Source organism: Armigeres subalbatus, unplaced genomic scaffold, assembly GCF_024139115.2.
Source record: "Armigeres subalbatus isolate Guangzhou_Male unplaced genomic scaffold, GZ_Asu_2 Contig423, whole genome shotgun sequence".
Taxonomy (NCBI): Eukaryota; Metazoa; Arthropoda; class Insecta; order Diptera; family Culicidae; genus Armigeres; species Armigeres subalbatus.
The window spans coordinates 12213-300570 of NW_026943176.1; the positions used below are offsets into that span (position 1 = coordinate 12213).

The window sequence follows — 288358 nt, forward strand, 5'->3', positions numbered from 1 at the left end:
TAGGCTTGCCATATACCACGTAAGAAAGGAGACGGCAGGATATCGCAGCAGGGGCAGACGTAGGATCTTCTAGCGACGAAACCCTAACACAGAAATAAATGAAGTCGATAGCAATCAGCGTCCAATTCAAGAATGGAAATCTTCTATGTTGGCCCTATGTCCTCTAAAAAGTGCTCAGAACACAAGAGTGAGTGTGTGACGATTGGATTTCTTTTTATAAATAGCATATGTACATGGGGCTGAGAAGGAAACCAATGTGCCATATAACCTATGTATTGTGTAACTTTGATTAGCAATTTTTACATAGCAATAGAGATTTATTTCTGCAACCATACGCCTGAGAAAACATCTCAGATCGTGTAGGGGTCGGGAAACGCGCAGGCAGCAATCGCCGTCTATGAGGCCGAAATGACCTCCTTACGACTATACAGGAACCCCCGCAGCTCATCCGCGCTTGTTTCTTGTATGGATGTGTTTTGCGTCCATTGCATCCTCTTTACGGGTTTGTCCGAGGTCGTATCTATGCCGCTAACAAGTAGCATGGCATTTCAAAAATTTTGGGATCGTGGGCAGGCTTATATGGCGTACTTCGCCGATTCTACTTCAGACGTCACCTAAGTATTCCATATAGTCCGGAAAGTTTGCAATTCCGAGCCTATGCAAGAACGTCATGAAACAGCCATGTTCAAACAACGCATCTGTGATTTCGGAAGTACATCTGACCATTGTCCTTATTGATTCAACCAGTTTGAGAAATTAGAAAAAAAAGACGTCTTATTTCTCACTACTGGATTGCGAAGTGAGAAGTAAGAGATGAGACGTTTTTTGTTATTTCTCACTCCTCACATCTGAAAGAAAAGTGCGAAAAAACAAATGAGAAATTAAAAGTAAGGGTGATGCTGTATTTCTTTGTTTTGCGATGAGATGTATATATGTTCAGTGAGTTGGAAAATGGAACAGTTCCCCTATAATGATAAATGAAACTATAGGAGATGAAACGTTGATTTATGAACATCCAATAAAAGGTTGGTCAGATTTTTTGTTTATCCAATAATGATGATGAAGGGTCTGGAAATCTGAAACTAATTATGTCTATCGATGAATGTTTTATCCTTACACCAACGCTGAATAGATATGAAAATTACTATTGAAGATGATACATGTATTCAATAAAGCATCCGATACTCGATTACTCGCTATTTGATAAATCGGCCTGCAATATAAATAAATTTAAAACACTGCCCGATCAAAGTTTGCGGTCAAATTGATAACTTGTTTTGATGTTGAGGAATCGCTAATTTTGATTACTTTGATAAATATCCTTTTGTAAACAATCAATATAACGGTTAATATAATAAAATCAACAACAGAAAAATTAGTGTGACATCAAATTGAAAACTATTTCTGCTATCAATGAGAGCAAATTGAAAACTAATTTCAATATTAGTCAATGATAAGAAACAAGAAATCAGAAATCATATAAATAAAAATCAACAGCAAACTGAAATCAAATTAAGCAATTAGTAATGGAGATCAAAATTTTAAAACAAATTATGGTTTCAATTTGATGTTGACATCCTGATTGTTTTGCCTTTCTATTTGCCCTCATTATGAAAAATTGAAAAACGAGATGTGAGAGATGGCACAAAATTTTATTCGCAAAAGCATAAAACTCACTTCTCATTTTTTGCTCTTCTCAGAAAAGTGTAAATGGGACGTCTCACTTCTCACTTCTTCTATTTATTTCTCATTCTCATTTTTTCTTCCTATCTTTATATCTTTAATCACTGTATACTACTCACAATCTGCGGCTAACGGAGCCTGTGGGGTACACAGTATAACGTTCCTTTACCACGTTATTGCGGAGCTCTGGTGTGGCGGACCTATTTTCTCGCGCGACTCGTGGGACCAAAATGTCGACCAAATAAAAAAAAACAAATTTGAGTGGAGAGGGAGAAGCATCTGACGAAAGGGTGGATCCCTTCACCAGACGAAGTGGCCTTAACAGGTCGCCCCACCGATCGCCAGGGACAGGCGATACTGAAAAGCGTGGCAGGTCGGAGGAGCCGCCCATCGAGATCAAGATAGACGGAGCTACCCTGATCAGGGTCATCACGGATGCCGGAGGCCTGAAAATGGAGGTGATTACAGACAAAACGGACGTAATCATGTCCTTTCTGGCCAACGGCGGGAAGTACAGCAAGGACCTTAAGAAGTCCGTGCTGACCCTCTGCAACATGGTTGTAGAGGCAAAGCAGGAGTGGAAGTCCTTGCTGCAGGCAAGTAAGGAGGCGGAACGAAAGATCCGCCAACTTACCGAGGAGAAAGAGTTGGCAGTGAGCCAAGCGGTGGAGGTCAAGAAGGAAGCCGATTCGAAGATTCGAGTCCTTATTGAAGAAAAGCATCTAGCAGTAAGCCAGACTGCAGAACTCCGCGGACGCATGGCTGTCACTGGAGCAACTCGAAAGCTAAGCATAGTCAGTATGGCAACCGATCTGAAGAGAGCTAGCGCCAAGCCGGTATAACACAAGAGGAAGGCTACTAACATCCGTCGGGTTGCCGGTAATCCAGGCAGGTAATCCAATGCCGAGGTCTGGACGAAATTACCGAATCCGGTGAACTGGTAGCTGGCGATGATATTCAGGATACCGCGATTCGGTTGCGGAAAAGTTATGCTGGAACGCAGGTTGCCTCATTCCAGGTATCTCCGGCTGACGCCATGAAGTTCTTCATTGGACTAATATTTAATTCCTCTGGAAAATCATTCAGAATGAATACCTGGGGGAATATAGAATGAATTCTTGGAGCAATTCAAAATGAGTACCTGGAGGAATTCAAAATAAATTCCAGGAGGAATTCAAAATGAATTCCAAGAGGAATTCAAAATGAATTCTAGAAGGAGTTCAAAATGAATTCTTGGGGGAATTTAAAATATTTTTTTTTAAATTAGTAGTAGTAATTCCACATATTTCCCCTTTGATTTTTCAGGAGCACTTTCAGGATTTCCTTCTCAAATTATTTCAGGATTTTTTGTTGTAATTCCTTCAGGAATTCTTCCTTAAGCTCCTCCAGAAACTTATCTTAGAGTTACTTCAGGAATTCATCCAGGAATTCTTGGAATAACTCATGCCGCTGATCACGTTGGTTAAAACAAATGTGAGAAAAAAATCATTCAAAGGCGATTTTTTAAATTTGGAATTTCCCTTTAAAAAAAATTAGAAAAACTTCCAGTCGATACTACATAAAACATCTAGTGAGAAGCTGAAAAAATCAAAGGGAATTCCGAAAACATTGCCGTGAAAATGTCAGAGAATCTCGATTGTATACTCCATAAAAGAAATTCCCAAAAAAATAACAAACAAAAGAAAATTATATCAAACTTATAGCAACATCAGATATAAATAACAACTGTTAATTAAATTTAGTAACTGCCATTTGTTGCGAGTGAATTATGGTCAAATTTATAACAGATATATTTCATTATTTTGGTTTGTTATAATTATAATTATTACCAATGGAAAAAACTAGATCGTCTTTCTACAACGAATTATGACTGAAAATCTTTCTTCCACTCGAAACCTACGATCTGTTCGTAAAAAACCGTTCTCAAATTGACATTTCATTTTTTATGACTCAAACTCATCTGGGGGGTTACTAGATAGCAAATATAGTTACTACATGGGAAATAATAAGTAGAGCTCATAAATAATAATAAACATAAAAACATATAATTTGTTAGTGCCACTGCCTTATAAATGGTTAAACCGCTCTTTGCGGAATCCCGATCAAAATGGCTCGCGCGCAAGAAAGCAGCTATCCTGTATTCAATAAGTTTAACCCGTTAATTTTAATGGATGGAATCACTAACCAAGCTTCCACGCCAAACGCTGATGCCACCGAAACAGTCCATTTTTGCAATTAGACCTTTCTTTTCAGAAAATGTTGGACCGGAGAAAAACCAATTTTCTTTCCTCATTGCGGCTTTCCAACAACTAACTGAAACCACAATTTGTAATAAATTTTTAGCATCGCCACTAGCGGCGCGGGATCCACCCTTTTTTCATATAAAATGCTGGTTCGTTGAGGTTGAATGATCTGCAGCAGCACACCAAGGACCACCAATAATGCGATGGATTTCTGTTGAATATGTTACCAGCGCCTCCGCGATGCTGTGTCCGCTTCGCTGTGATCGATTTTATGCGTCCGCTCTGCGTGAAATCTTGTTCAAACTGAGGATTAGATCCAAACCCACAAGTTTGCTTGATTTTGATGTCTGTGCTTGTGATGCATGTACGTGTTTGGTTTACCTATTTCTAAACTTTTTTCGATTTTCGATAATGAATACCGTCTAAGACGAATTAAGTAATCTCCATTTAATTCCACCAGTTAACTGGTGGGATTAAATGGAAAGTACTTAATTCGTCTTAGACGGTTGAATACATTCCACTAAAAGAGCTTTATATACTTTTCTGATAATAAATAGTTAAAAATCAGTATTAAAGCGTTTACTCATCCTTGATCGAAAGATCCAACAAAATTGAAAATCCATCGAGAAATGGCAGAGATATTAAAGCTTAGAGTATATCATATTTTCCCTACTTTCGCAATCGTAAAGTGTACCTGAATATAGAAAATACAGACGTAGTCCTACGACAAAAAAAGGCAAATTGCACATACAACCTCACTTGATCAGTACAATTGCTGATGAAGAATGTGTATAGCCGTCAGACATTCTAAATACTCACGCTCCTCTAATGTGGACGTGTACTATACACATGTGGAAGTATTGGCTTGAGAAATGGATTGCGAATGATTTGACTATGCGTCCAATTTGGGAATCTCGAGCTCATATAGTAGCCGCTAGGTTGCGAAGGCCAACGGAGGTCCTTCGTAGCTTAGTTGGTTAAAGCACCAGTCTAGCGTACTGAGGGTCGTGGGTTCGAGTCCCATCGAAGGGAAAGTGGTCACCTCCAATACCTTTTTTAAATCAACATCTTCCACAAAATGTACATGTTCCCATATGAGTTTTCAGAACATTGTAAATTAATGGCCAAGTCGAGTGGTTTAATACCCGGAATATAGGCAATTAACTTTGATTGAACTGAGCATGATATTAATAATGGAACAGATGTCCTATATACCTATCATAGATATAATTAATATACATATATAGATATAATTGTACCTATTCTCCAAACCGTACGTAAATATTCTCCGATTCGCTTATCTATTTAGGGTATACAATTTTATGTGATATATGGAAAAGCTGAATAAACGTGTGATTTTTGGCTGTTGTAGACTTGTAAAGCAGCACTAACAATTTCACTTCTGCATTCGACGACGGTCTCGGTAATTTATTTCAGTTTGTTAATAAAGCAAGCTGTAGATAGTTAATTTTTTCGGCCCGTAGCGGGAAGGTGTGAAACAGGCTTTAACGAACGTTTCCGATTCGGACATTCACGAGGCATTATGCATCTTTGGGATTTGTCCCGTACATATCCTGGCTGACAGGCGCATCCCGCTGCACACTTATGAAGACAAGGTATGGCTTTACCCCGATTTTCGCAAGTTTCTGGACATGACGATCCGCATGTGTCATAAGTTTCATTTTGTCCGCATTTTTCACCTAAATAAATGATCCGTTTTTTCGGTATAATATACACAACATGCTGAATCAAATAAACTTACCCTTAGTTGGTAGAATACTGAAGGCTGTATTAACAAATAAAAGGATTGCGACAACTGTTAGTTTCATTTTTGAATCACGAATGACCACACTTTGTACAGAAAGTGAGGAAAAACTTGCATTTTTATATGCATTTAGCCTAACAAATTGAGTGTGAAACTCAATCCAATTCAAATTAGTTCGACACATGTTGATAAGCAAGAATAGTAAGTATAGTAACGCAATTTGTGGGAAAAATCGGATAAGCCACATTTGGTTTATTGGTCCATGGAAGTTTGCGCAATCCAGAAAACATAGTGGAGTAATCTACACGAAACCAATCTTTGCCATACGAAACGATTGCAATTACCAGTTCGCCAGAGCTTTGCCGAATTGGAAGCTAATTTTTGCGATGTTTTCAGCATGGAGATGTGTTAACGAGCGGAAACATTATAGTGGTGCCAAAGAAATCGACATCTTATAAAATAATCAAAAGAAGAACCATGTTCCAGAGAAGCACAGAACAGTTGATCGGATTGATCCCGAACAAAGGATATTTCTATATTTCTACTATGTAACAACTTAAAATCGAAATTCTTTTTGTCTAATAAATATATGAAATCTGTAATAAATACACCTATCTGAAGACGCCATCAAACGTTGTTAGCAAACCACTCGCATCGAGCATTTTGCTCGCAGAAAGTGACATATGTCAAATATTTTCAAAGTCCAATTTTTATAAGTCTGTATTAATCGCAACAAAATATCTGTATTTGTCTGTGTGGAGATAAGATGGTTCAGGAACCATAAAATTAGTCAAAAACCATGCACTGGCGACAACAAAAAATATCGAGGTTTCAATAATAAAAAAGTCCCTACACACAGTCGATTCAAGTACTAGATACTAAAGACAAGTAAGGTTGCTGTTGAGATACGCCCGCATAATGAAAAACAGCATGTTATATGGTCAGAATCATTATTGCGTTGTAAGATATTGAGTCACATTTTACTTTACGGTTATCAACTTATTTTTGTTGAGAAAATTATTTTGAGCTTTTTAGTGGAATGTCTTCACTTGTCATAAGACGAGTTTGTACAATCCCATTGAATTCCACCACTTAATTGTATCTTGACAGATACGTATTTCGACCTCAACAGTAAGGCCGTCTTCAGTGTCTCGTACTTGACTCGACTTCGACTTCGACTCGACTCGAAGTCGAGTCAAGTACGAGACACTGAAGACGGCCTTACTGTTGAGGTCGAAATACGTATCTGTCAAGATACAATTAAGTGGTGGAATTCAATGGGATTGTACAAACTCATCTTATGACAAGTGAACTTATTTTTGATCGACTCAACATCACGAAGTAGCAACTACGGAATGCACGGTCATCATACTCATGCTCAAACGAAATTATAATAGGATTCTGTTCTGAATAAAATTATTCAAGAATTTCTAACGAAATACTGTTGGTCTTCCGAACAAAATCCTTTTGGAATTTTGAAAAAATGCTTTGAACTTTCGATAGGAGCGTTCTACTTCTGGACAAGGGATTCCGATTAGAATACTAATGGTATTTCCTACCGAAGCCCTAGAAGGATTTTATTCGGAAGCGCCGAAAGCCAAAAAGAGCTCCGTTTAGAAAACCAAAAATTCTCGGTTCGTAAACAGAAGTCCTTTCTCTAGATTTCCGAACGAAATTATTTTGGATTCTGGAAGGCATTTCATTATATTTCTGAACGAAATTCTTTTGGGCTTCCAAAACAGAACTCTTCTGGGTAAGCAACCTGGGGTACATGCACCGCGGGGGGTGCTTTCGCCGGGCCCAGGGGTACCTCGGACGAAATGCTTAATGACGGATGAATTACAATTTTAATACAAACTTATTAATAAAGCTTTGTATTTTTTTTATTTCTAAACTTTGTCTTGTACATAATAGGGTAAAGGATGTATTTTGGACCTCCCTTCCGGGGCTCTTATTTTGGACCACCAAAAAGAATTTGCTCTCAGTGGTCCAAAATATGAGGTGTCGAACTGGTGGTCCAAAATACCTCCCTTACCCTATGCATGACGATCAGTAAATCATGGCCTTTTGAATCCTGCCCTTCACAACCAGTACAATGGATGAAGAGATGTGCGACAAAAGATCAAAAGGGCAAAACCTCTAATGAACAAATTTTAAAAATCTTCTATGCAATCTTCCGGGTCAAAACATAATGTTGAATAATATGTTAAGAATATGATTTATGCTTGAGCTTGAGCTTGAGCTTGATTGACTGCTCGTAGTTGCTACTCCATTATGACCAGATCAGCTGTTCTTGCACAGGGAACCAACAGATGTTTGCTTGGGACTAGCACACATCTTCAATGTACAAGTACTGGTGATCTCATTTGTTAGGTCATACTGGCGCCTGCCACGTCAGAATGCAAGTCAATGTAGGGAAGGGGGAGGAAATGATGATGCAATCACTCGCCCACTGCAAGCCGAATATACCTCTGCACTTGCCACGAGTTCATGCGGAATTTGTTGGAATTTCTGGGTTAGGTTGGAGAGGCAGAGGTCCGTCTTGGTTAACGAGCTGCCAATGTGATAGATAGGAGAAGGTAACTGATGGAATTTCTAATTGGATGTAGGAAACGAGCTCTATAAGTTCATTTCCAATTCTAGCAGATTACTGTTAGAATACTCAAATTGAAGGTATAGGAATAGTAATGGAAACGGTATGGAAGTCCATTTCCAGTTCTAGCGATTGCTAGAACATGAGAAATAAAGAGAAAGATACAAAGTAGGAGAATGGAACGGACCTAGGATTGAACCCACGACCTCCTGCGTATGAGGCAGATGCAGTAGCCATATGACTACCAAGCCCGCCTCGAAACAAGAGAGATCACGCACTGAACTGATTAATTTTATTTCCGGCCGCGCAATGCAGAACATAATAATTCGGCGGATCGCGCGATCGTTCTGCTGTCCGAAACAAGAGAGATCACAGTGCGCTGAACTGATTAATTTTATTACCGGCCGCGCAATGCAGAACACAATAATTCGGACGACCGCGCGATCGTTCTGCTGTCCGAAACAAGAGAGATCACGCACTGAACTGATTAATTTTATTACCGGCCGCGATCGTTCTGCTGTCGGAAACAGGAGAGACCACGCATTAAACTGATTAATTTTATTACCGGCCGCGCAATGCAGAACACAATAATTCGGCCGACCGCGCGATCGTTCTGCTGTCCGAAACATGAGAGATCACGCACTGAACTGATTAATTTTATTACCGGCCGCGCAATGCAGAACACAATAATTCGGACGACCACGCGATCGTTCTGCTGTCCGAAACAAGAGAGATCACGCACTGAACTGAATAATTTTATTACCGGCCGCGCAATGCAGAACACAATAATTCGGCCGATCGCGCGATCGTTCTGCTGTCCGAAACATGAGAGATCACACACTGAACTCTGAATAATATGTTAAGAATATGATTTATAACTAAAATCTAGAGTCTACAGATTCGAAAGCCTCCATTTGAAAGACATGAAGACTTTTTTCCGAAAAGCTCAGTTGCTTTGTTGCAAGAGAATTGAAAGCATCCTTCTACGCTTCTCGGAAGCCTCCTTCCAAGCAGCTCGGAAGCCTCCTTTCAAGTGACCCGGAAGCATAATTTCAAGAGGTTCGAACACTTTTTTTTAAGAGGCCCGGAAGCCAAGCTTTTTTTTCTAGAAATTTCCTTTTATTTCTGCTTCTTTTAAAAGCCTCGGATCTTTTCAAGGGGCTCGGAAGGGATTTTTGAACAGGCTGAACAGTCTCATTTTAAAAGGCTCGGAAGCCTACTATAAAGATGGTTGGCATCCTCCTTTCTAGAGGCCCTGAAATCTTCTTTTAAGCTTTTTTTTTTCTCTTTTCTCCTTCTTTTAAAAGGCTCGGAAAGCTCTTTTCAAAAGGGTCGGAAGGCCCCTTTCAAGAGCCTCGAAGCCCTTTCGAAAGCCTCAGAATCCTCCTCTCGGAGGAAGCATCCCCTCGGCTCGGAAGCCTCCTTTCAAGAGGCTTAATTGACTGTAAGGACGTGACCAGCATCGTTATTGGTCATGAATTGGAAACTCCGAAGCAAGTACACAATAAGAATAACAAGAATATTATTTAATTTGTCAGCTGTTCATATTTGTTGTTTCTCGGTCAATCATGATTAGCAATTACGATGTGTACAGTTAACCCTCAAACTGCCGGGACGAATCTTGACAAATTAAAACAGCTCGTTCTCGGTCAATTTTCTACTAAAATGCAAGCGGTTTCAACTGTGATCAAGGGGAATAGTAGTTCCAGCATGTAGATGGGTAAAATGCCCAGGATGACCCTCCCTCTTTTAGAGGGGGGAGTTTTGAAGTGTGGCATAAGCCATTTTTTGAGCAAATGTTTAGTATTTTGAAATTTTTAACGTCGTAACAGGTGCTTTAGCATAAGTAATTAATGGTCAATGTGAATGGTTGACAACAATGGCCAAATAGACATAAATTGACCTCCGGATGTCCTCCGAATATGTTCCGGAAACCCGGAATATCCTGTATAAAAGGCCAACATAGAATCACCGAATATATCGGTCTTCCGACACCTCAAACATCTCAGAATCTCATTAACTTAGAAAACGCCATAGTTTCTTGGTAGGGTAAAACTGGCCATTTGATGTTGTTTTCTGTTGGCCATTTTTTACCGGAAATTTCGGGTTTCAGGAATCTATTCCGTGGCCACTTTTTGGAAATAATGTCTTCTACGTTTATTTTATAATCTCACTGCTGCAATTTTACACTCCAAAAAACAAAAAATGCCATCTTCATCAACTTTCATCCGTCGATCAAATTGGACTTATTCAGTGCCCCTCATGCCCGGGAGGGCATTCAGTTGTAGTCGGCTCCGGAGGGCAAGGGCATTCATCCTCACGAATACACGGCCCTTTGCCATTTTCGAACTGGCGCACGTAGCCTTCACGGCAAAAACAGCCCTCGACACATACGGCCGGACACTTGTACAGCATCTTTAGGCCCAGAATATTGCAATGGACTTGACAGGCCGTGCCGCAGACTTTGTATTCCTCGTGCGGATCATCTACGAATGGAAAATTGATTAAAATGTTAGCTACAATGATCAAGACGATGTAATCTACCGCAGTGCGGATGAGCATTGGAATAACCAATGCTAGCGATGAGAGCTACTAGTACAATCAGTTTCATGATCATGATTCCAGGTTTAACAATTGGTACTCCATCACTGATGTATCATCTTTTATAGTGGTATCGCTGGAAAAAAAATCATTCATAGAGTTACGAGACGCGCAATAATGCGACATTCGTAAGCATATTCTTGAATGAATTATAGCCCTTTGACATTGAATTAATTGATGCGAGTCTTCTACTGCTCTGTAACTGTTGAAATTGAATTGTGAAGTGTATTTGAAATATTCATAAGATAAGAAATTTGAAAAAGTTCTACTCATTTGATCGACTCGTTATTGAGTTGTATCTATGTGCAAGTCCTATGTCAACCAAATAAGGTTTGACGAATTATTTAATGATGGATACATTGTTAATAATTTGTCGAGACCTTTTTTCCAATTATTATTGACATATTGAAAGTCTCTTTTATGAGCCAACGTAAACTACACAAGTTTATGAGTCAAAGTCTCGTGATGACTAACATGAGCCACAATCAAAATAATGCAGTGTGAAATAATAACCAAAAGCACGTAACGAGAAAACATAACATAATCGTACAGGAACAGCAACGCATGCACTTCTACGAATGGGTTGGAATTTGTACGTTTGAAGCATTCGTGTACTTAGCGTAGAAACGATGCGGAATACCAATCCACTTTTATAATCTCAATAAAAAAAAAGCTGATTGTGCACGTGCAATATGCATGGTCTAATTTAATTTGGGTATGGTTCTTTGGAAGTGGTGGATACAGTAACTCATTCAGCAGCTAGTCAAGTGTGATTTACCAGTTTGCTCGTTCACGTCATTGCATCTTCTTCCACCCAATTGATCGATTTCCACAGCACCACAGGGTCATTTCCCAAAATTCTGTATTCGTGTTCCGTATACTGTGTTTGTCATTTTTTGTGTGGTACGCTGGGTGATTCTCCTAAGAGCTGATAGAATTGATGGTTCATTCGCTATCTATCTTCCATCTACAACCCATCGTAGATCAAGTGCGCGTTGGTTCTCTCCATGCATTTTCCAGAACGATCATCTCCGTAAGGAAATATTATTCTAACAAACGTTTTGGGAATTCCAAGAAAATCGTACGTTAACACGTTAATTTCTCCGAGTGTAGCCTCACGGATTCTCTTTTACGCTTATTCAGACTACAAACTGTATCACTTGGCAGAAATTGATTTTTATATGAAACGTCTTATATGTATTTAAAGCTCAGTCAAAATAAATTCTGCAAACTTCGTCATCAAGGCTGTCAGGCCATTTGACCGAAAGTCATTAGGTCGGAAAGTCACTAGGCCGAATGGCCATTAGACTGAATGGTCATTAGGGCATAAATGAGCAGTCAGAAGTAAAAAATCAGTGTTTTCTTTTTACATCTTCCATCTTTTTTCTTCCTTTTTCCTTGTTCCTTTTTCCTGCTCTTTCTTTCTTGTTCGTTCTTTTTTCTTCCATCTTCCGTTTCCTTCTTTTTTGTTCCTTTTTCCTACTTTAGTTTTCTCTTTATCCTTCTTCCTTCTTCTTCCTGATTTCTTCCTTTTACCTATTATTTCTTCTGTTTGCTTCTCTCTTTCCTTCCAATTTTGTACTATTTTTCCTTTTGATTTTCCTTCTTCTCTCTTCCTTCTTCTGCCATCTTTTTTATTCTTCCTATTTCTTCCTTTTTCCTTCTTATTTCTTTCATCTTCATTCATCCTGCATTCTTACTCCTTTGTCATTCTTCCCTCTTTCTGCTTTCTTCATCCTTCTTCATTCTTGCTTCTTTTTACCTTTTTACTTTTTCCTTACTTTTTCCTTTTTCCTTCTTCCTTTTTTCATTTTCATTTTTCCTTTTTCCTTTTTCCTTTTTTCTTCTTCTTTCTTCCTTTTTGCCTTTCCTGTACAACAAAGTTGTACCGAAAGGCTATCATTTCACTCCGAACACGAACTTTTTATAGAAGCATCGGAGACCCATAGTGTCATATACCAATCGACTCAGCTCGACGAACTGAATACATGTCTGTCTGTCCGTGTGTATGTATGTGTGTATGTGTGTGTATGTGTGTGTATGTATGTGTGTGTATGTGTATGCACAAAACCTAAGAAAAACATTAGACAACTTTTCATATAGTAATCTTTAACCGATTTTCTCGCAACTAGTTATATTCGATGGGGGACAAAGACTTGTTGATCACTATTGAATTTCATAAAAATAAGTTTATTTACAGATTCTCATGAGGATTTCAGGGATTAAAAAACAATGTGTAAGCTTGATATATGCATAACTATTTCAGTTTAATTCGTTAACACATTTAAATGCTGCAATTTATTCCTTAACGAAGTCCTAAATCAACATTTTTCTGCCTTAAGTCTTTCTTAACAAACAAATTAACTCATTTTATTGTCACAATCGATTATTTGCCTTAATTAGTTTCAACTTTGCCAAAGAACCCTTACTTTTTTTACGCCTCTAACTCTTACAAAAATCAAAAACAAAAAGTGCTGCAGTTTTAATCGGCCTGTATTATGAGATTGAGGCTCTCCCAAAGTTTGGCGAAATATCAGTTCAAAATAGTAATTCAACACTTTTTAGATTTTTCTGATTTTAGTTTTCTTTTCCTATAGAAGCAACGAAATAGATAAGGTTTTCATAAAGCTAACTTGAAATTAGTCAAAGCATTGGAAATGTTACCGTTCGAGACAAATACAGCATTTTATGTTCCATAATGCAAAATTATGGATGCCTTCAAAGCTCTTATTTTTATTCTAGCCCAGTATATTTGGATCCGTTGATTTTGAGGCCATTGGCACAAAGATGTAGATTGTTGAGATATTTGCACAAGATTATATCGAGCACGTCCCGTTCCTTCTACTGTAGTTTCGTAACTGCTGGAAATTTCGCAATGAAACTCACACAGTGTAAATAACACATGCTGACGCCGTTTTACACAAAATTTCATTAGGAGGGGAAATGTTATGGACTTTTGAAAGTGATGCAATATTTAATTTCGCATACCTTTTACTCACTTCTCACATCTCACCTTTCGATTATCATTTTTTCTTCGGCCTAATGACCTAACATAAAAGATATTTTAGTTACTAGATAAAGATTGTCGCTTCGGTTCCCTTTGTTCTGCTGTCCGGAACATGTTGGGTACCAAGCTGTCAAATCGTATGGATTTTCCTTCTTTGACATTTAGCTCCCCTATCCTCGCCAGCAAAAGATGTTCCGGACAGCGACGACAGCGACAATCTTTATCTAGTAGCTAAAATATCTTTTCCTAACATCAATTCAAACTGAATTATTAGCTGAAGAAGACTCTTTTTGGCTGAGTAAGCTTTTTTCTATTTTTTCAATGTTCATTAGGGACCCACCATCGTTATAATAAAAAACTGCAAAACATAAAAATGCGCTCAAAATAAGGGTACGTAAACGGAATTATAGAGTAAAAAGAGGGGTCCATGTTCATATACTGCTAGCATAGAAGGTATTTTGGGTTTGTCAGCTTGACAGAAGGCACATCCGATGTATTCATAAGTGCTGAAGATCCATGTTGATATTTTAACGCATGAAAAGCAGTTTTTCCCCATATCCAAGTATTTAATGTAATACGACAACCTTCTGAAGTTTGGATCTGCCTTTTGTGATACAAAGGACAGAATGCGCCCATGACATATGTTCAATGTTCATAGTCCTACAAGAAACTCATGGAAAAAGGGTATGAGCTCCACACGCGTAACCAGGGATCTATCGGCCTGTTTCAAAAGTGGTACAAGCCCTACTACTTCATATTAGTGATCTGGATGGAGATTGTATATTACTTAGAACCAAAGACAACATGCAATGCAAACACATACCAAGGTGGGGTTACACAACTTGATTGTTCTTCAATAACTGCAGGTCTTTACTCTTTGGAGTTTGTAGACTACCTATAACCGATGACAACAACAAGAACTACTTGGAATGCAAACATTTTCTGGGATGGGCTTGCACAATTAGTCAATTCAATAACTGTCTTCGTTACAGAGGTTGATCTGCAGATATTGACTCAATGGTGTTCATAGGCTGCCTAAAACTCATGACAACATCAAGAGCTTCTTGGAATGCAAACATATACCAAATTACTCTATGGAGTTCGTAGACTACATGCAAATTATGCCGTGATATTCCGCGGTATAATAAAAAAAAATATTTATTTCACTTTAATTATTAACTATTACACTTTTACTTAAACTTCGGTGGATTACAATTAATTACATATGATATATCTCTGCAACTAGCACTGAATCGAGACTGAGCTTGCATTCCTATCGCTAACCCTTTTATAAACTATTACCTGCTAAGTAGACAAAAATCAATACCGTCGATGATGATCGGCCACGTTGTCCTCTTCAGGTGTTGAACCCTCGAGCTCCTGCTGTCTCAGCGTATCCGTGGTGTTCCAATTGACGTGTCGAATGTCCGTTACCATGTGGGTTGTGGGTTCGGTACTGTTGCTACAGGTGTAGCGGGTTCGATATTCCATAACTCCTCCCCTCTGAGACTGTTGACCGTCCTCGGTTGACCTTTTGGAGAGCTGAATGTTAACAGTTTACTGAAGCTTATTCCCTTGAGTTCTTCTTCGGTTGATCCATTATCTGAATCCTTAGAATCTTCTCGTGGACTTTCGCCTTTTACCTGTACCTGTAAAATTCTCCTCTTCCTGATCAGAAAAATATATTAAGCTCTTTTAGTGGAATGATGTTTAGTGTCCTGATGTTGGTTGCAAGGAAAAGAATGCTTGTAATGATTAATGCCGTGATGAAGATTGCCCCTCCGACTATCGTGATTTTCTGGTGTCGATTGATTATCAGTTGTGTTTCCTTCAAATACTCCAGATTATTAATCTTTATGTCTTCGGTCTCCTCGTAGGCGTTTTGAGCTAATTCAGGTTGTTTATTGTAAGTTGGTACAAGGTACTCTTCCTGTGGCGCGAATTGATTCTCTCCATGAAAAGTGTAGTTTAGGATATTCACTGTGCAGTTTTCTGTCTCGATTACCGTGGGGTTGGACAGAATTCTTGAATCGCCGCAAGAGCTAAAAACCTCTATGTTGGCTGTTGTGTCGATGAGTATAATACCTCTTCTGATTTCCTTTATGCTGGGCATTTCGTCTGTTTCCTGTATTTGGCATCTCGGTTTCTGGTGCGTTAGGATTCTGTAGATACACTCGTCTTCCAATGGTGTAGATTTCTCGCAGATTTGACATATATGTCGTTGTGGAATTATACGTTGATGTCTTCTCGCTACTAATTGTACGTCTGTGCTGATTTTCGTTTTGTTTATGTTGATCGTCTCGATTTGTAGCAGCTCGTATGGGTTGTCTTCCAGTATCGGTATCTTCACTAGGATGACGATATTGCCTTTTCTGATTGTTAAGCTTCCTGAACTAAACTGAAAGATCTCATCTATGAAATTTAATTTCAGATTTTGATGGACTAGTCTCTGATAAATGTATTTTTTATCTTCTAATGAAAGTATGTTTTTGTTTATAAGGTCTTGTTTTGAAAATTCTACTTGTTCTTCTATGTCCTCCAAAGCATGGATAAGGTTATCTATACTGAATATTAGGTTTAGCTGTTCTAGTGTAGCATCTTCCCTCAGCGTGTTGCTTAATGCTGATATTTGTGAACTAATTTTCCTGATCGTGTTTGTAACATTATTTATCCTGTCTTGAAAGCTATTATTAATTTTGATTTGTCTCATCTGGTTATTAACGAATTTATTTTCCTGATTTTGCAATGTTCCTAGGCTATGTTGAATGATTTCTAAGTCCTCTTGGTCTGGGTTCCCTGCTATGTATTTAACTACCGTTCCTATTGCGTTAATCAAACCTCTCTTCTGTCTGTGTGGTTGCAGGCTCGTTAGCTTTTCCCTGGCTGTTGTAATTTTTCTCGAAAGAGTTTCGTGTAAATGATCTTTGATAGTAAAAGATTTGGCTATTTTTCTATATGGTTAATGTTCAATTCTATGGAGCTTATACTGATCTTCTTTATAATTCGTTCATACCCTAATTTGATCCTAACTGTATCAAGTTTAAATACCGTTAGTCCATTGTCGTTCGTCACGTCTCTATAGATTGTTGTAGATGCATAATGAATTAAGAGAAGTCTGAAATTGGAAAGGATGTACTTGGTTATGGTCATTTCTTTAGTCTGTTTTTGTGAATTTTGACGTTGTGCGCATCTCTGAACGTGAGAAAGCCGTCATTTTTATTGAAACTATTTTAAACGGGTCTTTGTCTTTTGTCTGTCGCTGTGAGATTTTAACGTATTTGTTGTCGTTTGGGTTTAATTCAGGTGGGTCTTGTCTGTCTCCGAACTTCTCTTCGTGTCTTTGTTTGTTTTTCTGAAGTTGCAGTTTAACTGCTGTCTGTAGATTGTCAGCTGCCTCTTGTAATTGTTGTACGTTTGCAGAATTTGAAATATTGAATATGATTTCTCTTGGTTTTCGTTTAGTAGTTGAATGTATCGTGTTGATGTATATGTCGGTCAAAAGGTTCATGGTCTCTATTATGGGCTTGTTCGGAAATTTTGATTTGAGTGATCTATACAATTCGATCATTGTTGAATGAAATCTCTCCACTATACCATTAGCTTGGGAGTTACTGGCATGGTGGATAGAAATACCGAGGTCATCCAAAATCCTATGAAATCAATGGATGTAAAAGATGGCTCTTGATCGCTGACAATAGTTTGTGGTCTTCCGAATACTCTAATATGTTCGCTAATTGCCTTTTTCATGTCGACAATTGTTCTTGTTTCTAAAGGTATTATATTAGCGTATTTTGAAAACGAATCAACTATCGTCAACCATTTTAGTCCTTTCAAAAAAAATACATCTATGTGAACTCGTTCGAAAGGCTTCTCGCCGAAAATACTTTTCTGGATTAATTGAGGAGGTTTTCTGTCGTATTTACTTTTTTCACATGTGGTACAACTTTCAATAAAAGTACGCACCTTTCGATCGAGTTGGAAATAATACCTCTGTAATATTTGCGCTTTATTTTCCTTTATACCTCTATGCGCATATTCATGTGTCTCTTTGACTAACTTGTCCTGTTCAGAATCCAATCTAACGTCCTCCAGGAGTACTTCTGAAATGATAACCTTGTAAATTTGATTAGCTTCGAAATGCTTTTTATATGTTTCCTGAATAAGTTGCCTTAGTCCAATGGGAACTCTAAGACAGTTTACCCCCCTAGGGTTGAGGTACTTTTTAAGTAATTGAACTACATCTATTTCGTTGTAGCTCGGTTTAAGAATCGTCGTTCGATGACGGTTGATGAAAATTTCTTCATAAATTTCGGAATCTATATTTGAAATTTTAAAAATGAGTTGTGTTTTGAAAGAATTAATAGGCTTTTCTGTACACCAAATATAATAATTATCGCTGGAATCGGCAGAGTGTACGGTATCTAGTTCACTATCCCTGTCATCGTTCCCTGATTCGTCCTGCGAATTTATATTTATCTCGTCTGATTTGATTCTGGATAGCGCGTCTGCCACCACGTTATGCCTGCCGGGTTTATAAATCAATTCGTAATCATACCCTTCGAGTTCTAGTTTTCCCTAAATATCCGTTTGTTTGTGTTTGACAAAGAGTAGGTTAGAGGTTGGTGATCCGTAACTAACTTAAATTTTCTGCCCCATAGGTAGTGCTCAAAATGTTTGACAGCCCAATACATAGCTAAAAATTCTTTTTCCGTTGTTGAATAATTCTCTTCAGTCTTGTTCAACGTTCTAGAAGCGTAGGCGACTGGACGATCTTTTCCGATGGGTCCTTGAGAAAGAACGGCCCCTATTGCATAGTCGCTTGCATCAGTAGTAAGGATGAATTCCTTGGAGTAGTCAGGATAAATTAATATCGGATCTCTCATGAGAATTTGTTTGCACTTGTTGAAACAAGCTTCTATTTCAGTCGTTATTATAAATTCGTTATCTTTTCGAAGTAGGTTAGTTAAGGGTTTTACTAACTTTGCAAAATCTTTAATGAATCTTCGGTAATATCCCAGAATTCCCAGAAATTGCCTAACTTCCTTTTCTGTTCTTGGCAACGGCCATTTTTTTATCGTTTCTATCTTGTCTTGATTTGGTCTCACTCCGTCCTCAGAAACAGTGTGTCCCAAAAATTGAACTTCTTTCCTGAAAAACTCGCATTTGTCAAGTTGTATTTTCAGGTTAGCGTCCTTCAACTTATTTAGAACTCTTTTAAGATCGATTTTGTGTTGTTCTAAGGAAGGTGAAAATATGATGATGTCGTCCATGTATACCAGACAACATATTCCTACTTCTTCTCTTAGGATGCAATCCATAACGCGTTGAAAAGTCGCTGGAGCATTTTTCAACCCGAATGGCATTCGTGTAAACTCATATTTGCCTGAGTTTACAGAAAATGCTGTTTTCTCAACGTCTTCGTCATCAATCTGAATTTGATGGATGCCTGAGGCGAGATCTATGGTATAAAAGTAATTTGTTCTACCTAATTTGTCTAGGATGTCCGTGATTTCCGGTATAGGATATCTGTCGCTGATAGTTTTTTCATTCAGCTTGCGATAATCTTTAACCAGTCTGAATTTCTTCTGGCCCGAAGCGTCTGACTTCTTAGGCACTATCCATACGGGAGATGTGTATGGAGAAATGGATTCTCTAACGATCCCGTCCTTAAGGAGTTTATCCACTTGATTTTTCACAATTTCCTCGTAAACTTTAGGATATTTATAGGATTTTGTGTGTATAGGGATATTATCCGTTGTTCTAATTTTATGCTTTATTTTGTGAGTGAAGGTTAATCTGTCATCGTCACAATATAGCACTTCTTTATTCTCTCTCAAAGCTTCATACAATGCAAGCTTTTCCTTATCGTTGAGATGGTCATCTCTAACGTTATATTTCAAAACGTTGTTCTTCAAAGGAATCTTCTCGATTTCAAAGTAATCATCTCCTATTTCTAGTTCGTTTACGTTAATTTCAAGAGATTCTTTCTTCATATTTTTCCGGATTGCCACAAAGGCCTTCCCATCTTTCCCTTCATAAAGTCCTGGTAGAATCGAAAAATGATTCAAATCAATTTCATGGTTCAACATAAATGATCCTTCTTTGCTTGCGGGTAGGTAAATAAACTGAAATTCATGTTCATTTATATTTATTTTAAATTTTTCCGTGAGCACTTGTTTCATTTTTATTTTTTTCTTCCAATTTTCAAAACGTTATCTGAAGTATTAATTATTGCTCTAAGGTCACGAAGCGATTCGTAACCAATAAGGCCATCGAAAAATTTATGGAACTTAAAAACAAAAAATTTGAGTTTCTTTTTGATTTGAAAAATATCGATTGCAGCTGATTTGTTTACTACATGTTTTCCGTTTGTATTCGATATGGTTGAATTGGGCTCTTCCTTACAATTTTCAATATTCACGTGGTTCGGTGAAATATAGTTTTTATTTGCTCCAGTGTCAACTAAAACTTCAGTTCGCCTTTTGTGGTCAATATTGAAATGTATGGTAGGAAGTTGTTATTCTTCATTATTTTCTTTGACTTTCTTTTCGAGCAAGATGAAAATTTATCTCATCTCCCACGAAAAAATCATCGTCTTCTGAATCCATCCGAGAATTTTCTACTACTTCATTCTGAATTTCTTCCTCCTCGTCAGATTCTTCCTTAAACTCGTTCGCTCTGTGTGAATGGTTATTCACCTGCATTTTCGAAATATGAGACGCATTGAGGCGTCCTCATCCATAACGGGTCGGTGTTTAAATTTACCGGACTGATTCTTTGCGTTGTTTCGTGGATCGTGGTTGAATGTGCCTTGTTTGGCAGGAGGTGTCACGTTATTGGGGTTCCATTTACTCGAGCTAGGCATTTGACCACTCGGTTGCTTATCGAGTTTTTGTCGATATGCCGCGTTGGAGTACTGGAGAGTTATGTTATAGGCTTCTTCTAAAGAATCTGGCCTATGGCTCCTCACAAACATAGATAACTGTTCTCCCAATCCATCAACAAATCTGGTTAGAGTCATAAGGCTAATGAGTTTGTTGACTTCTGTTAAAGCCAATTTGTAGTCTTCAAGGGATCCGACAGTTGTTTTTATCGACGTGTCGATAGATTTTATTTTATTGTAGTACTCGGTTAGAGAAAGTTTCCCTTGCCTAGCATAAAATAATGATAGGATATGGGACGGTAAGTCTCTCATATCGCCGTAAGAATTTAAAAAAGTGTTTTAAATAGAATCCCAATCAGAAGGATTACCCGCGGCTATTCAAATTTCCTTTGCTTCTCCTATAATTTTTCCTTTAATTGCCCTCACGATTTGAATGTACATTGGTGTGTTCCGATAAGGTTCGAATAACTGCAAGGTGGTTTCCGCGTCTTCCACCCAGGCGTATGTTTCTTTTTTATTTTCACTGAAGGGTGGTAGATTCTTAATGGGGTCGGGTGTTCTAAATTGTAAGAAAGGATCCTCGGCCTTTCGTTGGAGTCCGTTTATTACATCAATCATTTTGCTTTGAGTTTCCGTAAGGGATTTTAGTTGAGCGATTAACTGCTCTTTCGTAAGTTCAGCAGGAGATGACGCTGGCGAGTTAGCCATAGCGTTCTGCTGGGAGGCTTGATCGTTCATTTTCGTTTCGCTCTCTATATGCGCTATCGAGCTTAGAAAAATTTGATCTGCTTAGTTCGTTCACTCGGTATGTGAGCGTGAAAATTTGATCTGCGTAAGTCTATTATTACGCTTCGTGATCACTTTTATGTTTATAATAACCCGTTAAAGCTCTTGACCCTGTTACTATGATTCACTTTTTCTAATTGAGCCGCTTTAGTAGTGGTTGGATTAAATAATTTGGGTACTTACAAGATGGTTCCTTTCATCAGGGAGTCCGATGTGCGTTGCGTCGATGTAGTAGGTTCCGAGGGCGGGATTAGTCCTCCAGATGATCACAAATTCCTGATATTCGCTCAGAAACAGCTAAAGCTGGGTCATCGGTGTCTTCCGTCGACTTAGGGAAGATCCATTAATTACGTAACGCAAAAATTGGTCATTTTCAACTCCCCTTACCTCCTATGTCACACTTTTTGTATGAAGTATCCAAAATTTTTGTATGGGTTGTCACACTTCGGGCAACCCCCCTCCCCCCTCTAAGCGTTACGTAATTTGTGGATGCTCCCTTAGGGCTGTTCCTCTTGCTATAGATGCGTTATAGTTGTCCTAGATGTTCGCTCCAAAAACACTTTTAACACTTCTAGCCACTCAAACTCCGTTAGACTGCGCCAATTATGCCGTGATATTCCGCGGTATAATAAAAAAATATTTATTTCACTTTAATTATTAACTATTACACTTTTACTTAAACTTCGGTGGATTACAATTAATTACATATGATATATCTCTGCAACTAGCACTGAATCGAGACTGAGCTTGCATTCCTATCGCTAACCCTTTTATAAACTATTACCTGCTAAGTAGACAAAAATCAATACCGTCGATGATGATCGGCCACGTTGTCCTCTTCAGGTGTTGAACCCTCGAGCTCCTGCTGTCTCAGCGTATCCGTGGTGTTCCAATTGACGTGTCGAATGTCCGTTACCATGTGGGTTGTGGGTTCGGTACTGTTGCTACGGGTGTAGCGGGTTCGATATTCCATAACTTGCATACCATGACTACAATGAGATTTACTTGGAATGCCAGCATATACCAAGATGGGGTTGCACATCTTTGCAATTCTTCAGTAAATGCCTCCATTACGGAGCTTGTTCAGCATGCCTTGACTCCATGGAGTTTGTAGACATTCAGGAATACATTTCAATAGGAAATACCTTTTCGCATGCAAGCTTAAATTCTGATTCTAGAACATCTTAAGTACTTCAATCTGTCTCATTTCCCGAATTTAACTCAAGTTAACGACAATCCTCTCGGAATCCAAAACTAAATGTACTCGCGTTTTCAAGGGCACAACACTCAATACGGAAGCAACGCACAACTGGATTGAACTCCGTTTCAGAACTTGGATTCAACACTTAGGTACAATCCGTACCTAAACTTGAGTGACAATTCAATGTTTACCGAATAACCATGCCCGCATAGCAAAGTCAGTTACCGTGCATATGAATGAATTGTTAGGGGGATCTAATAAAAACCTAACCGCAAACGTAGCCTGTGAAGCACCAGGGCACCCTTCACAGTATAGAGCCCTTGCTGTGCTAACCAGAGCTATGGCGTAGTGGACTTTTTAGTTCTTCAATATAATCGGCTATCCTTATTTAATCTCAGCATGAGGTTAAATAAGGATGAGATTATTAGTATGTTTTCATTTAGATTTTCAACAAAATGTCACCTATATGGATTCGTATTATGCGTTTTTCACAGTGTACTCTGTGTTTCGTCTTTGACGTTCTTCATACGATAAGGATTTGGTTTCATCGTTGTTCATAATAACGCTGAAATTGTGAAGTGTAGTATCTTAATTTGCTGTCTTTATAGTCTTATGCAAAATGGCACAGTTCAAATGGCTTTCGCGCAGGAAACATAAATTCGCAAAGGTGACTTCTACCTAGGTGAACCTAGAGATGTATGCGCCATCACAATTGATGTAAATGGTGGAACCCCATCAAGAAATAAGGCTATTGTTTGGTTTATTTATCATATGATGAAACATCCCTAACGGATGCTTTCTAACAAGTTGTCTAATACAGCACTTTAAAAAACTTTCATCTGCTTCCATTTAAAGGGTGGATTGGATTAACTTACACAATCTACAATTTTAGCTTCGCTTTCAACGTTCTTCGATTGATACCACTTTGGAACCTTTAGTCTTGAATCAAGAATAAATAATAAAACTACATACGCCTATGCTTCAAAACTTAAAATTATATAGTAAACTCGTTGTTTCGTCTCTCGTGTTTTCCGCATTCGCATTGTGCAATTTAACCAATGTATTTTATGCTTCGTTTCAAACGCTTCTCAATTAATATTGTTTTGGATTTCTAGCCTTAGATAGAGGTAATACAGTTACTAAATACTTAAATAAATGTAAGCCTATATGGCTCACATTATTTTGTTTAGATTTATTGTTTTGCCTTTGGCATTTTTCAAATAATATTATGTTTCAATAGCCTTTTTATTCTCAAACAGAGGCTGAATAAAACTCGATCGATGTACAATAGTACGATTTGCTCATCGCATATTGCGTTATACAAAATGTATCAGTTGTATTGCCTTCTACTGCTCTTTTATTTGGAAACGCTTCAAATTTCCAAGTTTCACACAGAACCTGATACCTGATGGTAGTGTAGATGGAACATTACATGCATCGACCCAGCGATAGAGTCGCGGCGACTACTTGTCGCCGTTGCAACGATGAAATCGCTTAGGTTTTGGGATGCCTTTACAGTATTTATTGAGAGATAAATGTAATAGTCTGAAAATGCTACCAAAGAGTACCTTTCAGGTGATAATTAGCATTTGATCGCGCTGTTACTCTAATCATTCTGCTCACCGTAGATGATTCTAACGCTCCCTAAAATGCTAATGAACTTACAGTTCAGCGTCCCAAGTTTCCAATCGCGACACTTTTTTCGTTATGAATCTTTCTTCGTACTGTATTTGATGCAAACTTTATTCAGACTGGAGCCAAATTAAGATGAAGGTTGGGTGAAGTTTGAAGTTATGGATTATCGATAACACTCGATTTAACAATTTTACTCAATCAACCCCTCATGCTTTGGGGATACTACATGGAATTTATTCAATCATGAGCTGCAATAACATTCATCTACAATTTCTATCAAATGTATGTAGATAATTTCATATTTAACTGTGATACCTTAAAAATGATTGATCTACATACGTGACTGTATGATCATATAAGGAATAATATATCTTGTTGAATGCATGCCGCGTGATTAATGCATTTTTTGCTCTATAGGATACATTGTAATCATGATAGAGACAACTTAGAACGAAGCAGATAAAAAATTAAAAAAAAATCGCGTGGCACTGACCACAATGTCTCGTGCATCTATATAAACACTGTGATCGATATAGTATTCATTAGTTTCAAGATGAAGTTTATCACAGTTGTTGCTTTCGCGATCGTTATCTGCGCCACCGTTGTTAGTTGCACTGATGGCGACTCCGAAGGCAGGTTTTCCTTAATTCCGACAAGTAACCCTTACTCACTAACAATTCTCATTGCAGCCCGTCCTGTACGCGTATGCCACGGTCCGCACGAGGTGTACTCCGATTGTGCTCCAGTCTGTCCGGTAACTTGCGCCACGATTGGCCAACCACACTGCAAAGCCTGCAAGCAAGGGTGTGCTTGCTTGGAAGGATTCGTACGTGATGATAATGGAGTTTGTGTTTTGCCGTGTGAATGTCCACAAGCATCATGATATACAATATGCAAATATCTTTCATTTTTATAAAGAGCAACTATAAATATAACCTAAAATTGATGTTTTAATTATTATTATTGTTATGTTGTGATAAACCATAGAATACGATTGTTGCGAAAAAGTCGGTAAAATAGAAACAGCAAACTGCAAAACGACTGTGCACAAATGCACTATGGTCCAGGATACAGATTTACGCGGAAAGATGAGTTTTACGCCAAAACCATATTTTTTAGAAAAAACTTTTGTTCTACAAAATTGTTCGAAATAGTAAGGCCATCATTATGGTTCTATCAAAAAATAGGGTGACCCATCATATAAAAAAATTAGAAAATATTTTTTTATTTATCAGAATATTGACATGTTATGTTCTACAAAGTTGTAGCGCAGCTCATTCCAATCAATTTTGCTAAAAAACTTTTTCTGTAGCTCTTAAGTTGGCTGATTTAGAGCAATTTTACCTAATTGGATTAGGGTGTACCTAAAAAAAACAGTATTTTTGATCTACTTTTTTTGTTTTAGATTTCTCGAAAAAGTCGTGTTCAGGTGACTTTTAGAGCTCAAAAAAATGCAACTTTTGATTGCTGTTATTTTTTTATCTAAAGTTTTATCAATTTTACTAAAATCATGTTTTTTTTCAAATAAATTGATATAACTCGACAACGGAAGAAGATACAGCCGATATTCTTATAGAAAAACACGCGTTTTAAAAAGCCCCAAAAGTCTTCAGAAGGTGACATCCGTGAAAAATAAAAAATGAAATGAGCAGATCATAAATATTCTTTTTTGAGGGACACCCTAATCCTGGTAAGTAAAATTACTCTAAACAAGTGAGTTTAAGAGCTACATAAAAAGTTTATATAGCAAAGTTGATTGGAAAAAGCTGCGCTACAACTTTGTAGAACATTTTGTGTCAATATTCCGCAAAATAAAGAAATATTAAATTTCACATTTTTATAAAATGGCCCACCCTATTTTTCGGTAACTCTATAATAAGGGCCTAAGTATCCAGAACAACTTTGTAGAACAAATTTTGTTTCTTAAAAGTATGCTTCAGACCGAAAATGCATCTTTTCTTGTAAATCTTGCAATACAATGATAATGATAAAATTTATAAAAAGTGTTTAAGCTGTAGATTTTTTATTTTACGTTTCTCACGAATGTAATCTTCTGAAGACTTTTGGTGCTTTTCAAAACGCATGTTTTGCTATAAGAATATCGGCTGTATCTTCTTCCGTCGTCGAGTTATATTAATTTATTTGAAAAAACATGATTTTAGTAAAATTGATTAAACTTGAGATAAAAAAATAACATATCCCCAATTTTTTACATAATAAAGAATATTAATTTCTCTTTCAAATGCCGTGTAAATATATTTTTTTGGTCTGCCCTAACCGGAGATATCAACTTATGAAAATAATGTAATTTTGACAGAAAAACGATTATAACTTTTGATCGGAAAAAGATATTGAGCATATTTACCCATCAAAAGTTGCATTTTTTTAGCTCTAAAAGTCACCTGAAGACGACTTTTTCGAGAAATCTGAAACAAAAAAAGTAGATCAAAAATACTGTTTTATTGAGGTACACCCTAATCCAATTAGGTAAAATTGCTCTAAATCAGCCAACTTAAGAGCTACAGAAAAAGTTTTTTAGCAAAATTGATTGGAATAAGCTGCGCTACAACTTTGTAGAACATAACATGTCAATATTCCGAGAAATAAAAAAAATATTTTCTATTTTTTTTTATATGATGGGCCACCCTATTTTTTGGTAGAACCATAATGATGGCCTTACTATTTCGAACAATTTTGTAGAACAACAGTTTTTTCTAAAAAATATAGTTTTGGAGTAAAATGCATCTTTCCGCGTAAATCTGTATCCTGGACCATAGTGAAATGGCTTTGACGTGGTACTACGTCTGTCTTTTCTATATTGAAGTAGGGGAAGGTGGTCAGTTGTGCCATTTGAGATGATTTTGCAGTCCACAACCGGAATAAGCCTTAGGGTATTTCGAGTGGGGGAAGATGATGGTCTGGGTCTTCACCGCGTTGATGCAGATCTTCCAGCTGGTGTAGTAATCTGTCAGGGCATCCAGGTCTCGTTGGAGTTTTGCCACGAGCGCTCGAATGAATCGTCCCCTGTAGACGATAGAGGTATCATCTCCGAACAGTGACAAAGTGCTGCCTTCTTAAGGTTCTGGCATGTGAACAGATGAACAGGTTAAACAGCAGGGGCCCGAGGATACAACCTTGTGGGACGCCTACGATAATGTCGTGCGCATTGGAACTCGCTCCGCTGTTTGAGACCCGGAATGTCCTATCCGACTCCGACAGATAGTTGCGGATGATTTTCACCAGGTAGCTGGGAAGTTTGTAGCGTTGTAGTGTGTACACCAGACCATCATGTCATACATTGTCGAAAGCCTTCTCGACATCGAGTAAGGCCATGGCGGATGTGTGAGAGACATGCTCGTTCCGTCTGAAGATGTTGGTTACTCGGGTCAATTGTCTAGTGGAATCGAAGATGGAATGGGCCGAGGCTTTAATTTTAAAATTTTGGTTAGCTTCCAGAACGGATTAACATAGTCTGGAAGAGCAAGGATCTTATTGGAAAAATCACTATTTCTGAGGTCCACCATTCTGGCAGGCGATGTTGCTTCGCAAGGCGATTGCCACTCCTCCCTCTCTGGAGCATGTTCGATCGAACCTCACCAGCCTAAAACCCGGAATTGTTGCACTTACCTCGGGCTTCAGGTGGGTTTCGGTGATAAAAGCCGCGTCAATCTCCTTCTTCTGAAGGAAGTCGCTGAGCTCGACGGTTTTATTCTTGAACGAGTAAGCGTGCCAGTTTACCAGACCCAAACTAGAAGAAATTTTCAATGACGAAAAGGCCCCGAGTGTAGATCTGGTCGAACCGGGATTTGCAGCTTTAAAGTCGAGCAGCAAATTGGGTTAACAGCCGCTGGGAGACAGCTGCTGCCAGCGGAATCCTGGGGGAGGAAGCGGCGGCCATTCGCTGGTGGACGGACTGGATGTTGCTTTGCTTGGCTTGACTTTCCGGTGGGCCGAGGCAGCAGCAGCTGCGAGTCTCCTTTCCGGTTGCAGTGGCGGAAGGGCCGGGATTGTCGGAAAACTTTGTTCGTTGAGCAATGGGAGCGAGCTTTGGGCTGGACGATTTCTTGAGGAAGTTTTCTTGCGGATTTCGCCGAGCTCCGCGCGTTTCGGACAGGCTTTCGTGGTGACCCTGGGCTTTTCCCCACAGTTGACACACTTGGAGTCAGACTCTTCCTTTTGCTCGCACTCGTCGATGCCGTGGTCTCCGTCGCACCTGGTGCATCGTGTGTTCATGAAGCAGTTCCACGTGCCATGGCCGAAGCGAAGACAGTTCATGCACTGCGTCACGTCACGATGCACGGGCTTATACTTTGTCCACTCGACGACTTTGCTATTGATGGCCTTGATATGCTTGAAGTCTTTCAGCGTAGCACAACGAACCCTAAACCTTTCCTTGCACTCACCAAAGCGCTCCTGTAATGTTTTGATCCCGGCCAGACGGTAGAACTCAGAAGTTCGGGTCCTGGGAGGAGTGTTGAGAATCATCCTCAGGAGCTTGTTTTGCACTCGTTGGAGTTTCAGATGATGAGTTTTAGCGCAGCTCTCCCAGACCGGCATGCCATATTCGATCACAGGGAGGATGATTTGCTTATAGACAGCAAGCTTATGCTTCAGGGACAATGACGACCGACGGTTGATCAAAAGGTACAATAGCTTCAACAAAACGTCACCGTCTCGTCAACCTGTTGCCTGAAAATAAGCTTGAGCTGTCGACGGTCAAGTCAAGGTAGTCGGCTTCATTGGCCCATTCCACAGTCATGCCATTGAGGATGATTTTACAGTCCCCAGGCGGAACAAGTAGGAACAAGGGAAAATGATGACCTGGGTCTTGGCCGCGTTGATACAGATCTTTCAGCTGGTGAGGTACTCTGTCAGTGCATCCAGGCCTCGTTGGAGTTTTGTCACTAGCGCTCTGGTCACTCTACCGTTGTAGACGATGGAAGTGTCATCTGCGAACAGTCACAAAATGTCGTCTTCTGGAGGTTCTGGCATGTCGAAGGTGAACAGATTGAAAAGCAGGGGCCCGAGGATACTGCCCTGGGGGACGCCTGCGACGATGTTGTGTGCATTGGAACTCGCTCCGCTGATTGAGACCCGGAATGTCGACAGGTAATTTTTGATGATTATCACCAGGTAGCTGGGAAGATTGTAGCGTTGTAGTGTGTACACCAAGCAATCATACATTGTTGAATGGCTTCTCGACATCGAGTAAGGTCATGGCGGAAATTTCAGAGGTAGACTTGTTCCGTCTGAGGACGTTCGTAGCTCGTGTCAGTTGGTGTACGGTTGATCGACCGCGTCGGAAACCAAACTGTTCTTTGAGCAAGATGTTGAGTTTTTCAGCAGACTCAAGTAACCTGTGATGAATAGCTTTTTCGAATAGCTTGGATAACCCTGAAAGAAGGCTGATGGGACGATAACTTTTGAGTGAGGAAGGATCCTTCCCAGGCTTACGAATGGGGATGATTTTTGCTGACTTCCAGGACGATGGGAAGTAGCGGAGCCGGACACAGATTAAAAATCAGCGAAAGGTGCTCAAAGAACGGAGCACTCATGTGTTTAAGCTCGAGATTTTGAATGTTATCGAAACCCAGGACCTAGAACCAGTCGTGTGGACTGATGATGTTCTGTTCAAGATTGTGCGAGCTGACAAAATAACGACCTATTTCGGCGACCTTCTCAGCAGAAGTTATCAAGCGATCCTTAGAGCCATTGCTGTCTAATGGGATCAAAGGTGGAAAGGGTCGAGGCTTGGATTTTAGAATTTTGGTTAACTTCCAGAACGGCTTAGCACAGTCTGGGAGAGCGTGGATCTTATTGAAAAAATCACTATTTCTGAGGTCCACCATTCTGGACTGGATTACTTTTTTTCAAACGATTGTAACGAGGCAGCCCAGTACGTTGGTACTGTCTGCGAACCAGGTTGCGAAGTCGAATTATATCTTTGGTGAGGGTGTCAATGGTGCTGCTTACCTGACGAGCCGTTGGAACATGCTGCTCTCTGGCCACCGAGATTGCCTCTTCAATGGTGCACAGCGATACTTTCTGGCGTCTCTGGACACACCTTGTTGTCGATGGTGGTGTCAACGTAGTACTGGAACCGCTGCCAGTTCACTCGATGGTAGTTTCTTCTGGAGAGCTGGTGATGATTGATTGACGAATCGATTTCGTTCATGTTGGTTACGTATAGGTCTAACAGGTAACACCTCTTCCCCTGAAGTTGGACCGATCGAGTCTTACCACATGGAAGTCCGGAATATGTACATTCACCTCGGTTTTCAGGTGCGTTTCCTTGATGAAGGCCACGTCGATCTCTTTCTCGTCGAGAAAACCAGCCAGCTCAATGACTTTGCTCTTAGGTGGGGGCCATTCGCTGGTGGATGGAGCATGTGGTATTGAATCTTGAACCGATGCTGTAGCGATCGCCAGTCGCTTGTGAGGCTGCAAAGTTGGAAAAATTGGTATCGCTCGTCGGGAAGCCGGGATGGCAGAAAAGTTCGCCTCGTTGAGAGCAGGAACACGGTTCTTCTTCGGCAGGGTCCTGGTGGAGGCCTTCTTTCGGATTTTCAGAAACGCCGCCCGCTTTTGTTGTAGCCCGATGTTTGTCGCCGCAGTTGGGGCATTTGGGATCAGCAACCCCCATCTAGTCGCACTCTTCGGTCTGATGGGGTTCGCCACACTTGTTGCAGCGCGACTTCATGCGGCAGTTCCTGGTATCGTGCCCGAAGTTGAAGCAGTTTGTGCTTTGCGTGACGTCACGGTGCACTGGCCGATATCGCTCCCTGTCAATGACAGTGTAATTTATAACGCCGACCAGCTTCAGATCAGCGCGAGCAAAAGCATGTCCGTACGCGCTGCTGTCACGAACTGGAATGACGCCCCTTTGTTAATCGTAATGGGTTCAAATTGTAAGTGCACTATAAAGAAGGGGCGGAGCTCCGATTCAGCTTACTTTATTAGATACCGTGGACCCCCGATAATTTGAACGGTACCTCATTCAAATTAACGGGGTTTGTTGCGGGAGGACAGAGTGCTTTTGGCCGATTTCGTTTAGCAGATCGCAAACTCCAGTTTTGGGTGCGAATACAGCTTTAAGCTGGAATATTTTATTTATTTTACATTTTAGTTACGTTTAAATATATGATTACTCACAATTTTCGGTGTTGTGCATGTTTAACTATGTTTGCCTTTTGTACCTCCCATAACGTCCTATGTGTCTGTATTATAATCTGTGTTGTAGTTGCTCCTCCAATAGGGTGTACTTTTCTTGTAAAAGTTTCTTCTCCAGCTCGATGGCTCTTTTCTCGGCCTCAGCTGCGCGTTGCTGAATTGCACGTTCTTCCTCCAACTTTTGTAGCCTTAGCGCAATCCTGGCAGACTTATTGGTGGATCTTGTGTTGATACTCGTTGGAAGACAATTACGACACGTCCAGGGCCTCGAGGTGCAATCAAAACCTTGGCATTCTTGGACGATGGTTCAGATCTATCGCTGATAGAGAGTAGTCTGATGGAGCAGCTAGGAATTGATGGATGGACAAAACCGTTGTGCCTCAAATGGACGGGGAACGTGACAAGAGTCGAGTCGGAGTCAAAACAAATTCAAGTTTTGATCAGAGGGTCGAACAGTACGAAACAATTTTCTCTCAATGACGTTCGCACCGTGAAAGAACTTACGCTGCCAGAGCAAAGTCTTGAGTACGAAGATCTAGCACAACGTTACCGGTATATTCGAGGTCTACCGATCGCCAGCTATGAGAAAGCCGCTCCACGACTGTTGATCGGAATCAATAATGTAAACCTCACGGTGCCGCTACAAGTAAAAGAAGGAAGGAAAGGTGAGCCCATCGCCGTAAAAACCAGGCTCGGATGGAGCATCTTCGGCGGTAATGGTAAGCAAACCGCCCACAACCTAAACTTCCATGCATGCGACTGCGACCAAGAACTATACAACGTCGTGCGAGACTACTTCACCATGGAGGATGCAGGTGTGAAGCCAGCGCCAGTGCCAGAGCCCGAGGAGGTTAAACGCGCCAAGAGTATTATGGAACAGACGACTATACGCGTCGGAGGAAGGTTCGAGACAGGCCTGTTGTGGAAGCAAGAAGACATAGAATTTCCGAATAGCTACAACATGGCAACCAAACGTTTCGAGTGTCTGGAGCGCAAGATGAGTCGAGACCATTTGTTAGCAGCAAACCTGAAGAATCAGATTGCGGAGTACTTGCATAAAGGCTATGCGCATCGGGCAACGAAAGACGAGCTAGACCAGGTGGACCCCAAACGCGTCTGGTATTTGCCGCTGAGTGTAGTCGTAAATCCACGAAAGCCTGGTAAAGTTCGTCTAGTATGGGATGCAGCTGCCAAAGTTGATGGCATTTCACTAAATTCTATGCTGCTAAAAGGACCAGACCAGCTCACGTCGCTTCCGACAGTGTTATTTCGTCTTCGGCAATAGAGGTGGGAGTCTCTGCAGGCATAAAAGAGATGTTTCATCAGTTGCTGGTACGAGATCGAGATCGCAATGCTCAGCCCTTCGTATTCCGTAATGGTCCGGCGAAGCAGATGGAAATTTACGTCATGGATGTAGCAACCTTCGGAGCCACATGTTCGCCAGCGTCAGCGCAATATGTAAAGAACATCAACGCTGCTGATTTTGCCTATGAGTTTCCACGAGCGGTAGAAGGTATTCTCGAAAATCATTATGTAGATGACTTCCTCGACAGTTTTAAAAGCGAAGAAGAGGCGGTACTTGTGTCTCAACAAGTGAGAACTATTCACCAACATGGAGGTTTCAATCTAAGAAACTGGCTTGCTGCTGTGGTTAATGGTTGAAGACGAACTTTGTTTTTCTATAAATATGAAAGCCGAAGTGCAGGAGGTTATTAACAGCGGTGATCGGCCAACTAAGCTGAAATGCCTGATGGACATATTCGATCCGTTGGGACTCCTCAGTGTGTTTCTTGTGCACGACAAAATACTTCTTCAGGATACGTGGCGAGCAGGACTGCAGTGGGACGAAAAGGTGCCGGAATGTATATTCAACCGATGGATCATATGGACTGGGCTATTCAACAAGATTAGTGACATACGAATCCCTCGTTGTTACTTCCCACGAGCAATCAAGGACACATATCAACAACTACAACTTTACATCTTCGTAGACGCGAGTGAAGCTGCATTTTCTGCTGTGGCTTACTTTAGGATAGTCAACACTGAAGGTAGAGCTGAATGTACTATAGTCGCTGCTAAAACGAAGGTTGCGTCACTCAAGCCACTCTCAATCCCTCGCTTAGAGCTACAAGTGGCAGTTCTGGGAAGTCGCCTATTATCCTTTGTACAGGAGGGTCACAATATCGAAGTGAGAAGAAGATTTCTGTGGAGTGATTCAGCAACCGTGTTGGCCTGTGTGTATCGCCGGTACAAACAATATGTTGCGTGTCGCGTAGGAGAACTACTGTCAACAACGGACGTAGCAGAATGGCAATGGGTGCCCAATAAGCTCAACCCAGCGGATGCAGCGACAAAATGGAGAAAGAATCACTGTCCCGAAGCAACCGACGAGTGGTTCAGAGGCCCGGACTTCCTCCGTCTACCAGAAGAAGAATGGCCGAAACAAACCAATGAACGTATTCAGCCCGAAGAGGAATTAAGAACTTGTTTCGTAATCCAAAGAACAACAGCCCCAGCTACACTAGTGGATTTCTCTCGTTTTTCGAAGTGGCGCCGGTTGTTGGGAGCAGTTGCCTATGCTCACCGATTCGTAGACAATTGCAGGCGTAAATGTCAAGGGGAAGATTTGAAGTTATCGTGTTTGAGTCAAGAGGAATTGAAGAAAGGTAAGAACACATCGAGAAAACATCCAATAACCTGTTTGATCGTGGAAGATTTTCACCGCACCTTTCGCCATGGAAATTAGGAAACGGTTGTAAATGAAATTCGTCAATTCTACTACATCGCTCGGTTGAGGACGGTGGTGAAGCAAATAGCAGCAGGGTGCCAATGGTGCAAGGTGGCGAAGTCAACACCAAAGGTGCCAAGGATGTCGGCGCTTCCTGTAGTTCGACTTTCGTCATTTACTCGGCCGTTTACGTACATCGCGATGGACCTGCTTGGACCGTTGTCCGTGAAAGTAGGAAGAAGCACTGCAAAACGTTGGATATGCTTGTTCACATGCCTGACTACTCACGCTGTCCATGTAGAGTTTATCAACGACACCCTGTGTGAAGTGCATTCGTCGTTTCGTCAGTCGTCGTGGCTCTCCGGCGGAGATTTATACCGATAATGGCACCAATTAGATTACAGATTACAGAAATACACGAAGAAATAGCGGCAACGTTTACAAACACAGATACTAAGTGGATCTTCATACCGCCAGGAGCACCTTACATGGGCGGTGCGTGGGAAAGAATGGTGCGGTCGATCAAGACAGCCATGCAAGCCGCGTACAATAATGATCGGAAACTGGACGACCAAGGTCTGGAGACTTTGGTCATTGAAGCAGAAGGCATCGTGAACAGTCGACCGCTTACGTACCTGCCGCTGGACGCTGAGGAAGCAGAAGATCTTACCCCGAACCACTTTCTGATGGGAAGCTCAAAAGGTTCGAGAGGTGTACGACAACCTACAGTGGCCTTCAGTGATCCAGCTTCTGCGGTAAGAAATTCCTGGAACCAAATCCAACACCAATTGGATGTGTTCTGGAAACGCTGGGTACGGGAATACCTCCCCATGCTGACGAAGCGGATGAAATGGTTTCGTGAAACGAAACTCATTGCTGAAGGAGATCTTGTCTTAATCATCGATGACACCCGCCGGAATGGCTGGATACGAGGATGGGTTAAGCAGGTAATGACCGCGAAGGATGGGAGAGTTCGTCAAGCCGTGGTGCAAACTGCGAGGGGGGCTTTAAGGTCACTCCTGACGGAAATCAAGTTTAAAAGTACTCGCGTTTTCGGGGGCACACCACTCGATACGGAAACAACGCACAACTGTCATTTTTATTATTTCACGCATGCTGCGACGCAGCAAAGCTAAATCATTTTACAGTTGTGCGCCGCCTCTGAATCGAGTGGTGTGCCCCCTAAAACGCGAGCACTTTGGAACTTGGATTCCGTCAGGAGTGATCTTAAGAAGGCCAGTATCCAAATTGGCTGTATTAGAGGTTGAGACGGGGTGTAAAACATGGACCGATGGCCAGTGTTACGGGGGGGGAGGATGTTGCCGCTGGGCGCACTGACTCAGGCGCGTCATCCGAGGTGTTTCCCGAGCAACTCCAGAGACAGCTGTCAACGGATGACTGACATCGGAGAATGACAGCGAATAATAAAGCCGAGTCATCGAGCATTGTAGAGTGTATACCGATTTCTAAACCTACCTAAACTAAATTCGTTCTAAAATCTTTTGAAGTTTGTTGCTACTTATTCTAGTGAATTCTACCATATGTAAGTAATTTCCATGCTACTAAAAGGTGAACTAAATTGAATTCTTATTAAATTTATAGTTCCTAGAAATAATACGAGAGTGCAACTGAAACCTTGAGTGGAGGTATTCCATGCACGCTTGTACACCGATAGTGTGAGTAACTTTGTTCTTAACCTAAAATAGTTGCTAATAAATAATCTTGCAGTTTAAAGCTGCACTATACCCAAAATCAGTGCTGCTAAGAACCCGGTGGAAGAAGTGCCCTCCCTCTCGTTCGTCGTCACAGGGTTTATTTTTAATTTGTACTTCTGGTTACTCTATTTGCATGAGAAAAACTGGTTTCTGGCCGCTCTCTTTGCTAGTTTGTTTTGATTCTGCGTTCCGTTTTACGATGTTCAATTTTTCTTTTCTCGATTCCACGTGCTAAATGACGTTTAAACCATTTTAAATTTGAACGATGCTTAAACCAACGGGGTTCAAATTCAAAAGTGTTCAGATTAAAAACGGTCATCTTACCGCGGTACTGGGCGAACCTGCCCGATCTCGCTCGGGTGTTATTTTGGATCTGTCAATCATTTAGTTGATTGCAGCGTCGCACTCTAGAACGATTTCAGTTCAAGCTTGATGGCATGATTTAAAAATTTAAAAACGGTGCGTTTGAACAATTTTCCAAATTTCCCTGTCAAATTGATTAAGTTTTAGTAGGTATAGGGAACGGTTTCCCACTTCATCCCATAGCTCCTATTTCCATCCCATAAAAAAACAAAGCAATGGGAAGGAATTTGGTTTGTTTATTATTTTTGTGATTTTTTTCAGCAGTGAGCACGCATGTTGACAAAAAGAAGCGACGCTTTTTTTCCGTATTTCTTTGTTTAGCGATGGGATGGATATATGTACAGTGAGATGGAGATCGGAACAGTTCCTCTATATAAAAACAGCTGGTCCAAAGATCAGGACCAATCGATCAGAGAGGAAATATTGAAAATCGATCATCCCGTTCGTGACTTATATTGCCTCAAAGGAAATGCAAACTCATCTATATATGGTCGGGGTTCAGCCAAACCGCACCAAGCGGCTTTTCGACAGACTTGTGATATTTTGTTCGTACAAGGACAACAGAAATAGTTTCATATCAATTTAGCATTAGCATTAGCATTTAGCATTGAGCAATTCGCACAATTTCGTAGGTGGTACAAGCCAAGACTATTGTATGAGAGTAGCATCACTTTCATCCGTTACCACAAATATTGATTTGGGACGAATCACTATCTCTTAGATGGAAGCAATGCACTCTCCAATAGTCGAGATCTGTCCTGGCCACGTCCTTGCGAATGCTGCGGAAGGGGAAAGATGGTTAGTTGGACATCTACTTAAGAAAGATGCAGAGAACTCTACAACCTCTCATAGGTGCCACGGGAAGTTTTGGAATTGTTAGTATGGAAGGTTATAACAGTAGGAATCGTTTTGGTAGAACGTGAAACACAGAAAGAACTAAGATAGAATTACAAAGTAGGAAAGGGACGAGCCTGGAATTGAACCCACGACCTCCTGCTTATCAGGCAGAAGCGGTAGCCACTAGACCACCGAGCTCGTCTTAGAAATAGTTTCATATCAATTTAAGCATAAATTTGCAGTAGGATATTCTCAGTTATGGGGTTGAGGGATATCCGATACGATTTACGATCAATTAAATCTGCTAAGCGAAAGTTTCAGCAGAAAAATCGGTAATTTTTCGTTGTCGCTTGGTGTGATTTGGCTGAAATCCGACCATATAGAAAAGAAAGTAAGTTTACCGCGCGCGCGGTCAAACGCATCGCAACCAGCAACCAGCGCGCACGAGCCAGTTAGTTCGAGATTCTTCGGAGAGCGGTCCCAGCATCGACATCAGTGGTGTTCTTTCGAGTAATTGGCAGTTGCTGCAGATCCGGTTTGCTGCAAATAATCGAGCGGCCGTCTTCAGCAACATCATAAAGATTTCGAAATTCATCCACCAATAATGATGGTCGTCGACGGTGGTTGCTATAAAAATCTCGTCGACGGTGGGAGCAGTACTAAAGCGCAATTTTCTCGCATACTGATAGTGATCGCAGAGGCGCCATTAATCAGTCCTTTTTCAGGATCATCATTTTATGAAGATGATTTGTTTGCCGTATTGGAAATTGTAGCGCAAGTGAAATTTTCTGGCATAATTCTTACTTTCGTTTTGCTGGACTTGAAAGGGGCATTGAGAAGAATTTCTGGCAGTGGCTGCCGTCGACGGGTAGTTGCTGCAGAAAATTATTCTCAAAAATGACGTATCCAGCAAATTAAGCGGTAAATCATTTATTAGCTGTCGTCTGTGACAGCAGAAGTATGTAAGTGCAATTTTCTCTCTAATTTTTTACTAGCTGCTGACAAACCTGCTTTACTAAGATTTTTTTAACAAACCCCATGAGCACTGCCGTAGCTGATGACGACCGCACGATAATTTCTAGCAAAACCGCAAACGCGCGCTGGAAAGCAGGGGTGGCATTGCGCATCTCGATTCGAACATAATTCTATCGAGTCGAACATGTTTGGCATTACGGCTTTCGATTCGATCTCGAAAACGATTCATCGTTCGAGTATGCTCGAGGAGGTACAAGAATAACGAGACGTTTTGGCATTATGGATACTCGATAGCACACTGGAAAACGACTCAAGTCGAATGAAAAACACTCGTCTCCTTTATAGCTTTCGAATATTGTTCGAGAGCCATTTCTTGCTGAAAGTTTTTAATTATATTTATTATTATTTCTCTACGGGAAGAGAATAAATGGTTCATTATTGTATCTTGAAGGAAAGAATGTTATTAGTATACCTACTTTTATAGTTTCCAGACAATATGCAATCTCTAATTATCCCGAAATCCGCGTAAAAACGACTTCAACTAAAATCATTTTTGTTTTCTGCAGTTTTCACGTATTTCTTGACGATTTCGATAAACCGCGTAAGAAATCGATGGGGAAAATCTGCGTAAAAACATGTATATTCATAATCTACGTGAAAATAGTTGAGTTAAATAAAAATAAGAAGGGTAAAACGCGCAAGAGATAACCCAAGTGCATTTAACTAAAACACATAGATACATCAAAGTAATTTATTATCGAATCCTTCTTTAGCTTTTAATTATTTAGCTCGAAATTGGATCTGTGGCATAAATTCAAATAAACACAAAACTTATAATTTGTATCTCAATTTACAAAACATATCTTATCGGCATAATGTTCTAATCGGTTACAACTGCTCAATAAATCATATTCCTTTTTATAGCACAGGGGAACAAAATTTAACCTTTTGCGGGTCCTCAGAACCAATTGATGTGTCTTCAGTAGATTTTGGCTCGCTGAATCCGAATCTGCCCTCAGATATGCTCTAACACGTCCAAATTTTGAGATATAGCTAAATTAATACCGCTAATTTGAAGAAATTGGCATTTTTCGAAGGACTTTCATGAAGTATATTAACATAATTTTAGGTCAATCAATACCCGAAACGATAAAAGCATATCTGATCTAATGAATTTCCATCAGATTTGCACGTTACAATTGTTTTCTATTCGGTTTTACTTGAATTTAAGTTCAGTGAATTTAATTTAAAAATATTCCATGCAAGTTTGTTTCAAAAACTTGCATGCAAACGCCATCACCACCAGTTCGAAGCCACCAAAAATTCCACAACATGAGGCCAGAGGAACTGGGATAAGAAAATGTTAAATGAAGTATAGAGATACTAGTCAGTTTGTAAATATATGTTTCATTAGACTTTTAATAAAATATCCACATTTTTTTTTCATTTTATGCTCAACAATTCTCCTCCTCCTAAAATGTTATTCTGCTCGATTTCTGGTTGTTTTTTTTTCGATCGATCAACTTCCAATAACCACACGTAATCTGTTAACATGTTGCAATTGTGTTGTGCTCAAGGAATGTAAAATAACAACATTGCCAATGACAACAACATTGTCCTCTCTTGTAAATGTTGAGACAAACTCAACTCGCAATAAGCGTTTGTCCCAAACTGCAACAGAATAGGACAATGATCGCCTGCCGTGCATTTTGAGAAGCGGTCGGTTTCCGATGATGTTTTTGATTAAATAAGTATCAGTTATCATAGTTTAGACATTAATTTAACCATATGTTGACATGATTTGTGTTTTACTTCTGAAATATACAAGTTATCGCAGTTTGAAAAGTTCACAACAATTACCTCTCCATGTTTGTTACAAATAAAACGGAACGCAACAATGTCTTTATCCTCTGCAGATGAGGACAAAGAATTATCGCTATTCTCTTTTGTCGCTTGTTTTTTTTTGCATTTTTCAGCGACAATTACATTCCTTGGTTGTGCTAGAATATAGTGAGAACATGATGATCCATGAAGTTCCTTTATTTTAATCAACAAGGAAGAAGATCGGAGTGTAATTTTAACGTATTCAAATCCTCTACTAGATCCCCTACCAGAGCATTCAAGCCACATTGACTAATAAAATACATTTCAGCACTCGGAAAATAAGTTGAAACTTAACCATTTTGTAACTTCATCGTAAATTCTCTCATTCATGCCGTTGTTTTGTTAAATTAGAGAAATATCAGAGTGCTGAATTGGCGGATCATCCAACCATATGCTAACATGTTGAACAGCACACAAGTGGAGCGGAGCCCAAGTTTTGTTTTCTGGCGCATAACTTTGCGTCTTAGCACATAACAAAGCTTGATAAAACTTGTGAACTTTTTCTTTTTTCATTGTTATAAGCTGATCATAGTTTAAAGAAATTGCATTGGGATTATTGCAACATCCACGCAGCATTTTCAACGCGAATCAAATACAAAGTCCCCCACGCACGAGTAGGTTGTTGACGTTTTCCGGTTTCTGTTGCGTAGCCGTCAACATCGCTTCAGCTTGTATGCAATCATACACAAGAACGATCGAAAACCAACTTATCGATTCGTTGATTGATTTAGCTAATTCCGCCCAAATTTCTATCATAGGAATATTGGAATGATCATAAATAGCAGGAATAATCAAAATATATAGAACTGCGTACAGTTCTCGTACTTGCTTTATTCGAATGAACATAATAAAGGAGCATAAATTAACATAAATTGAATAATTAAATACACCATATCACTTGTGCAATAATTGAAAATTTATTGCGCCAGAGAAAATATAATATCAACATAATTCAATAGAAGTTACTTCAATGAAAACATATTATTTTTTTCCTTGGACAAACTATTATATTAAATTCTTGTTACTTTCCTCTTGAAACCGTTCACAGAAAATAACCAGGCTTGTATACAAGGTGGCTTGTATAAAACATATTTTTAGATAACTTTTACTAACTAAAATTGCAGATAAATCACACTTATTATGTTTAACTTGTTCAAAATGCATCACATTTCGAAAGATTATATGTTTGTGATCCATTTTGGACCTTGATTGACTAGTAATTCTTTCTATAGGGTTAACGATGGCTGTTCCAAAATGCCCAAAATCATTGATTTTACGACATTTGTTGAGGTATATCTTAAAATCTCGACGTGTTAGAACAAATCTGAAGTCAGATTCGGATTCAGCGAGCAAAAATCTACTAGGGACACATTATTTGGTGTTAGGGACAAAATCTTGTTGAGCTGTGTTATGAAATGAAATTCCATTATTTATTGGATTCAATTGTTATGTAATGTGGACACATAAAATAGCGGATTGTGAGATTTTATCTACATAAACCATTTCTTCCTTTTCATGTGTTGTTCTTTGATGAAGAAGATTGAATGCAGTGTTGGCAGAGTCATATTTTCTATCCGCGTTTCTCTTATTCAGGCCTCTAGGTAAAATTACAATTCCTTCGATGTTAGCAGGGGGTTTGGGTTCAGTGTGTATATGGTCGGGGTTCAACCAAACCGCACCAAGCGGCTTTTCGACAGACTTGTGATATTTTGTTCGTACAAGGACAACAGAAATAGTTTCATATCAATTTAAGCATAAATGATATGAAACTACTTATAATAACCCCATAACTGAGAATATCCTACTGCAAATATTCTCAGTTATGGGGTTGAGGGATATCCGATACGATTTACGATCAATTAAATCTGCTAAGCGAAAGTTTCAGCAGAAAAATCGGTAATTTTTCGTTGTCGCTTGGTGTGATTTGGCTAGGGTGACCATATGGTATCCTAAAGGAGTCCCATTTTGTCCTCCTTTTTCATTAAAAACCAGATGTCCTCCTTTTGCGTTGAAATGTCCTCCTTTTTGGAAATTTTGGAGAAACGGTTGCATGAATAACTATTGCGGAAGAAATTCTAGTTCAACAAACAATAACACAACAGATGACCTTTCTTTAACAAAACATTGGACACGTTTGCGTTTCTGATTTTGATTCTGAAATTTTTCCTTTGAGTTTTGGAATAAAATGAATGTAAATATAAAAAGCAAAATGCGTGAGTTACAGTAATACAGGTGTCAAAAATATCAGAAGCATCGGAATTGTGAGAAATGGATTAGGAAAAAAGAATGCAAATGCTTCTTATATTTTTTTCCGAGTAAACACTCATCACCATGCCTAGAATGGAATAGAAATACCTAAAACTAATTTTCAGTTTCTTTAGTCTCAAACTAAGGGGCTGTCCATAAACCACGTAGACTTTTGAGGGGGGAGGGGTTTTGAAAAAGTCTACGATAGTCTACGAAGGGGGTCCGGGGGGTCTTGCCACAAGTCTACGTAGACTTTTTCATATATTTTTTTATTTTTTTGAAAACGATTTATACAGCAGCTTTGTGCGAAGCTCATTAGTTTGATTTTTTTTTTCAGGATTTTCCGGTTTTTTGCATGACTTTACCGAATTAATCTGTTGAGTTTCTCCATAAAAATGTTATGAATTCCGCATGAACTCGTGGCAAGTGCAGAGGTATATTCGGCTTGCAGTGGGCGAGTGATTGCATCATCATTTCCTCCCGCTCTGTTGGTTCCCTGTGCAACAGCTGATCTGGTCATAATGGAGTAGCAACTACGAGCAGTCAATCAAGCTCAAGCTCAAAACTGTTATGAATTTCACTGAAGTAAAAGTCTGAGCTACGGCTTAAAACTATCATTAATTTCAGAAATAAATTCTTCTGTGTTGAGCAGGAAAAGTCTCCAAAGTATTCTATAAAAACATTCGAAAATTTTTCAAAATCTTCACTTGGCTTTTATAGCACATTCTACTAGAATTTCTTTTGATCTTCGGCACGAACTTCTTTGCAAACTATGGAAATTATGTCGTTCTTCAACGGACTTTTAATATCCAAGACAAAGTCTTTGGAATGTTCAAAAGATATTCTTTGGAACTTGTAATTGGAATTCTCCGAAATTTCCACGAGAAACCCTTTAGAATATTCACTGGAGATTTTCTGGGAAGTCCACAAATTTTTTTTTTCTTAATTTCGAAAATTCTTCGGAATTTTCGCGAGGAATTCTTTGGGCATATAAGCAAAATTATTCGAAATTCCCATGAGAAATTCTTCGTAAATTTCTTCGGCAGTTCTAATGCAAATTCATTGGAATTATCGATGGAAAATTTTCGGAATTTGTAAATAAATTGTTGAAAACTTCCACGAGAAATTACTTGAATTTCCCACCAAAAACAGTTTGAGTATTCCACAAAAAAAAATGCAATTTTTATAAAAAAGCCTTTCTTAGTTTCATTAAAATTTATTCGAATTTTTTACGCAAGTTGGATCAAACCCATAATCTATCAATATAAGTTCACAAAAATTTCAATAGAAATTTCTCCCTAATTTCCATCGAAAATTTTTCAGAAAATTCTTTGGAATGCCCATAAGATTTATTAAAATTCCCTCAAGAAACTGCTCCAAATTTGCAAGAGAAATAAAAAAAACGCAGGAAACCTTACTAAATTCCCACGGGAAATATTTCGGAATTTCCGTTTAAATTTAAAAATACCTCGGGAAATAATTCTAAATTTTCACGGAAAATTACTCGGGTTTTTTTAACGGGGAAACTTTTGAAATTAAGAAGAAAAATCTTTGGATTTCAAAAGATGATTATTCAGCGGGATATTGCATGGAAGAAAAGCATCGGAGTTATCACGGAGAGTTCTTTGGAATATTACCTGAAAGCTTTCAAGGCCATCATTTGGGAAATATTACGAAATTTCCACGCAAAACTTATTGGAATGTAAACTTGACATTCTCAGAATTTCAACTCGAAATTATTCGAGTTTTCAGAATTTTCAACCGGCGTTAAGAATTATTGGTCAGATGCGAGAAAGATTTTATCAGTGGCGTGCCGCTGCAAAAGTGTCGGCGATGGTGGCGCAATAGGAGGAATTGAATTTAACAGTAATTAAATTAATTGCCTTTGAGTTAATTATGAGGAGTTATGGACAGAGGATTAAATTTGATTTCGTTTCAATTTGATTTTTGTTTTGTTGGATTTTGTTCAGTTTGATTTTGTCATGTTTGAAATTCGAATTTTGTTGTAATGTTTATATGGAAATGGAATTGAATAGCTGAATTGCTTAAAACGTTGTTGATTTCCATATTTTTTCAATCGCATATGATGTTTTGTAAAATTTGGAAAAGTCTACGTCTACGTCTACGTTGCAATAAAGTATTCACAATTGTAAACAATGATTCATGTTGCAATTCTGTGGAATATCGCTGTAAATGCCAACATTTGTTCACTACCGTTTTTAGAATTAGTAGAAGTTAAAATCTTTCCATTAAAAAGATGTTGCTGGTAGTTTATAATTAGAAAGTGCTTTATGTAGACTATAATGAGAGTCTGAAACGTTCCATCTGGAGTTAATAAAGTAATCTGTTATGTTAATAAAATAGAAGAAGATGTTGTATTTGCCTCGACTTACAAAAACTTCTTCCAATAGAGTTTAGTGTGCAAAAAACTAACAAATATAACATTCTTAATCATATTAAAAAATAAAAATCTATCGATGTTTTTAATGTCCTCCTTTTTCAACCAAATGTCCTCCTTTTTCGCTCAATTCGGGTGAATTGTCCTCCTTTGGAAAAATTTCACCCTAGATTTGGCTGAAGTCCGACCATATAGAAAAAAAAGCAAGTTTACCGCGCGCGCGGTCAAACGCATCGCAACCAGCAACCAGCGCGCACGAGCCAGTTAGTTCGAGATTCTTCGGAGAGCGGTCCCAGCATCGACATCAGTGGTGTTCTTTCGAGTAATTAGCAGGTTGCTGCAGATCCAGTTTGCTGCAAATAATCGAGCGGCCGTCTTCAGCAACATCATAAAGATTTCGAAATTCATCCACCAATAATGATGGTCGTCGACGGTGGTTGCTATAAAAATCTCGTCGACGGTGGGAGCAGTACTAAAGCGCAATTTTCTCGCATACTGATAGTGATCGCAGAGGCGCCCTTAATCAGTCCTTTTTCAGGATCATCATTTTATGAAGATGAAGTTTTTGTTTGCCGTGTTGAAAATTGTAGCACAAGTGAAATTTTCTGGCAAAATTCTTACTTTCGTTTTGCTGGATTGGAAAGGGGCTTTGAGAGGAATTTCTGGCAGTGGCTGCCATCGACGGGTAGTTGCTGCAGTAAATTATTCTCAAAAATGACGTATGCAGCAAATTAAGCGGTAAATCATTGATTTGCTGTCGTCTGTGACAGCAGAAGTATGCAGGTGCAATTTTCTCTCTAATTTTTCACTAGCTGCTGACAAACCTGCTTTACTAAGATTTTTTAACAAACCCCATGAGCGCTGCCGTAGCTGATGACGACCGCACGATAATTTCTAGCAAAACCGCAAACGCGCGCTGGAAAGCAGCTTTCTGAATTGAATTGAGACGATGTCTTCGCCGGTAGTGGTCCAAGTAACATTATAATTTTTATGCTGAGAAAAGATTATGATCTGTTTGTAAAGTAAATATTTTTCACTTCACATAATTTTTGGTTGAAATTTCCGATTGTGTCAGATTGTGTAAGAGGTTTTACGTTGTTTATGTCAAGCGGTCGTGCCTTGACCACAGTCCTTCTAATTTTGTTCACGGGAAAGTATATTATTTGAATGCTATCATTATTTGCTTGCCTGCAATATTAACACAAAAGATTAATATGTCAACGGCGATGTAATCGACAGTAAGATAGGTGCATTTTTTTCTTTCCATCCACGTGGATTATATCAAAATCAAGCGAAAGCCTGCAACTGATTTCGCGCCACTTGAACACTCGCCGGTAACGGCGCGTCCTCTCTGAGAGCGTTCTCGATCGATACATGGCTCGCACTAACACAGTATTGCATCTAGCCAGGACATCATCGCCTCGCAACTTTCCACCCTCTGTGAGTGCCGTTCATCACCCACAATGAGCCACCACCCACCGCTCATTGCCGTTCGGTGCGAGCTTTCCCGAGTTTTTCCGGTCGACCTACCCAAAGTCAGAGCTCAGAGGGAGTTGGTCTGTTCCGCGCCACATTCGTTCATTCAGTTCGTGTTGGTCTTTCGTCCTGTCCGGTTCAAGTTAGGAAAAATGTCCTGGCGAGTGGCGCGTTTCCGTTAGTAGTACGAAGCTCCTGTTGGTATCAACAGCAATACCATCAAGCCGCGGCGCAACATCCCGCTTTCCGCCTTTCACCGACTTTGTGTGTTATCAGTTCGGCTCACCCAGTCAGTGGTGAATAGAAAGAGATCCTTTTCGGGGAGTGGGTGAAGCAGTTGTTGTATGTGCACCGTCAATACATAGTTGCTCCTACATGTGCTCCAAGGGATCATCAGGCTTGCAAAGTACATAACAGTGACTACAACGAGGACAACGCAGCAAGAGCACCGTACAATGATGCCTGGGAGGCAAAAAATGGATACTTGATATGGTCCAGGCTCCCGCTGTGGATATTCGGTGCTGGTGCAATTGAAAGCGAGCCCCAAGCGGCCAAACGAGTGCGAGTGCAAAAAAACGAAAGATGGAAAATTGATTTTCTTATCAGTCAGTCAGTAACGCGGCTCCCGGCAGAGTGGGCACGGTAGCGGGCGGTGTGGGTGCGCGGGTGTGTGAAAGACCAGGACCGAGTGGAGCCATGTACGACGACTACGCGGGCCCAGAATCGATCGATCCTCGGTTCAGCCTGGCTTGACGTTTGGTGCGTGTCGACAGCGGCTGACTCCATAGGAACGAACGAACGGAAGAGACGAGAAAAACGCAACATAAGCAAATTTGAGCCACGGCCTGGTTGATGGGTGACCCGCGCGAATCCTCCTGCAACAAGTACCTCCGGGCTTCAACGCGAATATGATGGAGGAATGAAGAAAATCGATTTCGATTAGTGTGGTGTTACCGCCTTTTAGCTCTCAGCCTAGGAAGTGCAATTTCGCGATTTGTTTGTGGCCCAGCAAAGTTTTGACCGTGAAGTGGGAATCGGTGGAGTTACACCCGTTTTTTGACGTCAGGAAAGTTTCGTGGGAATATTGGTGTCGTATGCAATAGCTGCTCCGGTCCGTATCAATCAATAATGTTGAATGTATAGTGAGCCTAATATTTGAAAATAACCGAGCAGCCTGGAGCATTTACATCGCTGTCGCCACCTAAAAAAGGGCGACTAGAGTGACACAATCCCATTAGTTGAACTTCACGGTGTGCTCGCCCTGCTATAGATGCTATGTGAAGGTATGTATTCCAGAGGGTGTGCATCGGGCAAAGCCAATCCATGCGATTCACAAAGTTTCCTTTCGGGGCGATTCAAACTATGTTGTCCTTCTGTTTTGACGAAGAACTACGTCAAAATGTGCACTTTGCGATTGCCAAAAAGTGATAAACTTTGAACGTTAATAGCTCAGCCTTTTTCGATGTTTAATTGTTTTGGACCAACGCTTCTGTATAGCCCCTACAAATATTTATTTCCAATTATTTTTCATCGAAGATTGTTAAAATTTCAAGCACAGATATCGAAATTGAGCATCTTACGCTTAATTTTTCTCCAATCCCCAGTTCGAATAAGATAGTATAGAAAATATAGAAAAAAAAAGATTCACTGTACTGAATTTTGGTATTGACAACCAGTTAATTTTAAATATGAACACGCTCTTTTGGTGTGTATTTCATTCGAATGGGTAGCAATCTACCATAGATGAAACATTTCAAATGATCGTGTCAAAGCAAAGTGCGAATCAGTTTACTGAGTATTGTTGCGATGAATGGACGAGCCCAGTAACTTCGTCTGGGTTACGAGTGTTACGACACTGTTGAGGTCGAAATACGTATCTATAAGGTACAATCAAGAGGCGGAATTAAATGGAATTGTGCAAACTCTTATGACAAGTGAAAATATTCCACTACAAACTCAAAATAATTTTCTAACGATGCATAACTGGTGGTCACTAAACAACGGGAATTTTAATACTTCAATATTTTTCTATGACTATGAGAACAATACTTTCAGAGTAATATTTCCATATGTGAATGAATCCTTAGAATATTCAGAAAATGACGACCATACACTTTTACTCCAACATGTTCAGTTGTTTACAACATTCCGTCGAAACAGGAAGTACAGGTAATCTTCGATATAACGTACCCCCGATATAACGTACACTGGGGGCAGCAGGGACTAGAGTTTCCATTTCCCGGCCATTTTCGTTGTCCCGGGATTAGGGATGAACTTGTTCGTATATCCCGGGATCCCGGGATTTTTCGATGTTTCCTTAGAAAACTTATTTTATGATTGAAAAATTATTTTATTTAATGTTCAGGGGTAAAGTTCATATTTTAGAAAGGCCAGATAATACAGATTTCAAATTGGAAAGCAATTCAATTCTAATTTGAATCGATTCTTTCGAGAAAAAAAAAGACTCCAAGAAGCAAATAATATTCACGTTTTTCTCGGAAGGTAGAGTACCCTTTTGGAATAAACGATCGCCGAGTCCGAGAAGAAGGGTTCACTGACGGTTGAAGTCGGCTTGACTGTTTGTATTGTTTTAAATATCCATTGGGTTTAGGCAGTTGCTGGGATTGCATTCCCTAGTGACGAAAGATGGAAGATGTGCAGTAGAATCGTACTGGGCCTATAACCTATTGGAGATATGGGAACCCCCTCACAAAGAAAACACAATACTAGAGTATCCTCCAACCCATGGCAGGCTACTAATTGATAGTTTTTCCAAGTGCTGCAGCTTTTCCTAATCTTGAACAGATCGCTTCCTAATCTTGATGTTAATCGTTAATTTATCGCTATCGCCGATAAAGTTAATTGTGTACAACTTAATCGCTTGCTGCGATAAAGATGAATCAACTCAATTATTATCGGAGTTCGATAATTTAACGTGAGTTATCTCGATAATTTAACGATAATGGGGTTAATAGATTACGCGATTAGAGTTGGTATATAATTTTGACAAAAGCCGAGAGTTGGACAAATTGTTTGCAGCCTGTTGACCAGAGTTGATTTTGATCGAAGCGATACACCAAAAAAATTAGGCAGAGCATCGGGGCCACTTGTATTTGCACATGTGCTGGACAGTTTGTTGTACGAACGTCGATTGGAAGGACATGAATTGGATCAAGAATTCTCGGGAACTTTTTCAAATCGGCGTATGTAACATTTTGATCAAGCTGAGAAAATGAGCTTGAAAGTTTTCAGATTTCATTTTTATTTCTATTTAGAAACTAATAATTTTTATTGCAATTGAATACACCTCAACGATACATTATGAAAAGGTTCATCGTCACTGACCCTGAAATCTGCACTGCGTGTGAACATTTCAGTTATTTTGATAAAAATATATGTTACAACGTTCTGCAACAGATAAATCACATACGTCGTTTTGATACGTCAGCATGACCGAGGTCATGCTACTTTCGTCGAAATGTTACGCTGCTCCGTACGCTGCATTGTTGATACGTCGAAATGTTGCGTCAAGTTGAAACGTTTCACGCACATGCGACAAAAAAAATGCAACACTTATGGAACGTACACACGGTCAAGCAGTTCGACCAACATTGACTCCACCTCCCGTTTATTCAAACATTCATCAATTTATATCAACACCGACACGAACAATCAATTTATTCGACCAACAATATCACACACGAACGACCGAAGCACCAACTCGAGCACCAACCATCAAAAAATATAGGGGGTTTGTGCAACTTCACTACAAATGCTCAAACATGTTCGGCGAACCTTGACTCCACCCCCGACAACTCAAACCAAAATCAAACCGTTTTAATTTTTCCCAACCGAGCCGCCAACTGTCAAATGGTTGTTCGAACAACTTCACACACGTTCCAACAAAGCAGCAACCGAAGCGTTTTCTTGGGGGTGGAGTCAATGTTCGTCGAACTGCTTGACTGGTGTGTACGTAGCATTACAACACGACGTAACAACATTTCTCGGGTACTTATTCAAAAGGACGTATGTGATTTTGTAAACAAAGATTCAAACGTCGATTTGTCCAATCTGATAGCACTCCCACGCAAACCAACACCACCAACAGCTAGCCGAAAGCTTCCCCTACCTGTCTGTGGTGATGGTTTGCGTGGGAGTGCTATCAGATTGGACAAATCGACGTTTGAATCTTTGTTTACAAAATCACATACGTCCTTTTGAATAAGTACCCGAGATTTGCTGCAGAAAAACAACGTAAAATGTTTTTCTTAACGAAAATCAGAATATACAAGCAACAAGCTTAATTTTGAAATCAGATGAAAAAGTACAAGCAGACACACGTTTTAAACTATTTAGTTGTTCGAAAAAACTTGTTTAAGTACATTTTCTGCTAAGCGGTGTATGTGCAATATTTTCAACAATGATGTTACACCGTTTTGCAAAAAATTGATTTACATTTTTAAAAACACATTTTCATGTAGCTTTGAAGATATACACATTTTTAGATGAATTTGATGCCATATGCTGTTGAAAACGGGTTTGTTTACAATTTGCGACTTACGCCGTTTTGAAAAAGTACCCGAGAATTGTTTGTACTGGCAACAGGTTAAAGCGATAGCCGGGCAACGTTCAGGATGGATCCATAAGTAAAAGTAAAGTAAGATCTTGTACTGTAGATACTTGTCGTTTAATCAATAGAGAGCTGTAGCTGCTGAAAAAGTATCATTCAGTACCCCTCCATTGAGTGGTATAGGGGAATCTAATATTTTTTAAAGGTGTCCTATTAACTATCTCCGATATTTTCATGTCTGTTCCTCTCTTACTAATTAAATAATAAGATGATATCGATTGTGCATCACAAAGATCGTTGGCTCCTTAAACAAGCATGAGTCTACCAAATAAACGAACTTGAAAAAAAATCATGTTTGATGGGAGGTATAAAAAATGATACGAGTTTATCACTTAAGTTGGGTTTCGCGTTCAAAACAAATAACTTTTGTAAGAAGAAAAATTACACTGTTTGCGAACCGGAAATGAAACAGTATTTTTTGTCCCGGGTATCCCGGGATTTTCGAGATTTCAAAAATAATATCCCGGGAATCGGGAAATCCCGAATTTTCCTAAATCCCGGGATTTTTGTCCCGGGATGGAAACTCTAGCAGGGACTATGTCCAACGGCTTGACGATCCCTCCCCAGGCCATCTGCGAGTTGTGGCGCCTGCCTAGGATGTGGTGGGGTTTGACAGTGGGTCCTGTTAAACCTCTATAAAAAGCTGCATGTATCCGCAAGTAGGCTCCGCCAAAGCGACCGTGTGCCGCTCAAAGCGCACAAGCCCAAGTCCTGGTGTTAGGTGGAACGTTAAACAGCCCTGACACGACGGCCCTCCGACGAGACAGGAGGTTTGCGCAGGCCCAATAAGCCGCCTTTAAAAACAACCATTACGAACGACATAGAAAATAATACGACTCGATACAATCGGCAACGACCTAGGCGACGAATACAGGATCACGATTGGAAGCTTGGAACATGGAACTGCAATTCGCTAGGCTTCGCAGGTTGCGACAGGATAATCTACGATGAATTACATTCCCGCAACTTCGATGTCGTAGCGCTGCAGGAAATCTGCTGAACAGGACAGAAAGTGTGGAAAAGCGGGCATCGAGCGGCTACCTTCTACCAAAGCTGTGGCACCACCAACGAGCTGGGAACCGGCTTCATAGTGTTGGGAAAGATGCGCCAACGCGTGATTGGGTGGCAGCCAATCAACGCAAGGATGTGCAAGCTGAGGATAAAAGGCCGTTTCTTCAACTATAGCATCATCAACGTGCACTGCCCACACGAAGGGAGATCCGACGACGAGAAAGAAGCGTTCTATGCGCAGCTAGAGCAGACATACGATGGATGCCCACTGCGGGACGTCAAAATCGTCATCGGTGACATGAACGCTCAGGAAGGAAGGGAGGAAATGTATAGACCGGTCATCGGACCGGATAGTCTGCATACCGTAACGAACGACAACGGCCAACGATGCATAAACTTCGCAGCCTCCCGCGGAATGGTAGTCCGAAGCACTTTCTTCCCCCGCAAGAATATCCACAAGGCCACATGGAAATCACCTAATCAAGTAACGGAAAACCAAATCGACCACGTTTTAATCGACGGCAAATTCTTCTCCGACATCACGAACGTCCGCACTTACCGCAGTGCGAATATTGAATCCGACCACTACCTCGTTGCAGTATGTCTGCGCTCAAAACTCTCGACGGTGATCAACACGCGTCGGAGTCGTCCGCCGCGGCTAAACATTGGGCGGCTACAAGACGGTAGACTAACACAAGACTACGCGCAGCAGCTGGAAGTGGCACTCCCAACGGAAGAGCAGCTAGGCGCAGCATCTCTTGAAGATGGCTGGAGAGATATTTGATCCGCCATTGGAAGCACCGCAACCGCTGCACTAGGCACGGTGGCTCCGGATCAGAGAAACGACTGGTATGACGGCGAATGTGAGCAGTTAGTAGAAGAGAAGAATGCAGCATGGGCGAGATTGCTGCAACACCGCACGAGGGCGAACGAGGCACGACACAAACGGGCGCGGAACAGACAAAACTCGATTTTCCGGAGGAAAAAGCGTCAGCAGGAAGATCGAGACCGTGAAGAGACGGATGAACTGTACCGCGCTAATAACGCACGAAAGTTCTATGAGAAGTTGAACCGTTCTCGTAAGGGCCACGTGCCACAGCCCGATATGTGCAAGGACATAAACGGGAACCTTCTTACAAACGAGCGTGAGGTGATCCAAAGGTGACGGCAGCACTACGAAGAGCACCTGAATGGCGATATGGCAGACAACGGTGGCGGTATGGTAATGAACCTAGGAGCACGCGCGCAGGACACAGGACGACTTCCGGCTCCAAATCTCCAGGAAATCCAGGAGGATATTGGCCGGCTGAAGAACAACAAAGCCCCTGGGGTTGACCAACTACCAGGAGAGCTATTTAAACACGGTGGTGAGGCACTGGCTAGAGCGCTGCACTGGGTCATTACCAAGATTTGGGAGGAGGAAGTTTTGCCTCAGGAGTGGATGGAAGGTGTCGTGTGTCCCATCTACAAAAAGGACGATAAGCTAGATTGTAGCAACTACCGTGCAATCACATTGCTGAACGCCGCCTACAAGGTACTCTCCCAAATTTTATGCCGTCGACTAGCACCAACTGCAAGGGAGTTCGTGGGGCAGTACCAGGCGGGATTTATAGGCGAACGCTCCACCACGGACCAGGTGTTCGCCATTCGCTAAGTACTGCAGAAATGCCGCGAATACAACGTGCCCACATATCATCTATTCATCGACTCCAAAGCCGCATATGATACAATCGATCGGGACCAGCTATGGCAGCTAATGCACGAACACGGTTTTCCGGATAAACTGACACGGTTGATCAAAGTGACGATGGATCGGGTGATGTGCGTAGTTCAAGTTTCAGGGGCATTCTCGAGTCCCTTCGAAACCCGCAGAGGGTTACGGCAAGGTGATGGTCTTTCGTGTCTGCTATTCAACATCGCTTTGGAAGGGGTAATACGAAGAGCAGGGATTAACACGAGTGGTACAATTTTCAATAAGCCGTCCAGCTGTTTGGCTTCGCCGACGACATAGATATTATGGCACATAACTTTGAGAAGATGGAGGAAGCCTACAATAGACTGAAGAGAGAAGCGGATCGGACTAGTCATCAACACGTCGAAGACGAAGTACATGATAGGAAGAGGTTCAAAAAAAGACAATGTGAGCCACCCACCGCGAGTTTGCATCGGTGGTGACGAAATCGAGGTGGTAGAAGAATTTGTGTACTTGGGCTCACTGGTGACTGCCGAAAATGACACCAGCAGAGAAATTCGGAGACGCATAGTGGCTGGAAATCGTACGTACTTTGGACTCCGCAAGACGCTCCGATCGAATTGATTTCGCCGCCGTACCAAACTGACAATCTACAAAACGCTCATTAGACCGGTAGTTCTCTACGGACACAAGACCTGGACGATGCTCGTGAAGGACCAACACGCACTTGGAGTTTTCGAAAGGAAAGTGCTGCGTACCATCTATGGTGGGTTGCAAATGGCGGACGGTACGTGGAGGAGGCGAATGAACCACGAGTTGCATCAGCTGTTGGGAGAACCATCCATCGTTCACACCGCGAAAATCGGACGACTGCGGTGGGCCGGACACGTAGCCAGAATGTCGGACAGTAACCCGGTGAAAATGGTTCTCGACAACGATCCGACGGGCACAAGAAGGCGAGGTGCGCAGCGGGCAAGGTGGATCGATCAGGTGGAAGATGACTTGCGGACCCTCCGTAGACTGCATGGGTGGCGACGTGTAGCCATTGACCGAGCCGAATGGAGAAGACTCTTATATACCGCACAGGCCACTTCGGCCTTAGTCTGAATAAATAAATAATAATGATGTCCTGATGTTCTGGACCAAATTTCAGCCAAATCGGTCAACGTTTGGGCGGTGCTAAACTCGTTGGAAGTTTATATGGTTGTGTCGTCCAACTGCAATTCACTGTTTTTGGATGTTTCTGCATACATTTTTGCATATAAACTTCCAACGAGTTTAGCACCGCCCAAACGTTGACCGATTTGGCAGAAATTTTGTGCAGAGCATCAGGGTATTAAATAAAACCGAATAAGAGGGCGGCCCATCCAAAATTGAAAAAAGTTTTTCCCATACTAATTTGAGCCACCCTACTGATCAGCTATATTTTGTATAGAATACTAGTAGATCGATCCATATAATGCTCGAGTATGTTGTTAATTTATAATTAATGTCAATCTGTGAGTTTTTTTTTCCACGCCGTACTTTAGATCATTTTTTTTGCGATCGCATTAGGTTTCCTCCCAACTCGCGCTACCGTGGGGCATCGAAATCGGTTCACTTAAGCACCTTAGTATATGAAAAAGTCATTAGAAAATAGGAATCGAATGTAAATAAAACGTTTGTCACTGATACAGGAGCATGAAGGCTTCTAGTTTTGAAGTGTTTCACATTTACTCATTAAAAACTACGAAAAACATTATAAAATCATGGATAAAATCTACTACTCATGACTCGAAATCCGTCCACTGTGGACGGATTTCGAATCAAAGGATCAAAATCCGTACAGCTATTATTCAACTAAATATTTAAATTGAAGCGTTCTGATTGACTAAACTACCACTGTAAATAGTTCGATACTATTAGCAATTAAAACACAGTTACTTTTGGTGCAATTATGCTCTACCCGAAAACAAAATGACGGCAAAAACTCCGCATTTAGTGGGTGGCGATTTGTTTTTGATTTTTGCTGTTTTAATTTCAAAGCCTTCTTTCCATTTCTTACTGCCAAGTATCTGATTAGGATAAGATAAATTATTCCTACTACCTTTAACACCCTTTAATTCATTGATATTGCCTCAAAGGAAATGCGAATTCATTTTTATAAATAGAGAAAGAAGATAGAAGAAGAAGATGAGAAGGAATAGTATTGGAAAGAATGGATTTATTTTCATTAATGTGAATCTCCCATTACTAAAGCCCCCTACGAAAAGCGCCTTCTTCCGACGCCCGCTTGTTTGCCGCCTCCAGCTTTAATGCCATGCCACCGGTTTGTCTCGCTTCGTTTCGTTTAGGTCCGGTGCGGTCTGTTCGGTTTGACGCGCGTGTAGTGAATGACTCGCGCACGGCAGGCATTGCTTCTTTTATACAGAAAGAAAATCTTGTGGTAGGTCGAAATGCCCGCGTAACTTACATCACTCTGATGTCCGTGTTGGGAATGCACGAACGGGATTGGATAGAATTGAATTTTTTACTGGATTTGAGAAGAATTAAAAATTTCAATGGTTTATCGTAAATAATCTTGCGTTTCAATAAAATTAACAAATTGCTGGAGAGTTTCCAAGTTGAATGATATATAAATCTTCAAAATCGTTTGGAAGATAAAGGTGCTAATAAAGATCAAAATTTTACACGATCCCTAATTTTAGATTCTGATTTGACACCCAGTACTTCGGGTAAGACGTTGTCCAACGTAAAAAAAGTGGGGATCGGATCTGAGAAATAGACCTTTATCGTCAAAAATTGTTTATCGTTTTATTGTTTCAGTCGATTCTTTGGCTTATTAAAGGTCAACTTTCCTAATGAACCCATATTTATTGAAGCTTCTAACTATTTTAAAAATTGAAAACAAAAACCGAAAAAGTGCTGCGTGTGTATCGGTTTGAAAAAATCATCCGATGTTCGTTTAAAGTCGGGCAAATGTTAGGACAATCTTGAAAAACAGTACTTTTTCGATTTTTTGTTTTAAACTTTAAAAATACTTAGAGGCGTCATACTTTATAGTCATAGTATACTTTATCACTACATTAGTTGCTTCGGATTACTTTTGCCTAATTTACCCTATTCAACATGGAATTACCATACTCTCGCATGAACCGCTGGAGCATGCCAACGCTGCGCGCCAAGTTGCAGCGAGACATTCACCCACCCACTTCGATCCACGAGACGACACACCGCCCAGCCGTGAAACCCTTTCGGTGGTATCCTGGTGGTTATTGTGTTGGGGTCACCAACACAACTACGAGCACCCGGATGCCACCCACCCAGATTGTTATTGAGTGGTGGTATTGAGTTCACATGCCAGAAGAAAGGGTGGGCCTACCATCATTCTTGATGAAGAATTTGAAGTGGTCCCAGGGCAAGCTGGGAACACACATTACGCGGTTGAGGAGGTAGCGAACACTTGTGCTGACTGCACTTGACAACTTTTGGTCATGAATATGGATAGGTTACTTACGGTGGTGAGTGGGTATTTGAATTCTTGGATTGAGCAGGGACTGATTAGAGCTGGAAATGGGAAACTAGGTCCGAAAACATTATATTTGAGTTTATATACTGTATAGTTGGTAGTATGGTGCTGTCATGTAACATTAATTACTTTAAAAATTATACGTTTTTGCTTTTGGGATAAATTTAGAAATCTGTACCTCACATTAAAAAAAAATCATCAAACGTGAACCTCTGGTGTTTTCACATAGCCGTAATAAAAACCCAGCTTCCAACGCTCACTCGCAGAATCATGAACTTCTCGAGAGCTACACGTGGCGGCGCATAGAAAACCGTCTGACGACGGTTACTTTATCACCGTGTACGGATGTTACAATTAGTGTACGTGCATGTCTACGCTACGTGTGTGAATACAAATGAAAGCTCGAAGCTACCGTCAGCTGGAGTACATAAGAGCTACTAAAAGCTAGTATTGATTGAAAATCATACCGTTGTTGTTGTTGCACTGGAAGCTGTAAAATGCGACGGGCGATAAATGGAAAAATAGGTGGGAAATGTCTCGCAAGCCCGCTCTATTGTAAAAGAAACACCCTCTCAGAATCTGTATATCAAATACATATATGCTTCCAATGTGTCACAAAAACTGCTTAAAACGTAATTAATAATGAAAGTTTCGTTAACTCTTTCAATGAGGATTCACGGACAAGGCGAAATCCCCGGAGTAAAATGCTGCTCTACGTGTGCTTTATACTAATGAAGCAGAAAGAGTGTAATAAAAACAAGTCATCCCTTTTCACTGTTGCTGTCAACGGAAGGGTTAGGTTAAGTGTGAAGCATCATCACATTATGAGTATCTGAAATACTCATAATTTATCATCAAACATTGGGTTACCTTTCCACGATGATTAGGCTCTGGTGAAAAAGGCACATAAACTTACTAGTATTAAATCATTTTCTGGGCTTCTTTGTAGCCGCTAAATACATTACGACTAGCAAGTAGCTCAGTTTTCTAGCGATTTCTCCAGTAGCTTCTTCAACAATTTCAGAAGACCTAATTTTAATAACTTTTGATAATTTCTCAAGAAGTTTCACGCAATTTAATCGTAAGTTCGTCTTCTTCTTCTTCTTCAATGGCACTACTTTCCGACTGTAACTTGGCCTGATTTTCAACTAAGTATTGATTGAAAGCTTTTCTTTACCCGCCATTGCATGAGTATGTATCTTTGTGTGGCAAGTACAATGGATACACTATGCCCAGGGAGTCGAGAATATTTCCAACCCGAAAACATCCTAGACTGGACCGAGAATCGAACTCGCCATTAGTAACATGGATTTCATAAACTGACACAGTTGATGATGGTGACGATGGATCGGGACAGGGGCAGTTTGAGGGGCATTCTCGAGTCCCTTCGAAACGTAAAGATCCGAGATCCGTTCAACTATTTGGTTTTGCCGACGACATTGATATTATGGCACGTAAATTTAAGGAGATGGAAGAAAATTACATCAGGCTGAAGAGGGCAGCAAAGCGGATCGGACTAGTCATCAACACTTCGAAAACGTGATACATGATAGAAAAAGGCTCAAGAGAGGACAATGTATGCCATCCACCACGAGTTTGCATCAGTGGTGTACTTGGGTTCTCTGCCCTTATATCATTGATAGATTTATTCTGGTTTAATAGCCTACTCGAAGAGTAAATCGCTATCTCCAAGAACGTTATGAAGCCATAATTGCTACTTGGATGGTGACCTCCAATAATGATACCAGCAGAAAAACTCGGAAACGCATCATGGCAGAAAATCGTACGTAACTCCACAATAACTCGCAATACCTCACTGACTATCTACAAAACGTTCATTAAAAAGGTAGTTCTCTACGGACACGAGACCTGGACGATGCTTGTAAAGGATCAACGCTCACTTGGAGTTTTCGAAATAAAAGTGCTATCGCTACGTATCATCTATGGTGGGGTGCAAATGGCGGACGATACGTCGAGGAAGCAAATGAGCCACGAGTTGCATCAGCTGTTGCGAGAACCATTCATCAGACGACTGCACTGAGCTTGGCACGTAGCCAGAATGTCGGACAGTAATCTGGTAAAATTGGTTCTTTACAATGATTCGACGGGAATAAAAAGGCGAGATACCAAGCGAGCAAGGTGGGTCGATCAGATGGAGGACGATTTACGGACCATCGGCCCTTGCGGATAATAATGATAACTTATTCAGATGATCACACGAGAAAAAATCTGTTCCCCGAAATGGGTTCATGACTTCAGGAATCCAGTAGTTTTTCAAGGAATGAAATCACACCATGAACTTATTTCGTTATTTTATGAACTAAATCATGATTTCATATATTATTTTTATATAACGCATCCAATGCGTCAATGCGAAAATATGCATTTTTTGGCAAAACTTTAGAAAAAAAAGGTTTTTCCACAAAATTGTTTGGAATAGGCCATCATTATGGTGCTTTCAAAAAATAAGGTGATTAAACATCAAAAAAAAAAATCGGAATACTTACATGTAATGTTCTACAATGTTGTAGCGCAGCCTATTCCAATCAATTTTGCCATAAAAACGTTTTCTGTAGCTCTTATGTTGGCTGATTTAGAGTAATTTCATCTACTTGGATTAGGGTGTCTCTCAAAAAATTGTAATTTTGATCTACTTTTTTTTTGTTTTCGACTTTTTTTGGAAAGTCGTTTTCGGAAGACTTTTAGGGCTCAAAAATGCAACTTTTGATTGCCGTCAAAAGTTATAATCGTTTTTCTATCAAAATCACTTTTTTTTTCCAAAAGTTGACATATCCTATTGGGGCAGACTAAGAAAATAAGTTTACACGTCATTCGAAAGAGCAACTCATATTTTTTATTATATACGAAAAAAGGGAGATATGTTATTTTTTTAACTCAATTTTTATCAACTTCACTAAAGTAATTTTTTTTTCAAAAAAAAATGATATAGCTCGACAACGTAAAAAGATACAGACGATGTTCTTATAGCAAAACTCGCGTTTTGAAAAGCGCCTTAAGGCTTCAGATGGTGACATTCGTAAAAAATAAAAAAATAAGCAGATCAAAAAAATTTTTTTTAGGGACACCCTAATCCTAGTAAGTGAAATTGCTCTCAATAATTGAGCTTCAGAAAAAGTTGATATAGCAAAGTTGATTGGAAAAAGCTGCGCTAAAATTTGGTAGAACATTTTATATCAATATTCCGGAAAATAAAAAAAAACGCAATTTAATAAAATGGGCCACCCTATTTTTTGATAACTCTCAAACAAGGGCCCAAGTATCTAGAACATTCCGTAGATTTTTTTTTTAACCTTCCGCAACTCGGTTCAACTTTCATGGCACGAGAACTCGCGTGTTGTAAAAAGTACAAAAGTCTTTTCCTAAAAATAGGATAAATCTGAATTCCTTCATAAGTCATCAATCAAGAAAAAGAGAAACGATGATACTTTGCAGTATCACACGCCGCAGCTGGTCGGACGCTCGGTGGCAAGCGAGCCTCTATTGTCGTTGCAGAAGCAAACCCGTTTCAATACGACAAATAGAAGCACATGTTTATGACACCTTAAAGTGGAAAACTTTACTATGTGTATCAACATTAAACATATTTTCCAAAAAAAGTGGGAACTACAACAGTCCGAAAATTTGTTATAATGAAGTCAATTCAAATGATATCCACGTGATTTTTTCGGAAAAAATAAAGAGGATATATACTCTCATTGAGGACATTTTTTAAGTCCAATGGAGCTTCTGCTGGCTCTCCGGAAGATCCGTAACCAACGGAACACCGGTGATAATAGTCAATTTTCTCAATAAATGACGCGATGTTTCTTATAACAATTCTACAAACCCTGGAGTAGTGAAAAAAAATCTAAATCCTTCTTTAATCCCATGCAACCCTAAGAGTCAAGAAAAAAATTGATTTGGTATTCGCCCACTGAGCGGCGCTAGTGAGCATGAGCATGAGCATGACTGACCGCCCACGGTTGCTACTCCGTTATTGCCAGGTCAGCTGATATTACACAGAGAACCAACAGATGATGTTTGGGACTAACATCTTCCTCAATGTGTAAAATCTGGTGACCCAAAATCAAGCAATACCAGCGCCGGCCGTGTCCGAATGCAGGTCAATTGGGGAATAGGTAGGTAGGGAATAGGTAATGACGTGATACTCGCTTTGATGGAAGCCGACGAGTCATCTGCACTTCCACGAGAAATCTGTTTTGGAAAACAGTTTGCCGTGTGTAACGTGTAGTTTGATGAAGTTTAAACAAAATTACAATCGAACGCGCACTAGTTAATTGACTTATCGACCGCACTTAGCAGAACAAAATATTTCGATGATCGCGCGAACACTCTGCGTACTAACAGAAACACGATAAAACACGCACTATTTTTTTATTTGTTAATTAATGTAATTATCCGCACGACGCAGAGCCAAATATATCAATTATTGCGCGATCGTTCTGCTTATTAGAGGAAACCTGATCGGACGCGGAATTGATTGAATTGATTTCGCCGCCTCCAAGAATATGGCCATTCGCAGCACCTACTTCCAGCACAGCGTCCCGTATCGGTACACCTGGAGATCACCACTGCAGACAGAATCACAAATCGACCACGTTCTGATTGATGGACGGCACTTCTCCGACATTATCGACGTCAGGACATATCGTGGCGCTAACATCGACTCTGACCACTATCTGGTGATGGTTAAACTGCACCCAAAACTATCCGTCATCAACAATGTTCGGTACCGACGACCGCCGCGGTACGACCTAGAACGACTGAAGCAACCTGATGTCGCCACTGCATACGCGCAGTATCTCGAGGCAGCGTTGCCGAAGGAGGGTGAGCTCGATGGGGCCCCTCTTGAGGACTGCTGGAATACAGTCAAAGCAGCCATTAACGACGCAGCGGAGAACAACGTCGGGTATATGGGTCGAAGTCGACGGAACGATTGGTTCGACGAAGAGTGCAGACAGATGCTGGAGGAGAAGGACGCAGCGCGGGCGGTCGCGCTGCAGCAAGGTACCCGGCAGAACGTGGAACGTTATAGACGGAAGCGGAGACAGCAGACCCGCCTTTTTCAGGAGAAGAAACGCCGCCTGGAAGAAGCGGAGTGTGAGGAAATGGAACAGCTGTGCCGTTCTCAAGATACACGCAAGTTCTATCAGAAGCTCAACGCATCCCGCAAAGGCTTCTTGCCGCAAGCCGAAATGAGCCGGGATGAGCAAGATGCGGACGGACGAACGTGTGGTGATCGAAAGGTGGAAGCAGCACTACGAGGAACATTTGAATGGCGCTGAGAGTACAGCCATTGAAATTCAAGGCAGTGGAGTAGATGACTACGTCAATTCAGCAGACGATGGAAGCCAACCAGCCCCCTTGAGGGAAGTTAAGGATGCCATCCTACAGCTAAAGACCAATAAAGCAGCTGGTAAGGATGGTATCGGAGCTGAGCTCATCAAGATGGCCCCGGAAAAGCTGGCCACTTGTCTGCACAAACTGATAGTCAGAATCTGGGAAACCGAACAGCTATCGGAGGAGTGGAAGGAAGGGGTTATATGCCCCATCTACAAGAAAGGCGACAAACTGGAGTGTGAGAACTTTCGAGCGATCACCATCCTTAATGCCGCCTTCAAAGTGATATCATCTTCCGTCGTCTGTCACCATTAGTGAACGAGTTCGTGGGAAGTTATCAAGCCGGCTTCGTTGACGGCCGCTCGACAACGGACCAGATCTTTACTGTACGGCAAATCCTTCAAAAATGCCGTGAATACTAGGTCCCAACGCACCATCTGTTCGTTGATTTCAAGGCGGCATACGACAGTATAGACCGCGTAGAGCTATGGAAAATTATGGACGAGAACAGCTGGGAAGCTTACCAGACTGATCCAAGCAACGGTGGATGGTGACCAAAACTGTGTTCGTTCGAATCACGCCGGGGACTAAGACAAGGTGATGGACTTTCGTGCCTGTTGTTCAACATTGCGCTAGAAGGTGTCATGCGGAGAGCCGGGTGTAACAGCCGGGGTACGATTTTCAACAGATCCAGTCAATTTATTTGCTTCGCGGATGACATGGACATTGTCGGCCGAACATTTGCAAAGGTGGCAGAACTGTACACCCGCCTGAAACGTGAAGCAACAAAAGTTGGACTGGTGGTGAATGCATCGAAGACAAAGTACATGCTAGTGGGCGGAACCGAGCGCGACAGGGCCCACCTGGGAAGCAGTTTTACGATAGACGGGATACCTTCGAGGTGGACGAGGAATTCGTCTACCTCGGATCCTTGCTAACGGCTGACAACAACGTTAGTCGTGAAATACGAAGGCGCATCATCTGTGGAAGTCGGGCCTACTACGGGCTCCAGAAGAAACTGGACTTGCAAGCACTCGGAGTATTCGAGAGACGGGTGCTTAGGACTAGAGGTGTGCGCCGCCGCGCCACGCCGCCGCCGCCGAAAGTTTTTGGCACGCCGCCGCCGCCGGCAGTTTTGCATCGGCGCGCCGCTGTTTCAAATTTGTCACGCCGGTGGTTTATAATTTTCCACGAATGCCTAGGGGGAGGAGGCTATAGCCCCTTCATCTATTTATCTAGTTTGAGCTTCTTTTCAAAAATTTTCGAACATTGTAGCACCTCATTAAGCTATCTTAGCGGTAATGTGATAAAGTCGATCCAATCACCTAAGGCAATTGCGGATCAATCACACTCATCCATATTCTTTTTTTCTCAAGCACGTGCTTTCTGCTGTAGTCCATAGTATCGAAGTATGTTTGTTTACTAGCCGATGAATGCTACAACGACTCAAATTGATGGCGTATGGCTAAGGCCGTTAAACGTCTAAGGGCCGTTTTCTTCACCTCCGCTTAACTCTTAAGCGGAGCTTACCCATACGTTTAAACCTGGTTTAAGCACTAAGCGAAGGTGAAGAAATTGGCCCTAAGTGTAGTAACGCTCGACTTTGTCCCGTGCACTGAAAGGATAATATGTAACGGTCAGGTAACCACCGGTAGGCAAAATGTTTACAGATTTCATAAATATTTCTATTTCAAATGAAAAGAAAAATGCAACATTCCTCCAGGGATTCCGTCGGAAATGCTCCAAGGATTTCGATGAGAATCGTTTAGTGATTCCGACGGGAATGTTCCAAGCATATCGAAAAAAACCTCCAGAGATTCTGAAGGCAATCCACCAGGGATTCCAATGAGAATCTTATGAATATCCTTCAACCTTTAGGAATTTCGACTTCCTGGAATATTCCAGGAATTTGAACGGGAATGTTCCAGCGAATCTGACGGAAATGTTTCAGAGATTACAATGAGAATCTCTTAGAGATTCCGAATGGAATCCTCCTGGAATTCCGACGAGAATATTCTAGGAATTCTGACGAGAATGTTCCTGGAGTTCCAACGGGAATATTCCAGAGATTCCGTAAGAAATCCTTCAGGAATTCCAACGTGAATTTTCAGGGATTTCGTAGGCAATGTTCCAGGGGTTTAAAAGCAAATCGTCGAAGGACAAACGCACTCTGTCGAGTGATCCTGAAGCAAATCGTCGAGGGACTTCGTATCAATCCTTCAGAGATTCTGTAATGAATTCTCCAGCGATACCAAAGGGCCGAATGACTCTTTCTGCCAAACAGGATTTTCGGCCAAGTGATCTACACAGTTAGAAAAAAATACCTAATACTTAATGTTAAATAGAAACTAACCTACAGTCAGGTAAATTTTACTCAACTTTTGTAAACATGAGATTACTTAACGTTGGGCTCCCACACTTTATTGCCCTTGTTGAGCGATTTTGCTCTTTATTTAATGACAACAAAGGGAAGAGGGAGGGAGATGCAAGAGAAAAAAAAGTACCTCAAATTAGGTACTTTTTTCTAACCGTGTAGTCGATCAAATGACTTTTTTGGACAAACGACCATTTCGGCCAAATGACTTTTTCAGCCAAATAAGCTGTTATGGCAAACAACTTTTTCGGTTAAATTACCAATTCGGTCTAATGAGCCTTTCGGCTGATAGTTACTTTCCGCCAAATGTTATTTTCGGTCAAACCATTTACACCTAATACCGTTTCGGACAAACGTTTAATTCGGTCTAATGGAATTTGGCTAGATGACCTTATTTGGCCTTATGTCGCATAGGCAAAATACGATTTTTGGCCAAACTGTTTTCCGTTGTATACCGTTTTCCCCAAACTTTCATGTCGGTAAAATACAATTCGGCTTGATAATTTTCAACTTAACGTATTATTCGGCCAAACGGCTTTTGGTAAATGATTTTCAGACAAACGACCCTTCCGCTTTTTTAATAGTTTTCCATTGAATTTCCGAAGAATTTTTGATGGACAATTTAAAAAATTCCCTGTAAAAATACAAACACATTCATTCAAAAGATCTGATATTTTGAAAGATCTGATCTGAAAACCGAACGGTTTTCCGTAATTTTTTTTTAATTTCGCAAAAATTCACCGTGGAAATTCCGAAGAATTTTCTATGGAAAATTAAAAAACTCCATGCAAATTCCAATGAATTTCCTTTTAAAATTCCGAAGAATTTGCCGTTGAAATTCAATTTTTATTCCTCATTTTGAGCATACTCCTGCGGAAAATTTTAGGAATTTTCTGTGTAAATTTTAAAGAATACTCAACAGAAACTTTCAGTGGATTTTCCGAACATTTTCCTATAGAAACTTGAAACAATTTTCCTTAGAAATTCTAAAGTACTTCTTTGAAATTTCCAAAGAATTCTCATAACTTCATAGTAGTTGCCATGGAAAATCCGATAATAATTTTCAAATGAATATTTTGGAGAAGCTCAGAGAATTTTCGGGAGAAGTTCATCAGATTTTTCTGTCGAAATTAAAAAGAATCTTCCGTTGAAGTCTTGAAAACATCCTGAAAAAATGCAAAAAAAAATCTTCGAGAAATTATTGTAAAAAATCTCCACGCCGATTCACGCCGTCGCCGCCGCCGGCTAAAATGGCTTTCGGCGTGACGCCGAAAACGCCGCCGCCGCCGACAAAAATTCTAACAAACGCCGCCGCCGCAGATTTTCAGACCGGCGCACACCTCTACTTAGGACCATCTTTGGCGGCGAAGAATGAACCATGAGCTCGCCCAGCTCTACGGCGAACCCAGTATCCAGAAGGTAGCTAACGCCGGACGGGTACGATGGGCAGGGCATGTTGCAAGAATGCCGGACAGCAACCCTGCAAAGATGGTGTTCGCTTCCGATCCGGCAGGTACGAGACGACGTGGAGCGCAGCGAGCGAGATGAGCAGACCAGGTGCAGAACGACTTAGCGAGCGTGGGGCGTATCCGAGGATGGAGAGATGCGGCCTTGAACCGTGTATTGTGGCGTCAAATTATTGATTCAGTGTTATCTGTTTAGATGCAGACTAAATAAATGAATGAATGAACCTCATTGAGGTATTTTTAGGAATTTGGATGGCCTTTATAAGTATAGCATACTTGTCTACTTAACTTAGACGAGGTATTGATTTGGTTTTCAATATCTCTCGAATACCTGAAGTAGTTAATGACTAGTAGTAATCAATGACTACTATTTTAGTATTATTGTAACAGAACTTAGCATTCAAATGTTTGCGAACAGATGAACTGTATAGAACTACCATTTTCACGGATGTTCTAGATTTGCGGAAAGTCCGTCTGGTAGCCACCTGCAACCATTGCAGAGCAAAATCTGTGAATTAACACTAAGACTACCGTCATAAATGGATCAGAAAAAATTTGCTCTACTCTTGGACGAACTATCGTTCCGATTTTTTCGGAAGGCCGTCTGGTGGCCACCTGCAGTTATAGCTGAGTAAGAACTCTGAAATATCTACAAAAAATTGCGCTGCTCTTGGGGCAACTTCACAAAATGACCATTTTTACAGATGTCTGGTGGCTACCTGCTGCGGTCAAAGCAGAGTAAGAACTGTGTATTAACTCTAAGATCACTGTCAGAAATTGCTTAGAAAAAATACGCTGCTGTAGGACGATATTTCCAAAATGATCATTTTTACGAACGTTCCGGGTATTCCGGAAGGCAGCCTGGTTGCAACCTGAGCCTTTTAATTAACTATATTTACCCGATCCTTTTATCGAATCACTTATCTTTTCAATTGACGAAGAACTAATTTTTTGAGGAATACATGGTGGCAAATTGGTCAACTGACTAAAAAGATATTTCATTTTTACTCAATGTGTTGTACTTTTTACAACAATGCGAGTCCTGGAAGGATAAAAAGATATCACGGATAAAAATAATTAAATTAACGACCATTGGCTGTCATTGCTAAAAATGGTGTGCATAACTTGTTATAGAACCCTCCACTCGTATCAAAAACATCTTTTTCCAGCTTCCAACATAAACAGGTATCTATTAGTACAATTGTTCTAATGATCTCTAACTTATTATACAATCCGTTACCCAGATCAAGTATTAAGGTTCCGCATTCCTCATCGGTTCACAAACACCTATAATGTAACAATCCTATATAGTTCTACGCCTGAACAATGCCCACAAAGACAACGCCCGGCAACTTGCCCACAAATTAAAACCATCGGAATTTCCCAATTCCTGAAATATTTTCCCAGCCTTCCACACCTGCATCCACCCAACGTGTCGTCGTAGTAATACCTCATTCATTCACAACAAACTTTGTATGCATTCTCTCTGTCTTTACTTCCAGGGATAGACTCGACCCGACAAACAAATCAGTGACGGTGGTGAAGAATCCGTGTGGGTCCGTTATGGGTGGAAAGTGATTAGCATATCTCAAGTGTTGTTTCGTTGATACGCCGCGCCGCCACACGTCGTCGTCGTCGTCAGGAAAATGACCGTCAACCAAGGAATGTGTGTTCGTGCTCTGCCGTTGACGGGAATACAGCAAACATATCTCCAGTAGCTGGTGGAAGAGTATAAAGTGCAACCGAAGAAAGAACCTAAATCGATAAAGGATATATAAATAGCTTTGTGTCGGTGGTGGTGAAAATGGCCGAGGGCGGAAATCACAAGGAAAGATAGGTCCTCGAAAAGCAACATATTCAACGGTTTTCATGCCACCAAATGCAGTGCGACGAAATGGTGCTCGCATTGACTGCGACCAGTGCGGCGATAAAAATAGTTACAAATAGCTGAATTGGCTTTTGTGGTTTAAAATAGAGTCAATCATGGATTGCTGTAGCAGTAATTACATGGATTTCAGACATTCTATGAATAATAACTTTTGCTATCCGTACTCGCCCAGCATGATAAGAAGTGCGTCACCATATCCACTCCCCCCAGGGAGTGGTAGCCGCTACGGATCCGATTACCGCGGTGGCTATTACGAGGCCAGCAGCTTCGATAAATATTATGGCGGTTATCTTCCTCCATCCGGGTCTGGCCCTGCGTACGCTGGAAACTATTACGGAAGCTCGTATTCGTCCTACCGAGAGCTGGCCTACAACGAATACTACCATCCATCGTCACCGTCTTCGCATCCTTTTCCTGGGCCTGTGCCCGGAAGCTTCCATGGACCGCACATGTTCAATCGACATCAATCGCTTCCGCTTCCGTTTCAGCGAGAATCCTATTATCATCAGAGAGATCACCATCCATATGCTGCAGAGAACTTCAGTAATTTCTCCAGTAATCCTTACAAAAGAGCAGATTCTAACCATGCCAGCAGCGGCAGTACAACAAACTCAAGTACGGGCAATAGCACGACGGTAAACGGCAGTTGCAGCAGTCCCAGCAGCAGCAGCACTGCTGGAGAAACCCCCTTGTACGGCTACACGCATAGCCCAGATTATTCGGCACAATCCTATAATTCCGGCAGTAGCCCAAATCATCCCCATCACCATCGGCATCATCCGCTCCCACACCCGAGTCCCGGCGAAGGAGGTGGAAGCAGCTATACCCCATCCACAATGCCAAATGCAACAGGTACGTAGATTTTCCAGAATGACCACCCCAAACAATTCGGTAGGGAGAGAGCACGTGGGCGAGTGAAAAACTGCGATACATAGTCTGAACACATAGCCTCACGTGTTTGTGTTGGTACGAAAATTTCGAAGGAAAAATGTTCACTACCAATACACGTTTACTCGAAAACAAAAACATTGAGGTTCCCATTCTAAGTATTTGAGGATTTCCTTTCGCAGAAAACCATCATTGCTTTCACATTCAAAAAGGGGGAGAGATTGGTCTTCCCACCATAAACACATTCATAGGCCGAACGATGCGTTATCTGTTGTTTGTTGGTGTCGGTGTTGGCTGTTCATCATTTCCAACAACCAGGAAAGCTCCGTTATATACTATCAAACAAGCCGTAAGATAGGGAAAATGGTTGTAAATGCATCACTGGGGTTATATTTTGGGTTGCGATAAAAAATATTTCTCGATATATTTTTTTAAATTATTGTTCCATATCTTTCCATACAACGAAATGGCGAACCTTTTGCCGGTGATAACAACATCATCTAGCGAGCAAAGAGGAATCTAAACGTGTTTTCTTCTTGTTTATTCTAGCTAATCTTCCTGCCAATTTACAGTGACAGTCATACTGTTGAAAAGTTTTCATACGACACTGCAGGGATGTCCATACTTTTCTGAATAAATCGATCATCAACAGATCGATTTTTTTTTCTTTTACACTTTCGATAATACAGAAAAATAAATTGTGATCCGACTGCTCCAATAGAAGCTGTTCCGCATACAAGAAAATGCTTGCGGCGCGTTAGAAAATATTGATTCAATTTCTTTTGAGTCGAAAATAATTGCAAGCATTAGCTAGTTTTTCGCAAGATTTTTTATCCATAGTTGCCAGCATCCAAGTGCTAACATATATGCGTGGAAAGCAATGTTTAGTTTTTAATAAACCACCAGAAATTTGCATCACATGCAGGTGTTCTCAACAGTTTTTACTTTTCTCGAAAAATGTATTTGATGTTAGTTAAGCAGGAAGGTTTTCGCAACTTCACCTGCCAAAAATGCCAAAAAAAATCCGAGGGGGGAAGACAAAATAGTCCTTAAATATTTGTATCGGCCTTAAAAGAAATCATATGGACTCGGTGGCCAAACTTAGTTTTATTTACATATTGCATTATTTACAGCAATTCAAGCAATTTGGAGGGCTTTGCTTCTTAACTGTTCAAACTGATCGATTTTTTTTTTTTGGAAAACTGCTTTTTCAGGATTGGTCATGTTAGGCAGGTGGTGGCCAAAACCGGTACAATTACCCTCTATCAAAATCAATTTGATTCATTAACGAATTCCCCCCAGAAGTACTTGAATTATTTTCTACGTTCGTATATGTTTAAACCGTGTGATCAATTTGGTTGACTGCAAACTGAATAGCTAGTTTGCAGTCAGCCAAATTCCGAATTTTCATATTGCGTTTTAGTTAGTTTCACGAACCCGTCTTTACTCAAAATTTTCATTTAGGTTTTACTGTCCTACTGTCAAATTTCAGCTGGATTACTGCCACATTCTAAATTAATTTGAGTGCGATTTTGTTGGTTTTTCACGGCTGTTGTATTTTGTGTTCAAATCCTACCATGATTCAATCAGAAAAACAATCTTAGAAATGTGAGTTAAAAAGTGACAAGGGATATTTCAAATAATTTTGTGAATAAACAGATGAATAAATAGATTCAAAATGTTTCATATTTGTAAATTTATTGAGTATTTTCAGAGCGTGATATCATTTTTTTTCTCAGTAAAAGTTAGGGTATCCAATCATGGTTTAAACCAAATGGCGGGTTTCAGATGAGCCGTCAAAACAAAGTTGATTTATTTCATTAAAGGGACATGTTACAACTGCGATTTCTATTTTATATGGAAGCTTAGTTCATTATCTTTCTAAAACATCCTGGGTGCACATATTTATGCTTAGTTTCATTGAAAGAAATTAATAATTACATAACTTTGATTCGTACCATGGTTTGAACTACACTGTTCATGGTTTGAACTAAATTCGTACCATGTTTTGAACTATTGCAGCAGCCAGCAGCTCCTAAATATAATACTAATCACATGCATGATACGCTGAGGAAATCTATAGAAAAGCAAATTTGTTATACTGTTCACCTTCGCGCATTAGATTAGTAACTCGAAACGTGTGAAAATCGTCTAAATTATCAATATGAAAATTGCGATTTTTTCATATTGGAAATGTAAACAAAATGCTCCAGCTAGGCGCATGCAGCGCTCCTAGCGGACAGCAGCTTCAAGTTCAAACCATGGTACGAATTTAGTTCAAACCATGATCAGTTTTTACCTTGTATAAATGTTACTATTTTAACCATTTAAAATTGTTTCTCAATTGTATGATGATGTCAATCGATTACAGATAAAAAAGCCCGTTCTTTTGATATATTGATCTCACTCCTGTGTCATAAAATGCGTCCTTTACGAGCTTTTTGAAATTATGATAACACTACTTTTGTCAGTAGTTCGAAAATTATGTTTTCGACACGTGAAATGTCAGCAAGAAAATACAAAGGCATGTCACAAGCTCGTAATCTGAACTAAATGCTCGTAAAATCCATATATGTAAATAGTAAAAATGCATGAGCTGTACGATATAATATAAAAATGTCTTTTTCAAATTATACTTCCCAAGCGGACAGAAAAAGTCATTTTAACTACACTCAAATAGTTGACATCCAACACACAATCTAGTCGCCAGTATTTCACAAATTTGAATGTGCGAATGAATAGGACGGTATGTACACGAACAGCAGGAAGCGTCGAATCTCGGTGTCAGCGTTGTTTTGTGCGGTGTCAAAATCAATCTTCAGTTTAGTACATTGATATTCAATTTGAAATCTCAAAATACGAATATCATTTCATACTGCAGTGCATGGATTTAACATTTTCAAGTCAGATTCTTAGAATATAAATCTGTTTAGTAGGGGTAATGACGGCTTTTGCAGGTTTTGTTCTATTATTGGCAGGGGGGTTTTTTATGGCTGATTATGCTCAAATTTGGCCCAAACATTCTTTGCATATCAAAGAATATTGTGGCCAAATTTCATAAAATTCGGTCGACAAAAACCCCCCTGCCAATAATAGAACAAAACCTGCCAAAGCCGTCTGTTCCCCTATATAAAGTAAAATAATAATCATTCATCGGTGCAAATCAACCGCAATTCCAAATATTCATTTCAACCCCGGTAGATATTCATTTTCTACGTTCGATTATCAATCGGCTGTTAAGGATCGGGTGGATAATTTGGTATGTAAGTTTGATAGCATGCTGCGAGATATTCGTGCCTGGATTGTCGAGCGTCTGATCAAAACGTCTATGCAACTGATAGTAAAACGAAAATCTTCGTCCTTGAGTATAATCTTGTTTTTTTCTCTCAGTCGATTCTTTGACTTTTTATTGTCAAATTTCCCAAAGAACCGTATCATTTGATGCCTTTAAATATTTTTAAAATTAAAACAACAAAAAATTAAATATATATGGCAGCCAAACGAGCTGCAGAATTGGGCCAATGTAAGATGAAAACCGGCAAAAAAGTGTGAGAACAGAGAGCGAGTATAAAACGAGATGTGAATGCAGAATATTAAGTATTAAATTCAACAGCAACCTCTTAGCTTTCCACATGTTTCACCGTGTATCGATGTGGTGCACCGGCGGTTCAACGCGCTACATCTAATTTGTTATACATATTAGTAAAAAAATGTCTACCAAATTTTGATTTTGACATTTGATTTTCCGTTGGTATTCGATTAACTTTAATCGATTATGTGCACAAAAAACATAAGACATCCCTATTTTTTGTTGTGATGACATTTTGAAGTGTGTGTGTTTACCGATCCTCATATTTTGGGTAGTTTCGTTTCAGCGTGTATCGATCCTTTTGGGCACGAATGGCGCCACATGCGGTGTCGCCAAAATTTCGTGAGAGTGAATCATATTGTTAATATAGTATATTTGCTGAGGGGTAGGGTACACAGCGTCGTGAAACTACAATGATTTCATTTATAAACGATATAGTTTCGCAGCGTATTGATTAAATAAACATTTTATCGAAATTAGATTTCTACATACCATCTCGACAACTGCGTTATCGACATACATTTTTAATTAATCACTGCCGTACAAATTATGCAAAATTCGGACCTCTCAATCAGATGATGGCCATCTATAATCAACACTGCGAAACTATTGACTTTACAATGTCTCGGCAGAACCTAAAAAAATATGTTGTTACAATTCGAAACCTACACATCTAAATTTACATTAAATCGCAAATTTAAACACTACTTAACCAAACTATTTTTATTTTTATACACTATAATACCGTATTTATAGCATTAAGAAAATAAAGAAAAACATGTATATTGTATATGTACTAGTCTACGTCGGTTGACGAAATAAATAAATAAAATAAACAATCAAAATCGGAATGGACGCTATGAGGGTGCCTGTGAAGTTACATTTTTTATATATCTTTATTAGGGAGACTTTCAGCCCAAGGCTGGCTCGTCTCGAACAGTGAAATTACATTTCCTCGCTGTTGGCCATCGCCGGTGGTTACAGCAGAAAGGTTTTTCACCGCAATAGCGTCTGTAGTCATGTAGCGATTAAGACATTTTTTTTTCTCGCAAGATTCGTTGTGTTGGCATTAGTGGTTGTAAAAGCGCATCAAAACCGAAAATCGGTGCTTTACAAGACAACCAAATCAAACGGAAGAGAGTTGATTAGAGACTTTTTTAATGGACCTAGTGGAGAAAGTGCTAAAATCAAAATTTGATAAGTAAGAGACACTTTAAAATTTTGCTAATCTGAATTAGCTTTTAATTCAGTGAGTTCACTTAAAATCAAAATACTTTTCAAGTGATCCGGGGTTTGTTAAAATCAATTATTTTCAATCTCTAACGACAATGAAACCAAAGTGGGAGTCTTGGGGGAATATTTCACCCGAGTTCTGCTGACACTCGATGATTTACCGCTCAATTGCTACAGGGTTTGCTCAGCAACTACGTATGAAATCCATTACATGAGGCTGCGTAGTCCTACGTCACCTTTGCGTACAACCCGATTGGGCTGATCTTTTGAGTTTTTATTTTATTAACTTTACTTTGGCGTTGAGAATCTAATTAACGTAGCGTTATTTGTGAATATGAATAGTCCCTTATTAGAACTTCAAATCCATCTAAGAACTTTTATCATCAATTTGTCCCTACCCAAACCTAAGCTTGGTGCTTTTAATCAAAACACCCTCGAAAGGGTCAGCCTATATTCGCATCTAACCGAGGAACGTCTCCGGAAAAACTCAACTGCATTAGGGCTACCAGGTCCCTCAATAAGTACTGCATCCCGCCTAGGGATCCTATAATGAGAGATATGCAAATACTTTTCCAGACGATTTAGCAACGCTGTTACTTTTGTTAGCAAACGCTTCCAGCACTTGCCGCAGCGCAATATGTTGAAGCTTGTATATGACTTTGCATTTGAAAACAATTTGGAATATGTTTGTCTGTCCACTAACAGTGTTTAAATAAGCATTATCACTAAAATAAAAGTGCAATACAAATAGGCGAAACACGATACATAAACTAGGTAGATTACTTCTACTCGCAAAAGTAAAACAAATTGTTTACTCGATGAAACTTTTCTCCAAATTTATCTCAATACCTTTCAACCTCGTCTCAATCTGCAACGTTCATTTGGCTCACGTTTTGACAGTTCTCAATGCTCGATTGGCTTACAATGGCCGCTTTCGCATATCTCTCATTATAGGATCCCTAATCCCGCTATGTTCGCAAGATTCCAAACCTATGGCATTCAACTACTTGGATCGGAGGCGGTCTCTTGGCAACGAGATTTGTCAGCTTTTTTCTCAATCAAACTGGTACGTAAGAACCGTCGCTTGGTTTAAATTTTACGTTCGTCCAATACATTGTCTTGTGGTTTAAAAACGTTAATTTTTTTTCTTCGAAAAAAAATAAAATTCTTGACAGTTGTTAAAAATTGCTTCCTGCCATGCTGGCATAGGCATACTTCGATCGCTTCTCTGGGAAGTCCGCCAAGAGTTCCTCCTATAAGTCCACCAGGAGCTCTTCAGTGGATTCCTCCAGGAGTTGTTTCTAGAAGTCCTCCAAGATTTTGTACAGGAAGCTCTATAGATGTTCCGTCATGAAGTACTCCAGGAGTTTGTTCCTGAAAGCTATCCATAAAATCCCCTAGAAATTCTTCCAGGAATTCAAGTTGGAAGTCCTCCAAGGCTTCCAGGAGTTCCTTCGGGAAGTTCCCCAGGAGTTTCTTCGCGAAGTCATCCAGGAGTTCCGAGTGACAGTCGACCAGGAGTTCCGCCTAGCAGTCCTGCAAGATTTTCTCCTGGAAGTCCTTCCTAAGTTATTCTTGGAAGTCCTTCAGAAGTATATTCTGGAAGTCCTCCAGAAGTTCCTACCGAAAGTCCTCCAGGAGTTCCTCCTGGCAGTCCACCAAGTGTTTCTCCCCGTAGTCCTCAAGGAATTCCCCGAAAAATCTCGCAGGAGATTCTCCGGGAATTCTTCCAGGAGTTCCTTTTATGAGTACTCCAGGAGTTCTTTCGAGAATTCCTCTAGAAGTCCCACAGTCCTACAGAATTTTGTCTTGGATGTCCTCTAGATGTTCCTCCATGAAGATCTCTAGGAGTTCTTCCTGCAAATTCTCCAGGAGAACTCTTAATGAAAGCTATCCGGAAGTTCCTCTTGGAATTTCTCCTGGAATTCTTCTAGGAAGTCCTTCAGTTCCTGCTAGCAGTCCGCAAGGAATACTTTCCGGAAGTCCACACACTCAGTTTTTATTTCTGCAGTCAACAAAATCCGCACAGCCGTGGCCCAGCATAATAAAAATTTGATATCCCGTCAAAAATGAGGTTTGTTAGCTGGGTTTCGGCAAATTATTTGCTGGTTTTCAGCAACTTTGACAGATATCTCGGAGAAAAACATGTTTTCTGGGGCTCGGCTGTGCGAATCTCGGTAAAAGTTGAACAAATTGCTGAGATCCCGGTAAAACAATTAAGTGTGCACCAGCAGTTCTTCCAGAGAGTCAGCCACAAGTTTCTCCTGGAAGTCCTTCATAAGATCCGCCTGGAATTCCTCCAGGAATTACTCTTGAAAGTCCTCCAGAAAAATCTTCCCAGATGTTTGCCAGGGGTTGTTCTCGGAAGACCGCCAGGAGTGCCTCTCGGAAGTCCTCCAGAAGTTCTTTCTGGAAGTCCTCTAGTAGTCCTTGCTGGAAATCCTCAAGTAGTCCCTGCTGGAACTCCCCCAGGAGCTCCGCTAGGAGTTCTTCAGGATTTCCTCTTAGATTTTGGTCCTGAACGATGAATACGTGCAACGCTAAACATCTCATCAGGCCCATTGAACCGATACACAGTAAAAAATAAAAAGTAATATCACATCAGATTTGATGCACATCATCGCCGTCGTAAATGTAATGTTTTATTACATCTGAATGACGTAACAAAAAGTTGATATTTCGACTTCAAATTAAAGCAATGTAATTAATTTTCGACGTAATATACCCGATGTAACTGAAAAAAAACGACGTAAAAGAACGGTCAGGAAAAAACCCGCTTTCAGCGGTGGAGTTAGGAGGATTCGGGTGTTTTCTTTCATGATCGAAAATACATTTTTGGATGAAACTATTTTACATTTTATTTATTTTGGAAGCTTTTGAAGTTTTATATTCTATTTTTGAATTTTAAATTTTTAATTTTTAAGAATTTCTACTTCAATTTCCCCGAACATTTTTTCAGAATTTTCCAAATATTTCTTCGAAAACTATCCCGAAATGTATTCTTATGTTTAGAGCTGTGCGCCGATTTATCCGCGACAGCGCAATAGATCGTTTTCAATAAGCGGTGACGGTGCGGCGGTGTCTCGCCATTGGTGGCGGCGACGGCGCCGGCGAAGTTTCTCCAGGAATTCCTTCGAAAGTTCCTACAGGAATTCCTTCGGAAGATCCTAAAGCAATTCCTTAGGAAGTTCCTCCAGCAATTCCTTCGGAAGTTGCTCCAGGAAATTTTTCGAAAGTTCCTCCAGAAACTCTTTCAGAAGCTTCTCCAGGAAATCCTTTGGAAGCTTCTCCATGAGTGCCTTCGGGAGTTCTTCCAGGAACCTTTTCAGAAGTTCCTCCAGGAATTCTTTTGGAAGTTTCTGTAGGATATTTTTTCGAAGGTACCTCCAGCAATTCCTCCGGAAGTTCTTCCAAGTATTCTTTGGAAGTTTTTCCAGGAATTCCCTCGAAAGTACCTCCAGCAATTCCTTCGAAGTTACTCCAATGGGCCATTACGTAACCAATTTTCTTGACCTTTTTTTTCAAAAAGTTCCTCCAGGAATCTTTTCGGAAGTTCCTCCAAGATTTCTTTTGGATGTTTCTGAAGGATTTTCTTCAAAGGTACCTGCAGCGATTCCCCCAAAAGATTTACAAACTACTACAAGCCTTTTTGGTTCTTCAAAACGTCCTGGAGTTCAAAACATGTGATCTACCCGATCAACCAAGTCCTGAACGATGTATCCGTTTAGTGCTAAACATTACAGCAGGTTCATTGAGCCAATACGATTTAATTCATTATTTTTACAAGCTACAACAGGGTCTCCATGATTTCATGTTCTACGACTCGATATCGACTCGAGGAAGTAAATGATGCCATACTAAAATCATTTTCTCGGATACTCTGATGTTTCTTTCGAACAATTTTCCCAGGAACTTCTATTCCATATCTCGATGTTTGCTTGAGTCAATGGTCTTTTCACTAGCGACTCATAGAGGATCGACTGTATAGACCCTTTTTGTAGCCGGATCGTGTGAATGTAGCCGGATCATGAACCAACTTATTAATGGTGTATGATATGATATCCCAGTAAGTCCAATGAGTTGATTTGACTTCGATCATTATTCATTCAAGCTACTACAAACCTTTTAGGTTCATCAAAACGTCATGGAAACGGTAACGATGGAACTACTTGATCATCCAAGTTCATGAACGCAGAACAAATCACAGGTTAACCTTGTGCATCGATTTGGAGCGCCTTGGACATTGGATCTCATGTTCATTGAAATTATGATAATATGCCTTGAAGATCCCGTATATATCTATTGAACAGGATTGGTGGAGTACCTGTACTGACGATGAGGACATTGCTAAATCCCTGATTGATCTGATAAACACCGTGGGCTGAACTCCAGAGCGTTATGGAGTACCATGAGCATCTCGTATTCAAGAAAATAGGTTTTGCATGATGCGTATATGCTTATTGAACCAGATTGGGTGTATACCGACGATGAGGACATTGCCAAAGCCTTGATTGATCTGGTAGATACCGTGGGCTGAACTCCAGAATGTTTTGGAGTACCTTGAGCATCTCGTATTCCTGAAAATTAATCACAGGCATAACGTTCAGGATGGCTCAACTTGTCTGAGTATTCAGAACTGTCAAACAATGTGATTTAGGATTCAAACATGTCAGATTCATTTGCAAGCTCTCAGAAGCGAAATCTTCCAAAGGTTTCGGATATCTGGGTCCTCAGAGTATAGTCAAACTAGACCTCCGATAGTTTTTTCTGCGAAGTCAACATCCTGATGAACAGTTTTGCTGATGAAAATGGGGACTTATCTCTCCTCTGTGATTTTACACAGCCAATCTAAAACGCTGGGCATATATGGCCCATCTGTCCTAAAAGGGTGTAATATAAGTTTATCACGGAAGTAGGAATAAAATTGAAGGAAAAAGAAAAAAAAAGGATGGAGAATGAAGGAGGAAAAAGGAAAAATAAATGGAGGAAAGGAAGAAGCAAAAGTGAAGGAATAAAAATGAAGAAGCAAGAAGAAAAGGGAAAGAAGAAGAAGCAAGAAAGAAGAAAGAGGAAAGAAAAGGGAAAAAGTAAGAAGCAAAATCATACCATCGACCAGAGCTGCGGCAACACACATGAGCTGGGAACAGTTTTCATAGTTATGGGCGATATGCAAAGGCGCGTGATCGGGTGGTGGCCGATCAACGAGAGAATGTGCAGGTTGAGAATCAAAGGCCGGTTCTTCAACTTCAGCATAATCAACGTCCATAGCCCACACTCCGGTAGCACTGATGATGATAAGGACGCATTATATGCGCAGCTAGAACGTGAGTACGACAGCTGCCCAAGCCACGACGTCAAAATCATCATAGGAGATTTGAACGCTCAGGTTGGCCAAGAGGAGGAGTTTAGACCGACTATTGGAAAGTTCAGCGCTCACCGGCTGACGAACGAAAACGGTCTACGATTAATTGATTTCGCCGCCTCCAAGAATATGGTCATTCGCAGCACCTACTTTCAACACAGCCTCCCGTATCGGTACACCTGGAGATCACCACTGCAGACAGAATCACAAATCGACCACGTTCTGATTGATGGACGGCACTTCTCCGACATTATCGACGTCAGGACATATCGTGGCGCTAACATCGACTCTGACCACTATCTGGTGATGGCTAGACTGCGCCCAAAACTATCCGTCATCAACAATGTTCGGTACCGACGACCGCCGCGGTACGACCTAGAGCGACTGAAGCAACCTGATGTCACCACTGCATACGCGCAGCATCTCGAGGCAGCGTTGCCGGAAGAGAGTGAGCTCGATGGGGCCCCTCTTGAGGACTGCTGGAATACAGTTAACGCAGCCATTAACGACACAGGAGATAACAACGTCGGGTATGTGGGACGAAGTCGACGGAACGATTGGTTCGACGAAGAGTGCAGACAGCTTCTGGAGGAGAAGGACGCAGCGCGGGCGGTCGCGCTGCAGCAAGGTACCCGGCAGAACGTGGAACGTTATAGACGGAAGCGGAGACAGCAGACTCGCCTTTTTCAGGAGAAGGAACGCTGCCTGGAAGAAGCGGAGTGCGAGGAGATGGAACAGCTGTGCCGTTCTCAAGAAACACGCAAGTTCTACCAGAAGCTCAACGCATCCCGCAAAGGCTTCGTGCCGCGAGCCGAAATGTGCCGGGATAAGGATAGGAGCATCTTGACGGATGAACGTGTGGTGATCGAAAGGTGGAAGCAGCACTACGAGGAACATTTGAATGGCGCTGAGAGTACAGGCAGAAAAAGTCAAGGCAGCGGAGGAGATGACTACGTCAGTTCAGCGGACGATGGAAGCCAACCAGCCCCCACCTTGAGGGAAGTTAAGGATGCCATCCAACAGCTAAAGACTGAGCTCATCGAGATGAGTCCGGAAAAGCTAGCCACTTGCCTGCACAAACTGATAGTCAGAATCTGGGAAACTGAACAGTTACCGAAGGAGTGGAAGGAAGGAGTTATAAGCCCCATCTACAAGAAAGTTGTCGCCTGGAGTGTGAGAACTTTCGAGCGATCACTATCATTAATGCCGCCTTTAAACTGATATCCCAGATCATCTTCCGTCGTCTGCCACCATTAGTGAATGAGTTCGTGGGAAGTTATCAAGCCGGCTTCGTTGACGGCCGCTCAACAACGGACCAGATTTTTACTGTACGGCAAATCCTTCAAAAATGCCGTGAATACCAGGTCCCAACGCACCATCTGTTCGTTGATTTCAAGGCGGCATACGACAGTATACCCCGCGTAGAGCTATGGAAAATTATGGACGAGAACAGCTTTCCTGGAAAGCTTACCAGACTGATCAAAGCAACGGTGGATGGTGTGCAAAACTGTGTGATGATTTCGGACGAACACTCCAGTTCGTTCGAATCGCGCCGGGGACTAAGACGAGGTGATGGACTTTCGTGCCTGTTGTTCAACATTGCGCTAGAAGGTGTCATACGGAGAGCCGGGTGTAACAGCCGGGGTACGATTTTCAACAGATCCAGTCTATTTATTTGTTTCGCGGATGACATGGACATTGTCGGCCGAACATTTGCAAAGGTGGCAGAACTGTACACCCGCCTGAAACGTGAAGCAGCAAAAGTTGGACTGGTGGTGAATGCGTCAAAGAGAAAGTACATGCTTGTGGGCGGAATCGAGCGCGACAGGGCCCGCCTGGGAAACCGGTTTACGATAGGCGGGGATACCTTCGAGGTGGTCGAGGAATTCGTCTACCTCGGATCCTTGCTAACGGCTGATCACAATGTCAGTCGTGAAATACGAAGGCGCATCATCTGTGGAAGTCGGGCCTACTACGGGCTCCAGCTGCGGTCAAAAAAGATTCGCCACCGCACCAAATGTGTCATGTACAAGACGTTAATAAGACGGTTGTCCTCTACGGACATGAAACATGGACAATGCTCGAGGAGGACTTGCAAGCACTCGGAGTATTCGAGAGACGGGTGCTTAGGACCATCTTTGGCGGTGTGCAAGAAGACGGTGTGTGGCGGCGAAGAATGAACCATGAGCTCGCCCAGCTCTACGGCGAACCCAGTATCCAGAAGGTAGCTAAAGCCGAAAGGGTACGATGGACAGGGCATGTTGCAAGAATAGGCATTCTTGCGAGATAGGCAGACCAGGTGCAAAACGACTTGGCGAGCGTGGGGCGTATTCGAGGATGGAGAGATGCGGCCTCGAACCGTGTATTGTGGCGTCAAATTGTTGATTCAGTACTATCTGTTTAGATGTAGACTAAATAAATAAGAAGCAAAAAGGAAGAAGGAAAAGAGGAAAAAGAAAAATGAAGGAGGAAGAGAAGTAGGAATTAAGAGAGGAAGATAGAAGAAAAAAGAATAAGGAAGAAAAGAAGAGAGGAGAAAGAAGAACGAAGAAAACGAATGAAGAAAAAGAAAGAAGAAAGAAGGTAAACAGATGAAGGAAGATAGAAGAAGGAATGAGAAAGGAGGATTAAGGTAGAAGGGAGAAGCAAGAAGAAAGAAGAAAGAATGAAAAAGTATTTATAGTGAAAGAAAAACGAGAAGGAAGAAATGTTTAAAAAGAAAGAAGAATGAATGAAGAATAGAAGAAGAAGGAAGAAAGAAGGGAGGAAGAAGGAAGAAAAAAAGGAAGTAGAATGTAGGCTGAAAGAAAATGAAAGAAGGATGAAAAAATAAGAGAAAGAGAAGAAGGAAGAAAGAGGAAGGGAAAGGGAAGAAGGAATATGTAAGAAAAAAGACGTAGGAAGGAAGAAGGAAGAAACAAGAATGAAGAAAAAAGAAAGAAAATAGAAAAAGAAGGGAAAACAGAGAGAGGAAAAAGGAATAAATAAGAAGAAGAAAAAGAAAAAGAAGAAACTGATTTCACACTTCTCGTTTCTCACTTATCACTTTTTACTTGTTGTTGTGGTGTTTACCTTTCGGAGGACTTTGAAGCGAAATTCACTTTTGCCAGTGATAATTCGCTCAAAGCTGTAAGAGTTTATTCGCGAGGAATTGCATGAAAACAAAATAGAATTACTTACAATTGGTCTCCTAATAGATTATATTAAATAGATTGGCAGGTACACCGTTATAAATTCAAGTTTGCGTCTGTAATCAATTATTTTATAATTAGTATTAACATTAATTTCACTTTACAATCCAATATTTTCAATCAATCGTTTAATCAAAACAAATGCTATAGGTTTATCAATTAGCTCTATCTCTTACATTGAATGTTCGTTAGTGTATTCTACTCACACCGTCATATCCGAATCGTCTAAGCTTTCGGAGGGTGCGTCGATTGACGCATTTGTCACAACAGTTGTAATATGGCTTAATAACTTAAAAAGAAGAAGAAGAAGACCTTTCGACCTAATGACCATTAGGTCTTATGACCTTCCACATAACGTCCGCCAGCCTAATGGTCTGATACCGATTAGGCTTCACTCTTTGCGCAATTCTATTAACACTCGATTCTTTTTTTATGCGGATTTTTATTACTCGGATTTTTTACACGATTTTTTACGCGGTTTTTTACACATATTCTCGAAATAGCACGGATTTATTTTTACACGGAACACATCTCCCATATTAACAAAGACGCGGTCACTTTTTTATACGCGTCCTCCATGTAAAAGAATCGGGTTTAATAACTGGTAATATGAATCCACCAACTTCACCTACTCAAAGTAATTCGATTGGTTATTTGTTTTCTAAGTTAGCATTTTAACTAACATGATTGATATAGTCCACACTGGAACATCTTCCTCATGTCATCCATCTGTTTAGAATTGAATAATCAATTTACAGCTGAATGTTATTTAATAACGCTCGATATAAGAACTGATCATTGGCATCCAGACTTAAGTTCAAATATGTATCTAAGCTTCTATCAGAAATGAATCTATCTCATTCATCAACGCAAATCAATTCAATTCATATCGCCAGAAAACGTAAAATCAATACACAAAACAATCCATCCCAAAAAAGCGGCCCTTCCAACCGTTCGCATTTGTCCCAAACGCCTCTCTAGTGTGGTATTGCTGTATATATTTCGCCGCCACTTCAGAGTTCGAATACACACTTCGCTAGTAGCTTCCAACCACTCCATCATGTGTGTAACCTCCTACCATCTGGTAGAGTACCTACTACATACATGTAAACAGAAGGATACCAATCCCCACGGTACGGAAAAGCACGAAACCGAAGTGACAAAAAGCGTCACGTCTCGTGCGCTCACACCCAACCTGTCTCGAAGCGCAATGACTACAGTTCAGAGGAATCCCCCAACACGGTGCTCTCTTACACACCCCTTATTGGCACATCGACGACGACCGATTGTCAACGGAACGCGGTGTGCAATGGGCTTTTCCCCTTTTCCAAACCAATATGCACTGTGGAGGGCTTTAATGGATTGAGGTGGTCAGAAATACCATGTTAATGTAGGATTGTTAATGATACCTGGATGATTAATACCGTTTACATCATAAAGTGAAACTATCCCAATAACTTTGTATCTTTGACCCATTTGAAAGATATAGAAAATATCGAAATAGTATAGATTGGAATAAAAGAGTATAATAATATTTTCAGAGAGCGAACTTAAACTTTGACTTTTCGTTTCAATGAGATTGAATCAGGCGGTTTTCAGGCCAATCGATCGCTCGATATGGTCCTCAAAAATTCCACTCTCACGTTTTCACTATAGACGCTATAGGTTCCATAAACGAGCACAGGAACATTTCGATTAAGTGTGTTTTTCAACTTTTTCACAGTGTACCAAGTGAATTTGACGTTACACGCTCCGTTGCTTGGATTGCAATCGATTCGTTTGGCTACACTCGCCTTCGCCTCAGCTCGTCTATGGAACCTATAATGTCTATGGTTTAACGGGTCTGCCGATGTCAAATGACCGCTAGTTAAGGTTGCGGTTAATGGTGGGATTCATATAGAAGATGCATGGAAGAGGCGAATGAACCACTACTGGCGGAGTCAGAGGTGGGACACTACTCGTCGCAAGGAGGCTATAGTTCTCAAAGGCAACGTTATTGTACACCAAGTGTTGTCAAACCGAATAGCAATGGCTGGCACCTCCAGCGGAATAAACCAAGAATTGTAGCAGCTGTTGACTGAATCCATCCATCGTTCACATTGCGAAAATCGGACGACCGCGGTGGGCTGAGCACGTAACCAGAAAGTCTGACAATAACCCGGTGAAAATAATCCTTGTTAGCGATCTGACGGATACAATAAGGCGAGGAGCGCAAAATGCAACGTTAGGACGAATACGATTTGTGGACTCTTCGCAGACTGCGTGGCTGGCGTCTTCACTGCGGCCTTATTTGAATACTTACATAAGCCAATGCGAACAATTGTGAACTTATGTGATTGTCTCATTATATTTTAAAACACATGAAAAAGGCACCATCATTGCAGGTATATTGTTAGGAGTTATTCAATTTATGATTTAATTTTTATTTAATATTAATACTAAGGTGTCACTTTAGTTAACTACAATGCGTATTTACCAGAGTTGACATTATTTAGAATTTTTCTGTTAAATAATAAACAGACACTGATTTTTGACTGCTCAAATTCGCACCGTTCGTTGTTTGATAGGGTAGACACAAATTTTCTCTAGCGATAAACGAATCGAACAAGCAGAACGGCACCCAAGCGAACGGATGGAAAGCCAATCAATTGGCAGCCGACCGATGACGATACGCCCAGGAGGGGGTGAACTAAACTGACTGGCGCCCTGAAATCGATCCTATTCAGGATATCGATCAGCTTGACTTTTTCCCACTCTCTTGGTCGGTGCTGCCGACATGCTTTGTATGCAAGTGCAGTGGTGCGATGTAACGATGTAGTAACGATGAATGTCTGTAGTAACGGAGAACTCTTCCATTCTGAAATAAAGATTACTGAACTAAAAAAAAAACTTCTAGAGATGGAAAAATAATTATTAAAGAAAAAATAACCCATAATTTATAAACGAAAATTATTGTTTAACAGAAACGAAAACATAACAAAACCAAACCACACCTATTGCGTGACGAACATCTTTATCGGCAGATTAGTTCATTAGCCTGACCAATCTGATGATGAATGGATCATTAAATTCCAACCCATCCCCGAAGCAAACAGGACATCAAATAAACTTTCTTTCATTGCCACACTGAATTGACCTTTCCCAACAAGGGACGGTGCCGCCACTCATCATCATAATTCATCTCATTCCTCACGTAGGTACCAGAGAAAAGACTCCTGCAGCAAGTAGTGGGTACGCACGTCCCAAAGCAGCGGCACGTCAAATGGCACGTAAAGTCCGCACCCTTTTTATAATTGCCCATCATTGCGTGAGGAAATTCTGACACCTTGCTACCTAAAAGCGCAAGATACCGAGCCGAGGCACACTCCTACAAACACTATAATGAAAACTTTTCCCATTTACAACAGTGACGCCGACGGCGGCGCTACAGACACTTCACCATCGATCGAACGACACCCACCGAGAGACTGTCAAACTAACCGACCGACCGACCGGCGGCGTCGTTATAGTTAGTGTGAAAGGTTTGGAGCTTTCGCCCTCCCACGAAAGCTCCTAACTCAACCCCCTGGCTCGATCCATATCGCATCGTATGGAATGTGATGTAAATAAGAGCATTTGCTGGGAGGGGATCCCCGTTACTTACCCCAAGGTATTGGTACATAAAGAAATGAAAAATCGACAAACCAACACCACGACAAGATGAATGGGTGAGTTCCAGGGAATTTCTTACCGTATACGGTTTCCTTTCGTATGTTTATGCAACATCTGACTTTTCCGTGCTGGTAGTGGTAGGAATGGGTGACTGGGGCTTCCCAAAGTTTGCATTGTTTTATATACAAAAGGCAACGCGCCACAAGCGTCAGTGTTGCTGGAGAAAGCATTATTGTTGAAAAGGTTAATTGTCGCACTCTGGCTTCGTACGGAAAGTGTTACATATCAACTGGGCTAGATTTCCACTCTGCGGTAATTGAATCTGCTTTCTCGGAATCGAAAAGGAAAGAGGAAAGAAAAAATGTGATATTTACAATAATGAATTACGAAGTTAATTCTCCATCCTATCAACTAACTTTCATTTTGCGGCTTTTGACATTATACCTAGTACAAACACGGTCAATATGAGTCCCGTAAGCAAACCTCTGAATTAAAGGACGAATTAAATTACTTACTTGATACTTGATGGGCTACAGCTCTTCGATGAACCTACGCCGAATGGAGTATCCTTCTCCACTGTACTCGATCCTGGGCCAATCGCTTCCAGTCGCCCTGAACATTGAGCGCCCTCAGGTCCTCTTCAACTGCAAAAAGCCATCGTGTACGCAGCCTTCCTTCCGGGTTCTCTACTAAATATTATCTTCGCTTGACGTTCTTCCGGCATACGAACAATGTGACCAGCCCACCGTAGTCTGCCGTGTTGAATAAGCTTAATAATATCCAGCCCTTTATACACCTGGTACAATTCCATGTTTCATGGCCGTATAAAGCCACCGGAAGAATCAGAGTAGTATACAGCGCGAGTTTTGTTTTCGTTTGCAGACTACGGGACTTTAGCTGGTTACGAAGTCCGTAATAAGCCCTATTTGCAGCTGCAATACACCTTTACACCTCGCGGGTAACATCATTATCGCACGTCACTAATGTTCCAATATACACAAATTCTCAGTTTCGCCGGAAAATCATGTTCAAGCAAAATTTGCCATAATTCATTCCGTTTCACTGAATCGTACGCTGCCTTGAAATCAATAAACAGATGATGTATCTGCAAGTAGTACTCCAGGAATTTATCAAGGATTTGTCTCAGGGTAAACATTTGATCCGTCGTTGATCGGCCCTCACCCTCACGAAAACCTGCTTGGTATTCGCCGACGAAGGACTTTTCAAGCGGTCTCAATCTGTTGAACAGAATACGGGACATAATTTTGTACGCCGAATTAAGGGGGGTTATTCCTCGGAAATTGGCGCACTCCAGTATGTGCCCTTTCTTAAAGAGAGGGCAAATGAGGCCGTCCAACCAGCTAGCAGGCATTTCCTCGTCTTCCCATATTTTCGACATAACATGGTGCAGAACTTCATAAAGCTGCTCACTGCCATGTTTGAGAAGTTCAGCCGGGAGCTGGTCCTTCCCCGCAGCCTTATTGTTTTTCAGCTCTATAACAGCTTTTTTTAACCTCATCTAGTGTAGGTGACTCCACAGCTTGCCCATCGTCGCTAATATTTATTCTGCTCACCGATGCATCGTCACTTCCACTGTTCAACAAAGTCTCGAAGTATTGCTTCCACCTGGCAGCCACTTCGGTTTTATCTGTCAGCAAATTCCCTTGTTGGTCGTTGCACATGCCGGGAGATGGCGCTGTCTTTCTCCGCACGCCATTGACAGACGCATAGAACCTCCGCATATCGTTCTGCTCCATTTTTTCCTGCGCCTCGCTAATCACTTGTTCTTCATATTCTTTCTTCCTCCTGCGGTGGGTTCGTTTTTCGGCTGCTCTTGCTTCCTTGTACCGATCTCTATTCGATCGGGTACCCGACACCAACATCTGGCTTCTGGCAACGTTCTTCTCGTCTGTCACTCTCTGACACTCCACATCGAACTAACCCGTCATGGGTCGCCTCTGTGCAGTGCCTACCACTTCTCGTGCTGTTGTTGTCACCGCTCCATTGATCGACTCCCATAGATCGTTGATGTTGGCGCTAACGTTGATTGCACTTATCCGTTCGTCGAGCTTCTGGCGGTACTCAGCCGATACTCCTTCCACCGACAATCGCTAGATATTGCAACGCATCGTTCGCTGTGATCTTTCGTTCGATACAGTTGACAACCGTAATCGAATTTTACTGACAACGAGTGATCAGAGTCAATGTTCGGACCTCTGAATGTTCGCACATCGATAACATCCCATTTCTCGGCCCATCCACCAGAACATGGTCTATCTGGTTGCAAGTTTCCCCCTTTGGGTGTCTCCAGGTTTGCTGTCGGATATTCTTTCGGTACTACTGATGACCATCTCTCTTGCAGCAGCGAAATTTACTAGTCGTAGGCCATTGTCATTGGTGGCGGAGTGATAGCTTTCCCTACCAATTATGGGACGGAAAAAACCCTCTCTTCCGACCTGAGCGTTGGCGTCTCCGATAACAATTTTCACGTCATGCTTTGGGCACTCTCTATAGGCTTTATCAAGACATTTGTTGCCGAGAGATTTTGGAGCTTGTAGTTGAGAACTGAACTTCTTTCAGCAGATTAAAAGACGTTGATTTGTCTGATCAGCTAAAGCTAAAAATAATGTATTACCAAACAAATCATAACAATTTTAGTTGTAATTCTTACATTTTTCAGTGCATCCATAAGTACTCTTACTCCAACTCCTACTCGGCAAACTTGGTTGGCATCGGCTAGCGCCGGATCCAGTGTTTAACGAATTCTTACTATTTTACTAGAACAATTTCTACGATACCGATGGCACAGCTAATCTTTTGGTTATCACTACCAGGTTCACTGTGCTCATTATTTCACTACTCATATTCATACTTTCTATACAATGTAACGCACAAATCGTAACCTCTTAGAGCGTTCCTATTATTGAATTGAACCTAGCGAAATTATATCGCAACAACATTCATAAAACGTGTCCTTCATGTGGTCGGATTTATCGTTTGTCGGTGCGTAAACGTTGAACGTTGCTTTTCCGCCGCCGCTGTGATAGATGATATACTTGAATGCAGTGTTGGGCATGGGCTATACGGCTCGGAATTCACGTTTTCCGGATCTAGGCCATCGGACTTCTTAAATAGCGGCCACGTTCACTCCAACCTTCTGCAGTTCACGAGCCAGAAGGCTCACTCGTCCAGGCTCATTTAGGGTGCTGACATTCCAGGTACCGAGTTTCCAATCATAGTCCTTATTTCGTTGTCGGGTCGGTTGTTAAAAATAACGTTCTCTTTTTCTTCTATCTCTATTTTTCGTGGTATTTGAGGGAATCTATACCATTTCGTCGAAAGACATTTCGTCGAATGACATTTAGTCGAATGACATTTGGTCGAAAAGACATTACGTCGAATGGACATTTGGTCGAAAGGACATTTAGTCGAAAATGTTTTTTTAATCCACTAGATAAGCAGGACATTTGGTCGAATGACGTTTGGTCGAAAGGACACTACGTCGAAAGGACATTTGGTCGAAATGACATTTAGTCGAAATCTGATTTAAGTATGAAAAATCTTCGTACATTTGGTCGAATGACGTTTGGTCGAAAGCGAGTTTTCGAATTAAAAATCTTTGTAAATTTAATCTAACAATGTTCCGTCGAATAGCTATTTGAAAGAAAAGAACTTTAGTCAATAACAATAAAAAAATAAATGATTTATTCGGGTTTTCTAAAAGTCACATAATTATTGCTCCAATATTGTCCAAAGAATGATGGGTCCATAAAAACAATAAATAATACGAAAACGGTGAATATCCCGAGAATATTTCCGACTGGATACTGATTTTTGCGAACCCCTCTAACCGACTACGATGAATCTATACCACCTGGTCAAAAGAAATTCAGTCATCATTTCACCAGAAATTCATATGACCATTTGGTGGGAATTAAATTTTCGGCCAATAATAAACGAATTATGGTTGGAGCACAATTTCAGAAGTAACATTGATATCATTGGTTTTTGATCATGTACCGAAAAAAATAGAGAGTATTTCACCATCAGTACCTAATATTTTACTATTTCTGTAGGTTTTAAATTTTCCTATAATACACCAGAGTCTCCAGAAGTTTCTTTAGCTCAGCTGAAAAATCCTCATTGACATCCATATTCGTTTCTTCCGCTCTTCCGCACTTCCGCTGAACTTCCTCACGTCAACTGAATTCCTCTTATCAGTTTATCCATAAATCTTGTGGATTATTTATTCCAATTCAACCAAAAATCGATTGACGAATTATCCATTTAACTAATTACCTATTACCGCCTAAACACTTTCAACATTCGACTAAATTTCCATTCGACTAAATGTCCTTTCGACTAAATGTCCGTTCGACTAAATGTCATTTCGACTAAATGTCCATTCGACTAAATGTCCATTTGATTAAATTTCCATTCGACTAAATGTCCATTCGACGAACTGTCCCAAAGCCATTTGAGAGGCTTCAGTAAGGTAAATTGTCTCGACTTCCTGGGCAAAAAGTATCATAGTGTTAGCCTCATGATATACGAATGCAAAGTGGTAACCTGGTTTAGAAACCTCGCAGTTAATAACTGTGGAAGTGCTCAATGAACACTTAGCTGCGATGCCGCTCTGTCCCAGTGTGGGGATGTAATGCCAATAAGAAGAAGAAGAAGTAAGGTACCTTACCGGGGTTGCATTACCTACATCGCGCTGGTGGAGCTGCCACCTTAGGTATAGCTGACGCGATACAGCATTTCGTTGATCAGCCGCTGGGTACCAGGCAGACGCTGTTTAGGCCGCACCTCCTGGTGAACAGACGCTCGAGGCGTAACTTCTCACTCTAGCTGATGGCAGAAGGACAACAGTGCCCAGGCTGCTCTACCAGCTAAGTACACAACCCCTAGCTGGCGGTCTTTTGTCGATGGACGACCCGTGGAAGCGTGAGAACTTGTGGGGACCAGAGCTCTGTTGGGCGCTCCTTCCTTGATATCTACCCACCATTTTGCAACATAACATTCCATATTAAATTCTACAAGAACCGAAAGAGTATCATAGTTCTTCGTCGTTCATTGTGCCGTCTAACTGCAAATCACTGTTTTATATTTGTACCGTAATCTGGGGTAACATTGATCAGTTTCATCACTTTCAAGAAATGAATGAAATATTGTTTCCTGTTATCACAATTACTTATTGTGAGTAAGGTATCCTAATCTTGACTAAATTTGCTGCTGAATGATATAACTTTCGGATGAATTTGCATTTATTATTCGCCAAAATTTGAACAATAGAATCAACATTAATTTTTGAATGCACTGCAAGCTGCCAAAAAAGCACTCAAAACAAGTATAATAACAAAAAAATAAAGCTCGTACCCATAGTTATGTTATAGACAATCTTATTTTCTCATTCCGTGCCGATAGTTCGAACGAGCCAGACGTGTGTGCTGTGTCTCATCGCGGATTGTGTTCGGTAGTGAAAAGGCTATTGTGTGGTGCGCTCCTACCTACGGATCCAAGGCGATCGCTGTCGGCGAGTGAAGTAGCTGCTTCTGGCGACGCCAGTGAAGCAGGCCATTTGTTACTGCTGCTACCTACAGCAGCAGGGGCAGATAAGTGGCAAAACTTTTTATTGTTCTCCCTTCTGTTTGATACACAGTGGGACTGCTTAGAACTAATCGAATTAGTTTTTTTTTGTGTTTTTTTTTCTAATTTGCTATTAGTTTTAAGTTAGTATAAGCAAAATTATCCTTCCACCTTGCGGGGTGAGAATGGAGGAGGAGACTGGAGAAGGCAATGTGCCTGCTAAAGATGGAGGGCGCACTCGATTGTACCATGCGGCTTCGCCTGGGCCTTGGGTTGTTTACTTTCGGCAGAAAGTAAAAGCCTAGATTTTCTCGGCATTAAACGAGATTTGACGCGTCGTTTTCCGAAGCTTGATTTTAGCCAGATCAACAGGAACAAACTACGCATCACCGCACCTACATACCAGGTGGCGAATGAAATTGCTGGCGACAGGGCGTACAATGTTGAATATATGGTTTATGTCTCTCGCGGGAGGTCGAAATTGAAGGTGTGATCAACGCAGCGAGCCTGACTTGCAAGGATGTACTTGCGGGAAAAGGCCGCCTAAAGAATGTAATGGAGTCTACCGTGGATATTCTGGACTGCAAGGAATTGCATTCAGCAGCCACGGTAGATGGAAAGAAGGTATATTCCAAGTCAGGTTCGCTTCGGGTGACGTTCGCCGGTTCGATGCTCCCAAAATATGTTGATATTGAAAACATGCTATTTCCGGTGCGTCTTTTTGTGCCAAGGGTATTTAATTGTACCAATTGCAAACAACTTGGTCACACTGCCGAGTTTTGTGACAACAAACCACGTTGTGGCAAATGTTCTGAAAGGCATCTGGAGGAGTCCTGCCAGCAAAGGGCAACAAAATGTGCTTATTGTGGTTTGAATCCTCCCCATGGTTTGCAGGAATGCCCGGTGTACAAAAAGCGCACCCAAAAAGTGAAACGCTCGTTGGTACAGCGCTCCAAGCAGTCGTATGCGGAAATTGTTAAGTCGCAAGACACTTCCGCCACAGCCACTGCATCGACTACTATTTCAGCCACCGTTCGTGTAAGTGATTATTATGATTCCATATCCATTGATGAATTGGACTCTGACGCAGCCGATATGGATGATCCTGCGGAGGTACACGTGCCCGAAAAGAGGAAGCAACCGTCTTCCCCGGGATCGCGCCGCAAGAGAACAAAAATCATCCATAAAAGCTTGGCAAAATCTGAAGGTAATGGGGGTTTATTTAAAATCCCGAAGCCACCTGTCCCTACTGCTTCTTTCGATCCTAGTTGCAGTAAGGCATTCCCGCCATTGTTAAAATCCGATGTTTCGAAGAAACATCCGGCTAGGAGAATCAACGAAAGAAAAAAAGCAATTCGCACTTCTAGTAAAAGTATTCCGTCCAAGCGAGGATTGATCTCCTTTAAGGACCTTGTGGACCGTTTTTGAATTTATTCAATATTCCGAATTCATTAAGGCCTATCATTGACCTTTTATACCAACAGTGGAAAGTTATCTGAAGCAATTGACTGTTTCATGGCCCCTTCTTGCAGGAATTGTATCTTTCGATGGATAATACGGCCAATACCCAAGATACAATCACTGTGCTGCAGTGGAACTGTCATAGTCTGAAAAATAAATTAGACGTGTTCAAGTTTTTGATTCGCAATTCTGATTGCGATATATTTGCACTCTGTGAAACATGGCTTTCTTCTGAAGATGAAATCAACTTCCACGATTTTAATATTATTCGCCAAGATCGGGATGATCATTATGGTGGCGTTCTTTTGGGGATCAAAAAATGCTACTCCTTCTACAAAATTCCCATTCCGACTGTTCCCGGCTTAGAAATCGTCGCATGCCAAGTAAATGTGAAGAATAAAGATCTTTGCATAGCTTCAGTGTACATTCCTCCAAATGCCTCTATTAATCGTCGACATTTTTGGAGCGCAGTCTCCCTCCTATCATCTCCAGTATTGATATTGGGTGATATGAACGCACATGGTATTGGATGGGGCGAAACGTATGACGATTATAGAGCGCCTATTTTCTATGATTTGTGTGACGATTTCAATTTGAATATTTTGAACACTGGTGAAGTAACTCGAATAGGACCAAATGTTCAACAAAGCCGTATTGATCTGTCTTTATGTTCAAATTCACTATCATTAGATTGCACGTGGAAGGTAATTCAAGATCCTCATGGTAGTGATCATATGCCGATAGTCACCACAATTAAGAGTGGCTATCAACAATCTGAGCCAGTTAATGTTCCTTTCGATCTCACGAAGAACATTGACTGGCAAAAATTTGCATCGGCGGTAAAAATTGGTATTGACTCAACTGATACTCTTCCACCTTTGGATGAATATCGATTCCTTATTGAGTTGATTCAAAAACACGCACTAGAAGCTCAGAAACGACGCGTTCCAAGTACATCTGTCATCAGAAGACCAGCCACTCCTGGATGGGATGATGAATGTACTAAGTTGAATTCTGAGAAATCTGATGCCTTCAAGGCCTTCCGTAAACATGGAAGGTCAGAGCTTTTTGAAGAGTATTTGAGGCTTGAAAGAAAACTCAAAAATCTTCTCAAGGCAAAAAAACGTAGCTACTGGCGACGTTTTGTCGAGGGACTATCACGAGAAACCTCAATGACAACACTTTGGAAAACGGCTCGCAACATGCGGAACCGCATTTCCACCAATGAGAGTGAAGAATACTCCAATCGATGGATATTCAACTTCGCAAAAAAGGTCTGCCCTGATTCCGTACCAGCAGAACCGCTATTTCGAGAATCAGTCAATGATCCCGGTTCTTTGGGTGGACCATTCTCAATGCTGGAACTTTCTATGTCTCTTCTTTCATCTCTGCTCCGGGATGCGATAACATCAAATTCAATCTTCTTAAAAACCTCCCAGATATCGCAAAAAGACGATTACTTGACCTGTATAACTGTTTCATGGAGTACAACATTGTGCCACCTGAATGGCGACAGGTCAAAGTAATAGCTATTCAAAAGCCTGGGAAACCAGCGTCTAATCTCAATTCATACCGACCGATTGCCATGCTTTCATGCATGAGAAAATTATTGGAGAAAATGATCCTTTCAAGAGTCGACCATTGGGTCGAAGAAAATGCATTGCTTTCAAATACTCAGTTTGGATTTCGAAAAGGGAAAGAAACAAACGATTGTCTAGCGTTGCTTTCTTCAGATATACAACTGGCCTTTGCGCACAAGGAGCAATTGGCTTCAGTATTCTTGGATATTAAGGGCGCTTTTGATTCAGTTTCCATAGAAGTACTGTCAGACAATCTGCACAGTAGTGGATTACCCGTTATTTTGAACAATTTCTTGTACAATTTGTTGTCAGAAAAACAAATGAACTTCACACTCGGCACTCTGACAACTTCCAGAAATAGCTACATGGGCCTTGTTTAAGTCCCTTGCTTTATAATTTCCATTGTAAAGATATTGACAATCGTTTGGAAGGACAATGCACGCTCAGACAACTTGCAGATGATGCCGTGGTCTCTCTAAGAGGTCCATGTGCAGCTGTCTTGCAAGGACCATTGCAAAGTACCCTGGATAATCTGACTGTTTGGGCCAGACATCTAGGGATCGAGTTTTCACCGCAAAAAACTCAGTTGGTTGTGTTTACTAAGAAGCGGTACCCTGCTCAACTGAAACTAAAACTGTTGAATGATGACATCAACCAATCTTTATCTTCTAAATACCTTGGGGTCATGTTTGATTCTAAATGTACTTGGAAACTCCATTTTGAGTATTTGATACAAAAGTGCCGGAAAAGGATCCATTTTCTACGTTCTATCTCCGGAACCTGGTGGGGTGAACACCCGGAAGACCTCATCAAACTCTATAGAACGACTATTCTCTCTGTTTTAGAGTATGACTCTTTCTGCTTCCTCTCAGCAGCTGATTGCCACCTGATCAAATTGGAACGAATTCAGTATCGTTGTTTGCGTATTGCCCTTGGCTGTATGCATTCGACGCATAACATGAGCCTGGAGGTGCTTGCTGGAGTCACTCCTTTAAAGCACCGTTACTGGGAGCTCTCACTTAGAATACTCGTCAAATGTGGAACAAGTAACACACTTGTCTTAGATACCTTCGATAAAATGCTTGAACTGACTTGTCGTTCAAGATTCCTTAGAGTCTATCTCAACTACATTTCTTCAGATCTTTGTCTTCCGTGTTATAATTCACCTCGAGTTCACTTCACCAACGACAGTTCCTCAATTGAATACGATCTGTCCATGAAATACGCTATTCAAGGAATACCAGATCATCTTCGACAAATATCTATTTCCTCCCTTTTTTCAGAAAAATATGAACATGTCAATTGCAACAACAGATATTTCACTGATGGTTCTCGCATTAACGGATCCACTGGCTTCGGTGTTTTCAATGTAACTTCAACCACCTTCCGAAAACTTCAGGAACCGTGTTCGGTTTATGTTGCTGAGCTGGCAGCAATTAACTTCGCTTTGGGGATAATTTCCAATCAGCCCGTAGACCATTATTTCATCTTCTCGGATAGTCTTAGTTCTATCGAGGCACTCCGGTCGATGAAACCTGTTAAGCACGCATCTTACTTTCTTACAAACATAAGAGAGCAGATGCGTGTTTTGGTCGAAAGATCATTCAAGATTACCTTTGTTTGGGTCCCATCTCACTGCTCAATCTACGGCAATGAGAAGGCAGACTCACTGGCAAAGGTGGGCGCACAGGAAGGTGAAGTTTATGATAGACAATACTCGAGCAACGAGTTTTTCCCATTAGTCCGTCAGAGTACTCTTCAAAGTTGGCAAAGAAATTGGACACACAACGAACTTGGACGGTGGCTATTTTCCATAGTTCCAAAAGCTTCTGGGCGAGCGTGGTTCAGAGGTGAGGACTTAAGTCGAGGCTTCATTCGCGTGATGTCGAGACTTATGTCTAATCACTATTCACTAAACGCACATCTGTACAGAATAAACCTTGTCGATAGCAGTTTATGTAGGTGCGGAGCCGGTTATGATGACATCGATCACGTAGTTTGGTCCTGCTCGGAAAATGACGCCTCCAGTGAGCAATTATTGGATACCCTTGTGGCCCGAGGTAAACAACCCTTCAGGGAAGTTCGCGGTGTTTTGGGAGATCGTGATGTTGTCTATAGGCAGGCCATTTATAGTTTTCTTTGAACTTCTGACATCAAAATCTAATATTTAGTTTTTTTTTCTTTCTTTAAAGTTTTTTTTCTGTCTCTGCTTTTTTGTTCCGTAGAGCTCCATAGCTCTTGCCATCCGGAAGATGCTCCCAGTCGAACCATTCCTCGAGCACGACGACACGCCACATCGTCACTGATGCCAAATGCCCGGATGAGAAGCTGAAATTTCCTGATCCCAAATCCTAAGCCCCGTCCATCCTTGAACATTGTAAACTAACCTCGAGTCACCACGAGTACGCTGGCTTCTACCCCCTCTTACTAACCGTATAATAAAATGATATTGATTGTATATATCACAAAGAACGATGGCTCCGGAAAGGGTTGTACACGCCGGAGCCTAACAAATAAGCGAAATTGGAAAAAAATCTTATTTTCTTGGTTATTCCATAGTTTTTGTCCCGAAATTTTATTATATATTGTTGAAAAACCAGATAATTCCACTAGCGGTGATGATGTCTTTCTCGAAACAATCGATGCATATCGCTTCAGCGTAAGAGATTCCAACTATAATTGCTTACCTTAAGGCGTTCGCATACGCTTTCTCTATAGATAAATGTTTGATCAAAGTTACCCCAAATTGAAAAATCAAAAAGCTCGACAAAAAACATTTTTAACATAATTTTAAAATTATCAAATGATCAAGAACAACAACCTTATACATTCTATATGTAGCAGAACTCGTTTTAAAAATATGAAAAAAGCTATCATTTCACTTACGGAGGAGTTATTTACAAAACAATTTAAAAAATGATCAATGTTCCCCCGATAACGGTATACATTTTTCCATATAAACATCTAACGAGTTTAGCACTACCCAACCGTTGATCGATTTGGTTAAAATTTTGTCCAGAGCACCAGGGCATCAAATGGAACAGAATAAGAAGGCGGCTCATAAAAAAATTGAAAGTGTTTTTTGGGGCACCTTAATAAGTGTTACACCCTTATGGGCGTGCATTAAGAACTGATCCAAATGAACATCGTTATTGTTGCAGATTGAGAGGTATTGCGATTGTGATGAAGAGGATTTAATGAAGAGTTTTATCAATTTAACGATTTGCTTCACTTTCGCAAGTAGACGTAGTTTAGTTGATGTGTTATGTTCATTCGTGTTGCTCTTTCAATCTAGTGTAAATGCACTGGTGGAGGATAGACAAAGAAAATGAAAAATTTCGTCAAATGCACAGTAATGTACAATTTTCAACATTTACGGCAAGTGCTGGCTGCGTTTGTTTACGAAAAGAGCAGCTTTGCTATATCGACTGGAACAGTATTCGGCCAGCTCTAAATGAAGGTCCTTAGCTCCGCAGTAACAGTGAATATGAAATGATCTGTATTTCTCCGCTTCCCATCCATGTTCATCTCGGAACTAACACCGTTAGGACTGCCACGTTCTGCCAGCCAGGTACTTAGGTACCAGGTACATAGTTTTGACAGGCTTTATGATCAGCCCTATTTTTTCAGTCTCCCGTTTAAAAGCCACGAAGGCATCTTCCACTGCTCTGCGATCTACACCAATGGTGTCGATGTCATCCGTAAAACCAAAGAGCAGATTGAGCAGCAGATTAGAGAGCGCATCTCCTTGCTTCAATCCATCTAACGTCACGAACGAATCGGTTGTCTCACCAAATATTCTAATGCTGGCCTTTATCTAATGATTCCACGCTGCTGCTTACCAAGCACAACGAAAACAACTCCATGCTTCGCCTTCTCGACAGCACTGAAGTTGATGTGATACTTGAATGAGGTAATTGGGTCCACTGCACGGAATTTCATTTTCATTTTCAATTCAATTTGCTGTTTGACATTCCCAAGTAACCAATAAGGACTATATTTCGCCAAATCGGCTATATAGTGCTATAATAATATATTAATATTATTATTTTTATTAAAATTAATGCTTATAAGTTTTAAAATAGCTGTATAGTGGCCTTATATGGCGGTTTGGCGTAATATAGTGCTAATGGTTACTTGGGATGTGTGGTAGTGTTTTGTATAGAAATAAGTTCAGAAAGTAACGGTAAATGCTTTCAATTGAGATACAGTTATTATCAATTGATAATTTGGATATCTTATCGCGTTTGAATTTTCCCATCCCTGTGACCACCTGAAGCGCTGCAACCTCTACCTTCACCTTTTGCAGCTCTCGCGTAAAGAGGGCAACTCGCGCAGGTTTCAACAGGGTACTAACGTTCTAAGTTCCGTGTCCCCAATCAGTTTCCGTTAAACATTGCCGTGTTCTTTGCCCATTGTTCAATGTTGTATTTTCGATTATAGTTTCGGTGTTGATTGTTAGTTTTTTTGTTATGTCGCCTTACCAGAGCTAAGACACTAGACTGTTGTTGTCGAATTCGAATTTGCATCTTTGTTCAAGTTCAATCCCACAGAACATTATACGATGATTTAATGAACTTCGCGTTCAAAGGAGACCCATAGACTGATTCTGATTGTGTCATGGACAGACAACATGGTCAAATAAATTTTCACCTTGCACAGGTGTTGTCTGAACATGGTTGTTCTAGGAAATTTTCCTTTAGATTCGAGTTTACGCAGTCTCCTGACTGCCCGGAATGCATATCGCTGGTACAATCGCCAGCACATGTAATATTTGTCTGCCCGCGATTCAAAATTGAGTGTTAGTTTGCTCTTGTTAGTCTTCATTCCCATCCAAGATTAACTCGATAACTGAAATAACTGGGTTTATACTTTGGCTCAGAATGAGCCCGTTAATGCTCGCCCATGTGTTTAAGATCTGTTACTATCTCACCTGTACCTAACCCATACATAACTGACGTTTACTTTCGCTATTCTTACTTCCATTACACGTCCTACGCCCATGTGAACCAAAAAAAAAACTGCCATCGCTCCAACACACATTCTTCCCCGACACAATTATGGCAACGCACACCAACCGCCTGGCGGGAATGCACCATCATCGACAGCAGGATATCCTCACAGCATAAAGGACGCAAGAATCCGGAAACTGAAGGAGCGCAAACTGGCGAAGTCGGCGTCCCATGGCAATGGGAGTCCCAATCGTGGCCAAAACACCAATAGCACCAGCAGCAGCCCCAATCCCGGGAGCTGTGGGAGCAACAGCAGCGGCACCGATGCACGACTGAAATCACTGGATGCACTCGCTGTAAGTAGAATTTTGCACATTTCGATGGTCCTGTTCTTGTGCAGGACTCGCACTCATAGTTCACTTCGGTCTATGTAAAACAGTGGAACTTCTGTCTAAAATGGAAGGGAAAAGGTGGTATAGGTCTTCAACTGTGAAATCATAATTTTACACATTTTTTTATCCTGGACAAACATGCGGGATTTCATCTGGGGAATCAAGAATAAGAACTTGTAGCTCGTTTTATGCTTGTTATGAGATATCGATTCGCTCCCAGTTTACTTATTCTGCAATTCCATGTGAAATAGATAATAGTTCCTTTAGGCTTATTTTATATTAGGATTGTTCTTTTACAAACATAGTTTTTTATTATACCCGTATTTATTTTGTCTTATTTCAACATACCCAACTTCGAGATAAAGTGGTCAGAAAAATCTACGTTTACAATTTAACTTTCTTCAAAAAATAAAACCTTCTGAACTGCTGAACCGTTTTCAATCTATTGACACGAAATGTGGGCTTCTTATTCGTGAAATGCTCACTGAAGCATTAAAACGTGTAGTGTCTTTTTGCCTTTCTTGTACAACAAAATTGCACCAAAAGGCTGTCATATCCCGTTCTTTTTTATTTTTGCATGAATTTCTTTTTATTTAATTTATTTTTGGTTTGACAATATTCTTACATTTAAGTGTACAACCTTTGTGGCTCTTCATTTTTATATTTTTTTGCCTTTTTCGTATACCAATTTGTAATTTGATTTGAATGAACATGTTTTAATTGATCTTTTAATTTGCTTTTCGAGTCCAACCAGCTGTGATATTTCAATTTGAAATTAATTTACCATACCTAACAATAAATTCTATAACCTAATGGGTTAAACCCAGCACGACCTGGTGTTCAGGTGTTAGGCAGCGTGCCCTAAACCTCTCCAACCAACCAACTAACCAAAGCGGCTATTCTGCGGTTTAATACAAGCAGACGATTGGCATCAGTATTTTGCATTCCCCTAGGAGAGCCCAGAATCACTCGGAGGAACTTGTTCCGGACTCTCTGGAGTTTGAGGTGACCTGTTTGTAGCGCAACTCTCCATGCTATACTCAAACACTGGAATGATGATTTCTTTATATACAGCATAGGGGAAGGAGGGGAAACTTGATCCCCGAGGAGACTTGATCACCCTCTGTTTTATCGAGAATTAAAGTAGTTTTGTTCCAGCGTATTTTTTAGTATAGATCCTCTAAATAAATAACATTTATGTGGTGAGTTATTTTTTGGATTGACAACCTTATTTATTCTGCAGGGCGGTTTGTATGTTTTGAGATTTTTTTATTGGCCACGCAAAATTTGAACAGTTTTTCATAACAATGACCAAATGCATTCGTTTTTTCACAGCACAAAGCCATAAATATGCTTAATGATCTGTACTGATGAAAATGTCAATATGGGGACAATTGATCCCCCATTAGTCACCCATACTAAAATTTTGCGAAAAAAATCAAAAAAATATAAATCTGTTCTCAGGCTTCTATTTTCTTTGTAGATTTGACAGATTTGATGAAGGGTTGGCAGGAAAACTTATTTGTTGCGTAGATATCATAAAAAGGGGATCAAGTCTCCCCAAATTTTAAAATTGCATGTGCTGTCGAGTTCAATAACAAAAATCGTTCATATGCAAATTCGTGTATACGCACAGCAATTCGAAAATTCCGCGTATTTTGGAGGAAAAATATTTTAAAAATCTGAGGGCACCTTTCTAATTTTATCAAAGCAAGTTCTTGGAGAGGGATCAATTTCCCCCGAATATTTTAAAAGTCGATTTTTGACAGCACTCCAAAAAATCGATTGTATATCAATAACAACAATAATTTAAGGACTGTCATACATTAGTAAAGTTAAATACTATATTTCTTAGAGAGTCTGTGTGGAAATCGCGTATGTTTATTTATTTTTGGCTGTGATACATTGGAAATCAGAAAAGGGGATCAAGTCTCCCTAGTCTCCCCTACATATAAAGATAGATTTATGTATACGCGTAATTAAGTCAGAAATTCTCTCGACTTGACCGGGTCGACTTGCCACTTTAATTAAAGCAAATTTAAAAGGTAATAAGGGAAATAACGAATAATAAGGAAAAGTCAAAATTGTAATAAGGAAAATTTTATCGAAATTCTATTGACTAATTATCCAATTTACGAAATTGCATGTCATTGACCTATTATTCTGTTATTCGCTTTCAACTTTATTTTCATTCAACTAACTATTCATACGACTAAATGTCCATTCGACTTAATGTCCATTCGACTTAATGTCCATTCGACTAAATGTCATTCGACAAGCTATCCCGAAGCCGATAGGACGATAGCTTTTTGGATAGGATTATAGAAAGGATCCTTCTCAGGTCTCTAGAGATGGATGACTATCGCTCACTTCCAGGACGACGGGAAGTAGTAGCGTTGCGGACACTGACTAAATATCAGCAATAATGCTCGAAAAACTGATCAGTGAGCACTCATGTGTTTGAGTTAAAGTCGCATGCACATGGCCAGCTTCTTCCTGTAGACTGACGATGTTCTATTTCGGCAGCCTTCACTTCAGGTGTTATCAAACGATCAATTATCTTTATTCCACTAAAGCTTTGTAGCCATCGTAGAAACGATAATTGATGTCTTTTCTCGCTAAAGTAGATATTCTGCGCCGCTGCCTAATAACATACAGATGGAAGCTTCATTTCCATATGCTTCTGGTTTAAAAAATCAAGCGTTTTATACTTTCACCATGCTTTATGTATAACGGATGAACGCAATTCGAAAACACATCAACCACAGTTCGGTTGCACACGCTCCGCAAAATCTCGCGAATCGTCCACGTAAATAACGAATCTGAACAACCGGATGAAATCCGTGTGTGAAACGGAGAGGACAACCTAGCCCCGGGAGAAATCACCAAAGACTTTGGCCCATTTTTACTGCGCAGGATCGATAATGAATTGTCGATGGGTATCGTCGTCACCATCCTCGCCGTGTCGTGACGAGCTTGAATTCCATTCCCGCTGTAGACACGGTGCAGACGGAGTGCAAAAAAGACAAGTAACCCTTCCCTGGCCCAACAGCCACACACCGGTTGCCAACAGATGTCTCACCTTTTTGGACATACTCCACGGCGAAATACCCCAGAAATAAAAAAAACGACAACTTTGTGTTGGTGAGCTCCACTCCCTCACTCTCCGAGCTTAGTTTGGCGTTGCCGGTTTTTGCTGGACGGGTTAAACAAAGTCTTATGTTCTATGTATTTTACGCCTGTCTTCATATGCCTTTTGAGCGAAACACTGAATTGGGATGGCGCGCACTTTCAACTGTATGTAAAAGTGCATTTATGTTCCACTTGTCACCGCGTGTATACTAGCTTGACATCCAGCTGCTGAAGGAAATGTGTACACATACCGATCGGGGAAATGTGGAATTAACTTGGTAACATACACCAGGGTTACATTTCCTCTGATACATAACCCTTCATCTCCGATAGCTGCTAGCGCCATTTGGCTCCAACCAATCAATACAGCAGCGGGAAATGCTCATACGTAAGTAATTTGAGCCTAGTTCCGTTCGCCCGAGAAGCGCGATTAGAAACGGAAGTCGACCTTCTTTCACTGTGGATGCACTGTGTGTACGTTCGACGGAAGCCGGTGGTCAAATTGTTATACATATAAAAATAAAACAGATTTTCCTTGAATTATGCTTCGTTTTAACAGGTAAATAAATTGGTCAACTCAGACGAACTGAAATGACATGCCCAAAGTTGAATGTGCTCAACCTTTTTTCCGGTCAAATGAGTTAATATGAATTCAACTGAATAGACTTGCTCTAAACTGATGAAATGGTCCTTAGAATGATGCAGAAAAGTTGGTTAGAATCGTATTTATTTTTGAAACAACTCACTGAAAAAAACAACTGAACAAATGATTGGTACGAAATGCTGCAATATAAGTTGCTGTTATTGTTTTCTATACGACTATGTTTAAGTGAAGTTTGGGATCGACACGGGTTTCTACGCGGTTTAACAAAATAGTCCGAGAACATTGAAGTCGTTTCTACACCGGGTATACGTTCCACGTCAATCCTGAAAACCGCGTACAAAACTAATAAGGTTGCAGAAGCAACTACAACTTGGGGGTTTCTTGGGGAGTATAAAAATACGTGTTGTTCGTTCGAGGTGTAAAACGGAAGAGAACTCCTGGCTCTGATTTATTTAATAAAATATTTAAACAACAGTAGTGTTGCGCGCTGCGCTTGCTGAACATCTGCTGATTACACGGAAAGATATTTATTTATCTATTTACAGTATACATCAAAAACGACTTTATCGAAAATCGATTTTTTGCTCTGCGCACGTATTCCTGGACCTACGTAAAAAACCCGATCAATCCACAAGTTGAGAAATGTCAAAACAAGTTGAAAAATGTGTTTAATGCACGGTTTATCGATGGGGAAATATTATTTTTCAAAAATCAGCACCTCTGAAACACCCACCACTTGAAAGTATATAATATATAGAGAGGACTCTTATATCGTGGGTAAACTAAAATGTTCTATCGGGGGATTTAGAACAATTTTTTTTAACTATTTTTGGTGCAAACTCCATAGAATTCTTAACTGATAACCGATTTAACCCCCCAAAAAAATGTACCGGAAAAATGACTCCCGATGGAACATTTTAAAAATGCACCGTGAAAGAGGAAAACCTATACTTTCGTGTAGTGGACGTTTTAGAGATATTGATTTCTTGAAAATAAACCTCTTCGGCAAAGACGATAGGATGTGCTAACCCGAGCAGCACGAGTCAGACAAAAATGGTTGCAGCAACTTGATTGTAACTAAATCTGGTCACATATCAGCTGGGGCAACTTAAACATGTAAAACATGTGTGCACACAATACAGAACTTGAGATCTATAATTACCCTGCTAGATTTTTTCGTCACTGCAAGCTTGGATATGTATTCAACCATCAAGAGATCAAGAGACATTCTAAGATGGTTTTGGGATATCCTGGCCCTGGGTCATCCAAACCGTCCTTTAGTTCAAAGTTTGCGATCTATATTCACGACACTAGCTTTTTTTTAATCATTCCATGCTTGGATATAGGGGAGGAGGTTCGGTTGTGGGCACCCTTTTGTGTTTGGTCCATAACTTTGGCCCTGGTTGATCTTATGTCGACATTTGCATAACAATCGAAAGCTAAACTTATAACCTTACTACTAGCAAAGAAATTAATATGATTTCATCGATTTAAAAAAAAATATTGACAATTTAGAAAATTTGACATTTTTGGACATTTTCATTTCGTGGTTCGGTTGTGGGCACCCTTGAAAACTTAGCTAAAAATAAAGAAGCATGAATAAAAACCACCCAGATTTAAAGACAAGGAATAGTTTATTCATTCTAAAAGCCAGGAGACACTGAAAAACTCAAATCAAGCAGTGATGATGCCTCCCTCGGTGCATTAAGGAGGATGTTGAAAAAAATCACATAAGAAAGGTCTAAAATAGCACTTTAGGTAAATGGGTTTTAATTTTTCATTGATTTACGTTTTATTGGTATGCATCACAGTCAAAAAAATCCTGATTAATCACCCTAGCGGCAATAGTGCCTTTCTCGTTCATTTCAAAAAATAATATTTTGGCCATAAATTTTGATCCCATAGTCCGATCTGACCAATTTTCAATAGGAAACAATGGGAAAGCATTCCCCGTCGAATGCAACTTGTTGCAAGCAAATCGGTCAACGATTTGTTCCAAAAAGTGTGTGTATAATGCCTAGACATGCCCAAAGAACAAAAATATTAAATAAACTCATTATTTCGAACAATTATGTCAAACTAATTATAAAAACTGCCTTAAAATGTTATTAAAAATAAGTTAAGGGACAAGTAAAACGATATGGAATGATTTATCAATAAAATGAGGGTGCCTATAACCGAACCAATAAAGGTGCCCACAACCGAATATCGCAGCCTTTTTGGAACGTGAAAAAAAAAATTTCGCGCTAAAATTTTGATGGCAATCGACATTGGGCCTCAAAATAGATTAAATTTACTGTGTAAATACGCATTAGAACTCACTTTTTGAATTAAATCCTTTAATTTATGACACTTTGAAAAAGGCAAAAAAAAACTTTCGTGTTGTTTTTCTTGTACGAAAAATTTATTTGTTTCTAGTTCAAAGTAGAGATGCCCATCCGGTTTGATATTGAGCACAAAACATCATGCTATTATAGCAAACAAATGACGGTTGTCAGAATGACAGCATCTCTTATCTGTCAAAAGATACATAGGGGTGCCCATAACCGAACGGTGCCCACAACCGAACCTCCTCCCCTACATATATTCATTATTCAACCATATCCATAACATGTTTGTAAATAAAGATCAAGAGACATGGTAGAAGGGTATTGGAATATCCTGGGTCATTCAAACCGTCAGTGAGTCCATAACATGCTATCTACAGCCACGAAAAAAGTTTTTTTTTTACACTCCAAGCTTGGATATGTATTGGGATATCCTGCGTCATCCAAACCGTCCTGGAGTCCAGAACAGCCATATCAGTAGATTTCCTAGGTAATCGTAAGCATTCAAAAAAAGGAGTACGTGCGACTATAACACTGTCACAGTGCACACATGCTTTATACTGGCTCTTCGTCACTCAAACCTCCAACATATATTAACAAATTCACATACATATAGCAACTTTGAGAAAATGTTTCTTACTGTAGATTTGTAGTCCCGAAGAAAAGTATAGTTTTAATGAGCGAGAATATCAAAAACTATCTTACGACGTCTGTTGATTTCCAGGAGACTAATGGATATAGGTAAATATTGTGGATATAGGTGAATATTGCAATTTTTGCGCCGTGTTCGACTTCCGTTCAAAAAATATGTTCCCACCAGTTTCCTCACATATGGATGACGCCTCAACTGCAAGAAAGTGCTTCTTGGGATGGGAAAAAAAGTGCAAGAAAGATGTTTTGGATTGTCTTCTTCTTCTTTTTCCTCTTCTTCTTCTTCTTCCTCCTCTTCTTCTTCTTCTTCTTCTTCTTCTTCTTCTTATTGACATTACGTCTCCCACTGGCACATTGCCGCATCGCAGCTTTTGTGCCTTTTAAGAGGGAGACAGCGAGGATTGGACTCACAATCAATACCAGCAAAACGGAGTACATGGTCGCTGGCAATCAACGTGGGTTCATTAGTGGTAGTGGAAGCGAAATGGTGCTGGATGGTGAAAAATTTGAAGTGGTAGAAGAATTCGTGTATCTTGGAACATAAGTGACGTGCGATAATGCTGTTAAGCGCGAGGTGAAAAGGCGTATTGCAGTTGCAAATAGGGCTTATTACGGACTTCGTAACCAGCTTAAGTCCCGTAGTCTGCAAACGAAAACGAAACTCGCGCTGTATACTACTCTGATTCTTCCGGTGGCATTATACGGCCATGAGACATGGACGTTAAAGAAGGCTGATCGGAGAGCTCTCGGAGTGTTTGAGCGTAAGGTGCTGCGGACAATACTCGGCGGTAAACAGGAGAACGGTATCTGGCGGCGTCGCATGAATCACGAATTGTACCAGGTGTATAACCAGCTGGATATTATTAAGCTTATACAACACGGCAGACTACGGTGGGCTGGTCACGTTGTTCGTATGCCGGAAGAACGTCAAGCGAGGATAATATTTAGTAGAGAACCCGGAACCCGGAAGTTCATATCATGAGGCTAACACGATGATACTTTTATGCCCAGAGAAGTCGCGACAATTTTTAAATTAAAAATTGTCTAGACCGGCAACGGGAAACTCTCGGATGGTCTTGCTTTATAGCCGCGCAACTTACTGCTAGCCTAAGGAGGGCCCTAACTGTTCTGGATTATGCTTTCGCTTTATTTTCTATACAGTTGGACGTGGGAGCATTTGTTTTGATATTTCGACAAATTTGCGCGGTAGTCCATTCTTCAGTGAGAAAAGCAGTACGTATCAAAAGTTTGAGTAGTGAAAAAACACTGCTACAACTGTTGATTGCAAAGGATAGTTTGGATGCCCCAGAACATCTAAACTATACTTCCAGAAGATGTAATTCTAACATCCGCCTTTCTCACTTCTCGCTTCTCACTTGCCCCTCGCTCACTACATACATTTTACTTCTCCTTTTTCACTTCCTCCTCGCTCACTTCTCACATTTCACTTCTAACTTTTCTATTCTCAGTCTTCGCTTCTCACTTTTCATTTCACACTTCTCGTTACGTACTCTTAGTTTTCACTTCTTACTTTTCACTTCCTATTTTTCATTTCTGTTCTCTTCTTTTCTCTATTCTCACTTATCACTTTTCATTTCCTACTCGCTCACTTCTCACATTTCACTTCTAATTTCTTATTTTTCACTTTTAGATTCGCACTTTTCACTTCTCACTTATCACTTCACACTTCTCTCTACTTTCTTTTTAGCTCTCTTCTCATTTCTCATTTCTCACTTCTCACTCTTCTTTAATAATTTCTGACTTCTTATTTCTCATATCTCATTTCTCACCTCCTTATCGCTCACTTCTCACATTTCTCTTCTCATTCTCACTTTTCACTTTTCGGTTCTCACTTTTCGCTTCACACTTCTCACTACTTACTTCTTAGTTGTCGCATTTTACTTCTCACTCCTCTCTCTCATTTGTCACTTCTTATTTCTTACTTCTCACTTCCAGTTCGCTCAATTCTCACATTTCATTTCTCGCTTTTCGATTCTCACTTTTCGCTTATCACTTATCACACTTCTCGCTACTTACTTCTTAGTTCTCACTTCAAGTTCCGCGCGGATATGGATTCAATATCCATTCGAGACCTTCATTCCAAAAACAGCGAAAATTAAAAACGTATGGGGAAACTGAATCAAAATACTCAAAATACATACGGTGTGAAAACCTGGTGCTAATCACACCTGAAAGTCACATTAATGGCAATCAAAGCAATCGCGCAATGTGTCAAGGCTAACATGTAGTGAAATTCTGCTTGCCTGTACCTAGTCGGAATCAACTCCACAAGGTCTGTCTGGAGAAATTTGTACATAGCAACTAATTTTCTTCAATGAATCCTTCGAAAATTTCTGCCGTTATTCGTCAGCAATTTATTTCCCTTGGAATTCCTCCATTTGTGGAAGAAATATTATGATAATTCCCACAAAAACTTCTTCGAAATTCAGAAATTTATTAAGCTCTTTTAGTGGGATATCTTCACCTATCATAAGACGAGTTTAGTACTACAGCCTTACCTCGATAGTACGTGCCCTCGATAGTGTGTACCCTCGATTGTACGTACATTTTATCTCTATAGTAAGCACAACAATAACAACAAACATTCGTTAAAACTCCTCCAGGAATTCCTCCGGAAGTTCCTCCAGAAATTCTTCCGAAAGTTCCGCCAGGAATTCCTCCGGATGTTCCTCCCGGAATTCCTTCGGAAGTTCCTCCAGCAATTCCTCCAGGAATTCCTCCGGAAGTTCCTTCAAGTAAGTACGACTCATAGGAGTGCGCTAGTCAAATTACTACAGATTTTTTCCCGTGAATTCTTTCAAAAAATCCTCCGAACAAACATCTTAAATATACCCAAATTTCCCCGATTTCCTTGGTGATTTCTTCAGCAATTCTCTTAGAAATATCCACGTCTCCTCTCCCAGACCTTCCAACAGAAAACTTACTTACTTACTTATGGATCCTGTACACCTCCGGTGGTGCAAAGGGCCGACTTGAAAGATCTCCATCCTAAGCGTTGTCCAGCTATCGCTTTAACCTGTTGCCAGGTTAGATTTCGAGCGACTTCTTTTATTTCTTTATTGAGGCTTCGCCGCCATGAGCCTCTGGGTTGTCCGGCTACTGTGAAACTGGAAGGGTTTGGTTTTGTTGACGTTGATGACTAAGCATGCCGAAAAGGAGCGCTCGGCAAGGTCGTTGAGCTTACTCTGCATAACAGAGCGCCGTTGAGCGAGGAGTGCAACGTCATCAGCCAATTCGAAGTCGTTTAGGTGCTCCATGGTTAATTCCATTTTTGTCTCGTCGATTACGATGAGGAACAGTAACGGTGATAGAATACATCCTTACATTCCATCAGAAAAGCATCCAGAAATTCCCATGTCAACTTTTCCTGACATTCTCACTGTAGTTATTCCAGAAATTCTACCAAGATTTCTTCATTAATTACTTCGAGGTCTTTCCGGGAATTCCCTTTGAATTTCTTCAGAAACTCATGTAGAAGCCCTCGATAGCCACATCTTACTTACGCCCCGGTTACTTTTCCGAAAATTCCTGCTAATTGTTCAGGGTTTTTTTTTTGTACGGAAGTTCTTCCGGATTTTTTTGAGAGGAATTCGCCTGCAAATTCATCTGCCCATTTCTCCAGATATTCTTCTGAAAATTTTATCATAACTCTTTCGAAATTACCTCCAAAAATTCTCCATGAAATTCTCTCGGAAGATCCTGCCGGATACTTCCCCTAAAATTTCTACAAAAAACACCCAGGATTTCTCGAGAATTGTTTCCAGGAATTTGCAGCAATATCTTCAAACAATAACTCTGGTTTTATTTCTAAAACTTTACCACTTTTCCTTTCAGAAACTCCTACATGAATTTTCCAAAAAATTCCTTCAAGAATTTTCCCGGAAATTATTCCAAGAACTCCAGAAATTCCTCCAAAATTCCTCCAGAAATTAGATAAGTTTCCCCAAAAAATACTTCATGAATTCCCCGGTAATTCGTTCCGGAATTCCCACAGAAATTTCTTAAGATATTCTACAGAAACTTCCTTCAAGAACTACTTCGGCAAGTAATTTCCGAAGGAATTTTTATGGGAGTATCCGAAGGAGTTCTCAAAAGGCTTCCTGGAGAATTTCCTCAAAAAACTCCTGAAGAAAATCGCGATGGAGTTCCTGGTTTGAGTCCCAGGAAGATTTTTCAGATAAATTCTTGGTGGATTTTTCGATAGATTTCCTGGAGAAATTCGAGGAGGAATTCCTAGAAGAGTATATAAAAAAACTCTGGGAGAAAAATACGAAGTTTTTTTCAAATGAAGCTCAAGGCCCTCCGGGGCTCCAATCAAACATTTTTGGAGTCAACATATGGCATTTTCGTTACACCCAGCTGTACGAGAAAGGCAAAAACGATTCTATAGACGAGAAAATTAAAATACCTAACTTGGAAAAATCCCTTTGTTACATCTTCGCAATCAGTTTTCTTATTCTCTTTGTACTCATCTTAGTGTTATGTACTCATATAACTAAGAATCATAATAAAAGTTCCTTCATACCAACGCGATGGGACTGTTGCTTGTCGCTTTGGTAAGGAAGAGCCAATAGAATCAATAGAGTCGTAACGACAGTGACAGTTTAGGGGAACTTTAAAGCTTTTTCTTCTTCTTCTTTTTTGCATTAATTACATCCCCACACTGGGACAGAGCCGCCTCGCAGCTTAGTGTTCATTAAGCACTTTCACAGTTATTAATTGCGAGATTTCTAAGCCAGGTTAACATTTTTGCATTCGTATATCATGAGGCTAGCACGATGATACTTTTATGCCCAGGGAAGTCGAGACAATTTCCAATCCGAAAATTGCCTAGACCGGCACCGGGAATCGAACCCAGCCACCCTCAGCATGGTCTTGCTTTGTAGCCGCGCGTCTTACCGCACGGCTAAGGAGGGTCCCCACGCTTTTTATTCCCATTAAATTGTGGAATCCATACAATTTGTTACGCAAAATGTAGTGATATATCAACCACCCCAATCGTCGCTTTTTGTAGTAACATGCATAATTATGTACGATATTATCTTTAAGACATTACCCCAATAAATGATACTTCTAAAAAAGTCACGTAACTTTATACGCAAATTCCTGCGGGGATTTTTTCCAGAAATTCTGAGGAAATTTCTGTGGGAATTCCTGGGATAGTTCTTCCTGCGGTAACTCCTCCGTGAATCTCTGCATTAATTTCTAGGCAATTCTTACAAACTTTGTTTTGGAAACTTCTGCTAGAGTTCTTCGGGGAATATTTACTTGTGAAAATTCCTCCAAGAATTCAAGCAGAAATCATTGCAAAAATTTCTGCAAAAATGCCTCCGAGAATTGTAGTCGAAATACATCTTGAAATTTCTTATGTATTAGAAAATATCGTGTAAACATTGACCCGGTATATCAAATCAATTGAACCTCTGAAACTATGATAATAACTGGTCGACTTCTGAAAATGTTAAACTATTCGGTTTAAAATTAAATGAGCAAGAGTAAAATCATCATCGAAATAGGCAAGGAGAAGCACTTAGTATATTGTTATGTGCCGAATCAATAAGTCATTTTCGAAGTTTTGGCCACCTTAACTCCCACAGTTCATGGGTCTCTGATGAAGACAACCCCACGAGTATGACGACGACGACGACGACGACGACAGACCGACCCCGTGGAGGACGTGAGGCTTCTGTTTCAATTAGGTAAATTGCAATTTATGGTCCTTTTTATGGTTCACGCCACGCTCTCTGGCAAACCTGGCGAGCCCTCCTTGACGTCCGCCGTTCGTTACATCCTGCCACACTATTATTGGTACTCGGTAGTAGGTGAAAGGCGCGCGATAATGAAATCATCGAACGAAATGCGTGCGTGTGGCACTCAGGAACGAGATCCCGGTGGCCTTCGGTTTCTCATGGTGCTCTGATGGAGGGCGGATGGCGGATTGGCGGTTGGTGGTATTTTATATTGGGTCTCCGAGGAATCGATGCTCGTATTCCGAAATGATGATCTCATTATTCGATGCTCCAAATTGACTCAGTTTTGCTTCACTATGATGGTAATTCAATTGAGCGAAGGTTTATCGAAGTGTCGCTGATGGGACAATAATTGGAAGCAATAATGACGGCCTTTTAACAGTCCTATTGTAATGTGAAGTGAAAAAGCTCTTTGTATCCGCATTATTCAGTGTCCTATATAGAATTGATTTTAGGTCCATCAACAGATTTTTGAAACTGGATGATTGCCGAAAAAGAATCGAAATGGGATAAGTTTACGATTTCCATTTCTAAATTTGTACACAGGAATTTCTTCTACAGGGTTTGTTTATTGCAATGTTTTATTGTTTATTTCGATTTTTGGAAAGAACCACTACCTGTCACAAAGTAGCAATTAATGGAATAGTACATTTATTAGGTCAGGGTAAATAAAAAAATCGACTTTACTATTTGTATTTTTTTTCTAGGAATGATTATTGTTTCTCCTATTGAAGTTCAATCTATCTACACTAGTCAACGAAACAATTTATCAGAACGATTTCAATCGAGAATGAATTGGGCCACTATTTCGGACACTGCGATGGCAGAACGCACTTGCCAGCTGCATTCCGTACGTAACCCTCCTCACAGTACCATCCGGATAAACAAACAGCAAGGCATAAGTTTTGAGTTTGTTGCTTGATCGAGTCACATGTTTTCTCACAACCACCACATTCGTCGTATACCTCATGCTGCCGGTCACTGTTCACTAAAATCGAAAAGATCATCAATTTCCACGTTTTTGATAGCTGGATGCCAACCAAAGCCGGTAAATTGAAGCCTACCTGGTTGAGCTGCTGCAATGGCCAATAACAATGCCAAGCAGAAAAATAAGCTGACGATGACTCGCATTTGTACGAACAAAACAACACCTTTCACGTTGAATGTGATCTCTGAGAGCACTGAATGGGAGGTGATTTGCAACCGACTTTAAATATCGATGCAGTGGCGAATGGGAATGGATTACCCGATAAGAACAAGTTTTTATGTGATTACCCGAATTATACACTAATGGTGATTTAACTGCTGGCGCTTACAGTGGCAGGTATTCGTATACTTTTCAAATTTTTTAACACTTTTTTCCTAAATGAATTGCAGACCTCTCCAGCTGAGTTGAGTCAATGGAATGTTGGATATTTCATGCTTGTTTTGATATGGTACAAATAAGCTACCGAGCGTCTCCATCGGAAAGTTGAAAAAACTCCAACTTCCATCACATTAACCGATGGAAAGCAAGGGCACCGTAGGGGAAGAGGCCCCGAAGAGCCATCGAAGGATACAAATGACTCGAGGAGGGGCATTTTCGAAGCCAGCTGCTTCAGGAGAGGAGTCAGAATAGGAAGAACAGTTTTGACCATGTTCTTCACGGGGTCGGAAGCATTAAAGAAGTTGAGGATAAGCTCCACGATGCCAGAAAGTGTGAACATTGGAGCGCTCGGGAGTTCTTCTGCTGGCTCTGTATGCTCTCTTTCTGGCTGAGAAATCGCAAAAAAGGGGCATCTGGGATTTTAGATGTTCCCGGAAGCGGTGGAAACTCTCGATCATCCCGATGTGAAACCACAAAAGTTGAACGTTTTTGAGTATTTACACCCGCTTTGAACTTGACCATGTTGGATTGGGGCTCACTTTGAGGCTGTTTTCTAGGCTTTTTTGAGGGTCGCTGGCTCTGTTTTATTCTCTTCCTCGTTGAGCCATTGAAAACAAAGGGAACCCCATTTCCAACCTCGGAGTCAGAGCTACCTTGATCGTCCAAAGGAAGAGACGAGTAGATGGTATTAGAAACGAGTGGAGGAGCGGCCTTCCTCAACATTTCGGCGTAACTTCGCCGAGAACGCTGCTGAAGAGACCGCTTCTGGTGTATTCGCTGCTGTATGTACGTTGGGCAAGCTTCAAGAGCATGTGGAGGGCTTTCGTTACATTAAACACATTTCGGTGCCGTCTTGCACGCACCCCCCACATGCCTCTCCCCGCATCATGCACAGCGAGGTTTATCGCAGCAGTACTGAGCGGTGTGGCCCAGCTGCTTGCAATTAACAAAATTCCTCACCTTCGATACATACAGCCGAACAGGTAGACGAAGTTTGCCAATCACTACGTAGTCAGGCAGTGCGGACCCGGAAAAGGTGAAGCACAAATAGTCAGACGGGAATAACTCCGCTTCTCTCCCTCCTGCGACACCGAATACATTTGTTTGCAATCCAGTATCGCAACAGGAGGCAAAGAAACGTTCTTGAAACGACCGAAACCTTGTTTCAAATCGTCGCATGTCATACTTCCCTCCGTCACCACCCCCGCGATCTCACACACTGCTGACGGTAAATACACCCTATATTCGAGAGTGAAAAGCTCACAGGTGACAATCTCGTTGGCCTGTTTGCGATCACTGACTGTGACACGGAGTTTACTGGACCCAACCATGTCAATGGTCGTGACAGACGAAAATCGCTTTTCCAGATCTTTGCTTATCTGGCTGATATTCAAACGTTTGCCTTTGGGTCGAAAGAAAACAACATACGGCCCACTAGAGTCGTGAGGGTAGACCTTGGGCTCGTAGAAGAAATTTTAGCGTTGCTGGTGTTCATTTCGTTTTGGTTTGGAACACCCGAATGCAACGAAACATCTGACATGGAATACGAAGTACCCCCGCCAACTTCGCCTTCGCGCATTGCGGATACGAAATGCGCCGCTGCAGCGAGGCACAACCTCTTTTAAAACTAAACAATTATTACAAGGGCAGAAAAAAACACACACACAAACAAAATAATGATTTGGGACAGAGGGGAAGACGAGTAAAAAAGAAAGAAAAAAAAACGATTCCAATAAGATGGAGAAGAGAGGGGAACAATGAGAGGGAGCTCAATCAAATACTTGCGTTCACACTGCTGTGTTACCGGCTAACAGTTCTGGCAGCACACACTAGCTCGATGGACACTCGCCGGTGCGGTGGTGCGGTCGAAGCGAACCACGCTATTGTTGGTGTTCTCGCCGCACCCAACACTGCGACTGGGTGGATGGATGGTGGCAGGACGGCAGCGTCTGTGTTGGTGGAGACCTAGGATAGGATGTGCCAATTAGTCATTAAAAATCGTACCGGTTTTCTGTCAAAATCGTACCGGTTGCTGATTGGGTGAAAATGACAATCGATTACTTCGATCGGCGGCACGGGGATGACAAGCTACGCCATCTTTGTCACATCTTTTCTGAATCACCAATACGAGTGCACTGCGAATGCAACATAAACAATTACGAGGGTGAAAGCGATATAAAACGAACAAAGCCATAGACAGTACCTTGTGCAACTAGCATTCTAAATAATTGAGCAAATAAGTTGAACATTCTTAAGTTTGAAGCATGGAATCGAGTGTACAATTGTTTTAATTGATAATTCGTTTAATTTTTTTCTATTTTCTCATGATTGTATAATGCTGCATTATTGAGTGGTATGGGCATTTTGCATCATATTCTCCTGTAAAAACGAAAACATTCAAAATTCACGCACATACTATTGCAGAATAAATCAGTATTGGGGTAATTTGACACTGGGGGATAAATTTATCCCCCAAGAAAGAACGAACAGGCAAACCTGTCAAAATCCATAGTAAAAAAATTGGATGTCGCTCCTCTGATCGGCGGTGTCACATTTTCAAAAGGGCAGCTTGTTGTTAGCTTGGCCGTGTTGCTGGGTAATTAAATTCAAATTTATGACAAAATTCAAAAGTTGTTTTTTTTTATTTTTTGGGTGAAATGAATTTATGTTAGACTGCAAATGATGTATGCATGATTCTCAAGGGTTATGCTTGTTTCAAAAAGTCGATTTGGAGCATTATTAACCAACTTTTCACCCATTTCACTGTAAAACTAAACTAATTGTATGTGAAAACTTTTTTCTGATAGTACGTAACAACTTTTATTACGAATAATGGAAGAAATGAACGAGAAAATATATTTTTTTACATATATTATTTGGCGGATTTTGCCAAAAAAATATTCGGAAGCACTGGCCACCACCTCGTCGAAGCAATCGACTGAGGAAACAACAAGGCAGTCGTGATTCAATTGCCTAGTGGCGCTAACCTACAATGTACTTGTGTCTCCACGCACTATCCATACCAGAATGCTGATTCGCCGACGCATGGTATTTTGTTCCCTAGTAGTTGCCAGCTAAAAGGCGTTTTGCCTCATGAGTTTTCCGGCAACAGAATATCACCACTTTTTTGAAATGTGAATATTATCAATATGATTGAGATTTTTGACAATTTTTGAATGGCATCAACTAGCTATCTTGTTTAACTGTTGCATAATGTAAAAATACCCATGAATAGCGTTACAAATAAGACAATAAATCAGTGTTTGCTTAGCTAGGGCATTTTGCCCCCCCTTCCCCTACGCCTGACATTGGAGAACAAAGTTCGTGTACTTTGCATCAAAGCTTAGAATCGGTATTAGAACGCAATCGTTAAAGCTAACATATTTATATTCGGTTAGTTACTGCAAAACAATTCTTTTTCGAGTCGCTATAATCAAGCAGGTATCGCAAGCATACCACATCGTTATATTGTTGCATGATTGAGTGTTCGCTTTTGATAAAATATAGAACACAAAAGTCTGCATAAAAATTGCCTCGTCATAACAAAAAGGTGGTAGAGAATTAACACCGTTGTTTACATTTTAGAACCAAATCCAGATGTCGCACATGTCGGGGTAGGGCTTCACTGTTCCGCCTTCTCCCCCTGACGGAAAGTACAAGATACATCTCGCGCTTAACTTTTCAAAAGGACGCAAGAAAAAAAAGAAATAATTTGAGTACTGCAGTCAAAAGCTTCCATATTGATCTGCTGATAGCAATATTCAAATTAAGTCTTGAAAAAAAAAATACTTACCTTCTCCGACAATGGGTTAAATGGGGGTAAGAATGGGTCACTGTTTCAAGAACTTAGAATGCTTGTAGAATTGATTGAATATATCTGAGGGCAAGAAGACTCAAATATCAGAGAGTTTTTTGAATGGTTTTGCTCTACGACCTCCAGACTGCCGGTGAGAGCGATGACCCTTGTCACCACCGATGGCGGTAGATATTTTTGAATAGTTAAGCGAGTGATTTTTCCAGAAAGAGTATAGCAAAATTTTTACTACGCGTACATAATTGTTCGGCATACGCTACACAATATCCACTTCAACTAGTCATCTAGTCAAGAATTCAATTTGCGGCTACTAAAAGAATTATGGAAATGGTTAGTCAATATGCAAATTTATTTAAAGCTCGGCAATTGCTTCGACATTTACTAGTCAGATTAAGCACTATGAAAATCGTGCAAAGCATGTTTTTTTTTCAAGGATGACACGGAAAGGAGAAACATTTTCCCAGTTTTTGATCAGAATACATACCAAGCGATCAGAAACGTTGAAAATTGGTGATTTTTTTTTTCTTTGAACTACACATGGATCCAACTACATAATACAAATTTCAAGAGTAAAATGAAGAAAAATGGATCCGGACAAAAGTTTATGAACTCCTATGAAAATGCAAGTATCGCTGCACATGATGTTTGTTACATTTGCCAATGCTAAATATGAACCCTGCGAAAGTAATCTTTAAGCTTTTGTTCGAGTTTCCGCCACTGTGCACCATTGTGGGAAACACCTAGGAATACGGCAGGTAAATACATAGCCCAATTCTCAATAGTCTTAGGGGCAAGCCAGAGTAAACGCGACGTGCGATGCGACGCGACAATGCAATTTGACAGCCTGTCGATAATTGTTGTTATTTATTAACGTGAGTCGCATCGCATCGCTCGTCGCGTTTACTCTGGCTTGTCCCTTAGAATCACATACCACTAGAAAATAGCATTTTAAGGTACATTAAAGCAACATTGTTTTAATTCAATCGGTTTTTTGTATTGGAACATGACTTCCGTTACAGGTGCAATCACATCTTCCAGAGATAAGATCTGAAGGCCTCGGTGACTACTACTACTTCAACTAGAAACTTAGTAGGCGACGACATTCAATGATTTTTCGCAGCAGCCTACTTCACCTTTCAAAGTCATTTGGTCCAATCTTACGACTCATGGGTTCGGAATAGTAGGGGAAGAGGTTCGGTTGTGGGCACCCTTTTGTCTTTGATCCATAACTTTGGCCCTAGTTGATCTTATGCCGACATTTGTATACCAATGGAAAGCTAGACTAATAACCTTACTACTAGTGAAAAAAATAGTTTGATTTCATCGGTTTGAAAAAAATATTGACAATTTTGAAAATTTGACATTTTTGGACATTTCAATTTTGTGGTTTGGTTGTGGGCACCCTTGAAAACTCAGCTAAAAATAATAAAGCATGAATAGAAACCACCCAGATTGAAAGAAAAGGGATAACTTATTCATTCTAATAGCCAGGAGGCACTAAAAAAATCAGATCAATCCACCTAGCAGTGATGCTGGCTCCATCGGTGCATTAGGGAGGATATTGAAAAAATCACATGAGAAAAGTCCAAAATAGCACTTTAGGTAAATGGGTTTAAATTTTTCATTGAATTATGTTTTATTGATGTACTGTGAGGTCAAAAAAAGCCTGCTTAATTACCCTAGCGGTAATAGTGCCTTTCTCGTTCATTACAAAAATTAATATTTTGGCCATAAATGTTGATCCCATAGTCCGATCTGACCAATTTTCAATAGGAAACAATGGGCCAGGATTCCCCGTCGAATGCAACTTGTTTCAAGCAAATCAGTCAATGATTTGTCCCAAAAAGTGTGAATATAATACTAGACATACCCAAAGAACAAAGATATGAATTAAATGCATTATGTCAATCAATTATGTCTAAATAATTATAAAAACTGCACAAAAACGGCATTTGAAAGAAGTTAGGTGAAAAATGATATTGAATGATTTGTCAATAAAATAAGGGTGCCCATAACCGAACCAATAAAGGTGTCCACAACCAAATTTTGCAGCCTTTTTGGAAAATGAAGAAAAAAAATCGGGCTAAAATTTTAGTGGCAATCGTTTTTCAGGCTCAAAATAGATTAAAATTATTGTATAAATATACATTGGAACTCACTTTTTGAATTAAATCACTTCAATTTATGACACTTTGAAAAAGGACAAAAAAAAAACTTTCGTGTTGTTTTTTTTGTAAAAAAAATTGATTTGTCCCTACTTTCAAGTAGAGATCCCCATCCGGTATTGAGCACGAAACATCATGTAACAATAGCAAACTAAAGCCTGTCCACGTTAAATTTCGGACACTGAGATAATGTCTAAATGATTTTTAGCCACTTTATCAATTTTTACGAGAATGAAAACACGCTCAATGTACATACAGCAGAGAGATTCAGCTGTGTGTAAATTGATCTTCTCAGTGGTTTGTGGCAATTTGAAAAAATTGCTTTGGAAGATGGGTGTCCGAAATTTAACGTGGACAGGCTTTAATAACGGTTGTCAGAATGACAGCATCTGTTATCTGTCAAAAGATACGTAGGGGTGCCCATAACCGAACGATGCCCACAACCGAACCTTCTCCCCTAACATTCGACTCGTATTGTAGGTGATTGGGTTTTCATTATTTCAAACAGGACGTGTTCCCAAATGTGAATAGAACACCATAGTTCCGAGAAAAAAACACTTCAATGCTTGTCATTAGTATCTGAATGATCTGATAAGCTGTGTTTTATCGAAGATTTACTAATATTTATGTTATGTGACCCGAAGATTGCGTGGGGAAGGGTTGTTTGGCCGAAACCCATTGGCCGAAATCCCATTGGCCCATTGGCCGAAACCCAATTGGCCGGAAACCACTAGGCCGAAACCCATCTGTCCAAAAGTAATTTGGCCGAAAAGATAATTTGGCCGAAATGGTCATTTGGCAGAAAGGGTCATTAGGCCAAAAAGGTCCTTTTGCCGAAAGAGTCGCTTGGCCGAAAGCGTCATTTGGCCGAAAGGGTCCTTGGGACGAAAGGATAAGTATGATACTAAAGTGGAGACGATATAGACACTTCCCCATACAACATCTACACAGCAAATAGTTTTGAAAATTCAACGACGTGTAAAACAGCAGCTGATCTCATCAAAGGAATTAACATTCGATATTCAATTAAATTTGACTAAATTTTACAAACCAGCATAGTTTAAATTTATTTCGATTGAAAAGAACAGTGGGATCAATTGAATATTACGTTTATTTGCATGCTCCAAATATGTGCATGAAAATTTATTTAAAATCACAACGTATTTTTATCTGTGTACGTATATCACCTCCACTTTAACATCTTATGTTACATCATATACGACTTTGTGTTGACTGGGTTGCCAGGATTGAAGCAAAGGTGGATGTGATCCCTTCTTTAAGAATTGGGCATATGCCAGAAATAAAGTAATGGTGGATATGATCCTTTTTTTTTAAAGAAGGCACTTGCCCAAATTAAGGCAATGGTTATCCCTTCTTTAAAAGTAAGTGTTTGATAGTGACCATAGTGAAATTATACAGAATTTATTGAACTGATTACGAAATTTTGTTTGCCGCTTTGTTTGCCTTAACCTGTGACATCAAAGGATCGCAGTGCCTGCAGCTGTTAGTGTAGTAAGCTAGTTTATTCTCAGGCAGTTGAGTTAGATCAATTAGAACTAATCATGACGACAAAGGGCAAAAATGTCACGAATACAGAAGCTATTGATAAGCCGTGTAAAAAATGCAATCGAAAGGGGGGCGATGATAATTGAGTCTGTTGTGATGTCTGTCAATCTTGGGAGCATTTTCGGTGTGCGGGAGTGAATGAATCGATCGCAGATAAGAGCTGGAAGTGCAGTGTTTGCTTGACCGATTGGGATGGTGGTGACAATAATGGATCAAAATCCTATGTGTCTTTTAACGAGTCGTCCGTAAGCAAGAGTAGCAGCCGTGATTCTCAACGATTGCAGCTTAGTTTGCAGCACTTAGAGGAATAACGGAAATTGAATAAACAGCGAGCCGAACTGAAAGAAGGAGCTAAAGTGAAACAACTGGAAAAGGAAGCCAAGCTGAAACAGTTAGATGAAGAGCAGGAATATTTGAAGCAGAAGTTCGACCTTTTAATTCGAATGGATAAGGAAAAGGATTCTTCAAATAAGCGGAGTGGAATAAGCTTACGAAGCAAAGTGAGTGGAGTGAGTGTGAAAAGTAAGCGTGATCAGTTGGAGAAAAAGTTGAAGTGATCTAAGTTGGGCGAAGTTGTACAGTCGAAGCCATCAACGTCAACAGTACCATCCATCGTAGGAGTTAATGAGCTGCAACCACCAGCTACTTCGCTGCAGGTTCCAGTTTACCCACTTTTCAAACATTCTGGGAATGTTGTTGCATTGTCGAAATCCTACGAACAATTGCAATCAGGAATTCCGACGTCGACCCAGATGACAACGAGTTCTCTAGCAAACGTTCCGACATTTTCTGAAGTGGAACATGTTGAATCAGTTATTCCGGTTCGACCAAACGTTCCCACCTCTTCGTCACCGTTCGTACCGGAAATCATGAGCCATCCAGTTAGAACAGCACCTCAGCTGACTAATACAGTTCCGTTACGGAATGTATCTGCTTCTTCAGGAGTAAAATTTAGTGGAATACAGCCGTGTTATTCTAGATCCTCAGCAGCATGCCCGGCAGTGTCGTATGCAGCAATGCAAGAAGGTGTCGCGCATTTGAATCTGCCGTCATCTAGTTTCCGTAGTGCACCAATACCAGGTAATCTATCGAATTCAGCAGTTTTCCATGCTGTTGGATCGTGGGCAAATCCAATGCAACCCGAATCAGTCAATACACTGGGGCCACCTACAGTCGGGAATGGAACGGTGACATACGGACAAGGTGAATCACAAAGCAACCATACAGTAGGACCAACCAGCGCACAGTTAGCAGCCCGACAAGTGATGCCACGGGAGTTGCCAAAGTTTACCGGAGATCCGCAGGAATGGTCTATTTTCTATAGTTCGTTCAAAAACACTACGGAAGTTTGCGGGTACACGGAGGCTGAGAACTTAGCCAGACTGCAAAGATGTTTGGGTGGTTCAGCACTGGAGGCTGTACGAAGGCGGCTTCTTTTACCAGCATCGGTTCCATATGTGATCGGCACGCTCCATAAGCTCTACAGTAGACCGGAGATACTGATCAGTTCGCTGCTGAAGAAAGTTAGGAACGTACCTCCAACCATGGCAGAGAATCTAGCCACAATTGTCACCTACGGTTTGGCGATTCAGAATCTAGTCAACCATATTGTCTTGGCTGATCAGCAAGCGCATTTATCAAACCCAATATTGCTTCGCAAACCCAATGTTGTTACGCCGTTGAAGATGCTGTGGTGACGAAGCCATTACAATCCGAGGAAGATCTGCGAGCTCGCAATATTCTGGAAACAACAACAGTACGTTGAGGAAATCGAATGGAATCTGGTTTGCTATGGCGCAAGGACAACGTTCGTTTTCCGGAAAGCTACAGGATGGCGATGAGTAGGCTTAGGGGATTAGAAAAGCGACTGTCAAAGGATCCAGAACTACGAAGAAGGATCAATGAACAGATAGAAGGTTACGAGCGAAAGCAGTATATCAGGAAGACATCAGAACTGGAGATGGCAAGCGTTAACGCTCAGCAGATTTGGTATCTGCCATTGGGAGTAGTGATCAACCAGAAGAAGCCCAATAAAATTCGGATGGTTTGGGATGCAGCCGCAAAGTCTGGGGGGGTCTGTTTAAACGATATGCTGTTGAAGGGCCCGGATCTTCTAGTGTCGCTAGTAGACGTACTGCTGAGATTCAGACATGGAAATGTTTTACAATGATATGGAAATGCTAATATCATCTTCCAAACTTAGACGTACATGTGCATGATAGAATTAGAGGCGAAAGTATTGAATTGATAGTTCCGTTAGGATACGGCAGGCATGAAGAATCTATATATATAAAAACCAATCTATGTATGTATGTTCGCTAACTACTTCTGAACCACTTGGCCGAATCCACCCAAATTTGGTACACACGTTCTCTATCCTCAGGGAAGTTAACAAAGGGGTGGGAGGGTCATTTAGGAAAGGGGAGGGTTTTGTTTAGAAAACGAACAATTATGTGTAACTTTCATCTCCCAGGACCGATTTCAACCAAATTTTGTACACATATTCACTATAAGGAAACAATCATATGAGAGATTTTGGGAAAGGGGAGGGGTCTGGAGGGAGGGTATTGTTCAGAAAACGGGTAATTTAGAGTAAATTCTGAACCCCTGCACCGATTTCAACCAAATTTGATACACACATTCTCTACCCTAAAGAAAAGATAACAAAGGGGTGGGGCGGTCATTGTAAAAAAAGGGAGGGTATGGGGGAGGGTTGTCTTTATAAAACGAGCAATTCAGTGTTACTCCCAACTTCCAGTACCCATATCAACCAAATATTGTACACATATTCACTAAGAGAAGTCGATCACATGGAAGTGTAATTTGGGAAAAGAGGAGGGTCTGGGGAGGGGTATTGTTCAGAAAACAGGCAATTCAGTGTTTCTTTTGAACCCCTGGACCGCTTTCATCCAAATTTGGTACACACATTCTCTATCCTAAGGAGAAAATAACAAAGGGGTGGGATGATCATTGGGAAAAGGGGAGGTAAGGGGAAGGGTTGTCTTTAGAAAAGAGCAATTCAGTGTAACACCCAACTCCCAGGACCGATTTCAGCCAAATTTGGTGCACACATTTTCTATCCTAAGGAGAAGATAACAAAGAAGGTGGAGGGTCATTTTGGAAAAAGGGAAGTTATGGGGAAGGGGTTGTCTTTAAAAATGAGCAATTCAGTGTAACTCCCAGGATAAATTTCAACCAGATTTGGTACACTTATTCTCTATTTTTGGAAGATGTTTATTGAAAAGGTGGAAGGGCCAAACAAAGATATAAAAATATATTGATACAAAGGTTCAATTCTATGACCGGTAGATCTACCTCTGTGGGTTTCGTGCTACAGCATTGGACATTTTAATTCTATAATTTACTTTTCAGTCCCTAGCAAAGCCGGATACATATAGCTATTAGCTATCTATATATCTCGGATACTTATTCAACGTATGTGACGTATGTGATTTTGTAAACAAAAATTTAAACGTTGATTTCTGCAATCTGATAGCACTCCACGCAAACTATCGCCACATACAGGTAGGGAAGGTTTCGGCTACATGTTCGTTGTGTTGGTTTGCGTGGGAGTGTCATCATATTTGACAAATCGACGTATGCATCTGTTTTGGCAAAATCACATACGTCGTTTTGACTAAGTTGCCGAGATATATAAACTCAATGTTTGTATGTTTGTGTGTATGCCCCCGCCTCACCTCTCAACACACTATTGTACTGTCTAGTTATCGACCAATTCACCCATTTCTCGACAGCATGCTTTGCCCAACCTGAAAAGCAACGATTAATCTGCTTCCTTCTGGATGGTGGGTGTGATCCCTTCTGTTAAAATTGACGTTTGCCCGGAATAAAGGCATCGGTGGATGTTTTTCCTTCTTTAGAAATAGACGTTTGCCCGGAATATGGCGATTATGGGTTTGCTCCCTTCTTCAAAATCAGTCAATGTTTTCAAATTAAATCTGCCTTCTTTTGATCAAATGATGAAGTATCGATAAGAAAACGCAATTACCCTGTTGACCAATTGGTTTTATCATTTTCCGATTGTGAAATAATACTGCGAATCAAACTGGCAATTCCGAGCAAGGCCGGGTACATAAAGCTAGTGTTTTTATAGAAGTCGATTTTAAAGCGAGCGGAGGGCAATATTTGTGATGGCACATATCGCACGACCTTCCTTCTGCCAAGCTCCCGTATGAAGGGGGAGGGAAGAATAACAGTGTGGAAGCTGATATATCTCCACTTTGTTCTCTCCGAGGCAACTAAGTTGGTTGCGTTGCGACGAGACGGACGCAATGAGAAAACAGAACTGTGCAATAAAAATTCTATTCGACTAAATGCTGATGTCATATTAGAAATTTGGAGACAGTACTCGTCGATAGAAAAACCTTCCGCACGCGATGGCATATGAGCAAGGAATGTAATTGTCGCTGAAAATGCGAAAAACAAGCGACAAAAGAGAATAGCGATAACTCTTTGTCCCCATCTGCAGAGGATAAAGACATTGTTGCGTTCCATTTTATTTGCAACAAACATGGAGAGGTAATTGTTGTAAACTTTTCAAACTGCGATAACTTGTTTATTTCAGAAGTAAAACGCAAATCATGTCAACAGATGGTTAAGTTTATGTCTAATCTATGATAACTGATACTAATTTAACCAAAAACATCATCGGAAATGCGTGGCAGGCGATAATTGTCCTATTCTGTTGCAGTTTGGGACAAACGCTTATTGCGAGTTGAGTTTGTCCCAACATTTACAAGAGAGGATAATGTCGTTGTCATTGGCAATGTTGTTATTTTACATTCCTTGCATATGAGCAAATCAAACCACCTTCCTTTTGCCAGTGGAGATATATCAGCTTCCACACTGATATTCTTCCCTCCCCCCTTCATACGGGAGCTTGGCAGAAGGAAGGTCGTGCGATATGTGCCATCACAAATATTGCCCTCCGCTCGCTCAATTCTATACTTTCGCCTCTAATTCTATCATGAACATGTACGTCTAAGTTTGAAAGATGATATTAGCATTTCCATATCATGGCCCTCCTTAGCCGTGCGGTAAGACGCGCGGCTACAAAGCAATACCATGCTGAGGGTGGCTGGGTTCGATTCCCGGTACCAAAATATATAGAAAAATACACCTCCGTCACTCATTCGATCTGGAAATTGGTTCTGATTGCTCGATTGACCTCAGAATTGCAAAAACGGCAGTTGGTATGCTACAGAACAATTTCACAGAACATTGTATGATGATTAAATGAACTTTTATATGGGTTTCGGCTGATACGATTCGATCAATAAATCCAAAAATACACAAATCAGCTCCTAATAAATCAGCCGAAAACTATATAAAAGTTCATTTAATCATCATACAATGCTCTGTGAAATTGTTCTGTAGCATACCAACTTCCGTTTTTGCAATTCTGAGGTCAATCGAGCAATCAGAACCAATTTCCAGATCGAATGAGTGACGGAGGTGTATTTTCCTATACATTTTGGCTGAAATCCCCATACAAACTTCAGTTCAAATGCGCCAGCTTATGAAACAAGCGATTGAGCTGAAATTTTCAGAGATCGATTTTCTCACCCAAAGACACAATTCTGGGGGGTGCCCCGTGGAATTCGACAACATTTTTTTCTCCCCATACTAAGCTCTACTGTTCAGGCTTGATGAAACGGAATCAACTGTTAGTAAATCTCGGCACCTCGACAAAGATGGAACGCATGAACGTGTTCTGGGTGTGGTGTGGATTCCAACGAAAGATAACTTCACATTCGACTGCAATGGACTGGAGGAAGTACTAGGAATCAACAACACAATCCCGACGAAGCGTCAAGTCTTGCGCATCATCATGAGGCTGTACGATCCTCTAGGGTTTGTCGCGCATTTTGTAGTACAGGGGAAAATACTGATCCAGGAGATATGGCGTACCGGCACTAACTGGGATGAACCTATTGTGGAGCAGTTATATGATCTGTGGAAAAGGTGGATTGAGGAGTACAGTAGGATCAGTGAAGTTAAAGTCCCTCGCTGCTTCTTCGGAAGTTTCTTCCCAGAGCAGATTTGTGACATACAAGTCCATATATTTACGGACGCAAGTGCAGCAGCATGTGCGTGTGTGGCCTACTTTAGGATTACAGTTGGCGATTGGAGTCAGTGTTCGCTCTTAGCAGCAAAAAACAAAGGTAGCGCCACTTAGAGCTCTGTCCATCCCACGTTTAGAGTTACAAGCAGCCATGATGGGATCCCGCCTGCTACAAACTATCTGCACAGCACTTACTGTCAACATACATTAGCGTTTCCTGTGGACAGGTTCGGCAACAGTTCTAGCATGGCTTCGTTCTGACAATCGTCGTTACCATCAGTTCGTATCCTTCCGTGTAGGCGAGATTCTGTCGCTCACAAGTGTGGATGAGTGGCGTTATGTTCCCTCTCGAGAAAATGTAGCGGATGACGCTACAAAATGGAGCTCTGGACCTTCGTTCGATCCTGGTTGCCGTTAGTACCAAGGTCCCCCATTTCTGCAGGATCCAGAAAGTCAATGGCCTGCGGAAAGACCGGGAAAAGAAGCCGAAGATTCAGCAACAACCGAGGAAATCAGCGTCATTGCGGTGCATCGGGCTGCCGAGGAAATTATAGATGTTCATCGTTTCTCGAAATGGAACAGACTGCTGCGTGCGACAGCTTATGTTCATCGGGCCATCGCCTCATGGAAACACTTATCGTGCGAGAGGCCGCTAGCAGTTCTTTGTCAAGCCGAGTTAGTTAAAGCAGAGATAACTTTGTGGCGTCAGGCTCAAGCGCAAGTGTATTTCGAGGAAGAGCATTCACTAAACGAAGGAAGCAGTATTTCTAAAGGGAGTTCACTTCGAGCACTTTCATCATTCTTGGACGAAAAAGGTATCCTCCAAGTTGGCGGCAGAATCGATAATGCACGAAATATACCATACGATGCGAAGCACCCAGTCATATTGCCAAGAAATCACCGTATTATATGTAGTGCTTAGCTTCCACCAGAGATTTCTCCATGCTAACAGCGAAACAGTATGCAACGAGCTGATGCAGCAGTTTTACATTCCAAGAATGCGAACCGTAGTACGGAGCGTATGTGCTAGCTGCCAGTACTGCGAGATTAAGAAAGGTTTTCCAGTTCCACCGTTGATGGGACCGCTACCAAAGGTTCGCCTGACACCGTTCATCCGTCCATTCACCTACGTTGGTGTCCTTTCGAAGTAAAAGTTGGTCGCAGTTTGGTGAAGTGGTGGATATGCCTTTTCACTTGCCTAACAGTTCGAGCAGTTCATTTAGAGTTAGTACACAGTCTGTCTACGAAGTCTTGCGTGATGGCCTTCCGGAGATTTGTTAGCCGAAGAGGTGCTCCGCTCGAAGTGTTTTCGGATAACGGTACCAACTTTGTGGGTGCAAGTCGTCAGCTGTCAGAAGAGATACAACAGATCAAAGCAATCAACAAGGATTGTGCAGCCACATTCACCAACGCATGCACGCAGTGGCATTTCAACGTACCCGCTGCTCCGCACATGGGATGACCATGGGAGGGAATGGTCAAGTCAGTTAAAGTGGCAATGAAATCAGTATCGGGCAGTCTACATCATCCCACGGACGAAGTGTTAGAAACAATAATGCTAGAAGCGGAAGGAATCGTAAACAGTCGTCCTCTGACCTATGTGCCGTTGGGAACAGACGATCAAGAAGCGCTAACTCCAAATCACTTCAAACTGTACGAATCAAGCGGAGTGTTACAGCCTACAGTTGATCAGCCTAGTGATCGGAACGTACTACGTGACAGTTGGGTAATCTCTACAAACATCGTAATCGATTTCTGGCGCAGATGGGTACGCGAATATTTGACGATGTTGACAAGACGGACTAAGTGGATCGAGAACGTCAACCATTGGAGCCTGGCGACTTAGTCGTGGTGATTGACGAGAATACACGGAACAGTTGGGAAAGGGGACGTATTCTGGAGGTTTTTCCTGACAAGTTAGGTCAAGTACGACGTGCAAAAGCTAGACAGCTAGAGGAGTATTCGCCAGACCTGCAGTCAAGTTGGCTGTTCTAGACGTTTGTGCAGGACATACGAAGTCGGATGGAGTTGCGACTGAGACGGAAGTGGTTCACGGGTCCGGGGATGTTACCGGCAGCACTGTCGACGGCGAAATGGTTGTGAAACCACTGTCCGTTCCCTCACACCTGGGCGATTCTCGCCCAGCAGACTGTACCACAAACAACAACAGTATCGACTGCACAGAAAAATGTCAAAAGTAGACAAAACTCAGCATCGTGAGCACATTTTATACTGAATCACATTTGGTAGTTATCAAGTTATTACTGTAAAAATCCTCAATTGTAATACAGTCAGTAATAGTGCTAATAGAGTAGTCAAATTAGCTGCTATTGGTGAGTGACAGACCACAGTGAAATTATACAGAATTTGTTGAACTGATTACGAAATTTGTGCACTTCAGGTACCGCATTATAGTGAATTTCGGTCGCTAATTTATTTCCCACGCAGTAAGTGGAGAACTGTAAAATTAGTTGAGGTAGGTCAGATTCGTTACTGTGCATCTGTTTAGATGTAAACTAAATAAACTAAATGAAAATAATGTGTGCAGTAACAAGTGAGAAGTACGCCGAAGTATTTGTAAACGGCGGCGGCGTCACGCCGTAAGCAATGTTCGGCGGCTGCGGCGGCGGCAATCGGCGTGAAGAATTTTGAGCAGAGAAAAAAAATCTCTCAGCAAGGCATATCATGCTTTCTATGAATTTCAGGGGTTTTCATACAATTGCTAGCTAGAGTTAGACTGATGGGTTTAACATTCTAGTTGCTATAGCTTCTATCTCCACAGCAAAAGTTTACATTACATCCTCCACTAGGACATTGCCGCATCACAACACATAAGTTCATTGGAAAGTACTTCGGGCGTATATCCAGAAATTCGTTTGGAAATTCCTAAGGAATTCTAAGAATTAATTAAGAAATTCTCTAATGAATTCCTTCTAAACTTCCTCTAAGAAATACTTTGAAATTTTTTTTTTGGTGTTTCTTTGAGAATTCTTTCCGAATTTTTTCCAAAAGTTCCTTCAGGAATTTCCTTGAAAATTACTTCAAGGATTGCTTCGGAAATCCCTTAATGGAGTCTTTAGGGAATTTCTTCAGAAATTCATTCGAAAACTTTTTTATGAATTCCTTTTAGAATTCCTTAGAAGATACCAATGGAAAATCCTTCAAGAATTTCTATAGGAATATCTACGAACAATGTTTTAGGAATAAATTCACAAATTCCTTCAGGAATTTCTTTTAGGAATTTCTAATAGAAAATCTTCCAATACTTCCTCAAAAAAATTCTTCGGAAACTCTAGGGAGATATTTTTGGTATTATTTAGGAATTTCTCACTGAAATTTGTTTAGAATTTATGCATATTTCTTACTACTTCTTGAGGGCAAAAATTGGACCTTCAAAATCAAATACGTTACGTAACACCCAAAATTAAATATTTGGACCACAAACTCAGCGACACTTTTATGAGGACACCAGAATTATAGAATACACAAACATTATGCATAACATATGCTGTCAAAGCGTCAAAGACTTTATTTTACCTAATGCAACGTACAACAGTAGCTTACAATGGTGGGGTCGCTCATAAACGACTCAAAATTATTAGTAATCCGCATCAACTATTAGGGACATTCGGACGGTAGAACGCACTTATCATCTTTGTTACGCACGTATCCTTCCTCACAGAACCATCCCTTTACGCAAACGTCAAGGCACGCTTTGGGTTCAAGCTCCTTGATCGACTCACATGTGGGCGGGCACGCAGAACCGCACGTCAGAAACACCTCATGAGGGTGAAGAGCTTTGTCTAAAATCAATCACATTTCCGTTAATACTTTGTCCATACATTGATAACACATTTGTTTCAACTGATGTACCTTTATGAGCGCCAACAATGGCCACTGTCAGCACCAAACAGAGCATTAAACTGATGATGGATCGCATTTTCACAGCACAGGCACGAAAACAAAACTGCACTTGGGGATTGAACTACGAAAGCACTGAATGTGAAAAGGTGCCCTGTCGCGGCAGTTATATATCAGCTGCGGTGAGTTCGTGGTGAATCACGCCGCTATTCTGGAATTGTCTCGCTAGTTGTTTTCCAAGGTATGTTTGAAGTTTCATTTACTTTTTTTCTTGCTGTAACGATTTTGTGTAGACATCACGTTCACAGCTGGCAGACTGTCCGTTGGACTCGTGTTTTTGTGTGTAATGTGTTTACAATTTACTTTCTTAAGGAAATCCCACGTTTCGATCGTTAATTATAATTATTGATTGCAAATAGTAAAGAAAAGACACATTCCATCTGGAATGAACATTATATTTGAAGAGCGTTGCCAGATTTTTGACTTGAAATCGTTACAACATTTAGTAAATATATCGCCTTACATTTGGAGATGGATTATGATCTATAAACGGTAAATTCATTTGAGTTTAAACGCGAATTGAATTTATATTTTTCCGGAAAATTGTCATTATTTTAAGAGAAGTGGAATTTTGTGAATATTCTCTCAGAAAATTTCTTTTACCACTAATTCACCAGATTTTTTAATGTATCTTATAGTACCTTCCGATAATCGCATTAGATGTGAATTGTTGTTCAATATTCTGCTCATATCGCTCATATCACAAAGCGGGAATTTCTGAACATTCAGACATAGCGATACAATTATAGTCACCATCCAACACCAATCCAGGGCGGCAGAAGCAACCTTCAACGCACACCGGTGGGCAAGTGATAATTGCACCCAGCGTGCCGCATGACGTTGGGCACGCCGAACCACATTTATTGAAAATCCTGTCCGGGCCACAGGGATCTGTCGGAATGAATCGATCGATTAGCATCGTATTTCGAACGGATTGATTTTGCAAACCTACCGGAGTCAATCGGACTAGCAAGGACGGCCGTAACCAAGGCCCCGAGCAGGAGCAAGGCAGCTGTGTTCTTCATTGTGAAGTCCTCACAACACTATTCCATTGCGTAGATCGATTCCGTTTTAATTTATAAAGTGGGATGGGTCCAGGTGAACGAGTGGTAACGGCTTGCCGAAGATAAGCACACCATAATGTAAGAAAAACATTCTACTGATACGAGCATCCGGTGCTATCTCCGATAAGTAGAGATCATATTGACATCCGGCTTTTGCGCAGAAGATGTTTTCTTTGATTTTAATTATGGTTTCTGTCAAATCCCAAATCCTAACTTTAGCCTCAGCATTTAATACAATGGAACCTAATTGCGATCTTCCCGCTTAATTGCAATTAGTGAAGACTTACTTACTTATGGATCCTGTACACCTCCGGTGGTGCAAAGAACCGACTTGAAAAATCTCCATCCTGAGCGTTGCCCAGCTATTGCTTTAACCTGTTGCCCGGTTAGATTTCGGTCGACTTCTTTTATTTCTTTATTGAGGCTTCGCCGCCATGAGCCTCTGGGTCTGCCTCTGCTGCGATGTCCCGCTGGGTTCCAGTGCCAGTCTAATGCTTGTTTACAGATTTCGTTTCCGCCCCTACGTAGAGTGTGGCCGACTCAGCCCCACTTCCGATCCCGAGTTTCTGTTGCTATCGGCCTCTGGTGACAACGACGATGGATCTCGTTGTTTGAGATCCAGTTGTGAGGCCACCAGGCCCGAATTATATACCGCAGGCATCTGTTAATAAACACCTGCAGCCGTTGAGTGTTCTCCACTGATACACACCGCTAGCGTACAACAGCACAGATTTCACGTTAGAGTTGAAAATTCGTATTTTGGTGCGTTCACTTATCTGCCTGTTTTTCTAGACATTTCTTAAACTCGCAAAGGCAGCCCTTGCTTTCTTGATCCGTGCGCCTATGTCGATCTTGGTACCCCGTCTGACGCCATTTGGCTACCAAGATATTGGAAGTATTCAACATTCTCCACTGGATACCCGGCTACTGTGAAACTGGAGGGGGCACCGTGTTTACATCCAACGATTTGGTTTTGTTGACGTTGTTGACTAAACCTGCAGTAGAGGAGCACTCGGCAAGGTCGTTGAGCTTACTCTGCATGTCACTTTCTACTTTTCACTTCGAATTTCTTATTTTTTACTTATCACTTCTCACTTCTCATTTCTCACTCCCCACTACCGTTTTCTCACTGTTACTTCACACGTCTCACTTCTCATTTTCAGGGTTATTCATTTCTCACACTTCGTCTTGAAAAGTGTAGAGATTTTACAAGTAAAGAGAAGTGTATTGATTCACACTCGAGAGTGTTCCCACATGCCGAGAGAAACATGGTCGATAAAGAGTGAGAATATTTTCGGTCGCGTGTGTTTTGCTGTTAGGTATAAAACAGGTCTATGTTTAGGCGCTCACAGCAACGTTTTATCATGGAAGATTTAGAACATAGCCTAAATGTATGCATTCCGGTAAACAGCAAATTGCCACATTTGTGGGCTTGTGTGATAAAGGGTGGGTATGATGCACGCTCTTTTATGCAAAAATAAAGTGTATTTCTGCACAATACACTTGAATAACAGATCGAGAAAGATAAGTTTTTACACCTTCTCTTGAATACTCCTCAGAGCTAACCAACCCATTGCTCATTTCTTATTTCTCTCTTTTCACTTCTCACTTCGAATTTCTTGCTTCTCGATTCTAACTTTTAACTTCTAACTTATTATTTCTCACTTCTCACTTCTCATTTTTCAATTATCGCTTGTCGCTTCAACTTTTAACTGTATCGTGCATGTAACTGAGTTAGCGAGGTGAAAATGCATTGGAAAATTAATTCGACTTAGAGAATATCGAGTAAGGGAGATACCGTTTATATTTCGGACACACGAACTGTTAATCATGTCCTTCAAAACAGAATTTAATACAAACTCAAAGGGACACAAAATATGGTTTTTGTTTAATATTTATTCCTTTGAGCCCAAAAATTTCACTGTCATTGAAATAGATTGTCTTCTGCTGAAATCTAGCTTCGAACACTTGTAAGCACCTATTCGGACATTTTCGGACACACGAATATTTCGGACACTTTGCACTCGAACTTCGAACAGCTATTTTCAATAAAACTTGTTGCGAAAACTTTCTTGATAATTAGTTACAAAAGATATTTTAGTTACAAGATAAAAATTGTCGCGTCGGTTCCCTTTGTTTTGCTGTCTGAAACATGTGTGGTACTAAACTGTCAAATCGTATAATCGTATCTCCTTCATTGACATTTAGATCCCCTATCCTCGCCAGCAAAAGATGTTTCGATCAGCGACGACAGCGGCAATCTTTATCTTGTAACTAAAACATCTTTTTTTGTTACGTACTTCGGTTGAATAAACAATCAATTGAAAATAACATGGCTTACTATGGTAGAAGTATGTTAAAATTACATTTAAACATACATGCAGATTTCAAGCGAAATATGTATTTCAAAAATCTTTCCGTACAAAATCTGGGGTGGCATTGCGCATCTTTACTCGAAACGAAATGGGGCCCCTGGTGTTCGAAGTTTTGAAGCGTCCAAAATAGGAGTTTGCACGGTATCGACTTACGGAGGAAACGCAGTATGCTGGATTCAAAGGACTATGAAATTCATCGAGTAAGGGAAAATATCGAGTTACAGAACATCGAGCTAGGGAGAGTTCATTGTAGAATCCATAAAAATAATTAGTCCAGTATGTATCACTGGTCTCCAGTAGCCTTGTGTAGCCTTGTGAGCAAAGGCGTAGGATTGCCAATCTGGAGATGGGGAGATCGATGCTTGGTCCAGTATAGGATGTTTTCGGGTGGGAAACTTTCTCGACACCCTAGCCATAGTGTATCCGATGTACTTGCCACACAAAGGTACATATCCATGCAATGGTGGGCATAGAAAAAGCTTTCAATTAATAACTGAGGGAATGCTAATAGAATAGGGACACGGCAGGTATTTTCGTCTGTTCGTCATAGTCTCGAAAACCAATAAAAGTGGCGCTTTTTTGTAAAATTCATGCGTACCAAATCGTAAGCTCAGGAGAAACGTTCTGCTGTTATGGAGTTCTAGCAAATGTACGTTGCTTTCGTTGGTTTTAGCCCCTACGACGATGGACGGAAATACCTGCCGTGTCCCTACTGCTTTTCAGGTCAAGTTCTAGTTGGAATGTAGAGCAATGGATCAATCAATAAGCAAAAACTGCCGCTATGAAACGAACAGATCGAGCCACCGTAGACATGTTCTGTCAAAACAACACGATTAGAAATATGCGTATACAGTGCCGCCGTCGTTTTGATGTGGTGAGTGCAAAATGAGTTACCATCAACTGGGGGGAAGATGATCATTGAGGTGAAGATGATCATTTGATGTGTCAGTCAAAAGTGCCAAATTTTTTTTATGAAACGGTAGTCAACAATATTCTCCTTTTAAGTAATGTTACCGCTAAGTAGAAATCCGAGTTTTTCGATTATAATCATGAAAATGTATTTTGTGGAAGAAAGAGAGAGATAGTCATAAATGACGCTATTTTCGTTTCAAATATTGACTTCGTAGACTTCTTTACGTAGTAAATTCAACATTCATACAAATAACCAAGTGTATTTTGACTACTATGTCATAATGATTTCAGTAGAGCTGTCTTGATCAACTTCACCCCAAACCAGATTACTCAAAAAATGTGTGATAATTTTATTTAATTTAATAAATGCGAACGCATTTCAGAAAACTAAAGCTGTTGATTATTGCAACGTATAGCAGTAGGGTAAAACGACCTATTATGGAGGGGTTAAGCACCGTGTCAAAACAAAATTGACTTCGAAAATTCTTTAAAAATTACCTGTTGGACTTTTTCCATACTGCAGTAGTCGAATAGGTTGCTCGTTAATTATAGATTCGTAAATATTACGTCAATTGTGCTAAACTTATGTTGTTTTGTTTTTATCACAATAAAAACAAACTACCGCAATAATAGGACGCAGTTGCCTATCGTTGCGACATTTTTCCAAGGTCAGTCCTATTGTTGCGGTATTGCATGCAATTCATATGGAAATCGATACCGCAACAATAGGACCTTAGCACTACCGCAATAATAGGCTCAAAGGATTCAAATTTTTAATGAAAAATGTTGATTTTTCATAATTTTGAACGGAATTTTGTCAAACAAAAGCTGTTCTAGTCGGTAATTCGACGAGTTTTAGCGTATCCACAATTGTTTTTAATGCTATTATATCCAGAATGGACTATTTTAACACTACCGCAACATTAGGACATACCACAACGATAGGACGTTTTACCCTACATGTTTTGAAAATATTTGTTTCGATTTAAAATGTAAACACACATTGTTATTGCATGTTTTGTCTTAAAAATGATCATCTTCCCCCCAGTTGACGGTACCTTGATTGATCCATTGAAGAAGAAGATGTATTAACCTTACTAAAAACGTTCCACGCAGTCTTTCCCGAACAGGAAAATTTCCAATATTCTAGAGATTTCTATTGACCGGGGCCTAACCATTCCTACCTAATTTCAAATCTATGAAAATCAACTAATACACACGGATTTACTCATCCAGACTCTCCCACGACCCACAAGATCAACAACGGGGTCCTGGATTTCCACATAGGACAGGCAGTCATCGACAGCAGACTACTGTTGCCTAACTTGATGGGATATCCATATATTTAGTAAACTCGCAAAAGCAGCAATAGCCTTCTTTTTCAGTGCTCATATATCAATCTTACTCCCGCCATCTGAAGCTTACTTGCTGCCAAGATATTGAAAGCTTTCGTTCTTCTCCACTGCTTGCCCGGCTACCGTAAAGTTGAAAGGGCTGCACGTGTCGACATTCAACAAATTGGTCTTGTTGACGTTAATGGAGAGACCCGACAAAGAGGAGTGTTCAGCCAGGTCGTTCAGCTTCCTCTGAAGTCGTTTAGCTGCTCCATAGTAACCAGGCTGCCAAAGCGGACAATTCGTCGAATGACGTTAAGTCGAATGACATTTAGTCGAAAAGACATTTGGTCGAATGAACATTTAATCGAATGGACATTTAGTCGAATGGGAATTTAGTCAAATGGACATTTAGTCGAATGGACATTTGGTCGAATGGACATTTAGTCGAAAGGACATTTAGACATTTTCGGTTATATTTTAATAAATAATCCACAAGAGACATGAATAAACTGGTTAGAGGAATTCTTTGGACATGAGAAATTTTAATCAGCAGCCGAGAAACGAATAAGGAAGCCAATGAGGATGCTTCACCTGAGCTAAGACCCTGGTGGATTATTGATAAATCGAAAACTTACAGAAATAACAAAATATTAGGTACTGATACCCTCTATTCTATTTTTCGGCACATGGTCAAAAACCAATGATATCAATGTTATTTTGCTAATACTTCATCGCAGTCGGCTTTGGAACATTTCGTTGATTGACATTTGGTCGAATGGAAATGGTTTTCTTATTCTTTTCCATGATACTCTTTCTTCCACTCAATATGCATAGTACACAATAATTAGTTCAGTATAAAATGGTCTTTCAACCATCATTCGTTAGTTATTGGCCAAAAACTTAATTTCGACCAAATGATCATATGACCTTATTCTTTGTTTATTCTTTGTTTATTTGTATACATTCATCTGACACTTTGGTGGTCTTAATGAACAATTGGCTTAATATACTAACTAACTAAAACATACAACATATAAAAACGCCTTAAGGTGAAGGTGGGTTGAGTACCAAAACAAAGCTTTGAAAGTATTGGTACAATAAAACTGTCATATACAGTAGTATTGGTGTCGACTTTATAAAAAAGAAAAATATTAGTAGGGTGGTTCAAAAAACGACCCAGCACTACCACGCTCACTTGATTCCGTCCCATGCTCCGAGTGTCCTCCAAAAACCGATTTGAACAAAAACTGGTTGAGCGCAAGCCGGTTCAAGTTTGTATGAAAACTAGTATGGGAAACTAAACCTTTTATTACACTGTCTACAGTGCCTCCCCTCCAAACGCTGGTGAAAAGAGAACCCACATAGCTGAAAGCAACATTCCTGAGACTTCACTGAACGAAAACCGCACCGCAGGAAAGATCCATTGATTACGTAACGCAAAAATAGCATTTTATACTCCACTCACCCCCACGTCACACTTTTTGTATGAAGCATTTGCCCCTTGTGTAGACTAGACTAGAAGTATCTGTCCCTGGTGCGATAGATATTACAAACAAATACTGGGTATTTTTTTTTGAATTACACGTTTCACTGATGGCTTCTGAGAAGCCTAATTATCATGCTAAAGATTCGCAACCTCGATGAAAATCGACTCCCAGCTATTGGAACAACTATTCAATATCCATTGTCTATGGAATTGAAGCTCTTGAATATTTCATCCAGTCATATGGTCTCCCCCCTCGCCATCGCCCAATGACGGAGTGCCAGAATCAGAATAATGTTAAATTCAACCTCGCCATATCAACTGTCATACAAACCTGAAACGACCTGTGCACGGTAAGCCTCTAATCAAACCAGCGGATAACACCCAAATTATAAATCATAATCGACTGAGCGTGGCGGAGCAAAATTATTTTTTGAACCACCCTGTTTATTAGTTTGCTGCTGCCGGTGCCGTTGTTTACATTCGCTCCGCGATCAGTTTTTAATCGTTTTTTTTTTCGGGCAAAAATAGCAGTTTATATTAAGTTTTCGGTTTAAACAAGTGACTGATTTCGAAAATTGATGTTTAATTTGCATTCCATCAACATTTCGGGGTGTTCATGTGCGGAGAAGTGAGTAAAAACTTGATATTTTCAGTGCCCTTTGAGAAGAAGTGAAGCGCAGTGATAACCCCACCAAATCGCGAACGGCTAATAAATTGGCACGAAACTGCTGATTTATGATATTACTTGAGCCAAAATACATAGGACTCTTTGGATAAACATGTTCATTATCACGGGAAGTGAATAAATATGCTGTGAACAGGTTAGTAATTTGAATATTAAACTTTTGTTCGATGCTGTTCGAAGCATTCGAATGCTGGTGGGAGAGGGGTGCGGGAGGTGTGGGGTTGACCCGTGGAAGGTCCGGTGCCATCTTGACTGCCATCGTGGTACTCTTCCAACTATGTCCTTAAGAAATAAAAATTATGCCTAGAAAATAGTTATCATCTTAATGAGAGTCGTTCTTGAAAGGTCCGCGTGGTTAAGTTGAAATCAAACAGTTCAAAAACGTCATTGAAAATATTACACATAAATCTAATAGGATCATGCTGACCATACTCAACGTTTCGCGTTTCAAGGTGGAGGAAATTCCGCTGGCGTAGAATTCTTGTAGGAGCGTAAATACAGATGGGGCGTCAATTTCTCCTTTTAAAATTTTCGCCACAAATACAGCTTGAGCGATGGATCGTCGTCGTTCTAGTGTTTGTAGTCCAAGAAGTTGGCAACGTTCTTCATATGGAGGCAGGTTTGTGGCATCATTCCACGGGAGGAAGCGTAGAGCATATCGAAAGAATTTTTTCTGAACTGATTCGATCCTAGCAATCCAGTTGGCGTGGTATAGACACCAGGAAATCACACTTGACTCCAAAATGGATCGTACCAGCGAGCAATACAGTGTTCGCAGGCAGAATGGATCATGGAATTCTGAAGAAATTTTGAGTATAAATCCAAGCTGTCTATTTGCTTTAGAAATTACATCAGAGTAGTGGACTCGAAATGTGAGGCCACTATCCAGCATAACGCCCAAGTCTCGTACTTGCGTTACTCTTTGCAACGGCTGGTCTGCGATGGTAAAGTCAAAGACAAATGGTTTGATCTTTCGATGGAACGAGATGATACTGCATTTAGCAATGCTAACTGTCATGGAGTTTCTGGAACACCACATTACAAAACAATCTACCATCTTCTGAAGCTCCATGCAATCTTGTAGACTCTTAATTATCATGTAGATCTTGACATTGTCTGCGAAAAACGATCGGCATCCGGGTGGCAACAATATATCGATTTCATTTATGAATAGCACAAAAAGCAATGGGCCCAGATTGCTTCCTTGAGGAACTCCGGAAATGTTACAAAACGTTTCAGACTGTTCAGTTCCTATTTTGACACACAGTGTGCGATTAGACAGGTACGATCTTAACCAGGAGACAAATGCGGGGGAAACGCCAATTTTCTCCAATCTAGCTAGTAATATTCCATGGTCCACACGATCAAGGGCTGCTTTGAGGTCCGTATAGACAGCATCAACCTGAGCACCAGAATCCATGCTACGTAGGCATGTGAAAAGGAATTGAACTAAGTTCGTTGAAACAGATCTCTTTGGAAAGAATCCGTGTTGAAACAGTGATGAACTCTTTAGATATTAAGAAAAATCACTTAAATAAAGATTTAAAAAAAAAAAAATTAAAAAAAATCCCTTTTGATCAGAGGAAATGTAACGCCAGCAACTTATCTGACATCATACGCATATTCGTCCCATGTTTGCTGGAATTTCCGATGTACATGGGACAGTTATGCGTGTAACGGTAGTAATGGCTATTCGCCGTCATGTCTAATGACGAAACAACATTCGACTACATTTCTTTTGACCAGGTAGCAGGGATTGAATCCTAAAGAGAAAGAGCAAGTCTCTCACTTATCATCTCTGTATACATATACGATATGTAGCATACCGTGAGAAACTTTTTTCGCAAGCTGTCATGATAGAGAACTGATTCGGGAGGCTATACCCCATGATATATTTTTCTTTAGAAAGCTCCAAATGCGGGGAGCACCGGCTCTGATGATACAGCTGTGCAGTAACCAACAATAATTATATGACTTTTATAACAATAACTAGCGAAAAAAACCCAGCTTTGCCCGGGTGTTGCAAATGTCACAATGAACTATTTGCAGCACCGCACTCTAGATCAATTTCGATGCGATTGTTATGTTTTCCTCAACAGCTGACCAAAAAGTGTATTCTTATGATTTTTTATCTTTCCTCGTTAAATTCACCACCTTTTCGTATGTACAAACCTTGCAGATCTCAAAACGAATCGATTAGTGAGAAAATCTTGTAAATCGGTCAACCCGTTCGTGAGTTAAATCGTCAGGAAGGACACCCAAACTCATTTTTATTATATAGATATATGACTTTTAGGAACACCGCAATAAATCATTTATTTTTTAATTGTTATTGGCTTAAGTTCTTTTCTTTCAAATGTCCATTCGACGGAACGTCATTAGACTAAATGTACCAAGATTATTAATTCAAAAATCCACTTTCGATCAAACGTCATATGACCAAGTGTACGAAGATTCTTCTTTCTAAAATCTGATTTCGACTAAATGTCCATTCGACGTAGTGTCCTTTCGACCAAATGTCCTACGTCTCTACTGAATTAAAAATTCATTTTCGACTAAATGTCCCTTCGACCAAATGTCCATTCGACATAATGTCCTTTCGACCAAATGTCATTCGACTAAATGTCATTCGACGAAATGTATTTCGATAAAATGGTATAGATTCGCTAAAGCAGCCCACGGTTTAATACACGGTCAATCGCACCAACCATGATCTCGTCGATTACGATGAGGAACAATAGCGGAGATAGAATACATTCTTGCCTTGCTCCAGCTACTACACGCATGGGGTCAGACAAAGCTCCTTTATGCAGGACTCTAAGCTTCATACTGTGCTTCGAAGAGGCCAACGATTTTGTCCGGAGCTCCCTTGCGTCGAAGGCAGTCCCACAGATTTTCGTGGTTCACCCGATGGAAAGCTTCTTCGTAGTCAATGGGGTCAGACAAAGCTCCTTTATGCAGGACTCTAAGCTTCATACTGTGCTTCGAAGAGGCCGACGATTTTGTCCGGAGCTCTCGTCCCACAGATTATCGTGGTTCACCCGATGGAAAGCTTCTTCGTAGTCAATGAATACCAAATCGAGGGACCTTAGAATTCGTTGACTCCAGAATGATACGAAGCATTACAATATGGCTCACAAATGATCTTTCTTGGCGGAATCCTGCCAGCTGCCATCGGAAAGTCGTGTCTGTCGATCACTTCCAGTCAGCCAGAAAAGTCGCGGTGTCCCAGATATTGCGAAATAGTTGATGCAACATTTGCGCAGATAGCATGGGGTCAGCTTTAAGCAACTCTGCTGAAATGCGATCGAACCCGGAAGCCTTATTCATGCTTCGGATAGCAGTTTTAATCTTCTGCATTTATGAAGCTTCTGGTACTGTGTCGCTCCCTAGGTTCCTCAAGCCGAAATGTGGCAGCTTTACTTTGTACCGTTAAATGCACAAAAACGATCCATAAAAAAAATGAAAAACGATCCATAAAAAAAATGAAAAACGATCCATAAAAACATCTGAATGTTCCATAAAACGCTACCTTAAATCCAAAAAATAATTCAGGCGTATCCATAACGATTAATTTTAAGATCCATAACTAAGCTAAAAAATAAACCAAATAATTGGAAAATAAGTATGTACCTTCAAATATGATCAAGAAAAACAATATCATTCCTGCTACATATTTTTCCATCATCCATTTGGAAAATGATCCATAGAAAACTACATTTTAATCAATAAAAATACAATTTTGTGCAATTTTTATCGTGATTATGATCCATAACTTCGGTAATATGATCCATAGTTTTGGATATATGATCCATAATATTGGTCATTTGACAAACTTTCGAGTGTTTCTTGTTTTGAAGTCAGAATCCAGCTTAGGCTTCTGGCACCCAATCAATAAGATAGCCTTTTTAAAATTATTGTTTTGAATAGTATGATTCTTCATATAGATAAGAATTCATTTTTTGCTGATGAGCAGTTCCGTTTTTGTCATTGACATTCAACCTCTTTTCAACTAAGATTTACGAATTTGATCCGACTTAATAAAATCTAAAGAGAATTCTACTACGGTTGCTTTTCTTCATATGGAGAGCATTTCGGAGTGATTAACCGAAGGTTTTATTAAAATTGATTCATATTAATTTGTTTTTGTATATATTATAATGAACTGATCTAAAATTATTTATCAGATCACTCTGTACAGGTAAACTATCCCTGTACAAAATCTGATAGATTACTCGTGACAGAGCTGGTCTAATACTTTATATCATACTGATTGCATACCTGATATTATTCTATCAGGAAATCAAAAATCGTTTATTGCCTTAGAGTAATTTGTTATGGATTATAGCAAGGATGTTTTCGATCATTTAGTAATATAGGTTCGATAATTTAATAGTTTGTCAATTAATCATTCCAGAGGTTAAATGTCGAAAAATATCCGCACCAGAAGTCCACCATAAAACACGTTTTAAAATTTAACTTCTGGTATGAGTAATCGACAAACTAAATGATCGAACTTAGATTACTACATGATCCAAAACATGCTTGGATTGTAGAAAAGTTTGGACACATTTTCCATTGACCTGCCAAAAAAAAAATTTTTCTTCAAATCCTTCCGAAACTCAGCTTCTCCCACATAATCCGAGTGCTATTTGAAATCTTCAAACAGATGTGTTGTCACTATGAATGGGGTTCCAATTAGACTAGCGAAGTCCAAGATTTAGGACTTATGTATAGCATGAATTAATTAACTATCAAAAACCACACCGAAGGTATACAAGCGAAAAGGTACGAATATAGTAAGTAGTTATAGAAAATCAAAACCATTTACTAAAATAAATTGTTTTATTTACAAACTAATTGTTAGACCAGCCATGTTTACATATACTGTGCCAATATGAATTATTTGCTGAAACGCCAGGAAGAATGCATTACAGAGGATTCAAAATAAATGTTGAAATTGATTCTGAAGTTGCTTCCCTGCACACCAAAACATTATATGAATATTAGGCGATTTGAATGAATTGACACAAAAGCACATGACGTAAACTCAATCGTATATGTTTTTCAACGTCAGATGATTTAAATATGCCATGGAACCTAAAAACACAGCTCCAGGTGCGTTGCCGCACGAATGCACAAGCCGATGATAAGTGCAAATTGCATATAAGCTGTTATACTTTGATCACCACTCATCCAAGAAGTAAAGATAGCCAAGGGGTAACATTCCAGGCTCTCACTCAGAGAGTTTGTGTTCGATGCTCATTCGGTTCTCGTTTTTTTTTTTTCAAAAACATAAACATATAAACAATTTTTATTTTCTAAAACTCAATACCAAATTTTTGAAACGACTTCTCTGCGATTGTAAACAAAGTTAAAAACATCGATTCGTCAAATCTGAGAGGTGAGAGCACTCCCACGCAATCCATCAGCACCACTAACAGGTAGCCGAAGTATTTACCTATATGTTAGACTACATATCTTTTAATCGAAATAATTAGACTTTCATGTTGCCAATCTAAAAGAAAATTAAATTTCAAATCCGAAAAATCTAACTATTTTCGGCTAAAATGTGTTTTAACATTTTAACAATCATTTTAAAATTGACGCCCTTCACCCTTGCCGGGGTGACTGAAGCGAATGCAGTGACGTTTTATTTTAGTATTACAAAAAAATCCCGGGATATAGAACAAAAAATGTTTCCAGTTGGCAAACATTCGAGTGCTTCCCAGTTTGAAGTCAGAATCCAGCTTAGGCTTCTGTCACCCAATCAATAAGATCATACAATTGGATCGAGTGTTGGAATGTGCATATTTTCATTTTGTGCGTTTATTATAAAGACTTGCAGCTCTGTTCGAACTTAATCGTTTGTATTATGACACTTTTGGTCTACTAATTCTCTAATTCCTCAGATAAAGGTGTTTTGTAATTTTAAATGAATTTTCATGCACATATTTGGGGCATGCGAATAAGTGCAATATTCAATCAAACTAACTGTTATTTATAATGCGAATAAATTTGTCGCTTGTAGAATTTATCTAATTTAATCGATAATAATGAATATTCACTTGTTGGGAATATTTGTGTTTTCACATGGCCGGGGTAACCCATTTTTCTACTCAAATTTTCGATTAGCAGATTTAATTGATAACAAATCGTATGGATATCCTACAACAAATATACATAAAAATTGATATTTTATGATGTTCGTTTTATTTTTGCGAACGAAGTACCACAAGTCAGTCAAAAAGCCGCTTGGTGCGATTTGGCTAAGCCCCGACCACATGTCGTTGAATTACCAATACTTTTTACTGTATTTCTTTCAAATTGATACATTCAAGGGGTAGACAAAATTCAGAAAAATATTCGCCCTGCCTTACGCCGTATGAATAAAAATTATTCCATTGTGTAATCAATGATATACTTAAAAGCTTTTAATGACAATTTATGGACTGGAAAATTAATTAAAAATGAAGATGGTACAAATATGCAATTATGTACAAATGCAATAAAGCAATTTTCAATATAATATAATATCATAATTATTATGATTTGCTTTTTTGCTAATTCCAAAAGACGAATTCGAGAACGTTTTTGTGGTATGGTAGAAGCTGTGGGAGTTTTTCTCCAAATCTCCCACAGCATCTTCTTCTTCTTATTGACATTACATCCCCACACTGGGACAGAGCCGCCTCGCAGCTTAGTGTTCATTGAGCACTTCCACAGTTATTAACTGCGAGGTTTCTAAGCCAAGTTACCATTTTTGCATTCGTATATCATGAGGCTAACACGATGATACTTTTATGCCCAGGGAAGTCGAGACAATTTCCAATCCGAAAATTGCCTAGACCGGCACCGGGAATCGAACCCAGCCACCCTCAGCATGGTCTTGCTTTGTAGCCGCGCGTCTTACCGCACGGCTAAGGAGGGCCCACAGCATACTCTACCACAAAAACGTTCTCGAATTCGTCTTTTGGAATCTGCAAAAAGCAAATCATAATAATTATGTTATTATATTATATAGTTGTTAAATCGATTGTTTAAATTCGAAATCATTTAAAAAATTTAAAATCAAATTTTATTCCATCATAACATTTTCTATCACTTTGCGAATGTTTCCTGAAATTCCTGAAATTCATTCAATTTACAAGCAGACAACGCAAGAAACATACACCCCCCTATGCTGCTCAAGCACTTCGGCGCCAACAGCACTTTTTTCGTGGTTCTTGTGACGACCGCCAGACGTCAAAATGATCTACTACCTGTAGGAAGTAACTAGAAGAAATATAAAAAAATGATAATATACTTCTATGTTGAACCATACATGAAAAATCCAATAATTTAGTGTCTAAACGATATGCTATGTATAATATTAATGTTAAAGTATTTCAATAGCGTAGCGCACGCCGTGATTCGTATTCGAGAGCATAAGATACATGACTGAGCGGAGAGCGGAGAGGTGCTCCATTTCATCATGCAAGGAATACGAGAGCCTCAGTTTTGTGACGAATAGTGTTGAGAACGGACGGGTGTAAAAAAAGTGAAATAAAAAAAAATACAAATTTGAAAAAAAAAATGGAAGCCTACAATAAAAAAACAAATTTAAAGAAAAGAATGTGATTTTGAGTTTGGTGTTTTAGTGTATATGAAATGAAACCCCGACACTACCTATGTGCTTTCTTGCCTCATATAGGTATTTACTTCTATAAGTGCTAAAAATAGAACAGAAGCACGGCTTGCTGTACGCGCTGTACGGGCTGTGTACAATGCGATGCCTGATGCAAGCTGAAAATAAACAGTCAAAGCTTGTGTTGCTGATGCTACGATGCGATGCCGACCGATGCGCAGTGGCGGAAACCCGTACAAAGAAAGATTCGTTTTTTCGCGAAGCTCACACATATTGTGAATGAGCTAATTCCTTAATTTGCTGATTGTAGCTTGTTAATTTAATTTTTGGTAACTTGGTGTTAAAAAGTTTATGCTGTAAAGCATCTCCTAAACAAATGTGTATGGGCAAATTAAAATCGAAAAATTCTTTTAGTCTGACATTTATGTGGGGGCCCGCCACTGTGCGACGGCACATTGCCATTCCTTTTTTCATCCGCATTCGTACGGGAGAGCGTTGAACAAAGCACGATGCATTTTGAAATTGCTATACATGAGTATGTGATATAGGGTATTTGTGTTTTTCTTAGCGCATGACTTAGCGCATTAGCAATAAGACATGAGAAAAGTTATGTATGACGTTTAACATATGAGAGGGTTTTCATTTACTGAACGGGTATCGGATAACGGATATTTGTAATTTCCATAGGACACCTGTACCTTGAGTGTAGGTAGTGGGTTCTTATTACATATTTCTCATTATTATACACATATGTTTCCTTTCGTTGCGGTATGATGTAATTATGCCATCACACCAATATAATTTAAGCTAAGCTGAAACTGTATAGTTTCAATCAACAAACGATAAAAACAAATATTTTCTTTTCTCAATTCAATAATATTTCCAGTATAGGAAGATTTACCCTAGCAGGATAAACTCTAATGCTATATAGAGGCAATAAACATATCTTTAATTCGATGATTTATGTTTGCATGTATCTTCTCACAACTTAAGGGTATTGATGGTGCTGTGGTATAGTATGCGCTTCCCACCCCAGAGATCACGAGTTCGAATCCGAGGTAGGGCGTTTTGCTTTTTTTTTGCACGTGAAAACAGTTTTTTCGCCGTAACTTCGGAACGCAATGTCCGATGGATCTAATTTTCAATAGCAAACAATGGGATTGAATTCTACGTCGAATGGAACTTGTTGCGAGCAAATTGGATAATGCTAAGTACCAAAAAGTGTGTCTCACATTTTTGTACACACACACACACATACATACACACATACAGACATCACCTCAATTCGTCGAACTGAGTCGATTGGTATATAACACTATGGGTCCCCGGGCCTTCTATCAAAAGTTCGGTTATGGAGTGATCCTATAGCCTTTACGTATACTTTGTATACGAGAAAGGCAAAAAGGGATATTTCTGGAAATTTAACAATTTTTTAAAAAATACAAAAAGACTGCAGATTTGATTTGCCGCCTTAAATGGCATAATTACAGCTTCTGTTTAAGCCCAAAAGAGTTCAAATCGGGTCATAGACGGCTGAGATATTGGTGTGACAATTCTTCATTAGTAGTCTGAAAATATGTCTCATATTCGTATTTCACAGATATCTCTGAAACCGAATTTCCGATTGCAGAAAAAAATTAATGGGTCCAATGACAAAAACATAGCTTTCGTTTAAAGATAAAATCGCACAAATCGGTCCAAGGACGACTGAGATCTTGATGGGACATATTTTACCAATGTGTGGAGTTGATACGTCTAATGCTTTATGTTCGTATTTCAGAGATATCTCCGGAACCCAATGTCTAGTTGCAAAAACAAAATACAATGGGTTCAATGGCAAAGTCATAGCTTTCGTTTAAAGATAAAATCATGCAAATTGGTTTACAGACGGCTGAGATATTAATGTGACATTATTTTGTTAGTTTTCTGAAAATACACTTCATGTTCGTATTTCTCACATATTTCTGGAACCAAATGTCCGATTGCAAACTCGTACAATGACAAAGTCATAGCTTTCGTTTAGTGTTAAAATCGTGCAAATCGGTCCACGGACGGCTGAGATCTTGATGTGACATTTTTGTAACGCACACACACATTTCTAATTCCTTATGGAAATTTTACTTAGCTGCTATTGCCTTTACTGTTGACAATTTAGTTATCATGACAATTGTTGTAGTTATTTTTACTATTTCTTTAAATAATCAATTTGAACACGTTCATGTAGTTATTTTTACTACAAGACTATTATCAAGGCCTCTAGTCTGTAGTCTGTCATATCTCGTGTATTGTACTTATTACTCTACTGGAAATACATCAGAAACAAAACTTTTGATGGAGCCTAGATTTAAGGTAGCCTCACACCTCGGGAATTTGGTCCGCGGATTTTTTCCCCATGCATTTTTGCATATGCGATTTTTTCGGGATTTGGGCACGGAAAATCAAAATCCCGGCCCCATTCAAAATGGGATCAAAATCCGGCGGAAAATTTTCCCGAGGTGTAAAGCAGCCTTTATGTGGACTATCAAAAATTTGTTGTGAATTTTCGACACCATAAACAATTTTTCTTGTTTTGTCGAAATCTTTCAGATGAGGTGTGAATCATCAGTGTACACCGGTGGACTACCGTTAATACATTTTTTCCCTTTTTTTTGTGGAAGACTATCTTTGGAAATTGATAGCGAAACTCCTTGGATGCGCTAACAATACACTGTTATCAAATTTTGAATATGATTTTTTTATCACCCATCAGACATGATACGATAGGCGCCATTCTACACTGATTTCCTACAAAGGGTTTATTCACAATTTACGTTACACGTATCATGAGGGTTTTGTGCAGCATAGTCAGCAACACAAATGACGATTTCCATTATTGTTTCTTATTGTATCATATTTTTTAAATCAAACAAATTATACAAAAATGTTCTAGATAAATTCCAGAGAAATAATAGAATCAATCGATTCTATTAATTTTTTAATATTTGTGTCAATGCTGGTAAGGGATTTGCAATTACCAGGCAATTACTCATATGCAGCAGCTTTATGAGTGAAATTATTGATGTCACTCATAACAGTAGTTTGAGCAACTAGATGCAAAAAAAAAGATTTCTAAAGCACGAGTGGTACGTTTATCCAACGAGGCTAGTCGACATTTTTTTTCCACATGCACCGCGTTTCAACTTGTCCCGCATATCGGGGCGTTCTGTAATAAAATATTACGTTTAATAGCCAGAGTGATGTTATTTCAACTTGCCCCGTTGCATGCATTGCTATTTCCCTCGATGGGTTAAAAATGCGAAACAATTTGAAACGAACAAAATCCAAAAAAAATAAACGGGTCTTCGATTCTTCATAACATTTGATTGAAAACAGTAAAAATTTGATGAAAAAATTCTCCCAAACAATATTTTGTAGGGGAAGCAGAGAAAGCACATGTCTAGCGAACTGGTTTCGTGGGATCAAACCCCACCGATGGAAGCTATCAGTTTGCTATTTGATATAAGTACATACTTCATCAGTCAGCTGTTTTTTTCTCTGGATCTAAAAGTTCGTGTTCAGTTTCTATTGCTTCAGGATCTGGAACGTCCTGGTGAACCACATTGGAGAGTTGTCACAACGAAAGGGAGGGTGATGAAAATTCCTATTTTGCGCTACGTAATTAGTGAGTATACCTTTATCTTGAATGATTCATTTACATACAGCGTATCTCCTATTTGGTTTGGCCACTATAAGAATCATTTGAGATAGCTTTTCAATTGTGTCAAAACAACTGCAGAATGAAGAACTTCGTATCCATACTCCTGCTTGGGGCCATGATTTCAATGGCCTTTACCTGGCCGATCGACCCTAGTAAGTTGATTATAGATTCAGTGAAAAAATCTACTCAAAGGTTATCTTAAAATTTTACAGATTCGTGTGGCCCGGTTAAGATTTACAGTCTGTGTGGAACTGCATGTCCAGCATCGTGTGATTTATTGGATACCATCATACCATGTCCATTGATCTGTGTCGAAGGATGCTTTTGCCCTGAAGGATTAGTGCTGGACTCCGAAGAAAATTGTATTCAGCCGTTTCAATGCCCAGGAAAGATAAATTGGCGTGAAGGAAAGTGAAAGTCAGTACTCACTAAGTTCTATTTATACGGTAGACTTGAAGCACTGTGTCACAACAGGTATTCTGATGGATTCATAAATATAAATAAAATAAAGAGATTTAAAAAAAGCAATACATTCTGGAGTAATTTGGAATCCCAATTATTCGACTAATTAAAGCCATTTGGTCATAAGTGCATAGTCTTACTAGCATTTACAGGATTCGATTCGTCATTAATGATTGTTGAGGGAGTGCCAGTGTTTAGGAACGTAAAACACGGAAGCCACTTGTTACATAGTTTCATCTAATCGATTTCTCGATCCCAAATTCCCACACTTTTTTTTTAATATTTCCTGATTTTGTTATATGTTCTACCGATTTTTGCTTTGCGTTCAACCGATCGAAGATAAAAATCAGCAGAGAAAAAACTAGTGGAGAACAACATTGGTTCATACGATTCGTATGATGATTTGGGGATGACATGGCGAACATCGATACTATGTTTATAGATAAATTAATTGCATTACGAAACCGCACGTATAGAATATAATACCTAATAATTTATTGTGTCAATATTTAAACTATCACATATATATTGCTTTGAATGTTCTACCGAAACTACATACAATATTTAAAGTATAGCAAAAAAAACATGTTAAATTAACTCAAGAAAAAAACTATCACTACCCCGTTCTTCCCCTATGTGAATATTAATAGGCATAAGTAGTAGCATTATTGGGACAATCCACCGGTTCCACACATTTGTTGTCCGGGTCCAGAACGAAACCTTCGCGGCAGAAGCAGCCAGGCACACAAATTTCCGGACACGGTTCAGGTTCCTTGTGCTCGATTGTTTCGCACGTTTCTGGACACGCCGATCCACACTCGGTGAACACTTTGTTCTCATCACAACAATCTGAAAATCAGAAAATAGGACAGTTTCAAAATCAAAACATTTCTTTCATCGGATATGACTACTTACGTGGTTTGCCGAAAGAAGTGACAAATAGTGCCACCGACATCAGCGTAGCGACCAGGATGGAACGCATTCTGTTGAGATTTGGGGTAGCAAATCAAAAGTGGTGGATGGATACGAATAAGTTCGCATTGATAACGATGTTCTAAAGATAACTGAATATCATGAACGAACCGTGGAAGCCCTTTTATAGACGGACTGATTCTGATACGCACTTTAGGGCGCACATTATTATTGTTTTTATGTGATTCATTGCTATCAAAGGGATATCGACAATTAACCGACACTTTGTTTACTGATTTTGTATCGCATCACACGATATAGTATACCTACTATGTATTTATAAACAGAAATGGAAATTTTGGTGGAAAACAACTGGAGCCTTAGATAACAAATGTAACGCTGCTGAACAACAAGAGACAAACATATGTTAGCTAGCAATAATAAATTTCTTATAGGGAACGACGTACCATGCGTTTGTTTTTTCTCGATTTGGTAGAGCGTAGACGCGGGTGGAAGCGCGTGGTACATCATAGTTTATTACCGCTACCCGACAGAACAAACAAACAATCCTTATTTTTTCACGGCTAGTGTAATGACTAACAACACTGATTATGGTTTCAAAAACATGCATCATACAGAAGTTGATGACAATATTGGGCTAACAAAGCTAGCAAACCCAAACAATTCATCAACAATTAGAGATAAGATTTGTATGGTTCTAATTTCATAAACATACAAACTGTAATTGAAAAGAAGATCAATGGTAGGCAGCATTGCTGATAAATGTCGTATCATTCACTTGAATGTCGTATCATTCACAGCTAACAAACAAATCTAGTCAGTCATTTTTTGTCCCTTTTGTCTTCCATGTCGTCTCATTTGAATAGTGCCTCTAGTCAAATGAGTGTTTCTATTCTGGCTCCTTACCACAACTTGTTATGTACAACAGAATACTATGAAGGTTCAGGTTTCTGAAGTCAATTACACTAAATAAGTGTTTACCAAATATTAGGAAGCGCAGTTGCACATAAACTGGGTAGTTACTTATCAGATGATAAGAGATTCCATAATGGGTTTCACAACCATCACAAAGATATGGTTCAACGCGTTAAAGAATTATATGCCTGGTTTGTTGATTTTTCTTGGTGATAAAAGACACACAGAATCAGTTTTATGATAACGTTTCGGCTTAATCCTTTCAGCCTTCATCAGATATTCAAAGACGTACACTTCCCACCAGTGGCGCCGGGAGTGGGTGGGACAAATAGGACATGTTATTATTATTTATGTTTATGAGATTTCATCACCGCGAGAAACTTACCGAGATAGGCCTGCTCCCACGCTATCAGCCAAGCCGTTCCTGGGTGGACGTTAGGCAAAATAACAGTGATTGTTCTTCAATGGCCCTCTACTTACGTTTAAACTTATATACAATTTCACACTTGTCGCTCGCTTGCGATAACTTTCAATTCTGTGCTTCATCGTGCTTTGTAAACATGCTCCCTTCCACTTTGAGCTTAGGTAGTTTGATCTCACCGATAAAAGCCAATGAAAATCAATCAATATTAATATTATTATAAACTAAGACCGAAGTGGCCTGTGCGGTATATAAGAGTCTTCTCCATTCGGCTCGGTCCACGGCTACACGTCGCCAACCACGCAATCCACGGAGGGTCCACAAGTCATCTTCCACCTGATCGATTCACCTTGACATGTGCGCACCTCGCCTTCTTTTGCCCGTCGTTGTCGAGAACCATTTTCCCCGGGTTACTGTCCGACATTCTGGCTACGTGCCCGGCTTACCACAGTCGTCCGATTTTCGTGGTGTGAACGATGGATGGTTCTCCCAGCAGCTCATGCAACTCGTGGTACATTCGCCTCCTCCACGTACCGTCCACCATCTGCACCCCACCATAGATGGTACGCAGCACTTTCCTTTCGAAAACTCCAAGTGCGCGTTGGTCCTCCACGAGCATCGTCCAGGTCTTGTGTTCCTAAAGAGCTACCGGTGTAATGAGCGTTTTGTAGATTATCAGTTTGGTACGGCGGCGAATTCTATTCGATCAAAGCGTCTTGCGGAGTCCAAAGTACGTATGATTTCCAGCCACTGTGTCTCCGAATTTCTCTGCTGGTATCATTTTCGGCAGTCACCAGTGAGCCCAAGTACACCAATTTTTCTACCATCTCGATTTCGTCACCACCGATTCAAACTCGCGATGGGTGGCTCACATTGTCTTCTCTTGAATTTCTTCCTATCATGTACTTCGACTTCGACGTGTTGATGCCTAGTCCGATCCGCTTAGCTTCCCTCTTCAGTCTGATGTAGGATGTAAGATGGAGGCTTCTCAAAGTTACGTGCCATAATATCTATTTCGTCGGCGTAGCCAAATAGTTGGACGGACTTATTGAAAATTGTACCACTCGTGTTAATCCCTGCTCTTCGTATTACCCCTTCCAACGCGATGTTGAATAGCAGACACGGAAGACCATCACCTTGCCTTAAACCTCTGTGCGTTTCAAAGGGACTCGGGAATGCCCCTGAAACTCGAATTACGCACATCACCCGATCCATCGTCGCTTTGATCAACCGTATCAGTTTATCCGGAAATCCGTGTTCGTGCATTGGCTGCCATAGCTAGTCCCTATCGATTGTATCATATGCAGCTTTGAAGTCGATGAATAGATGATGCGTGGGCACATTGTATTCGCGGCATTTCTGCAGTACTTGGCGAATGGCGAACACCTGGTCCGTGGTAGAGCGTTCACCCATTAATCCCGCAAGGTACTACCCCACGAGCTCTCTTGAAATTGGTGTTATTCGGGGGCGAACCTTGTAGGCGGCGTTAGCAATGTGATTGCGCGGTAGTTGCTACAATCCAGCTTCTCACCCTTTTTGTAGGTGGAACACACGACACTTTCCATCCACTCCTGCGACAGAACCTTATTCTCCAAAACTCTGGTAATTCTACCCAGGGCAGCGGTCTAGGTACTACCTCGCCACAGTATTTAAACAGCTCTCTTGGTAGTGGATCATTCTGCTTTTTTCTTTCTTGCTTCCTCCTTCTCCTTTTTGGCTTTCTCGTATACAAAGTACACGTAAAGGCTATATGATCGCTCCAAAAACAAACTTTTTATAGAAGTCCCGGAGACCCATAGTGTTATATACCGATCGACTCAGCTCGACGAATTGAGGTGATGTCTCTGTGTGCGTGTGTTTTTTTTTCTTCCTAAGCAATGGAGGGGGAATCTGCTCAACAGACATCCTGGGTTGTCCAGGAAGTGCGGGGTTAGGGGCCACCTCCAATGAGGGAGGCAGGGCTGCATCCCCGACCAGCTAAACCGTTTCCATTGCCGCCAAGCCCATCGTCCCTTCGGTACAACCAGAAAGTAATGCTTCAAAGGGGGGCCAGTGCATGACGCACCCTCGAGGTTAGCTGCGTGTCCTTGCAGCATCGAACATCGTGACTCGCTTTTTTAGAAGAACACCATGGTATCGTGCCAGCGCATTGCCGGCTTTCCAGGTGGCCTTACCACGCCCTATGTCCTCGGAAGGTGGGCAGGGTCGACTTCGCGCCTGCTTCCCTCTGCACGACTGGTATCACTGGTATCACGACTGGTGTGTGTGTGTGTGTGTGTGTGTGTGTGTGTGTGTGTGTGTGTGTGTGTGTGTGTGTGTGTGTGTGTGTGTGTGTGTGTGTGTGTGTGTGTGTGTGTGTGTGTGTGTGTGTGTGTGTGTGCGTTTGTGCGCACCCACCCAAAAAAAATGTCACTCATTTTTCAGGTACTTATCCTTAACCGATTTTAACAAGTTGCATTCGACGCAGAATACTCTCCCATTGTTTCCTATTGAAAATTGGCCAGATCGGACTATGGGCTCAAGAGTAATGGCCGAAATAATATTTTTATAATACACGAGAAAGGCACCATCACCGCTAGGTGGATTATTCAGGGTTTTTCTTCTTTCTTTCTTTCTTTTTCCGTCTTCCTTCTCCCATCACCAACAAATATTCGAAGCTTATTCAACTTGAATTGTTTTTTTTGGGGTTTCCTTCTACCATCTTCCTTCTACCTTCTCCCTTCCTTCTTCCTTGTTCCTTCTTCCTTCCTCCTTCATTCTTCTTTCTTCTTTCTTCCTTCTTCCTTTTTTCTTTTTCCATCTTCCTTCTTTCTTCTTTCTTCTTTCTCCTTTCTTCATCCTTCTTCCTTCTGTCTTCTTCCTTCTTCCGTTTTCCTTTTTCTTTCTGCCTTCCTTCTTCTTTTTTCCTTCTTTCATTTTTCTTCTTGTTCTTTGATTCTTTCTGCTTTCGCCTTCCTTCTTCTATGTTTATTCTTCATTCAGCGATGATCTGGCTTGGTATTGTGTATTATTAAACTGTTTGTTGTTTGAGCCTCGCTGGGAGGCGCTTGCTGTGATGCGGAGTACAGCGTCGCAACATGTGGTTGGTTTTGCGAGCGTCAAATGCTAAAGTGGTTGAATGCCAGCGCCTCTGGTGGACGAATCGCGCTAAATATGTCATGTGCGATGAACTAAATTGAAGTGTTACGTCTGTCTGTAAAATAGTCTATAATAGTCAAGCTCAGCACAACCTCTAGGCTCCCCAAGTTCCAGGTTTTCTTCTGAGTATTTGGATCTGTTACAGATTTTCTAGACATCTCATTTCTAACGGATTCAATAGTATCTTCAGACTACATTGTGGAATACTGGACGTTTTCCGAGACGCCTGGCAATCCGAGACGTCTGGTTACTTTATCATAGATATTAGGATCTTCCGAGGCCCAAATATCGACTCTGACCACTATCTGGTGGATGTGAGATTCGCGCAAAGCTCTCCAGCATCACCGGTTCTAGGCGTGAGAGAGCCATGCGGCTGGACATGCGACGACTGTCAGACGCGAGCACTCCTTTAACCTCGACCAACGAACCGAAGGACATCCAACTGGAGAATATTTGAACGCATTGTGGCAACAAATCCACGAGCCTGTCAATACAACACACAAGAAATCGACGGAAATTCTGGTTTGATTTATCGGTTTATTGATATATGATGGATCGACTGTATGTTTAATTCTATTTATTGAACGACTACTAAGTCTTACGATTTTCACAACGAGTTTATTATTTACCCGACGTTTCGACACGGGAAAAAAGACACAATTCCCGTGTCGAAACGTCGGATAAATAATAAACTCGTTGTGAAAATTGTAAGACTGAGTAGCCGTTCAATAAATAGAATTCTGGTTTGATGTGGAGTGCCAAAGAGCGACAGATGACTAAAACTGGAGGAGGAGCATGCATGTTCATAACGGCTACACGCCTAAACAGAGAACGATGAAAAATTAAGCATCCTTTAGTTAAAATTCCACTGGTGTAAGTATCGGGGGTATGACGGTAAAGTATTCTCGGAGGCAGTGATAAGCTCTTCCCACATACTATTTTCCAGCGATCTTCCAAATGCGCCATGTGCGAGAGCTAACAGAATGCATACCTAATCCCAGCATGAAGTGAATCCAGTGTTGTCACATGTACAGATTTATCTGGAAATGTACAGATTTTTTGGTAAATTTTGGTACAGATTCTGTACGGTACAGATTACAGATTTTCTCCAATAAGTACAGATTGGTACAGATTTTTTTACTAACCAGGCCTTAGAAAAAAGTATTTCATTGCATTTTTCTTCAAATAGTTGCTTCTGCTATAGAAAATATTTAGTTAATGGAAATCAAATCGAAGAGTTCGTATTATATTTTGTTTTACAGTTTCAATAGTATCGTGACAACGTATTTCATACTACAGTCATACATATTTTATTTTTTCCTAGATTATATTCACATTGAAAAAAACGGCGACGGAGACAAGAAGGATTTTTTGAAAACCGGATAATCCTCTCGATAGTTAATTCGTGATAAATGAAATGTCAACTCATCGTTATTAATTCAGACGAACATCCTAATTCAAATTTGTTAATATTTAAATTCCAACAAGATTTCAGTATTGATTATTGGAAGGCTCGATTATCCGTAAAAAATGCTTGACTATATCGCTTATATTATTGGATTATTATATTTGCAAAGCAATTATTCCAGATTCCTAAATCTACATTTATATTTGATTGTATATGAGAGGATGACAATCAGAAACAGATGGAAATTAACATGTTTTATTTATAAAATTTGATTGGAAATTTATTTTTTTAATTTCCGGATAATTGTGTCCGACTTGCATAATAATTTACTCTTTCAAACCCTCGCAAATTTTTTAGAGGTATTTGCTACAAAAAATATTTTATTATTATTATTATTATTATTATTATTATTGTCTTTATTAATGAGACTTGCAGCCCTCGGCTGGTTCATCTCTGAAAAAATATTCCAAATAAGATATTAAACAAAATAATTATACACAATTTAGATGTTGTGAAAAAAAAACTTGGAGATACTTTTCAAAAGTTAACCAAGATTTTTTCATCTACGCTCTCAAATCAAATCACCCAAATTAAAAAAAAACTTTTTTCAATAGTAAATTGGGTTGCATTGCATATTTGTCCTATGGTTTCTAGATATTTACTCACAAATTTTACATACTGCCTGGTACAGATTATGGTACAGATTTTTGAAGATTTCGGTACAGATGAAAAAGATTTTTGAGCACATGGTACAGATAAAAATGTGGCAACACTGAGTGAATCATCGAGTGACCGTCGCTGACGGCAGCAACACTCAAGAGAAATTTCCACGGAATGTTTGAACCATCGTTTGGTTACTGTTAGTGATTAGAAAAGCGAATTTTTAAAAGAAAATCGGTTCTCTTCAGGAACTACATTTAATGAGAATAAAGAGTTAAATAATTTCCTCTCAAGATGTTTCTTAGTTTCTTTTTGTGAAAATACGTAAATCGGTTCTTTTCAGGGGCACCATGATTATACAAGAGAATCGAGTGGCTGCTGTTGGCGTCAGTAGCAGTCAAATAACATTTACTCGCAAGATTCTGATTTTGGTTTTTTTAAATTACGTATTTTTGATTAGGATTAGGAAATGATTCAGTTCTTTTCAGGACCTCCATATTATACAAGATATAGTTGATTGGAGCAGACTTTTTTTTTCAATGTACGAAATAAAACTGAATGGTAACTGTAAGAACTTCGATGGCGTCAACAGCGTTTTCAATTACAACCTTCGGTGATGGGCGCCGCAGAATATTTAATAGCAATAATGGCGTCTGCAGCTATCCAGCTTCTAAGTGATTGTTTTCGCAATATGCAAACTATTATTAGGTTGCTGTAAATAGTTGGAAAGGCGCATTTTGAAAAGTGAATCGGCCCTTTTCACACGAAATAGGATTGATTTGTCAGTAAATTTCTTCAAAGTGCAAACCACAACCGTCTGGTGAGCGCTGTTCAATCGGACAGTAAAAATATTGTATATTTCAAAAATAAATATTTTACACTTTACGTCAGCGGTTCTCAACCTGGGGTACATGTACCCCTGGGGGTACCTTCGCTTGCCCCAGGGGGTACCTCGGACAAAAATCCGTAATGGAGAACGTATTACAATTCCAATCAAAACTAATTTATAAAGTTTTGATACTTGTATATTTTTTTTCTCTTTCAAAACTCTGTATAAAAACTTGTAAAAATACGCATGTCGATCAATAAATCAAAGTCAATTGAATCCTGCCCTTATAACCAGCACAGTGTATGAAGAACTGCGGAAGAGAAGATCAAAATTTTTAAAAAATCTTTAGTGAAATCTACCTGATCGAAACCAAATGTTGAATAATATGTTAAGGATATGCTTCTGAACCAAGCTCTGGAGTCAAAAGGTTCGGAAGCCTCCGTTTAAAAGGCATGAAAACTTTTTTTTTCGAATAGCTTGGTTGCCTCGTTGCAAGAGGAAACCTTCTTCCAAGTATCTCGTAAGCATTGACAGATAAAAATATGTTGTGGTTCTAAATGTATTTTCATGCAGATATTTGGATCATGCAGCTAAGCGTAATAATCAACTGATCTTACCGTCCTTTTATATCGAAATAAATGTAAGCTTTTCTTGCTTGCAAAATTCTACTGCAATTTAACACGTCGTTGAATTTTCAAAACTATGTGCTGTGTTCTTCCAAGCAGGTCGGAAGCCTCCTTTCAAGAGGCCCGAAAACCTCTTTTCAAGGGGCCCGGAAGCTTCCTTTAAGAGGCCCGGAAGCTTCTTTTCGAGAAGCCGGGAAGTCTTCTTTCAAGACGCCCGGAAGCCTTCTTTCAAGCGGTCCGGAAGCCTCCTTTCAAGAGGCTCGGAAGCCCTCTATCGATAAGCTGGGAAGCCTCCATCCAAGAATCTCGGAATTCTTCTTTCAAGAGGCTTGGAAGCGTACTTTCAAGAGGCTCTGAAGCGTCCTTTCAATATTCTAGGAATCCTCCTTTTAAGTGGCTCAAAAGCCGGAGTCTCGAAAGTCTAACTTCAAGAGGCTCAGAGGACTCTTATTAAGAGGCGCGGAAGCCAGCTTTCATGAGATCCGGAAGCTCCTTTCAAGAGACTCGGAAACCTGCCTTCAATGGGCTCGGAATTATTCTTTCAAGAGGCTCAGAGGCGCCCTTTTAAGTAGCTACAAATCCACCCTTAAAGGGGCTCGGAAGCTTCCTTTTCAAAGGCTCAGAAGCCTCCAATATTTATTTAAGTCATGTAGTAAGCTTTATGTATAAGCCTAATTTGAATTAGAAAGTTTCACGAAATAATAAAAATTCCCGCCCACTTTATGAGAACCATACTGCCGTGAGTCGCATACTGTCTTCCGTATTCATATGGGACAAATATGCGATTCAAGGCAGCATATACCCCGTTACTTTTCAGGTACATTCTTCGTAGATCTTATGAACTACGCTTATTCACATTTACACCAAAAAAATAAGGGGTACCTCAATTAATGCAAAAGCTCGAAAGGGTACCTCTAAAGAAAAAGGTTGAGAACCGCTGCTTTACATAATCCTACGTCTATCGTGTTTCGGATACGACCTCCTATTTTTTGCTTATTTTACATCAAAGTTGTGTGAGCTGTAGAAGAAGGCTTCCGTTCATTTCCATTCCCAGTATTATTATAACAGTAGCCTAAACTGCTAATAGACCTTACATATCAACAACTGTAAAAATAACTGTAATGAGCTGTTAAATTAATAACTTTGTTAAAATCTATATATATAAAAATGAAATGGTCTGTGTTCGTATCCGCATAACTCGAAAACGGCTGGATGGATTTTCTTCATTTCTTCAGCAGATATGTTCGTTACCGTTTCCGACGGGTTTAAACGATATTTCCTCATGCGAAAATTACGCGAGAGGTTGTGCAAATTGTAAAAACCTAAATTTAGAATTCGCATGGAAATTTCCCATTGGCATTTTCGCCTACTACGCAGGACAACGTCTGCCGGGTCAACTAGTAACTAATATAAATAAAAATATATTTATAAAGAAATGGTTGGGACATGAGATTAAACTCTAGGTTCACTAGATGCGAATAAAAACAGAGCTAGTAAATGCAAATCCATCAAATGCATCCAAATATGTACCAACAGTTTGTATATAGAAGACTCTAGCCCATTGCTAATTGGGTATGAAATGAATGCCAATAAATATTCAATTAATAAATATTCAATCAATCAAAGCGTTTTCCACACCCTCAAATAGATAAACCATCGAATATTTCTTCGCAATCTTCCCTCCTAATTCACATTTATTTTCCTTCTTGTATCGTTACCGGTCCCACCACCAACAGAGTGATAACTATGAGCACGACCCCGCCAACAACTCCCCGAGCAGCCGGCACACGTCTCCCGGCCGCAGTGCGGGGCCGAGTAATTCACCGGCCGGTGCTGCGGCGGCGGTATCCGGTGTGAGTCCACCGAAGCGATCGAAAAAACAAACGACGAAACACCGGGCAGCGGCCACGGAACTCGACAAACTGCAAACGGCACCACCAATCAAATCCGGTGACCCTGGTAACAGCAACGCGTCATCGACACCTGCCGCGGGCACCATCGATCGGGTAAGAGCATAATATTTACCATATAGGTAGACAGAATTATACAATCGACAGTAACTCCACACCTTGTGTTGTGTAAACCCTTATCGACTTCTATCGCAGTGAGTCTTGTTTTCGTTCATTATTGAAGCCAACAACAGGAAAAGACGCTATAATGCGCGGCCAATAAGCAAGACAATGCTCTGGATTGGATTTCCAGATTAGTAAAATCTCTAAACTGGAAATTTGCTCGACTTCATGAAGAAAATTATGTTTGGCCGCATCTTATAAAAATGTATAAAATACGCTAGTTGTGAAAATACTTTTGTACAACAAACACTAAGCTGCATTAGTAACTCTAACACCTTCTCTATACTTTTAGAACGTTACGCCGCTACCCGGCTTCCAGCAAGCATTCGGGTCCACGGAAATTGGCAAATTTTCCGAAGCGTTCTTCAACAGCAACAGTCCCGACCCAAACGAGCTCCATCCTGAAGGATCGCTACCGGCCGGCCATCATCATCACCATCCACACCCACATCATTCGCACCACGGCCATCCACCGCACCCTCTAATGATGATGGATTCGCCCGACGTAGACAACACGTTGAGCCCTCAATCGTGGGAACCGACGGGACCGGGTGATCCATACGAGACCACATCGACGACGACAACGGCGTTCAACCTGCAAATTGGCACAAGCTTCCATCCATCGTACTACGAATCGCCGTCCTATGCGTCGTCGGACCATGCGGTGGATTCCCCATTGGGGAACTACTTTAGCGAAATGACGTGCAGTGAGTATGTGAACTGAGGCAAAGGATGTGAGAGACGGACCTGGAAGCTCTTTGAAATAGGACCATATAGGTGTGAAACCATGATGAAAATCAAATAGTTTTCAAGTCTGGTGAGATGCAAAGATTAATTCGTCATAGGCAACCGAATCAAAATGTTCGAAATGTTTCATTTATCAGAACGCTTTTATATTGGAAATGTTCACCTGCTCTACGAGATTTTTTTTCTCAATAATATCAGTCCTATGAAATCCTTTAAAAATATTCAAAACGCTTCTGAACCCATAAGAATCCAGTGATACTTCAATTCAAGTACAAAATTATTTCAAACAGGAAAACCAATATGCGTCGAGAAATAATGCAGATAACTTTCAAGATTTGTAACATTATTCCAAATTCATTCGAACATTGAAAATCTAATTGAACGTTCGATAACCGACAACATATGTTCCGAATCAGATTCGATTTGCAAAGCTCCTAGACATTGATTGTAGATTATTGACGTGGCATTACAAGGCATTACAATAGTTAAAATGCATGGAAAAAGATCGCAGAAACTAATGATCGAAAGATGTTATATAGCAAAATGTGATGGTGTATAAAATATTTTTTTCGGATCTAGAAAATAAATCGCCAAAATTGACTTGTGAATAGCTAACTCTTAATCATCTATCTATGAACAATTTATAATTGACGGCATCTAATCTTAGTCGTTTCCCCTTTTAACAGAATCATGTGCTCCATATGAAGCAAAAATAAATAAATTGATTATAAACTGCATGCCAAAATTAGTGAACAATTTGAACGATACGGACGTCTGCATGAAAAGGTTTATAGAATATTGATGGCAAGTCGCGCTGTCGATCGATTGTTTGTCCTCCAAGCAATTTCTTGTTTTTTATTCAGAGTAATAATCATCAATATATTTAAGTTATTGCAAAACTCATCTCTACCATAGAATAGTTGAAACGATTACGATTTTTTTTTAACATTTCACAACATAGATTAAAAAAAAAATGCATAGGGGTCGTACACTTCTTACGTACTTAAGCAATTTTTTCTGTTTTTTTTAATGCTAAGTTCTAGAAATGCTGGCATTGCAGAGGAGGACAGATTGATCAGTAGGAGCCTTTAAAAGCATTATTTTGCCAATCGGTCCCTTCAAAATTTGCCTCACTGAATGAACGCATAAACAAGTCCTCACATAGAGAAAGAACATTGATAATATTCCCATAATTACAAACAATATGTTAAAGACTTATGTAAATAATGCCTATCAATGCTGTTGATCCAATTAGGTATGGTTCATGCATATAAAAAATCCAGTGCAAGCACATAAATATTAGTGTTTAATATCAAACAGTACATAATAAGTGTTATTGTTGTTAAATGGACGTGAACTCGTGACACTGATCAGAACAGAATAAAAGCTAATCTCAAACAAAATTTACACACGAAGAGATGGAAAATTCTTTCCTCCAAAACAGATGAATCTCAATCAGCGAGTACGGAATCGACCGAAGAGTTAAAATAATTTTTATTAAAAAGAGATAAATGTGCCTTAACGAGAATCACCCGATGAGGGGACGGTGGGGATATTGTTAGCGAAAATTGAACGAAGTTGAGAAACGAGCGATTCCGAAATCCAATTTAGTTACAGCACGTCATTCCATTTGTGCAAAGCAAACAAAGCATACGTGTAATGCAACATGACCGACCATTATTCAGTTCCAAATGAAACACGCTTCCGTTCGGTAGTGGATCTCAAATTCTTCCCTAATTTACAAATAATCAACTAGACGTTTCCTTGCGATGGAGTTTATATTCAAAATAAAGGAAAAGCACACACAATAAGTCGATACCAGTCTACATATACCAAAGTTAGTATACATACTAGTGATTTTGAAACGTTTTAAGGCATAAATTGGTAACGAAAAATGAAAGAAAAAAAACAACGGTTTCCGGTATTCGAAATTGAGACAAAATTGTATTTTTAGGAGCATCTTAATTTTTACGAAATAAATTAAAGGAAAGATAAACTAATCAAAATTTTTAATAATTCGTGTTTGTGGAATCTCCAAGCAGATCTGTAACATATTAACAAAAAAACGAAAAGAATTTATTAAATCAATGAGAACTATTTCAATAAACCGAAGAAAACATCCAACATTTATACTCATATAGAAGCATAAAGCAGTTTAGCCAAGGAACATGTTTGTAAGTTTCGTGAAGTCGAATACAGACCATTGATGATATATTTTTATAGTTGTAACGAACGTTCAAAAACGCGTTAATCTGAAAAAGAAAACAACCACTAAAAAGGTTGAAAATAATCGAAAAAAAAAAATAGAACGACATCCAGAATATTTCATTCCAAATATTTCTGTGCAGAAAATGCCCTTCAAAAATGTCAACAAATGATTTTCCTCCAAATTAAGCAACTTATCCATTGTCTGTCAAACATTGATTATCTTCGGGAGATGAAAAAAAAACGTAAACAAAATGGTGGAAGGAAAGAAGAAAAACAAAAGTTCAAACAAATCTCTAACAAGTCTAGTCAAGTAGCGTAAACATAATATTCAATCAAAACTAGTCAAATACCAGAGTTGAATAAATTGAAAATTGCTAAATGAAATATCAATTGAAGTTTTATTTTCCCTGTGCCAAGTGCGATTTTTGTGCCTTTTCGTTATGTATTACCACAGATAACAGATATTTAAGCAAGAACAAACTTTTCTGTAAACTTTTGAACTGATATAAGTTGACTCACTACCGCTATCTACTCAACTGATTGCGGAAGTACAGCATCAATATCTGTTATCTATGGTATTGCTATTTATTTGCTCAGACTAAGGCCGAAGTGGCCTGAGCGGTACATAAAAGTCTTCTCTATTCAGCTCGGTCCATGGCTGCACGTCGCCAACCACGCCGCCTGCGGAGTGCGGAGGGTCCGCAAATCGTCCTCCACCGGTTCGATTCACCTTGCCCGCTGTGCACTTCGCCATCTTGTGCCCGTCGGATCGTTGTCGAGAACAATTTTCACCGGATTACTATCCGACATTCCTGCCACGTGGCCGGCCCATCGTTCTATTTTTGCGGTGTGAACGGATCGTTCTCCAAACACGTACCGTCCGCCATTTGTCATTTGCATCCTTTCGAAAACCTCAAGGTTTTGTAGATAGTCAGTTTGGTACGGCGGCGGTAAAGGGTAAAGATCCGGAGCCGGAAAACATATGTCCTGCACGCGTGCTCCCAAGTTCCCCACCATACCGCCATAAATTTATCAGATGAACATCCTGAATATGGTTTGGATACAAATTAAATTGTTCCAAATGGTGTGATACTGATGAGAATTTTTGACGTATAATGATGCTTGTAATTCGAGTTCATCTTCACGGTGGCATCTTTTGGACCTGGTTTTTCAGCAAAAATTTCGAAGCGATCAATTATCGCGATGATACCAGTGGGAAACGGACCCGAATAACCAATACGGTTCAAAGGTCTACAAAGGTATTTTATAAGTTAATTCTGTGGCCATTTTATCAGATACTAGAGCTGCTGGTATAACGAATACAACCCATAGAACCCAACCCAATAGAAATATTTCGTTACTGTTAAGGTTGCAATTTCAAAAAGATAGCCTAAAGAATTGAGGCAGAGGTTTAGACAAAGACCCATCAGGACCATTATGAACACAATTCAAACGGCCTTCCATAAACATTCCGTTCGGACTTCTAGCGCATTATGATACTATCCGCAATCACCTACATTACAGCACATTTGAAATTTGCATTGTCCATAGTTTCGCGTGTCAAAACCTTGCTTTGTAGAATAATAAAGACTAAAAAAAAAAATTTCTTTGTAGAATTACAAAACCTACAAGCATCCACCCTTTTCTCCCGGCCACTTCTTTTGGAATAGCTAACTTTGCAGTTGCAACATGAGACGCTATACTCCTCTAAGTAGCTCCTTCCATACTCTGAGCTCTCTTGAGCCGAAAGCAAAAATTTGAAGTCCATGTCAACATTGGTTTCAGAGGCATCGTCCACGATTTCCATAAGAGGTCTGTCAGTATCCACAATGTCGTATCTCCCCGTCCTCTTCGATAGTGCACCCGCTCATGCTTTTCGCAATCCGGCAGCTCAGCGAACAAAAATTTTATTAGCAGTGGATTCACGAGGTGTTGCCGTAGATCGGCGGCCTCCAGATGGTCGCAGAGTTGCTCCAACGTCCGGCTTAGGGGAGTCCAACCAGCAGACTCTCAAGCAGTTGTTCCGGGCGACCAAAGTGCCGACGTAGCTTCTCGATAACCCTCGGGATCAACTCCGGCAATAGTAGGTGCCATATACCAGCTCGAGGGCGTCACCTTCGAGCGCGTCCTGCAGCCTTACCAGGCTATCGTGGTTCATGTAACCACAGGTATCGTTTGATGCTTTATAGGCCGCGTAAAAAAATGTGCCACTGCGCTGGTTTTCCCGAAATCTTGGGAAGCTTGTACGTTAGCCCATTTCATGCGGGTGAGTCTGCTGTATCCCCAGCCTGTCTTGGCTGTATTTTACTACCCGCTTCCTGATCTTCCGCGAATCGCGCCATTTGGCTCCCTTCTCCAGTGACAAATCAGAGCTCCGATTCCGGTTCTCTTTTCTCTTCAGTATCTTCGTCCTCTTCCTCAGTGTTCTCATCGTCAGCATCTTCTGGGTTAGCTTCCACACATTTTTTTACTTTGCTAGAACGTCCTGCTCGTGAATGGTTGGCAACACATTTCGACGAGGGCTTGGACACCTTGGAAGTTGAAAGATCTGGTATCTCCATGTCCATGATCGCCATTTGCTTCTTGAAAGTCTTCTGCTTCGCCTTCATTCGTTCCATCTGCTCCTTCTTCTTCTGAAGCATATCGGCTTGCCAGGCCTTCTGCACAATTTTCAAAGCAGTCCATTTGCTTTTTGACAACGCTTAAACTGTGGATCACTTCAATAAGCGTTCGAAAGTTCCATTTTATGTTTATTTATATTTGTAATTATCTAATTTTATCTTTCTTTCTAGGTTTTGCTTCGAAGAATGCAACCGATATTACATAAAAATTTACAAAAGAAATACAAAATAGACAATAAACAAACAACGAATTAAAATAACTGACGATCCCTCTGTGCCCCGAGAGAAACGTCCAATATGTTGCCCATTGCGAGATATGACGAAGTTTCGTTAAAGGTTGTCGTCCATCAGTCAAATCCCGCAAATGTATTTGATTAGCGTGTTGCCTTTTGTCTATAGCAATTTGGTTGCTGTATTCATAGCTTGATGTGTCAAGGAATGTCAATCCTATTTGGGCACCTTGAATTAATTATATTTTGAACTAGCAGACCCGACGAACTTCGTTTCGCCTAAAATTGATTTATTCTCTGATTAATTCCCGAGTTATTTGTAAGGGGGGTCTCGAACCATCTTGAGAATCTTCCCCGGCCCCAAAAACATCGGCATACAAATTTACACGCCGATCGGTTCAGTAGTTTCGTAGTCTATAAGGTTCAGACAGACAGAAATTCATTTTTATGTATATGGATTATTGATAACTCAAGACAAAATTTTCAAAACGACTTATCTGCTTTTGTAAACAAAGATTCAAACGACGATTTGACGAATCTGATAGCTCTCCCACGCAAACCAACACCATCAATAGGTAGGTGAAGGTTTCCGCTACCTGTTGATGATGTTGATTTGCGTGGGAGAGCTATCCGATTCGTCAAATCGTCGTTTGAATCTTTGTTCACAAAAGCAGATAAGTCGTTTTGAAAATTTTGTCTTGAATTTTAATTGCCTATCTTCCGGCACAAACACAGAACATTCTGGAATGGAACATACACAAATCCACTCAATCATTTGTCACTTACAAGTAAGATAAAATGAGCCGTAACACAACCTTCAACCAACGGGAATGAAATTTTTGTGGATGGTCTAAAAGCATCCACAAAAATTTCGTCAATATGATTGAAGGAAAATTGTTGACGATTACTTCCTAATCTAACATAAATTATGCAATTTCAAACAAATACTCCATACATTGATGGATCTTAGAGCATTGCAAGCGGTACGGTAACGATAATAAAAGACGGTAAACGAAAATTAGTTCCTGACGCATCACATACAGATGCCAGTAAACAGGAAACGAACACCACACTTAAAATTACTTAATCTACATTTACATTTAAGTAAATGAACCTTTTTTTTGTCGATTTTGGTCCTTCAGTCAAATCCCGCAAATGTGTTTTGTCTATAACAGCCAAGTAGTTGAATTCATAGCCCAATTTTTGGTGTAGGATTCTATTTGGGCACCTTGAATTATTTAGTGCCATGTGTCGCCCAAGGATGCCATTATGCCAGACATATCTGGCACTGCAAGACTTTTTAGTACCAAAAAGAGAAAAAGAGATACCATCCACAATGCCACACTTTTCACATTTTAGACAGGTTTCATGTGCCCAGAATCGCTAGAATATGAGTCACAGAAGTCGTCCAATCCTGCGTCCAATACAAATGTGCTGCTCTGGATGCTACAGCAAAAACAGTTATACGGTTATACACAGTGCATTAGCTAGTCAAAAATACCCGTAACTTTTCTTATATCTTTATTAAAAAGACTTTCAGCCCAAGGCTGGCTCGTCTCGTTACCCGTAACTTCAATTCGCTTCAAAAAAATCATTTTTGAATCAATTTTAATCTTTTGTAATCAAAGTGAAGGTGTGGTTTCCGCGGATGTTGTTCCGGACTGCATTGCTGGTTACCAGAGATCGGATCAAAGGAACAAAGATTTCAAGACCAATTTTTGAAGTAATTTCTTGCGTTTCCAGTTTCGGGAATGCTAAATGCTTACAACGTTATGTAATAATAATCCCTATCATAGTCTATTTCCGTGTCTTATCACATTTCCTGGTTGTTATGAGTGGCCACCGGAGGTCCTTCGGAAGATTCGAGGCATGCGTAAAAGTGGACAGTTCATAAAACTTACCCGTCTCTCAATACCGAATGATTGATGTGGCCCATTCTCATAAACCTCAGTTGCAACTGGAGGTCCTCCCTTAAATCCAGAACCTCCATGAAAGTGGTAAATTCATGATAATCATCTTAGAAGAGCGCCATTTTGTTCAAATGTTTTCATTATCGAACTATGAGTAACAAAAGATTGTCTTGTTCCCTACGTATGGACTTGTTACGCTCCGATCAAAATCCTCTGTTGTAATGGACAATTCATAAAAGTTATGATGGCACTAACTTTTGTTGTAAAAATTCAATTAATAACTATGTTTATCTAAATTATTTTTGAAATATCTATGGGCTTATTATTTTTAATCTAAAACTTTTAGAGCTTATACTTCATTCAATTCAATCTTAATTTTCTGAAATATGTTATGAGCTCTAAGAATCTCATTCTTGCGGATATATTTAGAATTGTTTCACAGGCCTTTTTTTAGTAGAATAGATTTTGATAAACATAGATGGTCAAAACAGAGAAATTTCTAGTATAGGTAAAAATAATTAAACCACATTTTTACTTAGAATCATTTAAATTATAATTTAAAAGTTTGTGTCTGGGAATTTCTTCATTTATAATTTTAATTGCCTATCTTCAGGCCCAAACACAGAATACACAAATTCACTTAAACATATGTAGCTTACAAGTAAGATAAAATGAACCCTAACATCTACCACAACTGTTTCCTACTGTGTGAATTGAACTTTATTTGTTTATCACTAAAAGAAAACCTCGACAGAAACTTTTTGGCTTTCGAATAATTTTGGACTGTTATCGCAAATGTTATGTTTTTCTCTACTTAGTCGTTCACCATATGTTCTACTACAACATTTTTTGCCTTTCTCGTACAACAAAGTTTTACCGAAAGGCTATCATTTCACTCCAAAATCGAACTTTTTTAGAAGTATCGGAGATCCATGATGTACAATGGTATATACAATCGACTCAGCTCGTTCGGTGTTGATCTTAGTCTGTAGATTAAAAAACACCTTAATAAAGACTAAAAAAAAACTCAGCTCGTTGAACTGAACAAATGTCTGTCTGTCCGAAAACCGAAAAACATTAGCCACTTTTTCATATAGTAATTCTTAATCGATTTTCTCGCAACAAGTTGCATTCGACAGGGGACAAAGCCTTGTTGATCACTATTGAATTTGATAACGATCGACCATTGCATTTAAAAGTTATTAAGAAAATGGAATCGAACTATATAAGCGCCATATAAGGTTGGTGTCTTGGCTAAATGCGAGAAAGGCAGTCGCACCACTCGGTGAATTAAGTTGGGTTTTTTCTTCATTCTCTACAACCACTGTTACACATGAGCTGTAATATTGGCCAATTTACAACCTACATGATTCCCATTTTTCTGTTAAAGAGCTCGATGAGTACTACTCGTTAACACCATTTTTGGAAAATGGCGTATACGTCACTTTTTCAGATTACGGCAGTGCTCCACATCTAGGGGTTTCCAAGCGATAGTGCTGTCCAATGAGCAGCTCGCAGTTGTCCCGTCCTGCTCGCTCTTTTTTGTCAGCAAATAGGCAGGAGAGGGATGGGAATAACTTCGAGCTACTTCGAGCTGCTCATTGGACAGCAATAATCTGATTTCTGCATCTTTGGTTTTCAAAAGCTTCGTTACCTCCTACTAAATCCGGATGATCAACCGCTTCAATTGGGCTGTATCCCGAGGTGTTTGTCATGTTGCTATTCTCTGGCTCCTGATGTTCAAAGTCTAGTGCAAGATAAATACACCATTAGGTGTTCCAATTTGCCAAATTCACGATTCAGCCATCTTGGATTTTAGTATGGGAAAGCCAGCCGGTTTGTTTTCGTTTTGCACTGAAAATGAATTTTTCACCCCCGCCTTCTTCTCTTCCGCAAACTTGGAAGATTGGAGCACCTGTATTCATCTTGGTCTAGTGCATCTACGTAGTAATTAATTTGATCTTCTCGTCGTTCTTCGATCATGTCATCCCAGTAACCATCAGTCGGCGATTCAGCTTGTCTCATCTTCTTATATATAAAAATGAAATGGTCTGTGTTCGTATCCGCATAACTCGAAAACGGCTGGATGGATTTTTTTCATTCCTTCAGCAGAAACATTCGTCATAGTTTCCGACGGGTTTATATGATATTTCCTAATGCAAAAATTACGAGTAAAGTTGAGCAAATCATGAAAAACTAAAATTGTGATTCCTGTGCGAACTTTGCATGGGCAGTTCGGAACGCACATTCTCGCCTACTATGCAGGACAACGTCTGCCGGGTCGACTAGTTGTTTATACGTTCTTCCAAAAATTCGTCTTCCAGTCGTTCTTCCAATATATCGTACGCGTTCCGCATTTCATCAAAGACATAGTTGTTTTCGAATAAAACATTGAATTCCTTTGGTTCATTGAGCTTCTCAGTAACTAAATTCGGAGACACTTCGTTGAAAGCAAAAACTGTCATTTCATATTTGTCGTCGGCCTCGACTGTAATACTCCAGAAATAAGCAAAATAATTTCAAAATTAAATGAGTAATGTTACCTTCGGATAGTAATTCGTTGTTATTTGAATCCATCGCAGATTGAGATTGTCGACTTTCTGTTCGTTCGTTAGGGGCCCCATACACGCTCCGACATGTTGTACAACTTTGATCGCTTCGCAATTTTCGTTGAATTTCGCTGGTTTGCCTCAAATGTACAAAGTTCCAGCATTATGTTTTTCGGTTTGAAATACCTGTTTCGGAGTGCTGACTACAAAATTTAGCATAGTCATAGTCTAGGTCGATTCTGCCAATAGCTTTGATTCACAACTGTCTTCTTCTAATTTGAAAATCTGTTTTCCCTGTAGGAATTTGATGCAAGAAAACTCTTGGGTCTAACTGTTTAGTATTACAACTCAAAATGCCGCATTGATTCATCATTTCGAATGTTTCTTTGAATACTTTTTTCTTAAACCTCAATGAAAACGAAAGTCATAGCACAACTGACTTTTGTGTTGTCATTGTCAAAATCAAGCCAACAAACTTCTCAGGTGGTCTCAGGTGGGTGTAAATAATGTAAATTTACCCACAAGACGCCATGAGCGCACGCGAAATGCTGAAATGCTGCTCAAGGAATGTCAGTAACATTCCTTGACCATTTCCTATATATTGTCCTATCTTTTTGCAAACTTTTGAAGTCCTTCTTCTTCTTCTTATTGGCATTACATCCCCACACTGGGACAGAGCCGCCTCGCAGTTTAGTGTTCATTAAGCACTTCCACAGTTATTAACTGCAAGGTTTCTAAGCCAGATTACCATTTTTGCATTTGTATATCATGAGGCTAGCACGATGATACTTTTATGCCCAGGGAAGTCGAGACAATTTCCAATCCGAAAATTGCCTAGACCGGCACCGGGAATCGAACCCAGCCACCCTCAGCATGGTCTTGCTTTGTAGCCGCGCGTTCTACCGCACAGCTAAGGAGGGCCCAGTTGAAGTCCATACTACGCTTTAAGATCAATTCAAAAAGTGCATTAAAAGGCAAAAATGTAGGACATTCTAAAGAGAATGTGTTAAAACTTTCAATTCAAAATCCCAGCTGAACAAAAAAGAAAGACTGATGAGCTAAACACTTTTATCTTGTTAAACACAAAACAACAAAAATAAATATAAATTTAACGTTAAATAAAATAGGCTGAAACCCTTTTGATCTAGTAGGCTACAGTTGTATATGTAATTGTTTCTATCAAGAACCATGGGATTTGATTACTATGCTGTTTTGGACATTCCTAGAAGTGCGTCCGAAATTGAAATTCGGCTAGCGTAGGTTTTTCCCTTCAATACACATTCTCGTTTTTAAACTTGTTTTATTTAGGTATCGAAAATGGGCCGTTCGCTGCCACCCCAAGAATGATTTTCATGATACTCCAGAAATACCATTTCGATCGATGTCGTTGCCTCATTACTGGGAACTACTGAATGAGGCTTTTGACGTACTTTGTAAGATTACTGATGCTAGTATTTTTTTCTTTGCCTGATGTTTTTCAATTGTTCGGCTGAGACCTATCAATCTCGCCGAATGCTAGTATTTATAAAAGAAAAATTATTTCAAAATTTATGTTCAAGCAAACCCCCTAAGGAAACGAATCTACGACCTTTATGGAGAGGAGGGATTGAAAACGGGTGTCGTGACTCCAACCGGATTTGTACAACCGTACAAATTTTCAAACGATTGTATGAAGATCTATAAGTTAATACATCGTACTTAAAGCTCCAAATTCAATTTAATTTATGATTTACATTTCCAGGGAGTTCTTTGCCACCTATTCACCCTACGGAGATTTGATTGATGCAGTTACAAATCCTCCGCCTCTTTGCCAGAACGACACCAGCCTTGTCCGTACCAAGGCACCAGACATCGAGCAATATGTCGATCTCGAGCTGGAAGAGATCTACCACGGTGCTATCAAGAAGATGAAAATCACACGTGAGGAGTTCGTCGACGAAGTCCAAGTCCAAACAAAGATGATAGAGGAAACCATTACTGTTCCCATAACGGCAGGAATTGCTACCGGAGCCAGGATTCGCTTCGAGGGAGCCGGTAACTGTAGTCCGAAGACTTTTCCGTCGGATATTGTATTCGTGGTGCGAGAGCGGGAACATGAACGGTTCCGGAGGGAAGGGCCGGATCTACACATGGAGGTTCGGATAAGCCTGAAAGACGCTCTGATTGGGTTTCCACTGGAATTCGTTGGTGTTGATGGTAGACAACTCGTGATACAAATTGTAGACGTTGTCCATCCAGGTTATTTGAAAATCATAAAAGGTGAAGGATTGCCAATACCTGATTCGGAGAACCAGACTAAGCGAGGCGATTTGCATATAACTTTTTCGAGTACGTATGTTTCTGTTTGTTGTACCCATCGAATATAAATTGATTTTATTTTTTCTTTTAGTATCGTTTCCCAGTTTCATATCTAAGAACCTCAGGGAAAAATTTCGGCTTTTATTCGACGAGGTTCATGAAGCCACTAGCAATATTGAATGAAGGATTGATCAATTTATTCACTACGAAGGAACATGAGATTTTTAATTGTACAAATTAGTTCAAATATAATTATTTTGGAACAAAATTAAACACAACAACTTCAACATCTTTGTCTTGTTCAAACGTAGAATTAAGAATACCTTTTACCTTTGACCACTCAAGTCCATCAATGCCACACCCGATTCTTGGTATAGCCAGCTTTTTAGCACCGTTTGCAACCTAAAAATGTTAAAACGTAAAACAAATCCATTTCAATCTTCACCTTCATCCTACCATATGTTTCCGCATGGCGTCCAGCGAGTTCGTTAGATCGCCATACGTCGGTTTGTCCATCGAACCACGCTTCGTGACCAGGTAGTACACGAACCGTTCGCCATCCTTGAGTACCGCAACCCCGCCAACGCCAACCTTTTGGGCCTTGAGTTCATCGACCTGTTTGAAAACCTGTTTGAATTTTACCGCAATGCCACCGCCCATTTTCAAATCGGCAGCGACACAGTGCGCCAGGGAGTGATCCTTGGGAGCGGCGAACAGATCGCCCTCGATTTCGCGAACGCATTCCGCCATTTTGGAATCCTGCGGAGAAGGAAAAGAACCATTGAGTTAATATTTAGGTTGAATAAAATCTAAGACGGTATAATGCGCCCCACCAGGCGAAAACGCAACTTCTTTGATTTCTAGAAAACTATAACTAACTAAGGGTAAACATTAGTTGGTACCTTTAAATATTTGTAAAACCATCATACTATGTGAGTATGGAATTATTTTTGTACTACATAATAGAAATATTAGCTAAATCGAACAATGTTTGTTTGCTCAACATTCTGGAGCGACGCTAGGATACTGTCCGCAAAACTTGCACTGGAACACTCAGTAGGACCACAAAATAACGTTTCCCAGTGGATAACAATCAACATGATATAAAATTGCTTCCATCTTCAAAAATGTAACGTTTTTCGAAAATATGTTTAACTAGTCAAAACGCCCCAGATATTACGCTTACAAGCGCGGCGAGCCTGCAGCCACGGTGCCCCGGTAGGCCGTTATTATAAATTATAAATATAATATAAATATAAATATAAATATAAAATATATATAAAAATCAATCTATGTATGTATGTTCGCTAACTACTTCTGAACCACTTGGCCGAATTCAACCAAATTTGGTACACACGTTCTCTATCCTCAGGGGAAGTTGACAAAGGGGGTGGGAGGGTCATTTAGAAAAGGGGGAGGGGTTTTGTTTAGAAAACGAACAATTATGTGTAACTTGCATCTCCTAGGACCGATTTCAATCAAATTTTGTACACATATTCAATATAAGGAGACAACCATATGAGAGTGTAATCTTTGAAAGGGGAGGGGTCTGAGGAGGGTATGGTTCAGAAAACGGGTAATTCAGAGTAAATTCTGAACCCCTGCACCGATTTCAACCAAATTTGATACAAACATTCTCTACCCTAAACAAAAGATAACAAAGGTGGGGCGGTCATTGTAAAAAGGGAGGGTATGGGGGAGGGTTGTCTTTATAAAACGAGCAATTCAGTGTAACTCCCAACCCCCAGTACCCATATCAACCAAATTTTGTACACATATTCACTAAGAGTAGTCGATCATATGGAAGTGTAATTTGGGAAAGAGGGGAGGGGTCTGAGGGGAGGGGTATTGTTCAGAAAACAAGCAATTCAGTGTATCTTTTGAACCCCTGGACCGATTTCATCCAAATTTGGTACACACATTCTCTATCCTAAGGAGAAAATAACAAAGGGGTGGGATGATCATTGGGAAAAGGGAGGGTAAGGGGAAGGGTTGTATTTAGAAAAGAGCAATTCAGTGTAACACCTAACTCCCAGGACCGATTTCAACCAAAATTGGTGTACACATTTTCTATCCCAAGGAGAAGATAACAAAGGAGGTGGAGGGTCATTGGGGAAAAAGGGAAGTTATGGGGAAGGGGTTGTCTTTAAAAAAATGAGCAATTCAGTGTAACTCCCAGGATAAATTACAACCAGATTTGGTACACTTATTCTCTATTTTTGGAAGATGTTTATTGAAAAGGTAGAAGGGCCAAACAAATATATAAAAATAGATTGATACAAAGGAACAATTCTATGAGCGGTAGATCTACCTCTGTGGGTTTTGTGCTACAGCATTGGACATTTTAATTGAATAATTTACTTTTCAGTCCCTAGCAAAGCCGAATACATATAGCTATTAGCTATCTATATATCTCGGATACTTATTCAACGTATGTGACGTATGTGATTTTGTAAACAAAAATTTAAACGTTGATTTCTGCAATCTGATAGCACTCCCACGCAAACCATCACCACAGAAAGGTAGGGGAGGTTTCGGCTACATGTTCGTTGTGTTGGTTTGCGTAGGAGTGCCATCATATTTGACAAATCGACGTATGCATCTTTGTTTACAAAATCACATACGTCCTTTTGAATAAGTACCCGAGATATATAAAACTCAATGTTTGTATGTTTGTGTGTATGCTCCAGCCTAACTTCTGAACCCATTATTGTATTGTTTAGTTATCGATCAATTTAACCATTTATCGAAATTATGGTTGCCCAGTGACAAGCAATGATTAATGTGTTTCCTTCTGGATGGTGAATGTGATCCCTTCTTTAAAAATAGACGTTTGCCCGGAATAAGGCATCGGTGGATGTTTTTCCTTCTTTAGAAATAAACGTTTGCCCGGAATATGGCGATTATGGGTTTGCTCCCTTCTTCAAAACCAGTCAATGTTTTCAAATGAAATCTGCCTTCTTCTGATCAAATGATGAAGTATCGATAAGAAAACGCAATTATCCTGTTGACCAATTGGTTTATTCATTTTCCGATTGTGAAAAAAAAACTGCGAATCAAACTGGCAATTCCGAGCAAGGCCGGGTACATAAAGCTAGTTATAAAATAAAAATGTCCATCAAAACCAAGTACAGGGCTCGATTCCTGTGGTAATTCTGCACCTCTGGACCAATTTTTAAAAAAATCCCTAGGAGGAATCTCGAGAAATCTTGATTTGAAGTTTTTAATCAAGAAATTTCAAAAGAACCTATATTTTAATTAAATAATGTCCCCAAAATACCTTCAAAGCCGTCCAAAAAGTGGTCCAAGTTGTTTTCAACCAGTTTGCATTTGTTGCCTTTATTACAATTATAAATTTTCACAACTGATTAACTGCCCTTCTACGCATAGTTGTCCCATGTTAGTTTTTGTGGATTTCAACTTTTCACCATAAAGCAGTCTATTTTGATGTATACTTTTAGAAAACTCTAACAGATTTCGAACTTTGTTCGGAAAATCATTGAAAACAACATCAAGTCTATTTGTCCCATCGCTTAATTTCTACGCATAATTGTCTCGCGGTGATTAAATTCATCATTATGGCGGATTCTGTTATTTTATGGAGCAACACACATTGGAATAGCATTTTCTGTTTAGATCTTGCAATCTTAGGCTGTTGCACTTGTTTAATAGGTGCAATTTGTACAATACTCATTCTAAGCGACATAATCACTTCAACCACGTGGCAGGCTCACTTCCATAGATAAATCATGTGGAGACGCAAGTCAATCGCAGTAGTCATTCACAAAATCATGCATTGAACGGGGCTGGTATGCGTAGAAACCATAAAACAAGTGCTCTATTTCTCGGCATAACTGTCCCGCCAAACTATTTTCATGATCGTTGTCGCAAATTCTATTTGTGAGTGAAAAATAAAAATGATTTCAATGAAATTAAGTCTTCTGAATGGTTCTGTGATGTAATAATCTTATATTGCATCATGGTTAAACGCCAGCAATGAAAATTAGTGTTCAATTTCAAATGCCATTTTCTCATTTGTCGTTTTTTGAATTTGGTACAAGCATGCGTAGAACGGCAGTTAAGCTCACCAAACTGACTTAGGTATGTTTTTTGTATAGTTTAAAGCCGTCTATCTTCAAGAATGCTATGTTCAAAACCATTCATGAATTCACGTGCAGGCTGCGGATTCTTTGTTAAATGTCATTCAGATTAAAGTTTGAATTTTTTTATTGTATTTACAAATGTATTCGAGCATCAGAAGTACGATTGGAGTAAAGATTGGAGTATGAAAAAAGCAACAGCTTAAATTATTACAGCATTATATAACAGGTTAGATCTTCGGCAGATGCTGTAACAATTGAATTGACGGAGCTTTATCATATTCTGAGATTTCCACGCAAAAGAATCATCGGACTGGTAATGACTCCAAAGATGGCGTATGGAAAAGCTACGAGTGAGCTCGGCATATAGAATGAGATCTCGAGAACCAAGGAAAACATCAGGAAAAATGCACAAGAGAAAGAAAAATATTGACAAGCATTGTGCATATTCTTTTGGGTTTTCATGTTGAGTAAATTTATGGGTGAACCAAGTACAGATGAGATATCAACAAATTGCATAGAGTTCACTAGTATCCCGATCTTTCGGAATACGGTATTACTCTGCTTAAACATTAACAATTTTCTAATTAATATTTCAATCAGCAGTTTCTGAATGATTTCAAAAAAGTGTACGCAAAATACAGCTCTTTGAAACACGAGCATGGTTTTGATTGATGGCTTTGCTAGCAGCTGGAAAAAGCCGCAGCTTCCATTCACGTCAAAATACCATATCTTGAATTATCATGTTTCTGAGTTCTGTAGAGGTACAGGAATAGATTTTGGCTTACATATCAAAGATGCTTTTTCTAGTCCGTTGATTAGAACTTTGACGAGATTTGGCAGCAAAGATCGGTTAATAAATGCTGTGATCAAGTATAACATCTTCTAACTACTATTATTCTACACGAACTCTTAATTCTCTCCATTATGAACATAAACACTAAATTAAAATTTAATTTTTACCTTTCATTTTATTAAACATTGAAAGCAACACTTATGCTAAACCCGAGCAAGTTAGCCATACAAAAACATACTTAAGTCAGTTTGGTAAGATAATTCAGTTGTAAATATTTATAGTTCTAATAACGGCACAAAAACATACTTAAGTCAGTTTGGTAAGATAATTCAGTTCTAATAACGGCAACGCGTGCTTAGGTCCATCTTTGGCGTTGTGCAAGTGAATGGTGTGTGGCGGCGAAGGTTGAAACAAGAGCTCGCCCAGCTCTACGGCGAACCCAGTACCCAGAAGGTAGCTAAAGCTGGAAGGGTACGATGGGCAGGGCATATTTCAAGAATGCTTGACAGCAACCCTATAAAGCTGGTGGTTACTTCCGACTGGTAGGTTCAAGTAGAATTAAAGGACATCTATCTAGTTGAATTAATCAAGGTTTTTGGTGATATTTTTGGATTCTTATATCGATTCTTTTGAAATTTCTTAACTAAGAACTTCAAATCAAGATTTCTCGAGATTCCTCCTAGGGATTTTTAAAAAAATTGGTCCAGAGGTGCAGAATTACCACAGGAATCGAGCCCTGTACTTGGTTTTGATGGACATTTTTATTTTATAATAACGGTCTACCGGGGCACCGTGGCAGCAGTTGCCTCCAAATGATATGGAAAATATTGAAATGTAATTCACACCTGCTTAAATGGACTTATGTTGGTTTTTTAATGTTAAGCACATAAGGATTTGTAACCTTTTTATTATGGAATAAATAAAATACTAATGAAGGGCTATGGAACGTCTTTGGTTAAGGTTAGGCGTTTTGCCCAGACAGTTGTCGAAATCAATTTTTTCACGATTTTCTTGTATGACTACTCACAGATAATGCATTTGCGACTTTTTGGACTACCAAATAACACAAAGTTTGCATAAATTGCGTTGAAAAGTAAAAAGTTATCATAGGTATTGCCTTAGGGCACCGTTTTACCCTAAAGAAAACGTATGGGAGATCGATTCGATAACCACTGGTGGCGCCAGCCATTGCTATGTAATGAAGCATCATTTGGCTCAGTCACGTTGCCTCTGAGCTCTGGCTCCGCCGCCAGTGTCGACTACTATAGGCAGAAAGTGGAAAGGTGCAAAGGGGAGAATGATTCATGAAGTGAAAGCAGCATGAGCTGAGAACAGTTAACATCCCAAGTAACATGTGCCTCTAACGGTTATGAAAACCATAATTTCCTCTTCATGACTTCTATAAAACCAACATGAAACCAAAATGTTAATAGGGATGTCAGGGCCCTTTATTTATTTATTATCAGACTAAGGCCTGTGCAGTGCATAAAGATAAAAGTCTTTTCCATTCAGCTCGGTCCATGGATGCACGTCGCCAACCACGCAGTCTGCGGAGGGTCCGCTAATCGTCCTCCAGTTGATCGATCCACCTTGCTAGCTGCGCTCTTCGCTTTCTGGTTCCTGCCAAATCGTTGTTGAGAACCATTTTGACCGATTTCTGTCCGACATTCTGGCTACGTGCCCGGCCAACCACCGATTTTTGCGGTGTGAACGATAGATGGTTCTCCCAACAACTGATGCTACTCGTGGTTCATTCCCCTCCTTTACGTACCATCCGTTATCTGCAACCCACGCAGCACTTTCCTTTCGAAAACTCCCAGTGGGCGTTGGTCCTCCTGTCTTGTGTCCGTAGAGAACTACCGGTCTAATAAGCATTTTGTAAATCGTCAGTTTGGTACGGCGGCGAACTCTATTTGATCGGAGCGTTTTGTGGAGTCCAAAATACGTACGATTTCCTGCCATCATGCGTCTCCGAATTTCTCTGCTGGTATCGTTATCGGGGGTCACCAGTGAGCCCAAGTACACGAATTTTTCAACCACCTCGATTTCGTCACCACCAATACAAACTCGGTGTGGGTGGTTTGCGTTGTCCTATCTTGACCCTCTTCCATGTACTTCGTCTTCGACGTGTTGATGGCTAGTCCAATCCGTTTAGCTTCGCTTTTCAGTCTGGTGTAGGCTTCCTCCATCCTCTCAAAGCTACGAGACATAATATAAATGTCGTGGGCGAAACCAAATAACTGGATGGACTTCGTGAAAAAAACAAGAGAAAAACCCAGATTAATCCACCTAGCGTTGGTGGTGCCTTTCTCGCATTTAGTTAAGACATCAACCTCATATGGGGTTTATATGGTCTGATGTACCATTTTCATCATAACTTTTAACGCAATGACCGATCGTGATGAAATTCAATAGTGATCAATAAGGCTTTGTCCCCTGTCGAATAAAACTTGTAGCGAGAAAATCGGTTAAGGTTTACTGTACGAAAAGATGTCTAATGTTTTGTATAGCTTTTGTGCACACACATACGCACACACATACATACACACGGACAGACAGACATGTGTTCAGCTCGTCGAGCTGAGTCGATTGGTATATAATACTATGGGTCTCAGAGGCTTCTATAAAAAGTTCGATTTCGGAGTGAAATGATAGCCTTTCGGTACAACTTTGTTGTACGAGAAAGGCAAAAAGGAAGAAGGAAGTTGGGAGGAATAAAAATTAAATTACCAATTTTCAATTTTCACCTCACTCCCTGGTCCACACTCCTTACTTCTTATTTCACACTTCTCTCTTCTCACTCCTCATTTTTCACTTTTCCCTTCTCATTTCGCACTTCTGGCTTTTCACTTCTGACTTTTCCATTCTGACTTTTCTCTTTTCACTTTGCACTTCTAACTTTTCCCTTCTTCTCATTTCGCTGTTTCAAAATTTTCACTTCTAACTTTTTTTTTATCTTTATTAAAGAGATTTTCAACCCTAGGCTGGCTCATCTCTATTAAGGTCACTCCTGACGGAATCCAATTTTCAAAGTACTCGCGTTTTCAAGAGCACCATTCGATATGGAAGCGACCCAGAAATGTCATTTTTATTTTTTCAGCTTTGCTGCGTCGCAGCACGCGTGAAAAAATAAAAATGACAGTTGTGCGTTGCTTCCGTATCGGATGGTGTGCCCTTGAAAACGCGAGTACTTTTAAAATTGGATTCCGTCAGGAGTGACCTTAATCGAATAAAATCTAAATATCAATTACAATTCATTTAATATTTCTTAACATTATTGATCGTTTTCTTTTATCACGAACTTGTTTTTCCTGAAGCCAATCAATCCATTTTTCAGGATTCTCATCGTACTCCGGTTCTTCTTCTGACGTCTCCATTCCAGCTTCACCGGTTGAAAGGTCATTTTGCATTACTACGGGTCGTTGCATAGCGGGTTGTTCAAGTTTTTTGCGGCGGCGATCTCGCAGTTTTCGTGTCGCTTTGCACCGCTGTTCGATTTGTTTGCTGTTGTCGAAGCGTTGGTTGCTGCTGCAGTTGACGGTCGATTTTATTTTTGTTCCCTACGTTCTTTTGAACAATAGGGCCACTGGGAGGTGTGTTATCCAAAATAGCTGCTTGGTTGGAACTAGTTTGCGCCAAGAGCTTTTTGTTCATGGCGCAAGTTTTACCGATATGAACTAAATTCGTACAATGCCGACATGTGGCCGGCTGCGAATTATAAGATAGGTAAGTTCGTTCACTTTTTATTGTGACATATGATTTCATATGTTCTTTCGATGTCATTTGAAAAAACCCGTACACCTGAAGGAATTCCTCTTCCAGCGAAAGTTTTACCCCATACAGCTTCCTTAACACTGAAGACTTCGCCATACTGCTGTAAGTATGATGTAATGTCGGTATTCGTCACGTTTTCAGACAGATCGTGTATTTTAATTTCCACTCTGTTGTCATCCATCGTAAGGCGCACTTTGTACCGCTTCCCGTTCACCTCGAGCTCGTGACGGTCATTGTGTTGCTCAACCACCATTAGAGCTGTTCCAAGTTTGTCGCATTTTACATGCACATAGCACTGAAAATGATTCATTTGCAAGCGTTGAATCTGTTTTGGCCGTAAGCCAAGAGTACGGATGATGAAATTATGCACATCTTCATAACTCGGACGTTTCTCGAAATCTCGGAAATCCACTTTAAATGTATTTTTACGAAGTGTCACCATGTTCACGATGAGAAGAAATTGAATTGTGGTGCTCAGTACGAGCACATCCGGACGCAGCAAAGGCTTCAGCACAACTGACTTCTAACTTCTCACTTCTTACGTTTCACTTCTCACTTCTTCAGTTCTTATTCCTTACTTCTTATTGTTTACAATTTATTTTTCACTTCTTACTTTTTATTTTTCACTTCTCACTTAGAATTGTCTACTTATTACTTCTTCTCCCTGCACAATGTTCGCTTCTAAAAATTTCATACTTTTAACTTCCTATTTCTCACTTCTTAATTATTATTTCTCACTTCTTAATTTTCACTTTTTGTCTGTTGATGGCCCTTCAGACTACATCCATGGAATCACTGTCGCGTTCGTTTACTGGTCACCTCTACCTAGCCCATGAAATGAAATCACGCAGAGTGATCTGCACTGTTGGATCTTCGTCGCCGACGCCTAGTCGGTTATCAGTCTTCGATAAGGAGAGCTGGGAGAATGCATGTCGGAGTTGAGCCATACGGATGATATTGGAGAGTGGATACGATCGCCGTGAGGTTCTTTAATATCTACCTATACAAATATCATCCAGTGCTAGAAGGTCGTCGCTAGAAAGGGTCGTGTTCCGTGTGTGGCAACATTTTTAAGTAAGTAGACCCGATGTAATTTAAGAATAAATATTATTTGTCCGTCGTCATAAATAAATTAGTTTGTCCGCGAATACAATTGCTTTAAGTGCAATTGGTGTTTCAAGTGCAATCAATTCATAAGAAAGGATCTCGTCAAGCAATACAAATACAAATACAAATACTTCTCACGTCTCACTCATCACTTCTAACTTTTGACCAGGCATTGCAAACCATCCCATCATTCGATCTTTTGAGCAAAGATACTGATGAATTAATGGGATATCGATCTTAGTTATCTATCCGCTCAGTAAACAAAGTGCAATGTTCGTCATGGAGAAACATTTTTTCACAGCTTTTGTTGTAGCAACACCTTCGCAACGCGAACAAACCTCGAACCGCGCTGGCTATTCGGATCATCATCGAACGCTCAAATGATAATATCTTTCCAGAGTGCTCTTTGATTAGGGATAATATCTTTGCACAAGCAAAGATAATATCCTGTGCTCAGATGATATTGCAATGCCTGCTTTTTACTTCTCATTTTTCAATTCACTTCCTATTCCCCCGTCTTATTTCTTATGAGATGTGCAGAATGTCTCATTCCTCACTTCTCGCTACACACATCATGTAATTTTCACTGTTTACCACTCATTACCCACATTTTACAACTCGCAACTCGCACCAAATGGCACGTATAAGGACTGTATCGAAAATAAGTTATCCACTTTCAAAGTGTTACTACTCAGAAGCTCATGAAGGTATTTGTTTGTTTTATCCTGCATTCGATGTATTCATATGTTAAGTTTCAAATCAGAATTTGTTTGTTTGTTGAAAATTTGTTGTTTCCGATGTATCGCAAATTGAAAGTAATATTGAAATTCGAGTTTTGGACGCATGGCTCCGTAAGAAGGGCATCGAGATGGATAATTTGACCAAGCGTTTCGCTATCCAGCCCCAAGAGTAAAAATTCATGGTCAACAAGCTTGAGGAATACTACACGTTCGCTAACCTGTCGGAAAAGGAAGAAAATCAAAATCTAGTGATCGGAATTTGGACCAGAAAGTAATCATGTTATAAAACGAGGCAATTTTATGCCAATTTGTGACCAGGAAGAAAAATGCTTGAATAAATGTTGGAATAGTGCAATATTTATTCAACATTATATTTTTTCATAAAAGTTAATAAACGGAATTAACACATATTGCTGTATAATAAAAGAAGAATAAATTATAAAGAATAAAAAAGCCCGAGATAAGCCAGCCACGTGCAGAAAGTCTCGTTAATGAAGAATATTAAAAAATAACGAATACAAAATACAGAAGGAAATAGGAAGGAGGAAAAACGAAAGAAGAAAAAATAAAAAAATAAAGAAGAAGGAAGAATGAAGAAAGAATAACAAATAAAGAAATAGAAATAAAAAAGTAAGAAGACAGGCGGAAGAAGAAAGTATGAAAATAAGAAGAAGAAAAAAAAGAAGAAGCAAGAATGAAGAATAACAAATAATGGCTAAAGTATAAAAAATAAGGAAGAAAGAAGAAAGGAAAGGAAATAATAAGGAAGGAAATAATATAGAAGAAAAATAAGGAAGAAAAAAGAAGAAAAAAAGAAGGAAAAATAATGAAAGAATTAGCAAGCATTTGAAATGAAGAATAAAAACCCAGAATAACCTAGTGTTGGTGCTTTTTTTGTGTATTATAAAATAAAACGAGAAAAATACATAAAAGAGGTCAAAATTGCACTTCAGGGAGAAAGATTCAGTTATTTCCATTAATGTACATGGAAATTACAAAAATTCCTGAATACAAATATTCAGGAGTTTTTGGAAAAAAAATGTTTTTCTGATTTTGAATTTCATTTCTCATGGGGAGACTATTTTCAATTGTGAAAAATTAGGCAGGATTCCGCGTCGAATGCAAACTGTTGCAGGCAAATTTCAATAAGGCTAAGTACAAAAAAGTGTGTCTTACACATAAAGAATAACGAATAAACATTAAAGAAGAAAGAAGGAAGAAGGGAAAGGGAGAAGGAAGGAAGAGAAAAGAAGATAGACGGAAGAAGGAAAAACAAAAAATGAAGGCTAAAAAATATAACACTTATCTTGGCAAGAATCAGTGACCATACGCAACAATTTCGAGTTTCAGTCTTTTTTTCATTTCAGCTTTATGTAAGATTATTAATTTTTCAGCCTTTCGTATTCAGCTTTATGAGTTTTCAAGCTTATGTCCCAAATTTTGACAGCAGAACAAATCGGTTCATTCTACTGTCAAAATTTGGAATTGATCGCGACCAGTGAAAATGGTCTTAAAGCGTAATCCCTGGTTTCGGAGCCCCTGAAGCCTGGCGGCCTTGGTGAGGGACAAACCACCCAACCGCACGCTACGGCATGTCACCCTCAGCAAAATGTTTACCTAGAGTCCTACAGGAGAGATTGCGGTCGTATGATATTATCGGTGCTCGATAATTTTTGCCTAAGGATTTACCAAAATTCTTTAAAATTATACTTTTATCAATATGTTAGTCCAGTAAGCAAAAAGAAGAGACGAGATTGGTGCTGCATATGTGACATTTTCGGCCATGATATATCGAATCTATATTTTAAATCCTTGTCCAAAAATATAAAATCGGCCAAGAAAAGCATGAAAAATATTTTTTACTCGAAAATGTATGAACAATTTTTCGTTTGTTTGAGAAGCTACCTATGCACACGCAATTTGAAGATCAATTCTAGACCAACATTTGAAAAGGTCGTAACAGCCAAAATTTATTCCTCCTGATTCTTCGTCCACATATATAGCACTATACGGACTATGTGGACGAAAAATCAGAAGGAATAAATTTTGACTGTTACGGCCTTTTCAAATGTTGGTCTAGAATTATGGAGCACTGCTTGCTGTTTCCGAGGTGGAAGTGCTCCAGGGCGTTGAGTTTTGCCTAAAACTATTGATTTGTATTGAAAAATCGAAAGAATCATTTGTTAAAAAATAGTTTTCTGTTGCGAAAAATTATTTGATTCTTTTTAGTGGAATGTCTTCAACTGTCTAAGACAAGTTTAGTACTTTCCATTTAACTCCACTACGTTTTGTTATCTTTACAGATGCGAATTTGGACCTCAACTTTGAGGCCGTGTTCAGTGTCTCGCACTTGACTCGACTTGGCGGCGAGCAGTTATATTTGAGTATATTGCTCCTTGTATGATCTGACGTATTTTTGGTGCGTAGTATTTTTTCCGATCTCAAGCTAGCGCAATATTTCACACATGCAAGAATAATGCAAGCACACTAGCGCCGCTTATTTGTAATATTCCTAATTTTTTTTTCCATCACAAGACAATCCTTTCCAATCAGACGAACTTTGCCAAAGACATACACCCTCATTCTTGTTTACGTTCGAAGCGGATACGTGAGAACGTTTCACTAATTCGCATTCCCGTTTTCGTTCGAACCAATTCTAACCATTCGATTTTTCGAACTTCACTCTTTCGAATGTTTGTCGCATTCCCGTTTTCGTTCGAATGCGTATTTTGATACCTTTTCAATTCGTCACTCTGACCTTGCGAATTGAAATGAGTTTATTGCAAACCAGAAGAGTTTGCCGTGGAAATTCAGTAAAACATCCCGTGTAAACTCGGGAACATTTTCCGAGCAAATTCTGAAGAATTCTCCCATGGAATCTCAGGGAGGATTTTGCGTGGAATTTCAGAATTCTTATCCGTGAAAGTTTGAATAAAATTTCCTGTGGAAATGCAGACAAGTTTTCCTTGGGGATTCAGAAGAATAACCCATGGAAATTGAGAAGAAAAGGAAGTAGAAGTAGTGCAGAAGTTAACCGAGGGGATTCAGAAGAATTTTCCGTAGATATTAGAAAGAATTTCCTTTGGAATTTCAGAAAAAATCGCTTGAAAATTAAGGAGATTTTTTCCCAGAATATCAGATTAATGTCCTGAGGGAATGCAGTAGAGTTTGCAAATTTAGACGAATTTCCCGTGGAGATAATTTTCCGCGGCATTACGATAGAAAAGCAAAAAAATCCGTGGGATTTCTGAAGAGTTTTTCTTGGAAGGAAGAAGGAAAGAGCAAGAAGGAAGGAAGAAGGAGCAAGAAGGAAGAAGGGAGGAGGAAGAAAAAATAAAGAAGAAATAAGAAGGAAGAAAGGAGGAAGGAGGAAGAAGAAGGAAGAAGAAAGAAAGAAGAGGAAGAAGATAGAGGGAAAAAGGAAAAAAAAGGAAGAAAGAAAAAAGAATAATAAAGAAGAAAGAAGAAGAAAAGAAGGAAGAAGAAAAAAGGGATAAGAAAGGTGGAAGAATAATAAAGAAGGAAGAATAATAAAGAAGGAAAAAGAAAAAAAGAAGGAAGAAGGAAGAAGAAAAAAGGGATAAGAAAGATGGAAGAATGAATAAGTAAGAGAGAAGATGGAAGAAGGAAGAAGGAGAAGGGAAGAAGGAAGAAGGAGGAGGGAAGAAGGAAGAAGGAGGGAAGAAGGAAGAAAGGAAGAAGGAAGAGAAAGAAGGAATAATGAAGAATGAAGGAGGAAGAAGGAAGAGAGAAGAGGAAAGAATGAAGAAAGAAGAAGAAAGAAGAAAGAAGGAAGAAGAAAAAAGGAAGAAGAAAAAAGGAAGAAGAAAAAAGGAAGAAGGAAGGAGGAAGAAGGGAGAAGGAAGAAGCAAGGAGGAAGAAGGAAGAAGGAAGAATAAGGAAAGAAGTAAGGAGAAAGAAGAAAGAAGGAAGAGAAAAGAAGATGAAAGATGGGAATAAGGAATAATGGCACAATTTTCACTTCTCAATTCTCACATCTAATTACTTTTTTTTTCAATTTTATAACAATTCGGCCAAGCGGCATTCGGCCAAATGACCCGTACGGCCAAACGGAATTCTGCCAAACGACATTCGGCCAAATGGCCAGAGGAATTGCTAGAGAATCTCCTGGAGGAATTCCTAGAGGAATTTCTAGAAGAATTCCTAGAAGAACTTCTGGTGGAATTACTAGTAGAGCTCCCGGAGAGATTTCTGGAGGAATTCTTAGAAGAACTTCCGCTGGAATTCCTAGAGGAGTTTGCGGAGGAATTCATAAAGCAACTGCCGGAAGAATTGCTAGAGTAACTCCTAGAAGCACCCTAGTAGAACTCCCGGATGAATTTCTAGAGGAACTTCCGGAGGAATCATGGACAAACTTCCGGAAGAAATCCTGGAAGAATTTTCGGAACAATTCCAGGAGGAATTTGCAGAGGGGTTCCTGGAGCAAATTTTGGAGAAGTTTCTGGAGGAAATTCTGAAAAAATCCGAAAACATCTCCCAGAGTAGTTACTGGAGATTTTCCGAGGGAATTCCTGAATGAACTTCCGAAGAAATTTCTTGAGAAACTTAGGAATGAACTCTCAAAATGTTTTTGAAAATCACATTTTAATAGAGATTTTTTTAAAAAAAATCCTTGACAAACTTTCGAAAAAAAATCCTTAAGAAACTTCCAAAAGAAATTACGTCAGAAATTGTGAAGAAATTCCGGGAGAATTCAAAGAGGGATTCCCAGAGGACCATCCAGACGATATGGAGGAATTACGTCAGGCGATTCGTCAGATATGTTCGTAAATTCAAAATAAATTACTGTGAAAATTTAAAATAATTTCTCGGGATAATTCAGAAAAAATATACCTTTCACACTAGAAAGATTTTCCTGAGAAATTTCAAAAGAATGTTTCTTGAAAATTCAGACATTTTTTCATGGCAATTCAAAATAAAATCTGAAAATTCATAATAGGGGAACTGTTCCGATCTCCATCTCACTGTACATATATCCATCTCATCGCTAAACAAAGAAATACGGGACCAAATTCGTCGCTCCTTTTTGTCAACATGCGTGCTCACTGCTGAAAAAAATCACAAAAATAATAAACAAACAGAATTCCTTTCCATTGCTTTGTTTTTTTATGGGGTGGAAATAGGAGCTATGAGATGAAGTGGCGAACCGTTCCCCTACCTTCCACTCAGTGGAAATTCAACTGAATTTCCAGTTGAACTGTCCGTGAAAATTTAGAAGATTCATCTATGCAAATAAAAAAAAAACTATTTTTAATTTGTTTTTTTTTTTATTGGACACGAAAACCTGTTAGTGTTAACTTTGTTACATATTTTCCGTATAAATTCAGAAATTTTTGATTCCATGGAAATATATAAAAGTGTATAGCAAAAATTCAGAATATAATGCGCGGCTACAATGCAAGACCACCCATGCTGAAGGTGACTGGATTCGATTAGCGGTCCGGTCTAGGAAATTTCCGGTCCGGTCTAAGAATCATCGTGTTAGCCTCATGATATACGAATGCAAAAATTTGTTTGGCTTAGGAAACTCTCAGCTGTGGTAGTGCTTAAGCTACGAGGCCGCAATGTCCCAATTAGGGACGTAATGCCAACAAAAAGAAGCGAGAGAAGGATTAAATCAAAACAATTTCCCGTTGGAACGAAAAAAAATCACGCCAGGTATGCTTCGTATAAGTTGAAGAGATTTCCCACCAAATGTTTCTTAGGGCTGAGCTAAATTCAAATCCACCTACCCAAGATTGTTTGCTCTGATGCTGCGAGTACATACATAGCAATTACCTACATTCCCGCTCGAACCTCGAAACTCGATAACCTCAATTGGCGAAACAAATAGCTGGACAGACTTCATGAAAACCGTAATCTACTAAACGCTCATTAGACCGGTAGTTCTCTACGAACACCTGAACGATGCTCGTTAAGGACCAACGCGCACTTTGTGTTTACGAAAGGAAAGTGCTACGTACCATCTATGCAGATGGCGGATGGTACGTGGAGGAGGCGAATGAATCACCAGTTGTAACAGTTGTTGAGAGAACCATCCATCGTTCTATTGAAAATTTTCTCGAATTATAACCATGTGCTTAATGGCAGAAATTAATTAAAAATTTTAGTTCATTATGGTTATGCATACATGTGATTTCCAATCCGTTTTTCAGTCTTATAGTCTGGAAAAAAGTTGCTCATCTCATACGAATTGTTCACTTACAATTGTTAGCGAAACTACAGTAGACGTTCGATAACTTCAAGTCATTTAACTGCAATGCTTTTTAACTGCAATTCGATAGTTGCAACAGTTTTGCAGTTATCGGACCTCTAAACTTCAAACTGCTGTCAGACTCAATGACAGTTGCATTGTGCTGCACATTTAAATGCACTTTTATTGCATCTGAGGTCGATTGACAACCGTTTGACGTCTAGAATGCGTTGCAGTTATCGAACGGCATTCGTTAACTGCAAAGTAAACATTTTGCAGTTATCGAACGGCTACTGTATTAATTTGCTGTTAAAAACTTATTATTCATCGTTGACACTTGAGAACACTTCAACTTATTATTTTCTTAAGATCCCCTCGATGAAAAATTCAACCGCACGACTTGAAAAACTCTACAATGTGTGAGAACATAATTCTTTTGGCTGAAGCTCTTTCCTTCTTATGAGCATGATGTCTTTCATACAATGCCGTATGTTTTCCGTCAAATCAACTTTGAACAAAATACCGAAAGGTGTCTTGTGAAATTCGTTACATGCAACTAATGAACGACATACGTCCAATAATGAAATATGAAGAGCTTCGGATGGAAAGCATGAGAGACTTATGTTTCAACGATTTTCAACAACCTTGTAGATTCATAATTTCTGTCTTATGTAATTCGTATGTTCGAGTGTACGTGATGAACTTAAACTATTAAAAAAATCACGCAACAAAGATAAAAAACATCCATCGTACACACTGCGAAAATCGGACGACTGCGGTGGGCTGGGCACGTAGCCGGAGTGTCGTGTAGCAACCCGGTGAAAATGATTCTCGACAACGATCCGACGGGAACAAGAAGACGAGGTGCGCAGCAAGCAAGGTGGATCGATCATGTGGAAGACGTGCAGCCGTGGACGAGTTGGATGGAGAAGACTTTTATGTACTGCACAGGCCACTCCGGCCTTAGTCTGTATAAATAAAATAAAATTATATTTGCAAAATTAAGGCTTTTACCTCAAAAGCCATGCGGTTAGTATCCCAAGAAAATCTTTCATAATTTCGGAACTATCTGAAATCTGGTACTCACTTACAATAATATCGAAACTAGAATACAATCTGGATCTTGTTCAGACTTCTTTTCGGAAGAAAATGCCCGTTTGGGTGATAATTAATAGCGCGAATCACGTCTGACGTTTCCGATTAATGCGGAAAACCTTGGTCAATTCTTATTTATGATTAAGAAAGTAGACGTATTTCAATCATGTTATATTTAAAGTTGTTTGGTTTTGATTTATGTATATTTTTTATTAACACCTATTCAGAATTTTTGTGATCTCTTCGGAAAACGTTGAGGCAAATTAAAAAAAAACCAACGACGCATGGCAGCAAATCCTTCAGCACACCGCGATTAGCTCCAGTTTGTTTCCAATTCTTTAGGCAGCAATTTCAGAAAATGGCACGATGTTGTGACCGGATAATTCATTCGTGATAGATCCTTGGAAAAATACTCTCTTCGGGTCGAACGTTAGAACCAAACGAAAAAGTTTTCCTCGATGTCCTCTATTGTTGATTTGATATTTTTGATTCCTAGTCGTCCTTCAGTTTGTCAACCAGCTCAGAACTTCCTCTCATGTGGTCTTGTCCAGCTTGTTCAGCGACCACCACGACCCCGCAATACTCAGACATTCCATCCAGCACTTTTAGATGATTCATCTCGGCATCAAACTCTCAAATGTCCAACTCCGGTCAAATCTCTTCAACACACACAGCAGCATCGGATCGTCGAAATTGTACTGATAGAACCGGCTTTTTGTCATAGTAGGAGCTTTTCGATGTGATACCGCTGTGGAATACGGTTATCTGCCAATTGTCGATGAGCCGGGGAAAATGGTATAGCACAAGAATATCGTTGCCTTGATCCTTCGGGATTAATTTTCTTCGCTCGCCGTGCTTTCCGATCAGCACCTCCTGCAGTTCGGAAAATCGTCGTATCCATCGTTTCGGCGCCGTGCTCCGGCATTTAACTTATCAAGAATGCTAAGTTGGTAGTCACACTTCCGGACCGTAGTCGCAAATAACGTTATTTTGGACGGATTTTTAGGTTTAATAAAAATAATTTTGCACCACTTGCTGCACTTCGGAAAAATTTTCAAAACAATAACATGCCAAACAACTTTTTGACAGTTTAGAATTGTTGCGAATTGTCATCGACATAGGGCAACACTTTTTTGCATACGTATCGCATTCGTTCAGCATTCGAACGAAAACGGGAATACCTTTTTCGAACTCATTCGAATCGATACGTTCGTTCGAATGCCAGATACGGACGTAAACAAGAATGAGGGTGATAATCTTTACTTATTTCAAATTTGTGCGATAAGAATATTTACAATGTGGAAAATTCCATCTATCGGAATATCTTGAGTAGTCTAAAATAATGATTTCATATATACCATCATCTAGCGGCCAAATTCTAAACAAGTCACACCTTCCTGCATAACCTTTTTGAAAAGGTGCAGATCAAAATTGGTAGGATTTTCAGATATCTCGGGTACTTATTCACAAGGACGTATGTGATTTTGTAAACAAATATTCCCACACGATTTGCGTAGAAATGCCATCAGATTGGACGAATCGACGTTTAAGTCTTTGTTTACAAAATCACATACGTCCTTTTGAATAAGTACCTGAGATATAAGTAAAATAAGCATAAAACATCACTGTTTGTGTACCCTTTTTTACAATAAACCCTCCCGTTAGACTCCCGTCCAAATATGGCCAATCTTCTGTCCTTTAATGATTAAATGATTAAATTATCTTTCGAAAAAACTCACAAAAACCGAAATTTGCCAAACAATTTTAATTTGGGGTCAATATGACCCCAGAGCACAGACGAGTGCCTATTTTGTTGTGTTTCTGCTCAGTAAGCAGATAGTTCACGCGGGCCGATTTTGTTTGTTCTGTGCGGTCGAAATGAAAACCAATCAGTGCCTGTTTTGTCGTGTTCCTGCTCAGTAAGCAGATAGTTCGCGCGGTCGAGTGAGTAAATAATTGGTGCGCGATCGGACGTGTTTTAAGTAGGATGCAGAACATTTGTAAGATCCGGGTTACTTTGTCCTGCTTTGAACGGTTCGTAAGTAAATTGATGAATATATTTTAACATTCCTTCCTTTCCTTCCGTGATTGTAAGGACGTGGCCAGTTATACAACCGCTACTGTATAGGAAAACGTACTAATCCCAAGTACCAATTTGCGACAATATACAGTAGATTGCTCAATTGAGCATTGTATAGCCACCCACGATTTGTACAATCACATATGCACAGACAACGTATGGTTTTTGAAAAAAGTACACTGTACCGCTTATTTTCAAGATTTTCAAGCGAATTTGCCCCTGGGGGTCAGATCTCGGCTAGTGTTACCAACCTATCAAAAACTATGAGAATCGGTTAAAAAACTAAAAAAAATGGCAGCCTTTCAAAGTGGCCTGGGGTCATATTGACCCCGCAGCACAGACGAAAGGTTAACTTGGCACATGAACATTGACAGTAACATTTTGGCCTTATGATGGTTTTATAACAATCTTGAAGAGCAAATTATGGTCTTCAAGAGCGTTATACAACTTAAAATGTTACTTGGGATGTTATATAATAAACTTTGGAAGCTAGACTGGAATAACTGCGAAACTACAGCAAAGAACAATCCTGTAATGACTATCCTTTTCGGACTGTTAGCTAGCTTTGAAATATTTCGACTGTCTATTAGGGTGGCTCAAATTAGTATGGGAAAAAACTTTGTTCAATTTTTTTGATGGGCCGCCTTCTTATTCGGTTCTATTTGATGCCCTGATGCTCTGGACAAAATTTCAGCCAAATCGGTCAACGTTTGGGCGGTGCTAAACTCGTTGGAAGTTTATATGGAAAAATGTATGCAGAAACATCCAAAAACAGTAAATTCCAGCTAGACTACACAACATACGATGAAGAACTATGATACTCATTCAGATCTTGGAGAATTTAATCCAGAATGTTATGCTGAAAACCGCGAGAAGATTCGAGTTTGCCCGGCTAAGTTATTAGCATTTCTCTGCAGTGGGGTTTGAGCAAATTTCGTTTCTTTTACCTTTGAAAAGAAATAAATTCACCCCTACAACACTCCAGTAAAATGCTAATATCTTTGCCTAATAAGTTCTAATCTTCTCGCGGTTTGCAGCATAACATTCTGTATTTAATTCTACAAGAACTGAATGAGAATCATGGTTCTTGATCGTAAAGTGTGCCGTCCAACTGCAAATCACTGTTTTTGGATGTTTCTGCATACATTTTTCCATACAAACATCCAACGAGTTTAGCACTGCCCAAACGTTGACTGTTTTGGCTGATTTTGTCCAGAGCATCAGGGCATCAAATAGAACCGAATAAGAGGGCGGCCCATCAAAAAAATTTAAAAAGTGTTTTTTGAGCCACCCTACTGTCTATAGTAGCTGACTGGATTTGGATTAGATTTGGATTGGATTTTCATTGGATTTGGACTGGATTTGAATTAGATTTGTATTGAATTTGGATTGGATTAGATTTGAATTGGATTTGGATTGGTTGTGCACTGGATTTGGTTTAGATGGAATTAAGAATTTGGACTGAATTTTTTTTAACTGGATTTGAATTAGATTTGGACTAGATCTGGATTGGGTTGGATTTATATTGAATTTTGATTGGATTTGGACAAGATTTGGATTGAATTTAAATAAGATTTGGATTTGGATTGGATTTGAATTAAATTATATTGCATTTAGATTGGATTTGCATTCATTACTTGAGAATTGGATTGATGTTGGATTGGACTTGAATTGGATTTGGTTTAGTAATCCAACATTTCTGCGATATGATTATGTTACACTTTAAATCTATTTGAAGAATTGAGAAAGGAGAAAGGAGAAGGAGGAGACAATAAAATAGTAGTGATAAATAGATTTATATAAATTATATTCATTTAAGGATCAACAATATGAAACACCTGAAGAGTATGCGAAGAAGAATCTCGTTAATAAGATCAGGTCTATAGAGTAGCATAGCATAGCATAGCATATGTGATTGTACAAATCGTGGGTGGCTATACAATGCTCAATTGAGCAATCTACTGTATATTGTCGCAAATTGGTACTTGGGATTAGTACCTTTTCCTATACAGTAGCAGTTGTATACCTGGCCACGTCCTTACAATCACGGAAGGAAGGGAAGGAATGTTAGTTCAACATCTACTAGTGAAGATGCAGGGAACCCATACTACCTTCATAGATGTCTCGGGAAGGAAAATTTGTGTTAGTGGGTAAGGTGAATAATAGGGAGCTCTATTTGACAATATAGAGCGTTTGTCAATAACAGTATATGCTGGATTTTACAAATGTTTCGCGTGATCGTTCTGCCGTCCGAAACAAGAGCCAACACGCACTGAACTAATTAACTTTATTATTTACCGGCCGCGCAATGCAAAACACAAAATTTCGGCAAATCGCGTGATCGTTCTGCCGTCCGAAACAAGAGCCAACACGCACTGAACTAATTAACTTTATTATTTACCGGCCGCGCAATGCAAAACACAAAATTTCGGCACATCGCGCGATTGTTCTGCCGTCCGAAACAAGAGCCAACACGCACTCAATAAGATCAGGTCTATAGAGTATCGAAAAAAAGTGATTGACTTTACTGCATTGTGTTTTACTTCGAATGTGTACCGAGCTACCTTATACCTATTGTGAGACATTTTGAAACATTTCGAGATGGTCGTGTCAAAGCGAAATGCGAATCAGTTTGCTGATTGTTGCGATGAACGGACGAGCCTAGAAACCTCATTTGCGTCACGATAATATGGTTCTTAATTGTTGACGGGATTTAGATACCCTTCGAAATGTATCGACCTAATATCATATTGTTTTTATAATATTGCACTCATTTACATCAGGCATTGATCTCCAATATCTTAAATATTATCTACCCATTTTTGCGGAGAATTCTGAAATTATTTCTGTAGTTGCGGTCACATACTAAACAAGCAACTGAAATCCAATCGAATCGTTATCAACTGATATTTTTAATCTTTAATGAAATTGATAATAATAATAATAAATTGTTTAGCCAAGGTTAATGCATTTTGTGTGAGGCTTAGACAGTATTCTTCCTTATTAATAAGAAACATCCGTCCACCAAATTCGTCTAGTGTGCCAAACTCGGGTATTCTGATATCCGAAGATCGCTATCACACATTTTATTTGATATTCCATTGAACTCATGGAAATAGCAGATTAGGAATCTTATTGACTAAAAATAGTCCACAAAATCGGTTAAAATTTGTCGCGTGATACCTTCAATAGCAATAAATCCCAACCAGCACCCTGAACAACATACAACTATTCCACTGTAAATTCTGCACACGCGCACTTGCGGTCGATCGCGTTTCATTCATGGATAACTTCCCCGCCAACTATCCACGTTTATCCAAATGTAGTAAACAACACATTCAATCAGCTGCTTCCAACTGGTAGTGGTTGCCTTCTGTACAGCGATGATGCTTCCTCGCGAACAAAACGTAAACAAACCTCTACGGGTGGTTGTGCTACTGAGTCAGCCGCACATGGTCTCCATACCGTGCGGTTTCATTAGAGCAATGCTACCGCTCTGTACCGCGTCGACCAACCAACCTGTTGTCGCATATCTACCCATAGAAGCGAAATCGTATATGTACTGTTGTAGTCGCGCTCACATGGTTTACAACTCAATTGGCCTTGACGAACACCAGAAACTGTTCGTATACAATTTCGAGAAATTCAAAATGTGTTCTTGGTACTAGTTCACGTGCAAATAACGATGTGGGATTTGATGTCATCGTATGTATGCAAGTGTTGCAATCGAATATCCAAACTTGCACCAGCGCTGCAGAACGCTGCTTCCGAAAGGGGCTTGACCTACATTCAGATCCTGCACGCTATCGATTTCTCAATTAACTTCCCAGCAGTCAAGCAGGACGGGGTCCTCTTCCGTGTAGGAACACTTCGCACAGTTCAGTGTAACTTAGTTCGCGTAGTGGACGCACCACCCACTTGACACTGATCTACCTACCTAAGGCAAATAAAGTTTTATTTTTAGGATTGTTCAAAATCCATACCGCGTGTGTGGCTTTCTATTTTTCATATCCATAGCAACGACGCGCACTTGGGTGGTGGTTGCGTTTCTTACTGCTGGTGCCCAGTGTAGGTTCTTCTTCGAGGTAGCCGGGTCACCTCTAGAGTTATCGTGTCACCGCCGTTGTGCATCAATTTAGCAAATCCATAAAGCAAGCAGAGACAAGCCCTAAAGTAGCGACCGCCGTCGACCATCGTGATCGTGCAGTGCGTGTAAGTGAATATTTTAATTATGCTGAATTATGCTATACCTACATACCTGCATTCCATCAAAAATGTTGCAGAACCAACACGAATTGATTGAGTGATAAATTACGTAACTAGATTGAAATAGTTACATGTGACGATTGTGACTAAATAGTTGGTGCTTTGCAGATTTGTTATCACTTACTGAAGAACTATGGATAGCTTTCTTTCTATTGTGAGGCAATAGGATGTATACTTGATTCCACGTACCTACAATTAGATTCGAACGGAAGAATGAAGAAAAAGAGTAAAGTTCAGAATATAAAATCTATGTTCCACATAATGCAATTCTATATCAGTGCATGAATGATGTTTGTTTTATTTATTGAGATCTTACTAGTCGAATGAAATAATGAAAATGACGAAATTAATTGAAAAATAAACCAGATAGCGTACCACAAGGGCATATGAACTGTTGTTATTCAGTGAAATTTCTTAATTTAATTTTCGAAATTTATCATTCCAATTGAGTAAGAAAAGATATCGAGTCAGATGTTTTTTTTTTTAAATTCAATGGAGCTATTATAGCTTTTATAGAACATCGAGTAAATAACAGATTGATGTATTTGTTGTGCTAAAGACAGCGCAGTATACAATTTTGATACAAATTGCAGAACAAACCTACGCGTATATGCTACGCGTCTTCAAGGCAGTTTACATACAAAAAATCGACTTTCTTCCAAATCTTCATTTCTCGCAATATGTATCCCTTCCGAAAATCAGCACACAGCAAAACCTGTTCGCTTCATCGCAAACACAACATCACACAGTTTGTTCAGTGGTTCTTCATTATTCCCATTATTCCCTTATTTTACTGGTTGGTGTGAACAAATAACAATTCAAATAACTTACAACGCAACTTAAGATCAGAGCCAATGAATTGAAGATGCAGCAATATGCCAATAAATTAATCTCACCAATGGACCACAACTCGGAAACCGCTGATTTTATTCTTGTCTTAATTTTGCGTGATGTTTCTTTGTAAGGAATAAAATCGAGACGTATTTAAATCCCCCTCCGAAAACGGGGATTCACGGTTAATGCGAGTTATTGTTTCCTGACGGAAGTGCGATCGAAAAACATCTGCAAACAAAGGGAGAGAAGTCGATGGAGAATAATGCGCATTCCAAATATAATGACGGTGTAATAAATTCTAAGGCAGAAGTTTCATATAAAGTAGTATGAGTGGTATGAGTGCGACATATCTCGTTTATTTCTTAATTTGCTAATAATGAGGAAATAAGGGACGTACGTACTACCCATGATTTAATAGTTGACGTATCAACCATTGCACTTTCCGATGTAATTGGGATGATTCACGGACAAACATCACAAATTTAACACATTTCAACCCGTAGATACTTAAATGAGATTTGAAACAAATGCAACGTATCGATGTTACCTACCTGGATACCTGGTTGGCTACAGCGTCGATACTCCTATGCCTGGCGTATTGTAGAACTCTATAATCGTCGGTCTTGGACGATGTTCCTCCATTTTCCCCGAACGTTCAGGGTCCCCAGGTCCGATTCCACCGCGTGCAGCCAGCATGTTCGTGGCTTTCCACGAAGTCGCCGGCCCCTATATGGTCCTCTGTTAAATGTTGTTTTCGCTATTCTTTCTCCCGATATTCGCACTAAGTGACCAGCCCACTGAAGTCTGCCGTATTTTATACGATTCACAATATTTTCTTCTTTGTATACTTGATACAGCTCATGATTCATGCGTCTGCGCCACACACCATTTTCTAGTTTCCCTCCGAGTATTGTACGCAGCACTTTTCGCTCGAAAACCCCGAAAGCTCTCCGGTCGGCCTCTTTTAACGTCCATGCTTCATGTCCATAAAGGGCCACTGGTAGAATCAGAGTTTTGTATAGAGCAAATTTCGTTTCCGTCTGCATGCTGCGGGACCTAAGCTGGTTACGTAATCCGTAAAAGGCCCTATTCGCAGCAGCAATACGTCTTTTCACTTCACGGGAAACGTCATTGTCACATGTCACAAGCGTTCCAAGTTCCCCATCAAGCACTACCTCAGCACCAACACCATTAGGTCTTCCTCTATCGCTACCTGCCACCATGTACTTTGTCTTGGAAGAGTTAATGGTTAAGCCTATCCTTGTCCTCTCCCTCTTCAGTGGGAAAAAAGCCTCCACTACTGCTCTGCGATCGATTCCAATAAGGTCGATGTCGTTCGCAAAGCCCAGGAGCATATGCGACCATATGAGATGATAGTGCCGTTCCTCTGCACGCCAGATCTCCTAATAGCGCCTTCGACTGCAATGTTGGACAATAAATGCGAAAGTGCATCACCCTGCTTCAATCCGTCTAAGGTCACAAACGAGGTTGACACTTCGTCTGCAATCCGAATACATACTTGATTTCGAACCATCCAACGTTGCACCTATCAGCCTAATCAGTTTCGTCTTCAAGTTGTACTCCCGGAATTTATCAAGGATCATTCGCAGGCTAAACATCTGATCCGTCGTTGATCGGCCCTCACGAAAACCTGCCTGGTATTCGCCGACGAATCACTCATTAAGCGGTCTCAGTCTGTTAAACAGGATACGCGACAGGATTTTGTACGCCGGGTTCAAAAGAGTGATCCCTCTGTAATTGGCACACTCTAGTCTGTGCCCTTTCTTATAGATTGGGCATATGAGGCCATCCAACCAGCCGGCAGGCAGTTCTTTATTCTCCCATATTTTCTGGATAATGTGGCGGATTGAATGATGCAGCTGCTCACTTCCGTGTTTGAGAAGCTCGACCGGGATCTCGTCCTTCCCAGCAGCTTTACTGTTTTTCAGCTCGTTTAGAGCCTTCTTAACCTTGTCCAGCGTTGGTGATTCCAAAGCTTGACCGTCGCCGACTATGTCCATCCTGCTTCTTAATACACCTTCATTTTCACCGTTCAACAAATCTTCGAAGTGCTCCTTCCACCTGGCGGCCACCATAGTCTTGTCTGTCAACAAGTTCCCCTCTCGGTCATTGCACATGGCGGGCACTGGCACAGTCTTATGCCGCGCGTCATTGACAGTTGCGTAAAACCTCCGCATATCGTTTCTATCCATGTTCTCCTGCGCTTCAGCTATCACACTCTCTTCGTGTTGCTTTTTTTTCTGCGGTGGATTCGTTTCTCTTCTGCCCTTGCTACACTGTACCGCTCTCTGTTGGAACGGGTACGAGCCACTAGCATTCGACTCCTAGCAACATTTTTCTCGTCCATCACTCGCTGGCGCTCCTCATCAAACCAACCATTTCGTTGGCGTCGCTGTGCAGTGCCTAGCACTTCCTGCGCTGTTGTAGTCACAGCTTCGTGGATATTTTCCCACAATCTGTTGACGTCGCCAGATTCGGTGGCATCTCCTATCCGCTCTTCCAGCTTCTGGTGGTACTGTTCAGCAACTCCTCCAACTGACAAGCGTTGGATATTGAAACGCTTCGTTCTGTTGTTTCGTGAATTCATGACGTTGGAGAGTCGCGCCCGATTTTTTGCAACTACAAGATAGTGATCCGAATCGATGTTCGGACATCTGAAGGACCTTATATTCACTCAAATTTTACGATTTGCGATTTTTTCACCCCATCCGTAAGATTGCAGTTCAATACATTAAGAAAAAACAAACTACCAGTCATTTTGCACCACCTTCGGGCTGTAAGCTTCTGTTACATTCCAAGTGGTGAATTTTTTTTTAAACCGATAAATACCCTTTTATTCGATACACCGTGAACATGTGATATGATATAAAATAAACATTTCGTCAAGTCTGGCAACATTATGCATCAGCTGGCATATTTTTAACACACCATTTCCACCCACCCCAGTTGTAAACAAAATTTATTTATCGCTGCTGCACTTTTCCGTACCAATTGCCTCACTATTACAAACAAGCGATACAGTTATTAATTTCCAAAACATTGTGATGGAGTCTCAAGCCTTAAGGGGTGCATTTTGGACCGTTCTCCCCTACGTAAAATCGTATTCTTTTTGTCCCTCCAGGAATTCCTTTGGAAGTCCCTCCAAGAATTCCTCCGGAAGTCACTCCAGAATTCCTTCAGGCGTTCCTCCAGGAATACTTTCGGAAGTTCCTCCAAGAATTCCTTCGGGTGTTCCTCCAGGAATACGTTCGGAAGTTCCTCCAGGAATTCCTTCAAAAACTCCTCCAGGAATTCCTTCTAAAGTTCCTCCAAGAATTCCTTCGGACGTTCCTCCAGGAACACTTTCGGAAGTTCCTTCGGGAATTCCTTCAGGCGTTCCTCCAGGAATACTTTTGGAAGTTTCTCCAGGAATTCCTTCGGAAGTTCCTCAAGTGATTCCTTTGGAAGTCCGGAAGTTTCTCCAGAAATTCCTTCGGAAGTTCCTCCGGGAATTTCTTCGGAAATTCCTTCGGGAATTCCTCCGGAAGTTCCTCCGGGAATTCCTCCGGGAATTCCTCCGGAAGTTCCTCCGGGAATTCCACCGGAAGTTCCTCCGGAAATTCCACCGGAAGTTCCTCCGGAAATTCCACCGAAAGTTCTTCCGGGAATTCCACCGGAAGTTCCTCCGGGAATTCCGCCTGAAGTTCCCTGAATTCCTCCGGAAGTTCCTCCGAATTCCTCCGGAAGTTCCTCTAGTAATTCCTCCGGAAGTTCCTCTGGGAATTCCTTCGGAAGTTCCTCCGGGAATTCCTCCGGAAGTTCCTCCGGGAATTCCTCCGGAAGTTCCTCCGGGAATTCCTCCGGAAGTTTTTCCGGGAACTCCTCCGGAAGTTCCTCCGGGAATTCCACACACATTGTTGTTGTGTGTACACTACGATGATAAAAAACAGATTTAATCCAAAAAACTCACAGGAATCTCTCAAAGCACCTATGACTCTATGTATAATGCACGGTCCTCCGGAACTCCTTCAGAGCCAACACTATTGAATTTGTTCCGTTGGTTTTAAAATCCTTTTGCTGAGCTTTTCTGTTAAAATCTCAAGATTGACCACTTTCCCCCCCTCTTACCAAACCATTTTACCCCGCCGAAAAAATTAAGCTATTTGATTGAATACGATGACGATTCAATCGATTGATGACATACGATTTTTTTCTTTTTTCTCTCACACTATCACAGTTCAAGAGACTTTGTGTTTCACACGTAAAAGCTGCCTTTTAAGCAGCTACTCAGTTGGCTTTTTATAATTCAGTAATTTTGTATCTTGACGAAGTTTGACCTACGGATTTTTTGTTTGGACAATTGTATTTTTTATTTATTGAGGCACTGATAAACTATTTTGTTCGCCTCGATGATGATGATGGATTTTATATATATTGACGTAATTGTAATTTGACCTTTTTTGTGTAGTCTACAAAAGTTTGAGTCTCGCGCGCGTAAAGCAGATATGAATGATATTTTTAAATTATGTATAGACTTGCGCATTTCCGACTGTTCGAATGATTCTTCGGATTAGTAATTGGCTATCTGGTAGAGTTTTGTTCCCGCGGTTGATACCGAAACTTTTGATATCGACGGAGCGGTAACACAAGTTTTAGTTTTGTTGACGACTTAGAATATTAATTTTATTGATGCTTACGAGTGATAAACGTTAAATGGTCTTGTAAAAACATGAAACGCGATTCTTGGTGGAACTTTTGAAATCTGTGCGAGAGGTATCACAAGTTTTGCATTTTAGTATAAACTCGAAGTATCACTACCGATGCTTATGAGTTTTTTTAATTTACCTTTTTGCTGGATAGTAATGGAAAGTTATGTAATTCATATCTGTGATGGTAATCAGATCGTTTTTGTTTTTTTTTGCAAATCTGATTAAATTGTTACTATATCAACTTCAATTAATTATCTTAAAGATAAATCGTCTAGCTCAAACCTTTGTAGGGGTATGTGGCGGGACCATCATCATCATCATTATCAGAGGTTGGGCTTACTAATATAAGTTGCAAAATATCAAGTATTTCTGATAAAGATATCAATGAGTACTTATATTAATTGAGACGAAATTTTATAAAATTTATTCCATAAATGACGTTGAAAGTTCGTGCATGGTGGGACAGAAAAATTATTGTCTGCTCTTGTTTGTCGCCTAGTCGTGTAGATTAGTGCTCCTAAAAGTGTGATGCTGTTTTAAAATTGTATTTTAACACGATTCACCTTAATAGACACGCAATTAAGAATTTTCAGTCTAGACCACACATTCACACCGGAGTCACTTTTTACGCGGAGATTTAATTGTTTTTTATGCGCATTTCTTTCGCATTTTTGAAATGGTATTTTTTAATATTCAAAATTTTATCGGATTTGATCTATTACGGACTTACAAGCGTACTTTATCCGTTATCGGAACGTTACGTTTTAACCTAAGCGATCACAGGTTGAAATGATTGGAATATGCAACGTTTGCCCCCAAATCCAATTAAACGCTTACGAAAGTGCAATGGTTATTACGTCAACTATGAGATCATGAACAGACTACTTGTTAACACTAAAATTGCAAAATGACCTTTACGTCAGTTTGCCAGATTACGGCAGGGCAGTAAACAAATAATGAAAATTATCTGTCTTTTTTCTGTCTTATCTGCCTGTATACATACATATGTATAATTAACAGAGATAAATGTAAATCGTGCCGTAATGCGAACTAGAACCACTAATTTCGATTCATTTTCATTCTTTTATCCCAATGTGCAGCGTAAACATCTCTAGCCGAACCATCGAACGCTGCTTATAACAAGAACAACACCACCAACGATGCTTACAACGGCCAGTAAACACGTGGTTGCCACTGCGTCGTCATCCGCAATGATATCGTCTTGTGCGAAATTATTGGCCCCGGCCCCATCGTCGAATTCTGCCGTCCTAATGCGACGGCTGGTGGTAGTGGCCTCGACGGCACAACAACGACTACAAAGCCATCCCGCCAGCGGCAGTTGGATGTCACCGTCCTCGTCAGTAACCAGCGAACATCGGTGGACGCAGGAAGCAGCACGCGGATTCGATTCAGGATCTGGCATACTTAATCGAAGAGGTAAGCAGAGTTAAATTATTTTTAAACGTAATTCAAATTTTGTGTACAATTTTACTGAATCGGTTAATCCTTTATTTTGCTAGTTTTTTTTGTAAACTTTGTAATCTGGAATAGCAATAGTAATAACAGTAGTAACAGTAGTAATGCAGTGTGAACAATCTTTTTATTAATTTTGAAATTTATTCCTCTGTGCGTAATGTTATTTTTACTTACAAAATTTATAAAAATTTGATAAACGCATAATCATATATTGATTTAAAATCGATATCGACCTGATTTTTTTTATTTCTGTCAAGTAAGTAGTAATAAGTACCAAACATCAGCGATTCAGACAGAAGTTAAATATTTGGCGTGATAAACAAACTGATTCCTATCTGTGAATATTCCAAGTTTACATCTGTTTGCCTATGATTTTGCAATGCAAGCGGTGCTGATAAAAACAATTGGTGGTTGAGTGATGCGATGACAGACCCGACGTGTACATGTTCCAGTGCAGAATAATCAGCAAGTAGCAGTAATTTTGTTGCGCCAAAGTGGATGTGTAAATACTACCTCTATCTGTATCAAGTTGTAACTGATTACCGAGTTACAAACGGACGGTATGAAGTACAACGACACTTATGAAGCTTGTATGGAAACATATGATTCGAACACTTGTGGAAACCACGAGCTCTATAATGTGAAAATTGGTTCAAAGATATCACTCGCAGTTGAAATTTATTACACACATGCCTGGACATAAATATTTACGCCAAGGTCAGATAGAGTATAATGAGGAGTTTTCATAGTTGAAATTCGATCGATTCTGTTCAATAAACGGGTGTGAAATGTTTCACACTAGAATTACTGTAAGATACGACTCAAAATATGTGCTTTGTACACCGATTTCAAAAATTAAATCATGTTCAATAAATTTTGATACACTTGACATTTGCAAGACATATCGAAGCTTCTTGAAATGTTAATCTTCAAAATGAGAGGCAAATATATAATTTATTAATTTGACGTCACTATCTAGAGAGGTTTTGTACAAACGATAATGCATTGCCCGAGTGTAAGGCTCCGACACTCATGACAACAACTGTGGCGAAAATCCAGTCAATTCAGGATTTTTTCGGATTAAAAACAAATGGGAATGAATGTAAACTAAGATAGTCCCTCGACGTTATCTATGTCGAATGGAAAAGTTTTTGTTTAAGAAATTTCTTACTCCTTTAGTAATTGGTTTATACTATCAAAAGAGTTTATCACACAAACTTCAATTGGCTCTCCTAGAATTAGGTTCTTGAAGTTTTATATTGGTCTAGATTGAAACACACAAAACATAAAGATTTCATTGTACAGTGATAGCCTGAGCCACATATTATTTTTGAATGAATTTATAAATCAGAAATACAAAGTAAGTGAAAATTCAGTATTGTGAAACCACATTATGGTATTATGTTCAGATAAAAAAGACACTACAGGGTGTCTGCAAATTATCCGTACAGATTTTGGTAGTTTGGCTTCTACAAAGCAAAAAAAGATAGTAATTGACTCACTCAGTAGTTCTGTGTGTTCTACAGCTCAGCATGTTATAACAAATGTATTTTCTGGAAATATTGGGTGTCAGCTCATAGGCAATTATGGATTATTAGCATTTGTGGATACTTTTTCCAGGATTTTTGAATAAAAAGACAAGGCATTCCAACTAGACGGATTTGAAGCAAATTTATCAATTGAAGTGGCCCTTTTTGAAAACGAGAGCCAGCAGAACACCGAATACGTCAATGAGACATTCGAAATCATCTTATAGTTATCAGAGTTATCTCAGGAGTATCGGTATGAAAACGTGCGGCCATCGTGATAATTTTTCGACACGTTCAAAAGTGTATAACGCTCGAAATGGTGGTCATTTTTATATGATCAAATGCAGCTTGTTTTATGAAAATCTATTATAATAAAATGCAATGCATGTTGGTTTTTTAATTCATTCATAAAAATAATTGCAAACATATCTTCTTGTACGGATAATTTGCAGACACCCTGTAAAATAGTCTTGTATTGGAACTCGAATCTCAAATGAAAAATCGAATTTATCTCGTTCCATCTACAAGTGAAAGTGATAGATAAAAGTGCCTATAAAATCATGTTGGTTACGCGTGGAGGCAGAAAGACCTCATTTACTCCAGATTTTTTTTCAAATGATTGTGAACGCATTCTATTTTTTGCATAACTAGAGGAGATTGACTACAAAGAAAAACCCTAACCCTAAGTTTGCCAAAAATACTACGCACCCTAATACCTCAAGCTACCGAATATCCTGAAACGAGGTTCTGGAACCTCTTGAATAGAAGAGGAGGTCTCCAAGTCTCTTAAAAGAGGATTTTCGAGCCTCTTGGAAGAAGGAGGCCTCTAATCCTCTTGAAAATAAGCTTTCGAGTCTCTTGGAAGACGGCTTCCGAACCTCTTGAAAAGACGCTTTCGAGCCCCTTGAAAGGAGGCTTCCGAGCCTCTTGAAAGGAGGCTTCCGAGCCTCTTGAAAGGAGGCTTCCGAGCCTCTTGAAAGGAGGCTTCCGAGCCTCTTGAAAGGAGGCTTCCGAGCCTCTTGAAAGGAGGCTTCCGAGCCTCTTGAAAGGAGGCTTCCGAGCCTCTTGAAAGGAGGCTTCCGAGCCTCTTGAAAGGAGGCTTGTGCGCCTCTTGAAAGGAGGCTTCTGAGCCTCTTGAAAGGAGGCTTCTGAGCCTCTTGAAAGGAGGCTTCTGAGCCTCTTGAAAGGAGGCTTCCGAGCCTCTTGAAAGGAGGCTTCTGAGCCTCTTGAAAGGAGGCTTCTGAGCCTCTTGAAAGGAGGCTTCTGAGCCTCTGGAAAGGAGGCTTCTGAGCTCTTGAAAGAAGGCTTCTGAGCCTCTTGAAAGGAGGCTTCTGAGCATCTTGAAAGGAGGCTCTGAGCCACTTGAAAGGAGGCTTCGAGGCCTCTTGAAAGGAGGCTTCCGAGCCTCTTGAAAGGAGGCTTCCGAGCCTCTAGAAAGGAGGCTTCCGAGCCTCTTGAAAGGAGGCTTCCGAGCCTCTTGAAAGGAGGCTTCCGAGCCTCTTGAAAGGAGGCTTCCGAGCCGCTCGAAAAGAGGCTTCCGAGCCTCTTGAAAGGAGTACCTGCGTGCCAAAAGATCCTAAGACGCAGAAAATCTGCTTTACTTTCACAGTGCACTGAATCCAAATCCCCCAAATGATGTCATCTGGCTCCGTTCTGGTTCCCAGTGATCTCAGTTATATACCCTCACCCTGGATCCCAGTTCTTTTTTTAAGGGGGATGAAGGCAAATCTGCAAACAGTGGCAGATGGCACAGTAATGGACCCAGAATTGATCCCTTCGGGACACCTGCCTGCTAACCAAGCCCTCGTCTGTCTCGTAGATCAATACTCGATTCTGGAAGTATGCTTCCCAGAATCTTGTACAACCGTACCGGTACTCCTAGTCCAAGCAACGAGTTTGCGATCTCCATCCAGCACGCACTGTTGAATGCATTCCGCACGTTGAGTGTTATTACTGCGCAAAAACGTATACCGCCCCGCTTGCATTCGATGGCGACCTCTGCAGTGTCAACTACTGATTTAATGACACCCAGAGTAGACCGTCTTTTCCGAAAGTCGAATTGCTCGCTCGATAATCAACTCGCCTCCTCTATGTACGGCGACAGCATATTTTGTATCAACTTCTCCAGTAGCTTCCCAACCGTGTCTATTAGACAAATTGGTCTGTACGCTGAGAGGTCTGCTGGTGGCTTGCCCGGTTTCGGTAACAGGACCAAACGCTGTCTTTTCCATATATCCGGAATTGTCCGTTCGTCGAGGCACCTCTATATGGCTGACCTGAACATGGTTGTAGGAGTAGCACCCCGGCTTTCTCTCCTTGCCTCGCTACTTATCCTGTACCGGATAGCCAAATAGTAACTGTAAGTGTAACCGTCGTCGATCCTCCACTGCAAATCACCGACTAAACTTGGAGTGCAGAATGTTACGTCTATTATCGATTCCACTCCGTTTCGCTGGAAGGTACTTTTTGAGCCTTCGTTGCACAGCACGACATCCAGCTTGGCTAAGGCGTCTAGCAGCGTTTGCCCTCTCCGATTAATACAGCGACTTCCCCACTCTATCGTCCACGCGTTGAAGTCTCCTGCAATTACTACTAACTTGATACCCACTAGGTCTGATGTCAGCCGATCGACCATCTGGATGAATTGCTCTATCGGCTACCTTGGTCAGGATAGCTACGTCCGTGTTCGCTTCTGCTACCGACTACCACAGTAACTGCTGGGCGGCCGCACAATGGTTGAGGTTGAGCTGCGTTACTTGCACGGCTTTCTTGTATAACCACTCAACTAGCACGCAGGTCCACTCATGGCGTGGTTGTGTTCCTGCTTCCTGCTCGCACATAGCGTACACGATAGTGCTTTATCACACGTATGCGCTGTATGGCCATTAGGGTGGTTCAAAAAATCGATTTTGCTCCACAGTGGTCATCTGATTCTTTACCATGTTCTGAGTGTCCTGTGAAAATTTGAGCTCATTTGGATTTAAACTGATTTAGCACAAGCCGTTTCAAGTTTGCATGCAAATTAGTATGGGGAAATTTATTTTTTCATTATACTGTTAATGACGCTTCCCCATTAAGTGCAGGTTAAAAGAAAACCTACATAACTAAAAGGAATACTCAACAGCTTTCACCCAAATAAAATCGCATGTTGATTAATCGCCCCAATAATTAGTAATCGATTTTAAGACAGGTTGTGAATCTTTAGTCATGATCGTTAAACTTCTTTGAGGGCATCACTGAAATGTGCAGTGCAACATAGTAGCCTGAATTTGTGTGTGCTATCTTTCGCGCCACGAGCAGCAATGTTGCCTGTTGATGAGTTATGCAATTAGCTCTAGAAAACCACGGTATAGATTAAATTCGATTACTAATTATTGGAACGATTAATTGAGACGCGGTTTTCAGTGAGTGAAAGCTGTTGAGTATTCCTTTTAGCTATATAGGTTTTCTTTTAACATGCGCTTGATGGGGAAGCGTCATTAACAGTATAATGAAAAAATAAATTTCCCCATACTAATTTGCATGCAAACTTGAAACGGCTTGTGCTAAATCAGTTTTAATCCAAATTAGCTCAAATTTTCAGAGGACACTTAGAACATGGTAAAGAATCAGCTGAGCACTGTGGAGCAAAATCGATTTTTTGAACCACCCTATTGGCCATGTTCGCTACACCACCTACATAAGTTACACCTGCCCGGCCCTTTGCAAGCCAACGACTTGTGTCCCGCTTCGAAACACCGGAAGCACTTATTGACTACCGGTGGTTGGTAGAGGGTCACTTCGTCGTGTAGATCTACACTCTCGTCTAATATCTCTAGGGCTAGTGCTCCACATGAGGTATCGCTCGCCTGTGGGCCCTTCCTTAAGACAAGGATCATCTCGCCCGCTCTCGTCTTCCTTATGCTGCGAACCTCTTTACCGAGTTCCACCAGTTTCTCGGCATTGCGCATTAGCTCTCGCCGGGCGCATGTTTGTCTCTTTCTTCTTCGATTTTCTGACTACCGTTTGCCAGGACCCCGTTTTCTTGGTCGGGTTGGCTTCTCTTCTCCGGTGGCCGACTGGCTTGTTTCGCTCTTGCTTCCTTCTTGCGCGGGAGCTTGCTTGCAATTTTCGTGGGCCCGCTCTCCCGACGCCTTTTTGTGTTCTGTGGATGGCGCCTAATGCCATGCTCGCTTGTCTGTCCTCTTTTCTGCCGCTCTGCCGCTGAGTGGAAAATCAAACGCCTCCTGGGCCATGGTTGTGGTACTACAGAAGGAGGAGGAAGCAGTCTGTGTGCTCTTCTCCGCTTTGCCACAGCCTTCTAGTCTAGCCGTAAGCATTTCCTGTTCCTGCTTTGCCATAAGAACCAAATTACGAAGCTTCAGCAGGTTCAGCTTTAGGTCTCTTGACATATTGCCCCGTCCATTGGTGAAGTCGATAATGTCAACGAGTTGCACCATAATGACGGCACTCGACCCTATCTCCACCGTATTTTGCTGCTGTTTGCCGACTATTGGCGCACCGTTATTGCTCTCCAAGACGACTACTACGCTATTCGTTTCCTTCAGCTCCATATCTCATCGCACCCGATGCGTTGGGTGGAGATCTCTCCAAACCGAAGGGGTTCACTTCCATTTCTTTGTTTGTTAGTTCAGCTTTATTCATGGCTGTTCGGTCCATCTTAGGGCTGCGCTCGAACCCAGCTGGAATAGTCACCTTCTTGATCGCATGGTTATCTTTGCTGATGCATGAGGCCATGCGGGGGTTGACACCTCGGTGTTCAGAGCCAGATCGGCGTAAGCCAGGAAGGAAGCAACTGGTCCTACTCCTATGTGGTGTGGTTGGTTAAGCCAGACGGCTGGATTGGGATGGCGTGCCCCAAGGCTCGCCACGGTTTTACGGGACGAAAAGCAGCTGTGGCATTAGCCCACCCGCCATTTCAAGATGGTGTCACCCGGATTTACTCAAGAAGTGGAATGACAAAACTGTCAGCCCTTGATTCATTGTATCTATCTCGATTTCCGCTCGTATCTGCTCGTGATTGTAGAGGTTTAACGGAGCCCACTGTCAAACCCTACCACATCCTAGGCAAGCCCCCTAACTCGCAGTGGCCATATTGAGGGGTCGTCAAGCCTTTGAGCAAAGTCCCTGCTGCCCGTATCCCAGTTCTCCTGCACTGATACACCTGACGTATGGTCAATAACGATACGAGGTTCGGAGGGTTCAAAAGCTTAAACCAAACCATCTGGATTTCCGTAGAACAACTAATCTAGAAGACAAGCGGCTTCAGAATTTCCATTGGTTCCGACGACCCACTCGTACGAACAGGACCAAATCTGGAGCAGTTGATCACAAAAGTTATTCACAAAACTATTTGACCCAGACGGTCACAGGACGAGAGGTTGACCCTGTATCACTCGAATTTGAAACCTAATCTAAAATAAAAAAGCAAAGTTCAGAAGCCATATTGATTCGAAAGAATCAACTCTTCACTTTTTGGCACTTATTGCTTCAAAATTCTTCATTTACCTATTAGAATGTGTCGGCACATTCCGCACATTAACTCCAATAACAATTGTACATAAAGCAGAAACAACATTTAGCATGGTAACAAAATTCCCCAACCATGTACAAACGACACTATTGAAGTCAACAAAGTCATCGCTGGCACTGCGAACACCTCTGACCAACGATAATCTTTGCATACAAATGGTTCATAAATGCGCCCGTGGTACTATTTGCATTGTTGGTCTTCTTATAAAGTGATAACAGCGAAAATAAATAACAAAACGGAAAAGCTGTCTCGTCTCCCGCGTTTCAGCTGTTTTTATTATGACGCCGACGCCGCTGTCGACGAGGTTTTATTTTAAAAATATAAAATAAATATCGAAAGCCAATGAACCGTCGGATAAAACAGGAGTCACCTTCAACAACAGGTCTGAGAATATATTTTGATAGGCAGAGTAGTGGTCAGTTTTAAGAATGTCCGCAAAATTTACGATTACGGTGTGTAGGATCGAGATCGAGAGCGTGATTTTCCGTCACGTTGTCACACCCCTGATCATTTGTAATCAACTCGGATTAATTTCTGTTTCGCTCGAGACGATTAGTGGTCGAGGTCAAGGTCAATTTATTTTCAGTATTAGAATTTGCCATTTTGATAGTAGAAAAAAATGCTGAACATACATACGGATTTGTTGAAGGCAGTCATCTATCCATCAGTGCTGCCACCAAGAAAATAAGTCGAGAACAAGTAGGAACATTGAAAAGTAATTGAAAATGTCTCATAAACGATAGCATTCAGTTAATTCACCAATAAAGTTATGTATTCAAGAATCTTAAGAATTGACCGCTTTTTTAATAACATGACTATTATGTGCTTTTAGCAACTATAATATATTATTTATAATATTATAATACATATATCAATTTTTTTAAAGATACAACAAATTATAAAAAAAACCTGATTAATCCACCTAGCGGTGTTGGTACCTTTCTCGTGCGAAAAAAAAAACAAAAAAATATGAATGAGTGTTTTATAGCGTGTTTTGGGCTCAAAATAGGACGAGCTCGGTGGTCTAGTGGCTACTGCTACTGCCTTATAAGCAGGAGGTCGTGGGTTCAATTCCAGGCTCGTTCATTTCCTTCTTTGTATTTCTTTCTGTGTTCCAAGTTCTACCGAAACGATTCCTACTGCTATAACCTTCCACACAATCCCAAAACCTCCCGTGGCACCTACACTCAAAATAATTGTCACTTAATTTCCACTATAAAAATCAGGTAGGCTTTAAAAATCGACGTTTATGATGACCTTACTTGTGTCTAATAAAACTTACTCACATGTCATATGCGTTGCGTTGCGTTGCGTTGCGTTGTAACGGAGTATTTCGTAGATTGCATACTGATAGTTGTCATGTATATTCTTTACCTTTCTTACCCCAATTGCTTATGGATTGACATGATATATGATGATATGACATCTACTTAACGAGAGGCCAGCGACTCACCGACGCCCTCATAGATGTCAAGGAATTGGATGGTGGGTAGGGTATGTGGTTTAGGAGTATCATTATAAGCAAATGATAGAAAATTTGTGGAAATACGTTGGGAGTGATTTTGCTAAGAAATTTATGTCACTCCATTATCCTTGCCGATGATTTTCCTCGGATGGGGCGAAGGTATTAGCTTTGCCCTGGCTAATAGCCTAGGTTTAAGCGCCTTTGCTCGCTCTCTGAAACGAAAAAAGAGCAAAAAGAAATTCCCCTTCCCCCCTGATATGATAATGATTTTGATCAACAAATTCTAAGTGGATGAATAAATGATCAAACGGCTGCAAACAAGCCTCTATTGTCGTAGCAGAAGTAAACCCGCCTCAATACGACAGGCAGAAGCACATGTTTGTGATTCAAACGCGATCGATTGTTGTTCAATTTCGATACACATAGTTGGGTAGAGAGAAAATATGTGAAATATTTTAAACTACCTTATTTGAAACAGAAAATACGCGTTCAAAAAAAAAAAAAGAACACGTATAACACATTAATCTTAGCCAACATTATTCACACCACCTCTGAGTACTTAAATAAAATATTCGTACAAACTTGATTTAGATTTTGAACATATTTTTTGTAAAATCGATCAGGATCAGGAAAAATCTGATTTATTGACGTATTTATAACAACTCAACCTGCTCAACCTAGAAAAACTAGAAAAATTAGAAATCCCGAAAGTTTGATAAAACGAAATTGGGTAAAAAAACAAGAATCTCTAGTTAGCCTTGCATGCAAAAGTGTAGGACTGCCAATTCGGAGATGGCGAGTTCGACTCTCGGTCCGGTCCAGGAGGTATTCAAGTGGGTATACTTCGTACCAGCCACACAAGATACATATTCATGCATTGGCGGCAATCGGAAAGCCTTCAATTAATAACTGTGGAAATGCCAATAGAACACTAAGTTGAAAAGCAGGCCAAGTTCCAGTTGGAATGTAGAGCCAATCTGAGCCCAGGCCATTCAAATTAAATCTACTGTGATTTAAAACTCTGGCAATACTGTACTACACAAAAATAAAATCATAAATATTATATGTTATAATATTTTTGTACAAAATTTGCACTTGCCGCGAGTTCATCCAATTTATTGGAATATGGGGTAGGTTCTATACCCGAGGAATTGTCAATTTGGTATGAGAGCAACTTGTCAGTGATGAAATTTTAATGAAATTAAAAAAAAATCACTTCGAAAAGAATATCGAAAAAAATAAAATAAACTGGTGATGTTATAATTTAATTGATTTGCAAAGCGTAGAAAAGAACTTTCGTTTACGATTCTAGTAGCTACTGTTACAATTGTCCAGATATAGGTTTATGTATATAGGATAGAGACATATGGAAAGATGTTAGAACCCATGAGTGCTCTGAACCAATAGCTTCTTCAATAGATGAAATAAGAGAAAACGACGAATGTACATTTCTAAACTAACAATACGAACAAATCAGAATGAGCTCACCAAAATCCTTTGACCAGTCTAGATAATTGAGCAAGTTATGCAACTTGCTTATACGATGTTCCGGTTCATGCGTCCTTCTACCAAGTGTTGATAGTTTTGATGCCTTTCTTGGCTTCCAACTTTCTCCAGCGCAGAATCTTTCATCGAAGCCACGCATCAGGCAAGCTTCTGTAGTATGTACTTGGAAAACGGTCGTCGTCTAGAGGTTTTCACAAACTGGAAACACATATTTTTTTTCAGCAGCTTAGAAACGCTCTGTCAGTCAACGAGAGGTTCACAATTTCAGGTAGCAGTCCCTCAAGCTGTTGAAATATGGCGCCAGACTTGACATGCTCTGGTTATCCGGTTGATGAACCCAAACTTGGTCTGCTTCGTCAATAGAATTCGTGTTTGTGAAGGTACTTGTTATATTCAGCCATTAAAACTTTTTGGAAAATTTGACGCGAGAAATTTTAAACGTCTTCACTCAGTCGCGACATACTTCGATCCTTTCAAACTTACTCACATGTCATATGCATACCAAAAAGAAATGTAGTGAAATTTAAATCAAAACGTAGAAAACAATATCTATGTTCTTTTCTAGTAAATACTACTTGTCACGAATGTATGAAAAATATATGAGTGGGGTACTCAGACCGAAGTGTATGTTTTCCATCAATCGCTAATGAAAAATTGTTCAAAAATGTCATAAGAGCAATTTACAAAAATAAATCTGAGTATGAAATAAATATTTCATTACTCTGTTTTTGGTCCCGTCCGCTTCTAGTGGACGGGAATTATTATCACTAACACGGATATTTCTCAAACTATAATGCCAATTCACTTAAAATCTATGTGTTTGTTGAAATTTCAATTCACTTAAATTTAATTACATTTTTTAAGTGAATTGAGAGCTGTGAGTACCATCACTAACGAAATATTTAAGTTTTACAATCGAACCTAGATGGAAAAAATCTACATATGTTTTCCAGTAACTTCTAAGTGAAAATTATTTTGAGTGTATGAGAGTTCTCTGCATCTTTTTCAAGTAGGTGTCCAATAGGGTGGTTCAAAAAATCGATTTTGCTCCACAGTGCTCATCTGATTCTTTACCATGTTCTGAGTGTCCTCTGAAAATTTAAGCTCATTTGGATTAAAACCAATTTAGCACAAGCCGTTTCAAGTTTGCATGCAAATTAGTATGGGGAAATTTATTTTTTCATTATACTGTCAATAACATTTCCCCATTAAGCGCAGATTAAAAGAAAACCTACATAGCTAAAAGGGATACTCAACAGCTTTCACCCAACAAAAACCGCATGTTGATTAATCGTCCCAATAATTAGTAATCGATTTTAAGACAGGTTGCGAATCTTTAGTCATGATCGTTAAACTTCTTTGAGGGCATCACTGAAATGTGCAGTGCAACATAGTAGCCTGAATTTGTGTGTGCTATCTTTCGCACCACGAGCAGCAATGTTGCCTGTTGATGAGTTATGCAATTAGCTCCAGAAAATCACGGTACAGATTAAATTCGATTACTAATTATTGGAACGATTAATTGAGATGCGGTTTTCACTGAGTGAAAGCTGTTAAGTATTCCATTTAGCTATGTAGGTTTTCTTTTAACCTGCGCTTGATGGGGAAGCGTCATTAACAGTATAATGAAAAAATAAATTTCCCCATACTAATTTGCATGGAAACTTGAAACGGCTTGTGCTAAATCAGTTTTAATCCAAATTTTCAGAGGACACTCAGAACATGGTAAAGAATCAGATGAGCACTGTGGAGCAAAATCGATTTTTTGAACCAAGCCAATACTTCCACATGTGTATTGTACACGTCCACAATAGAGGAGCGTGAGTATTTAGAATGTCTGGCTGCTATACACATTCTTCATCAGCAACGGTACTGATCAAGTGAGGTGATCAAGTGAGGCTTGAGAAATGGATTGCGAGTGATTTGACTATGCGTCCAATTTGGGAATCTCGAGCTCGTTCAGTAGCCGCTAGGTTGCGAAGGCCGACGGAGGTCCTTCGTAGCTTAGTTGGTTAAAGCACCAGTCTAGCGTACTGTAGGGTCATGGGTTCGAGTCCCATCGAAGGGAAAGTGGTTACCTCCAATACATTTTCCAAATCAATATCTTCCACATGACGTACATATTCACATATGAGTTTTCATAACATTGTAAATTAACGTCCAAGTCGGGTGGTTTAATCCCCGGAAATAGGCAATTACCTTTGATTGAACTGAACTTGAGTTGCGTGCTCTTGCCTACGCAATGTGGTCGGGTCTGAGCTTGACGACCGACTGGCAAATAGCTTACACAACCTCACTTGATCAGTACCGTTGCTGATGAAGAATGTGTATAGCCGCCAGACATTCTAAATACTCACGCTCCTCTAATGTGGACGTGTACAATACACATGTGGAAGTATTGGCTTGAGAAATGGATTGCGAGTGATTTGACTATGCGTCCAATTTGGGAATCTCGAGCTCGTTCAGTAGCCGCTAGGTTGCGAAGGCCGACGGAGGTCCTTCGTAGCTTAGTTGGTTAAAGCACCAGTCTAGCGTACTGTAGGGTCATGGGTTCGAGTCCCATCGAAGGGAAAGTGGTTACCTCCAATACATTTTCAAATCAATATCTTCCACATAACGTACATATTCACATATGAGTTTTCATAACATTGTAAATTAACGTCCAAGTCGGGTGGTTTAATCCCCGGAAATAGGCAATTACCTTTGATTGAACATAATGCTAATGTTTTGGCCATAACTTCTGATCTCATATTCTGATCTGACCAATTTTAAATAGCAAACAATAGGACAGGAATCCCCATCGAATGGAACATGTTGCGAGTAATTCGGACAATGCTACGGGCAGCATGGACTATGTCCAAGGGCTTGACTATCCCTCCCCAGGCCATCTGCGAGTTGTGGGGCTTGCCTAGGACGTGGTGGAGTTTGACAGTGGGCCCTGCTAAATTCCTATAAAAAGCTGCATGTTCCCGCAAGTAGGCCCCACCAAAGCGACCGTGTGCCGCTCAAAGCGCACAAACCCAAGTCCTGGTATCAGGTGGGACACAAAACAGACCTGACACGACGGCCCTCCGACGAGACAGGAGGTTTGCGCAGGCCCAATGGAAAACCAATAATTACGAGCAATATTAGACATAATACGACTCGATATAATCGGCAAAGAACTAGGCGACGAATAAAGGATCACGATTGGGAGCTAGGAACATGGAACTGCAAGTCGCTAGGTTTCGCAGGTTGCGACAGGATAATCTACGATGAATTACATCCCCGCAACTTCGACGTCGTGGAGCTACAGGAGATTTGTTGGACAGGACAGAAAGTGTGGAAAAGCGGGCAGCGAGCGGCTATCTTCTACCAAAGCTGTAGCACCACCAACGAGCTGGGAACCGGCTTCATAGTGTTGGGTAAGATGTGCCAACGTGTGATTGGGTGGCAGTCAATCAACGCAAGGATGTGCAAGCTGAGGATAAAAGGCCATTTCTTCAATTATAGCATCATCAACGTGCACTGCCCACACGAATGGAGACCCGACGACGAGAAAGAAGCGTTCTACGAACAGCTGGAGCAGACATACGATGTATAAACCGGTCATTGGACCGGATAGTCCGCACACCGTATCCAATGTCAACGGCCAACGATGCATGAACTTCGCAGCCTCCCGCGGAATGGTAGTCCGAAGCACCTTCTTTCCCCGCAAAAATATCCACAAGGCCACATGGAGATCACCTAATCAAGAAACGGAAAAACAAATTGACCACATTCTTATCGACGGTACATTCTTCTCCGACATTACGAACGTCCGCACTTACCGCAGTGCGAATATTGAATCCGACCACTACCTCGTTGCAGTATGCCTGCGCTCCAAACTCTCGACGGTGTACAGCACGCGTCGAAGTCGGACGCCGCGGCTTAACAGTGGGCCGGTTAGACGGTATACTAGCCCAAGGGTACGCGCAGCAGCTTGAACTGGCACTCCCAACGGAAGAACAGCTAGGCGCGGCGTCTCTTGAAGATGGCTGGAGAGATATTCGATCCGCCACTGGTACCACCGCAACCGCTGCACTTGGCACGGTGCCCCCGGATCAGAGAAACGACTGGTATGACGGCGAATGTGAGCAGTTAGTAGAAGAGAAGAATGCAGCATGGGCGAGATTGCAGCACGGTGGTGATGCACTGACTAAAGCGCTGCACTGAGTCATTACCAAGATTTGGGAGGAGGAAGTTTTGCCGCAGGAGTGGATGGAAGAGGTCGTGTGTCCCATCTACAAAAAGGGCGATAAGCTGGATTGTAGCAACTACCACGCAATCACATTGCTGAACGCCGCCTACAAGGTACTCTCCCAAATTTTATGCCGTCGATTAGCACCAATTGCAAGGGAGTTCATGGGGCAGTACCAGGTGGGTTTTATGGGCGAACGCTCCACCACGGACCAGGTGTTCGCCATTCGCCAAGTACTGCAGAAATGCCGCGAAAACAACGTGCCCACGCATCATCAATTCATCGACTTCAAAGCCGCATATGATACAATCGATCGGGAACAGCTATGGCAGCTAATGCACGAACACAGATCTCCGGGTAAACTGACACGGTTGATCAAGGCGATGATGGATCGGGTGATGTGCGTAGTTCGAGTTTCAGGGGCATTCTCGAGTCCCTTCGAAACGCGCAGAGGGTTACGGCAAGGTGATGGTCTTTCGTGTCTGCTATTCAACATCGCTTTGGAGGGAGTAATACGAAGGGCAGTGATTGACACGAGTGGTACGATTTTCACGAAGTCCGTCCAGCTATTTGGTTTCACCGACGACACGTAACTTTGAGAGGATGGAGGAAGCTTACATCAGACTGGTCATCAATACGTCGAAGACGAAGTACATGATTGGAAGAGGCTCAAAAGAGGACAACGTAAGCCACCCATCACGAGTTTGTATTGGTTGTGACGAAATCGACGTGGTTGAAGAATTCGTGTACCATCGTGCGGGGCTTCTTTTGACTCCGGGGGCTACTTTGGATTTTTGATTTTCTAAAAAAAGCTAAACGATAAAAATACCAAATTTGAAACAGAAAGTTGTCATCCAAATATCAACAAGGCACTCAAATGGTGATAGTGTCAAATGGGGAGTAATAAAAGTTTTAATTCTTGTTTCAAAATCTCCGAAGTAGCCCCCGATTTGTCAAAAGAAGCTCACTGGTGACCTCCCAAGTAACCAGAAGTACGGATAAGGTGGGAAGTTTTGGCTTAATCAACTCGCATTTTAAGTAATTTTTTATATGGTTGGAGCGCAAAAGTGAACTTTGAAGTTCCCTTAAGGGGCTTGGAACTTGATGTGAACCATGAGTGAACCAATTGGTTCGGTTAGGAACAATTTTTAGTAAAATCTGAACTTTTGGTTGCTTGGGCTTCGATAATGATACCGACAGAGAAATTCGGAGACGCATTATGGCATTATGACAGGGAATCATACGTACTTTTAACACCGCAAAAAGCTCCGATCGAATAGAGTTCGCCGCCGTAGCAAACTGACTATCTACAAAACGCTTATTAGACCGGTAGTTCTCTACGGACACGAGACCTGGACGATGCTTGTGGAGAACCAACGCGCACTGGGAGTTTTCGGAAGAAAAGTACTGCGTACCATCTATGGTGGGGTGCGGACGGGTGGCGGACGGTACGTGGAGGAGGCGAATGAACCACGAGTTGCATCAGCTGTTGGGAGAACCATCCATCGTTGACACCGCGAAAATCGGAAGACTGCGGTGAGCCTGGCACGTAGCCAGAATGTCGGACAGTAATCCGGTGAAAATAGTTCTCGATCCGTCGGGAACAAGAAGGCGCGGTGCAATACGAGCAAGGTGAATCGATCAGGTGGAGGACGATTTGCGGACCCTCCGCAGACTACGTGGTTGGCGATGTGCAGCCATAGGCCGAGCAGAATGGAGAAGACTTGGAAGAACCACCACTGCACAGGCCACTCCGGCCTTAGTCTGGTAATAAATAAATAAATATTTAAAACAGAACAACCAATTTTTGGTTACGCATGTAGATCTAAAGGCCTTACTCCAGGAATTTCTTGGATGACCAAAAAGTTATGTTGTGTACACATTCTATTCTCCGTGCCACAAGGAGCATGTACTATATTCGAAACAGGTCAACAAATCGCGTGAAACGATTTTTGATTGAAAGTCGTTTTTTTACGCGGTTTTCGGGATTTATGCGGTTTTTAACCCGGATTTTTTCAAAAGTTTTTTTGGTGTGAAAACACTTGAAAACCGCGAAAATCAGTTTACAATGAAGTCATTTTTTACGCGGTTTTGATTTACGCGAAATGTATCCCCCACGTAAAAAACAACTCCAGCGTACTTACATACACACATACAGACATCACCTCAGTTCATCGAGCTGAGTCGATTGGTATATAACACTGTGGGTCTCCGGGCCTCCTAGCAAATTTCGTTTTTGAAGTGATCATATAGCCTTTCGGTACAACTTTGCTGTACAAAAAGGCAAAAAATACTTCAACTGTTTGAAATTTTTATGAATCTACTATTTTACTCGGCCACAGATGGTGTTCTTTTCTCCATTCGGCTCCTCTGTTGCTGAGGTCATAAGTGCAAGAGCAGCTCGATTGAATCTCAAAATATTCAAATACCTATGTTTAGCACCACGAAAATGTTTACCGATTTATATTAATCGCATGGCACTGGGAAAAAAAATACAAGAGTGGAAAACAGCAAAAACTTCTAAATTTAAGGTAAAGTCGATTCAAGTGCGAGACACCGAGACACTAAAGACGACCTTACTGATATACTTCTTTGAAAAGCCGTGTTAGTGCAGATTTATCAACATAATTATCTAATTTTATTCAACTGATTGTGCCCTCGAAGTAAGTCCATGATGAATTTGACTTTTTTGGTCTTGAACATTTATTCCCTGATATCCCGTTGTCTTTCAGTACAGATAAGACCGTAAACGCCATCAACAGTGATGCAACCCGCGACCACCATTAGCGATAGCCTTTATCAGTAGAACTCTTTAGTTGCTGAATAATCCAATTTTCGTATTTGCTGTGCCTCATTCAGCAAAATTTATTTCACAAATAAAGTGGAGAAAAGCGATTTCCGTTATCGTATTGGCTTAGTTTGGCCCATCGTTGGTCCACTCTCTTAACAACAGCTTGTAGAAAAAGACTTCTAAAACTCCTTTTTCTTCATCAGTCTCACTCGGCAAATCTTTGCTGGCACCAGCAGCATCAGCACGCACTCATTCGCAGCGAAACATCATGGCCGCAGCAGTGAAACCGCGCCTCGTTGCCCTCGAAGAATCCCGCCGCTTTATGGTGGACTGTTTTCTCAAGTCCAAGACGCCGGAATCGCACGCAAAGCAGATGGCCGACCTGCTGGTGGAGGCCGACTACCGGGGGCACTTTAGCCACGGCATGAACCGCCTGGAGATGTACATCAACGATCTGCACAAGAACGCCTGCAACGGAGCGGTGGAGCCGACGATTTTGAACGAAACTCCCGCGGCAGCATGGGTCGATGGAAACAACGGTCTCGGTGCGGTCGTCGGAAACTTCTGCATGGATTTGGCCATCAAGAAGGCGAAGGAAGTTGGTATCGGGTGGGTTTGTGCGAAACGTGAGTATCAAGGGCACTGCCATTATGAGATATTGCGCTATGACTAACACATGATTTATGGATTTAAGGTTCAAACCATTACGGCATTGCGGGATGGTACACAATGCGAGCCATGAACGCCGGCTGTGTCGGAATATCCATGACAAATACGTCTCCACTAGCGAGTCCGACCAGAAGCAAACAGGCCGCCCTCGGTACAAATCCCATTTCAGTTGGCGCGCCAGCTGAGAATGGTGACGGTTTTGTGCTAGATATGGCCACCACAGCGGTAGCGGTTGGAAAGGTAAGGATGTGATCTCTAGCAATCGATGGTGTCATGAGTACACGCCATACATGGCGGCGGTACATCATAATTAAGTTGACAAATATAAATGACAAGGGGAGGGGGTGGTGGGTGCTAGTTGGTCCGAAAGTCGCACTCTCTTATTAGCAATTCAATAAGAGATGTACATCATTTTTATCTTTTTCTTATTGGCATTACATCTCCACTGGGATATTGACGCCTCGCAGCTCGTAGTGTTCATTAAACGCTTTCACAGTTGATAACGGCGAAGATTTTAAGTTATCGTTACCATTTTTGCATTGGCTAACGCAATAATACGTTTTTGCCCAAGGAAGTCGGGAAAAATAATCCGAAAATTTCCTAATCCAGGAATCGAGCCTAGCCACTTTGACCATTGTCTTGATTGTCTTGCATTGTAGCTGCACTTCCGCACGGCTAAGGAAGGCCCCTGAGGTTCATGTACTAAACAAAAAACAGTTTTTTTTATTGTAGTGATTCCTACCTTCCAAAGACATCTAATCTTTCCCTTCCTCTCCTCTTAAAAATTCTACACCAACAGATCGAAATCCAACGACGCAAGGGTGAGCCTATTCCTCACGGTTGGGCCCAGGACCCCACGGGCCACCCCACCACGGATGCCAATTTGGCCTTCGAAACCGGCTGTCTGATGCCCCTGGGCGGAACTGAACTCACCTCCGGCTACAAGGGATACGGTCTGGCTGCGATGGTGGAAATATTCTGCGGCATCATGGCCGGCTCCAACTACTCCACCAAGGTGCGAAATGGACTCACGCCGGTGCCGATTCGGAAGCCGATCTGGGTCAGTGCTTCGTGGCCATCAACCCGGGTGTGTTCGCGCCCGGCTTCGAGGGAAGGGCGTCTGATTTGAACAGTATTCTGAGGAACATGCCGCGGGTTAGTCGATTTATCGAGTAACACGAAACGCAAATTATTAACGTAATTAATTTTCATTGCAATCACAGACCGATGAGACGAAACCGGTCCTGGTACCCGGTGACCCGGAGCGAAATCACATGACGAAAGTGGAAACCGAAGGAGGCCTAGCATATCATGAAAACCAAATCAAGACTTGTAACCAGCTGTCGGAGCGGTTGGGCATTAAACCGATTTCCTTTGTGGTTTAACAATTAAAATGGACAATACTATTGTTTGGCATTTAAATGGTTATTTTATATACATTTTACGTAACACGTAAGGCGATTGTTTTAATTAAAGTATTATCATTATTAATGTCTTTAATTTACACTAGTGGATATCACCTACCTGATATATTGTCCCTGATGAATGTAGTCTACGAATTGCGCCAAAAGAAACTAACAATGTTCTTGTTAAAATCATTCAAAATTGATCACAACACTTGCAGGAAAAACGTTAGTTTAAATACCAAGCCGGTTTATTCTGGCTAAAAACAGCTGGCTTCTGCTGGATTGAATGTCAAAATGCAACACACATACAGAATGCAACAAAATGCAAAAGTGCATTGAGAAGCTCTCTATCTATCACGCTAAGAAATGATTACACAGGATTTCGCCGGCATCTGATAAAAAAATCAATTTGCTTGATTATTTTTCTACCGAACGGAATGCATAAATTATATACTATACAACTTTTGCACAATTTAGATATATTTCGGTTATTGGCTATTGGCATAGATATGAGTGCACTAAATTTGGCTAATAAATCCTTATAAAATAAATCTCGCTTAACTTTTCAAAAGGACCTAAGTAACATTTTTTTATGAATTAATTTGAATAGCGCAATCAACAGAAAAACATGGAAGCTTTTGATTGCAGTACTCAAATTAATTCATGAAAAAAATGTTACTTAGGTCCTTTTGAAAAGTTAAGCGAGAAATATCTATAGATTGTTAAAAACTCTCCTACAAACTTGAATGCAATTTCAGCAACAAAACGTTCAAGAGCTCTTGCTTTCTCTGGCATTGTAAACGGCACTGATGATTTCATTTCAATTTGGCCGTTTCCCATTTCCACGTTGCAAAACTCTATTTTTTCAGCACTCGTAATATTCATCCAACTCGGCAAGCCTCGTTGGACGTACAACTCGTGCTAAAAAATCATCTTTTTGCAACTTGTTGCACAAACTACTATTAATCCACTCTTGAGCATGCATTAAGGATTTTATTACTGACCAATATCAAAAACTTTTCCAATTCTGAACAATTGAAAATAACAAAAAATAGTAAAAGTACTCTGTATAAAGCCGGTCTGAGCATTAAAGAGATAAGAAAAAATAATAACACATTTGAGTTGCATAATGTTCATTAAAGCACCCATGTCATTGATATGGAAAAGTAGGCCGTTTTATCACTCAAACGCCAACTGTAAACCAGGTATTATTATCAGGAATTGCAAAAAGAAAGTTTTTTATTGTAAATCAATAGTTAATTGATTGTTTTCAATAATTTAACGATTTGTACTCAAAATTGATTATAGTTGCAGTTTAATGGAACCATAAAGATGTGTCAAATATTACTTTTTGTTGTTTTTTTTCGTGTAACCCGTTGACTCAAACTCTACTCCGGGTCCATCCCTGTTATTCCCCACGGTAATTAAATTTGCTTCTATGAGCCTCTATTTTAGATCAATAACAGACGTTCCTAAGCCACGTTGCTCAAATGGTCACTGTTTTAGGCCTGATCCAAATAGTTTTATTAAATAGTCCCCTTCAATAACATCACTGATCACCGTTTTCACCATTATCCTCATCACTCCAACTTAACACTGGGTCTATTCCCTGTGCTAAGTTGAGTCTCTCGACTCAAACTCTACTCCGGGTCCATCCCTGTTATTCCCCACGGTGATTAAATTTGCTTCTACGAGCCTCTATTTTTGATCATTAACAGACGTTCCTAAGCTACGTTGCTCAAATGGTCACTGTTAAGGCCTGATCCAAACAGTTTTCTATAAAATAATCCCTGTAGCATCACTTATTATCGTTTTCGCCACCATCACTATCATAATTACTATTGTCACTGTCATCAAAAATATCTTATTTACATTCATGAACACACACACAATTAATCGATCTTCAAAACAGCGCTGTTATATATCATATACAAACCGACACTTCCACTAGCTTTCATTGGACATGTACCGAATATTTTACATTATTTCTAGTATAATTATAAAATAATTCCCACTTCTAGCACCTCAAATCAAAATTGCATTTCCTTCTTCATACCCATTGCAAACATGTTCCCATCCCATTTAAATTAACTCAATCTTCTGCCTAGCTTCTTCTGTCTACACCACCAATAACCAACTTATGTATTAACCTTTTCACTAACATCGAGATCAGCAATCATCACTACTATCCCTACTACAATGTTAACGCAAACAAAAACTAGTCAGTCATTTTTTTCTAAATTTGCAGTTGCCATCAAACGAATGAAGCTCAAAAATTAATAAGCTTATTATTATAGATATGATGACAAAGAGAGAAAACTCGAAGAAGAAGAAGTGCATTTTGAAACAATAATAACGCACTAGATTTTGATAAATATGACTCGTTTAAAATTTATTTTGGAATTTATTTAGTCTATTTAATAGGCCACAGTTCAGAACCGTGCGCCCAGCAATCATCAAAAATTCTCAACTTAACAACGCCGAATACTGTTGCTACGGGCCTGTTGGTCCTCAACAGCTTCGAAATTGCCTCCAAATAAGGTTCAACAGGTAATAAGTTTACAGACATTTCTTGAGCTTCGAATTGTTGATAGGCTTAGGAAGTCTTGTGGTAGATCTTTATGTCTATGGATCTACTGTCAATCTAGTCAAAATTATGTCGCACTGTGTCATTGTAACTCTGTCTGTCTTAATTATCTTATGTTTCCTGCGTTATTCAGTTCAATTCTATACTCATTGTAGATTATGTTACGTTTTGATGTCAGTTCATTGTCTCTATTGCTAAAGGTCACCTCCGCTCAGGCGAGTATCCTAGTTCAAGCACCGCTTAAGAGTTAAGCGAAGGTGAAGAAATGGTCTCTAAGTTGTCTAATAGTCTCAAAGCCTTACACGCAAGCGTAGCATAACTGTAATTGTATAGGTCGTGGTCAGCTATAGGACAAGGATGTTATCGATCATTTAGTAATTTGCGTTCGATCATTTAGTAGTTTGTCAATAACTCATTCCAAATGGGAATTTTAAAATGTGTTGTATGGTGGACTTCTAGTGTGAAGGTTTTTCTACAACTCTGCCTAATGTTTCTTTGTTCGATATCCACTAGTAACGGAGTTAAAGCTATAGTTCCAGTAACTTAGACTAAATGATAACAAAATTCCAATCATTTAGTTAAAGTTACTGCAACTAGCGCTATAACTCCGTTATTAGATAATTCTAACAACACACCATTATGCAGATTTGTAGAAAAACCTTCGCACTATTAGTCCACCATACAACACATTTTAAAATTTAGCTTCTGGAATGAGTTATTTACAAACTACTAAATCAGGCCTGTCCAACCTTTTGAAGCCACGGGCCCATTTTCAGAATGGTCACTTGCGTGCGGGCCAGACAAAATTCAGTACATTTTTTTTTTTAACATCTTCAAAATAACCAAAATAAAATACATTTTTTCCCGAATAGCATTTAGTTTTACAGAATGGATACAAAATTTTAAAAGAAGCACGAATTAAATCCTGTTTGAACAATTTTTTGTGCGCTTATTTCCTTTTTCTTTTTACGTGGAATTGTTGGCTTCTTTCCAATACTCGACGCATATTGATTTCACAATCGGTGATCGAATTTCGCAAGCACGTGATGAAGATCAACAAATGCTTTTACTGCATTCATTCTTGATAAGAGTTGTTCAAACAGATGTGTACTTCTGAAGAGAAAGAATTTTTTTGCGAAAAATGTGTCTTCTGAAATTTAGATTTGAGCACGTTGCTGCATTGGAGGTCAATTATCTCTATTTGAAAAAAAATTCTAAGTACATTATTCAAACCAGTGAACGGTGTTGAGGAACTGTGTTCTCAAAAATAAACGAATAGGTTTGAAAATTTCTGTTCGAAGGATTCGACTGTTTTCTACCGGAATTTGAGAAATGTATCAGTTTTCGACAATCAATTGTGACAAGTTGTTTCAATTTTGTTTCAATAATTTGCATGTTGGATAATAAATCCTTGATTTGCAGCTTTATGTTCATGTCATTGAGAATATTGAAGACATCTACTATAAAGGCCAAGCAACTCACCCATTCAGGATCATGCAGCTTGGGCATTGGATTTGCTTTATCTTGTAAAAATGGTGTAATTTCCTTTCGAAGAGAATAAAATCTCTCAAGCAAGGTACCACGGATTAGCCAACGAACTTCGCCAAAACACAGCAAATCAAAAGTTTCCTCACATAGGAAAAGTTGTTTTTTTTTTAATAACGAGCGTCGCTGCATCACGAATATTGATAGTTTTTGCACATAGATCTTTTTTGGTGAAAAAAAAAGAGTTGAAGCTTCTTCATACGAGTTTTAACAGCTTTCCTCAGATCTATACCTGAAATAGTCGTTTCCTTTATTGTAATCTAAAGATGATTTCTGTCCTGGATAGCTTTCATCAGTATTGTCGAAATCTCATTAACACCAAAACTGGCCCGTACTACATTATTCGGCTCCATGCTGGCCCAGATTTAATTCTTATAATTAGTAATAACCTACAGTATTTATTATTAAATAATAAGGAGGAGATTTTCGAGTCAAAGGCTTTCGGGCCGCATATGAAGTATTTTTTCTTACACGCCACGGGCCACGAAAAATGGAGCTAAGGGCCGCATCCGGCCCGCGGGCCGTACGTTGGGCAGCCCTGCACTAAATGATCGAACGCAAATTACTAAATGATCGATAACATCCTTGCTATAGGATTCACTTTTCGGTGGCAAAGAACAGCTTCATCACGCCTATTCCCAATCTATTAGAAAAAAAGTTATCGAGAAAGAATCCAATGTAAGATTGTTTGCATACCATCGTTTTAACTTGTGGTATTTTTAATTATGACTGGCTAAAGTGAGACATAACAAAATAAGAAGGTGCCACGTATCTAGTTTTGATAAAACTTCTACTCAGTGAATCCAAGAGTCAATTCTCTATTAATGTATTGATGATATTTTCTACTGGTTAATCCCTACCTAGCTATGTTTAAGCGTGGCTACGACTCATCATCATCAAGGAACGCCTCAGAAAAGTATTGCCGCAGAAAAGAGATCTCACATCATTATCACTGATGAAAAAGGCCTCTACCTGCCTGCACCACCATTCAAGGCTCCAAGATACGATGTCCGTTGAATCACATGCACATGCGTAAAATCAGTAGGTCAATGCCAGATTATATGTGACACGGCATTTAACAGAAAATAGTCAACATGTGATATCACGACGACGACAGGATATGTCTTTGGTTGCCATATCAGTGCTAATGGCGTACACCCACCCATCGCGGCAAGATAACATATCCGAGGGGAGGGAAATATTACTTTTTTTTGTTGAAACAATTCGATAAAGGTTAGAAGGTGCAAAATTTGATGGTGCTCTACAGACACCATGGATGGGAGAGGGTTAATAATAAGTTATTTTAATTATGAATATGGTTGGCGCATGTGAATAAATGTCAAATCTAATCAATTTACAGTTCTTTTTGATCGAAATTGATTTAAATGACGCTAAAAGTAGCCTCACACGTTAGGAATCTTGTCCATTGATTTTGTTCCCATGTGCTTCCAAAAAGGCGAAACTCATGCAATTTCGTCGCGAAAAGTAAAACAAATCTTTGTTAATGCATAGGCTGGTTTACAGCTCGGACTCTCGGAGATTTCCGACAGGATTGAATTTCAAATCAGGCCGAAATTCTATTTTTTTTGCAACGGAATCCCATAAATCCCGCCCATACATATGGGAGCGTAATTTACAGACAAGCTCCTCATCTGTAAACTAACCTTAAAGCACGTGAGGACCGAAATCCGAACAAATTTTCTCTTAGTTTGAAACTGCCTTAAATTCGATTTTGTTCGGCCGATTTATAAATTATTTTTTGATGTCTTTTTTTACAGTGGATGATTTTGAAATACACATATTTGGTATTAGATTCCTGCATAAAATATTGAATTTGTTTGAATAATATTTTGGAGCTCTTTGGAAAAATCAATGAAAAAACGGGACAAATCAAGGATTTTTTAGATTACGACAGGACAGCACGATAAGGTCTAAAAAACGGGACTGTCCCGTTAAATACGGTACGTATGGTCAGCCTATTACAGCATGTAACACATTTTTTTCTCAATCTTTACTAAACCATTTAGTAATATAATTCGGTTCAATGGCGCTTAATCAGGTTTTTTCGGTTAAATAAGTTTTATACAGCCACCATGGCTGTTTTTCTGTATCTCGATGCCCAAGAAATGCTTTATATCACCTAAAGATGTTATTTCGAAATGATTGCTCAAATGCCACCACAAGATCATCTACGTATACGACCAAGTAAGTAGACTTCTTGCCATTCTTTCGGACATACAAGCATGAATCATTATTTGATTGCACGAATCCCATCTGCTTTATCAAAGGTCTTATTCCAAACGCGTGCGGCTTTAGACTGTACAAACTCCGGCGTAGATGACACACAAGATTACTGTCCGTGACGTTGGATCCCGGCGGTGATCGCATGTAAATATCTTCTTCCAGTATTCCGTGTAAATATGCAGTCTTAACATCAGCATGCTTGATAACCATATTTCTTTGACTTGTTATCGACAGCAATACTCGAAACGTAATCTGCTTCACTACGGGGGCAAACACTTCATCATAATCGGTTCCATATTTTTGCATGAACCCTTGCACTACTAAGCGGGCTTTGTAGCGTACCACGTTACCAACATACATCTTGCCATTTCTACTAGCGTTCTATTTTTTCGCTCAGCAACGCCGTTTTGTTGCGACGTATAAGCAGTCGTAAACTGGGGTGTTATTCCTTTGGCTCGATAAAATCTTTCAAGCTTTTTGGATTTGTATTCTCCTCCTTGGTCCGATCGTATAGCAGCAGGATATCTTCCAAATCTGAACCATTTCTGTATAATCTTGATTTCGTTCGATAGCATCTGATTTTCGTTTAAAAAACCCTGATTAATCCACCTAGCGGTGATGATGCCTTTCTCGTGCATTATAAAAATAGTATTTTGGCCATAACTCTTGGGCCCATAGTCCGATCCCAGGCCAGGACAGTCCAGGCCAGTTTTCAATAAGAAACAATGGGAGAGTATTCTACGTCGAATGCAACTTGTTGCGAGTAAATCGGTTAAGGATAAGTGCCTGAAAAATGAGTGACATTTTTTAAATAAATTTTTCTATAAAATGGTGGTATTTTGGCCATAACTTCCGAGCCCATAGTCCGACCTGACCAATTTTCAATAGGAAACAATGGTAGAGTATCCTGCGTCGAATGCAACTTGTTGCGGGTAAATCGGTTGAGGATAAGTATCTGAAAAATGAGTGACATTTTTTTACTCAATTTTTCTATTAAAAAAGTGGTATTTTGGCCATAACTCCCAATCCCATAGTCCGATCTGACCAATTTTCAATAGGAAACAATGGTAGAGTATCCTGCGTCGAATGCAACTTGTTGCGAGTAAATCAGTTGAGGATAAGTATCTGAAAAATGAGTGACATTTTTTTTGGGCGGGTGCGCACAGCCACACATACACACACACACACACACACACATACACACAGACATCACCTCAATTCGTCGAGCAGAGTCGATCGGTATATAACACTATGGGTCTCCGGGCCTTCTATAAAAAGTTTGTTTTTGGAGCGATCATATAGCCTTTACCGTATACTTAGTATACGAGAAAGGCAAAAATACGCTGTGGCAAAACGGCTGTAGTCATCAATCACCACCATAAAATACTGCGCTTCTCCTGGCGATACTCTATTCATTGGCCAGCATATGTCTGTATGGACCAAATCTGCTATCTTCGTGGACTGTGAGTGAGAATGCTTCGGGAAAGGTAGTCGTGTCATTTTTCCTTCAAGACAACATTCACAAACTTCATGGATACAGCAGTCTCGTATAGAAATAACGGTTGCAAGTCCCTCGCGAATCAGTCGTTGGATTCCGTCAACGTCATGATGTCCCAGCTTACGATGCAAGTTATGCAAGCAATCCTTTGGATGTTGTTTCGTAACGGCCATCACATTATGTTGTGCAACTATTAAGACCACCTAAGACCACCTCGTCTAATAGCCACCGCAGCAATGTGATTGTTGTGTTCAATAAAACATTCTTTCGCAGTAAACCGGATTTCCCGTTACGCTGGGATATGGATACTCTGAAGTAGTGCGTAACGGTGTAAATCCGGTCATATCACCAGGCGCGGTACAACACTGAAGCTGACAATATGACGTCTTTAACCCCGAATCCCCGTGTCAGGCGACCCGTGCTGAGGGGATGAATGGCCTGGGGGGTGAAACAATTAGCCAGGCAGTTAACGGAGCCTGTAATGCTGGGTAGACACTTTTCGTGTTGCATTACGGAGTAAGATCTACCACACTGTACTCTAGTTCTTACTATTCTTGTTGATACTCATGAGTGATGGTCGGAAGAGTATGCAAGGACTATAATTTGCTTTTATATGACCTATTTTTGCGCCTTTTGGATGGAGTCAATGGAGTAAATTGTAAAAACGTAACTCAATCTTAGGCTGGTTTTCGAAGCCGACGACATGAATCTCCAAGCTCCAGAGCGCTGATTAATTAGGAAAGAAGCGGATACGAATTTGGAGGATCTGCTGAACCCTCTGACTAATTAGAGTTCTGTGTAAAGGTGAGTTTCGGAAATTCCAAACGCAATGAAATCAGATCTCTATACAAAAACGAATTCGGAACTCATAAGAAGAACCAAAAATATGTACCGTGAGCGTGCCTTATTCTGCGCGGCTCCTAATTCTGCGCACTTTGACACTAAAACATTTTTTAAAATTTTCTTTACTGTTATTATTAAATTTACTTACACGTCATCAAAAAGTTGGGAATTTATTGTTGTCATGGGCAGATAATAAAGTAATAAATTAGCGTTGATAAAGGGAATATGAAGAAAAACAAAATCGGTAAAATCGAAAATGTCAAAAAATGGCCTCCATTAGCAGCAGCGCTAAAACGCACATAAACAAATTTTTCTCGAAATTGAGCAAAAAAAAGATTTGGACTCATTTTTTTTAAAGCGAAGTGCAAAAGCAGATCATTTGTTGCTTTAATATGATGAAAATCGGCTTTCAGAGTGTAATCTCTATCTTATAGAAAGCATTTTATGTTGCGCAGAATATGGCACAAAATTTACTTTCTGTTCCTAATTGTGCGCGCGGAATGCATAGGTACAATAAGCCTGGCTTGTCACCCCAAATTGAACGTAGCAACTGTTTTGGCAAGGAAACATATTTCAAAATGCTGGAATAAAACAAGAAGGGCAAAAAAATGCGAAGATAGATTATCCGGAAAGAGACAAGGGATATCTGCTACTTGGCCTTGCGCACCACATCTCCACTGAGCGTTTTTTAAACTTCGAGGTATCTAATCTTAATGTGTATATCACGTGACTAGTACCCTAGTAGGGTATGATGGGGCAAGATGGGTCGCCTAAGGCGAACCCTGAATATCTCAAAACAGAAACATTTTAATTCAACTTTTCAACATGGATCTATAAAAATAGCTCATAATCTGTATGAAATAACAAAAACTCCACTTTTTATTCCATTTCGAGTCATTAAAGTAGAAGTCTATTTTACTGGCAATCAAAAAATGGCGGGGTAAGATGGGTCAAACAGCGGGGCAAGATGAGCCATCTTTAAATACTGCAATTAATATTGTCTTTATTCCCAATATTGAATTACACACAGATAGATAGCTTTATTGCCAATGATTATATTGAATAAAAAATAATTTTTAAGCCTTGGATAAAGAAATGGCTCTTCATTTAAAAATGTCTGCAAATTCTTATGAAAACAAGCCGTCTAAGTATTGCTTTCTTAAAGACGATAAATAGACATTTTCAATAAACAAATGAACAGCATTATGTCATAAGTAACCTTAAAATGATTAAACTTCAGTATGTGCTGACCCATCTTGCCCCATTTGTAAGTTCATGTTAGAATGTCTAATTTTCGATCAAATTTATTCATTTCAACGCAGTTAGTATAACATCACCTACATTACTTATAATAATACGTTCACTATGTTACTAAAAATGTTTAAATTTTACATTGCTCGACGAGATTACACGTTTTATAGAAAGTGTGTTTCGCATAAGAAACAATGCTGAAAAATATTTTACCTTGCCATACTCTACCAAATTAAAATTTTATCATCAAATCGAGTGATAATAAAGTAGAACCAAATTATTCCTCCTACAAAGTCATAATCTCCACATTAAAATGTACACGATGCTCAAAAACGGCCCTGACCCATCTTACCCCGTGACCCATCTTGCCCCGCCTAACCCTACGTATAATTTTCCCTGAAAAATCGACATAATTGCCCACTCGGAGATTTCCTAGTTTGGACTGGCATTTTGATGTTTGAGAAAATAGCACTTTGGGCAACATTAGCATTTATGTAAGACTGGTCTTATTATTCGCGTTGGATTACATTTATTTCCATTCCATATAAATATCGGATTTGATCGGAATAAAAAAATCCTTTTATCAATGGCGAACTTTAGTAAACAAGGCAAAACAGTGACTTGAGCATTGGCATGAACACAATAACCGAGCTGGAAAGTTGTCTAACGGAAAAAATGGATCGTCGAAAGCCAGGATCCCCGGCAAAAATGAATCCCGGGTCGAAAGCAACTTGTGGCGACGGCGAGCAATCGGATAATATACTTGAAAAATTAATTAGATCTTTGTGCACATACATCATACACACATACACGCACACACAGGCATCATCTCAATTCATCACAGCTGAGTCAACTGGGTTTGGGTCTAATTTGCCTGGTCTTATATGAAAGTTCGTTTTGGAGTAGACGTTTTTTCGTATACTTAGCGTACAAGAACGGTAAAACGTTGTAGTCAGATAGACTTTAGGAAACATACATGGTACTAAAAACATGCAAAAGTAATGAAATATTTGTATAAATGTTCAAAACCATTTCATGAAACAAAAAATACCCAAAGTGAGTGTTTATTATTGTGCGCAATTAGGAACCATATGGCAATCCACAAATCGATTAATAATATATGTTCTTAGTCAATTGATTCAAAATTTTAATGATTCATAGTCTTCCGTGGATTATAGTTACACAAGTAGGGGGACAAGGGGCAATATGGACACCCTAAGGTTTTAATCAATTTTAGGTGATTTAAATTCAGTATAATTCGGATTTCTAGCAATTACATGATACTATTACTCGTTAACTACCAGTCCTGTTTTGAATCGTATTGAAAATAAGGCAATTTCAATCAAATAGGACGATTTTGTAATAGTTAATTTTTCACTACTCTCGGGAAGGTAGCGGGGTAGATTGGACACCCCCATGGGGCAGTATGGACACCCTTATAAAATATGAAGACTTGTGATTATATGCCATTGTAACCTATTTTATGGATCATCCAACATAAATATTACCCAATTGTTCATCTTCCTGTCATAATTTTGTATGAGACACCTAAAATTGTGTTTGGATCATCGACATCCGAAAATCTATTTCCCTCTTCTTAAGCGAGGTCATATAGGGGTAGTAGGGGCAATATGAACATACGGGGCAATATGAGCCACCCTCATTTTGAGCTTATCGACAAGTTTTATCATGTAAAAGTTATATGATCTTCAAGAGGATGCTACAAATATGCATCAACGTGAAAACCGCATTAAAATTCAATTCAAACATGAAAATTCACTTGAAAATGTAAATTTTCGCTGCATAGGCAATATTATTATATGATTTGAAGTTTATAAATAAGGTTTTGACACAAAACTGATTAAAATACAGGTAAAAAATACACCACAATCAAAAGATATATTAAAATTGAATATTGTACACACATGTTTGTATTGATACAAATCTGAATTTATCATAAAACTTTTTTTTTCCAAAACCAGTCTCTATGGGGCAATATGGGCATACCTGCACAGAGAAACATATCAGGCCTTAAAATACGAACAAGTTCAAATTTCAGTAGTCAAATACAAGAATATTATCATATATGTAAGATTCATTACGGAAAAATTACAACAGCGCATTACTGCGATTGAAACAGAAAAAATGACCATTGGCCAATTGAAATGTGGCTGTTCAAACGATGAAGAGTGGCAAATCGGTTCAGTCTGCTGTTGTGCGGTTTTTTAATTTTATTTGGTATGGAATACTCACAACTGTTGTAGGAATATCATATTCTTCCATATTACGATACTTTTTTCGCCTAAATAAACGTTTTGTATGGGTGGCTCATACTGCCCCAAATGGTGGCTCATATTGCCCCGTATAGTCGGGAACACACATTGAAATCAATACATTTTCAAAAGTGCATTCCATCAATTTCCAAACGCATTTTTCGTCATTCATCGACGTTATATGAAAGGTAACATTCTCTAGTATAAGTCAACTACATTTGAACGATGTTTTTTTGAGCTTTTCAGCGCTTTTCGGAACGATTTCCTTAGGTGGCCCATATTGCCCCGATCACCCCTATGGTCGTTTTCTATATTAATTCCATGACGAATAGAAGAAAATTGATTACGTAACGCAAAAGTATGTCACTTTCAGCCGGCCTCATACATGTATGTCGAACTTTTTGTATGAAGCATATGATTGTTTTTTTTATGGATCCTCACACTTATTACAAGACCCCTTATCAATCGTCTTTACTCTAAGCATTGCATAATCTATGCATACTCTTATTCACTCTACTGGCATCGCCAATCCTTCCAATGGATTGTACCGTAAATAACAGAATTTTGCTATGGGATGACCAATAATTGAGAAATCATCTTCTGTTGTAAAGTAAAGCTTATTTTATGGGAGGTGAAACCATTTGGAAGACATTCTAACTTTTTTGTCAAATTTATGCGCTAAGAAAATAAAACAATGGCTTCTACGCTATAAATTAGTTGTTTATGAAAGGATTATAGAGTTCGCTGCATTGAAAGTAGAAAAATGATTGAATTAACAAGAATATTGGGGGTGTCCAATCTGCCCCGGGTGTTCATAATGCCCCCTGGTCCCCTACCACATAAAGGTATTCATAAATCATTATAGTTTCTCGATAACAACGATTTTATTTCAAAATTTTCTTAAATGCGCAGAATATGGTACCTCCACGGTATTATCCCACTTATTGTTAACCCGAAACTGGTTGAGTGCGCGCCTTTGAGAGTTGCTTATATCATTTTTCGAAGGGTATAAATAGCGGTACCTTAAGCGGCAGTGGTCATCCTGAAATAAATAAGTAAATAAATAAAACCGGACCTCCGCACCTTTATCAGCCAGTTGACCAACTGAAATGAGATTTGCGTCAAGTTCCGGGACGAGGAGCACATCAGACAGTGAGATAACAGTTTTCTTCCCGTCTCCGTTTCTACAGCTTAACTTTCCAGTTCCTCTTCCAGTCACATCAGCAACTCGACCATCAGCAAGGGTAACAGACATGTGTGAGATGTGTTCAATGACTTGGAAAAAACTTTCGTCACTACACATGTGACTCGAAGCCTCAGATTCTACAATCCATTTTTTCATTACATTTGACTCAGGAGTAGGGGGGTGCACAGCAAACTCAAATTATGACGTATCTTCTTCCTTTACAAATCTGGCTCTTGGTTTGAACATCGCTGGTGGTTTCGGACAAGTTTTACTCTTCCCTATGCTTCTTCTGATTCAGCAAGCGACAATCTCGTTTCATGTGTCCAGGCTTCAGGCAAACAATTACTTTGGATAGGTACTGCATTGGTACGTAGGATTGTTTCAGTTCTTCCTGTTTTCTCATTCCGCTTTAATGATTCATCCAATAGTTTTTGTTTGATAAGGTTCATTGTTAATTCTTGTTCTGGACGGCTCTCTAAAGTGGTAGTTAGAGTTTCAAACGACGATAGTAGACTTCGCAGAACAACTACAACAGTTAGGGTTGCACAGAGTTCCAATCCTGCATTTGTCAAACGTTGGAACATATGCTCCATTTCATGTAGATGGCTTTCCATATCATCTCCATCAGTGTACGTAAGATTACAGATCTTCTTCAATACCGATACTTTGGTTGTCAATGATGTCTTCTGATAGTGCTTTTTGAGTGTCCCAGATTTTCTTTGCGGTTCTGCAGTTTCGAATCAGGGACTGCTGCATTATTCCGACCAATAAGGATATTGTCCCTTGGGTTTTTGCGTCTCCATTCTTCCAAGCATCATTGACGGGCTCCAGCGGATTCCCGACAACATATTTCCATAATTCCTCTCGCATCAGAAGGCTCTTTACTTGGAAACTCCAGTTTTCATAATTTTCACTTCCAAGCCGTTCGATTCCGAATTTCTCCATTTTGATCTCCTCTGGCAAATCCAATTGCGGCAGAATCTTGATCAGTCAAACTTCTATTTGTTTCAAAACTGTTTAGTGAAAAAACGTTCTAGCAGGCCCATAACCCGTAGGAATATAGCCATTGGCTATTAGCTATTAGCCATAGATCAAATAAGAACATGTCTGTCTTGTACGATGTTCAGATAGTGAATGAAAAAACAATTATTTATTTGCTTTACATAGTAACAGTTTGGTAATCATGGCATTCTAGTGAATCCTGTATCGTCGCTGACTCCTATACCATGGACATGGTGGCTGTTATCAAACTCTCTATGGTAGTATGACGGGACCGAACGTTCGGGGAAACTGGAGGAACATCGCCCAGTACTGACGATTATGGAGCTCTACAATACTCCAGGCGTAGGTGTATCGACGCTGTAGCCAGCCAGGTAACCAGGCATCTTTATCAAATTGTTTCAACAATAAAAAAACAATATTTGGCACATCTTTGGGTTTCAATAACTTCTCAAATAATAAATTTTGCGTAAAAATTGTTGAACTATTGACAAAATCCAAATACTAATAAATTTACAATCGAAAACTTTGTTTCAACTAATTTCAGCTGTGCCAAATAAAGAAATCTGCAGCAAGCATACTTTAGTACCAAAAAAGTACCGAGTCCTAGGATAGTTCTTTCAACTCTACCGAACACAAAAACAAATCTACTATCAATCAGTTTGAATTATTATAATGATTTATTTAGTTTCTGTTGTTTTACCACATATTTAGTAATAATAGTATTTGTTGAATTTGATCGACACTTGCACTGCGCATGGTTGGTTCAAATCAGTTTTATACGCTTCTCTCTACATACTTAGCTATAATACAGGTTTATTATTTTCTTTCATCTTGTTTTTATTTTCTATTAAGAATAATTTCTGCTTTCTGAGTTTTGAATTCTCTTCAGTGTTTGCTATTTTCTTCATTACTACCTCTGTCTAAATGTTTTGTGGTATAATGCATAAGGTTGCTTTTTATTTTTATAATAGTTTACATAATTATTTGCTTAATGTTTTATTTTTTAGGATGACGCAGCTCACTTTATTTTGATAAGTAATAGCATTCACGAGTTTCTAAATTAAATTTATTCTGTCTATACAATTGTTACTTCGGCATTTCTATGCACAAGGGGGAATTACATCCGTAATTCACAATCAACAGTAAAGGGTTGGTACAAAAGAGAGGAAGGGAGGGTCGGTGATTAATCAACAACAAAGGAGATTGATCGACATTCGCTCGACGAGGCGGCAAACGGAAACAACCATTAATAACAGTTTGATTGCATTTGTTTTTATAGGAATTTTAGCTAGGGGTGCAAGACTTTTCCACGAAACTTGCACCTGATTTGATTTTCTACGAAACGAAAATTTCAACAGAATGGATGTTTTTTTCTGAGGAGATTCTTTTCAGTTTACTAACAATTTGGGCCTTGAATAACGTCGTACGGTAGATATCTTGGATTTCTATTAAAAGCTGTATTAGTCACTAACTGGGATTATTGTGTCGTATTATCGAGATTAGGTATGCAAACCCCAACAAGATTTTTCTTTCAACGAGTTTGAATTAAAATTGCTTCATATTCCTATAGCAGTTCCCCGAGGGTTAATTAGCTTTCTTTCATTAATTTATTTAATCTACTACAAATACACGAATTTGATAGATTCTATTTATATTATGTATATTGGAATATTACTGAAAAGTACAGACTTGTATCTTACAAAGATGCCGCTTCTTTTATGTTGTTCTGTGCTCTACAAATAGAACAAGGTTGCATTAGGTCATTATCATATACATACATTTTTATTTCTTTGGGAGATCCAAACGGAAGGTCCAACACCGGTCAAATAAAATCGACAACTGGAACTGTTAGGAACACTTCTACTGAAACGAAGCTCTTTAAATAAAGACAGACATCCAATCTTGTTCATTTGAAATATTTGAAAAAAATGGCAAGATTACGGAAACACAACGAAAAAAAATTTAAAACAGGTGAAAATTATAAAAAAGATTCTGGATGATTTCGATTTCATGTACAAAACTCTTCTCAAACTTTTCGGTGGATGATTTTTTCAAAGAAAAGGATACAATAACTTAGCGATTACCTGCAAAACATTGGTCAACTAATCCGAATCCAGTGTTGCCTGTATACAAGTTGCTTGTAATATCGACGAGCATTGCTAGTTTAACAAATAAAAGAACATTGCCATTCGCGCAAAAATCAAGTTTCTTCTCAGATTACCTTTTTCAAGCCCCACTTCCCACTTACAACGCGTATACTTGCCGGGTGGTCTTCGGCTCGCGGAAACTGTAGTAGTTCCGTCGCTCCTCTATACGAGCAGTAGCTTTGCCGGAGGTTGGCCGCCCCGCAGCACCACCGCTACCGCAGCAATCCAGGCGATGATGAGGGGTGTCCTTTGAGCGCCGGCGTCCCACCGCCAACTATCCCCGGGTATAGGCACGGATCGTGTGGTCGCGCCTGCCCCGAAGCCCGGCTACGACACCACTTTTTATGGCGCCGGTTGTGGTGGCGCTATTTGTTGTTGACCCAGCAGCAGTGTTGTTAACCGTTGTTGAGACTCTTTCTGCTGCCTCAGCTGCGCCTGTGGGGTACAAGATACAACAAAGTGTCTACGTGTAGAGAAGAGGTTGGCCAATCGGAAGAGATTAGCACTCTTTCGAGGGTGGTAGTCGGAGACGCAGTAGGAAACATGTAGTTAGCTTATGATTCCTTCGTGGATCGAGATGGAAGAGTAACAGAAGGACAGCAACGGGTGGGCATGGCGACGAAGGTATGTTCGAAGGGTTGTCAGTTTGAGGAGGATGAGATTCTGTTGAGAGAGAGCGAATTGACGTTGACTTCTTAACCATTGTCATAAAAATACTTTTCAGTTCTGTTCAAGCTTTCATGGGAACGCATTTATCAATTTCGGAAAGTTAAATATGGCATGTTCAGAGCACGTTCGGCAGCCCAATCGTTGTTTTGGAATGGTCAATTCGGTTAAAACAAACGGATTAGAATGTAACACTAACTGTCACAAAAACTGACTGACCTGAGAACTTGTTTTTTTATGTTTATATGTTTTGCTTGTTTAATTCTTCATGGATATTTATACATCTGGAAATGTTATTCTGTCATTTATACACCTGAAATTGTAAAATTTCAAAAATAATTTATAATCTTTCACCTTTAAATTTGATTTCTGTTATTGAAAAACGACTACCATCAATTGTGTCACGCATTTACGTTAAAGATGTGGTTAGTGAAATGACGATACTTACTTTACCTTACCATGCGATTGATTTCTGGAGGTAGCAAATACCTTAATACATTCCAGTCCACTCCATGGCGTATTGACGTTTTGCACGTTGCTCGTAAACCACTTTTCACTTGATTGATTTATTTTGCTACATACTTTATATTTGCGTGACATAATTAACGATTGTACGCAACAGTCTTCTCCATCAAGCAATCTCAACACTTATTCTAAATCCAGAATTAGGTGAGATCGCTCCAATTTGTTTCTAATGATAAGTAGATTAGATGTCACCGGAAAAACTTTCTATGTGATAACTGACCAAACCGCTTTGCGATTTATAAGCTTAGAGAGTATATCAGAAGACCACTTCTACAAATAGACAGGTTTCAATCCTAAAAATATATCCAGATCAAAGAAGAATTTAAGATGTTTTTTTTTATTCCAGTGCGATTTTCCAATCCGAAACTCTGGCAATTCCGGAGCCTTTTGGACATTTAGTCTATATCAATAAAACTGTAGTTGCTACTCCAAAACTAAAGGTAAAATGGTTAAAAAAATAAAACTTTGTTTGAATAACCAAATGATACGGATTTGTCTGGAAAAATTGATGGGTACGGTAATTAGGTAATATGGCTATCGAGAGATATTCGCATAAAGATAATGAAAATTGTGTTCCAACTAGACATTCTTACCGAACATGAACTTTTCTTCGCAAAAATAATACATACCACCGAAACCTCAGAAGTGAAGCAACTCGAACGATTTAGTATGCCATTAACTGTGCTCTGAACAATCTGCTGCGTATCCGTCTAAAAAATAGTTCCTAAAATATCAGTCTTATCCATGTTGAGTCAAATGTCCCTTCCCTGCAAACCCGAACAGAACTTCAATCAATGATTTCGGCAACCACTGTTTACGTTTCAACAACCTCCTCACAGTTCCCCCATCGCTCCCTTCCCCTTTTCCCTTTCAAACAGCCTCCAAAAGAACACACACATACGCGCGCGCAGTAAGTACCCGGAAAAGGAAAACCCGGCGGACAATGGGGCCCTCCAGTTTGCGCCTTGCTTTTGCCTCATGGTCGATGATGCCACAATCTCACTTAGGCGAGCGAAAACGATCCTAAAACGGGAATAGAACAAAAAGAGAAAGGCGTGTCCCGGAAATGGGAAGAGCCAAGCGCACACACGCAGGAATTTCGTGGCATAGAGAAAGAGAAAAAGAAAAAAGAGAAAAACCGAAAACGAAAAAGAGAAAAAGAACAAACGTTTGACATTCATTAGAACCGGGTAGGACAGAAGTTTCTCTTGTCGATGACGATGGTTGATACACGATCCGAGCACAGGCACGAGAAGTGCATCGAGGGAGTCGAACAAGAATGGATAACATTGCGGAATGTAGCGTTACGAGGTCCGACAGGTGGTGTCTCCCTACAACCGACTATGAACAAACGTCGCGGTGACGTGGATCAACACTTACCTTTGCTTTCGCCGTTCCTCTTTTTCCGAGGAGTGATTAATTTCCGTGCAGGTTTCCGCTTCACCGGATTGTAATCCATATCTCGGGTGTCATCGTCGTCGAAGAAGTCATCTTCATCGTCCGGGTATACCCGACGACCGGAATAGAGTCCGTGACCGTTTGTTGCGGGACACCGCAATTAACTGCCACATTGTTTACGGAAGAGGACCGTGAGTTGGAGGACAGGACCGATCGGCTGCTATTGGAAAAAGTTTGTATCACACGTTTGCGGGAAGATTTCCGTTTCGGCGCGGCATAATCGGAAAAGTTTGAACCGGCGCTGACTGCCGAACTGGCGGACACGGACGAATGGGTTGAACTACAGGAAGATTCATCAACTTGGCAGTAGTCCTCATCGTCGCTGTAACGCTTGGTGGACGTTTTACGGCATTTTTTCTGATGCAAATCGTCCTGATAGTTGATGCTACGCGCGGTCGGTCGTATCCGCTCCCGGAGGCCGGACTTGCGACGTTTCATCAGTCGGTACTTCTGCTGTTGCCGCTCGTGTCGCTGTAACGGCGCATCATGTGAGGAATCGTCCACGTCGCCGTAATACGGCTTCTGGTGGTGATGGTGATGGTGGTTATTGTTATTATTATTATTATTATTTCGGGCTATCACAGGAACTTTTTTGTTGCTGCCGGCGTTGGCTTTTGAGTAGGGTTGGTGATCGGATTTGGACCGATCCCGATTCAGTCTTGTTCGCCTACATGGTTTCCATCGTCCACGGGAATCTCGACTTCCGTATTCCGAGGTTTCTTGATCGTTGAAGTCGCTATCCTTATGGTCACTGCTTTCCGAGATCAGCTGCCGTCTTCGGATCTTACGCGGTTTACCTATGAGGAGAAGGAAGGATAAAAAATTATTAGTACAAAGTTTTTTTGTACGAACAACGATGTTGAGGAAAAAAAATGAACAACTACAAGGAATAGCCCTATGATTGGCTGTACGAACTATAGACGAAGATTTGCGTTTTTTTTTTAAGTATTGCGTATAAAACAACTGGCCTGCAAAATTGTGGCTTGACATCAAGGAAGGAGCGCCCAACAGAGCTCTGGTTCCCACAAGTTCCTATCTCACGCTTCCACGAGTCGTCCGATGACAAAAGACCGCCAGCTAAGGGTTGTGTACTTAGCTGGTAGGGCAGCCTGGGCACTGTTGTCCTTCTGACATCAGCTAGAGTGAGAAGGTACGCCTCGAGCGTCTGTTCACCAGGAGGTGCGGCTCAATCAGCGTCTGCCTGGTACTCAGCGGCCGATCAACGAAATGCTGTATCGCGTCAGCTATACACAAGGTGGCAGCCCCACCAGCGCGATGTAGGTAACGCGACCCCGGTAAGGTAGCTTACTGAAGCCCCGCAAATACCACGAAAAATGAACCTGGACCTGGACGAGAAAGCCTTTTGGCTCGTGAACTGCAGAAGGTTGGAGTGAACGTGGCCGCTATTCAAGAATTCTGACACGTTTTATGAATGTCTTGATAAAGCCTATGGAGAGTGCCCAAAGCATGACGTGAAAATTATTATCGGAGACGCTAACGCTCAGGTCGGAAGAGAGGGTTTTTTTTTTCGTCCCATAATTGGTTGGGAAAGCCTTCACTCCGCCACCAATGACAACGGCCTACGACTAGTAAATTTCGCTGCTGCCAGAGGGATGGCCATCAGTAGCACCTACTTTGCACGAATGAATATCCGAAAGCACACCTGGAGACACCCAAATGGTGAAACTTGCAACCAGATAGACCATGTTCTGGTGGATGGGCGCCATTTCTCGGATGCTATCGATGTGCGGACATTCAGAGGTCCGAACATTGACTCTGATCGCTACCTCGCTGTCAGTAAAATTCGATCACGGTTGACAACTGTATCGAACGAAAGATCACAGCGAACGATGCGTTACAATATCCAGCGATTTCGGCGGAAGAAGTATCGGCCAGAAGCTCGACGAACGGATAAGTGCAATCAACGTGTTCTTTGCAAAAAGCATCCCATGTTATCACATCCTGACTACGAGCTTTATTTCTGGGTAAAAAGGATCTTGAACATCATATGTGTTATTCCCAGTAAAATTCGAATGTGTGAGCTTCGACATCAAGCTATCCAGCTTTTTACGCTAGCCATAAATTAACAACTTACAAAAACTTACAAAGACCTTTATGATTATGAGATTTTTCAAACGGAATGGATGCATTTTTTCAACACTTCAATGAGAATAAGTTTGGCCGCTTCTATATAGTTAGTACATATGTCCATTGCAAGGAGCAGAAGCAGTCTTATATATCTAGGAACATTCAATGCTAAAAATATCAATACATTAACAAAGCCCTATTAAATGTAGTTAAATTACATTGAATGTTCAACAAGTCCAATAGAATTTAGTTTCGCGCTTCTCCAATAATTCCAATATGCATTCTTATTGAAGCCGAATGCTTGTTAGAATCTTCTTCTTCTTCTTCTTTCTTGATCGAAGTTGTCAGCTGTCAACTTCTGTTGTTGGCCCGGTAGCAAAGACCATATGACCAGATGCAATTCGTAACGTTCATAACGCAATGCACTTTATGCAAAATGCACTTTTTAACTTTTTTGTTCTGTTTTTGTATTTATGACATTTGTGACTTTTGTCATAGATTCAGATTAGCTTGTCGAACGAATTTGATGACTTCTGAGTAAAGTTCTTTTTGTTTAGTTTTATAAAACTCTGTCAAGCTAGTGAATTTTGTTCCAAAACTATAATTTGCTCTAATAGTATCATATACCGGACATCGCAGAATTGTGTGCTCTGCGGTTTCGGGAACATGGCAAGTATCGCAGTTTTCGCTCTCTGTTAATTTCATTTTTCCCAGCCAGTATTTGGAGAAATCGTGTCCTGCCATTAATCTGTTTGTAAGCCGTATGTCTGGTCCCGACATGTCTGTTTTTGTGAACCATGGTTCTAGGTCAAAAGATGGTTGTATCTCATAGTATTTTTTCCCCTTTTCAGCTGAATATTGTTGGTACCAGTTTTCGGCTTTCTCCTGTTTTATATTTTTCAGTCGAAATTGTGAATCGATACGAAGAATCCTATTGCGGTAAACTGGTGGATCGTCGCAAGTGAGTCCTAGTTTGGACAGCTCGTCTGCTATCTCGTTCCCATTTAGGTCAGTGTGACTGGGTACCCACTGTAGAGATGTATTCCGACGGTCGGCGATGCATAGTATTTCAGCTAGTATCTCAGATCCGGCTCTGAGTGCTTGGACGTCTTCTAGCATTTCGCAGGCAGTTCTGGAATCGGTGAGTACTACGACGTTGTTCATTTCCCTTTCTTCGATATATCCCATTGCTATCCGAATAGCCAAAATTTCCGCTGACGTGATACTCGTTTCTTCTTCTAGTTTGAAGTACAGTCTTTTCTTGTGTGCTTCCACATACACGCCTACAGCACATCTCGTTCCAATCTTGGAGGCGTCCGTGTAGATTCTCTGTTTTCTTTGTAGGGTCCATTAAGCAAGTACAAAACCATTTGTTTAAGGTTTCTTGGATTTGCGTTCTTTTTGCTGCCAACCATTCCGTCAAGGTATGCATGTATTTCGACATTTTTAGTCTGTATTTTGGTGATTGGAATTATGTTGTTGAACATGTTCTGATGTTGGAAGTATATTTTCTCTAGGTATGAGTACTTGCTCATATCGTCGTCTTCTGGTCGAATTAATTGTTTGAGTTGTGCAGCTACTACGTTGTTCCTCTCGAAGTATCTCGCTATTTCTTTCGATGTGACGTACGCTTGCCTCAGCTCAATTGGCTCTTCTCCTGAAATTGCAGCCAAGGTGTTTAATGGCGTAGACCTGGTGCATCCTGTCGCTTTCCTCAGAGCCATATTGTTCGCGGTAATTATTCTTTTCCGATTCGTTGCGCTGGCATTGTTATGTATCATGCACCCATATTCGATTGTGCTCCTTACTAGCGCTTTGTGGATTTTGATCATAGTTGATGGGTGTGCCCCTTTTTTAATACCAGTTAGAACTTTAAACATATTCGTTCTATCCACCACTTTCTTCTGCAGTTCTCGTATGTGTGGACCGAAACTGAGGTATCTATCCATAGTGATTCCTAGGTATGGGTGTGTACGTACTGTCTCTAATTTTTCATTGTTGATTTGTATGTCCATTTATTTATTGCTGTTCTGGAATAGTATTGCTTTTGTTTTAGCTCCGTTGATCTTTAGCTTCAGTTTCTCTGCTATTGCAATGAATTTGTCTACTGTATTTTGCGCCTTTTCATTTAGCTCTTGTAAATTCCTTGTTGTTACAAGTATGCCGAAATCGTCGGCGTATTGTACTAACTCCACATTTTCCTCCTGTATTTCGTGTAAAGATGCAGAATAGAGATTGAATAGCGTTGGCGACAACACATCTCCTTGTGGTAGACCGTTATTTATCGTCCGAGTTATTGTCTCTTTTCTCATATGGAATATTATTTTGCGATTTGTTAGGAAGCTGTGTATCCATGCAACCAATTCCGGTGTTATTCTGATGTCGTATAGTATCTGTGCTAGTATTGTGCAATCGACAGTGTTAAACGCATTGCTTAGATCGATGAAGATCATGGCCGTTAGCATCTTTTCGCGTTTGTTTTTCTTGATGGCATTCGTGATGTACGATAGACAGGTTGTCGTCGATGATCCCTTTCTGAAGCCGAAAGATGTTTCAGGTAATAGTTGTTTTTCCTCTACCTCTTCTTAGCCTCTCTAACACCGCCGTATTCACTACCTTTGTTAAAGTGGGGACTAGTGATATAGGTCGTTTCCCAGCAGGTGTCGTTTGTTCTTTCCCAGGTTTGGGAATCGCCACTATTTTTATGGCTTTCAAGGTGTCCTCTACGTGTCCTCTTTTCCACATTCCGTTCAGTTCTTCAATCAGGTTTTTCGCCACTTCTGTATCCAGTTTCCTCAACATTTCATATGTTATGCGGTCCTCGCCTGGCGCGGATCTTCTTTTCCCTTTATTTGCTAAGATTGTGCTCCATTTTTCGATGGTGAGAATGTTGTCCTGGGCTAAAGGTAGGGACGGTGTGTATGCTACGGGATCATTAGATCCAAAATGCAGATCTAGAAAATCCTCCGCTACTTTCCTATCGTCTTCCAGTATATTCGTTACCTTTCGCTTAATTTTTTTCCCTGTTAATCGTCCTACTTTAGCCCATAATTCACTTGAGCTCATGAATGGTGTAATTTCGTTGGAAAATTCTTCGAATGTTTTTTTCACCTCATCTCGCTTGAGTCGTTGAAACAATGCAGCTTTTCTTTTATATTCTAGCAGGTTTTCTAGTGAAGACATCCCGTTGAACTGCTTCCTAGCTTTTGATTTTTGCTTACCATGCAACCTCTACTTACTCCGACCACCATGGTTTCGGCGTTCGATCGTCCTTCTTCCTGTTCTGTCTGTATGCCTTGGTTACGTGTTTGTTCAGGTCTGTTATTGTTTTCACATCTTCCTTGCCTAGTGCGCCCAAGGTTTCGCTTATCCTGTTCATGTTATATATGTATTTCTTCTTTCTCTGCGAGCCGACTATGTTTACTTCTATGGCCATGTGATGACTACCTATGCCGAATTCTAGAACTTTCCATTCGGCGTCATTGTACAGGTTAGGACTGATAAGGGTTACATCTATTGCACTTGATTTCTTATTTAGCTGGATCGGCCTGAATGTGCTCTCCCCAGTGTTCATGAGGACCAGATCTACTCCTAGCATAATGTCTGCAAATATATTTCCCTTTCTATCACAATTGTCGCTTCCCCAAAGGTAGTGGTGCGCGTTCATGTCACCTCCTAATACAACTTTTCGGTGTACCCTAAGCTAATTGAGAAGCCTCTGTATATCCTCTTCGAAATCTTTGTTTGATGTTGATGGACTCACATATATGGCACCTATTACAATATCTAATATTGGTATCTTCACAGCGCATGTCTGTATGCCATCGGCTGTATCGGGTAGTGTCAGGGGAATGAAGTTATAATCATTGTGAAGTAATATCGCCACTCCTCCATAATTATCATAACGAGATTTAGGTATTAGATGGTAGTTAGCTATTCTATACCTACTGCTGTTTTCTAGTATTGGTTGCGTCCACGTCTCTGATAATATAGCTATATCATAGTTTCCTTCTACTAGTACTCTCCGAATTTCAGCTTTTTGTTTTTCCAAACTCTGAACGTTGCATTGTAAAATTTTTGTTTTATTTTCTCCCGCGAATTTTAAAGAAAATGTTTATAGAGCTTTGATATAGTTTTTTTTTTGTTTGTTTCAGAACTTACTTTTTTTTATTCGTTTTCGACTACAGAACTAGTTAGATTAAAGTGCTTTTGCGTGCATATTTTGAACTTACGTTTTGTCTCCTCGGATGTTCCAATCTCTTGAAGGAAGTCGGCGTAGAATGACATCACCGTGCTTTGCAGATTCCGGTTCGCTGTTGCTTCTGCATTCCGTTTGGCATCTTGTGTTAATCGTTCCCATCTTTCTTTTTCAGAAACCTTGTGCGTGTTGTTCAAGGTAATTCCATTGGTCTGGCTACCGGGCTCGGCCTTGCTGTTTAACTGCGTCGCTTGATTTTGCTGGGTGTCTTCGGTCCTAGGCCTTTTTCCTCCAGATGTTTTTTTGGTGTTGTCTTTGGGTTTGTCCTTGTACATTTTAACCGCCGGTTGAATCTTTGCTCTCTGCTCGTTAGTCTTCTGCCATTGTTCTCGTAGTGGGTTGGAGAACGTTCCAGACGACATTTCGACGTATGTGTTTGGTAAGCTTGGGAAATCCTCCGCATTTTCTAGTGGTGCGTATGCGTTCTGGGTCCATATTGGGTATAGCTCCTTGGCTTCGGTGAATGTGATGGCACTTTTTGCCATTACCTTCTTTATGTTAAGCTGTCTTATTTTCTCTCTGCAGGTTTCATCTTGTGTTTTGTGTTCCGTTGATTTACAGTGTGCACATCTCATTGGTTTCGAGCAGTTTTTGAACTCCTCTTCGGTTTCGTGGGGAGATAGGCACTGCCCGCATCTCCTGCTGCCTTTGCAGTTACCGGCGAAGTGGTTGAACCGTAGACATTTACTGCAAACAACTAGCCTTTGGATGAACGGTTTCACATTGCTGTTGCAACAGAACAGTCTTACTCGATCCGGCAGCACTTTTGCACGGAACATCACGCTTATACGGTTGATTGGTAATCTTTCCAATCCTTCTTTACGGGTCATTCGCCTTACGCTTACAATATGTACGTCACACTGTATGTCTTCCTGAATCTCTTCGATCGGAATATCTGCCGGCACTCCAGCAACTATGCCTGTCACGCAGACAAGGTGGACTGGGACATACGCTTTGTATTCTCCCTTTCTCACCCGATTGTTTTCCTCCCTGACCGCGTTTGCTTTCACGTAGCTGTTCACGTAGAGCATTATGCGATTTTTTCCCACTTGTTTCATGTCTTCGATATGCTTTTTGTATCCATCCATTTTTCGCAGCTTGCTACCGAGTGAGTATTTGTTAATTCGTCTTACTCCATTGTTCGTATCCCGCAATTCGAAATACAATCGGTATGGCCCTTGATCTGATCTGTTGTAGGTTATGTTCACTGCTTCTCCGACTGTGCTCCGCCCTCGAGGTCCAGTTGTCCTTGCTCCTGTTGTAATGTCGTTTTGTGTTTGCCAACTCGCTGCTCCTAGCATGCTCCAGTCCAGTATTCCTTCATTTTCTTGCTGTTGCCCCGGTAGGTTTTGAATATCAGGCGGTTCCTGATTTCTGCCCTCCATCTTGCTGCGCCAAAATGGCGTCCCCGGCGAATCGATTTTTCTTCAACAGATTTGTAAAAAGGAAACACACACTTTTCACTTCTTCTTCCAAATAGTTTTTCTTTTGTTCACTCTTACTGCGTCGTCCGAATTCGGCTGCTTTCCCTCTTAGATTTAAAAGTTTTGATCTTCAGTAACTACTATCACGACCACGCGCGTCGGCTGTACTTTTTCGAATGTCAAATATGTTCAGGTTGTTCAGGTATCTATCAAACTGTGTTAGAATCTTATTTCAATATCATATAAGAAAAATGCCAATGTTTACAAACAAAGACCAAAATGATTGAAATGTCATCTCATGTCGACCCAGGTGGTCGACATCCCCGCGTGCACAGGCTAATGCCACCCTAGTTTGCTTCATCGGCAAAATATTGTCGCGTACATTTTTTTGGCAAACGGTTTCGGCTTGATTTGGTGCATGAAATTTGACTGAAAAAAACGTAAAAATTCCCATAATCAGAGTGTTTTAATGTACAATTCCCAACACTGGACCTGAGGGCGCTCAATGTTCAGGGCGACTGGAAGCGATTGGCCCAGGATCGAGTTCAGTGGAGAAGGATACTCCATTCGGCGTAGGTTCATCGAAGAGCTAATGCGAGGTATTTTCAAATTCGCATCTGCGAATGCAGTACTACGGCATCCCTGGAAACACAAGAGCCGACGACCTTGCAGGCACTGGCCACATCCCTGTTAGATAAACAAAAAAAGTACCTCTGCTGCATGACACCAAGTGATGGGTTAGATACACCACACTCCTCGTGGAGAAATTTGATGTAAACAGCAAGTTTTTAGTCTGGAGATATACAGCAACAGTTCGCTTACAGGGCGATTATAACTGTAGGGGCAATATGAACATACGGGGCAATATGAGCCACCCTTATTTTGAACTTATTGACAAGTCATGTAAAAGTTATATGATCTTTAGGAGAACGCTCCACATATGCCTCAACGTGAAAACCGCATTAAAATTCAATTTGAACATGAAAATACACTTGAAAATGTAAATTTTCGCGGCATAGGCAAAATTCGTATAAGATTTGAAGTTAATAAATAAGGTTTTGCCACAAAACTGATTAAAATACAGGTCAAAAATGCATCACAATCAAAAGATCTATTATAATTGAATATTGTGCACATATGATGTTACGGTTCATATTATCTTACATGTTAGTGACAATTGTTTGAGTGGATTTATGAATGTTCCATTCCTGAATGTTCTATGTTTGGGCTAGAAGATAGACCATTAGAACTATAAATAGAGGAAGTCCCAGACACAGACTTTATATTGCTGATGCCATATGGCACAAATTAATTCGAGGTGCCCAAATAAGATCTGAATCCTACACCAAATAGAGCTATGTATTCAACGGCTTGGCTGTTGTAGACAAAATGCAAAACGCAATGGAAACACATTTGCGGGATTTGACTGATGGACAAAAATCTTTTAAGGAAACCTCGTCACATCTCGCAATTGGTAACACATTGGACTTTTCTCTCGGGGCACAGAGAGATCGTCAGTTTTTGAATTTGTTGAATATATTGTAAACTGTTTATATTTCTATGTTTGTAAAATAATTTTATTGTAATAGGTTGTAGTGATACAAAGCTGAATTTATCATAAAACTTTTTTTTTCCAAAATCAGTCTTTATGGGGCAATATGGGCATACATGCACAGAGCAAGATATCAGGCCTTAATATGAAAACAAGTTCAAATTTCAGTTGCCAAATACAAGAATATTATCATCTATGTAACATTCATTACGGAAAAGTTACAACATTGATCAATTGAAATGTGGGTGTTCAAACGGTGAAGAGTAGCAAATCGATTCGGTCCGCTATTGTGCGGTTTATTCATTTTATTTGTTATGGAATACTCTAAACTGTTGAAGGAATTTCATATTCTTTCATATTACCACACTTTTCTCTCCCAAAAAAACGTTTCGGATGGGTGGCCCACACTGCCCCAAATGGTGGCTCATATTGCCCCGTATAGTCAGGGAACACACATTGAAGTCGGTTCTATACTATTCCCCAGAAAGCCATACCCCAGAAAACCATTCCCCAGAAAGTACCGTTCCCCAGAAAACAGAATAATAAACATGATTTAATTTTCTTGTTTTCTTACAAACATCATCGCAACCATAATTAAATTGTCTTGATGAGTTGGATGTGCAAGGGCCATTGTGGTAATTATTAGAAACTATAGTTTCAAATACAATGTGCCTTTTGGCATAATGACCATAAGGTGCCTGCCAGAGTAGATGCGTCTACGCGACGTCGCGCGAAAATTGCACGCAAAGGCAGGGGCGACTCGTCCATACGTTCTACCTGTCCATGGAACAGGTAACCATTTTTAGGTCAGAGGTAAGAAATTAATGTCTTGGCAATTAATTATTAGGGCAAATAATTTACTCAGTAAATTTTTTAAACAAAGCTTCACGTAATATTTCCAATGATTTTAACATCTAAATATCTAAAGAAACCAACTATTTCGTAGGCAGATCAAGTTAACGCCACATGCTTGGCGTACAGTCAAATTGCAGCTGAATGTGTGTTTCTCCGAAAAACCACACCCCATCACATAGAAAGCTTTTGCCAGTCGTACGATCTATATGAAGAACCAACAGCAGCGCTGCCAGAAGTCAAATTTTATTGTCAAATTGTATGCTCACTCGTTCTCCGCGCGCAGAGAACCAGCGTGAGCGTTGCCAGCTTTCTCCATTTTCTCACATCATCCTCTTTCGCATGCGAAGCAAGCACGTTTAGTTGCAAGTTCTGCTATGCGCGCAAGAGTCAAACCCGTTCGACGCGCTGCGAGAACAATCAACGACGCGACGCACCTTCGGTTAGACGCGATCGTAGTGTCGGGCTGTGCTTTGCCGAAAGGCGCACCGCGCACGCTTTCGCGCCGATAATTGGAAACAGTCTGTTTTTTTTTCTCGTAATGATTATGCAATGTATCAAGAACAATATTAAATTAATGTTTGCATTTTTAAAGAGTAGAAATTAATCAACTTAGAGAAAAGGTATAGTTTTCACTAAATTTGAAAAATTAAATAACTGGAACACATTTCAGCTTCTAAATGTGACTCATTGGTCGTCACAATCTGGGGTCGCATCAAACAATAATAATTATTGTAATCTCAAAATATGTGAGAGTTTAAATATTAGCGGCGATGGGACCCGTGTACCCTGAATGGTGGAATGAGCCGATATGAAAGATATTTATTCTGAGCAATATCCAGTTATTGCCAACTGTTACCAAGTTAGATTTTAGACGATTTGCGAGAGTCTAAAATTTTAAGTGCATCTAAATTTAAAACTGTTAGAAAAGAGAAAAATAAGTCATTTATTGTTTTGTAAATATTTTCTATTTAAATTGTTTTTAAAATATTTGGTTAAGTTGTACAAGAAAAGGTTGTAATATTAGATTAAATGTCCAACTTTCATTCGAAACCACTCAGCTTGATGAATATTTTTTATCAGCATGGTAGAACAGGTGTAGCAAAAGTCCACGAGACGCCCCTGCGCAAAGGAATAACAATCAATAATAAGGAGCTGACAAATCGCATAGACGCACCCTAAGGGGTGCGCCAGAGTAGAATCGCCTACGCAACGTCGCGCGAAAATTGCACGCAAATGAATAACAATCAATAATAAGGAGCTGTCAAAGTGTATAAACGCTTCACTTCGCATTTCGCGTCTACTCTAGCCGCACCCTAAACGGGACATGCGATGCGACGCGACTCACGCAAGGGAATAACTATTATTATCAATGAACTGTCAAACTACACAGTTGCGTCACGTCGCATCGCACGGTCACTTCTATTCTGGCTTCACCCCAATACAGAAAAAAAATCTTTGTATTTTGAAACACGCCTTGATTGAGGAAATAAATAGAAATAGAGACCCACGCATTTGCCCGGAATAAGGCAATTAAGTTAATGATTCCTTATTTTAAAGCTCGCATTTTCCTGTATAGGGAGTTTTTAATATGTTTGTGCTACGCATGCGTTTGTCCATAATAATGCACAAGAATATAAAAATGAGTAAATAATTCTTTCTTGAAAGGCACGAATTTTCCCGAAATAAGGTTAACGAATGATTCCTTCTTTTAAAATACGCATTTGCTCGGAAAAAGGCAAATTAGTGATACATTCTTTTGACTCACACATTTGCCTGAAATACGCCTTCTTTCAAATCACGCGTTTGCCCGGAGTATATCAAACAAGTGGATGATGCCTTCTTTTGAAATATGAATTTACCCGCACTGATAAAAATCTACAGTTTCATTGAATAAAATTTAAAAAAAATACAAATACTGCCGTTACACGCATAACTGTCCCATGTACATAGGAATCCCAGGTTACTATAAGAGTTTGCCGGGAATAAAGTGAATCATAATTGAACGCTTCTAGAAAAACACTCATTTCGATATAATAAGGTCATTTTTTTTCAATGACTGATTTAGGCTTATAACGGGTGGCAACTAAAACATTGGAATGACTTCAACACTTTTCTATCACAATCAGTGTTGTAAAATGTCATTTGCATTCGTTTGCATAATTTTCCCAGAACTTTTTCCAGAAGTTAGCTATCAATTTATAAGGTATGACGAACCTATAGGCGTATAAATGTGCCTTCAACTTTGTCTGACAAGACATTGTTGTAAATATGTAATCTGGGGCGTGGGAGGTAAAATGTCATTCAAATGACATTATGTCAAATGACACGTGACATTTTGGAGAGATTTCACTCTCCAGCCTCATATGTTATGTTTAGAGCAATGTACCCTTGGACAAGAATATAGCACTACTCAATCGTTATGAGTACATCTAAAATTATAAAGTAAATTTGGCTTCTGAAGAAAGATATGATCCAATTAGTCAAATGACATGCAAATGACATTTTACAAGACTGATCACAATAATAATGCTTTCACAGAAATAAGACTTCATGTAAATGAATCCTTACAATAATCCGCCGAAACAAGAAGTATTGCGGTACACTTAATCAAGCGAACCAAGACCATAAGAAAAGTAACATTTTAAGCGTGAAAATGTTTCGAAAACTGTCATAGCATTTTTTGCTCAACTAAGCTCCATTGTATGCAAAGGTGATTGTAAGGCCAACCATGGACCATATTATGTTAATATTCATTAGTCTAAGTTTGAAGACTAAGGACAACACTTTGTATAACATAATATATTATATCAGATTGAACTGTACTTATTTGTAGTTTTTTCTCAAGCCGTTCTTTTCATTCCAGTTTTTTGGTTGCCAAAATGTGTTTTCATCATTGCAGGAATCTTGTTAAGGGTATGAAAAAAAAATCTGGGATATGGTGCATTCTGGGGAATGGTTTTCGGGGAATGTTTCATTCTGGGGAGTGGTTTTCTGGGGAATGGTTTTCTGGGGTATGGTTTTCTGGGGAATGTTATAGAATCATTGAAATTAATACATTTTCAAAAATGCATTCCAACAATTTCCAAACGCATTTTTCACCATTCATCGACGTAATATGAAAGGTAATACTCCCTAGTAGAAGTCAACTACATTGGAATGATGATTTTTTGAGCTTTTCGGTGCTTTTCGGAACGGTTTCTTTAGGTGGCCGATCACCCAATATCTTTGTAAGTGTACCATAAAAATTATCAACGCAAGATTAGTAGTTGTGAGAAACTTGAATACCAATCGACAAGATAGACGAAAATAACTCCTTTTTTGTTAACATCCGATTACCGTAAACATTGCATTAATGTGAACGATTTCAGTCCGAGTTGAACACAGGAATTCTCAATACTGTTTGACTATGGCATAAACTAACGAAATGTGTCCGAAAATCAACAGATTTGCTTTGATTTACGACGATATTTCTCGGGTACTTATTCAAAAGGACGTATGTGATTTTGTAAACAAAGATTCAAACGTCGATATGACCAATCTGATAGCACTCCCCTGCAAACCAACACTACCAACAGGTAGTCGAAGGCTTCCCCTACCTGTCTGTGAGGATAATTCGCGGTGAAACGACGTTTGAATCTTTGTTTGCAAAATCACATACGTCCTTTTGAATAAGTACCCGAGATTTATGTTTTATTTTTTCATGATGCTATAGCTGATTATGTTCACATCTTGCGACATTGTTGCCAGCTGTTCGAACACACAAATAGCATAATTGAAATTTACTGCGTTTTCTTTTTGATTTTTCAAGACGTCCCAAAGTAGGATAATGAAGATATAATTATGACATTAATAGATAACTGGTTGGAATGAGATTTATTATTTTTTCGATATTTTACATATTTTCGCTGCCGACGACGAGCAACCGACGACGTCGTTAGCATGCGTGGCGGGAGGAGGAAATTTTTTCACTCAGTTTTATTTTGATTGAATCGACGCTAAATGAGCACTATATGGTTTGATAATTTATCAATGTGTAGATTAAGATTCTAACATAGTTCTAATACTTTTTCTAGTATAATCAGATGTGGTTCTTTCAATCACAAACAAACTACATACTCCGTGCTAATTGGAGTGAGAAAGTGGGTATTTGTAAGATTGTGTTGGTGAGCCGCTCAGCAGCCATGAACCATTGCATCATGACGTCATTGACATTTTTTTAACCGTGTTCAAATGGCGAGTGAAGTTTAATGAGGGCAATGTTTACATTTTTTATAGGTATGGAGTTTTTGGCTCGTGCAATCGTCTATTCTGAATGACACCGTAAGAGGCCTTAACTGACTCCAATATTCATACCCAGAAGTCAAAGTATTGCCTTCTAGTACAATTGTGATGTACGCGAAAGGCATAAAAATATAGCAAAACTCACCTATCACTTCAGAAGTTTCCGACTGTGCTTCTTCCTCTGCGCCTTCCATCTCCTGGTCCTCCGCTTGTTCATCCTGCTCTTCAACGTCCGACAAGTTTACTTCTTCCTCCTCTTCTTCCTCTTCTTCGACGTCATTAATAAAATCACTGTCACTTTCTTCTTTCCTAATTGTTGGGGTCTTCGTTGTTCGAACCAATTTCCGCACTAGCTGCTTTTTACCCTGAGCTAACTTTTTCCTATCATGGATCTGCTTTGTTTTCACTTTCAGTACTTCTTCTTCTTCCTCTTCTTCACTATCAACATCATCATTTCCGGAATCTGCCTCTTCATCCTCTTCCTCTTCACCACTTTCTTCCTCTTCTTCTGCTGCTACTTCGTCTTCACTCTCCTCCGCCTCATTACCACTACCGTCTTCTTCTTCTTCCTCTTCATCGTCTTCTTTTTCCACTTCTTCCGGTTTTTCAACACGGACTGTCTTATCCCGCGCCTTGACGTCGGGTGGTTTCTTAACACCGTTACTACTAAATCCATTTGCCCCTGGTGATATCCCGCATGAGTTGCGATTGTCGCTTCCGCAGAATATCCATCATCGGTTTGGTGTACCCTTTGATGTAGTCTTCGCTCTCTATGTAGTCCAAAGCGTTCGACGTCTTGTTTTCGAGCTCGCGAATCGCGTACGTCGGATTGCCGCTATATTTAATCACAACCTCTTCTATCTGATCGGCCCGCTCGAATTCCTTCTCCGCCCGCTCGCGTGCAATTTGGTCCGGATCGGTGCTGAGGATGTCGGACCAGCAGAATTTCTTCTCTTTCTTGGCGGTAGAGCAACCTTTTGTTCCGTTCACTTTCCCGTCGGCCGGAGTTCTCGTGCTGTCTCGTTTGGAGCGAAGATTCTTCGGCGATGTGGTTTTGTTGTGCAGAGTGCTTTCACGGTACGGGAGCACCCCCAACTTCATCAACGATTTGACGTGGTTGATTTTGTTGGTGGATTCCGCCTCGTCCTGTGTGGTAAGTTTCTGACTGTGTTTGACGATGTCTTCGATTACGAGTTTGAGGCGAGACTTGGGTTTGTAGCCCAGTCGCAGCAGCTCCTGGAAGAACAGGGACCGAAGATAGTCGTAGTCCGGTCGCTCGTCGTACGTCAATCCGCCGACGTAGTGCAGGAAGTCGCCGAGATATTTGGGACAGTCTTCACCGTAGATGGTTTTGAGCATCTCCCGAACATCGGTCATGAAGTACTCCTTCATGCGGTGCACCTGTTCCGGCTGGTTGAGCATTTTTTCGTCCTTCCATGGGAGAAATCCACGGCTCCAGAAAATGAGATTGTAACTGAGGAGAAAGAACATGATTTCATAATAAGTAAGTTTTTGTAATTAATTATGCAAATGTATTGAAGAGTTGCCTTGTGAGTTTCTGATTGCCGACTCTTTCAACTTACCCCAAACACTCCAAATCGCTTCGCCTCGCATGCGCACCCATATGCGCATCCCGGGAAGTGAACTCCAGCGTACCATCATGGGCACGTCGCTGGTCCATGAAGAACGGTCGGTGCTGCCCCGTGCTGTCCATGAACTTCGACGCCAAACCGAAATCAATCAAATGAATTCGTTCTTCGGTTTTACCGGTGGGAGTCTGTTTGTGCTTCTTTTTGTCATCCTCTTGCTTGCCGTTCACTTTAAACGTTGACCCATTTTGACTGATCTGCACGTCAATTTGCTTAAAATTTTCACCCACATTTTTACTCGTAATGCGATAAAAGAATGATTTGCTGCTATCTCCATCCTTCTTTCGCTTGCGTTTGTTGTTTCTGTTCTTCGTATCCTCATCGTCACTGTCATCCCGGTACACGATGTTCTTCAGCGGACGCAGATAGTGCGACTTCACCATATTCTGGTAGGTCTCCGACTCGGCAACTCCATTTCCCCGGCAGGACCGCACCGGATTCGATCCACTGAACTCGACTGCCTTCTTCACCATAACCGTCGGCGTCGAGGTAAGCAAACCATTATATCCTTCACCATCGGGTGCAGTCTTTTTGGGAGCTGGCAATTGGTCAACTTTAGGAGTAGAACTTTGGATCACGAGTCTTGCGCTCTTGACGTTGTCCAACTCCGAAATGGGAACCTTCCCTATCATCAAATTTTCCGCTTTGATGTCCGAATGCACGTATCCCTTGTCGTGTAAATGCTCCAGGACGTCCAATATCTGACAAGCAATGATTGGAATACTTTTCGGATCGACCCGTCTGTTTCGGATCAACGAGTGCAGATCCCTTTGGTAGCGTTCCAGGATCAGAAATCGATATCGCTCATCCTTGAAGTAGTGCGACCCGGATGCGATGTATTCCGGCATGCCCGGGGGAATGGGACTGGTGTCTGTGAAAGAGAAAACCATATAATTTAATTGTTTTAACAGTTGTTTGGTTCACTTAATAAAGACATCAAACAAAAGACGTGCGAAATATGCAATCCTGGAGTGATTATAATTAAAATATATAACAAACCTGTTCTTTTAGCCGTGTTGAGCAGTGCATGTATCTCCACAAACAGAGGCCCATTGGAGTGGGGTTCGATCTTGACCACGTACTTGGCATTGTCACTTGTGACTGGCTTGGTAATGTTGTCCGATGCGAGAAAGATCTCCCCAAAACTTCCCTTGCCTGTAAAATAAAACAATTTCAGTGTAATGTAATCTGACTATCGTTAATTCACGCCTCCACCAACCTATTGGCTTCCCGATGCGCCAGTCCTTCAGCGACAGATCCGTCAGTACGGTTCCGTCGACAAACTCCCGCGTCAGTTGGAAGCTCACATTCAAAGCCGGACTGCAGCTGGTGGGGGTTTCGAAGGACACCTTCTGGCGTTTCTGGGGTGTTTCGTAGAGGTGATTTTCAATCTCCACGGCATGTCGCTTGCCCATATTCTTTCCAGGCCTAGTAACTAATTAATTGTGGCAGTTTTATGCGATGGCCTAGAAGAGGTGTTTGAACTTTTCCCTTCGTTTCGGTGCAGCTTTTTGATTTACTGTTGTTTTGCAGTCACTTGGCACTTGGCGCAGCAGCAACGAGGTGGAACGCGTTTAAGCCAGTGGACGACGTCAGTGTGTTCGTTTTGGTTTCAATTGGTGCAGTTGGAGATGGCTGCAAAGGTAAAGGAAAAATATGCGAAAGATGAGGAAATATGCTTCGGCCAGTGTACAAACATTCATGTGCTTTTGAAGTGTGTGTTTTCCTTTTATGCTCTGCTTACATCAACACTGTTTGCAGCAGAAACGAGAAATCGAAGTGCAGCAAACATCATTTTGGGAATAGAAAACTCTTTTGTTAGACTGCAATTACAATGAATTATGCTTTTCGGAATTATGGAAACCAGAGAACACAGAGCAAACTTATCAAGCTGAAGAATTTACATTATTCTAGTTTGCGGTTACACTGGTCTAACTTCAATTTAGACTACACACGGAGTGTATTCAGGTTTTTTTGACACGGTTTCATTTTAATCGATTAATACCTTCAAATTTAATGATTGAACCATTGTTGACCCCACAAAAAAATCAACAAAAAATAAACACACTGATGTAACATTTTGTTTCATTTAAGATATTCTAAATCTCAAAAGTATATATGACAGGACTATGTGATATGCAATATGATCATTAGATCTGTTCAAATTTCAAAAAGTTTCTTAAAGTCGACCAGTCAACTGTTATTCACAATTCTTATGCTAAGATAGACTTCTGGTGAAAATTTCAGCTCAATTGGTTGAAATTTAGGTGTGCTTCAAATCGATTTAGTGTTTTCGGCATGATTTTGCCCCTAAAAAAAATCGTAACTCTGAGTGGGATGAACGAAATTAATTGCAACAACAACCAAATGAAAGCCATACCTATCCTCAAAACTTTGTAGAACATTGTTTTGTAATCGGAACAGATCTTCTATGTGTTTCAACAGATTTCGTCCTTCGAGATACCCAAAAATCAACATTTTTCGTTGATAAAAGGCCTATGAAATCTACATACAGATATTTTTTTAGATTGAATTTGTCGGGAAGTTGCAGCTACACAATGCTTGCAGCTACATTTTAGTATAGCCCGATATTAAATCTTAAGCAAGTATCAAATAAAAATTGTAGAAAATTTAGAAGTGGATTCACATTTTAATTTGCTTAATTGATTGCCTTATTACAAAGACTTGCACGCTGGCAAGCATTTTCATCGAACAATTACCATTGCTTTTCAATAATCGTCATCAAATATTTTTGGTTGGGACCTGAGATGTTGAAACAAAGTAGTCATTGGTGACTTGGTAGAATGTCATTCAACCGTCACATCATCCTGCAACGGCAAGCGTATCTGGTGTAGTTGGTAGGGTGTTCGACTGATAATCACAGTGTCATGAATCGAATCGCACAGAAATTGAACGAAAGTTTTGTTTGACAATTTTTTCAATCATTGATCATACTTCGAATTAGCAACAAATGACATTTTTGCCTTTCTCGTACAAAAAAATTGTACGGAAAGGCCAAAAACGAATTTTTGATAGGAGGCCCGGAGACACACTGTTATATACCAATCGACTCAGTTCGGGGAACTGAGGTGATGTCTGTTTGTGTGTGTATGTGTGCAAATTTTGAAGACACACTTTTGGGAACTTAGCACCAATCTCGCCTTTTTGTATTTGCCGGGTCCGAAACGAGCACCATTTTTGCAGTGTTGATGTACATTATTGCAACATGTCCTGCCCATAGTACCCTTCCAGTTGTATCTATATTCTGGATATATTATAGATTTGTGCGAGCTCGTGGTGGTTTATCATTCACCGCCACACACGGTTCTATAATATTCCCCAGAAAACCGTTCCACAGAATTCCATTCCCCAGAATGTACCGTTCCCCAGAAAACAGAATATATAGATGAACATGATTTCATTTTCTTCTTTTCTTACAAACATCATCGCAAGACCATACATAAAATAATTTGTCCTAATAAGTTAGATGTGCAAGTGCCGTTGTAGTAATTATTAGAAACTGTAGTTTCAAATACAATGTGCCATTTGGTATAAATGACCATAAGATGCCCGCCAGTAAACACGACTTACGCAAAGGAATAACAGTTTGTTATTATCAATGATCTGTCAAACTGAACTGCCGCGTCACGTCGCATTGCATGGTCACGTCTAAAGAGGCTGCACTCATAACAAAAAGACGCAGTGTCAAAATTGGAAAGGCGCGCTTGCTGTCAAATCAGTTGTTCCAATCGAGCACATGGTTCTTAAAAGAAGGAGTATTGCGCCACTTGCAGGGCAGGTACAAAATGACCAAATTCCAAACCGCGAAATCCTCGACTTCAAAAACAAAACCGCGAGAAACACATTTCAATGCAAAATTTTAATACTGTTGCTTTTGATCTATCAAAATATCAGTATCAGTAGTAAAAAATATAATAAGGCCGTTACAAATATTTAACTAAAATTATTTAACAGCATGAATTTGAATCAAGACTGATAAGAACAGTTGACAACTCCGAACTCAGTTTGGATTCTACACATTCGAACTGACATCGATACGAGGTTCTAAGTAGGTTGTCCAGATGGCGTTGGGTCACACTTAAATCATAATTTGGTTAATGATAATTTTGAAGAGCAATAACTTAAAATGAATTATTTTTTTTAGAAACCCAGAGGACTATGATCCTTAAGAACTTGATTTTGTCAAACTGATTCTCCAGAGAATCTAACACAAAAAGCTTGGAGAACTCTCTGATAAATAGATGCAGAGACGGATAGAAACGTTTGTAAGGTCTGCGGATTGTTTAACAAATTGTCAATATATGGTGTGCTGTCCTCGAAGTGAAGAATGGAGTTATCATCACTTCATAGTTCATATTGGAGCAGAGCGGAATACAGTACTTACGCGATTCTGCTCCCCATGAACATACAAGATCCCAGTCGGAAGGATTCCATCCTCTACTGATCACTAATCTATTGCGAGCAGTGGATCGTCGGATTTGCAACCAACCGTGATTTCCCATGGAGTCTCAATTTCTGTAATGTGCTCAAGCACGACCGTTGTAAAATGTCATTGGCATTCCCATGTCTTTTTTCTCAAAACCTTTTTCAGAAGCACGATATCAAATTTAATATGAGGTGTAACGAACTTATAGCGCTTAAATGGTTCTATAACTTTGTCTAACTGGACATTGCATTTCTGTTAAAAAGTCTGATTCGTGGGAGGCAAAATGTTATTCGAAAAAAAATCCACTCGAGCCTCAGCCTCCGCCTTGCAATGTATCTTTGATGAAAAATATAAGACTACCTACTCCTAAAAAAAAGTTTTAGACAAATAAGTCAAATGACATACGGGGGACATTTTACAACACCCCAAGGAAGTCATTTGGGTCCGTTAGTCTTCCTACTATATTTCAATGACGTGAATTTTGTACTCGAAGTTTCCCGCCCATCGTATGCTGATGACCTGAAAATGTTCTTGCAAATCCAATCAATCGACGATTGCTATTTCCTTCAACGTCAGTTAGAATCCTTTGCCAATTGGTGCAACGTCAACCGTATGATAGTCAATCCGGCAAAATGCTCGATGATCACTTTTTCTCGGATTAAAAATCCTAACGGGATTCGATTCGACTACACGCTTTTGAATACCAGCATAGAACGTCTGAGTCATGTCAAAGACTCGGGCGTAATTTTGGATTCCCATCTGACGTACAAAATGCATATTTCATACGTTGTAGGTAAAGCTTCCAAAACCCTGGGCTTTATCTTTCGGATGGCTAAAGAATTTTCTGACATTTACTGTCTAAAGTCTTTGTATTGCTCACTGGTGCGGTCGATACTGGAGTATTGCTCCTCCGTTTGGAATCCCAATTATACGAACGGTGCCGAATGAAGTGAGTCCGTGCAACGACGCTTCCTACGATTTGTACTGCCTAGACTACTGTGGAGAGATCCATTACGCCTGCCAAGTTATGGAAGCCGCTGTGGGCTTATCGATCTGGAGCCGCTAAGAGAACGCCGTAACACCGCTCGAGCTGTACTTGTTGCAGACGTTTTGCAAGGCCGAATAGATTGTAGTGACATTTTGGAACAAATTAATAAAAATGTACAGCCGAGAACACTTCGAAATAACACTATGTTAAGAATGCCATTTCGTCGGACTAACTACAGTATGAACGGTAGTATTGAAGGATTACAGCGTATATTCAACAGGGTTTCTACAATAGTCGACTTCAACCTGCCTCGTCAGACGCTGCATCAAAGATTCAAAAAAATTTTCACATCGCAATAGATAGCTGTTTTAGTGTTTGTGTCCATTTTTTAAAGTTTTTGACGATATGTATACTTATATTTTTCATCATTAGTACATAAGTAGTAGAGTGGGGCGTCATGGTCATTTTTTCAAATCAATGGTTTTTCGAATCCATTCTGGGTCCTGAACAACTGTGCAGAATTTAGGACCGATTGGTTGCTTCCTCGCTTTCCGCATCGCGTTTGAAGTTTGTATGGAAATTAGTATGGGAGAACGTATATTTTTGCATTTCTACTACTAGAGGTTTCAGTTCATCGTAAACCAAGTGACACATTACGTTAAAGTATAATCCAAAAGATGCTGAAAAACTTTGCTGAAGAAGGCACGTTGCTGGAACGTCCACGAAAAAAGTTATAACGCTTCGAACATTGAGTGTTTAAACCATATGTAAAAATTCATTTATTCTGCCAGCACTGCCGTACTACGTTGACCAATAATTTAACTGAGTGTTATTTCAAAATAACAGATCTTATAGGGCTTTGGAGCTAATGGGAGCTATCCGGAATCATTTTACAAAGAAAAAAGTCCGGCAAGAAGGAAAATGGGTTTTGCCCTCCGATAACCATAGGTTGTCTGGTAGTGCTGGCAGTAACATTGATTTCTTACATATGGTTTGAACAATCAATTTTCGAAACGTAATAACATTTTTTGTAGACCTTCCAGCTACGTACCTTCTTCGGCAAAGTCTTTCGGCATCTTCCAGACTATATGCTAACGTATTGAGTCACGTGATTGATAATAAATTGAAGCCGCTAAGAGCAAAAATGTGAAAAAGTACGTTTTCCCATACTAATCTTCATGTAAATTTGAAACGTGATGCGGCATGCGAGGTTGCAACCAATCGAACCCATATTTTGCACAGTTGATTGGGGTCCTAAAACGATTCAGAAAAAAACCTTGATCTCACTTGATCGGACGATGTTTGCGTTTTTCCATACAACTGCGCCCCACTCTAATAAGTAGTCTGTTTATGTAGACCTTAATAAAATAATAATAAACACTGGGCACAAGCAAATGAAGAATCGAGGAATTTTGGAGCGCGAAAGCATAGCATTACGGTGTACTTCGTAGATTGGATACTAGTGATAGTCATGTTTTTCTTTTGAAATCCTTATTCAGATTGCTATCAAAAATCAAGGTGGGTGTGGTCCTTGATTTCAATCTAGGATAAAAATCACAAAAGCATGAGGATTACTACTCCTGGCCACGCCCATCTTCATCGTAACTTGGAAGAGGAAGGAAGTGTTGATGTAGTACTTACTTAACGAGAGGTCCCCGACTCAGCGACACCCTCATAAGTACCACGGAGTTGGATATTTGGGAAGGTATTCGTTGGGTCAGGATTTGCCTGTAGCTGACAATGTGACCGTGGTAAATCTTACACCGTAACACACCACGCAAAGGTGTCTACCCAGCGTTACGGGGCCGAGGATTTTTGGATTGCGAAAAGGCAGAAACGTTTTTACCCGAAAAAATATCTAACCAATGATATTTTACTTTCCCATCAAAAATGTTTATTAACTCAAACGATTCTTTAATTCATTTAGGGTCAACTTTCACAAAGAGCTCATATTTTTTGACGCCTCTAATTATTTTTAAAATTTAAAACAATAAATCAAACAAGTGCTAATCTTTAAACTTGGCCTCACATTCGTACTATTTTAAACCAGCACAAGGCCAATCCTTCAGGCAGGTTTACACCTGTCGCACTTTTTTACTTTTTGTTTATGAAATTAAAAAAAAATAGGTTCTTAAAAAAGTTAATCTCAAAAGAGTCAAAAAATTGACTGAGACTTCAAAACGAGATACAATTTTTGACGAGAAAGTTCAATTGAGCTATGACAGTACAAAGGACTGGATTGCAAATAGTTGGAATAAGCAGCCTGGTACACTGGGAGTCACCATGGAGAAGCATTGGATGAGGCAGAAGTCGGAAAGATGAGGCGTCTCTATATCGCTCAATCGAGTGGAAAGAGTTGATAACAACCAGCATAATTACATACTATAATCAGCATGCTTAAGTTCAGTTCCGGCGGCCCCATGTGCGAATTTCAATGCGTTCAATCTGGTCACTCACACGAACACCCAGACCTTAATAGTCAAATTATCGTTCCCCAAATTGTAATAATGAACCACAATATTAGTGACCTCATGGGAACCACTCTCAAAAATATTGGAAACAAAGAATAACTTTTAAACACAATTCAGCGTCCCGGCAATCCAGAATTACAATATGATCAATCTGTCAGGTCAACGGACGGTCTATTAAATATCGTGTGGACATCAAGCAACATTTATACGATAACTAAAATATGTTAGAATCCCAAAGTATTGCTTACTATTCACTCATATAAAAAACAACATTAACATTTTGAATTTTCGAGAGAGTGTTAATATAAATCTGCGATTTTCCCGACAACATTTTAAGGAACCGCGGCTGGAAGTGCAAATACGCGAAATTCGTGAAAAATGCGAAATCCGCGACTGTTGTAACAGCCCTGCACTTGTATAAAGCAGGCACTTTAGTCACGTATATTCTGGCCTGGCATAGCATATGGTCACGTCTAATCTGGCTTCACCCCAAAACAGAAAAAAAAATCTTGTTTCGAAGCACGCCTTGATTGAGGAAATAAATAGGGACCCATGCATTTGCCCGGAATAAGGCAATTAAGTCGATGATTCGTTCTTTTAAAACGCGCATGCACTGAATAGGGTAAATGAGTATTTTTTGTGTGCTATGCACGCGTTCGTCCAAAATAAGACACAAGAATATGAGTCAATAGGGTAAAGAATGTATTTTGGCTCTTATTTTGAACCACCAAGAAGAATTTGCACTGCAGTGGTTCAACATATGAGCCGTCGAACTGGTGGTCCAAAATACCTTCCTTACCGTAAATCCTTCTTGAAGGCACGAAGGCATCCTTCCTTTGAAATATGAGACAGCAGCCCAGGAGAATCCACATAAAGGTTACTATTAGAATTTTCCGGGAATATGGTGAATCATAATTGAACGCTTCTAGAAAAGCACACATTTGCTCAAACTTACTTTTACAGCATGCGTTTAGTGTCTCATTGCTGATTCTACATTTGTTTCTGCAAAGTTGCAAAGTCATTCGAAGAACGGCGTGAATATAATAAGGTCCATTTTCTTCAATGATTGATTTGGCCTTATAACGGGTGGAAACTAAAAAATTGGAATGACTTTAATACTTTTCTATAAGAATAATAATGCTTTCACAAAATTAATTATGACATGATGAATCCTTTGAATTGTCGACACACACTTTCACTCCAACGTTGCTTACAACATGCCGTCGAAACAGGAAGTATTGCAGCGCACATTTTATCAAGCGAACCAAGATCATGAGAAAAGAACGCGGTCGAACATTTTAGGCGTGAAAATGTTAAGAATACCTCAGTTAACATAGCATTTTTGGTCAACTAAGCTCCATTGTATGCAAAGGTGATTGTAAGGCCAAAGTCATGAAGCAACTCATAAGCAGGATCAGAAGCAGCATTCCGAAAATTGATTTGGCTGAGCCGTCCAGCGGTCATGTCATACCAACAAGACTAAGCTGCCGTAATCTGAAAAAGTGACATATGCGCCATTTTACAACATGCATGTTTTTCATTTTTCTGTTAAAGAGTTCGATGAGTACTACTCGTTAACACCATTTTTGGAAAATGGTTAATACGTCACATTTTCAGATTACGGCAGAAGGTGTCTGATGTCTGATGTCTGAAACTCGATTATGCATTTGCACTACATGTGATAGATTTAGTTCGAAAAAAGTATTGATCCCACGAAACCAGTAAGCTAGACAGGTATTTTCCCTACTATGCTACGAAGGACCTCCGTCGTCCTCCGCAACTTAGCGAGTACTGGTGAAACTAAATTCCCAGCACCGGGCACGTAGCCGAACTCTCGCAATACATTTTCAGAACTAACTCTCTCATATGTATGTTTGTACAAACGCCAACCAAGTAGGATGAGTATTTAGTATTGTCTGGCTCCTACACACCTGCTTCATCAGCAACGGCGCTCAATAAAGTAGGGTTGTGTGAGGTTGTGCCAGTTGGTTGTCAGATCCCAACCCGACCACATAAGCGAAGAGAGATCGCTACTCGAGTTCAGTACATTCAAAGTTAATTGCCTTTAATTTGCTTAATACCCGGAACATAGGTCCTCAGCACCCGTCCCTCAAATATTCCCAGTGCTTGCAAGTCCTCCTCGAGTAAGGTCCAAGCCCCATTTTCCGTAGAGGATCATCGCTCTCATGAGCGTTTTTGAACATTTGGTGCGGTTGTGAATCGTAGTTTTTTCTCGAGCCCGTAGTAGTCCCGACTTTCACAGATGATGCGCTTTCGTGTTTTAAGACTAACATATATAGTAAGCAAGGATCCAATATAGACAAATTCATCGACTTCGTTTGTCAATCTCTCGTAACACTGTTTTCCAGGCGGGCCCTGTCGCGTTCGATTCCGCTCTACTATCATGTACTTTGTCTTCGATGCATTCACCACCAATGCTATTTTTTTGTTTCACGTTTAAGGCGGGTGTACAGTTCTTCCACCTTTGCAAATGTCCGGTCGACAATGTGTCCATGTTATCCGCGAAACAAATAAATTGACTGGATCTGAACAACAGGTACGAAAGTCCGTCACCTTGTCTTAGTCCCCGGCGCAATTCGAACGAACTGGAGTGTTCGCCATTTTTAAACTCGTTCAGCTATGAAAGCTGTTTCGATTCCGAGCGCTTTTTAAAGTAGATGAGAGGACTATTATAATATAAAAACTTTCGTAAGGACGTGGCCAAGTGTACAGAGAAAATCGGGTTTACATTATTGAAGTTTGTGTCAAACGCATTGATAATAATGGATATGCTTATCTCTGCAACTCCATCTACGATTTGTGCGAATGTTCAATGCTATGCTATGCAATGCTATTTGCCGTACAGTAACGATCAGGTGCGTTGTCGAGCGGCCATCAGCTTCCCACGAACTCATTCACTATTGGTGACAAACGATGGAATATGATCTGGTATATCACTTTGTAGGCGGCATTAAGGATGGTGATCGCTGGAAAGTTTTCACACTCCTGCTTGCCGCCTTTCTTGTAGATGGGGCATATAACCCTTTTTTCCACTCCTCCGGTAGCTGTTGACTTTCACAGCGCCATTTAAGTGTTCCTCATAGCGCTGCTTCCAGCCTTTGATCACCTCACGTTCATCCGTCAAGATGCTCCCATCCTTATCCCGGAACATCTCGGCTCGCAGAAAGAAGCCTTTGTGGGATGCGTTGAGCTTCTTGTTTGTTGAGAACGGCACAGCTGTTCCATCTCTTCGCACTCCGCTTCTTCCACGCGGCGTTTCTTCTCCTGAAAAAGGCGGGTCTGCTATCTCCGCTTCCGTCTATAACGTTCCACGTTCTGCCAGGTATCGCCCGCGCTGTTTCCTTCTCCCCCAGAATCTGTCTGCACTCTCCGCGAACAAATCGTTCCGTCGACTTCGTCCCATATGCCCGACGTTGTTCTCCGCTGCGTCGTTAATGGTTGATTTGACTGTATTTCAGCAGTCTTCAAGAGGGTCCCCATCCAGCTCACCCTCTTCCGGCAACGCTGCCTCGAGATGCTGTGCGTATGCAGTGGCGACATCAGGTTGGTTCAGTCGCTCTAGGTCGTACCGCGGTGGTGCCGAACATTGTTGATGACGGATAGTTTTGGGCGCAGTTTACCAATCACGGATGTCGATGTTAGCGCCACGATATGTCCTGACGTCGATAACGTCGGAAAAAGTGCCGTCCATCAATCAGAACGTGATCAATTTGTGATTCTGTCGGCAGTGGTGATCTCCAGGTGTACCGATACGGGAGGCTGTGTTGGAAGTAGATGCTGCGAATGGCCATATTCTTGGAGGCGGCGAAATCAATTAGTCGTAGGCCGTTTTCGTTCGTCAGCTGTTGAGCGCTGAACTTCCCAATAGTCGGTCTAAACTCCTCCTCTTGGCCAATCTGAGCGTTCAAATCTCCTATGATGTTTTTGACATCGTGGCTCGGTCAGTTGTCGTACTCACGTTCTTATCATCAATAGTGCTTCCGTAGTGTGAGCTATGGACGTTGATTATGGTGAAGTTAAAGAACCGGCCTTTGATCCTCAACCTGTACATTCTTTCATTGATCAACCACCACCCGATCACGCGCCTTTCCTTATCGCCCATCACTATGAAAGCTCTTCCCAGCTCGTGTGTGTTGCCGCAGCTCTGGTAGATGGTATGATTACATCTAAACCAGGGTTTGCAGAAATCGCTCTCAATAGATAACGAACAACGATAAAAGAGAAGCAAAAACTGTTCTGAATCATAACAAGCCATGATAACAAATTTATCAAACTTGTATACAAGTGCGAAAAAACAGAATCGGATAGGCAGCCCCCACAGAAAAATGGTGATTCTCACTTTGTTTTTGCTCCTTTCGTGTTGGTTACTGCACAGCTGTGTACAACAAGTTGAAATGCATCATCAGAGCCAGTGCACCCCACATTTGGAGCTGCCTAAAAGAAATGTATCATGGGGTATAACATCCCGAATCAGGACAGCTTGCGAAAAAAGTTTCTCGCGGTATGCTACATATCGTATATGTATACAGAGATAAGTGAGAGACTTGCTCTTTCTTTTTAGGATTCAATCCCTGCTCTAAACGTTCGAGCCATTGATCCCTTCCAACAAACCTCCTGCAGCGCTACGATACCGAATCCACGGTCCTTATACCTGACACGGGGAATACCCGAGATTACTATTGTCGCTCCCGTTCGCTTGACCAGCATCTAGTTTGCACGAGCCTAGCAGTCAAGGTACCGGGGTACGATAAGTGTCAAACCGATGTACATAGGTGGTGATACCAAACATGCTGGACAACAAACGGCCAAGTTATAGCCTATTCAGATTACGTCATTAATAATATCATAAATATCATGAAGAACAACCCGGGCAGAAGCTATGAACAGAATAACAAAACATGATATGGACTTGATTGATATAAGAGATAAAAGAACAGGCCACAATATCAAAATTTTGCACCGAAATATCATTTAAATATCAAGATATGCTATGGATAAGAACAAACTAATGGCACTTGATATCGATCACTTATTACAAATAACATATCTTGATATCCTCATGATATTTTAGTGCAAAATATTGATATTGTCGCCTGATCTTTTATCTCTTATATCAATCATGTCCATATCTCATTTTGCTATCTTATCAACAATTGATATTATTGAGCTATTTTCCTCTACTCGGGAACCTTATACCAATTCCCATTTTTTTTCTCCATTTCAACACGATATTTATTACGATAAATGGCGTAATCTGAATAGGCTAATAAGCTTTTTGAAGCATATATTTTGGCAGAAATAATTTCAATTGTTACAGCGCCATTACTTATGTCTTCACTGTAAATACCTTCGAAAAATGCTTCGGATATTCTTTTGAAATTCCTTGGGATTATTAAGGAACTCATTCAGAAGTTTGTTGAGGAAAACTTAAGAAAACATCTGAATGAGTTGTTCCGGATATTCCTACGAAAAATGTTTTAGAGATTCTTTCCAGATATTTCTTTGGAAATGCCTCCAGTAACTTCCTACTTTTGAAAACATCATATAAAAAAGATTTAGAAAAATCGGAAACTCCTTCGGACATTCCTAGAGAATTTCTTGTAGCAAATCTTCCACAAATTTCTTTGGAATGTCCATAAAAATTGCCTCGAAAATTGCTTCGGGAATTTTAGCAATTCGTTCGATAAAACCTTTAGAAATTCATTTGAAAAATCCATTCGGTATTCATTCGAAAATTCCTTTAGCAAAAATCCTTCACAAATCCCTTTACACTTTCTTTTCCAAAATCCCTTCAGGTTCCCTTCCGGGAATTTCTTAAAGAAACCATACGGAAATTTATTTCGAAATTCATCCGGGTAGTTATCTTGCAAATTCCTCCAGAAATAATTTGGATAATTGCGCTAATCATTCTTATGGACACTCTCTTAGTGATTTCTTCGAAAAATCCTCCGAAAATTACTTGATGGATCCAGAAATACCTTCGAAAGTTCCTCGAGAAATTGCTTTGAAAAATCCTTAGTTATTTTGTATTTTTAATACATTCCTGAAGAATTTCCGAGGGAATACTCAACAGTGTTGGTAAAAACTCAAAATCTCAAAACTCATGGATGATTCAAATCAAGCGTGAGTTGAAACGCACCCAACTCAGCACCTAAAAACTCATGGATGAGTTGAATCATCCATTTGGATCATCGTAGGTTTTCTTTTGTTCTCCTCCGTTAAAAACAATGAATTGACGTTTGTCGCATAACATATTTGACACTCTTTTATGTATAGCCAATAAATTGCCCCAAATTGATTTCAAATGCGTTTTAAACCAAAATGATTTTTTGGCAAATGAGTGAAATGATGCGTTTTAGCATGAAAAATTCAAGCGTGATACATTCCTTTAAAATCGCAGACGATTTCGATCACACGAGAGCGCTCGTTGATTGAGATTTATGAGTAATTTTACCAACACTGATACTCAAAAGAATTTACCAAGTAATCCCGAATTGATTTCCCGAATAAATTCAAAAATTTCTTAAAAAAAAACCTTTGGAAATTCTCCAGGAATTCCTTTGAAGTTAGCAAAAAGTTTTTTTTGTAAGACGAAACAACGATCCCTAAATGCTCAATACATTTTCAATTGGTTTGAATGGTATGTTTATTCCAATATTGTTATGCATCATTTTCATTTTTTAGGATAATTTCACTCATGATAACCTGGTATTGAAATTTCCCTGATTATGTCAAGAATTCCCTGATAATTTTACAGGTAGTAGATACCCTGTTTGATTGAACTTCTCGTACAAAAGGCTTAAGTATATGATAAGACACTCGCAATATATCTATTGTGCCGTTTATATGATCTTGATCTCCATAGCTGCTTATCAATGATTTATCAGTCCCTGAAATTATCACTCGACCGACAAAACCTGGGACATACTAAAATAAACGAAAACGATTCCATTGTAGTGCAATTCAAATAATGCTGTTACTTATCGCATCATCGTACATATATAGCGGTAACGAGCAAAAATTCAAAACAACAAAGAACCTAACGGTTTATGCTATCTCTTACAAAGATTGTTTGTTCCCCAGACTGAAAACAAAACGCAAAAAACGTTCAAGGTCATCCTTCGAACAACATTGTTTACACTAACTGCTGTGCGGTGTAACATTTCATCAACAGCGTCAGCTGATTCGTTTATCATTTGACGAAATCCAGAATCCACGTAGCACCGTTACTATTATTTCAGGTTTGCTCCACTTTGTTGGAAAACGACAAAAGCTGCCAACGCTGAAAATAATTATGATCGTCAACGTCGTCGTCGTGACCCATCCGTAATGGCGATGGCGGCGACGGCAACAGCGACACATACCTAGCATGAAGCGAAGGAAAATGGTAGCCGAGCACCGCACTCAAACAGGGCCACGGCGAGACGGCGACGATAGCAACAGCAAACAGTACCAGGAGAAAAAGTAATAATAAAAGAAGCACCACCAAACGAGAAGTAAAGTGGCTCTATCTCCCCCATTTTCTGCTGCATTCAAACATTGCGTATTCGACACCGGAGCGACCCGCGACCATTCGTTAGTCGTTGGACTATCTCTACCTCTGCCGTTTTCGGTTGGCTGATTCTGATGACCAAACTACCCAGCAAGCAACATGATCGGTGTGTCTGGTTCTGGGGCTGTGTTTGTTGATGTTCGCAGGGCTGATTTAGTGCCACTGCAAGTGATTTTTTTTTCGTTCAGTCGCAGATTAAGGAATCTGATTGGCAACTAGATAATAGTTTTATCTATTAACAATTTGCAACAATTAACAATTAGAAATTTGCAGGCATATAGAAAAACTTTGAAATGATAACAGTGGAAGTTGCAAAGCAGGGCAACTTCCAGTTAGATCATATTAGAAGAAGAAGACAATCAGACAATGCTTCTCTTTGTTTTCGTTTTTGCTACACTCGAGCTACACTTTTGCACCGAAAATGTTCGTTTATGATTTTCGTGCTACACCAGTGTAGCATTTTTCTTGCACTGAAACAAGCAAATTACACAGAGTTGCACAATATCAACAGCGTAGGCTGATATGCGACTTCCTTCATTTATCACATATCAGTAGTTGAAATTAGCTATCAACTCTGCACTGATATTTCACTCTGCTCTGTCAGTCACACATAATGACTGATAGTGCACCAATCTCTATCACTGACATAGCAGACCCACTTGGCAATTAAATAAACTATCAAGGAGGAATCAGTCCGCCGGAAAGAGTCTAATTAGCTTCAAGCTGCCGAATATCTTTTTGATATCCCAGCAAATGAGAATGTTTGAAGTAACCAAATTTAGACAAAAAAATGTGATGTGTAAGCAGTAAGTGGCAAGTACATTGAACAAAACATATATGACGAATACGAATTCGTCTACAATCTAATTCAAGGATTACCAATTATTTTGCTATAATCTGAAGTAGAACCAGGCCGCAGACGGAAATATTTGGCATCATCAAATGGAACTAATATTTTACATATTTTTATGAAACATCCCAAAATTTGAGATGTAACACGTAACTCCACGCACTGCACTGTCCGCATCAGTCTCTCATGCTAAGGTTATGAACCATTTCACCGATTCTAGTTAAAATTTCACAGTTCAATTATTACACTCGTTAAAATGGTTCGCAGCTGAGAATTTTGAACATGGATGATAATGGTTTTATTAGTTTCAAACGAGCTGTACGATAAATAAAAATATCGATGAATGATGCATTTCCCCCATAGCGAACTTCTAATTTAATTTTTGCCTTCATCAGTTTTATGGTAATAGAAGTTTACCATTTCATCACAGACATATATAGACAAGCTTCCATTTTCTGATCTCTGTCAGTGACAGCCGCTTGTTTCAATATCAGTGTGAACTGATAGAGCATTGCATTGATCGCTGATTGCTAGGATAAAAAATGACTGTGCTGCTAACAGTGCTATCGATATCACCCAAATTTCTGTAGTGATGGTGATATTAAGCAACTCTGCAAGCAATGTAGCACCAGAAAAAAATCAGAGTGTGCCGTGCAGTGTAGTTTGTTGTCAAGTTTATCTCGTTGTTATTGTTTTCTTTTTATGGTATCCATCGGGTATCCATAACAAACAAACCCAACTGCACTCAAAACGTTCGTTTTTGCCGTGCAAAATGCTGCACTAAACCGTGTTGCTACATCCCATAAACGAAAACGACATAATAACCAATGATTAGAACTTTAAACTAATCGTAAACAAAACTTTGATTCGACAATAATTTCGACAGAATTATGAGAACATGACTCGTTCCGCTACGCTACATGATCGTCGTGGTAGTTTGCCTAAACGTCTCAGAATCAGTGAGAAGGCTTTGTTTACCTTTATCTTATAGGTAAGCCGTAATAACGGGTTACGCGAGAATGGACAACTTCTGTTACCAAATTATTGCACGCTACCAGCCCTGCGTTTGTGTACTCACTGATTGCTGTTCGAAAAGCATCAAGAAGACTGCATCGCTGGCCGCCAAGACGTTGGATTGAAAATACGGAAAATACTACTCCAGCTACCGTTTCGCGCATTCACAAACACACCGTTGTTTACAAAATGGAAACCGTTCGCACCAACACTACCCAATCCTCTCTTTCTGACAGCTACGAAAACCGTTTCGCTGTTCCCTTTCACACGGCATTCTTCTAGTTCTTCTGTCAGTTTTCTGCACTGACCACACGCACACACACGCACCTGCAACCAAATCTCTACACGAAAAACGATTCCATGATTCCACGCATACCACCGCAGCGCGCTCACGCAAATCGATTAAAATCCCTCCCGACCCGACGACTGGGCTATCGCACGTAGATTCGATTTTCCTCCGGGAGAACTTTTCCCGAAAACTAGAATCCAAGGAAAAATCAATCAACCTATCGGAAGCTGGAAAATTTTCCCAACCCAATGCACCCAACGCCACAGAACCGTACCTTGATCAGAGCTCGAATTTCGCTCCGCTAATATTCTACCCTCGACAGAGCTCAAGTTCGATGCAAGCAGCAGCAGCCATTCATGCCGAGGTCCTCCGTTTTTGAACGAACGACTCGACCAGACACGACCCAAAAATGAAAACTTTTTCACGTCACTTTTCCACTGAAGATACGTCTCGTTCGAACCGGAAAACATCCACAATCGAATCCGTACGTTCCGCACTTCACTTTAAACCTAATTTTAATCAACTTTTCGCCGTTTTTCCACCTGAAAATTGCACTACATTTCACTACTTTCGAGAACCGTGATGGACGAAGGTGTTTCGCTTTTCTCGATTATGGATGATGGGATTTTTCTGTTCCCTTTCGGTCTCTTCTCGGCTGCTGTTCTAGTACTACGCGCACTGCTCGGTCGATGGAAAAGAACCACACCACGAAGGAAATTTCACCACATATGTTTGTCTCTCTTTGTCTTATGCTATTTTGCATCTGATTTGGTTATTCGCTTTAAAGCGAATTCGCACCTGTGTATCATATGGAGTGGTGAAATAACGTTTCAAAGGGGAAATTTTAAATTTTCAAACTGTGACACCCAGTGGTTGTGACCTGAGGGTTCGTTTGTAAAATACGTTTTCAAATATTGTATTTATTTTTCACGAATGATATTTACACGCTTAGTTCACTTTACCTATTTATGGGTACTTGATTCACCCATATTTGGGTACTTCATAGTTATGGGTAAATTATACCAATAAAGTCAGTAAAATTCACTTATAATGTTGGTGAACCAGCATTACCTACACAGCAAAAAAAGTTGTTGAATATTACATCGAAATCGCTGCAACCAACTGAATCCATCGGTTATTGAATATTACACGACACGATGTACTCTAGAGCTTGCTGTGTAATAAACAGTAGCGATGTAATTTCTTCCGACGTACTAAATAAAACGACGTAATCAAAGCGATGTAGATGAATGCAACGTAAAGCAACACGATATGCATGGTAGGAAATGTGAATTCAGTTATTTTGGTGATTTAATGTTCATAAGATGCTATTTTCAGTTTTTTAAACATATTTTTTTATTATTCAAATTTGCTCACATAATTTTTTTTTTCACGGGACTCGAACAAAGGACGGGACTCGAAATTCATTTATCCCAATCTTTAGGGTTTTTCCCATACAGCTATTGACGCACATAACGGTACTCTTCAGCGGATTAGAATCTATCATTGATCGCCGACTGGAAGCCTAGACAGATGGGTTCTTATGAGAAGCCGCTATCAGCCCGTTTTATTAGTTGTCCATACGCAGCAAAATCAGCCAGGGGCAGCAAGTCATCTAAACACGAACCTCTGATTTAGTGAACTGGTGTGGCGACAGGTGTGTAGCTCCTCACTTGAAACTCGCAGGTTTCGGACGAATAACCATGTTGCACCTTTGAAACCGAGCGACACGGAAATCGATGATCTAGGAGAACTTCGAATGCTGAAAAAGAGAAAAAAAAGAAGTTCAGCGGGGTTGGTGAGGGGAGATGATATTTGTGAAATCGGTAAACTTCTGGGATTCCGATTGGACTCCATTCTGAATCAAAGGCGATTCCCTTTAAGATCAACGAATCCTTCAGAATACAAAAAAAATCCTGAAATTATGAATTGAATTCTCCGGGGCTCCGATTCACTCCCAAATTCCCAGAGGATTCCCTTCGGAATCCTCCATGGATTCCGAAGAAACACTTTCAAGAATTCCAAAGGAACTTCTTCGTGGATTCCATATCCATTCCAACCTATCAAGGATTCCTAAAGAACTCCTTCGGAATTCCGAAGGAACTTTTTCGGAGATACCGAAGGAACTCCATTGAAGATTCCGAAGGACTTGCTTCGGGGATTCCGATAGAATTTCTTCGGAGATTTCGAAGGTACTTCTTCGAGGTATCCAAATGATATTCATCGGGGATTCCAAAAAGAATCATCTGGGTTTTTAAAATGTATCCTCCGGGGACTCCAAAAGAACTCTTTCGGGAATTCCGAAAGGACTCTTTCGAGGATTCCAAAAGAACTCTTTCGAGGATTTCGGAAAAACTCCTTTGGAATTCAAAAGGAATTCCTTAGGAGACACTGGAAGAATTTCTTCGGAATTCCGAAGATTCAGGAGGAACTAAGAGGATTCAGAAGGAACTCATTCGGGAATTCCGCAGGAACTCCTTTGTGAAATCCAAATGAGCTTCCTCGAAGATTTCGGAAGACCTTTGGATTTTCGAAGGAACTACTTAGGAAATTCTGAAGCAACTTCTTCAGGGATTCCAAAGGAGCTCCTTCGAGAACTCCAGAAGGAACCCAAAAGGAATCCTCCGCCGTGGCTTCCGAAATGAATCCTCCGCCGTGGCTTCCGAAATGAATCCTCCGTAATTTCAGTAGGGATTCGCTTCGGGAACACGAGGGATCTCCTCCGCAGTACTCGGAGGATTCCGGGGGACTCCAAAGTAACACTTTCGGGAATTCCTCAGGTTTCCCCGGACGTTTTCTCCGGAATCTCAGGAGATTTCCTCAGCGATTCCCTTCGAAATTAAAGAAGCATTCCCTTCTAAATTAAAAACGCATCCTTTCGAAATCAAAGAAACATTCTCTTCTTAATCAAATAAACATTACCCTTGGGAATCTCCGGAGGATTCCCTTTGAAATTTCCGGAGAATTCCCTTCGGAATTCTCGGAAGAATCCTCCGGAGTCGTGTGGAAATCCTGGAGATCCTTGGGGATTCCGGAGGAAATTCCTTCGAGGATCCCGGAGGGCCCTCCTTAGCCTAGCGGTAAGACGCGTGGCTATAAAGCAAGACCATGCTGAGGGTGGCTGGGTTCGATTCCCGGTGCCGGTCTAGGCAATTTTCGGATTCGAAATTGTCTCGACTTCCCTGGGCATAAAAGTATCATCGTGTTAGCCTCATGATATACGAATGCAAAAATGGTAACTTGGCTTAGAAACCTCGCAGTTAATAACTGTGGAAGTGCTCAATGAACACTAAGCTGCGAGGCGGCCCTGTCCCAGTATGGGGATGTAATGCCAATAAGAAGAAGATCCCGGAGGGATCCTCTGGAATCCTCTGAATTCCGGAATCACTCCGAATTCCACAGAGAATTCCCTCGGAGATAGCGAAGAAATTTTTTCGGAGATTCCAAAAAAATCTTATGGGGATTCCGAAGGAACTCCTTCGGCAAATCCATAGGAAATCCTTCGAGGATTCATAAAAGAACTCCTTCGGAATTAAGACGGAACTTCTTCGGGGATACCGAAGGAACTCCTTTGAAGATTCCGAAAGATCATTTTCGTAAATTCCTAAGGAACTTCTTCGAGAATTCCAAGCGCTAATAAATACGAGGAATCCTCTGGGTTTTCAAAAAGGAACACCCCGTTTATTCTGAAGGAACACTTTTGGAGATTCCACAAAAAATCCTTGGAGGATTCCCAAAGAACTCCTTCGGAATTATGATAGAACTTCTTAGGGGATCCCGAAGGAATTCCTCTAGAGATTTTTTTTTAGAATACGCGAATGAGCTCTTTTGGAATATCCGAAGAAGTTCGATCAATCGAAGAAGTTCGATCAATGTGGACATATTTCAGTGTGAACATCACTTAAAGGTTCCAAAATTTTTTTATAACATTATTGTAGTCACTTGTCATAAGACGAGTTTGTACAATCCCATTGAATTCCACCACTTAATTGTATCTTGACAGATACGTATTTCGACCTCAACAGTAAGTACGAGACACTGAAGACGGCCTTACTGTTGAGGTCGAAATACGTATCTGTCAAGATACAATTAAGTGGTGGAATTCAATGGGATTGTATAAACTCGTCAAACAAGTGAAGACATTTCACTAAAAAGCTCAAAATAATTTTCTTAACACTATTTTAGTATTGACTATACTATGGGCGAAAAATATGCTTCTTCTGGACATCCCTAGCGACTTCAAAATGAACTCTCGCTTAACTTTTCAAAAGGACCTAAGTAACATTTTTTTCGTGAATTAATTTGAGTAGTGCAATCAAAAGCTTTCATATTGGTCTGTTGATTGCGCTATTTAAATTAATTCATGAAAAAAATGTTACTTAGGACCTTTTGAAAAGTTAAGCGAGAACTCTATGACTGATGAAAGATTATATACAAATTTTGCCGAAGGAAACTACGTAAACCCATGCCAATGGAAACTCGTCATGTGCCAGGAGGAATTCCTGGAGGAACTTCCGGAGGAATTCGTGAAGGAACTTCCGGAGGAATTCGTGAAGGAACTTCCGGAGGAATTCGTGGAGGAACTTCCGGGGGAATTCCTGGAGGAACTTCCGGAGGAAATTTCGCAGTAACTTCCGGAGGAATTCCTGGAGGAACTTCCGGGGGAATTCCTGGAGGAACTTCCGGAGGAATTCGTGGAGGAGCTTCCGGAGGAATTCGTGGAGGAACTTCCAGAGGAATTCCTGGAGGAACTTCCGGAGGAATTCCTGGAGGAACTTCCGGAGGAATTCCTGGAGGAATTCCTGGGGAAACTTCCGGAGGAATTCCTGGAAGAATTTCCGGAGGAATTTCTGGACGAACTTTCGCAGGAATTCCTGTAGGAACTTCCGGAGGAATTCGTGGAGGAACTTCAGGAGGAATTCATGGAGGAACTTCCGGAGGAATTCGTGGAGGAGCTTCCGGAGGAATTCGTGGAGGAACTTCCGGAGGAATTTGTGGAGGAACTTCCGAAGGAATTTGTGGAGGAATTTGTGGAGGAACTTCCAGGGGAATTCCTGGGGAATCTTCCGAAGGAATTCCTGGAAGTACTTCCGGAGGAATTTCTGGACAACCTTTCGCAGGAATTCCTGGAGGAACTTTCGGAGGAATTCGTGGAGGAACTTCCGGATGAATTCCTGGAGGAACTTCCGGAGGAATTCCTGGAGGAACTTCCGGAGGAATTCCTGGAGGAACTTCCGGAGAAATTCCTGGAGGAACTTCCGGAGGAATTCCTGGAGGAACTTCCGGAGGAATTCCTGGAGGAACTTCCGGAGGAATTCCTGGAGGAACTTCCGGAGGAATTCCTGGAGGAATTCCTGGAGGAGCTCCCGGAGGAACTCCTGGAGGAACTCCCGGAGGAATTCCTGGAGGAACTTCCGGAGGAATTCCTGGAGGAACTTCTGGAGAAACTTCTGGGGGAATTCCTGGATGAACTTCTGGGGGAATTCCTGGAGGAACTTCCGGGGGAATTCCTGGAGAAACTTCCGGAGGAACTTCCAGAGGAATTTGTGGAGGAAATTCCGGAGGAATTCCTGGGGAAACTTCCGGAGGAATTCCAGGAAGAACTTCCGGAGGAATTCCTGGAGGAACTTCCAAAGCAATTCTTGGAGGAACTTCCGAGAAATTCCTGGAGGAACTCCCGGAGGAATTCCTGGAGGAACTTCCGGAGGAATTCCTGGAGGAGCTTCCGAAGGAATACCTGGAGAAACTTCTGGGGGAATTCCTGGAGAAACTTCCGGAGACTCCTGGAGGAAATCCTGGTGGAACTTCCGGGGGTATTCCTGGAGAAACTTCCGGAGGAATTTGTGGAGGAAATTCCGGAGGAATTCCTGGGGAAACTTCCGGAGGAATTCCTGGAAGAACTTCCGGAGGAATTTCTGGACAAACTTTCGGAGGAATTCCTGGAGGAACTTTCGGAGGAATTCGTGGAAGAACTTCTGGAGGAATTCCTGGAGGAACTTCCAAAGCAATTCCTGGAGGAACTTCCGAGAAATTCCTGGAGGAACAGAAAAAGCATATTGTATATTGGAAACTGTAGGTGATGTTCACACTGAAATATGTCATGTTTATAATAGTGCTGTCCAATGAGAGCTTGAAGTAGCTAGAAGTTTCTCCCTGTCCTGCTCATGCCGATTTGTTGACAAAAAAGAACGAGCAGGACGGGAACAACTTCGAGCTACTTCGAGCTGCTCATTGGACAGCACTAATATGTTTATCACCTCAGAGCGATAGAAAACAATGCAGACTTGCATTCTGAGATGATAAACGGCAAAGAATTCCTCTGTTTTTCACTTTTATTCAAAAGAGGGGAAGTCGACGAAGATAATTCTCTCTTGCGAAATTCGCCCTTTTACAAGATAGAGCTTGAAATGAGCATCCTTATAAACATAACTCATCAATATGGTAAAACTAGATGAGATAGATAAGACATCCGTAAAAGAATTGTGAAAATCGGTCAAAATCGAACGCCTGAAAATCAGCTGTTTGAAAATTTAGTTCCCATGATTTCTTTATCGCGGTAGTCCGTGTTAGTAATTTTATAACAGTATTCGCGAGTATTCGTAGTGTTTATTATGTGCTTTTAGAAATGTTTGCTGCTCGAAATATCATAAGCCTGCGAAATGGGAATTGAAATTGTGGTGCATTTTTTTTCGAACGAAATTTTCCCAATGTTTACGTTTGTGATGTAGGCCCTTTTCACAGAGAAATGGGAAGTGAAATGTGAGCAGTGAAAATTAGGAAGTTTGAACGAGAAGTGAGAAGTAGGCCACATTTCTGTCTCACTCATCCTCTCTCACCTACTCTCTCTCACTTACTCAATCTCTCACTCACTTCGCTCTAACTCTAAAGCCCCAAACGCATTATAACGGAACGGCGACGGAAACGGCAAATTTGACAGAAAACATATGGGCTGTGAACTGTCAAATTTTCCGTTTCCGTCACCGTTCCGTTGTATTGCGTTTGGGGCTTAACTCTCATCCATTCACTATCTATCACTCACTCACTCAATCTCACAAACACACTCATTCTCACTCACTCGTTCAATCTTACTCGCTCAATCTCATTCACTCTTTCACTCTCATTCACTCCTCACTGCCACTCCCTTACTCACTCTCACTCACTTACTCATACTCACTAACTCTGGCTCACTCACTCACTTTCACTCAATCACTCGTTCCCTCACTCACTTATTTACTCTCGCTCACTTACTCACTCTCACTCACTTTCACTCACTCACTTACTCTTACTCACTCTCTCTCACTCACTCTCACTTACTCTATCACACACACACACTCATTCTCACTTAATCACTCGACCACTCTCACTCACGTGTGTGTTTGTATAAAGAAATCCAAACAAAACCCAGAAGAGTAAACTCAAACACGGGCGCGGATACGCAGATTCTCAATACCAGAAGCAAAATCCTGAAGTGTAAACCCAATCACGAAAAATGTTTTGACAGTATGGAGACTTATAGGCGGAAAATTTTCCCTGACAAAACCCGGACCACAATGTATTGTGGAGTCAAAATATTGATTCAGTGTATCTGTTCAGATGTTAGCTAAATAAATTAAATACATGTTGTTTTAATGGTATTTAAAACTATTTCATTTCACCACCTAAACATAACTCATTGGATACCTTATTTTTCCTAAAATAAATTTAGTTTTGCGCGAAATTATGAATTATTCTATTTTTATGAGCGAAATAGCAACATAAATTATTTCAGATTCATACAGACAATTTTCGGAAATACACAGCAAAACAGAATACAGAGGCTTCCCATCCCCAAAAGATTCTCGTCAAGATCCCCAAACAATTTCTGTTGGAATCACCAAAGCATTGCCGTCCGAATCTTCAAAGGATTCCCATCGGCATCATTAAAGGATGCCCGGCAGAATCTCAAAATATTTCCGTGAGAATCCTAAAAGAATCTTCGACAGGAAACCTTCTGGAATTCCCGAAGGCTTTCCGTCGGGAACCCAAAAGATTCCTGTTGATATGCCTAAATAATTCTAATGTGAATTACCAAAGAAGTGCCGTCGGAATTAATCTAGCATTCCTGTCAAAATCTCCAAAAGATTTCCGTCGGAGTACCCAAAGGATTCCCGTTGGAATTCCCGAAGTATCTTCGTTGAAAAGCCCAAATGATTCACATTAAAAACTCAAAACGATTCTCATCCCCAAAGGATTACAGTCAGAATACTAAAAGGATTTTGGTCGGCATTCCCAAAGGATTCCGGCCGGAATGCCCAAATGATTTTCATTGGAATCCTCAAAAAATTTCCATGTGAATGCCCAAAGAATTCTCATCAAAGAAATACCCTAAAAATTCCTGCTCAAATCCCTAATGGAATCTCGTCGAAAACGCCAAAGGATTCCCATCGGAATCTCAAAAGGATTGTCATCCCCGAATATTTCCAACGGAAACCCCAAAAGATTCTCATCGCAACCCTCAATAAATTCTCGCTAGAATCTTCGAAAAATACTGATTGGAATCCACAAAGACTGTGGTCGGAGGCCCCAAAGGATTCTCATCGGAATCCTCAAAGGATTCCCATCGGGATCTTAGAATATGTTGAATATGTGAGAAACTCTACTTGTACTTACGGTATGTTCCGTGAACATCCTGTAGTCCAATCCATGACGTTACCTTCGTTCACCGCTTCCGAGATGTTCGATGAATGTTCAGCAGCTGACGGCCACGATTGCCAAGATGTTGGTTATGAAAACGTTTTCCGGTTCCCCTGGTTAAATTGACGAATCTACGGACAAAAAGATAAGAATTTGAATTGAAATACTCAATAATACAAATAATATTAATAAAATATATAAACTCCAAAGGATTCCCGTTAGGGCGAGGTTATCCCGAGACGATTTCCGACGGATTATCTCAATCCACCTGAACTTTTGTTGTTGCAATAATACCTGTTGCAAAGAGCATTCCTCTTGGAATATGTCGAATATGTGAGAAACTCTACTTGTACTTACGGTATGTTCCGTGTATATCCTGTGGTCCGCTTCCGAGCTGTTGAATGTTCAGCAGCTGACGGCCACGATCGCCAATTTGATTATGAAGACGTCTGTTTATTTCAGGCCGATTTAGCTGCGCCCCAGGTATCCATATTCCTGACGGTTATATAAAACCGTGACGGTTTTCCGGTTCCCCTGGTTGAATTGACGAATCTACGGAGAAAAAGAAAAGAATTTGAATTGAAAAACTCAATAATACAAATAATACTAACAAAATATAAACTTACCTTACAAGGAAGCAACAAAATTCAATATGGCGCACCGTCGCCAACCAGCTGCAGATCAAAACTGCGATGAGCAAAAGTCTGGTCTGGTCAGTGTTGCCAAGATTCAATATTGAATATGAGATGATTGTAATATTACACACAAAGATATGTTATTTTATACATCAGGTTTAGAACCACTTGGTTGCATCTGAATCAATGTAATATTGATCGTATTTACATTCAGATATTACACTGATGCAATGTAATGCGAAAAGGTACTTCATAACATGTGTAATTTCAAGTCGATGTAATTTTACATCTGAAGTAGTGTTAATTTGCATTTGATTTTTGTCACTACATCGAGTTTTTTGATGCGTCGTTGAATTTACGTCGTTATACATTACAATATTTTTTGCTGTGTATTAGGGTGGTTCAAAAAATCGATTTTGCTCCACAGTGCTTATCTGATTCTTTACCATGTTCTGAGTTTCCTCTGAAAATTTGAGCTCATTTGGATTAAAACTGATTTAGTACAAGCCGTTTCAAGTTTGCATGCAAATTAGTATGGGGAAATTTATTTTTTCATTATACTGTTAATGACGTTCCCCCATTAAGCGCAGGTTAAAAGAAAACCTACATAGCTAAAAGGAATACTCAACAGCTTTCACCCAACGAAAATCGCATGTTGATTAATCGCCCCAATAATTAGTAATCGATTTTAAGACAGGTTGCGAATCTTTAGGCTCTGTCTCATTTGGAGAATTAAACTTAAAAGTGACAGTTCGAAAATTAGCAAATAACCCAATCATAAAAATGGCTGGTGCTACCCAGCAATTCCAATAAGACATCGATGCAAAATGATTCGATATCTGTCAAAAGTAATCTTGCTCTGCGAGCAGGGTTATTCGATGATTATTGAAATGTCACTTTTAAGTTTAATTTCAGTTTAATTATCCAATTGAGACAGACCCTTAGTCATGATCGTTAAACTTCTTTGAGGGCATCACTGAAATGTGCAGTGCAACATAGTAGCCTGAATTTGTGTGTGCTATCTTTCGCGCCACGAGCAGCAATGTTGCCTGTTGATGAGTTATGCAATTAGCTCCAGAAAACTACGGTATAGATTAAATTCAATTACTAATTATTGGGGCGATTAATCAACATGCGATTTTCGTTGGGTGAAAGC

General features: G+C 40.2%; 6 protein-coding genes and 1 long non-coding RNA gene across 8 annotated transcripts; 3 read left to right on the plus strand and 4 right to left on the minus strand.

Annotated features, from left to right (window-relative positions):
* Nucleotides 1-46317: 46317 nt before the first annotated feature.
* On the plus strand, nucleotides 46318-165382 carry LOC134204145 (LIM domain-containing protein A-like). 2 transcript variants are annotated; one of them, XM_062678969.1, is made up of 5 exons: nucleotides 46318-47473; nucleotides 67736-68973; nucleotides 99774-99973; nucleotides 161723-161992; nucleotides 162351-165382. In XM_062678969.1, exons 2-5 carry the CDS (start codon nucleotides 68217-68219, stop codon nucleotides 162780-162782), a joined length of 1659 nt encoding a protein of 552 aa, XP_062534953.1. In that variant the 5' UTR covers nucleotides 46318-47473; nucleotides 67736-68216; the 3' UTR covers nucleotides 162783-165382. The 2 variants fall into 2 exon arrangements, with proteins under 2 accessions (XP_062534953.1, XP_062534954.1); XM_062678970.1 differs by having other exon boundaries at nucleotides 99777-99973.
* Nucleotides 151686-152099, minus strand: LOC134204144 (cysteine-rich venom protein 6-like). The gene is made up of 2 exons (XM_062678968.1): nucleotides 151972-152099; nucleotides 151686-151905 (listed from the first exon to the last, which is right to left on the minus strand). The coding sequence occupies exons 1-2, from the start codon at nucleotides 152036-152038 to the stop codon at nucleotides 151700-151702; spliced, it is 273 nt and encodes a 90-aa protein (XP_062534952.1). The 5' UTR covers nucleotides 152039-152099; the 3' UTR covers nucleotides 151686-151699.
* Nucleotides 165383-173480: 8098 nt separating the features above from the next.
* LOC134204152 (dnaJ homolog subfamily B member 13-like) lies at nucleotides 173481-174841 on the plus strand. The gene is made up of 5 exons (XM_062678978.1): nucleotides 173481-173579; nucleotides 173632-173756; nucleotides 173883-174006; nucleotides 174065-174651; nucleotides 174713-174841. The coding sequence occupies exons 1-5, from the start codon at nucleotides 173512-173514 to the stop codon at nucleotides 174802-174804; spliced, it is 996 nt and encodes a 331-aa protein (XP_062534962.1). The 5' UTR covers nucleotides 173481-173511; the 3' UTR covers nucleotides 174805-174841.
* Nucleotides 174797-225408, minus strand: LOC134204153 (ADP-ribose glycohydrolase OARD1-like). Its single transcript, XM_062678979.1, has 3 exons — nucleotides 225049-225408; nucleotides 175078-175380; nucleotides 174797-175023 (listed from the first exon to the last, which is right to left on the minus strand). Exons 1-3 carry the CDS (start codon nucleotides 225121-225123, stop codon nucleotides 174874-174876), a joined length of 528 nt encoding a protein of 175 aa, XP_062534963.1. The 5' UTR covers nucleotides 225124-225408; the 3' UTR covers nucleotides 174797-174873.
* LOC134204150 (uncharacterized oxidoreductase YjmC-like) lies at nucleotides 198320-225011 on the plus strand. Its single transcript, XM_062678976.1, is given in 7 exon segments — nucleotides 198320-198739; nucleotides 205437-205773; nucleotides 223059-223481; nucleotides 223550-223764; nucleotides 224324-224540; nucleotides 224543-224679; nucleotides 224748-225011. Coding segments are annotated over 6 exon segments (1431 nt in total). The 5' UTR covers nucleotides 198320-198739; nucleotides 205437-205496; the 3' UTR covers nucleotides 224910-225011.
* Nucleotides 225409-240013: 14605 nt separating the features above from the next.
* Nucleotides 240014-278518, minus strand: LOC134204146 (uncharacterized). The gene is given in 9 exon segments (XM_062678971.1): nucleotides 240014-241941; nucleotides 244078-244245; nucleotides 244248-244952; nucleotides 258759-259293; nucleotides 259295-260087; nucleotides 260197-261133; nucleotides 261262-261417; nucleotides 261482-261897; nucleotides 278169-278518. Coding segments are annotated over 8 exon segments (3651 nt in total). The 5' UTR covers nucleotides 261678-261897; nucleotides 278169-278518; the 3' UTR covers nucleotides 240014-241780.
* A 919-nt stretch (nucleotides 278519-279437) lies between these two features.
* On the minus strand, nucleotides 279438-287234 carry LOC134204143 (uncharacterized). The gene is made up of 4 exons (XR_009977788.1): nucleotides 287194-287234; nucleotides 286925-287119; nucleotides 286544-286698; nucleotides 279438-279656 (listed from the first exon to the last, which is right to left on the minus strand). It is a non-coding gene; the product is annotated as an uncharacterized LOC134204143 (long non-coding RNA).
* Between the last annotated feature and the right edge of the window lie 1124 nt (nucleotides 287235-288358).

Coding starts and splice junctions, on each gene's coding strand:
- LOC134204145 (XM_062678969.1), top strand. CDS start 68,217: ATGGATTGCTGTAGCAGTAATTACATGGATTTCAGACATTCTATGAAT. Junction 99,974..161,722: donor AATCACTGGATGCACTCGCT/GTAAGTAGAATT, acceptor CACCACCAACAG/AGTGATAACTATGAGCACGA. Junction 161,993..162,350: donor CCGCGGGCACCATCGATCGG/GTAAGAGCATAA, acceptor CTATACTTTTAG/AACGTTACGCCGCTACCCGG.
- LOC134204144 (XM_062678968.1), bottom strand. CDS start 152,038: ATGCGTTCCATCCTGGTCGCTACGCTGATGTCGGTGGCACTATTTGTC. Junction 151,906..151,971: donor CACTTCTTTCGGCAAACCAC/GTAAGTAGTCAT, acceptor TCTGATTTTCAG/ATTGTTGTGATGAGAACAAA.
- LOC134204152 (XM_062678978.1), top strand. CDS start 173,512: ATGGGATTTGATTACTATGCTGTTTTGGACATTCCTAGAAGTGCGTCC. Junction 173,757..173,882: donor TGAGGCTTTTGACGTACTTT/GTAAGATTACTG, acceptor TTTATGTTCAAG/CAAACCCCCTAAGGAAACGA. Junction 174,007..174,064: donor GATTGTATGAAGATCTATAA/GTTAATACATCG, acceptor TTACATTTCCAG/GGAGTTCTTTGCCACCTATT.
- LOC134204153 (XM_062678979.1), bottom strand. CDS start 225,123: ATGATTTTAACAAGAACATTGTTAGTTTCTTTTGGCGCAATTCGTAGA. Junction 175,381..225,048: donor CATCAGGGACAATATATCAG/GTAGGTGATATC, acceptor CCTTCTCCGCAG/GATTCCAAAATGGCGGAATG. Junction 175,024..175,077: donor ACGCCATGCGGAAACATATG/GTAGGATGAAGG, acceptor TAACATTTTTAG/GTTGCAAACGGTGCTAAAAA.